The sequence below is a fragment of the Xiphophorus couchianus genome, chromosome 8 (assembly GCF_001444195.1).
Source record: "Xiphophorus couchianus chromosome 8, X_couchianus-1.0, whole genome shotgun sequence".
NCBI lineage: Eukaryota > Metazoa > Chordata > Actinopteri > Cyprinodontiformes > Poeciliidae > Xiphophorus > Xiphophorus couchianus.
This window is the reverse complement of record NC_040235.1, coordinates 10,435,191-10,694,036: the sequence shown is the minus strand read 5'-3', so window position 1 is coordinate 10,694,036 and position 258,846 is coordinate 10,435,191. Positions and strand designations below refer to the sequence as shown.

The 258,846-nt window shown below is 36.1% G+C and overlaps 5 protein-coding genes across 9 annotated transcripts; 3 read left to right on the top strand and 2 right to left on the bottom strand.

The window, feature by feature from the left end:
• Window positions 1–14,351: 14,351 nt before the first annotated feature.
• On the bottom strand, window positions 14,352–34,192 carry hook3 (hook microtubule-tethering protein 3). Of its 4 annotated transcripts, XM_028025406.1 has the most exons (26): window positions 34,010–34,192; window positions 29,556–29,641; window positions 29,364–29,436; window positions 29,229–29,279; window positions 28,999–29,131; window positions 28,823–28,890; window positions 28,649–28,714; window positions 27,728–27,811; window positions 27,210–27,272; window positions 25,701–25,864; window positions 25,472–25,612; window positions 24,527–24,614; window positions 24,305–24,418; window positions 24,063–24,173; window positions 23,866–23,950; window positions 23,703–23,772; window positions 21,071–21,211; window positions 20,750–20,837; window positions 20,498–20,532; window positions 20,293–20,375; window positions 19,834–19,934; window positions 19,622–19,726; window positions 19,457–19,528; window positions 18,330–18,466; window positions 18,169–18,177; window positions 14,352–16,537 (listed from the first exon to the last, which is right to left on the bottom strand). In XM_028025406.1, exons 1-26 carry the CDS (start codon window positions 34,064–34,066, stop codon window positions 16,522–16,524), a joined length of 2,241 nt encoding a protein of 746 aa, XP_027881207.1. In that variant the 5' UTR covers window positions 34,067–34,192; the 3' UTR covers window positions 14,352–16,521. The 4 variants fall into 4 exon arrangements, with proteins under 4 accessions (XP_027881207.1, XP_027881208.1, XP_027881209.1 ...); XM_028025407.1 differs by lacking the exon at window positions 18,169–18,177; XM_028025408.1 differs by lacking the exon at window positions 27,210–27,272.
• A 1,453-nt stretch (window positions 34,193–35,645) lies between these two features.
• rnf170 (ring finger protein 170) lies at window positions 35,646–41,843 on the bottom strand. 2 transcript variants are annotated; one of them, XM_028026241.1, is made up of 7 exons: window positions 41,656–41,843; window positions 40,431–40,586; window positions 40,044–40,119; window positions 39,516–39,630; window positions 39,269–39,342; window positions 38,790–38,921; window positions 35,646–37,924 (listed from the first exon to the last, which is right to left on the bottom strand). In XM_028026241.1, exons 2-7 carry the CDS (start codon window positions 40,568–40,570, stop codon window positions 37,655–37,657), a joined length of 807 nt encoding a protein of 268 aa, XP_027882042.1. In that variant the 5' UTR covers window positions 40,571–40,586; window positions 41,656–41,843; the 3' UTR covers window positions 35,646–37,654. The 2 variants fall into 2 exon arrangements, with proteins under 2 accessions (XP_027882042.1, XP_027882043.1); XM_028026242.1 differs by lacking the exon at window positions 40,431–40,586.
• A 273-nt stretch (window positions 41,844–42,116) lies between these two features.
• gpn3 (GPN-loop GTPase 3) lies at window positions 42,117–45,253 on the top strand. Its single transcript, XM_028024578.1, has 8 exons — window positions 42,117–42,299; window positions 42,449–42,557; window positions 42,699–42,866; window positions 43,507–43,631; window positions 43,742–43,857; window positions 44,016–44,112; window positions 44,193–44,321; window positions 44,900–45,253. The coding sequence occupies exons 1-8, from the start codon at window positions 42,252–42,254 to the stop codon at window positions 44,963–44,965; spliced, it is 858 nt and encodes a 285-aa protein (XP_027880379.1). The 5' UTR covers window positions 42,117–42,251; the 3' UTR covers window positions 44,966–45,253.
• Window positions 45,254–45,346: 93 nt separating this feature from the next.
• arpc3 (actin related protein 2/3 complex, subunit 3) lies at window positions 45,347–49,267 on the top strand. Its single transcript, XM_028026476.1, has 7 exons — window positions 45,347–45,492; window positions 45,856–45,955; window positions 46,289–46,365; window positions 47,374–47,442; window positions 47,657–47,783; window positions 48,002–48,096; window positions 49,045–49,267. Exons 1-7 carry the CDS (start codon window positions 45,487–45,489, stop codon window positions 49,105–49,107), a joined length of 537 nt encoding a protein of 178 aa, XP_027882277.1. The 5' UTR covers window positions 45,347–45,486; the 3' UTR covers window positions 49,108–49,267.
• A 46,148-nt stretch (window positions 49,268–95,415) lies between these two features.
• On the top strand, window positions 95,416–253,163 carry LOC114150249 (transmembrane protein 132C). The gene is made up of 10 exons (XM_028026592.1): window positions 95,416–95,936; window positions 96,402–96,582; window positions 157,185–158,109; window positions 189,465–189,608; window positions 218,570–218,759; window positions 231,476–231,619; window positions 238,383–238,591; window positions 242,613–242,922; window positions 250,017–250,208; window positions 250,625–253,163. Exons 2-10 carry the CDS (start codon window positions 96,534–96,536, stop codon window positions 251,696–251,698), a joined length of 3,237 nt encoding a protein of 1,078 aa, XP_027882393.1. The 5' UTR covers window positions 95,416–95,936; window positions 96,402–96,533; the 3' UTR covers window positions 251,699–253,163.
• The last annotated feature ends 5,683 nt before the right edge of the window (window positions 253,164–258,846 follow it).

The following is a 258,846-nucleotide window of genomic DNA, read 5'->3' as shown; positions in this document are numbered from 1 at the left end:
TGTGAGGGCTACTCAGCTGACTGTTCCTTAACTGAAAAGGGTCGTAACTTCTGGATTGGAGGTAGTTAGAGCTAGACGAATCGCTTTCGACACCAGTTTGAATAGATTATCTCCTATAGATCTCATTTAGGGTAATACCCAGGTCTTAGAGATTTTCCGGACCTGTTAGACAGAGAACTGGTCAGTAGTCAGCCCCGGAGGGTTGTGATGAAGTGGGCGGGGCTAGCTATTGCAGGATAACGGACAAGTTATAAATATGGTCAATAGAATCCATCCATCCATTTTCTGTACACTCTTTGGTAGAGTAGTCGTCTTGCGATCGGAAGGTTGTAGGTTCGATTCCCACTTCTTAACAAGGCAAGGCACTTAACCCCAAATTGCCTACCGATCTGCGTATCGGTGTATAAATGTGTGTATTTGTGAGTGCAACTGGGTGAATGTGACTCTAGTGTAATGCGCTTTGAGTGGTCAAAATGACTGGAAAAGCGCTATATAAGTTCAGTCCATTTACCATTTACTGGGGTCTGGAGGGGTGCTGGTGCCTATCCCCAGCGAACGTTTCGGGTGAGAGGCAGGGTACACCCTGGATAGGTCGCCAGTCTGTTGCAAGGCAACACAGAGACATACAGGACAAACAACCATGTGCACACACCTAGAGAGAATTTAGAGAGACCAATTTACCTGACAGCCATGTTTTTGGACTGTGGGAGGAAGCCGTAGTACCCGGAGAAAACCTACGCATGCACAAGTAGAACATGCAAACTCCATGCAGAAAAACCCTGGGCTGGGAATTGAACCCAAGGCAACAGTGCTGCAAGGCAACAGTGCTACCAACTGTGCCACTGTGCAGCCCGGTCAATAAAATAATTTATTTAATCATACTGTGTTGAGCATGTTTGCCATCACTGTTAAAGATTTTAAGATGCATTTATCATTTATCAGTCGGACTACTTAACTATGACAAATTTGGAAAAATCCAACCTTTAGTTTAAGTACGTTTACAGAGTCAGGGGAATTGTCTAACAGTTATCCCAAACAATCCATTTAAAATAAATCAATTTAAATATGACCAATAATGTTTTGTAGGAACATTATTAAAGAATAAATTAGTTTATGGGAAATTGGATTTCCTATTCTGTTAATTGTTCCACCGTGCGGCTCTAAGTAACGGAAATGGACTATTTGGGAACATTAACTTTTCAAGCACAGTGAAGACAATTCTGGTTTCCCCCCTGCAGTGTTGTGTGTCTGATATGACGACGCTACTTCTTCCATCAAGGCACACAGTCAAAGTAGCCATTGAGACGGTGAAATTTCTGGAAGCACTTGGAGTACGTTTAGTCATATTTGACATGCACATATGAGCTACCAATACTTCTGTCTTGTCCTCGAGCATACTCCATATGCTTCTTACTACATCTTTTCAGTCTTCCTGAGTTATTGTGGGGCTCCTCCTGATACCAAACAATATCCTTTGTCACGCTAAACAGTTGACCTATCAGACTGAGTACAGTAGAAATCGAAGGACAGTTGAATAGAACTTCCTCAAAATCAACATGACTCGTCCGTCGGCAACTTGCTCTACAGGCCATTTTGGTCAGATTAACTGTAGTTTTCAGAAACTACAGCCAGAAGTTGTAAAAATGTAACAATTCTGCTTAAAACTTCTTGAAATTGACATGAAATGTAGAGGTAAAAGAAAAAGATTTAATAGACTAAGTTTCACTTATCAATTCACTCTCAAAAAGATTTGTTTCCCCCATGCTTACTGACCTAAGTCATATGAGAAATCCAGCTTTCCAACAGCCGGTTTATTACAGCTAAACCAGGACAAAAAACTGTAACACGGTTGCATTCAGGCTTGAAGCATACAGACAATTGTTACAAAACCAGACAGATCAGTTTTATATCATGCAAAATACCAGAACACCATAATGTGGTTTTGGTGCTCAGACATAGGTCTGATTATGATTACATGGATCCAGCTGTTTTCACCCAGTTATAAACATTAAAAGGCTGTCTAAAAGGCATTTGATTTTCAGAAATCATATAGTAATAGAATACCTCTTCATTCCCTCCAAATAAACTGCCTGGCTCAGTAAGAGGACATTGGTCTCGCTAATTCCAGCTGGCTACAAACGTGGCTTAGTTATACAGTGTTGGCCATAGTTAATGACACCCCTAGGAAAGATGGGTAAAAAGGCAGAAAATTAATTAATCTTTTATTTCAAACCACTTCTGGTCATTGTGCAACATAATTGGTGCAATTATTCCATTTAATGTCTATTTAGTTTATATGCCTGCATAATACCTATTTATATATATTTTTGTGCTCACACTCAAACTCTCTATTTTAGAATCAGGTTCTTATATATATATATATATATATATATATATATATATGTATATATAAAAGACATGTAAGCTGTAACAAGTTTATCTATTTATATCGTGTTTGTGGGGGAAAAATATGTTAAGAAATAATTGTTGTAACTGAAACCTCTGCTGTCAGTCAAATTTTTGCAACTAGAACTAGAACTAGTCCATGGGAGAAATATCTTTGACTATTTCTTTCTCTAGGCCGCCACTTGCTCACTCTACAGGGTTTTCCAGAGTTTTCTACAGAGGGACCTAACATCTGTTTGATTTTGTGCTTGGTGAGGTAGTTTTGTGCTGATATTCTATTCAAAGACCAATTTGTGACCACTGTGTTTTTGATACAGAGGCCAGCATATTTGTGTTTTACAATAACTGGTATTTGAAGGGAGTTACATTGTCTTGCCCTTTAACAGGAACAGGCCCACAGTATCACAGAACCTCCACCATCAAGAGTGAGCATGAGACACTTTCCCATTTATTCATTGTTAATTTTGTTTTGTTTCGTGCAAAACTCTCCAGCATTGTTTTGTTGTTTTTTTTCCAAAAAGCTCAATCTAAGTCTCATCTGACCAAAGCACACAGTTCTAGTTAAAGTCTTAGTAGAGTTCAGATACACTCACATATGCACCCCTTTGATGGTAGGACAGAAAGGCTCCCAGCGCCACCACCAAAACCATCAGTTGGTATATAAATAGTATGTGTTTGTCATACAGACTTATTGAGCCCAAGATCCCACTAATTTCTTTAACCTCACTTACAATCCTGCCCACAGTCTGTGGTGACAAAACAAATCCAGCCTGTGGCTAGAAATAAGGAAATGTATGATCTAGTTCAGGCAGTCAACTCACAAAGTACTGCTATTTTCCAAGTTGATATTTCTCTAGCTATGCAGAATATGTCAAGCATACCCTAATAATTTGAGCATTCTATAGTATTTAAGCTGCAAAACATTCTGCTGTGCTCTGCGTATCATGTGCTCTTATGCCTGCTGTTGGCTTCTGAGTGGGTCTCTTCAGACCATGTATGGTCAGAAACCCTCTCCTCAAACTCTGACCAGCAGTAGCAGACAGGTTCACAGATGGAGATACACTCATCTATATTTCAAGATGCATTTATATGTATATGTGAGATATCCAACTAAACATGCTGAGCTTTTTGTTGTGCCACAAAGTTACATACTTTATTTCCACATATTCTGGATGTTTTCAGGTTTAAAATAACACTATTTGTTCAGTACACATAAACAACAAACAGGTGTTGCACTTAAAAATAGAGAAAATTACTTGTCAAGATATTTTTTTAATATACACTACCAAAATACTGAATATAATCATTAGCATCCACTGCAAACCTTTGGTTTGACTCCTAATTCAAGTCAAGTGGAAATGAAAGAAGAAATAATCACATCCAGTGTCCGGTGTCTTTCACGATACAAAAGGTTTTATCAGGTTGCTTCCTGCTGAAGGAAATTTTAGTAAGCTCTCACTATCAAAACAGTGACTCAGACTTAATTCTGGTCACGGAAACTTCACAGAACGTCCTTGTTTGGAGTGCACTGTACAAATCTTAATCTATGCAATTTCAAACGCAGATTTCCCTAAATATTTTTAAATTAAGTTGGGAGTTACACTCTTTCTTGTTACAAAATCTTGATCTGATTAGAACATTCAGAAATGCTTGGCTGGTTGACTTTAACAGGCCTGTCCATCGTTGTTCTGTGATTTCATAATTTTGAGGCAACCATGGATATTTTCCTTGTGTAAAAAGATAACTTAATTGTTTTTATGTTGCTTACTATAACTGCCACTTTTTGTAATTTGTGCCTACCCAACATGAACAAGAAACTGTCCATATGGCTCAGGTCCAGTATCATTTGTGCGCTGACTTTCTGGTTTTAGCAGGAAGACAAACCGCATGATTGTTGTTGCTGATATTCACGACACATTGAATTATCTGGTTCTTGTAAACATCCACAGTTTTGCATTTCCAAACCAAACATGACATAAATTAGAAGTGGCACACAGAGCAGAAAAATGCGTGCCTGCATGAGTAGTTATGATGGAAGTGGTTGTGTGACAGAGGCATTAGTCACAGCATCAAAGCACAAATGGTGTTCAGGGGGAAAAACATTTACTGGAATCCGGAGTGTCCTGGCGGCTCTGTGGCCAAGCGTGCATTCCATGATCTGAAGCTCTGATCCCAACGTTATGGCCTCAATTAGTTCACCACTACCTTCCTCCCATTCTTGTCTGACTCCAGGAATATATTTGAACAATTTCTAAGTTGAATTTAAAGCCATTTGCGATATAGAAAAAAAAAGTATTGCCTGACAATAAAAGGGTGACTGGACTGGATAAAGTGGCTTGACTGGAGGGTTGCTGTGATATCTGACTTAAAGGGTCATTAACAGATCCTTTAAGTCCCGGTATCTAAAAGAATAACTCTTTAGTGAAGGTCTCAGATCTTTATTAGAGAACATAAGTAACAAAACAGCATCGTAAAGACCAAGGGAGACGGTAAAAAATCAAGAATGAAGAGTTCAAATGGGGTAAGGCTACGAAAGAATATGGTGAAACAATCTGTTGTGCACTTTCTATATATTGCTTTTCTGGAAGAGAAACAGGGAAAAATCCATTAGAAGTCCCATCTAAAGTTTTCCACAAACAATGTAAAGGACAGCAAATGTGGAAGAAGCTGCTCCAATAAGTTCAAACCAAACACATCACACTGAAAACCTCATCACTACAGTAAAACATGGTGGTAGCATCATGTTGTTTGGATGTTCTTCTTCGCGAACGATAAGGAAGCAAGTTAGGATGAATTGAGCTGATCACAGTGCAATGCTGGAAGAAAAATATTTACCTTTACCTTTAAGTTTGTATACTTGCAGGATAGCAACCCTAAACCTAAAGCCGGAGCTGTAATGGCTTATTTCAAACTGTAGAATGATTAAATCAAAGTCCAAACCAGAATCCAATTAAGAACTTGTAGCAAAATATGACAGTTGTTGTTCACAGTGCTCTCCATCCAGTATAACCAAGCCATAAGCAATAAGTAATGGTAAAGCCTTCAATTAATGGATGTGCAAACCTGATAGAAAGCTTGTCCCAAACATTTCAAGGTATGACTGGAGCAACATTTATGTGAATATAGATGCATGACTAAGTTTTGGGGGTGACAGTGACTCAGGGTACAAATTTGTTATGTCATATAGTAGGTAGCCAGTTTGAACACACCAACATAACAAAATATGAAACCACTGGCCTGACATCTACATATAGCATTGAGAAAGCACAATGAAAGTATAAAACATTCTAACAGTTTAAAATACACTACCTTTTTCAGACAACTTACTGTTTTGTTGCAAAATACTTGATGCAAAATAAAAGTCTATTAAAGTAGTTGCATCTGTGTGTCAAAACAAGCTATCACCCCTTTTTTCCCTTTCATTGCTCCAATGAAATAATAGTAGGTCATGATTACTGCAGGAAAAATGTTTGGTTTGACCACTGCAGAGTGGGGACATACCACAGGCCTGTTGCCTGTTGACGGGTGCCAATCAAGTCTTCATAGTTACAAAGTTCTTCTGATTCCAATCCTTTGCTTCAAAGACTTCACAAAATTTAAACTTGTCTTTTTTTATTTTTATTTATTTATATATTTTTGTGTTACGTAGACTACACTAAAAGTGGGGAAAATATGCAACTCACAGAGAAATAAATGTTTCAATGAGGTCAAAAGTTGACAATAAAAAAAAGATAATTACTTTCTCGTGAATCATAATCCCAGCTCCACCCTGAGTTACTAACAGAGTTCAAGATGCTTAGCATACTGGTCTTCACATAAGTCGCTTCAATGAAGATGCATAAAATGCTGCCTGCTGCTGCTGAAGGATTGGACCTTCTTAAAACCAACATTTGTTTTCATTTTACCAAGTAAAAGCAAATCAAATTGTCGGAAACTATTTCAACTGTTTCAGTAATTTTGATTCCCAAATTTACTGCTGCATGTATTCCCAAGACTGAATTACTATTATTTGTCCCATTATTTTTGGATCACTGCACAGCTCCAGTGCAATAATGTAATTGCATATGTGAAACTGGAGTAAACTCCAGGATGGTAGTTGATGGACCTCATCTGTTTAGCATTAGTGCTGCAATGGACACTTCTGCCAGAGTGTTTTCCCTCAGGTGTAAGATCTTTCTTCAGTAACGACTTGATGAAAAGCTGCATCTGAACTCCAACAGCTTCTCAGGGGATTGCAGCAGCAGATATTCAAAAAGGACGCTGTCAGAATAGAGGAATGTCAAACGCAGAGATTTGCAGAACTTTTCTTGGCTCAGTTTGAAAGCCATGGAAATGTACTGAATCATTTAAAACTCATATTTCTTTGTAAGGAAAATTACACTCCCCCGCCACTTTTTTTTTTCTGTTGTATGTCACTTGTACAAGAATAATTATTCCCACTTTAAAAATGAGTTACAAGACAACATTTTAATGGAGAGACAGTCAAGCTTCCATTCTTCCAGCAATCAATCTTTAGGTTCTTACCAAAAGTAACACTTTTAGCTTCAGGTTCACTTGTAGGTTAATCAGAAAAATTGTCTTAGAAATGGCCAACTCCTTCTTTGTGTGTATGCATCAATGTAGTGCAATTTAATCAATGCCAATAAGATGCCAATCAACTGCCAATAAGAAAAAGAAAAACAATAGGCCTTCGCAGCGCTTCGCTGCTCGGGCCTAATTATATACTTTTTTTTGGCAGTGCAAAGCTGAATTAAATACCATTCGCATCATTTTGTAGATCTAAAAATATCGGGTTCTGTTCACAAGTTAGGTGTTTTTCGTCATTTACAAAGATGCTCATTTACTATCAAAGTCATGAGACCAGACGTCATAGAACAGCTAAGTATAAAGCAGCTGAACCAAAGTTTTATCAAAAGTTTACAAAGTTTATAAAGTCATAAAAGTTTGACTGTATATTATTAACTGAAATTGTATTAAAATTTGTTATAAACCCAAATCATCAATGAGACAAAAAACACAGAGTAAGTAATACTAGTGTTAACCTAACAAAGACTTTATCAGCTAGCTCTGCATAGATACATCAACATGATCAAGATGTGAGTTTATTGAAAACTGTGAGGAGTCAAATATATGTATAGAAACTAAATGTTGTTGTGCAGAAACAACTGCAGAACAACCGCAGTTGTTTGCAGTTGTTCTGCAAACAACTGCAGAAAACCAGCTAGTGGAGTGTGGAGAATATCATAGGTGGCATGTTAATACTGATGAAATGCTTACGGTAGTTTCAAGTTTGTTTCTTTTTGAAAACTACACTTTAAACATACTGTGTTTTTCACAGTATGTTTAAAGTGTAGTTTTGACAAAGATTCACACTTGTGCTCAAGATCTGCAAATATTTATTGTAAAATGACTGATAACTATCATGAAGAAACCAGCAACCCGTCATGCATACCGGCATAACATACTATAGATTTTTGTTAGATTTATATAAAAACAGAGAAAAGATCATTCGTTTTGTGGAATATTTGCAATTTCATATTATCATCACTACATGTTCAGTAAACAATATGCAGTCTTTCACTGCTGTTTTTGTTTTATACAGCTGGAATTTCCATGCTTGTCACTGGAAGACTGACGGCCAAGCAATGTATGACTCAGGTGGTTGAGTTGGAAATATGAAAAGAACTAGAAGCTACATAATGACTCATTCAAGCAGTCATGGGCCCATTAATCAGCAGCAGTTGCTCCTATGAATCTTCTTTCAAATTTCTCAGTTTAATCTTTGTACTCACCTGGTCATGGGCAAAAAACAAATTAACTCACTTTTTCCTGTCTTTTTTTTTTTTTTTAATTAAACTTCAGCCACAATGACAGAGCCTGGACAGGTGGAGGGGGTCGCAACGGTAGCCAGAGTTAACTTTACAGAGCAGACAGGGGAAAGGATGAAGAGGTGTGAAGGAATGTAGCTGTTCAAACAGCTCTTTGATTTAGTGGTCACACTGCCCGGTGTGACTCACTGTGGCTCAAACACACAGGAGATCACCTCAACATTCATCCCTCTGGTCCAGCAATGATCAGCTCTCTGCTTGCCCTTTCTTTGTATGAGGAGGAAATGACAGAAATATATCTGTCTTAATTTGTTATTTACAAAAAGAGTTTAAAAAAAACATTTTTTTATGAAGGAATAAAATGAAATCACATGGAAACAGAGATGAAACAAAAAAGATACTATAGACAACAGTGAATTGAATCAAATTTTCTGCCTTTTTATTATCCAAGTGTCATGTTTCTTGAGACCATCTGCTCTTGATAGGAAAATTGAATATAACACACTAGACAAAATGAAAAATGGCAATGAAAGGACACAGCAGTTTCCTATTTTCTCCTTTAGTATGGCAGCCTTCAGAAGTGCGGAAATATCCTGCAAACCCAAATTGAACAAATTGGCACATATTAAATGTACATAAAAAAATATCTTATCATGTTTTGTCTGAGTAACAATATAAAATACAATAAAGGCAATATGATCAGCACATGCTGAAGGTGCCTAGCAGCATTTTGCTGGCGCACAACATTTGGCTTTCTACATATGAAGAAAAGCATTATGGTACACCGTAATGTACCATAATGGGGTACCATGTGGTGCGCCATTAATAATTATGGATTCTAATAAAATAATGAAACATTTCTTGTGTGTTTTATGAATTCAAATTAATTCCAAATTAACACGACTAGATTTATGACAGAAACCCCAGTCTTTGATAACATTCGTTGTTCCTCAAAAAAAAAAAAAATTATGTTTTAGTCTCTGTGCCACTGTGCGTATTATTGCATATTAAAGTATATATAGAGTTTGCATACTTAAAAAAGGCATAAGTGTTTTTGAAGGGGTGTCAAGTATTTGTTGAAATTAGCTATTCACAAGCAGCTGTGGTCCTCAAACCTCTGGTCCACTGTATGTCTAAATATGTCGGACACAGGCTATTGTAGGGTGTGCACATATTTTCACATGAGTGGACCTTTTAAGTCTGTTTGGATAGCAAATCCTCCTCTATGTTGAGTCTTCAATTGGTTTGTGAATCTTTTGCCTTCGTGACCTAAGAGCTATTTTTAAACTACTTGCTGATTTGAGCTTGAGCGACATTTTATTTTCAGTGAACAAAAAATGTGACTTCTGTACAGTAGAGTGTCTCACAGAGAAGCCCAAGACAAATTGTTTTGTAATACCACTAAAAAGTCAAAGGACTGTGACATTTTATGGAGTTAATATGCTAGTCTTGAAACCTATCACTCTGTCAGAGGTGTAAAAAGTCTAACAAAAACATAGATATATCTTTACACAAGTAAAAACAAAGTTTTTAAAAGATCCCAACTTGTGTCTTCTGTTAAATGCTTACACACAGAAGCTGTCTATCTGCTCTACTTTTGTCTACTTGCTCAGCTGGAGTCCGTAGACTCTAGAGCCACTCTGCAGCACTTTTAAGCTGTAATTGTGTCAACAGACTAAACACTTGGACTGCTGAGTGTAATTCTGACTTGAAGTCATGCGAAAAATGAACATTTAAAATTGGAGATGTTGCTTTCTAGCCCACAGTGAAACATCTCCTTGTGTGTCAGCAGGTGATATGTTTAGTGTTCAGGAATATGTCAGAATCACATGTCAGATTGAGGCCTCTATCAAAACACCAGCTCATTTGTTTGTCTTAGAAAATGCCCACTTGACGGCCGTACTTGTAAACTGAAAGTATCATAAAGTCCATGTTGTGCATCAAACACTTAGCAATGAAGAAATAATAAAAAGTTCTTTCATTAGAGAGATGACAAATCTGGCACAGTACGATGTTACTCTCAGTGGAATGTTTCCATGATTATGTCAATGCAGAGGAAAAAGTAAGACGAAATAAAAGAAAAAACAGCACACATCTGGGACAGATGAGTTTTGTTTTCTTCTATTTTTGTTTTTAAGACAATATTCTTTCTATTACATTAAGAGTAATGGTTCTGAACAAAAAACAAAACAAAAATGTCTTCCACTTTTAAAAGAAAAGCTGAATTTATTGCTATAAAAAAGAAAGCAACCCCTCCAGTTTTTTAAGATATATTTTTTAATTAAGCTGCAAATAAAAATATTTTTTATCAAAGTTGAGGCTCCTTTGTTTTATGAGATGAGAAATCTGTTTTATATCCCATCAGAAACAAACTTTTAGGTTGAATGAAAATGATTTAAAATCTAAATCTGCCAGAGGAGTAATTAATTTCAGCCTTAACTGTATTTTAGCTTCAACATGTTTCAAGTCAACACCTGTTTTATGATTGTTTAAATTTTTTACACTCTAAGATACACTAGTAAAATGGTATAACGTAACATCCATACTTAAATATTGTTCTCTTTCATCGTTTTGAGCCATTCACAGGTAGACCTGTTGGTGTGTTTCTCATTAGTAACCTGCTACAAAACTCAGACCTGTGTGCTTTAGCATGAGGACACAAACTGATGGCCCAACATTCTCCTTCAGTATGCTGTGACAGACATCAAAATTCAATAATTCAGCATGTCGTGAAGCAGCAAAGCATCTCCACATCATAACACCATGATTGACTTTAATGTTTTTTCTCTAACATGCTGTGTTAATTTTACACAAACAGGAGACGTGCACCTTCTAATAAGTTTACGTTTTCTCATCAGTCCACAGAATAATCTCCTAAAAGTCATGGGTCCTACTGATGTTTTTAGGCAGTTTTGAAATGAGTGTTTGTGTTTTTGCTCTTCTTGCTCAGCAGTAGTTTTCAACTTGGAAAACTCCCATGCATGCAATTTTTGCAAAGCCTCTTTCTGAAGAACAAACATTAATCTTAACAGAGCCAAAAGAGGCCTGAAGTGCTTTTTATGTTGTTTTTGAACTCTCAAATGGATTTTGTTAGGCTTGTCACCCCTGGGAAGGTTCAATAGTGTTTGATGTTTTGTTAATTTCCAGTTATTGGTTCTCACTGTGAATCACTAGAACCCAGTGTCTAAACAATGGGTTTGTATCCCCTTCCAGATATATAGATGTGAATAATTTGTTTCAAAGCTGCTCTTGAATTTCTTAAATCAGGTAGTGGGTTCCTATTCTTTACCCAATCTCTTACTTTAGCCTGCTCCATGCTGTCTGCCATATACCTTAAAAAATTAACTGCACCTTCTTTTTTGATTTTTTGAATCTGTTACACAAACAATATAAGAAATAAAAAAAAGTCCATAAAGAAGCAAACACATTTCACAATGCTGTATAGCAGTTTTTTCAGCTAATAAATCCATGGGAATTAAACTTTTGTTGCAAAATATTACTTTTCAGTCCATGTTATGATATTTTTCAAAGATTCAATGAGAGAAATGGGAAGAAAAGGTAAAAAGATCCAATTTAAAATTGGTTTTCTGTTACGTGTTGACATCATATTAGCTCATCTTTTGAGGCTAGGAGCCTTTTATGCTTGAATGAGTCACAGGTCAAGTGGCTACCACAAAAAAACAATTCTCAGCAAAACAAAAACCTGGACTTAAAATTGGTGGGGGAAAAATGCAATTAAAAAGTATTTGAGGTTTTTTCACTTTTGCACAGTACTGTATGAATGCTGTATTAGCAGAGAGCAAGAAACATACAACATTTGATTAAACATTAAATGTACTTCCAGAGAACAGGAACACCTCTGTTTTTCAGACCTAACCACATTAAGTCTTTATTTCATCCTGAAATGGAATTTGATATTACCACATTGGACTGTAACCATCAGTTCCCCTCTTTTCACTTAGAATGTCAAAGACAGAAGTTAGGGGGTAACCAGAGAAGTGTATTTATATTGACTCTGGACCTCTGCTGGGACTTGTGTCAGGAAGCACCCAGAGGCTGAGGTTAGAGAGAGAGAAGAAAAAGGAGCTCTCCGGAATGAAGAATAGGACACTGATACAGGGATGTTCCGGTGTCCGCAGCCTCGAGGGGCATTCAGGCTCCATTTCCCAGGCTGAGCCCAGTTTGTGTCAGCAGAGAAGAGGAGCAGTTCAAAGTCTGAACTAACAGATTTTTTCCATTGCTTACAGAGAATAACATAACAGACAGCAGAACTATTTGTAAGATTAGAGATGGAATGCTAGGTTGGGAAAGGTAAGGTAAACAGAACACTGTACAGCCCCACTCTAATTCTGAACTGAGGATACATTCAAGAATGATAGGCCAGTTCAAAAACAAACTGTTTGCAATACTGCTTTATTTTACCAACACCAAGTTGTATTTCATAGCTTTTGGCTATTGGTTATCTAAGGGTGTTAGATGTATATACAATAGTTGCATGTCATTATCAAGTAGTACTGCTAATACGTTAGCAGTACTACTAAAGTTGTAGTAATTTCTTTCTCTGGAAGAGAAAAAAAAGCTGTGAAAGATCAAGCTGTTTAATATTACAGAATTTAAATTGTTTTATATTTTTCCAACAGAGCACTTTCCTGTCAAACTTCAGATTTTTGGATCCTAGTTTATACAGTGGGATAAACTACTAATTGCAACTATAACCCATTCTCTGTACCAGTGCCTCCGTTCAGCAGCGTTCTATTTCTTTTTTATTTATTTTCTATATTTGTATAATCTATTTCTGTAGACAAAAAGTTACTGCTGCCATCACATTTGTCAGGCACTTTCTACTTTTTAAAGTAACAACGGGTAACTGATGGAGCTACTGCTACCAGTAACCTTTTGTACGCTCTTTCCACAGACAACAGCCCCAGACCACAGCTTGTGGTTTTTCTCTCTCCTCCCTTTAATCAAAACCACCAGCCAATCTGTAGATAAGTGTTTAAACCAAGTTTGGTTCTAGTGGGACAAATTAAATTCTATGCAACTGGACCATTTGAGATGACATTTGTTGGTTATTAGGTCTTTACAATTTAGATGAATTAACCAACAATTGTCCAAAAATGCTAAACTGTTTGGGAAAAAGTGTGAAAAAATCAGAATAAATGGGACAAAACAACATGTTTTATACAAGTTTTATTTACAATGTGGTTTCTAAGTTTCATGGTGTCGGAAGCACATTTTCATCAGCGTAATCCTTGTTGGATAAATGTGAGATGAAATCCACCTAACTAGACATGTTCTTCTGATTTCCTCAATCGCAAATATTTAAACAGCCCTACGACACGACCACAAATGTTATGTACAATTTGTCTTTCTATACAAGCAATATAAAATATTGGCAAATAGGACATTATTTGCTACTTTGGGATTCATGGAACAATAACCAGACAAGGCCCCTTGTTGTTCATTTCAGCTTTCTAATTCATTTGACAGAGCCTTAGTGATATTATCAGCCAAATTAAAAGAACTCTAGGGAATACGAGGCATGTAAAAATACACGATAGTTTTCAATGGGTTTCAGCATGTTTATGTAAAATATTTGTTCTTTGAACACTGAGGAGTTTCAATGTTTTAGTTAGAGCAGCAGACCAGGTTTTTAACCCCTTCTTTATTGCCAAGAAATGTCCATTGAAAAAGACCACAAATCGGCCCCACCTGTAATCAAGTAATGGAGGTATGCAAAGGCAAAATTACAGTGGGTGGTTTGATAGGGATGTAAGGAGGAAACCAGAAAGCCTGCTTTTCTTTTTTTCCTTTTTAGATGAGTGTTCTTAATGCAGGTTTGTCCAAATCCCTCACATAAATGTCAACAGGTCAACCACAATGTGGATGCGTTTGCAATATATACAAACCATGTTCTGAGGATGGACGGTTAAAAGAGGTCTGTGTAACATTACTTGAAGTACAAACAGAAAAATGGTTAATGTTGCATAATTTACAAAAATATGATTTATATATATATATATATATATATATATATATATATATATATATAAAATCCTGGAAACTTTAGTCATCCATGTTATTTCAACACTGTTTTTGAAAAATAGTTTTATTTGATGATCATTTTTGCTACCATCATACCAATCTCACGTCCATCGTTCATAAACTTAAAAGGTCATTTGTATGAGTGCTGCAAATCTTTCTGATGTGAGAATTAAAATGTGGTTTTGTTTCTTTTGTTCAAGAGAAAAGCATCATACTCAAATACAAGTGCAAATTTATTTGCGCAGTGTTTAAAATAAAAAGGAATTTTTTCCCCTGTAAACACTGTCGGTACAAGAACCGTAGCTTTCACCCCTCCAGTTTATACTTGGAGACAAATGCTTTAATACTAGAAACCTTCTCCTTTAGTTGCATATGTTATTTAACAGTATTTTGATCTCAATTACATCCATTGTAACAGTATAAATGGTAATATAATAATACTACTAATTAAAAAAAATGTAACACTGCTGTACAAGCAAAAAATAATAAATAAGCCGTTAGGATAAAATGCAATGCATTTTATCCTAAGATTAAACAATAGAAGAAGTATGAGTAAAACGTTGGGGAGAAAAGCTCTCATTAAGCCAAACTTAAAGTTAAGTTATTGTCAAGATAAAGACAAACTGAGTTTCTTTTTTTGCCGTAAATACTCAATAAATCTTGTAACTTATTGAATCCAAACCTAAAAACCTTTTGATAGTATCATAAACAAAAGGCACTCAATTGGAGGATTAAACCATCTCTTACTTTTAGGGTTTAACACTTGCAACTTGTCCATACTGTCATATTCTGGATAAGATTTTTAATGAAGTCTGGAAAATAAAAGTTAAATAAAACATTTACTAAAACAAAACTGGAAAACATACATACATAGCTGACAGAAACATCTAAATTTGCTGTAAAGTGAATGAACTGCATTTTATTCCATGATCACAAAATGCCAAGATATTTTGATACTGCAAGTCTTTTAGCTCTGATAATACTGAAAACCAGACATGAAAGGAAGGTTCTTCTACTTTTGCTGGTTTGACGTTTTCCTTAAAGGAAGTTATAATTAATGCAACCTTTTTCTGCCTTTTCCACATCATTTCACTGATTACTACTCAGCCTAAACATGAGGGTCGCTTTAGGCCCTAAAGTGAACAGACTGCCCATTGGCTTGCCAATGCAAATGCACTTTTAATCTAATATTGTAATTTTAAATTATGAATCATTAAAAAAAAAAAAATTAAAAAGAGATAAGATTTTTGGTATAATTACAATCATTTCTAAAATTATGGCCTACACTCAAAAAATAAATTAAATAAGATGAAAAAGAAATTCCAATGTGGAAAAAGGGCTGGAAAGAGGCAAGATTAGGCTTAATGAGGACTTTTAACTCTAATAAAAACTAATCTGCAACAAGACTGTTAATATAGCACACATTATTTACCATCCTCAGCTCATAAAAACAAGGCAACAGAGGAAAGCCCCCAAAACATTTTGCGTTGTTCAAAACTTGCCGTAATCAACACCTGGATTAAATTAAAATAATTAAAAAAAACATCTTTAAGATCCAATCCAACAAATAAGAGGTCAGACGTGATGCAACAGTTTAAAGGAAAACTCTAAATAAGACCAATTTGCAGGCTGTACCTCTTAAATAACACATTAATCCTCTCAGTCATGTAGACTGAAATGGATCTGTGGAAATATGTCACTGAGGTATTCTGACACAGGCAGCCGAAGACAAGATCTTTCATAAATACTAAACAGGTTGATGGAGAGGAAATACTGGTGTACTCTGATCCCTTCTGGGATGTTTGAAACACACACTGCATTGTAACAGACTTGCTGCATGTGAAAGCACTAGTGGATGTGTCCATCAGGTGTAACAGTGGAGTTAGAAGGTATGAAGGAAGGAGGACAGGGACATTAACATCAGACTATTGGCATGGAAGGTGGAAAAGGGAATTAATCGGAGAATGTTTCTTTTCAGATCCCAAATCCCTCATCAGACTTGCCTGGAGATTATGCTGCATAACAATGCGGAAGGGTTGTTAGTGCTCATGCTGCTGCAGCCGATAGAGGGACGGGTTATTTTGAAGGCTTGAAATAACACAGAGGGGTCATGCAAACAGTAGGCAGGCAGGTTCATGCATCAGGTGCCTCAGCCTAGCCTGGCCCGGGGTCAGGGCAGGCCACAGGGGGACAAGGCCGGGCCCGGCCGCACAAGGCTAGGAGTAGCTCACTGGCATACCAGTCATGCAGTGATATTGCTGTAGGAGGAGGAGAGAGAGATGTTATGGTCAGATGGGAGAGCTGGTTAGCATAAAAGCACCGTGTCAGTTTAAAATTAAAGTTAATAGAAGACCTGTCATGAAATATTTGGGTCAAAGAGAGAATGGAAAAGGAATCTGATGTAAAAAATTTGTGCAACTCCTGCTAAAGGAGTATCTAAAATTCATATATGGAAACACAGATCATCTTCTTCAATTCTGAATACTTAAGAGTTTTCCCCATAACAACGTGATTCAAACTCTTAAACAATGGCATGGATAAAAGCCTGTGAATTATTTTATCTTGGAGGAAAGTCCTACAAAATGGTTTGTTGAGAGGAACAGACAGTAAAAATCTATGGCACACAAACTAGAACATGCTGGTAAAGCTAAAAACCAGATCCAGTGGTTTCGCTCCAGAATCCTGTTATTTACTAAACAAGCTAACCAAAATCCTAACACACAGAAACATTTAACAACCTACAGTGCAGGTCAGAAGTTTGCATGTGTTCATTGTTGGGATGATGAGAGACAGGGGAATTGCAATCATTACCACAATACATGTGTGCAACATTGTAGCTGTAAAAAAAACTGCAATATTTAGTAGTTTACTATATTCCAAATGTCTGGCATATCTATTAATTGTATATTTGGAGAACTGAAAGCAGTCAAACTCCTATGACACATTTAAACCACATTGGTAGCAGCTGAAATCCTGACGCTCATGTATAGTGGGGGCATTGTGTAATGAAGAAGGAAAAGCTTCATGAAAAATGTCAGTTAATACCACTGCAATTTTCCCAATACTCAAATATATCCAAATATATTTGATCCTGATATAAATAGGACAAAATATTCAAAGCTGTACACTCCTGTTGAAAACATTACTTGCGTTTTTTTTGCTTTTTAAATACTCCTTGCAAAAAAAGAAGAAACATTCCAAACAAACTAGGAGCTAAAAATGAAATGAATTCTTGTTGACGATAAAACGTCTGACCAGCACTGTAGCTAATTATGAATTGCACCTTCTGAAGCAACTTCAAACCCCTTTTTTGAAAAAAAAAAAAGAGAAATATTCCCAATTATTGCTTTCGTTTTCCCAACTGTAGCCTAGTTAATCTAAAAACCATTATCACCTTATTCAGACATTTACAGGAAAAATAAAGTCAACAACATAAATCTTCCTATGAATCAGTTAATTAAGACCAACTGTAAAAAGATATATAAAATAAAATTTAAACATTAGACCTTGCTGCCAGGTAAACCTTAAGCAGGACAGTCATTCTCCTATAAAAGTGAATGTCACAGGTAGAGAAGTGCATAAATACTGCATGAAAAGGTAGAGCTGTTCCTCATCAAAAACAGATAATAACGTCTCATAAAGATGCAAGTCTTCTGAGCGCCTCGGTCCAGATTAGCTGAGTGGTAAAGTTTGTCACACAGAACAAGTTCAACAAGAGGTCAGATGGAAGGGCGTTTGGAGTGATTAGTCAATATAAAAAAAATATGCTGGGGTTCAAATAAGGTAGAAGTCTTGCATCACTGGATGGGAGTCAAGGTTAAAATAGGATTTGGCAGGAAGAAAAAAAAAAAGGGTGCAAGATTTGGGCCTCCTTGCCCTGAATCTTTACCTCATGGATCTGATTGAGAAGAAAAAAAAAAAACAGAAAATCAAAGGCAGAATCCATTAGAGATAAATGAAAATGTTGTGCCTCAAAGCAGGTTTGCCAGTTAAAAGCAAGTTCAGAGAATTTAAAAAGCAGCTATCTTTTAGTGCCCTGGGGCCATCTACCTTGCGGTAGCTGGCTGGACGTGGCCTGGGTAGGAGCGACGTGTGCTGGTGGCTTGTCTCTGTCTGGCCAGGAAGGACTGACCAGAGCCGGTGTTGGCAAGTCGGTCTTCAGCCGCCTTCTTCTGCAGAGACATGCCCTGGTAGGACACAAAGAAGAAGACCTAATTCTGGGAGTACCAAACTGTGCTATTTGAGGTTGACGCACATTTTGGCATGTTACAAGAACAATCTTCAATTGCATTATATTGGCACCTACATACAAAACGCTACATCATGCTTAATGCACCATCCTAAATGTAAAAATGGGGTCAGCTTCGTGCAGGTTAGTCATTTAGAGTTGAAGGTAAATTCAAGAAAGAATACTTGTTAGAAGCTGCAAAAGCATGAGAGAGAGCCCCATTCAGCTAGAGTGATGATGGGATCGATTCTATTACATTATTATGTGTTACAATAGTCCAGTCAATATCCTAATCAGAGCTTCAGCTATTTTACAAAGAGTGAGTAAACGAAGGCATATTAAATTCCTACAAAATTACATTGAAGGTTGTGGTAGTAACATGACAAAGTGTGAAAAATGTAATCAACACACAGGAAACAGCAACTTACAGTAGTTTTCATAGAATAATGCAGCTAATTTAATAATGTGTTATAGCAACATATAAATGTTGATGCAGATATAGAGCAGACAGGATACTTCCCTTAAAAGAAGCACATGCTCTCACACCAGAGCTCACCTGTTTCTATAGTGTTTCTAAAGCAGTTTTGCTGCCCTCTACTGTTACTTTTCATTAAATTATTTTTAAAAATGAAGGACTGTGAATAACACAACATAAAAAAATAATGATCTTCAAGAAAACTGTTGAAAACAGCTGAAATCCTGACTTCTTTAAAATCAAAGCTAAAAACCCACCTGTTTATAGTCGCCTTTGATTTATAGTAACTGGAACATTGATCAACATATTTGATGTATATTTGCTTGATGATTGTGATGATGGCGTTAGACAAAATGTAATGTTTATTGCTTGTTTCATAATTGATGACCTACATCATGTTTTATGATGTAAAGCCCTTTGAACTGCCTTGTTGCTGAAAAGTGGTACACAAATAAACTTGACTTCATCTCTTACCATGTTGTACCAGGCTGAAACAATCAGTTTCTCCTCGTGATCTCGCTGGCTTTTTGTCTTGTCCATTTCTTTCTGTTTAAAATAAGCACAAAACATTAAAGTTACATTTAATAAAGTTATTGAATAAATAATGTTTATGTAACCCTTAAGTGTGGGCTCATTTACCTCCAGTGAGAGCAACATCCTCTCCTTCTCCTGGAGCTGGTTTTTCAGGGCCTGAACCTCCGGACCGGAGCCTTGGTTCTGTTTTGGGTCCAGCGTCCGAATAACCTGCAAAAGTAAAATTCAGAACCCGTGTCTGGATGCGTCCAATCACAGATGCTTGATGTGTGTAAATATAGAAATATAAAGACGTTTTTTACTGAAACTTCACTCACACTTTTTGCTTTTTCAAGATATTTCTTGTATCTCTCCTCCATCTGTTTCATCTCTTCATCTTTTTTCTTCAGAGCTTCTTCAAGCTCATCCACTCGTTGGGCTAGTATGAAAATATCTTTAAGTTTTCTACATATCCCGCATAAAGTAATACAGTTCTACATAAGCACATAAAGACGCCAGGGTGAGCTGCTGGAAGACACGTCTACCAAGGCAGACAGTGCTGTATTTTGGATTGTAATAAAAAAAAAGATCCCAATCTGAGCTGCAGATCTTTGTTTCTGCTAATGCTACAGTTTTCCAAAGTTTTATGAAATTTTGCTTTGTGGCGATTTTTTTTTTTTTTGTATTTCTGCTGACAAACGGCAGTGATCACATTCCTCCTCCACAGCTCTTGCCTTGGCAGGGAAATGAAAGCGAAAATAAAGCTTCAAACATTTCAGCAGTTAGACCAAACTCACAGCTGGCATTGTATTTAGGCTCCATTTCATCGATGATAGCATTTTTCTTCAGTAACTCATTGTTCACTTCTTGTAACTTCTCCCTAAAACAAAAAAAAAAAAATCATAAAAAGTGAGATTTTGGCCAAATTAGGTCAGATGGTTTGTAGTAAGCCTTTAAAACAATCTGAATTATATATGACTGCTTTATTTAAATGTAACTTACACATGTTCATCATATTTCTTCTTCAGAACTGATGACTGAAACAGAAACAAATGAAAAATGTTTTACAACAGAAACAGAATTAATTCAATCATAAATAAACAGTCATACATTTGAACTGACATGCACAATGTTTTAAAACTTTTATTTTTATTAGGACTTAAAAGTTAGAGATATGTGGCATTTATCATCAGTTTAAAGCCCTCCTATGTAAAAGTCAAAATAAAAACATAAAAGAGCATTCAGCTCACTTACATCATCTGCTTTTGAACCCTGTTCCTGCACCGTCTTTTGGAGCTCTTCCACCTGACTCTGCTCCTCCATCAACCGCTGATTGATTAATCTAAATGAAAATAAATGTAAACTAATATGACAACAATGTTTTTAACACTGCAATGAGAATACTGAAAACTACACAGCAGTATATAAAATATTACAGGTCTTACAAAATATACAGGTCTCATGAGATCAACAGATCAAAATGAGAGAAAATTGATGCCTATTCCATCTTGAATTTAAACTTTAAACCGTGGGAAACAAATTAGGGTTGTTTTTTGGACAGTTTTCTGCACAAACCTGTTTTCTGTCTCCAGTTCACTTTTTCTTCTGTTGGCATCTTCCAGCAGGCTCTGCAACAAAGCAATCTTCTCGTTGTCCGATCCCTCCTGGGCCAGCTTCAGCATTTTGTTTTCATGCTGAAGGCGAATCAGATGTTCCCTGTGGAAATGCACCGCAAGGACCAATTAGGTCAGAATCAAAATTATTATCAGTAATCTCTAATTAACTTAGGGCAGTGGTTCCCAAAGTGTGGGGCACGCCCCCTAAGGGGGGCGCAGTGCCATTGCAGGGGGTGGGGGAAGACGTATGGATGAATGAAAAAAAAAGTTACACAAAAGTGTTTCACTGTAAAGATGGTTTGTAGTGTGTTTTGTTGCAACCTGAAGTGTGAAATAAACTTCAGTGGAATTTGAAAACAAAATGTGTGTATAGGTCTATATCTGGTTGAACGATGTGTGTGCCAAGTTGATTTATTATTATTTTTTCTTTTTGGGGGGGGGATTTTATTGTTATCCATAGGGGGGGTCCAAAAACCTCTGGGAACCACTGATTTAGGTCACTAAATTAGGGATACATATAGAAACAAAAACAACCAAATTCAAAAGTGATGGAGTGTATCAATATGGTGAATGTAAAGAAGTTTGCAAGAGTAGTCAATGTGCTTGGTCGTTTGGTTAAAAGATTATGAAGTAAACTTGGCTTTGATTTGGACAAACTCTGCAGAAACTGTAAAATGACCAACTGAAAACAAGAGTCAAGAAAATAAGAACACCTTTTCAGTATGGGCGAGATGTTTAGCAATGTAGTCAGAAAAAACACAGAAGGTTTTAAAATCCAGGTAAAAAGGAAAACACCTTTTCTACAACATTTCAGGACCTGTTTATGCATAACTCATGCAGCATAAGGAAGAGACTTACAGCAGATAAGAGGACAGAAGAACACAGTTCAACAAAGTTATTCTATTTGATCTCTTTTGAGCTTTTAATCTCTGGAACATACTGGATGGTGAGGGTCTACATTCACCAGGGAATACACACAGACACTGATGTTTACTGTGAAAACGGCTAACATAAGATGCTTAAGAGTTTAAAACATAAATTGCCTTTTCATGCACACAACGTGACGTCAACTCTGCTCCTAAAGTATTAATAGCTCACAGCAGGACTGCTAAAAACACATTTGCAATCCTGTTCTAATAACTAATGAGAATCAGCAGGTCAAAGCTGATCAGTCCATCTTTGGTATATATGTTTTAATGAACTCACATTAAAAAATACATTTATATCACCTAAACTGCAGACATTTAAAATGATTCTCAACATATACTTAATGAAAAATCTCAACAGAGGAATCTTTTTCCATTTTGGAAGACTCCAAGATGAGATATCCTCAGAGAATTCTCCTTTCAGTAGATTTTGTCTAATTGCTAGAGTTGTCTGAATTTGGGTTAAGCAGCTTTTCAAAGATTTGAATTTCAGGATTTTCTGCATAATGGCCAATTGTTTTAGGTTCATAAGTGGTGTAAAAAACTACAGAACATAAACTCAGGCACAGTAAGAACCTCCCTCGGAAAGCTGTTAGCGAGCTGATGCAACTTGTACAAAGTTGTTGCACAAAGCTTTAAAGCGAACTATCTCATTAAAAAGAAATAAGAAACTGTAACAGAAGAAAATGCTAGTTGAGGATGAGGTGAAACACATACAGTTCTGCAGATGATTCTGTTAAGCAACTATTAACTACCTGCTACCTGATAATAATTAGATAGTTTTGCTGCCAAAACAGCTCTGACAAGTCAGAACACCGACTGAACAGCTGAGGGCCTCTGGAAGATTCACACAGAAGTCTAATAACGCCTTAGCCAGAACAGCAGCAGACAGAATGAATGAAGTATGAAAAAAGCAATGAATAATGTAGAACTTTCAGAGCTAACTGAAGGTAATTTAAAACCCCTTAGCTGTCCATGTAAGTCAATGGACCTCATCATGTTGGAAAAGAGGTTAAAATTCTGTGTGGGAAATATTGGCCTACTCATGCCCTATTAAAGACCTAAAATTGAAAAGATTTCATTTAAAACTTTAATTTCTAAAAAATATTTAACAATAGTCATAAAGAAAGCCTTTTAGTATTACTCGGATGACTTTATAATGGTCCGAGTAGTGCGGCTAAGAAGTTTTAGTGCGCATCATCAGGGACAAGAACTTTAAAGGTGCATGTGCTAAAATTTTAAAAAAGGGGTCACATATATCTATATACTGTTGAGCTGTCACATTTTCAATCTCAGAGAGGTAATCAAGTCCCATTTTAACAATGCCAATTTGTTCCTATAAACAAGCCCGAAGTTTGTGGATTTCCAACAGGTGAGGTCAAAGAAATATTTCCAAAATATTTCTTTGAAAATAGGCAAAAAGGCTTTTTGTTATCTAGGGGCACATGGTTACCGCTCAGGTGAACCAAACAGGTTCTCTAAATTTAATAGAATGCCCTGAATATAGTTTGACATATAAATAATTGACTGATTTGACTGCACAGTGGATGGTGGGCCAAAGCAGAAGAGTTAAAGTTGGGTCAGGAAACACTTGACTGCTACAAAGTGACCAGAGACTGCAGACAAAACAATAAAACATGGAACTAAAAAGTCTAATTTACTTACCGGATTTCTGGAGTGGTGATCTCAGCAGCCAGGGAATCTGAGCTTTCATTGCCCCCTAGTGGGAACAAACCTGATAAAACAGACAATAGCAGTTAATTTTGTAAAACAAATGTAGAATAATGGATTATGTTTGTTAACATTTTATCACAAAGGTTTTCTCTACTTGATGTAAGTTGTCCCTCTTGAGCCTGAACGCAGTGGAGTTCCTCAATAGTTTCCTTAAGAGAGTCTCTCTCTGTTCTCATGCGCTATTTAGGGACAGAGTTAAAGACGTGTGAATAGGGAATATATTACTACATCAAACAGAAAATATACTTTGGAGGGCTACATTTCCCTCTAAATTCAAAAGACATTACATACATCTTTTTCTTTTTGTAGAGAGTCCACCTTCTCTTTGAGGCGTTTGTACTCAAACTCCATCTTGTCTGCCTTTTTAGACTCTTCTGAAAGTCTGTTCTGAAGTTCGACCACCTGAGGAGAGACGAGGGAGTTCCCAAAAACACCCATCATAATTTCTTAAAAGCTTGCAAGAGCACCACGACTGCAAATACAAGCGAGTTTGACTAGGCTCTCTGTCAGTAAAATCCCAGCTGGTCAGGTACCTGTCTCTTGTAGGTCTCTAGTTGGCCCTTGGCAGCATTGGCCTTTCGAAGCTCCTCCTCCAAGCTGACATTAGTCTGCATTAACACTGTGTTCTTCTCCTCCAGAAGCTTAATCTGGAGCACAGAGAGCAATATAAGCCATATTTATCACATCTGCTTTGCAGGTAACTTTTCAGGCCGACAAGCAGGTGATAAAAGACATTTGTCAATGTGTTACTGTACCTGTCTCCTGAGTAGCCCCATGTCCTCCAGTTTTTTCTTGTAGTGTTCCACGGTGCCCTCCAGTTTGGAAACCTTGTCAGATGAATGTCTAAGAAAACACAAAGTCCTAAATTATTGACTTAGTTTCTCAAAGTATTCATACTCATTCCATGTTACAAAAATAAATGTGGTTTTACTGAGATTTTATGAGACCGACCAAGGCAAACTAAACATTTAAAATATTCTTGTAAATGTAACTTATAAACCTAATCCATAAATCATTTTTGACTAACTTTTCCCTCCCCATTAAGTGACAGCATTAAATTACAGAAAGGTGGGATAGTATGCTATACCTAGTTGACCTTTCAGAGCAATTGGTTGCCGTGAATTGTATTTAGTAGTTTATTATTTATCTTTTAGGATCCACGTTAGCAAGGCTTTAAATACAGCTACTCTTCCTGGGGTCAAAAACACACAGTAGATATATAGCCGATGAAAGATTGAACATACCTAGCAATAAAATGAATCACAGTTCATACAAAGTGTTGAGAAATATATAAAATACAGAATAATTAACCATTTCAGATTTACGGATGTCGCTCGTAAAAAGCTTTTCAGCTTCCTTTTTGAAAGCCGACTTCTGTTCAGCTTTTATGAGAATTATAGACAGATATTTCCACGCATTCATTGTTCTGTAATAAAGGTACATTTGAGAAAACTAATGGTGTGTGAGAAAAGGGGTAAATACAAACCATGCGTCACTCTGTTTATATATTTATTTGTAAAAAAGAAAGAAAGAAACTGAAAACAATAAACGTTTTCTCTTATAATCTACTTTAGCTGGTCAATCACATAACATTCTAATAAGTTACAATGAAGTTTTGGTTGTACTGTGATGATTTTCTTCAATTATTAAAAGTTTTGTTTGTTTCACTAAGATAACTTCCGTGTGCCTCCCAATCCTACCTAAGCACATCCATCTCGTCCTTCAGAGATTGGGCTTCATCTGCCAAAGACGTGAGTTCTTCATTCTGGGACTTCACATCTAGAAGTTCTTTCTCAAGCTCCTCACAACGGATCCGGTAGTCGTCTTTTGCCGCCTCCAGACTAACAGAAAGTATAAAAATCAACACGTCTGTAAAGAAAACATCAACTTCAGTCTATTCTGTCACTAATTTGTGAAGCTAGCTCTCACCGGAAGGTTTCTTCTTGTAACTGCTCCAGCTGTGTCTGCAGCTGGAGATGTCTACGTCCAGCAGGGCTGTTTATGTCCTCGATAGAGTCAGACTGGTTAAGTCTCTCCATCAGGACCTGGTTTTCTGCCAACAGACTGCTCTTCTCCTCTTGCAGAGCTGCTACCTGAGACGGTGAAGGTGTTGACGATGCAGGCAAAGAACAGGAAGTGTGGGATGAAAGGAGGAAAAAGCAGGGAATCCAGAGAAGTGAACAAGGCAATGACATAAAAAAGCAGTTAAAGTTTTGCAACTTGAGATACTTAAAATACATAAATTACACTTTAGTTTCACAGAATTTAGTCTATTAGTTTCCCAATCACTGCATCAACATATTACTCTGGTAAGTACACACCAAACACACATCAATGAGGCAAATAAACAAATTCCAACACAGCGAGAGGGTTGTATATGGGGACATGTTTTCTTTTCAGTTTGATAACCAAGGAATCAAACTCCACATGAAGCAAAGCAGAAGCTGGCTGTCGTCCTTTTCAAACAGCAAAAGCAAGAACTCACCATATGTTTTAAAGAAATTAAAATATTTTGATATGGTCAAAGGCAAAATTACCCATCATGCCATTTTGATCATTTTTCAGTTCTCATATTTGACAAAGATCAACTTAATCTTTAAAAAACTCAGAGCTACACACAACGATCATCAGAAACGACAGGAAAATGGTCACTGATCTTCTTTAAACCGTCCGGCATTGACGATTCCTAAACTTTAAACCACCGGCATAAACTATGTCACTGTGTGTCTAGTGAAATTATAGTTTCACTTTAAGTTCATTAGACCTCAAAGTGAACTTATTTTAATGATCTATTATAATAAGTTCATTTCTCGATGATATTTTAATATACTGAGATACACCCATAAATGGCTTATGATAATGACCTCTAGGACAAGATGCATTGCTGCGAAAATTCCAAGATCGCAACAAGAAAATACTCCAACTAAGGTGTGGGTGGATAGAAAAAAGCCAGAAATAACACAAATGTCTATATTCAAAATAAGAAAAAAGTTTTGGAAGAACGTAATCCCTATGAAATTTCGAGATTCACAAAGGTCAAAAGTTCCAAGATACAAAAAATAACAGAAAGTCTTAAGGGGAAAAAAAAGGTCTTGCTGTAAATGGGTTTTTTTCCCCCGGCCTTTCGTTTCAACCACTTTCTCTTGCTGTCTACTGCTGCTACTAAAAAGGATGAAACACACCGAGGTGCAAAACGCTCAGGATCATTAGTGCAGGACACCACCTGACACACTCAGACAAAACTGCAGCTCTAGACGGTGTGCTCCAAAAGCACCACGTGTAGATGTGTGCACAAACGTGTGAACGTTTGCACGTGCTCACACAGTTTGGAGGAGGAAAATCTGGTGCAAGCAGGCTGAAAACAACGGCAGGACTACTTAACACGGCAATCAGTGTGGATGGAAGGTAGACAAGAGAAAAAATGAAGTTTGGATTTACCCTCTCTTCTAGCTCATTAAAGTCTAACCTCAGTCTATCACGCTCCTCTTGGGCATGGAGGGCCTTTAAAACAAGCCACAAAATGTTGAAACAGACAGAAAAGAAATGGAAACTACTTAAAGACAAAGAACAACAAGTACAATTTTAGATCCACAGCTGCTTTTTTACGTTTTCCAGATCAGACTTCAACAATGAGGCTAAAAAAAAAATTATAATAATAAAAATATCACCATGAATTTTCCTTGTGAGGAACAAACCTATCAGTTTTAATGACATGAAATAAAAAGTAATAAAGAAAAAAAAGAGAGCAGATTCTTTTTTCATATGAAACTGAATAACATCTGTTAAATTAGGAAGCATAACACAATCAGTGTATAATTTACAAAATATATAAGAAAACATGAGAAATGTTCTCCCAGTGTTGAATATTTTATAAATGTTGTCTGGACTTCAAGTAGCTAAAAAAATGCATTGTTATAATAGTTTTTTTTTTTTTATTAATATCATTCTAAAATGACCTGCAAGTCAAGCTCGCGACACCGCTGAGCAATCTCTTCCTTGGTTGCCAAAGCATCATTCAGCTCCTCAATCGTCTTCTTAAGCTAAAAACAGGGGGAAAAAACAACATATTAAAATTGCACTGATTTGTCTGACTAAACTGATGACAGATGGTTGGGTCACAATCAAAATCCTCTCAGATATACACGGTTTTCAAATAATCTGTCAATAATCTGAGCCCTTTTGGATTTAGAAGCCTAAAATCCAAAATGAGTCACGAAATGTCTTTGGGAGATATGCAGGTCATATATGAAAACGAAAATAAATAATCAGTGGAAGACCTGATAACGTAACTATACTTAAGACTTTCAAAAGGTTTAAAATAAACTTTTTGACAGTTTAAGACCTGCATGATTCTCCCCTTACATAAGCTCAGCTGAAAGCAGATATTTATATTGTGTTAAAGACATGACCATTTGTTGCTCACTGGCATGAAAACAGACAAAAACTTCTTCTTTAGCTCAGACACTAGGATAAACAACATTATGTCAATTTGTAAGAATAATTCGATTTTTTTTTTCTATTAATTCCACATTTAGATGTTTATGTAGTCTTAAAATACTGTGCTTTTAATCAGGTCAAAGAAGCAAACTAAAAAGTCAAATAACAGCTTGAAAAGGCACTATGTGATAAAGATCTTCGTTTTTAAGACCATGATTCAATTAGAACATGTTCCCTCATGTTGTAAGGAAGGTTCACTCCAGAAGGCACAGATCCATTTTACAATATAGATTGTATCATGTGAAAAGAACAGATTGGACTTAAAAACTGACAACACCCCTTAATATACTGCTGATCTCAGTCCCTCATAAAAGAAGCTGTCATTCTTCTGGCATCCAGCAAAATGTAATTGATCTTGTTAATAATAAAACTGTCCATACCTCTCTGTCCAGATCTACATACGAGTCATTTCCTCCAGGGGTGACAGCAGTCTCTTTACTCATCAGCTGCAAGGGAGGGTGGGGAGGGGGGGGAACACCCATTGATTGTTTACAATAAATTAAAAATACAAAGGATGAGTCAAAATAACATAAATGTCAGAACAAAATGTCCACCTCCTGAATGGCGGTCATGACGACATGCTGTACGGATTCCTCCATCACCATTATGGTCTGGATGTATTCTACACAATGCAAAACAGTGAACAAAATCAATCAGACCGTGCTGCATAGACACAGTTCATCTGCTGATAATCTATACCAGCTTTATTATCAGAGGGTGAAATAAGCACCTTGTTTCTGTTCGCAGTTAACGGCACAGCCCAGAATGAGTTGTAACATTCTCCCGAGTTCTGCAGCATCAGAGTGCTCTCCTATCAAATTTACATCTGGTAGTGTGAAATCATTGATGTGTTGACCTAAGACCTGAAAAGAAAAACATCAAATATTTATTTTATCTATAACAAAATCATCTAAACCTGAGAGAGACTAAATCAAAACTTGCATAGTTGCATGTTCTTACCTCCTGGTAATAGTCCAGTATGCCTTTCAAGATTTTCTTTAGATTGCTGACCTGTAAAAACACAAACTTGGTTAAATTTCTTCATTACTACCATACAACTCCATAGACTTACTGTTCAGAAAGGGCAGCGCTGACCTTTAACCTCCAGTTGTCCCCGGCGTCTGGCTTGATTCTGGTAATCCAAGTATCATTAAAATATGATATATCTCTAAAAAAAAAAAAATCAAAGAAAATATTAGTGTTTGGCAGCATAAATGTGTCAAGACAAAAACATAACAGTGAAATAAACAAATAAATGGAAAAATAAATTTAAAAAAAAAAACTCACATTTTCTGCAGGACTTGGGCCATTACCACCCCACTGGTCAAATCTTCAACTGTCTTACATGGTGCTTCTACCCCAAATGTTTGGATCTGTGTAAGCAGTAGGCAAACACACACACACACACATGCATTTTTAGGGTAAGCTGCCAACAGATTAACCAATGTTACTGTTTAACACAGTGGAATGTCAACATTTTGATTACTTTGTAGTATGTAAACTAAAAAGAGAATGAAACAGTTTTTGTTTTAGAATAAGGTTGTGAATTTAAACTTGTTTTTAAAGTTTATTGTGCCCTCTAGTGGTTCATAAAACACCATCGGCATTGTTTACAGGTCTGATAATATTACTGTGAATTTGGGTGGAAATCTTCATACATTTTCAGAATTGTGTTCAAAATATCTGCAGTATAACACGGAGTATTATGCTCCTAACAGTGGCAGGGAAACAGGTGGAAAATATCTGTCGTCAGAGAATTTAAAGACATGTTTTTGTGCCAGGAAACACAAGCTAAACCGGATGTTTATTTGCCAGTAGAAGTAGATATTTCAGAAAGAACTTACTGAAAGTACAATCTGAGTATTTACACGCACTGTCTAAGTCCACTTTGCTTCTCCTCACCACTTACTTCCTGTTCCATCACCTCAATAATTTTCGGATCCTATTCTTCTGTCCACACTACCTCACATGCCATGTCATCACTGTCTTTTCCCCACAGTTGCAGTTTTCTCCTGCTAGTACAGGCAGAAAGTATGCAGCTGTAACGGATATTATATTCTTCAGTGTAGATGCCAATGAAACATGGGAGGAGGGAAACTTGTGGCAGGAATGCTGGAATTCAAACAGCAAGAAAAAAGACGAGGCTTGAAGTCTGATTGTTAGGTTGCCTCATTTTTCCATACTGGGAGGAAATGTAAGAAGCAGCTCTAAGCTCTCTAAGAACATAAAACATACAAGAACATACATCCATTAGCTTCTCCGTTTTATTTCATTTTCATTTTTTGGCTTCAGGATCCATTTTTATGAATGGGTCTTTTCAGTTTTTGGAATTTCAATTTCTAGCTCTAACTGGCATCAGAGTACTTGAAGAGCTAGATTACCAAATCTCAAATGAGGCATAGAACTTACTCTTCTATTAAAAAAAAAGTCTGTCATATTTCCCTATAGTTAAAGCTCTGTCAATGAAATGCCAGTCACCCACTTCTGAACCCCTAACCCCATTCACATGCTGCTGAACACTGCTGCTCAGATGGCTGAAAGAACCTTTGCTTATAACAAAGCAAAAACTGGATTCCCCGTTCTTCCTCATAATACATGTAAATCCTCAGCTCAGCTTGTAAACGTAGTTTTGTGCATCATCTCAAACTTGATGTATTATAACACTCTGTAGTAACTAACTAAACTTCTAATGTCAGAATATACTTTTTAAATGCATCATTTAAGAAGCAAAATAGCAAAAGGACAGCAAACTTGGTGAAAAACACTTGAAAACTACTCTCATGCTTAGAGGGAGCTTATGTTCCATATTTATTATGGGTATGTAAAAAAAAAAAAAAATTCTTAGTTTCTCATCATTTACTTTAAAAAAAATGCAGTTACACTTCCTTCATCAATCTATCTAACTACTGAAAGTAAGAACCTCTGCTGATTTAAGCGTACACATTATCTTCTCTAATGTCTATGCTACTCACTTTTCTCCAGTTTGAGGTACTATGAGGAGAAACCGATATTGCTGACTGAGATCACAGATGGTAAATAGTGGAAAACGGTGCATCTCAAAATGATGTTCAATTCCATATTCATTCTGGGGAGAGAACTGAAGCGCAGCCATAAAGTAGGCAGTGGGAAGAAACATTGTTCTAAATGTTTTGAGCTACAACATTTGCTCTGCATCATTTCCTTTTGCAGGAAAGATGAGGAAGGAAGGAAAACATGGGATGAACTGGCACTTAAAACACTAATGGGATGCAGAGAGACGAAAGGGATGAAAACATTTTCACATAGGGAATAACCTGTTTGACAATCCTGGAAACTTCAGCGGCAAATTGGAAAACAGAGCAACATCTGCTGTTGCAGTTAAACATATTCAGACAATTTGAAACCAGCCGCTTAAAAAAAATAAAAAAAAAAAAAATAATCATACAAACTCACCGGTTTTCCTATGTTTAACACACTAAAAAACAGTGATCATAACTAGTAGTTCACATCTACTGAACTGGTACACAACCAGATAAAGTATTTAAGCGATTTGATTCTCATGTGGAACCAATGGTATAGAAGTAGCAGAGAGCGATGCAGGTGGCTTGCTTTACACATTGTGTATCTGTGAATCGGGCCTCATGTTGCTTTATTAAGCTTTCTGTGCAGTTAGAGCCGGAGTACACACACTTTCCAATGGTTTGTCTGAACATTTCTCTGGTACTGGATCCACTATAACCCCAATCTGTTACTGACAGCCTTTGTGGTGCACTGATAACTAAGCAGCAGATGTCAGTCTCATAAAAGACATAATGTAAATGTTTACCGTTTATAATTTACTGTTTACTAAATGTCCTCTTGGTGATATAATAAAGATGCATTGAAATTAGCATAAACCGATATGCTGAATCAGTTTAATTAATCTGAAACCTAACCATCATGTAATGTGAAACATTCAAAAGGCTCAACATTCGCACTTGCTTCAGATTACATCCAGTTTGCTTCAAGCACACTGCCCAGCACTGCAGGATAAACGGGCTCAAATAAAAAGCTAGAAGAGGCTTTAATTATATCAACTAATTCACAATGGAAATTCTCGTCCACAGCTAGCACAGGTCAAGTAAAAACAGGGATACCAAATCCAGCAGGTTTACGATGGACTGCTGAAACTGAAACTAAGCCTACAAATGTTCAAATTGAAGTAAACACAAAACTGAAGGGTCAAGCGAGGTCAAAGAGGAAATCCACACCTACAGGTTTGTGGAAACAGCTGGGAAAATGAAATGTTCAACCATAGGAAAGGGAATTAAAACAAAAGACTGCAGGTTAAGTAACAGACAGTAATCAGATGTGTTCTTCAGTTTGCATCCAGACAGCAGGACGCACTAGACAATGCTGAGCAATACAGATACAACAAAGCAAGAATATATCAAGCTCTTCAATCAGTGCCACATGCCTGTCTTTGTTACACAGGTTACTGACCCATGCAGGCGGTTTGTGTGACAACATGTTCCTTATGACAAGTTTCCATAACAAGACATATCTGACAATCCATAATCAGTGTTGTCTAAATAAATAAAAAAAATAACACTGGAAAGTTCTAAGTTGCGTAAACAGATGAACTTTTGCAGTGAAAATAAATATCTTTGTAAAGAATAGATGCACCAATCAACCACTTCCAGGTTGATACCAATTTATGTTTTGTATTTTTTTTTTCTTTTCTTATAGTTCTGAACTGGCAATCTTGATTCTTAACACATGCTACTTTTTTTCCAAGTACCGTAACATATAAAAAGGAGACAAAGGTTCTTTAATAAATGCTATAGTTTTACAGCAGACATGTACCAGTCAGTCAGTAAAGAGTTCAGAATCAAACTGTTTTCCCTTCATCGGTTCATAATCAGTAAAACACAGTTTCAATGGTGAAAATTTCAAACATTTCTTTTACCTGGACAATAAGAGATATCTAAATCTGTAATGTAAATATATACACTTTCCTGAGCTGTAAACATGTGACGAGCAATTTTGACATGTTTTCTGAGAACACTGATCAAATGTACAACAACAAACATTGCATTTCTAATTTACCAAACAGGGTGAGCAACAGCAGAAGTATTACATCTCTGACTAAAGGGAGCTGGGAGATTTTCTCCAACAATGTAAACATGAACGACAGGAAACCATGTGACTTTGGGGTCTGACAGCTTTTCAGCCCTGTAGTTTAGATCTATAATTCCAAGTTTGGCTAGATTTTTAGAGAGCACAGATGAATGCCTAGGGAAGCTTCGTGTATCTGACAGCTGGATCAGTAGAAAGAATAAAGAAGAACGAGTGAGCGTCATGCTACATTGACAACAATGACAGGAATTCAGCCTCAAAACTGACACGTTTAACTATTAAGGGGAGGGGAGGCTTCGCCAAAGAAATGCTAAACTAAAGAATATTTAACACCGATGTTGTCTGAATCTACTGTTTTTTACATACAGCTGAGATTTCAGAACCAGAAAGTTGAGCTAACATTAAGTAACAGCATATTTGATTTGTGCTGGAATCGAAATTCTGGTCACACGATGGTGGATGGTGGCTAAACACAGCAAACAGCTGGCCTGCATACGTAACCAAAGTGTCATTTTCCTTTAGCCAGCTAACGTTTCCTCTGTTAGCTCCAGGAGCTATCGCTAGCTCTTCTATGCTAGCTAGCATCGCCCCGGCGCCGGAGAGCTGTCTGTCATTGTAAAAACCAGTCTGATTTAATTATTTACCCATGTCAGGAGACTTTCGCAGAGTTCCATTCGATCCAATGACTCTGATGGACTCATGGTTAGTTCACGTAGGCTGGCTGAGTCTGCGTGGCGAAGGGAGCCCGAACTTAACAGCGAGCTTCATACACTCCAGAGATCTCTGCTGCTTTTTCTGTGTCTCACCAATCCGTCGGCCAGTGATCGGGTTCGCTGCTTTGCCCAAGCCGGCGCCTTTCGGAGGCGCTGTGGGCGGGCAAAGTCGGCAGAACTGTTAGGTTTTTTTGGGAGCGGGGTTGTTTTTTGGGGGTTTTTTTTTTTCTATTATTATAGAGTATGTAATATGTGTCTCAGACAGATTGTTTAGCAAACAAAATCATTACCAATAATAGGAGCATTTGTTTTATAAAATTCATGTTTCGCTTATTTTTACTTTTCAGATGTAAAATATTACTGAAATTATACCCTACACATACAGTAGATTGTAGGGCAATATGGTGTTTCTAAAACAATTAACATCCATAGAGATTTTGTTTTCGTACAGTTTGTTATCGGAGTTTAAAACACCTCGAAGTTATGAATAATTGTCAAGTGGAAAAAAAGCTTAGTTTTTCAAGAGTGGTTATAAAATTAAAACTACTTTATTTAAACGATATAAAGGAGTGGAAGGGCTGCATTTGTATCCAGCTCTTCTGAGTCAGTACTTTGCAGCTCCTCCTTTTACCGCTAGTTTAATCAGCTCAGATGAAGAAAATTAAGATCCATTTTCAAGTCTTACTAAGGATTTAGTTCTTGACTTCAACTGTAAAAGTTCTAACTCTAGAAAATGGTCTATGCAATTCCATAGGTTTAGACTAGATAAAAAAATGTATTAATCACTAAGAAAAGCAGTTTCCAGTAGCAGTACACAAACAATTTTGTTTGCATTTTCCTTCACAATTCTATTTTGTTTGTTGTTCCAATGTGATAAAACGTAGAAGAGTTACTTCTTTCTTTTTAGAAATTGCCTTCAAACCAATTAATGCTTTGATCAAGCCGTTTAATCTGATCTGTGGGGGACAACAAGCTTGGTAAACAGCCACTGCTGCTTCTCCCATCTAGGCCCATAACGAAACTCACACTGATTTGTCATGATGAGCATTGACACACCAATATAATCATTCCATTGCTATGACAAGCACCATGGCTATAAAGTAATTGTGAAATACATGACAGAAGGCCACTGCATTAATTTAAAATAACTTACAGACTTTGCTGTGGTGGATAAATCTTAATTTTGACATTGTGTAGTTGCTGTGCAAAGTTCATCAAACTTTTACTTTTATGAATGTAAAAGTTTATAAAGTTTATCAAGATACCTTGAAAAATACAGATTTATGTATATTTCAGTTAAGACTGAATGCACATTTGACAGAAAATCTGACATCCAGCATTTTTTAATCACTTATGTGAAATTTCAGGGCGAGAACTGATTCCTCAGAGGTGTTTCCCCATATGAGTTTCTCTCCCAACCAGTTCTGAGGTCTAGAAAATTAGGCGTGATAATACTTAATAATAAGCGGCTTTGTTCTTGGTGTTGAAACGGAGGTGGAAGTTGCTGAAACACCACTGAGACAAAGTAGATGAGCTGCCAGTCAATTAAAAAAAAAGGTTTGCCACATTTTGGCATGTGCAACATATTTATTGGATTGAAAAAGATTTAAAGTTAATGCCACAATTGTAAACAGAACTTGACATTTACACAGCAGCTGACTTTCTCATAACTTGTTATAGAAGCGTTTTTCTTCCAAGTGGAAACACAGGTAAAATGAGTTACAGTTAAGCAATGTTAGAAAAACCGACTTTGTAGAAATAATAGCATCAGATTAAGATACAAATGCAATGCATGTATTGGCATGTGGAAGGAGTTTGTGAATAGACTAAATCTTTTATTGTAGTAGTATAGTCTCACGCGCAAAGTGAAAAACGTAGCCTTTGATATTTGGAGGGCATTTTCTGTCTGGTTGAAAATTAAGATTTTTTTTTTTAATTATCCAGTCCCTCAATTATCTGTACCCTCTACACCTCTGATCCACTGGCCTCTATGCAGGATGAGGACACATATTCATTTTGACACCATGAACAGTGAGGTAAAAAGGAAGAAAAAAATGATCCAAGGCTTAATGCTAGTGAACAGCTGCAACAGGCAACATTTAAGTCAAGACTAAAACTCTATAATATTGTCTGTGCACATTTGTTGTTTGAAAATGATGCAATCAAAAATAATTACAGTGAAGGATCTGTCATTCTGAGCTTTTTTCAACAAGGTGATGCAAAAATCCATCCAGAATTCAGTAAGCAGATATCAGCCTCCGTCCACAGCCTTGTCATTCCACAGACCTTAAACATATGGAAAAGCTGATGGGGGCATAAAACAGGACCCCAGATTCTAGTTAATATTTGGAGATGCTCCAACATTGTGAAATATTATGAGTTTAATAGGAGTAAATGTATTGACAGGTAAGGGAAGGTGCAAAATATTGATCGTTACACCAGAGATTTTTTTAAAAGCAATTCATTCTTGAAATACATCTTTTTTCCTACTCAGTATATGTGCTTGAATTGAAAGTTCAGATTTTTTTTTTAATATTCATCATATTGTAATAAAATAGGATTTTAAGATCTTTTGCAAGAAGTGGCAATTAAAGTGACTTTTGAAAACAAAATAGTTGGTCTGTGTGGATTTAAACTGAGACAGTGCAAGCCAGTGCTCTTCAGTAGCACACAGACATGGCGCCTTTCATTTCACTCTCTGAAGAAAATACACCTATACCACTGATAAAACTATTTACAAACAAAAAAAAAATATATCTGCATTGTACATGCCAATACCAACAGTATACTGAATGCAAAAGTACACAAACTTTTGAAGAATTGACCATGTCATTCCATAGCTCAAACCAGATTTACTTTTCACAACAGAATGTTAAAGTAAACTTAACAGAAATGACTTCACATTCATTTTTTGGTGATTTACATTCAAAATTGTCCAGGATTATTTTCAGAATGGCTTGTTAAAAATGTTTATGTAAGACGGTGTTAAGCATTCCCCCTATGCATGCAGGAAGCAGGTTTTGATTACTGAATTTAAACTGCTGCTTAAAAAAATTATTCAGAGAATTTTTCCAACCGGTTTAACAAGCTGTGCTTTAAAAGTTATCATAAAATATGCATAGTTACACGTCATTATAATGACAACAAGCTCAAACAGAAACTCTTTTACCATTCAACACTTGTTTTTTGAAGTGAAAATTCAGATGGAATCATTACATATTAACCCATAAATGCAAGACTTTCAAGACGTCGTTGTATGGCACAGTTGACCATATTATGTTGATATTCACATTACTTAATAGATTTCTTTTTAAAAATGGGTAAATCTTGAAGCAGTACATTGTTCATACATGTTCATTTGATCGTAACTTGTTTGCCTGAAATCCTTCACCTAGTAAATTTCAATGGGAACTTTTGTAGCAAAAGCTGATGTTCACAATGTTTTGCTAACCTCTGCCCAGTCAGATGCTCATGGTCCATTTAATTAAAGTGAAGCCCTCTGAGAAAACTCAATATTTTTTAACAAACTCTTCTCTGATAATCATCTCTCTTTTATTCCTATATCTGTTTGTGGGCCTAGCCATTAAGCCTCTGCGTAACCACTTCTCTGTACATGATAGAGATGTACACAAACAGGAGGAGGATCACAAAGAAGTCGTCCATGAAGCCCAGAAGGCCGAAAAGAGCTTCCGGGAGAATGTCGAGTGGCGAGGCCAGGTAGGTGATGGCACCGACGAGACAGAGAAGAATTCGAATCCGGAACATCCAGAAGAGTCCGCCCACAGAAAACATCTCCCTGAAGGCATGACGGAGCAGGGTGGGGACGTCCCGCAGCCTGTCCATAAGCTGACAGGAGGAAAACAGACAAGATACAATATTATGAAAAGGCGTCTTGTAAACTCAGGCCACATTCACCGGCATCCACTGCAGCTAAAACAAAAACAGCTCTAAAAGTAGAAAATATGCATTTCCTGCAAAAATGAAGTGTGAATGATATAAACTGAATGTCACTGATGAAAACATCAAAACTACTTGAAGTCAAATGCAGAACAGTTGCTGAAATAAGCAGAAGCAGCAGAACAAAGTAAAACAGTCAGAAAATCTTACACAGCAAAACTGTCTGCCTAAAACGGATAACAACTTTAAGTCGATGCTAAAACCTCAGATAATCAGTTTAAAAAAATGTTGCAGAACATGCTGCTCACTGATCTAACGTGTAAGATCATAGCTAACATTAGCTAAAAAGTTGATGTTAGAATAAATGCAACTATTATACTGGCTTACACCAATATGCCAACTGACATTAACTTAGGCTTTATAAAGTTATTAAAGTTGTATCTTAAAGTTGTCTATTATAGTGTTGGGTTTGTCTTCTTAATGAAGAATAAAATAAATACATACAGTCAAAGTAAAAGGTGAATTTTTTTAAATAAAAATTTCAATTGAAATTATGCTACTCCAAAAAAGAATAGATTTCCTTAAGTTTACACAACTGAATATGACAGACACTGTATGCTACTCTAAATTCCAGGGCTATGTACTATATATATTAGTATATTCTTTACATGTTTTTCTTCATACGGGAAATACAAATAAAATATTTTGAGGAAAGGTAATATGAGAATGATATTTCAATATTTCAATTGTGATATAATTTAAAAAATCTTTAAAGATCTCCAATGCAACCTGTATAAGGAAAAAAAAGACTCACAGATCTTGGCTGACCAGAAAATCTTCGGTTGTAATCGTTGATGTCTCGTAATATAAGCTGAGGTTCGGCCTCGCCATCCTGAACCCTCTGAGGAGCAGCGTGCTCATGAAATAATGGGAACAGAAGTGTTACCTAGAAAAACACAAACAAAATACATGTCTAAGACAAACAACATAATCCAAAAACACAATCTCACAAAACATTTCTAAGAATCACTGAAATTAAACAAACTGTTGATCAAGTGTAACAGATCTTTTATAATTAGTAGTTTATTTTCACAATGGTATTCAAGCTTTTCAGACAAACTCAAAAGAATTGTGCAGATCAGGCAACGCTTAAGTCTTCATAAGAAGCAACCACTGCACCTCTTTTAATTATAAAACCCACAAGATTTGCTTTTCCCCACAAACTTTAAAGGCATTAAAACATCACAATGCCATGATTGCTATAAGGTAATCGTATGGCAGTGCATCAATCACCATTTGTCTGCAGATTGGGCAGTTGATCACACCCAGCCAGGTGCCGTACCTCCAATAAGCTATAAGGCAGGAGCCTATGCAAAAAAACAACACATAAAACAGCAATATTGAGAACACCAATGTTGTATAAATGTGAAGGAAAAAAAAATTGACATTAATGATTGTACCAATTCATCGTTTCTTCAGTTTCTTACTACACTAACCATGCCAGAAATACATGAATTTGTAAAACAGTCCACATAATTACCACAGAAAAGGTGTCCACAGTTGGTCTCCACAGGCAGCACAGCCTGTTGTAAACACACAGGGCAAGACATGTCTGTGTAATACTGCTGTCTAGCCTCTGCCTGCGGATTTTCATCCTGAGGAGAAGAAAAATAGAAATGACTCAGTCATTTGTACTTTATACAAATATATAGATGTAATTGAAATGATAGTAATCATGGCATTTCAACAAAGCTATACCTAAAAATAATTTATTAGGTTTTTCCTCACCCAAATAAGATTTATATAGAGCTAATCTTCCCTGGCAAAATCATCAAGAATAAATACAAAAACTAAATTTATGTAAAAAACAAACAAAAAAAAAGTGAAAACATGGGAAGTACTTTTATTGCACAATATATTCAAATCAAATTTTAGTTTTATGACATGTTAAAATTATTGGAAAGAAATCAAACTGATTTCAAAGTAGTCTTTTTCCTTTTTCATATTTCCTACATTTCCAGTTGCAAATGTTTAGTTAGAAACATGTAAGGCTCGTTTTCCTCCTTACCTGCTCAGTTTGAAGCTGCTGTCGGACAGCTCGAACGTGCTCCTGATTTTCAGGATGGATATTCTGCTCTTCCTGTCTGTAAAGGACAAAAGGAAGTTTTTTTTACTAACACAGGTTTCAAACAAGATCACAGGAAGATTAAAGGTGACTTCTCTGACTGCATGAGGAGACTGCAACTGGGATTGTTTTGTTGACAACTGGTTTGTAATATATACGCATGTGCTGGTTTCACAGAACTCTATGAGATATAAATCGGTAAGAAAGAAATACCTAGCTGGATTTTTATATTAAAAATTATACTTCTGTGACCACTTATTGTGCACTTGTTATTTTTTTAACAATTTTCTCAAAAAAATTTAAATTAACCAGCCTGACTTAGTGGTTTACCTGCAGAGCAAAGTAAAGATGCCTGCAAGGAAGGTGAAACTGACAACCACTACAAACAAAACCTGGTTGCTAACACCCTCAATGATGGTGTCCTCATCTTGGATCAGGTAGTCCAAGTCCCCACCTTGACCATCCTCCATTATCCACACTCATAGCCTGCAACAATGAACACGAGAGGAAAGTGTAGGTTACCGTCTTCACGGTTTTCTTTTGACACTTTTATTTAGATCAAGGAATCATATCACATTTGTAACAAGCAGAAAAATTACATTTTCAGAACAACTAGAATGTAAGATGCAGAAAGCAAAAGTTAAGTATGAAAATACAAAAGGAAATGTAGGTGAGTGGTCCCCCAGCAGCTGCTGGATTTAACTAAGGGTGGGGCCCCAAATTAAGTTGCGCTCATGGCTTCATAAAACATTTAGCCACCTCTGTATCAAACTTAACATTTTAATGAATTCTTGTTGCAATGCATACATTTTATTAAAAAAAATCGAAAGGACGAACTGGAAGGGTGGCTTACATTATAAGCAGAGTTAACCCTAAAGGTATTGTCGCAATATAACGACAATACTTTTTACCAGGGGTGTCAAATTCCAGTCTGTCCTGCAGTTTTTAGATGTGCCACAGGTACAAAACACTTGAATGAAATGACTTAATTACCTCCTCCTTGGGTAGATAAGTTCTCCAGAGCCTTAATGACCTAATTATTCTATTCAGGTGTGGTGCAGCAGATGCACATCTGAAAGTTGCAGGACAGCGGCCCTTGAGGACTCGAGTTTGACATCTGTGTTTTAGTGTAATTCCAGGAACGAACAACACTTTAATCGCATACCGAGTGTCATGTCAAAACAAAATGGGGGCTAGATTGTTAAGAAGTATTTTAATGGTTGCGTCATTGACAGGCTCACTGAACACCAAGGCCGACATTATATTTTTCGAAACTAAAATAAGTGTACTGGGGTTGGCTCGTTAGCAAAAAGCCATGTAACGCTTGAGAGTAGTAAAGATGCTTGGTAAGCCTTGAACGTTTTGTTTTCATAAGCTCAGAGGAGTTTAAACGCCAAGGAATGAGAAAATTAGGTTGTTATTTTTTAAACTATCTAAGCATCTCTACACAGTAGCTGTGAAAGAGTCAAATAACTACAAAGTTTTACTTAAGCAACATAACTCAAAACGTTAAAATATAAATTACAAGCTGAACTTACACCGAGACGGTACTTACCAATAAGAAGCCTACTTTTACCCGAATATCCCTCTGCAACCGTAACCTGTCAAGTCCATTCGCCCTGTCCAGGCATTTTATTATGTATTTTAGTAAGTTAGCCAAGTGACCATATCACATATCTTTGCATGGACAGCTGATAGCAGCTCACTCTGCTTCCTCATTCTCTTTGTTAGATTCTTATTATTGGAATGTATTACCGCCGCCTAGTGTGCTGGAGTGAGAGCTGTCGTTTCACGACAGATCACCGATGGAATGTCAATGCAATCTTCTTCTTTTCTATTATGGCGGATCGCAAGCTCAGTGCAACCTTAATCCTGCCTTATAAATATATACTTAATAACATGATCATTTTTTATGGAGTTATTATTACCCAGTTAAACATAACATTAAAACTGAACCTTGAAATACGCTTCTTTATCAAAGAATGATAATTCACAATTTAAGCACTAGGTGGCAATAGCGGTGCATAGAGCGTGGTGTCCTCGAACGAAGAAGTAGTCACACAAATACAGCGGTGTCCAAACTGTAGTAAGCTATCGTGGATTATACGAAAAGGTGAACTTCTCTTGAGCGGACTTCTCCAGAGGTAGAAAATGCCTCGTTATGCACAGTTAGTTATGGGCCCAGCTGGAAGCGGCAAGGTAACTTTCCTGGTCTGTAGTGAGAGGTTGTGCTATGTTGTTCGGCTAACATGCTGTGATGCGGCGTGAGGCTTTCCTGTCTTCTACACAAAAGTAAAATGTGTTAGTCTTTGTAATACAGTTTTTTCAAATTATTATTGTTATTTCAGAGTACCTACTGCTCCACCATGGTTCAGCACGCAGAGTCGTTAAACCGCTCAGTTCACGTGGTGAACCTGGACCCTGCTGCAGAGTATTTTAATTACCCTGTTATGGCAGGTAAGTTTTACTTTGGATGGATGTCTAACAGGAATACACATTACCAAGGAAATATGAATTAAATTAAACTAGGAAAATGTTAGTGCCATAATATATTTAACGCACCTCGTTGTAAGCTATGTTCTGTTTCTGTTTTCTCAGACATCCGTGAACTCATTCAGGTGGATGACGTAATGGAGGATAACTCTCTGAGATTTGGCCCTAATGGAGGCCTGGTCTTCTGTATGGAGTACTTTGCCAACAACTTTGACTGGCTGGAGGAAAGCCTGGGCCACGTAGAAGATGACTACATATTGTTTGATTGCCCAGGTAAATGTTCTGCGTTGGATTCAAGTTTTAATGAATGTGGAGACTTTATTAGGTTAGAGTTTATTTAAATAACTAATTTAATCTCAAAGCACAGTGTTTTTAAAATCAATGTTCATGTGAAATGGGAAGAAAAGATGGAAACTGACAAGGAAAGCAGCGACACTGAACTAGCTGCTTGAATTTCTTGCAAGTACTTTTTATGTTGTAGGAGTAACTAATGTTTTATATTCTCTATATATCAGCAATAGAGCTGCAAGACTCAATCCTTTTCTTCCAAAGAAACTATTAAAGTCTCTCTTAAATCTGCCCAAAACCTGTAGGAGAATATGTTATGTTCTGGTCAGGCCTAGCTTGAACCATTAAGCCATTTCAAAAGTACGCTTAGAACAAAAGTACAATAAAACATGGTGGTGGAAACTTTTTTACTGAAATTTTAGATTTATTTCTGTTTCATTAGAATTTTTACAGGATATGTGTACGTTGGAAAACGTTTACCAGCTATTGAACTTGGTCACGTGTATATACTGAAAATATGCCATTTTAATAAGAGTCTGTGCAGTTCTTAGATCCACCTTAGCTGTTATTTATGGAAAAGTGTCAGCTATGCATGACTGATGCAACTCTTCTCACACTTTACCAGGTCAGATTGAACTTTACACACACCTCCCTGTGATGAGGCAACTGGTGGAACAGCTCCAGCAGTGGGAGTTTCGGGTTTGCGGGGTCTTTTTGGTTGATTCACAGTTTATGGTCGAGTCTTTTAAGGTAACTTCCTCTGTGTTCTTTTTTCTTGTTTTTTTTTTGCTGAAGCAATTTTAAAATGAACCAACCTTACTTTCAATATGCACTGATGTTTCTGTTGTCTTGCACTGAAGTTCATCTCTGGAGTTATGGCGGCCCTCAGTGCAATGGTGTCATTAGAAATTCCTCAAGTAAATGTCATGACAAAAATGGACCTGCTTGCTCCAAAAGCTAAGAAGGAAATTGAAAAGTAAGTTAGTAAGAATTAAACACTGAATGCTTGCCAACTTCAATGAGGCTGCATTTTATTTATCAGATTTACGACAGTACATTATCTGCTTTGTTATGAACCTTGCTGATCCTTCTCTTCATACTGAGTTTTAAAATATTTTGTTATATATTTACAAGGTACTTGGATCCAGACATGTACTCCATGATGGAAGATAACTCTGACACTTTCAGAAGCAAGAAGTTCAAAAAGCTTACTAAAGCAATTTGTGGTTTGGTAAGTAGAGTCCTAGTTTTGGTGTTTAATGCGATTCTTGTAGTTTATATTCAGAAAACTAAGATTGTTTATGTCTCCAGATAGATGACTACAGCATGGTAAGATTCCTGCCTTTTGACCGTACAGATGAGGAGGGGATAAACATAGTTCTGCAGCACATTGACTTCTCCATACAGTATGGAGAGGACCTGGAGGTTAAGGAGCCTAAGGTAAAATGACAAAACAAAACATTGGATGCTTACTGAAACTGAATAATTATTACACAGTTCCTTGCAATAGAACTTTGGATCAGTGTCACTGTGCAGTGATGTCTGCTCCAGAACAATATAGAATTCACAGCCTTTGAGCTTTTAACATTTGTGTCCAAAGGCAGTAGACCAAGGCAAAGTAGTATATTAATTTGGAACGAAAAAAGAATGCATGGTTCTGAAACTTTCAAGTGTTGCGTTTTCTTAAAGGTTTGCCCTGTATTTAGCTTCATCCATCTTCCCTTCCAACATGGTATTTTGCATTTAGGCTAGACAGTTCAAATTGGGGCTCTTAGTGTTACCGAATACATTTTAGCTGGTTCTCTGAAAGGAGTGGTGCTTGGTTAACTGTCAGCTCATGTGGACATGCAGGTTTACAGTTACCATACTTAAAAACAAAAAGTCGATTAAATTACATTTAAGTTTATGGTAGCAATGCAATAAAATGTGAAAAAAGTCAAGGTTGTACGAATAATTATGCAAGGCATTGTGTGTGTGTTTATATATAATCATGACTTTTATGCTTTCCCTATTGACAGGAAGTTGACGAAGAGCAGTCCAACCTAAATTATGACGAGATCTTTCAAGACAAAGTCAGCAGCTGAGGACAACTTCACTCCCCTGAAGTGGAAAGATGACTTGCCATGAATGAAGTTCAACTTTAATGCTGGATATTCATTGCATGAATATTTGAAAAAACTGACTGGACTTGCATGAAAGTATTTTTTTTCTTCTTTTAAATAACTTATACAATTTAAAGGAACCTCAGTTTCATGTTCTGTTATTTTAAAGTGATGTACACATGTATATCTTTGACTTTTGGTTGGTTGATTTATTATAGCTTTAAAAAGAAAATATATATTTTTAAAATAAAATATTTCATACACCACACAGACAACTTGCCCGTGTTTTTTAATGTGCGTGTGTGGGGGGGGAGAGACATAGACATGAATACGTGTTCATGTGGGGGGAAAAAAGAGCTTGTGCGCGCCACCACGTGGCTGCAACGCAACACGACACGTGGCCACTTCCTGTAAAGCTGAAGGGTGGAACAAGCGGAAGCAGAGGCTTCGGGGGTGCCTGTGCGTTTTTCCTGCTGAGCAGTTGGATTTATATTTCATTCAATATGCCGGTGAGTATATCCTGTGCGATAAACGACAAATATAAGCTTTCAGTTCACTGTTAGGAGCCAAGACTCTCTAGAAATACGCAACTATATGTTGAATCTCCTTTTAACATTAGCTCTCGAGACAAATCTAGCACAGTACGCTAGCTACTTTAGCATTCGCTTCATAGCTGCTAGTGGCTGACCCGCGACAGTACACAAATTCATCTCTGTCATTGTACTGTTTTTAATAAGTTTAGCATTTTATATACACGTATATACAACGTTTATTGCCATCGATGAAAAGCCGCGCTTATAACAGGGGACTATAAATTAACAAACGTACTCGACAAAAATGACAGGGCTTCTCTTTTTTTTTTTCTTCTTCAGGCTTATCACTCAAGCTTGATGGTCCCTGAAACCAGGCTGGTGGGAAACATGGCCCTGCTTCCAGTCAAAACACAGTTCAAGGGACCAGCAAGAGGAGACGGTGAGGGTTCCTTCATCCTTGTTTTTTTTAAAAACGTATCCACACAGTCTTAGGCGTTCTGCAGAGTTGTGCGTTGTTGTTGCATGCATTGAGTTCCTGATTCATGACTGAGCTTCACTTCCTTATATGGTCTGAAGAATGCAAACTAAAGTGGCACCTTTCCCTGTAACTTCTGCATTTTGATTTATACGTCTCATAATTGTACAGTTGTGACGTCTGTATACGTAATTGAGTCATTTTCTAGTGATTCAATAGTGATCAGTACTAAAACAAAGATTTGTATAAGAAATGGGATAATATGTCTAATGAAAACATTTGTTTTTATTATTCCAGGCATAGATTCTGACATCATAGATGAAGCAATCTACTACTTCAAGGCCAATGTTTTCTTTAAGAATTATGAAATCAAGGTAAGAAATCACAACAAAGTTTAATTATGAACCTTTATGCACTCTTGACACTGTAATATTGTTGATTAACTCTCTGTTTTCCTAAAACTATACAATGAGGTTATGGACTTTAAAAGACACAGACAAAGAGCTTTATATCCCAAAAACACTTAAGATCATTTTGGAAATTGTAACCAAATAGAGCTCAATAGTGACTCACACAGCTTGTGCCTCGGTTATCTTTGTCTTGCAGCAGCTGAGTATTTCATGTTTCTCCGCATGCCCTGGCTTGCTTTATCTCGTACCTTTTTAACAACACAGTCCTGTAGGAGTTGCTTTGGATTTTTAAAGGCATGCATCATCATTGAACCTTTTCTGTCGTGCTTGTCACCCTTGAGTAGTTATATTCATTGGAATCGTGAAGTAGAAACATTTGTCACCAGAATAGCTTACTTTATATTACAGATTCATGCACTGGTCCTTCTAGTTTTATTATTCTACAATCTACATGTAAGAAAATGTTTTATTTTTGAGGATTTAACTCTTTTACAAAACCAAACTAAGAGGCTGTTGTCTTGCAATTTAGTGTACAACAGTCTGACTTTTGCCTCTGAGGGTTTAACTCTTTTTCTGTGTTTAACATTTTTCTGTGCGGTGCATACAGCATGGAAAATTGTTGGGCTGCATGAGATAGAAAATAAAACTCATGCAGCCCTTAAATATTGTGGTGATAATGCATTTATTCTCACTTTTTATTGTCCATCACCACATGCCAACTGAGATGCTTAAGCTGGAGCATCTCAGTTGGCAGGATCTATGTTGAATGCTTGTAAAAAGGAGATGCAAATCCTTCCTACTGAGCAAATATATTTTTGGCAAGAAAAGTTTCAGGTGATATTAAAACCTGCATCCAAGCTCTTCCTTGCAATTGCAGTATTGCACACACACTGCTATTGCGATACATTATATTGTGCAGCTCTACATCATTAGTTTTTAATAATAATTAAGTTATATAAACTTGTTTTTCAGAATGAGGCTGACAGGACACTGATCTATGTTACACTCTACATCTCTGAATGCCTAAAGAAGCTACAGAAGGTAAATTTTTATTGTGCAGCATGACCAGTTCTTGGAGCTTGATGTTTTAAATATATAGTAGCACTTAATGTTTCCATTAAAGTAGTTGTGTCTTGAACAGAATATGACAAGCCTTTGTATTTTTTTTATGTTCTTGCACACTTTAAGGAGTGTGATTTAAATGAATTTGGACACCTTAAAATTGATGATTTGGGATTGTGTATAAATCTTGCAGTGCAGCTCTAGGAGCCAAGGAGAAAAGGAGATGTACACTCTGGGTATCACAAACTTTCCCATTCCTGGAGAACCTGGCTTCCCTCTTAATGCTATGTATGCCAAGCCCGGAAACAAGCAGGAGGACGGTGAGAGAGAGCTTTAATATTGTGACAAGCGTAAGCTTGTTTGTGTTGAGGTTTTAACACTGGTGGAGATGTTCTGCTGCTGTTTAAAGGCAGGGAGCATACACCTTGATTAGTTTAAAAGTTCCTGTGTAACAGTCTAAACAATAACACAAAAATTTAAGTTGGCACTGCAAATAATGGTTTTGAACACAATAAATTAATGAATTCTTCCGTCTCAGAGACAATGAGGGCGTACCTGCAGCAGCTTCGCCAGGAGACCGGTTTAAGGCTATGTGATCGTGTGTTTGACCCGCAAACAGACAAACCCAGCAAGGTAAGTCTCATACTTTTGATTTATTAGAATTTTCTTTCTGGTGTCAAAGTTTACCTTATTAAATATATGATTCAGTCTGTTGCTGCAGTGGCTGTGAAAATATTTAAATTCTCCAGATGCCAAAGAAAGGTGTTTTAGTGCTTCTTTTGACTTTTCATTAACATTTTTTTTCTGATTTTTCACTAAATGAGAGGCTAGTTGTTCAGCTCATATAATACATTATTAGCAGAGATGGACTCAGGTAGGAAAAAAAAACACCCAAAATAAGATGGGCCAAAGACCAAAAAAAAGAGTAGACATGGATTAGCTTTTTTCCAGCGGGGCTGCAATTTGAAAAGCTAGGCAGGCTCTCTGTGTTTTGGTGTCCTGCAGTTTCTTGTGTGACTAAACTTTCAGCATAGGCTAGAATGTGGTCACTTTCTGCAGGTCAGCCCTGAAATTAGACAAAGTAGACAGGAGAGGCTGGTTATTCTGGCTCTAAATTTATGATGTCATAAGATAAAATGACTAAAGCAGATATTTTAAATGCTGCTGTTTTCCTGCTTACAAACCAATATACTTCCCTTTTGATTTTAAATATATACTGTTGTTTTCTTTCTGTAATAAAAGTAAAGAGCTTTATATCATGAGAACTCAAATTTTGTACTTTGGAATTTTGTGTTACTGAAATACTTGAGAGGATACCAAATTCATATAGATCATTTTTTATGTTAAACAGCACTGTTTGAAGTCTGCAATGCAGTTTTGATGTTAATTAAAATTGGTACAATAAAATCATTTTGCCAGCTTTGTCCATACATTGAGTCCTTTACGTAACCATGTTAAACAGCTCTTTGTTTCCTATTTCAATTGAAAGACTGTGTAGACTTTTAGCCCATCAATAAAATAGTACAATTTAAGAATGCCAGTGTTTGTCCTAATCTGTGTTTGTGTTTTTGTTTTTTTTAGTGGTGGCTCTGCTTTGTGAAGAAGCAGTTCATGAACAAAAGTCTCTCTGCTCCTGGACAGTGAACCAATAGGGACACAGAGACTGCAATAAAGCAAGTTTTGATTTTCTGTTGAAATTTTATACTGTTTGACTTAAAAAAATAAAATTATATGTTCACTTGTCTGGATGTTGATCATATTGGGCTGGTGTGTAATACAATAAAGACGTTTGAGAGATTGGTAATGTTTTTTTTTTTGTTTTGTTCTTACACATTTTTATACTTGACAAAAAATAAGCTTCCTAGGTATCCTAGTATCATATCATGTCTTTGAAAACATTTGAAGGCAAATTGGAAAAACAGAATCGGTTCTTTGTATGTTGCATATATTTCCCATCTAATTTTAATATTACTGTAACTGAAAATAAGTGTAGTTGTTAAAATACATCAATCTATTCACAAAAAATTGCTCGTACCTGTATATTAGACTCTTTATCCAATATGTATTCTCTTATCAGAGGTATCCTGATTCCTGCAAATTCTCAACTTATGATATACAGTAACTAATACATACCAGACATAGGTTAAAGAAATATATTCCCAGTCAAGAATATGACTAGTTTATATGCATCTAGCATATATATATATATTTATATATATATATATATATGTATTGGAAGATTTGTACATATTACTCTGACAGGGCTACCAGACCAGCATTATGGTGTAGTCATTGGTAGTCAGCTCTTGTCTCACTTTCTATAGTCACGCTTGTCCTTACCAAGTTGATACAAGATGAGAATATAAACATAATATTTCTGCCTGCTGGCATAAAAGAGGGCATGACATAAATTCCACAGGATGGCTGGATTTGACACACTCTTTGATGCCAGTTAAGAAAGGACAAATTTTATCAAAGGATTTTTTTTTCACCTGCACTGCAGTAGCATGGAAACTGCTTCTGGCTATGCAGCCACTGTCCTGGTGTGTTAAAATGTGGTGAAGCTTACACACATTTTTCTTCAATTTTATTGATCACCAAGACAGCTGCTTCAGTTTATCTGAAATATATCTAAGTTAAAATGGCCATTAACATCTTATTAGTAATATTTAAGCTTTTCTTTATGAAGGAATACTTAAAAAGGCAACCTCGTCACAATGCTACAATGATTGAAGGTGCCTAAATTCAGGCCTCAAGAGCTCCTCTGTTAACATTCCTGCATCACTTCTCCAACACACCTGAATCAAATTGCTGAATTCCCTCACCAGCATGTCAGTCAGCTTTGCAGAGGCCTAGTAAGACTCAACTGTTGGATTGTAGCTCTCTAGCACTTGATTTGGGCATCCCACATAATTTTTTAAATAGTAGACAAATGCAGGTGTATTTTAAAGCAAACTCTTTAGAATGTTGTTTTTATATATATATATATATATAAGAGGTCTACATTTTTAACTCTGCATATTGTAAGTTCTAAAAGCAAAATAAGTTGACCTTAACATTAAGCCGCATGTAAAACATATTCTCTTGTATGTTAATTAGCACAGGGGTGTCCAAGTTTAGTCCTCAGGAGCTACTATTATACAACTTATGATGTAAGTTGTATAATAACTTACATCATAAGTTGTATAAATATATTATACTTACTTATAATAAGCATAATATAAGTTATTGTACATGAATAATATAAGTTTTTGGACTCCGGCTTCCTCCCACAGTCCAAAAACATGACTGTCAGGGTAATTGGGTTCTCTAAATTCTCCTTAGGTGTGAGTTTGTGTGTATGGTTGTTTGTCCTGTCTGTCTCTGTGTTGCTCCGCGACAGACTGGCGCACCTGTCTAGGGTGTACCCTGCCTCTCCCAAAATGTCTCGCTAAAGATAGGCACCAGCACCCCTCCCGACAAGGAGGTGTACAGAAAATGGATGGATGGATGATGCATCTCTCCTCCAGCACACTTGAATTAAATTCCCTCATCACTGGTCATTTGGATTTACATAGGCCTGTTAATAAGTCAGTTTGATTCAGGTGTAGGGACATACCCAAAACTTGCAGAATTGTTGTTGGGCCGAGTTGAACATCTCCATCCAAAGTCCTGACTTAAATCCAACAGAGATGCTGTGCCATGACCTTAAGATAGCCTAATAGAGCAGCTGCTTTTTCACAGTTGTTCAAAATGGTTGGAATAGTTGATTTCTCAGTAAGTTAAAAACTGATTTTTGTATTTCTTCTGACTATCTTTAAAACAAACAAACAAAAAAACATGAGAAATCTGGCTTACTTTTGTCACAACATTGTACTATAGGATACTTTCAGACATTCTTATACAATTACTTTCACAGAGTGTTCTGTGCTCCTAGGACTTGAATGAAAAGCAAATTACTTAGCAGGTCACATTAATGCTGATGTATTGTGTTAAACTGTCTGGTACATCTAGGTGCCAGACTTCTTTCATAAATATAATCCTATAGGACCATGAAGAATTGCCTCTGGAGAAAATGTGCTTTAAACTCAAAATGAGTTGACTTAAAAAGTTAGAGGCTTTGCCGGCAGGTGTCTGTGAAAACTCCCTACTAATTTAAAAGTGGCAAAGTTAACCTTCGCTGCAAGGTGGGTTAAGCAACATCTGTCGAAATTGTGTTGTCTCTAATGTGCTATGTTTATTCTAATTACCCAAGATTCTGCACAGATAATAAAGGTATAGATTCTGTCACCTAGGCTTCATTTGTTTTTCCCCGGCAACAACTACATTGAACAAAAAATGATGGCCTATATGACACTTGGGCATTCCTCCATTTTTTTGCTCTTTTTGACCCACTAGCAGACAATGCTTAGAGGCTGCTTAAAGTAAGCTGGTTAAGAAACAAAATGTTATTTCTCACACAGGAAATGTAGAGCTTCCAGACTTCTCTCTGTTTCTCACTATCTTACTTGTGACTTGCGCATTAAAATTCTTCAGCAAAATAAGAGACTTATAGGTTGTCATCATCAATAACTGACAGCAATTATTACCAGCAAGGGTGGCACAAGCAGCTAAACTTAGGGGAAATTATATTAACATGCAAACTAAGGTTCTTAATAAATAAAATCCTAATTTTAATTTTTTTTTCTAACATTTTTGAATGAAAAGTGGCTTTGAATTGAAAGTGGTGTGATCAACTGAAGCATTTAAGTGACAAAAAGAATAATCAGAAAAATATTAATAGGACTGTACCTTCTATCCTGGTGAGACACTGCTCAAGAATCAGCAATCACTGTACTAACATCAAAATCTGCATTCCTGCTTTCCTCAGTTTTCATATCTGGTTTTTATATGTTGACTTTTCACAGTGCCACTTAATCATTTTCTGCATTATTCAAGGTCCTAAGAAAAGCTTTTGTTGCAACATTAGTATTCAGAATCAGCAACCTTCTCAAGCCATTTTCTCTTACAGCAACACATTGTAAATGTGATGTCCTACATTCCTCCTATGTACTTGGTAGCAAGGCTTCAATTGTGATTCAATGCACATTTCGCACATTATTGTTTGATATATTTTATATATGTGTCCCTTTAGAGTTTACTGTCTCCTATATGTGTTTAAACTCTTTAGCCTGTAAACATTTACTATGCCGCGCATGATCGTAAACATTGCAGCTGTCCATTCGATGGGTCTGCATGAACCTGGGAATACATTTAATGGTTTTAAAATAAAGAATTGTGTTTCCCTTGACATTTTGCAGCACTTCAATTCATCTTCCCTTTGCCATGTCCATACTAATTTAAATGACTTTGGTGGGTGATTTAAAAAAGGTGAGTTCTTCTGTGTAAAACATTTGCTGGATCAAAACTATCTTTCCTTATGCCCACAATGTTTACAGTCCATTTATTTCAGGAACTTTATCACTAAGTGAAACGCATTATATAGATTAAGCACACAGACTGGTGTTTTCCAGCCTTTATTTCTGTTAATTATGATGATTTTCCACTTGCAGTTAATGAAAACTGCAAGCGAAAAAATTAGGATATTACATCAGACCAATAAAAAAATCTTTTATAATACAGAAATGTGGGTTTAATGAAAAGTATGCTTGATACCAATTTAAAAGTTAAAAGGCTTTCTGATGATGCAGAAACTATCTAATGTATTGAATATGACTGTAAACTTAATGGGTCATTATTTAAATACCCCAAAATATCCAATTTAACCTATCTAGGTTTCTATAATTTCACTTAAATGGCAGGTTTTTGGACATTATAAGAACGCTGAATTCTCCTCACTAAAGTCTAGACTGATGAAGATTTCAATCAACGAGCCTCTAAGGGAGACATTTTCTGCTACACGGAGTTATGCTGCTGTCATCTTCACTGCAGTCTCACATCCCAAAGGACAACTTCAGTATTTATCTAGGTAAAAAAAAAAGTTTGATTTGTAAAAATCCCTCTGCTTGATTGTCATATGTGATGTTTGTTCAGGTGGAACAAGGAATCCTGCTTCCACTGGATGATTGGCTGTTTTGTTCACGCATCACAAGCGTTACCTTAGTGTGCAGATGTTTGGCCAAGCTGGCAATTTAAATCCAGTCAATACTTTGGCTCGCTTATTATTTATACCAGGTAATTATGTCTACTTTTCTGTAGCTTATGCTGCAGTCAGGGGATAGAACTTTACAGGTCACTAGTGCATTACAGAGACAAGTATTCATGCACAAAATCTCTAAAGTTAAAAGTTAATTGGGAGCTACAAAATAACCTAAAATGCATGTTTAGTGATTTGGGAGACAACACACATGTACATAAAGAACATGCATAGGCTGTAGCCTGCAGTTCTCAGTTCTGGAGTCATCATTATCTAGCCCTGGCTCTTATTGTCCTTTGGCTCTTGTCTACGTTTTCAGTTTCAAACAGCCACTTGAAGGGAGAGACAGCTCGATTTAAAGGAATAGTCCAGATTTTTTGAAGTGAGGTTCTGTTAATATACTATTGGTGTTTTGATTTGATATAAAATCCATTTTCAGTACATGTTTTGCTGGATTTGTCTCCATTTATTAATTTGGTTCTTTTGTCCAAAATCAATGTAGAAAGTGTTCAAGTGTCAGAATTGATTGATGATAAATGAAAAGAGGTGCATAGTTGTGAGATCGTCCCTGCATGAATTGTAGGGACTATCACAACTTGTTGTAGTAGTCCCAGATGTTGGACCCAGATGCAGAGAAGATTCTGATATGTGCAGGATGTTTGGATCTGATCTATGCTAACTGTTTATATTGTTACTTTAAAATAGTAACAGTACAAGGCAAAGGCAAAACCTTTCTTTGTATTTTACGGTTTTAGAAGCAGAAGTAGTAAGGTACTATAAATGGTAAGTGTCTTAAGATACATTCTGACAGAAGGGGAGGTCATTGCTAAGACTATCTTTGTTTTCTATATGTGTGGCAATTATATTGTATTTTTATTTCTGGGCTGTTGAGAAACAGCCAACTTTAATTTCAGTCTTTTTCATGTGGACAGCTACTTCTCTTAAGTAAATTTATGACAATGAATTAATTTGTATACAGTTTAAAGTTAATAATTAATGCAATTATTAACTTCATCTTATTCATCAGATTTTATGCCTGATGAATAAAACCTGATGAATTTTAGTCGACCATTTTTACCCATGGTTGAAGGTCTATATCAACATTTTGCAAAAATAGTCTGGTCATAATTTAAACTCTCCTGTGTCACTTTACGTTTTAAAAAAATCATCTTTGTTGCCTCAAGTAAGTTTTTAGTGTCCCATTTTGAATTTTTCTTTTGTGTGTTTGGCACTCCACTGTTTGCATCAAACTGTAAATTGTGCAAAGGAAGAAACTTTAACAAATTGTCACAACAGATGATGCTGTAAGCAAAATGCAGATTAAAAAGTCCCTGTCATCGCACTTATCTTTTACAAGGTTCGAGTAAAGAAAGACAAACACACAAGCTCTGGCTCCAGGGGAGGCAAATACTGCACCATTTAATTTATAACTGAATGTAATGGGGCTTTTGGGAACTGTAGCCTTAGCTTTGAGTAATACCCTTACCTCTCACATGAGACAGGAAGTACACTTGCTGTGTATGTATGCTGGGCTCATTTGTGTGAACTAATGATGCTATTAAATGCTGTATCATTAGCTTATGATGCAGCGTATTAATATAATAAAACCCTGCATGAGTTTTTGTCTGTACAAGTGATCAAGCACTGCAGCAAAGCCATCTGGAGAGAGATAGAGAGCCCAGGCCAGTGGCTAATAGAGGGTAATATGTAGCATTGATTAGACATGTCTGAGGGAAAAACCACAGTGAAGAATGCAATAGATACAAAGTGAATGAGACCATTTCTGTTTAGTTTAAGATCTTTTGTAGCAGGTCTTTGGAAGTGCCCACAACTTACAATGTGGCAGAGTGTACTTGTAGAAGCCTGAGGGCAATTGTTAGATTAAATGTCAAAAAGTTTGATGACAAAAACAAAAGTAATTGGATTTGATGAAATATTTTTCTTTCATGTCTCCTTTTTTTGATGATAAATCATTTCAGAGAGAGAAGCCTCAGACAAAAAGGACACACAAGCACTTTCAACATTTTGGTCAGGAACTTTTCTGTGCTTTGATATCAGATATTCATCTGTTTTTGGTCCCAGTCTTTCGTCGTCTCTGGACTCTTTTTCACCTTGCTAGTTAAAAACATCTGAAGACTTTTTTTTTTTCATGACGCTCGCGGAGCGTCTGACTCTCTGAACTCCGCAGGTAGCGCTGCATCTTTGAATGTTGAAAGGGATTTCAGCTAACTACAAGTTGAGCCGTAGGCATATCTGCTTAAGAAAATAGTCCAGATGGACCAGCACATGTTGATTTAAGTGCTTCTCTACACAGATGGCAATATGGTTCCAGAAAATTCTCAAAACTCTTGGTCCATGCAGTCTTCACAGAGTTGTGCATCACTCGTCATTTCTTCTGAAAGACTCAGCCTTGCAGGGATACTCTTGTTAAATCTAAAATATTACTTACCTGCTGCAAAACAAGTTTTGTTCAAAAAGGTTCCCATATTGAATTATGGTGCCATTTTTTGTGAAGTCTCCTTCTTCATTGGTTTTATGAGTTATACATTGCATAGATCCCTCTAAAGTACAAAAAGATGCATGCTTATCACATATTGCACATTTAACTTCATACAATGTCTTGTAAAAGTATTTATACCTTCAACCCTTTGGATTGTGTAACTTTATAATCACAAACTTCAGTGTATCTCATTTAAATGTAATTTGACAGACCAATATCAAGTATGGCAGTTATTTACTGTAAATATAGAGAAGGATATGGGGTAAGCCTCCTTTACTTTTCCATCTCCAAATAAAATTAAAGACAAGTAGTCACCAACAGGAGACACATATCTAGATATAAAAGTCCTTCTGTGTGTAATTTAATCTAGGTATAAATACAAATAGGCCACAAATGTTTTGTAGACAACATTAGTAAATGAACAACATCATGAAGACCAAGGAAGAGAGCAGATAGGCCAGAGTTAAAATTGTAGAGAAGTTTATTTTGGGGTTGGAATATAAAATCTCATGAAGCAGTTTTCAGTGCAGACTTACAGAGACATGGCCACCCTAACCTGGAAGATTTTCAAAGATCTGCAGCTCTGGTGGGAGAGCATGTTGACAGGACAACTCCACAAATCTGACCTTTGAGCATGAAAGTAAAGACATTGTTAAAGAAAGAACTCTTAGTTTGCCATAAGCCATGGTAACACAACAAACATGAAAAAGGTGCTCTAGTCAGAACAGCAAAGTTTAAACTTTTTTTTCCATATACAAAATGCTAAATGTACATTGCACATTATACAGTCCCCCAGTGAAACATGGTGGTGACAGAATCATACTGTGGGGATTTTTGAGTTGAGCTTGCATTTCTCCTGTGCTTTCATGGGTTCACTCCTTGACATGCAATCCTTATGTGAGCACACATTAAAAATGTAATCTCTCATATATGATTCTGGTCTTAGCCAGTTCTGTTCTCATAAGCATTGGGACATAAGCATAATCTTGGTTAAAAAAAGGGTGGAAAGTTCTCATGGCTTTTATGTAGGCCCAAGCTGAATTAGGTTTAGTAAGAAGCATCTTTGAATACTAACTGTAACCTTTTCAGTTAATTAATAAATGCTTATAGAGCAGCTCAGATTATTGTACTGTAAGAAAAAAATCCCACAGTGACTGGAGTCTCTAAGGTGCAGTAAATCCTGTGTTGGTGGAAAGTCACTGTCATGGTAATGAAGCAATTAGCAAAAAGGTTATTACTACTGCAACAGAGAGAGTAGGTGGAATTGATAAATCCTCTTGAGAACACAACTGTTCGGAAAGGGTCACAACCATTCAGAGAGCTGGTATTTTCTTTCCCCATGCCTATGGGTGGTTATCGAATTTCATACACCTTTATTTAGAAAACTAAGTAGAGTAATTAATGGAACAAAGCCTCAAAGGGTCAGAAATTATACTCTTGCCTCCATCTGTTTTTTCTTTTTTAAAATCTTGAATAGGCAAAATAATTCCCATAAAATCTGCAATCCACTTTAAGGTACCCGTAGAATAATCATAAATCCTTTAGGGTTGCATCATTGGGTAAATCTACAAATTATACCGTACAACTACATGGCTTTTAGTTTTTGGTTGAAGTATTTCTGAAAGCACTACAATAGAGACAGATATTTATATATACTTATCATGGGCACATAATATTAATTTTATTGTTTTAGTGATTTATTTCAACCTACTTTTTCCAGAATGGAATGATTATGCAACATACAAAGCTATGTATACATATTCTTAATGAAGAACTGGAAATCCAAATGAGTCAAACTTTTATTTACAGGCTCAAATATACCCACACACCTAACAACTCTTGAATAATTGTCCCCCACCAACAGCAATTTTCTCTTTAACTTGCTGTAGAGAAACTATTAACTATAACATTGTTTACCCGGAACTTTTTTACCTTGATAATTAAGGTCTAAGTTAGCTGTGGGCATAGATGAATTACCACTAGCGGAACGAGTCAGTGTCGGGCCAGGGGCGGGGCTAATGACTGGGCCCTTTATACCCAAATAATAAAGCCCATGATAATATAGCTTTACAACATAAACATGACCGCAACAGCGGAGCTTACAAGTTTCACCACCACAGAGAGCGACTATGTCATTCTGAAATCCATCTGACATGAAGTACACCAAACCAAGAGAACAACAGAAACATCAGGCTACTGGTCTGATGTTTCAGACAACACAAATTCAAAGTAGTTCAGAACCGCGGATAGCGATCGGATCATTTTCCACTTTATCAATTTCAACTAAGAACCTGAAGCCTGGTTGACTCGTTAAACGAGTACGCAGCAGCGTGCGTTGAGGCGGGTAAGCAGAGGCACGCGCCGCATGCGCAGCGTGTCGCGGAGTTTGGATAACTTGGCGCAGATCGCGCCGTTCATACAAACTGGACGATCTGGGAGATGCTCTTCCAGGCGGCTCCAGTGTAAGCCTTCACTATAAGCGCCATACTGCTGTCTTGGCTCAAAAACACGCTCAACCCGAACTGTTAAAAGCCACTATAACTCAGCCATCAGTCTCTGACATCACCGCTGTACCTCCGACAGAGAGAAAAGGGGATGTAAGCTAGGCGGCTGTTCTGATACAATTTACAATCAGTCTACAGTTAACTCACATTTTGTGAATAATGTCAGAGTTGCTACCTGTAACTAGTCCGGCTCCTTCGCTGGGCTGGCAGTTTTGGCGGGTCTGAGCTGCCAACTAAAAAGTCCAGTTCATTTCCAAGAGGAGGAACAAAATGTGCGTCCAGTTTTTGGCTTTTCCTTGCTCTTTTTTCCCATCCTTTTCATTTTGCCGCTCCATGAAGCTCCACTCATGTTAACTTAGATCGTAAAAATGCTCTAGCTAGTTTGCCATCTCTTGCCAAGTGGACGGCTGGTGACAAGCTTTACCCAGAATACACTTGGAGACAATATGGATGATCCATTTGTAATTTTGTGTCATGAAGTTAAATGTAAGAGTGAAAATAAAGTAAAAAATCATGTAGCACAACATTTTATTCAATATTTTACACCCACTATGTCACTAAATGTAGTCGGTCTTGTAAATTTTTAGCAACCATGAGTCAATAATGACTGGGGCAGCTTACTATATAATCTACTGGGGCACCATTTTGTATAATTCTATATACACCATCTTCAACAGGAGCAGGCCCGTCTTCTCCAGCGCTCATCAGACGTGATGAAGGCTTGGATTCCTGATGTTGTATTTTGCCTTCCATCCGGGGCCCCTCTAGGCCCGCCGCCCCCCCTCTACCCCCTGAAGCTCCGCCCCTGGGAGTTACAAATCCAGAAGAGGGACTAAATATATTATGGGAAAGTTAATTTTCTATGCAAGGCACCTCAAATTTTACATCTGTCCAAATATTATATTCCAGGAACGTTTTTTTTTTTATTTTTTATTTTATGTGACACATGCTCGCATTGTAATGGAAGTTGTAATTTTGCCAATTGTGCAGCTCCATTTTGGGTATATTTCTGTCTGGATGTTTGACAGCTCTTCTGTGCAGAATTAGGAAAGTTAATGGTTTCATGACATGTACAAAGCGTTAAGGCATCCATTCAAAAAAGCCCTGCTTTTATTGTTTATTTTACTAAATAAAATATTTTTTTTATTAAATTACATTTTGTTGTAAATTTAATCTTGAAGTAAAAACAGATAGATGAACTGTATACATTTAACATTTTAAAAATTAGATTAAAAAATTAATTTCATTATTGTAATTTCTAGTTCTGCATGGATTTATTCGAAACCACTTAATTAGCAAAGGCAATAAACTCCTTTCAAAATACTTTGATATGAATAATAAATAGACACCAAATCAGTTGTTTTTATTTACAGCTTTTATGTTTTATGCACATTCAACTAACTCAGTTAGAACTGAGAGCAACATTGATTTGCCATTCAGATTTCTTTATATCTGTAAATAGAGAAAAATATAAATGCGATGCCAAGAAAAATAAGGCAATTTCTGCCCAATAGGTGGCACTGTGGCCCATATTTTAAATGTGAAGCATCTCTATTCTCACACGCATAAATCTGACATTACACAGTGAAACTTTGAGCTATTTGAATGCTATGACATTTTTCTCATTTATCTGTTTGTGTATCCACAGGAGGTTGCTGAGTGGACAACTTTTCTGAGCAATCCTGCAAGACAAACACACCGGAGAGCAGCCAACTGCAACGAGAAGTGATTCCCTGTGAGTAAATGTGTGAGATAAGAACATCACTTTCTCTGTGCAGCATCTTTTAAGCTCACCAGGGGAACTACTCTGGCAGATTTACAGCCGCAGAATATAGGGTTTCCTACCTCTGAAGATACACCTTTGCATGGAAGTCTGAAAATTGCAACCCAAGACTAAAATATTTTTTAACTATTTTGAGTTAACAGGGTCATTATAATCTAATAGACAATATGTTTCATTACTCACTGAGGGCTAACAGGATCAGTGGCTACTAAGACCTTTCATGTATCCTGCCTTATAAAATATATTTATAGTTCTTGACCATTTTAACATTTTGTCACATTACAATAACTTAAGTGTATTTAAGAATTAGAAGAAACAGTGTATTGCTGATTTCCGTTAGTAAAAATGTTAAGTGTGGCATGCATATACAGGCAGTCTTTTTTACATTGATCCCACTAAATGAAATACAGTACAACCAAATACCTTCAGAGGTCACTTCATCATCCTAATCGAAGCAGCTAACAGGGCCATATTTACTGTGGAGCAGCTGCAGAGATCCACAGCTCAGGCAGGAGCTGATTGGACACACACAGATATCACAAACCCCAGCCTGATGGAAGAGTCGCAAGAAAATAACCATTGTTGAAAGAAAACTGAATATCATTTACAATTTGGAAAATTTTGCACTGGTTCAGACTTAAGTGAAACATGTTGAACTGCATTAAAGATACCATGAGTGGCAGAAAATGAATGTTACACATCACCCTTAACACATTCTCTCCACTGTGAAGCATAGTGGTGGTGGCATTATGCTGCGGGGAAGCTATTTAGAGTTGTTGGGAAGATAAACTGAGTTAAATAGAAGCCAATTCTGGCAAAAATGTGAAAACAAGATGTGACTGTGGGGCAGAGTTTCACCTTCTAGCAGGACAATGAACTTAAGCATAAATGCAGAGTTCAAATTGATTTATTTAGGTTAAAGCATACAGTATTTGACAGATGACCAAGTCAAAGTCAAGAGGTTAGTCTAAATAAGAATATGTTGCAAGACTTGAAAAGTCATATTAATTTTCCATTCTGTTTGAGTTTGAGGAACTTTGAGGACAAATGTGCAAAAATAGTTGCCTTCAGATGCTAAAATACCTCAAATATCTGCAGTTGCAGAAAAATGTGATTCCACAAAGTATTGACTTAAGGAGGCTGATACACTCCAATTTCTATTTGTAAAATAAATATCATTTTCTTTCACAACTGCTGACTACTTTGTTTAGATCTATGACATAAAATTGCAATATAATACATTGAAGTTTGCACGTATAATGTGACAAAATGTGAAAAAGTTCAAGAGGTATAATTTCTTTTGCAAGGCATCATTTTATATAGCTTTGAACTTAAAGCACATTCTCCAAACCCAAAGTTTCATTAACATCTGGATTTCACATGTATTATCTACGGATTTGGTACTGATTACTTAATTTATTATATATTTTAGTTTCAAATAAAACATGGTTCTTTAATTTTGTTCAAGAAACGTGTGCCAAATATTGTTGTATGTTATTACAATGACAATAAAGAATCTATTCTAAATCTAATTTAATCTATTTGAAATCAAAAGTAAATGTTTTAAAGACAGCAATACTCTGTTAACTCAAAATAAAACTAGCAACTAAAAAGACACAGACCTGTTATTTTACTGTGATTACAAATCTGCTGATTTGTGCTTGTTTCAACATGGACAGCTCCGTGCATCTTCAGCCATTGCGTGTTATTTTCTCATTTATATGGTCTGCTTTAAATAATGGAGTGTTAAATCCCCCGCGGGTTGCTCAAAACCCCGCGTGGCTGATTACATCCTGCTTTGATTTAAATTCGCTCATCCTTTACAAACACGTTCGGAGCCCAGTCACTCTGCCCGGAAATTAGTGGGCTGGTTGGATCGATTAATAAATGGCTTGTAAATAAAATAAAATGTTTGTCTCTGTGGATGACACAACCACACTCTACGTCTGTGGGAGGATTTTGCCTTATTCACAAAAGTCACCATAAAAACATCTGAATGAGCAAATTCAAGAAAATCTAAAAATATATTAATTACATTATTAGTCAATCTTTTTGGACTTATAAAGGTGCCTCATCAGGTCTTTAAAAGAGCTTGACCTTTCAATTTCAAATGAATTATAGACAAAATAACACGCAGCAGCTCTTAAATTAGATAAACATACTTTTATGGAAAACAGACCTCTGATGTACTTTCTTATTGCCTGCTGACCTTTAAAACTGGCACTGTAAATACATTTAAAAGCAAGGCAATATGCACTGCTTTGCTTATGAAAACCAATTGCCCTATCATTGAACATTTTCACAGGAAATAATCGACACTGGGGACAGCAATAGCTGCTTTTCTGATTCTCCTCTCTGTTGGTGGCAGCTGTGTATGTTTTTAATGATCATCAGCTCTCCTGTTTATGCACTTACATGGATGCACACAGTTCAAGAAAACAGAATCGATTAATAAGATCACAGCGTTTAAAAACTAGATCAAGCTGGATGATGGAGAATCTAGCTGGAATAGTTCATGCATGCAAATGTCTTGCAAGAGGTGCTGGATTTAAATCTTGCTTAATATCCTCCTGAAGGAGAGTTGATCTTTAAAATATTAATCAACTTCGGGGGAAAGGTATGATTATGTCACATCACGCATCGTTTTGGGCGGGGGGGAGGGGGGGGGGGGGGCTTGATCTGTGGGTGAACAAATGGCATTGATTTTAGATGGGAGACTTTCCCTTGCCTTGTCTTCATGCATCAAGTGTTTTAAAGCAGATCTATGTTAATCATGGAGATCATTTTGTTCTTGCTACAGAGTTCAATAGGCATTTACATGAGTGGGTAATCATTATTCCCACATGATGTGTTTTGGTTTTATTTCTCTATATGCACTAAAAAGTTAAACCAGGTACTAGCACATAAGTGTATGTACCATTGAAGTTTCAGAGTGTACATTTGGTAAGCTATGAACTGAGAGTTAGAAGTGAAAAAAAAAAATCATTTCTAATCTCTGTGAAACAAGGTTTTGATGCATTACCCCACAACCTGACTGTGATGAACACAGCTGGTGCAATCGGAACAATGGTTGTTGTAATCGAGTTTTGGATCTTGTAACAATATGTCTGTGTTTGATGTCATCTCAAGCTATGAATTCCTAACCAAAAGATTCATATTTATTTCTCAAGTATTGAAAATATCTATATCAGTTTCACTTTTATTCCTTGCAAATATCTCCTAAAAGAGCAAATGGTATGAATTGTACTCATTCCATTCTAAGGTTGTTGTTTCATTGAACCACATATACTAACATTTCTTCTTTATGCTTATATAAACCAGTTATTGATTAATTATGGTTCTTACAAAGAGACAAACAATATACTAGCAAGTAAACTGCTTTTTGGCAAAAACTAAATGTTTTGTTGATATCTGGAAAACAAGCCACTTCAAAACCCCCCGAATTACTAAGGCACAGTCGGCAGAAACTGCACTTCACTTAGCAAACCTGGAGTTTGAGCACAAGTACTTTGTTTTTGGCTGCTGTTAACAACATGTATCCATGCACATTCTCCCAATCACAGAAAACAGAGTTACTTTTTAATGGCAAAATCCCAGCCACGTTACCAAAGAAAATTATAGTTTGTGTGAATCACTTCAAGAAGTAATTTGAAAACAACTGGCCCTATATGGCAGGATTTACCATCTGACCTTGACTGAAGGAAAGCTCTGCTCCCACTGCCTGTTGCAAATCTGTATACTAAAACTCTCCCACAGCCCAGGCCCGGCATTTCCGAAACAACAAAATTGGAAAAGCACATGGTCAGTCCAACCCTTCTAGGACCATGCATAGGGTCAAAAGCTCACTCAAGTCCACTCAATCCCTCCTGGGTCTGCAGAGAGGTTGACTTACCATTCTGAAACTGTTCACTGCATCTATTATGATCTGACCTTAGAGCAGAGCAGAATTTTGCAAATTTCCACAGATATTTTGATTGTTTATCTTTGGTGGTGGTCTTGAGGTCTTTGAAGTTGCATGAAGTATATAATCTGTAACTTGCTTCACAGATTCCTTGTCAGATTTTGGCTAGGTCTCTCCAGAGCAGTAGAGAGGAGAATCATGTCACTAAAATTTAATAAAAAAATAAAATTAAAAAAAGGCACCATAAACCAAAATCTGCCAGAGGCACGAATAATTTCGTCCTTAATTTTACTAATCAGTCATGAAAACATAAAAACAGAGCTACTTTAGAAATGAGATAAAGTATGAAAAAGCAGTATGCTAAAGCATGCTTTAAAATGCACAGTTTTAAAGCAAATGAATCTGAACAATCTAAAAGTCTTTCTGTCCTTAAAATATAAAATGGTTCCAACACATTTAAAAGGCAGAAAGAGTTTTAAGTAGCTGGTTTTTGGTGGACAATGAGAAATCAACAATCTTCACTTTTACTTTTTCACCAAGCTCACCTGTTCTACCTAGCAAGGTCTTTTCTACATTGACAGGAAAAAGCTATGTAACCATTTGACATATTCTTGTTAGAAAGTTTTTTCTGTTGAGAGAACTGTTTTCTGGTTAAAACAATAAAACAAAATTGCCCTGTAATAACATGAATCAATAGTCTACAATCTATTTTATGACAGGTGGCCTCCAAAAGGCTCATAATGTTTCAAACAAGCATGGTTTACTTGACTTTGCTTTCCCAAAGTGTAGAAAAATAAATTGAGAAGTTTCATTATATGTTGTCGCTTTTAAGATTTCTTGGTTTGTAACACCAAAATATGATGGCACATGCTCTTTAAAATGCTGCATAAAGAGTGAAGATAGAAGAGTTCTCTGAACGGCCTTAACTATAAATTCACACTCCGATAGCTCTTAATCCCTAAAAAATTAAACAGGAAGAGAACAGTCTGGACCTGAAATTCTGTGCAAATAACAGTGACTGTCTATCCAATAATGGAAGAATAAGTACAAATGAAAATAAGATTACCTGATTCATGAGAAGATTGTGGCTTCACCAAAATAATAATATAAAAATGTCCAAACAGATTAAAAATAAAATTTTATTTTAATCTTTTGATATTTTTTTCTTTAGAGAAAAAAATCTATTTTCTAAAAGTTCAATGCCATAAATTATGTTTCTTTGCTGCAAACTCAAAAGTAGGTTTAAAATGTAATTTGCTTTGACTAATAGGATTGATTTATTTTGCAGAAAGTGACAGATTTAAAATGAACTCCACTTACACTGAGCATTTCCAGCCATATTAAGTTATTAAGGGGCTTTTTACTGCCACATTTTCTCACAACACTCACACATCCATAAACTGGTGTGCAGACACACACTAACTGTAGACATACAGTTGTGTTTGCTTGTTTATGTAAAGGTGGACGCTTATAATTTACGTTTTCTGTAGCCATCAGTAAACCTCTTGTACATTGCAACATGACTGTTTTCACCTCTCCTTGGTAGATGTTTTTGGCGTTAATTTAAACTGGTTGTTTTTCTGAATTTCTGAAATGAGTTCCCTTCGCAAGGTGTCTGGGCTCTCCCTTAAGCCTCCCCCATACTTCATCTGAAGCCAAACTGTTGATGTGCGGTCACAAGGTTGCGGGATGTTCCTATTTGCACCTTTCATACATGACACAGACCACCTGGGGAATATCCCTCCCACTTCATTATATGTCATGCTCCTTCCCATTGGGGTCTCCACTCCCTTCCTGCATCCTCTGTTTTGCTTTTACAAAACGGTCAAGGAGAGAGTGCCACAGTTTACTGCAGACAGCCTCCTCCTTAGTCCACAATGTAACAATTCCCATCCAGGAGTTTTAAGCCATTTGACAGTCTTTGTAGTTATTTAGTGAAGAACCAGAAAATGTATTTAATTTCTCATCACATCTGAAACACTCTGCAAAAGTATTCACCTGCTCTGTGGATAAAAAAATACAGATAGTGGAATCAGACTACGCGACTATGTCAATGAGAACCGATTTTGTAATCAATTTTTGGTTGAAAATATGGAAGAGCCTTTAGAGCAGTCGTCTCAAACAAGAGTCCTGCAACTTTTAGATGTGTCCCTTGTCCAACACACGTGAGTTACATGGTGAAATTGCCTTACTGGCATGCAGTCAAACCATACAGAGTTCTGCTAACAACTTAATATTGGAGCTGGGTGTGCTGAAGCAGAGGAACATCTAAAAGTTGCAGGAGTCTGGCCCTTGAGAAATGCAGTTTGAGACCACTGGTTGAGAGAGAGGGTGAAAAGTGTGGTAATCAGGGAGGGGCTCAGAGTAGAGTTGCTTCTCCTAAACATTATCAGGAGGCAGTTAAGGTGCCTCCCTGGTGAGGTGTTCTGAAGATATAGGAGGACAATCCAGGAACTGCTGGAAGAATTATGTTTCTCGGCTGGCCAATGGATGCATGAATGGAAAGATGGATGGCATTGAACTCACTTCAGTGTAGACAGTGGCTGGTGATCAAATAATTTACCGTAGTTTAAGGTAGTATGGAACCTTGGAGGGACCTAGGTAGTTATGTCCAACCAATTTCCTTTCCACTCAGAGTTTAAACATCAAAACTAGTACCTTACTGAATCTATTATCATAAGCTTAAATTATTAGAATGTCTATATTTCAGGCTAGTGCTTCACATCATTTAATGATATGTACTGTTAGGAGATTCTCTTTGCTTTTCTGTGGTAATTATTTATAAAAGAGGAAAGTAAGCACTTTTACTATTGTTTCATTCTTACTCTTGGTGTCGGCATTGGTGAATCTGTCCTCCTCAAACTTATTTCACTGTAAATAGTGACGAGGACAAAATAAAGGCACCTTCTAGAACTTTACCACTGTTGGCCCTTTGGCAAATTGGCCCTTTATCAAATGGGGGCCTAGTGTATCAAGCTAAAGACAGGTATTGAAATTGCCCCGTTCGCTACAAATCAGACCGATGGATTAGCCTTTCTCTTAGACAAGGCCATCATCACTCTGTAGTGGCTGCAAGGGGAGGAGCGAGGCCATTTAAGAGACTATCTGGTGTTTACTTGCTAATGGATATGGCTGGCTTGACCTCTCAATGACCAGAAACACTTGGGCGAGGGACCAAGGCCATTCTTAATCTGTATCAACTCTACATGTTTTAACTTGTTCTAACTTTGTTTTTGGTTTCTCCTAATGCATTTGCTGTCTCTTTTCCTTTTTTTTTTTTTTACATTTCTGTTCCTGTCCGGCAGCATTTTAATTTAGCTTACTTTGTCTTGTGTTTTGTCTTTCACCCCACGGTGCTTTCTTGCAAGCATATACTCACACAGTCTTCACAGTCTGTCATTAAACCATTTTCCTCAACTTGTTTTACTCACTAACCACATTAATTCTCTGCAACCAATCAATGCAAGTAGAAAAATACCTAATGAAGAACAAGATAAATGGATAGTGTGTCACAAGCTTTGCCTCCAATCTTTTACATATTAATATAACTTTCATGTCTGATGGAAAAACACATTCATGCTATATTTAATTCTCTTTATCTTCCAACAACATCTCAACTGCATTAATGATATAACCCAACTGGCAAAGTCTTGTCAATGTGTGTAATGTAATGGAAAGAAAAAGTCAGTATGTTCACTCCAAAGAAACGTTTCTCCTTGTTCACTGACTAATTTTGACATATGGATCAATGTACCAATAAGTAAAAAGATATTACAATATTTTAAGTCTCCAGTGTTCAGAAGAAAGCATAACAATGTGATCAGTCTGACTTTTTATGTAATAATTCTTGGCAGAGTTTCTTGGCAGCTGTGTCTTTGCGCATCGTCTCTGATCAATTTTGTGGTTTTCTTTGGCTTGACTAAATACCTGTCCTCAATCTAATTCTTTCTTTAATCACGTTTAAACTGCTCTGGTTTTGTTTGATTGGATTCAATCGCAGCCCAATTAATCTACTCTGATTTTGTTCATCCTCAATCAGACAGGAGCATTATCTTTAAATGCAGGTTCTTTATAAAAGACATATTTTGTTCTCTTTCAGCATGTTAACGCAATTCCCTGAAAGGATGTTACTTGGTGGTTATTATAGTAATCTACTATGATGAGTTTCCTTCATATGTTAGATAACCACTTAAGTAAGTTCACCTATTTGGCATCCAGCTGTTTGTGAATTCTTCATTTAATCGCCAGCTGTAGAAGACCCTAGACACCACAGATGTTCTTAGACAAAAGGAAATTAGACATAAAGCTCCATCTTCTTAAGAAATAAAGATTAAGTTTGGAAAGCAAGGGAAATAAAAACTGAATATATCAGTATTATTTATTATTCAGAACCTTGATTTATAGAGTTTGTCCATATATGAGGCATTTTGAAGTTATTGTCAAAAAAGGCATTTAATAAATACATTCTTGGGCCATGTAATTTATGGACTAATTTATTGGATTGGTTTATTATTATGTATGGAATAATAATAATACCAACATCTTGTGTGAACATTATTCCATTTGCCTTGTAAGAAATATATTCAAAGGAGAATGCTGACTTGTTTAATGCTATTTTCCCCATGTGTATGAAATATCATCATTATAGCATCCTAAGATCTAATATTATTTGAGAAAAAAACACTTAGTCCTCCCACTATAGATGTAAAGAAGATAGATATACACGAATAAATAGTGCCGGGAAACACTACTAGAACTACTGGAATAGTGGTGACAGGATCATATTTTATCTGATACTAAAAGAAAATAAGTTAAACACAGACTTATTTTACTTTCATTTGTTTAAAGAGAAAAACAATACATAGGTTGCAAATGGCTTAAGATTACATAACCATATTTCTTTATAATAACCTATGAGTAGATTATGGAAAATTAAAATCTTCAGTTGACAAAGTTGATCATTAATGCCCCTAAGCAGATAACTATTTTATATACCAGAAATGTTGACTAAAAGACCAAAATGACTAAATTATGTAATGTAGAAAAGGCACAATGACCAGCAGTCATTTATGACTGTCATAAAGTACTGCAGAGAGAGTCAACAGCATCCTATTGTTTTGTCAGTGATATGGCAAGGAAAACATGCCAGAAATAAATTTATCCTAGATGTAATTATTATGGAAACAAAAATGATTAATCAGGTTTGATTCAGTTGGGTCTGATCTGGTCATCCATATAGAGCCATACACAGACACCAACCAAAATTGATCCCACTAGTCAAGTCAAGTTTATTACATACTTATTGGGGAAGGTGAAAGAATTTATAATGGAGGGTTTGATCATAACTATCAGAGCCTGTGTGTCTATACAGCCAGTAAGAAACAATGGCCAAAGCTCCATGTTGTCTGTACTTTCCTTTACACTAAGAAATCTCAGTTGGTCACTGCTATACCATGCATGATAAAATATCCCAAAATTATTTTTGCCAACAATTTTTATTGATGGTTTCACATATACGAGCTATACTGTATGCCTATACTATCAGTGCTTGTCCTTTGTGCAAGGCAGGAAAAAAATGAAGCACCATAAAATGCTAATCAAATTTAAGGAAAACCAATTCCAAATTTCATGAGCCTTATCACATCCTATACCCTTGATTTACTATATGTAAGGTGTTATCAGTCCCTTAGGGAAACGAGAGGAGTCTTGGCCTAGGAAGTATTGAAGAGGGGGAAAAAACTGAAGTCTTATGAGGAAAGAACACCCACACACAAATGGACACCTGCAGAAAGTAAAACAGGTCAGGACTTCAGTGGTTTGATAACGCAGAGGACTCATGAATTAAAGAGCGCTGCTGGGAATATGACATTCTTTCTTTCCATTCTGTCTATCAGGACTGCACTTGCTTGCCAGCGAAATTACCTGGGGAGAAACTGGTCCGATAAAGGACTGCCAGAGACAAGATTCACTCCGGTAATTTCTCTCTCCTCGTACAGACACATTGGCATTGAAAATTCAAAACACTTCCGCTGCCATTTGGGAAATTTGAGAGACAGGGGAGTTACATTATCGTAATAGATCATTTGTATCTGCCTAAATACCTATTTTTCTATTGTGTTACAGCAGTCATTCTTCTGCAAATAATTCCACATAGGATGAATATTGGATTTACAAGGCTCATTGCTCCTAATTAAAAGAGGGGATGGGAGCTTGTGCTCGTCGTTCCCAAAAGCTTATATATTCTCACCTAAATTAAGGTTTCAGATATTACATCATTTTATATTCGTGTGGTTTATAAATCCTCTGTGGTTCAAATCACCTTATTCACAGAGATGAAAGGCCAAGAAATTTCTGTGCTGTTGTTTGGGAGGGTAAATGAGAACCTTTTCTCTCTTTGACTTCTGCTCCAACAATACAAAAGATTAATACAGAAGTGGTGATGGGAATGGAAACAGGAATGCAATTAGTCTTTTTCACTAATGATTGCTTTAAGTGACTTCTGTAATGGGCTTGGGAGCCTAGGGCAGTGATTTATGCTACTTATTTATCCTGTTAGACCAGTCAGGCAGAGTTAAAGATATCAAGCATATTTCTTAGTGGAAATATTCGGTGCCATCTGAAAGACTTATCATCCCTGAAACTTTACAAATTGTGTCACATTTACAACCCAAAAACCTTTTGGTATTTCATATGGTAGGAGCAACACAAAGTAGTGCAAGAAATATTCTTTTCTAATGAAAACATGAAAGGTGGGGCTTAAATTCATTTTATGCCCTAACCCCAATAAAATCAAAATTTCAGAAGTCATTGTGGGGGCAAAAGGAGTTTATGTGTGTGATTTAATTTCAGAATAAGTACAGCTGTTCTTTGAAGGTTTCAGAGGTTAGGATATAGAGCAAAATCCCTTAAAAGCTATGAGCATCTCAAGGAGCACTGTTTAATCTATCATCTGAAAATGAAACTAGCACTGCAAAGATATGGCTACCCACCTAAATTGCTTGCTGAGGTAGGAAAGCAGTAATCAAAAGCAGTCAAGAGATCCATGATACATCTGAAGGAGCTGCAGAGATCTGCAACTCAAGTGGGACTACAGTGCACTTTTTACAATTAGAACGTCTGTTTACATTCAGTTTATAGGTTGTTGCAAGTCATACAGGAGACAAATCAAACAGGAGGAAGAATTAGACCAGCATTTAACTTTTGATCAATGTGCAGAACTTTGATTATGGTAGAAAAATACTGCTGCACATTAGCTCCAACATTATTCCATCACTTGTCAGAGTAGCTGGATACCTGGCAAGCCTGAAAGAAAGCCTGCTAGATTCTCCAAAATGCCTTTGGTTGTTGTCCTGCCCTCAAGTAGGAAAATGACCCAAAACACCAAGCCAAAGCAGCAGCAAATTAGTTTATATCAGTGGTTGATTGTCTTTTTTCCGCCACAGCTGATTCAAATTATTTCGTGACCTCCTCTGCAAGTACCAAATGCTGCAGAAGCCTGTCAATCACCCATTAAATGCAAGTCAGATGTTTGGAGGTAAGGAAACACCTTAAACATGCAGGGCAGGGGTACTTGAGGACCAAGTTTGGGAATCATTGGGTTAAATCAAAGGATTTCCATGGGTTAGAAATGTATGGTTCATATAAAGCTAGTTGTAAATTTGTGACAAGGATTGTTCATTGAAGCTCTCCATTTAATCAGAATTAGTTTAGACTATTTTACAAACTAACACAATGGATGGATTCTAGATGTCAAAAGCTCAAAATACCCCCAAAAGACTTGCACCTGTAACTGAAGCTGAAGGTGTTTCTACAAAGTATTGACTCAAAAGGGATGCAAATGGGCACATGTTATAGATATTTGTCAAAATTTGAAAACTTTGTGTATTTGCTTTCCTGTCAGCACAGGTATTTACAATTATACACCACTTTGTGTTGGTCTATAACATAGAAATAATTTCACTAAATTACAATAGCTTTTGGTTGTAAGGTGGAAAAGCGTAAAATATGTCAAAAAAGTTTGGGTGTTTTGGAAGGCTTGGTAGGTACAAACATGATTAATATGTTCAAACATTTCGCCTAATAGTTCTGCAAAGCCAAATGCAGCTTTTATTGTAATGTAAAACAGAGAGGAGTGGCTGTGCGAAGAGCTAACCTTTAACTGAGGGTGCTGGAGATGTCACGGTGGTGTGTACTTGCAAAATGATAAATGGTGCTCACAGAAGGAAATGCTGCATGCAATTTTTTACCATAAGCCCCTGAGTTTAAACTTCCCAATGATCTTCACAAGAGGTGCCTTGGAACAGAAGTTTCAGGGTCTGGTTTTATCTGCTGCCTTTGGAGCAATATACATGAAGTAGTTATTTCTCAATCTAAAAAAAAGGGTTATTTTCTCCTTCATGGGGTCTTCTGGTGGGCAAACAAAATGAAGGGGAACCTGAGGGGTGGAAAAGGTGGGTAAATAGCTTTTTCTAATGGAGTCCTAATCTGCAGAGGCAATCTGCAGAGAGCTACCCCCCGGCTGTGTCAGTCGGGATGATGAGAGGTGAGGTGACAGCATTGCAGTTATTATTAGTGGTATCATTGATCAGATAGCCGCACCATCAGAGCCACAGAAGGATGATTGATTCGGTGGCTCCGGCCCAGCAGAGACGGGAAGACTGTCCGGGGCCAATCAGAGAGGCTCTCGGAGAATTTATGGATGGAATACAGTGTTCATGTAAATATGTTGGGGTCTTGGCCATAGTTCACAGGAGCAGTGTCTCTTTAGACAGAAGTCATTCATCTCAGGCAATCACACTCTCTAGCTGAGTTGGAGAACAGTAAACCTTTCCAATGATCAATATCTTTTCCTCTGCTCTCTGATTTGCCGTTTTTATTCCAAATAGCTATTTCGCCTGACCTGTCTTTGCCTTCTGTTGTTTGGGCGATGAAGAGAACTGAATGTTCTTGCTTTGTCTGCTTCTGACATCATCCCCATTTTTCCTTTTCAGTGGTTGGAGAATCTTGCAAAAAAACTAGAGAGAGAGTGAAAAATAAAATGCTCCTTGTTAGAGGGATTGTCTAAATTGCCTCTTTTCAATGTTAGTAATTATTGGCCATGTGTTGCAAAGGTCTCCTAAGGATAAATAAGAAAAAAATAGATTATAAAGCAAGTCTAAAGTCTTAATGTTCACTGAGGCTTATAAGGTTGGCTTTCAGATTAAGGTTATGTTAATATGCTGCTAATTAGCCAAACCTTATGCTGGAGAGGCAGGAAGAACAAGCAGAGTCAGCGTTTAGGTTTCAGCTCTTAAAGAAACGGAATCTCACAACTGAATTTAGTTGCACCTAAATCAGAATCATAGCTGTATTTCTTAGTAAAAACAGTGAACCCACCTACCAGTAAAAAGAGTAACTAGTGGGACTTGTGCTTGAAGCATAATGAAAAGAGAAATATTTTAATCTCTTTGAAACACACTTAAGATTAAATTAAGTCAGTATACAAATGCCCTATTTGACTTCAAATAAAACCATTTCATTTGAGGTGCCATGTATTTCACCATATCTTATTCATATATTTTTACAGTCTGCTCATGCCCTCAGGTAGCATGTGTTTTCCTTTGGAACACCAGCTTCCCTGATAGGGATGAACAGCACAAGAAAAAATAAACACATAATGACAAAATGTGATACTGATACTGCCTCAATTTTTCTGATAGTTAGCTAATTGTTACTTGAAATGAGCATGTCAAACAGAGATGTTGTGGAGTTTAGGTGAAAAGGATATATGTTTGAATTTATCTATTTAAGATCTTGACACATGGCATGGCAAAAATGAACTCTTTAGTGTATAGGGGACCACCATTTGCAGGAGTTAGGGTCCACAGCTGCCTTTGAAAAGCTGAGACCCTATCAAAATACTTTAACTGGCTATTTAAATAACTTAAGCATTAAATATACCTTAATGTGTATTAATGCACACAATGGAAACGACCTAAGGACTACACCAGAAGCTAGCATCCATGGTCTTCCTTTTCTGCACATGCAGGGAAACAACAAATCAGCTGTCAGATTTGCTGCTGCTGGACTGGCTGATTTGCAAACACCAGCCAATTATGTCTCAAGTAGCATTGCCTAGGAATTTCAGCTAAAAGGCCGAGTGGCTAAAAAGAAATGGGTCTGTGTCATGTTATATTTCTCCTCTGGAAAAAGGGAGAAAAAAATACAAATTAAAGGTTTGTAGATGTGCTGATGTGCATCTACTGATGTGCTGATTAATTAATTGGTTAATTAATTGGGAGGTAGGGGTTAACACTGTATTAATGTTAGCTATTAGTCATTAATAAAGCTAGGCATTGCAAGTACCAAATTATTATTTGGTAAACTATTAAAATTGAACCTAATGTTAGGTCACATTTGAAATGCCTGCAAGCTTTTAAAAAGTTATTTGTCCGAGAAATAAAATTAATCTCTACAGAGGAAAGCTTGTGCCTGTTTGCCTTAGATCAGGGGTGGGCAATCCTGGTCCTCGAGGGCCAGTGTCCTGCAACTCTTAGACATCTCCCTGGTCCAACACACTTGAATCCAGTAGCTGAATCACCTCCTAAGTGCAGTCAAGTTCTCCAAAGTCCTGCTAATGACCTCATTATTTGACTCAGGTGTGTTGAAGTAGAGATACATCTAAAAGTTGTAGGAGACCAGCCCTCGAGGCCTGGAGTTGCCCACCCCTGCCTTAGATAGAGGACAGACTCGTTCTGGCACAGAGACTGAGTCTGTGCCAGCTCTGTGTAACTCACCAGTGAGCTGTGGCACATCAAACTGAGTCCTGGCTATTCTATTGGAGCAGGACCAAACACATCTGGGTTATTTGGAGGCAATCAGAGTGAAATATTGTCTTCTGCCACCCTATGCAGAAGTGAGGTGAAATCATCACCAATTAAGTTGGTAGATCTCTGTTTTCTGTTTCTCTGCTGACCCCACCAATAATTCTAACAGCAGGAATCGATGGAAGCAGCCTCGATCCAGCTATGTTTACACTTTGGAAAACACTCATGAGTTCTCGACCTCTAAATTATGTAAAGTTTATGTTCAATCTTATGGTTTTCTTTGTCAGGTTATGCAGGTCATTGTCTGCAACATTCTGTATACCAGCTTCCGATCTTTTTCCCTTTGAATTTTTAATCGCAAGTTTATTTAATCATCTGTCTTATTATCTGAAAACTTAAGTTTCCTCTTCAGCTACAGGCTTGTAACTTTCACATGCCTTTAAACTACTGGCAAAATGTCTAATACCTAAGCTTGATGATGTACATGACCTCTGAGAATAAAACTCGGGTTAGAAAAAAGAAGATAAATGGCTTTGAGACCATGATGTCCTCTTTCATCCTTTTGTCCCTCATCAACCTACCTGATCCGATAAAGCTTCCCTGTCTTTTAAGCTTTTACGGTGCTTTTTTCAACACACATTTCTTTTCTCTGCTTTAGGTGGCTTTTATGTTGAGATCTTATGAGCTTGCAAAAGAAAATTCATATTTCTGGACATCTTGTGAACATTTTGGCTATCATTCCTTTTTTCCTATTCACACTGCACAGCCAATGTTCATCAAGCTTTTTTGGTATGACATTGTGGAAACTTTTTCATACAGTGTAATTAAATCATACATGCCCCACTGGGTGGAGGGCGCAGCCGTCTCATGATTTCTTCATAATTGCTGGAGGAAAATTGTTCATTTTACATCGGCATCATTCTGCAGATGCTGCCCTTCTGTTATAGCTCTGCTGTTATGAATGCTTTAAAAGTATATATTTTTGCTTTACTAGTTTTACCAACAAGGCAAAATCTCTGATGATAACATATGAGATGAGAAGGCAAAAGGAAAGCAAAGCATCGGAGACCTCTTCAATCCACAATAGGTGAATGAAATTGAACTTGAAGGAAACAAATATTTTTTATATCAATATACAAGTTTTGAAGTTGTCCAATCCTATTAAATGTATTCAATTTCTTTACTTATTTATATAGGAGTACTGTTTTGTCACTTTCAGCAAAACCAAATCTGCTGTGACACTTTTCCATTGTATCAATTTAGGACTTTACAAAAGTCCCCATTTATAAATGGCCCAGAAGACATGAAGCTTGCAACAATTTCCTACAGAGCCCTCCAGATGCCAAAGAGAAATAATAATTTGAGAAATTCAGTCGTTTGGTTTAAAACAAGCCATATGCAGGGGTTTGCAACTGACATTACTCTTGTAAATGACAACCAAGACGCTATTGTTTGTGTTTTAAGGAAATGGAAAGTTGTATATAAAATTTGTTACATGGAAACTTGCTTCAAGAACATCTGTTTTTGACTCCCTGCAAGACACTGCAGGGTTTTCCTTTGAACTTTTGATGGACCTTAAGCATTTATGTATGAAAAGTAATGGAAAACTTGCTATGTAGGAGGAACCGCATAACCAGATGACAGAACAGGAACAGGATGAACAAGACAGTGTGTTTGATGAAGGAGGTTTGGTCAGCAGAGTCATTAGCCCTCGGCTCCTTAGATAACAGGGTGGATTATTTACGGCTTGAAGATTATGTACACCAAGTGCACTTGTGTTATTGAACAGCTCTGTTGGAATGTTTCTGAATGAGGCCGGACATACTAATGGTGCCGAGGGCTATTATCTCTCTGTGCAGGAGGAACGCTGTGTGGCACCAACTATATTCTCTACTGTGGTGCATATCTGAGTTGAACCTAGAACTGTACCATTATAATGTAGCTACATATAGCTCAAAGTTATTCACATCTTTGCAGATTAAGTTTAAATTTATATAAATATGAAGTATAAAAATAATACTTTTGTGTTTTCTTAAAAATTCAACTAAAACTTTGAGTATTACAGCCTACATTTAATCAAAACTTTTCATGCTCCAAATTATACTAATAGTGACGTGTAAAATGCATGAAAACAATGCAGTATGTGTGCATTGTTGTCATTTATCACAGCCACTGTGACAATATGATGACCTCTCCCAACATATTGCCTGTTGGGTTGCCGTCCACATGCTTGCAACCACAAATATGTTTCCAAATGAATGGCTGGAGTTAGGCCATTTGGACATATACCTATTCAGGCTAGAGATAGTCCAACTGGCCTGAAGCCCGTTGGAGTGAAGCCCTTTTGTTCAGTAAATAGGGCCATTACCTAGGCCAAGTACCCTGGTAATGGCCTCAACGCATCTCACAGTTGCACAATTGTTCCTTAGACTTCGACTTCGACTTAGACTGACTTTGTTGTCATTTTCAATGCACAGGGTGTATACAGAACGAAATTTTGTTGCATACGGCTCAGGATAATGTTTGAGGTTCCAATGTTGTGAGTAAAATAAAATACAGTATAAAATATGAATATAAATCTAAATATAAAATATAAAGTGCAGGACTGACAGTAAAATAGAAGTTATTTAGCTCTGTACATGTGCAAGGTATAAAGTGGAGACCAGTTTTTGAGTGCAGTCCAGTTAAGAGCTCAGCAGTCTGATGGCAAGTGGGAAAAAGCTGTTTCGGAACCAGGTGGACCTGCACCGGATGCTGCAGAACCTCTTTCCAGAGGGCAGCAGGGAGAACAGTCCATGGTGGGGGTGTGAGGGGTCACTGATGATGTTTCGGCCTCAGGACACGCATCCTGCATCGATGGTTGACCTGACACTTCGCCCTTTTGCCTGAGCTGGGTGTGGAAGGTTGTTGCCGAAGCAGTTTCTCCTTGTGTGCCTTCTTCTCACTCACATGAGAGTTACCGAACTCTTTTGCAAGCTCAACCAGGAAGTCCACCCGTCTCTCCTGCACCCCAATGCATGCCTGATAAAGCACATGTGCATTCAGTGCTGCCATGTCAATCATGTTTGCCAGGTTTGCTGACCAGCTGTCACATAGTGATGGAACCTTGGTCACCCCCCGCAAGATTATGACTGAAATAAATGCCATTAGTTCTTGTGAACTAAATAGGTGAAGCAGTCACCTATTTATCCTCCACAGCACAAAAGGCTGCATGCAAATTTGCATGTGCTAAGTCTCCCAGATTTCTTTTGCTTACACTTTTTGCATGATTTTTTTGAGGTGGATCAACACAATTAATACCCTCTTAGCTTTATTTCAAAGAGAAACATTACTCATTTCTTTTAGAAAAACCTTTGCATATTTTTTGAAACAGATTGTATGTTTTGCAAACTCTATGTACATTTGGCAAAATGACCTGGATAATGCAGCACAACATCATGGATCAGCTGCAAAAGGTCACATCTCTCCAAAAACACTTCATGTATGCTTCAAAACTAAACTGAAGAGCACTACCTACAGGAGATCTGATCTCCTGCAGGTATCATAGATACCCACCCCCAACATGGACTATTCACATTCCTACATTCTGGCCTGACGGTCAACAGCCACATTTACAATTGAAGAAGAATGCTAATTTGAGCCATCAGAGTCGTCAGGGTGGACTCAGGGCCTTTTGGCCCTGTTCAGCCATTCTAGGGAGAAATCGAAAACCCAGCCATTCTAGTGATAGTGACGTGTAAAATGCATGAAAACAATGCAGTATGTGTGCATTGTTGTCATTTATCACAGCCACTGTGACAATATGATGACCTCTCCCAACATATTGCCTGTTGGGTTGCCGTTCACATGCTTGCAACCACAAATATGTTTCCAAATGATCATAAAAAAGTATCTTTGTCAGTATTTGTTTTGGTTCAGAGAAATTACTTAGAAAATTTGCTTTCTACAATGTACTGATAACACTTGTTTATGTTTTAAAAAGTAATGTCCATGATACATTTTAGACAGAATATTATTCATTAATCAAAAACACAATTTAAGCTCAGTCATGCAAGATCAACACATAAGTCACAACTAGAGTTCTGATTTAACTAAAATCAGAAATAACAATAAATAATAATAAATTAGAAATAATAATAAAAATAATAATTAAAAAAACATATAAAAATTTGGGTGGGTGCTTATTTCAAAGAAAGGCAAGTGCCTTTTTTTGTAGCCTTAAATAAACAAGCAGTGAGACTTTTTGCTGTATTTGAAATTAAAAATATATGTACTAAATATTGATGCATTCTCCACAAGTAATAACATGCTAGAACAGTTAACCCTGTGTTACATAGACATTTAAGTGCAACAAGAAAATCAAAAAATCATGCATGATCAAAAAATAATGCAATATACACACTATTCAGAATGCATTAAAATAAATGCATCTGATTCTGAAACTATGCATGCTACATAAATAGAGACAACACCTTCATGTCTGATGACACTGTCTCAACAATTTCAAAATAAATAAATTGCAAACTAATCTCTTCTAGAGCAAGGAGAAGCCATGCAAATCCTTGAAGTGCAAATATTGTCAGGTTGCTTGACAAGGCTTCCATAAAAAGTTTAAGAAAGATGACTAGCTCATCTAAAGACAAAATTATTCCATAGTTTTGAAAAAAAAAAAAAAAAAAAAAAAAAAAAAGAAACTGAATAAATAATGAAATACAAATGGATTTCTAAATATATGTTGACTGAAACTCAGTGTGCTTTGCAGAGCTGGGAAAAAAAGTTTTCTTATTAATTATACAATATTTGAGCATTTAACCTTTTGTGCAGGCAGATAAATGCATTAGCAGACATGTAAATAACTGAATTTATGGAGTGAAAGCCAAAGAATTAGAAATGCAGATAACTTCGTGCTGAATGGACTGATTAAATCTCGCTCTTGTGTTTGTGTCAGTCGTGCGAAGGAAACCTGTTTCATCTTCTTCCTCTCAGAGCCTGTATTTACTATTCAGCAGGATGTTCCTTGTAATGAATGCGACTCTTAATTGCCCTGAGCCCTCCAGAGCCAAATGAATCATAAAATGTTCCCTTATGGGAATTTGTCACTGCTGTGCTGACTAAACAATAGGCTGGGCTGGCTTACATTTATGACTGTGACATGGTGAGCTGCTTCAAGGCAACTTGTTGTCTAATGATCCACAGGGGGGCTTGGAGCAGTGGGCATTTCTAGCCCCATACCCCATAAGTGTCCAACTGTTGATGATCCAACTGGATGTTTTGATTTAAATGGAAGCTGGCGGTCATAAAAACAGCCAGTTTCTGCTTAAAAAAGCTGTCTTGGTTTTCCTTAGACTAAGCAAAATGTTGTAACTAAGGCTTTTTTATTTGATTTTGTCAGATAAAACCGCTTATTGGCCATGTTACTGACTTGCTTTTGTTTTATGTTATTACACAACGTTTGATGCACTGTGTTGCATAACAAGTACAAATTTAAGTGTTAATTTAAACATAATTACAAAATCTCAACCTGCATAAGTATTCACACACCATCAGCTTTTTCACATTTTGTCACATTACAGTCACAAATGCTGATCTATTTGTGGTGAATGTTTTGTGATAGACGGACATAAAGTAGCATAAAAATGTAAAGCGGAAGAAAAAGAAAACATGCTTTTAAAAATATTTAACCAAAAAGTCTTAAATTTGGGGCATAGATTAGTACACAGTTATTCTTACTCTGACATCCTTAAATAAAATCCAGTGCACCAGCTGCCTTTACACTTGTATAATTTAATTTAAATTTAAACGTTTTATGTAGCCCACTGAGAAAGCGTGTTTAAGAACTAACTTTTGCTGAGGTTGCTGTCTAAATCGGAAGCTTTTTATTTGTGGTTGTATGTTTAGAGTTGTTATCCTGATGGATTTTAAATCTCTGTCCCAGTCTCAGGTTTTCTTCCAGGATCGCCCTGTATGGAACTGCCCCTTCCCCTTAACTCTGGCCAGCAAGCCTGTTCCACGAAAGAAAGATTTCCACAGCATAATAATGTCACAAATATGTTTTACAATATATTCAGTGTGTCCAGGATGATGCTTAATCTGGTATCATTCACTCAAAGTGGACAAAAAATCACGCATACTGTATATACTTTCTACATGGCTTCCGGCAAACAACATGTTGGACATGTTGTGTGTGTTTTTTGCCTTTTTCTCTCGGTGTTTTTTGTAAGGACTATCTTTGTAGTGAATAGCTGTTTTACCAACAAATTTTCCCTCCCGAGTTACAAACATCTGAGCCATTATACAAAGCTGGACCCTGTTTACTATTTAGGATACTTTTAAAAAATATATTTTTTGGCACTAATGGCCTTTATTTGACAGTAATCTGACATGAACAGGGCGGAGAGAAGTGAGGAAAGGAATGCAGCAAAGTTACTGAGCAAGGAAGTCTAACTAAGAATTGCTGCGTTGAGGTCTGTAGCCTCTGCATACACAGTGTCTGCTCTAATCACCGCGCTATGCGACACCTCACTTGCGTGACTTTTGAATGCAAATAGTTCATCTGACGTAGTTTGGGGATTTTCAGGGTAATTAGGCAGAATGCAAATACACACCACACTTTTCTGATTTTAAGTTGAAAATCAAAATGAAAAACATGCATTCTCCGTTTTACAATTGTGCACTCATTTCTGAGGGGCTATAACACAAAATCCAACTAAAATACACAGAAATAGCTGTAGCCTAAAAAATGTGTTATAAAAGTTGGAAAAGATTTGGGAGGGACTCCATGTTATTGTTTGGAAAGATACTGAAAATTAACTACTTCCATCCGAATCCACGTTCTTCCTGTTGATTTCTCCTTAGAGGAAACTGAAATATATACTAAGGTGCTTATGAAGGTAAACCTCAATGATTGTACATGACTATTGGATGGTGGATAGAGCACTTCTGGCAGGTGTGATTAGCCAGGGGCTTTATTACCTCTTGTAAAACATTCCAGACTTTAATGCGCAGTAGAGCCCTTCCTTTCTTTATGCTGCTCTGGTGCACCCTGTTCTCTTCTCATTACAAATATGCTGCTCCTGCATTTGTACACCTTTCCTGTCCTCTGTTGAATAGCCACTGCTGCCTCCTTGGGTTTTCACAGATTTAAGTACTTTCATATGTCACTTTGACACATAAAGAGACTGGAGGGTAAACAAGATGGCAGGCCATTGGTTCTACGGTTAGACGTTTCATCTGATACGGTTTGATGTTGTGATTAGTGTGGTGGACGGTGGGCATTGTATCAGCCTGTCTAGACACTCTGACACAAACTTGGCAACACTATTTTCCCAACACTATTTTCCCCAATAGCATCTCCTTTTGAAAGAACTGCTCAAGACAGATTTTGCAAGTCAAAGGGTTGATGCTGCTTCCATGTTGCTGCAGTTGCACGGCAAAACTTTCGATAACATTTCACGCCTCGCTCTGCTTGTGCTCAAAAGCATCTGTGAGTAGACTTGAAATGATTTTTGGAATCCATTAAGATGCATCAAATGTGACTGGATTGTAATCAACGTATGACCATGTAATTAAAATGAGAAAAGTTAGGAGTCCCGAGGCGAAGATTGTGATCCAACTGCATTAACTAGCAGGTGGTCAAGGACTCTCCAAAGTAACATTTAAAGTAAATATACTGTATGTACCTATGTGCAGCTATGCCTCATTCAGGAACAACATAGTTTAATTAATCACGTCCCCTCCATTAATGTTTGTGATTCCGTAACTACTAAAAAAACTCTAAAATACCCTTAGGCAGATATTTCCTTCAGGGTATATACATTTCTAAATGGGAATATATTTGTATTCATTTATTTTATAAATGATTTGAAAGAGAAAGTGTTTGCACAGCTTTGCAGACTGATTTCATTCACTTTTCCAGACATATGAAGAAAATGTAAAAAAAATCCCATGCTTGTATTTTGATTTTTTCTTATTGAACTGAATCGTAACATCACATTATTCTGCAGCAAATACCATTAGAATGTGTCACATTAAAAGGTTCATGCTGTTTAGTAACCTTCTGTAAAAAGTATGTTTTTAAATGTAAAATTCAATATAGGTTAAGTTTTCCAGCAAAATGCAAATATGTATTTACAATATACACAGTAGACAAACCTTTACTTCTGCATTTTATCTGCTGCATATCTGAGAGTTTCAGTTGTTGGCATCACAGCTAAAACGGTTCCAGATTCAACTTAGTTTATGGTCTTGAAAAGCAATCAAGCTTTAGCAGTCTCAGTAATCTTTCTTGACAAAATGGAAGGTCATACGTATATAACCAGAGGAAACGTTGCTTTGAATTTGTTTAGGTAAAAAAAAATGTCATTTGCCTCAAGGTATTTAAGCTACAGCTAATAAATAGAACGCACTAAAATAGTTTTGTCATTTAAATTAGTTTTCTTTTAAAAGACCATTTCATCCAGCGTAGTTGAAGACTACACCAACAACACAAATCCAGCCAGAACGTGAATGGTGATCACAGGGTCTTGAGGTCTTCTAGTGCATATTTAAGTGGTTGGCAGTTTTTCTATTACTCATCATAGCATGTGAGAGTTTCTCAATATTTTAGAGACATTTATTCTCTTTAAAATTGTGGCAAATTTAGCCATTGCATGATTCTCTAACACATGTATTTTTGGCATGAGAAAATGATTTTGGATTTGGCATGCTGGAATTCTGCCAAGGCTAGAAACAGTTCTGATCCCACAGCTGCTGTGGAGGATCTCACAGAGAAGCCTCAACAACCTCTTTCTCCCCACCAATAAATACCTTACCTTGACAGCTACTTGCTCCTAGAAACACATGCTCCCTATTGGAGTTGGGTTTTCAGCTGATGAAACACACCAAGCAGTTAGGCTATTCTATGCTGGTTGCTGGGAGGCTAGAGGAAGCAGAGAGTTTTTCAGAATACTGTTTAAGTATGGAAAATACCTATCTGGCTTTAAAGAATGAGTATCAGCCAGCATAGTTTATGAAGTAATTTTATCATAGTGTTTTTGTATAAGACTAAATGACTGTATACAGATTTTAAATAATAATAAAAAAATCCAATCTAAAACATTAGATAATGTCAGACGTTCTTAATTCCATTCCATTATTCAGATTTGAGAATAAATTTACCATGAGATGAATCTAAACCCTTTATGTTTTTTAGGTTAAATTTCAGAGAAATTGAATCTTACTATGTCCACTTTATAGCAATACCAAACTCATTACTCATAAGCATGCAGTATCAGGTTAACATGGTATATTATGATATAGATATGATGAAATATAATATAATATCCAACCATTGTCTATATTTCAGGACTTGAAGGCAACATTGCTACCACTGTGCCGGGACTAAAATATAATATAATATAATATAATATAATATAATATAATATAATATAATATAATATAATATAATATAATATAATATAATTACGATAGCTGTTTGAGTGCATGCAGTTATTGTAATGAGATAAACAATGTCTACAAATCACCACTGCATCGGAGAATTAATGAAACTTTTAGAAGTACATTTGCACTCGATGTTGCTATCTAAATGTGTTGCAGTCTTGCTTCTAAATGACTCCGAGCCATTCTCTTTGGCCTTTATTACTGGAAGTAAATGGGCTGCAGGGCAATCCAGCGTTGTCCGTCCTGCTTAGCCGAGAACTGCAGAGGGAGCTGGTGGCTGGCAGTGCTGCCAACGGAGAAATTACAGAGAAGCCGAGGGGAGAAACACAATGCTATTTGCTATGTCACAGAGCAGAAAAGGGATTCCTCCTACCTCATAGAAAAGCTTGTTTTGTTTTACCTATTCTTTTCCTATTTCTAGTTGTTGTATAAGCTATGCTGTTCCTTAATGTGCAGAGACAGGATTTCCATCCTTCTATCTGGTTTTTGGAATATATACATCCCACCCAACTGTTCAAACTTTGTAGTTAGAGTAATGTTCATAATGGTTCTAAATTATTTTGCATTAATTTCTAGTTATCATGTTCTTCTGTGTGATTAAAAATATATTTCCTTTGTGATTTCTTTTTTATTACTGTGGAGTGAATCTCCTACAAAATTGAGAAGGCTGTTGGAAAACAGTGCATAGTGGTAGTAATTATCAGATTTCTCTCTGCTCTCTCACCCGTTTTAAAATAATATACCGCTGATGAAGCCCTCCCTTTTCATACTGTTTGAGGTCAGAGATAAAGTACTTTCTTCAGAGAAAGAGGAGCTCCAGCATATTACATTTAATGATCTCTTCTTGTTCCACCTGTATCTCATCTACTTTCTTTTCCAGTTGCACAGATCAATGTGACAAAGAGAGTGACCTTTTGATGCTCATTCACAAGCATGAGAAATCTGCACTTTACCTACAATTTAACAAAGACGAATGCTCTCAGCTGCAGCGGTCTAACTGTTTTTCTTCGGGTACCTTGGTTTCCTCCTACAGTCCAAAGATAAGATGCTTATTAGCTTCATTGCTCATTCCAAAGTATCCATGAGGGTGAAATTAGTGAACAATAAAATTAAACCTCTGTCAATTATGGACTGTTTAAATGATATAGTATTTATAATGCTCTGAAATTCTTCAAATTAATCACTAATTATACAGAACCACACATCACATATTCCTCTAATATTATTCATTAAATAAAGAAAAAAGATGAAAAGTATGTTAAAGGCCAGTTTCAAATGTTTCAAAGTCTTTAAATTAAGAGCTAACATGGTGTGCAGATGATTGTGGGGCAAAGGGGCAAGTTTCTTTAGTACAGTTATAACTGCACTAAAGAAAAATCCTATACAGGTATTGTACGCAAAATAAAACACTGATATGCTACAGATATTTTAAATCCTGATATAAAGCATTTCCCAATTCCAATTTATGCTTTGGTTGTCACAGTGGATCAGATGAAGTCCATTTATTTCATTCACTGATGATCATGAGAATGTGAAATAAGGTATTTACAGGTTTATGCATGAATGGAGATGATGTACCAATTTTTATCATTATTATCTTTAGGATAATATTTTAAAGATACAATTACCCACAGGGTCAGTGTACATTAAACCTAATATCTGCAGTGCAGACCATGAACTTTGCAGGTACATATCACCACATCAGTCCATTCGGTTGCTTGGTGTTAAGTGCTGTGCAGCATATAATGACAGTTGATAACAGTGGGGCCTTGAGTTCAGCTCTCTTCCCGACTGCTTGTTGTTGGTAATGGCCTAGGGAGCGATGCAGTGGGTAAGTAAAGACCATGGCAGGTTAGACATCAATCTCCTCTCATGGCGGAAAGGTCTCTCTCGGAGATTGATAAATGTTAATTACCTAATCCTGACATCAGCTGGAGAATGCAGCCCAGGCAGCAAAATGAGAACATGGCGACAGCGGAGGGGAAATTACTTGAAGTATTAGCTTTTTGTTTTTTGCACTTGATTTGGTACAGAAGTTCACGTAACAAGTTCTTGTTTGTTTTTGATTACATTTTTCTTTCCGTATTTAGATTACATTGTGGCACCCTTTGACACACTTCAGGAATAACATGTTTTCTGTGGAGGTTGTTTATACCATTATCACGTCCAAGACTTTTTTGAATTGAACCAAGATCACCGATGACCTTCTGATGGTGTGTTTCGAATAAATTTTGCAACTTTTAATTGCTAGAGTTATATGTAGCATATTTGAATAGCAAAATAGCAAAAACATCATAAGTCTATCTTACATTAAACACATAAACTGAAATAAGATTATCTGTGAAAATAAGAATTCAGGCAACCATATAGCATGCCATGAATACAGTTTAGGGTAGTCTTTCTGCTGGAAGGTGAACCTCTCGTCTCAGTATATGCAGAATTTAGCTGTAGCTTTCATCAGCTGTGATCAGTGTCCCTAAAAGACATCCCCACAGAATGATGCTGCCAGTACCCTGGTTCAAGTCAAAGGTGGTGTGTTCAGATGTTAGTTATCTGTCATGCACATTTCATACGCAGGTCAGAGAGTTTAGCATTGATTTCATCTGACTGGAAGACCTCCTGCGACATGTTTGCTGTGTTCCCTAGATGATTTGTGACAAAATGGAGCATGAGCTCCTAATGGCTTTCATTTTTACCCATAAATTGTGGACTGCATGACTGTCATGAATCCTGTTTTACAACCTAGCTCTGCCTTAAACATTTCTACAGCCAAAGACAATTGGTGGCACTTGATTTTAGTTAACTAAATTAAGTGTGAAAAATATCCTCAAAATGCATTCATGTTTCTGGAGGTAATGTCACAAAATTTGAATAAGTGCAGGTTGTATAAAAAAACTTTAATGGGAAACTAGATTTAAACGGCTCACATGCATTCCCTGTCCTCTAAATTGTTGCTCTCACAACGACTGGAGCACATGTGGTTTTGCACCATGCGCCGAAAGCCCATTTAACTGAAAAGCTTTACAAATTGATGAAGAAATGTGAAGAGGATGGGGGGCAGAAGCATCAATTTAGTGCAGTGGAGTATTCTCCATGCATTTGTCCTCATCAATCAATATAGATCAGCTAACAGCCCTGCTCCAAGTCTGCCTGCTGGAAGCGGTGAGGATGTAATACTGCTAATCAATACTTAAGTGATTTTGCCTCAAAGAGAACAGATGCTGTGCAAGTGAGCCAGTTGATGTATACCCAATGTATACTTACCAGAGAAAAAAAGAGAGGAACCTTTTCTTCATTTTATCTCTCTGTCTGATGTAAGCAGAATATGAGTTCACTGAGACACTAATCTATGTTTAAGCAATAATTCAGTGCTTTTACACGTTTTAAACCGTTCCATATTTTCTCACATTATAACCATAAAACTAAGTGTATCCTATCATACTTTTATGCTATAAACCAAAACAAAGAGGGAGATGTTTGTGACATAGAAGGAAAGTGTTTGTCTTTCTTCTTTTTTTTCCCCCAATGAAAATATGAAAACTGTGCTGTGCATTCGTACCACACCACTCAGTATTCACCACTCTAAATTGTAAAATATAAGCCAAAATAAGTCTTGGTTTTACTTTATCACAAGTCAAGTATAGGACACAGCAAAGATGGTCAGATGAGATAGACATTTTTGTCCACATCAACATGAAAAGTAACAATGTAGACCACCCAGGTTACACCTTGCCTACAATAAAAAAATGGTGGTGGCAATATTATGCAATGCTGAAGCTTTTCTCAAGGAAGTTAGAGAAGAAAACGTTCTTGCAGAAAATCATCCCAGACACAGCGTAAACAGCAATGGTGTCATCTAAGTCAGCACATATCAGCGTGTTAGAATGTGCAAAGTCCAGATCTAAATTCAATTGAGCAAATTGCCTTGTAAAATGCCAAATCATAATATGGAACTTGCAATTGTATTATGACATGTTGATGTGAACTATAGTGAAAGAATGGGCCTCTTAATTCTGATGTTGACTTTGACACCTATTTTACTAAAATTTCTTTATGATACCTGAACTGTTCTGCCCTTTTTGAACATTACCTGTACTTTTGATTTACCTCCCTATTTCACTTTCAAGCTGTTTTCCAACCAGCTGTTGCAGACACTTTATCTGTCATTAGCTACTCTCCGTCCACTTCCTTTCTCCCCTTCAGTTTCATAGATGATACTTCTATCCCTCTTAAATCCATTCCTTAGATCCCTGTCTTTTAAGTAATTCTAGATCCATTTGCAAGCTGCCTTTTATAAAAAAAAAAAGACTTCATAGAAAAAAGCCTCTATTCATCTAATTTCTTTCATGCTTTTATGAATACCAATGAAGCCTCTAAAATTTTCAATCTGGTTTCTTTTCCCTTCGCAGCTCTAAAATTGGCTTTGTCAAGGTCACCAAGGACCTGATGGGTTGCGTCAGACACTGCCTGAAATCCATGTTAATTAGCCACGACCCCAGCTTTTGACATTGTGCACCATAATATGTTAATCAACTTTGCCGGTATTGGATTATCTTGCAGCTGTCAAACAGGTCCACTCTCTGTAAGACTGGGTGAAGCAACCTCCTCCTCTGCTTGATACTTTGGGTTCTGAAGGGTCTATTTTTGTTCTCCTCTCATTGGGGAAAAAACCAAGAGCAGCCACATCACAGATATTCATGACTACAGATATGACATCCGGTTATAAATCCCCAAAAATCTAGGTAACAAGTTTCCTCCCATATGCACTTTTATGCTTTTGAAATTAGAAGTTGGATGTCCAAAACTTTACAAATAGCTTGATGAGTGCAAATCAAAAGTCATTTAGATGAATAAATATCACCACAAACTATCCAGTATTAATCAGCTTTTTATTATCTGCATGTTTTAAGGAATTATAAAGTAAACATGATCACAGCTGAGCTCAGATTTGTCTTTGTTGGTTAAAGTACTTCAATCATACAGGCGGCTTCACAGCTGACATGAACATGTAAGGAGGCCACGTCAAAATTGACATTTTGTTTTGCTGAATTATCCAAAGAAATCCAGGCTTTCATTCAATTCATGCATATCATGGGGAAAATCAATTGAGAAAACATCTAAAGAGCAGAATTGCTGTTAAAGAAAAAATGCAGATTGAATATGAGTATTTATTTAAATGCTTACTGACTGCAACCTTGAAACCTCATAATAGAGAAGAATCAACAGTGTGTCAATGTGTTTAGCTTTGAAGGTGTTCAGAAAACTATTTAACAGTACAATAAAATCAGTGTGGATGTGATACGGTACATATGGTACCGTATCACATGTGTGTGTACTGTTTGGTATGTACGTGTGTGTGCTGCTTGGTTTAGATGGACTCCAGAATCACAGATACCTTGATTGGGATTAGGCAAGCACAGAAAATGCATTAATGGAATGCATTAAATTTAATTTTGCATAAGATAAATTTATACCTTATATGAGAAACAAATAATTAATCACAATTAAAAGAACATATGAAACAACAGTATGGGAAATCCAATGAACAACTGTAGAAAATTATTTCAGTGTTAATAACTGTATGATTTGTTGTAAATTTCTTTAACTGCGCAAATCATATAAAAGTTTGGGGAACAAGTGGACTTGTTCCCCAAGAGATTTTGAAATGCCAGAGACATAATTTATTTTGAGTTGTTTGATTGTTTCCACCTATTACATTTTGAGGATCTGTTAGATAGTATCCACCCACCCCCATTAGCAACCCCATCGTGCAGAGTCACAGGTGTTTCCCTGGCTGAGCATAGTCTTAGAGATAATAACATGTAGAGTATTGATGAGATAAATCGCCATTTTGACAATGTGTTTACTTCACTGATGATATTCTCCAACAGTTCCCATTTCTCACAGAATTATACTGACACCATAGCTGACCTCTTTGGTCCTTTATTTGTGTGGAATAATATCCAAACGGTGCATAACAATGTGAGCGGAGATGTATCTCACAGCAGTGTCTGATCTTTTATTCATAACCTATATCTGTCATTGAGCATCTGCTTCCCAATTCTCAGTCATCAGCATATTAGGATATTAGTTTCTTTCTGCTGTGTCTGCAGCACGAGGGGCGTAAAACAATTTTCCTTTCAGATCCCTAATAAGGTCAGCTTTTGGTTAAGACTCTATAATACTGTGCAAAAGTATTCACACGCTGTGAACATTTTTCTTATTGCGTAGCATGGCAAAAAAACCCCCCCAAAAAACTGAGGTGGGTTTTGTAAGGGTTTTACATTATAGATTAACACAAGTGAAGAAGAAACAAATATGCATTGTTTCCAAAAAAGTCCCCAGACAAATCTGTAAAGTGTTTCTCTATGTCATGATTGTACTATTATGTTTGTTTTTCTTATTATTTCCTATTAGGCGTTGCCTTATTTAGCTTAATTGTTATTGCTTTGAACGTCTTTCTGTATGCGTTCATCTCTTTACATTTAGTTTTTTAAATTATTCTTGTGTTCTGATCTCTGTGCTTTTAGATTTTGTTCCCTTAGATGAATCTTATTCTTTTTCCCATAATTTGTAGTTTCTTTGATTCTCAGTTCAGCTTGTAGTATGAATTATTCATTTTCCTTCAGTCTGCCCGTTTGCCTCCTCTCCCAGCTGCACCCTATTAGTAATCAACCTGAATTTTCAGCGCTCTTTGCTGGATTCTTCCATTTTGTTATCATTCCTGGTTTCATGCCATTTACCAGACCCTGTTCCACTTTGAGTCAGCATTGTAAGTCTTTGTTTTCTCCATTACTGAATACAATTAATTTCTCCTCTTGGTTCTGTATACTTTTGGGTCCAATTTAAAACTTCAACGTGACTTTGGCATGTATTTGGATTTAGCAATTTTCCTTAAATTCTTCAAAATAAAACCCAGTGCAACCAATTGCCTTCTGAGGTTATTTAACTAGTAAACAACAATTTGAAAACCCTTAGTTGTGCCCTTGGCGAGACTGGCATTCATGAAAGATGGCGAGAAGAAAGTCTTTTCAAATGAAAGCCATAAGGAGTCCATGAAACAGCAAACATGTCCAAGAAGGTGCACTGGTCAGATGGGAGCAAAACTCAGCTGCTCTGCCTGCTTGCAAAATAAGTGTGTGAATAAATGGACACCACTAATTATTCTGACCACATGATTTCCATAGAGGGAAATGGTGATAGCATCAATCTGTGTGGATGCTATTCTTTTACATGGACATGGAATCTTTAAATTAATTGCTCAATTTAACATTTTCTGGTAACCTACAATTTGATTGTTTCCACATCACCTCTTCTACTGCTGTCTAATGCTGTATGGGTCACTGATGGCAGAGATGTTTCCATTCTCACTGCTGAGAGCACCCAGACAGGCTTATCTAAGAGCATCACTTAGTGTGAATCAGGGGAAACGGCAAATTAGAAGTTCAGTATAGGATCCAATTACGCAGTGTGCTAGCCAATATCAGCAGTATTTGTTTCTTTGCCGTGTTTTCTTCTCCAGGGTTCCATGTAGGGAGATACTCTGCAACTTTGGACTCAAGTTAGTTCTGTTTATTGGTGCCTATGCCAGATGAGTGAGCTTGTGCAGAGGCAGATTCTGAGTTTGAAAAGACTGAGTTTTATCACATAATAATAATCTGACCAGCGAGGGAATGCAAATTGGTGATCAAAACACATTTTATGGCAAGACCCATCAGGATGAACAATCTTATTTGAATAGCCTACCTCAGACAAACGCTGAGGTCCAATTAAAGAATCATTGAAATATTTTTTGTATAATGCCATCTCAGTGGACTTACTACAGAGAAAGCATCTGTTAAGTTTTGTCTGGTCCAGGATGAAGCACGCACAAGTCTTTCATGCACTTCATGTTGGTGCTTCTGTATTCAGTAGAAACTTATCAGAAATTCACAAAGAGAAGGCTGGCAACCTAAATACAGAGTGAGAAGGTGAATAATTAGAGAAGCTGTCAGGAGATTCATAGTAGTTCTGGAGGAACAGCAGAGATCAAAAGCTCTGGTGGAAGAAACTGGAGGGAGGAGACTGCATCACACATCAACCCTGAGGACAAATCTCCCACTGATAAATAAGGTATTGGCAGCATCATGCTGTGACATGCTTCTCTTAACTAGGGAAAGGGAGCTGCTAAGAATAAATGGGAAGGTGATTAGAGCTAAATTGATGCCAATTCAGGACGAAAGCTTGTTAAAGGCTGTAAGCACCAACAACTGAGGGTTCAACATACAGCAGAAAAATGAACCTCCTAAACACACAGCCAGAGCTAAAACAGAATGGGTTAGTGCTTAATGTCTTAACGGCCAATCCAAAGTCTAAATCACAAAGCCAATTGAGAAAAAGGGTTTAAGATCAAAGTCCCCAGATGCACTCCATTCAAGGTTTGTTTTTTTTTTCTAAAAATGCAAGGTAACCATTTTAATCTCTGCATGTGCTAAGCTGGTAGAGACATATTAAATCTTTAAACGCCATATGTCATTTAATGCATGTATGTCCAAAGTCAGTCCTCAAGCGCTACTGCACTGCATGTTTTAGATATGTTCATGCTCCAACACATCTTATTCAAATGGGTTAAGTTGCTCTTCAGTGTGTTATCAAATTCTACATGAACATGCAAACTGCCAATTCCTTGAATCAGGTGTACAGGAAAACATGTAGGACACAGGCCCTGAATACTGACTTTGGACATGACTGATTTGTTTTGTGATTCCTTGTTTCCAACATGAATTCTAAAAGAAATATGGTATATGGTAGTCTATGCATGCAGTTAAATCAGTAAAGTTTTTAGGAAGCTGTATCTGTGGGATCCAAAATGGGTGATAAAAGGCTTAGCATATTATTTAAGACAGTCATTATCCACTGTGCATTTTTGTGTGCAAGGAATCTCTTTTGTGGTACATTTACTTGCAGCAAGAAACTTTTCTTGTAACAGAAAAGCAAATAAAAGCCAAATTATGAGCTCTGAATGTTTTAATAAAATAAATAATAAGAGTTTTGTGGTAAACTGGTTATAATTAGATGAAACTAGTCCCCCCTCCTGACCCCCCACCACCAAAAATGTATGTAGATAAAAGAGAATAAAATACCCTATACTCTCATAACTTTCATATTATTGAACATAAATTTTGGCTTGACTGTTGCATCAGAATTCAAATAGTATTTAAAGCAACAATTTGTCTGGTAAATGACAAATTATTATTTGTCATTTACCAGACATCAAAAACATGATTTTATGAATCCACTGAAGAAATACACTAATCTTCTGAAGCTTTCCTTACTGCATAGTGTTATTTATAACCAACCTTAAGAAAGTACTTCTCTTTACATTATTGTAGTGGAATGGAGCTGGATGAGGAGAAAGCAACAGACGATGGAGGAGTGAGCATTTCGCCTTCTTGTCCAAAGGACACCTCCTTTGCCGCGTTGATGACCTGTAATCGCTGCTCGGTGTTGTCGTAAGAGGCTGCAGCTGCAGGGTGGCTCCGCTAGCTGCCTTTCAGCATGTCACTAGTTTGTGTGTCTCGCAATGGCTTGTTCACTCTGATCTCGAAGAATGGTAGTTGTAAACTGTCAGCTTAGCCAATGGGCTTTAACACGGCAGGGGTGCATACGACAGAAAAACCCACTAACACGCATTTTGGTGGTGGCTTGTTTAAAGTCTCCTGTAAATGAGACTATTTAAGAAATTGGACTTTCCTAACAAATGTAAATAAAAGCAGAAATTCATGGTTTAGATAGGCAGCACAAAATATGATATTATTGTAAAATGAATTGAACATTTTACAAATATAAGTCTAAAATGTGTGGTGTACTTGCGATTTCAAGTCACAAGCACATTTTATAGCTGGTTGAGGGAATACTTTGTAGAATGGCCTTCACCGTTCAATTTTTTTGTGTATATCTCAACCAGCTTTGAATATCAGGAGACTGAATATTTTTTGTATTCCTCTTTATAAAATAACTCTGTCAGTTCATTCATTCAGTTCAGTCATTCCAAAGATTCTGAGAGGAGTTGAGGTCTAAACTGGACTGTTTCAGTGTAGCGCTGACTGTACGTTTAGGGTTATTGTCCAGTGGTAAAGTGAAGCTCTGTCCTGCTTGAGATCGTCTCTGCATGCAGTTCCATCAGTCTTCCCTGAAACTCAAGCCTGCTTCTCTGTTCCAAGTTATTTAGTTATTTGTTCCATGCCGTACCCTTTTCAACCCACTGTTCTGCGAGTGATTCTTGTTGTCATTTCTCTATAGGTGCGATTGAGAAGCTAACCCTGCAGTTGGCACCTCTGATAAAGGTTTGCAGTATTTATGCAGCATTCCGTTCTCTCAGTTTTAAAGCTTAGGGAGGGCAGCTGCCTTGCACGCAGAGGTGATCCATAGGGGGCACTGTTGACTCTCATGAAATAGTCTTGGTACAACAGGTTGCACCACTCTCTGCTACGTTCTGCACCGACTGAACGCTCAAGATCAACCCAGATGACGGTGGTGATAAAATTAAATAATCAAGTTTACTCTGATAAAATGATATATTTATTAGGTGTATTTAATTAAAACACCCCTATGTAATGGTTTTTCCGGAATTTTAATTAATCACATGTCCGACCCAGGATTTTTAAACTGGGTCGAACAGTTTGTTTTACATGCGTAAAACAAAATCTTTTTTTTCCTTTTCCCCTCCACGCAAGATATTGTAAAATAATGTTAACGTTCATGGGTCCCATCACTCACATCCAATGCTCATTTTCTCCACCCAACCGAAAATGTAATTAATCCCATCGTGAGGAGTGTGAAGTTTCATTTCCAATCTAGCAACTTTCCCTTTCTTGCAACGCTTTGGGGAGAAAGGATGCAGTCTCCACCTGAAATGAGCTGTGGGTTTAATGGCACAGTACTTTGCTTATGTGACGCCCGCAATCCCCTTTGCCAAACCCAGCCTGGAGCTCGCCCCCACCCCTCCCGTCGCCCCCTCTCTGTAAGCCCCCCTTAGCTTCTGCACCAGCATCCACAGCCACCGAGTGCGGAACGAGGCGAAGTGGAGAAAGCGCACGCAGGAACCACTTCACCGCCTCATCTCACGCGATCCGCGCTTCCGATTTGCGGCGTGGAAAGTTGCAGGACCGCGTCTCCGATATCCGTGTGTTTGTAGGTGACGTTTCAACCAAATTCGACGGATTTTTAACTGATGTTCAAAAACTAAGAAAAGAGGAAGAAAGATATCCACGAATGTTAGAGGAACTCTTGGCAAAGCGGAAATTGACTCACCGGGATTGCTTGTTTTTTTTTTTTCTCTCTTTCTTGTCATTTTGCTGCTGCGGTGGTGCGTGAAAATTTTGCAGCATTAATTTAACCTGGAATCAAATGCTAACATCGGATGGAGTGTTTGCTAGAGGAGTAACGGTAAGAGGCGCAGAAACAACCCGGTAGTGCATTACTTTGTCAGACGTAGATAGTTGGATAGTAGTCATTTAGAGGCTAATAAGTTTCAGTGAAAAAGTACTCGGAGGCACCAAAATAAACAATTCTCCCCAAAAGTAATCCTGATAAATTTAAGAAGTTCAGTTAGAACCGAACCACATATTGGCTCAGTTTTTAGGAAAATATTTTTAAATTCACTTTCACCCTGGGTTTTCTGAAATAATCTGAATTGGTTGGGATACTTACAGAAAGTTTTCAAGTAAGGGTCAGGGGGCAGATAAAAGGTAATGAAATTATTAAAAGTGTATTTGTACGAAAGGTATACATGATTAAAGAAATAAATATTCATAAAAAATATTAGGGCTCTAATGTCTGCCCAATAGGGACAGAAACTGTACCAGAGATATTTCTGGGCATGTTCCTGATTGTAGATGTCTCTGTCCACAGGTTGAATCACCCAGAATACACAGTGTTTTCCTAAATGGATATCTGCTCAGAGAGGATAATTTGTGTGAAAAGTAGCACTACATCCTGCTGAAAAGGAGTTACCCGTTCAGGTCCCCCCCTCCTGAATAAACCATGGGGCCCCAGCAGTGCATGGGACTCACCATGCTCTTCCTGTGGACAGGTAAGACCCCCCTCTCTCTTCCCAGAACAAAAATCTGCCACTAAAACATCTCTTACAAGGTTTTGCTCACAAACCTGAACAAGATTTATGAAAATGGAAGCTAATGGTCATGAAATAAGAGACACTGTAAATACATCAACCTTTTTTTTCCCCCCTGAGTGATTTCATTCAGCGTGGAGTATTTAATGAAATGCAAATTGTATCCTTTCAGCCAACGGCACATATATAATTTATGAGACATATAATTAGCTGTAAGCTGTTGTGGCAGAATACAAAATGACTTGTAATATTAACATGAATGAAGTGTGACAGTTGTCTCCCGTGAGTGTGTGAGGTTAGGTGCCGTACCACAGCACTGGAACAGCATGCAGAAAGTGTATCTATGTGTGGAAGAAAACATGGAACTGCAGAATTTGGGAATAACAACAGATTGCAGTCACAAGCAGTGAAAAGAGAGGCGGTGCATCCTTTAACAAGATTTGTAATTGATAAGTGTTTGTGAATTTGTGTATTAATTTCCTCGTACTGCAAATGGTCCAGTTGGTGTGTGTGCAAGTTTCATATTTGGAAATGTGCAGTCATGCGATTAAAAAATGCATAACTAGGGAACAGACAAGTTCCATGCTTTCATTTTGCAGATAATACTAAGCGTCTTCCCTTATGGATACAGATGTGAGAGAGACAAGTCATTTCTAATCTTAAGTATTTTTGGCTTTTGGAAAAGAATCAATTTACATGCGTATTTTTAGTAAGTTAAACATTTCTTGATGTTTTGTCCATTTTCATTGATTTATGAGTTCTTTCATTATTATAAATTATTGTGAGTTCTTTTCATTATTAGCATGTGATCGCAAGAATCTGGAAATGCAGCACTTTTTGCTGAATGTGACTCAGTCTTTTATACAAACAAACAAAAAACACAAAAAAGCTTTTTTGCTTCTGTTTTCAGACGAATCACAGTGTGCAGTTTCCCATGAAAAAAGAAAGATGTCAAAAACAATTATTGTTACATTGTTCTTTGGGTTTTAAAGTGACATTTTCTTTTCATGCTTAGAGTGCCTTGCAAAAGTACTCGTACCTCTTGAACTTTATCATGTTTTGTCAAACAACAACTGTAAATTTCATTGTGTTGGGGTTTTCTGTGACAGACCTGTACAAAGGAGTGCAAAAATGTGAACTGAACGGAAGGTTTTATTTTTTAGGAAACAAAATAATTGAGTAGCTTGGTGTGCATTTGTATTTAGCACCCCTGGTATGATTTAATTGGCTAATTGCATCTGTAAATCTTTGTCTCTAACAATTTTTCACATCTAGAGGCTCAATTTTAATCTATTATTCTTTCCAAAATAGCTGAAGTTCTCTCAGATTGTACGGAAAGTGTCTGTGCACAATTTATTTTTTTGTTTTGTCACTGATTCTTCATTGGATTTAGAACTGTACTAAGTCCTAATGAATATGCATTGATTGATCTTAACCATTCCATTTTAGATCTTGCGGTATGTTTAGTTAGCAACCAGCCATCAGGTGAATCTCTTTCATAACCAGTGGAAACATTTGCTCTTCCCACAGTTTACTTTGAACCACAATTTCACCACCCAACAAGCCTCAAAGCAGATTAGGAAAAAAAAAAAATTATGCATACTTTTGCGCTGCCATTTTATAACTTTCAGTTTTACATAAAGCTTCTTTCATGTAGCAGTAAGCTTTTCACATACTCATGAGGACACTGTTACTGCTACTTTGGCCCTCCTACTTCATAATACTGCCAACACCATGTTTCCCTGTGGAGTGGCAAAATGTGAAAAACCTCTATGGTCAATTTATCAATAAAACCCCATGTATTTTCCAAAGGAAAATCTTTACAAGGCACTGTTTGTAACTACAGTTTAAAGTTAATAAAAATATAAGCATTTCCTAAACATTCAGAATTTGCAGAAATAAACTGGAACAAAGGGTAGACAATAAACCTACACTTTATTCTGAACTGTAAATTAGTTACAGATTTGTTGATCTATGGTGAAAAACTCCCAAGTATTACTACTGAAAATTAACTAAACCTGAGTTTTAAAAGTTCAAGTATAAAAAGACAAAATGTTAAAGAGAAAAAAAATGCTAATCAAAAAAGTTTTTTGTGATATATTCGTCTTGGCTTTTGCCTGTTTTCTGTTAATATTCAATTGAGCATTTCAGTATTATAAATGATCAAAAACCTATCTAGTTCAGGGATCATATGGAATGTCAACTGTTAATTGTTAATTTAAGTACAGTGCATGGAAAACTATTACTATGGGAAATATGTAACTCAAAATGGAGCGCTGCATTCAAGATTTATAAGAAAAGCAATATGCTGAACTTACAGAAGCAATGTCAACTTCTTTGGACTCTAAAGCATCTAATGGACAATCAGACTAATTTTACAGATGCATATGTTCTCTGAGGGCATTGATGGTTCACTGAGAGAAAATAAAACTAATTTCTGAATGTCTATAGGATATAGACATTCTATAGACAATGTCTATAGACATTCTTGGAAAAGAATGTCTGTAGAAGATGTGGGTGGGGAGTCTTGACCTTTTTAAGAATTGAGAACCAGAAACATTCCTGTTTAGTTCTTGACAATTAAATATATTTGCAGAAAGAATAAGGAAAAAATGTCACATAAAAACTTTAACTATTTTCAATGCCAGAACTTAAAATATTAAGTGTTTTTATTCTGAAAACGTTCTAAAATGCAAGAATTCTTATATATTGTGTTAATGTGAAAATGTATGAAATATCCATCCTTTAATTTTTGGACCTGCTTAATCTAGTACGGGGTAACTTGTGGGGTTTGAAGCCAACTGCAGCAGTCAGGCGAGCGTTAGGGTACACCTCGGAAAGACACTCTACAGAGAGTGAGGGCAAAAACTGAATAGGGCAAACAATTATGCACACATATACGCATACCTGTGGGCAAATTCTAGAGCTGTCATGTAATCTAGCATATATTTTTTTGGTTTGTGGGAGAAAACTGCTGCATCAGTGAAAATCCCCAATTTTCTCCATATTTAACTCTTTGTGACATGACTGTATTATTGCCCCTACAATGGTTACGGTTGTCTCTCTTTTGGTTAGAAACTAGAAATATATGCAGAGCTGTGTAAAAGCATTTGCTCTCTTGTTAAAATACATGATCAAATTTATGATTTAATTTATTGAGAGGGAAAAGCTACCTAAACCATCTTGGCCCTATGTGAAATAACTGCACTCTTTTTGAATCAAGAATTGTCACTAACAGCATCTTTGTGGTAAACACACAAAGGCATAATTACTGCATGTCTGACTACTGTAGAAGCATCAAATTACTTAAATACATCTTGTCTGACAATATAAGTAAGTAAATAGCTTCAAAAAAATCAACCCAAAGAGTTTATAGGCACTTAAACATCAAGGAGCTTGCAAAAGAACCAACGATTTAAATTGTCTCTGTTAAAGTCAGTGCTCATTATTCAACAAGTCGTCTGCAGCAAATCTAAAAGCATTATTAGCTGTGGTGATGTGACGTACTGGGACTGCTTTGTTACCTTTGGACATGGACTACTTGCTGTAAAAAGTGAATGCATGAATTTTTTAGAAAGAAAGTAAACTGTCCATCCATTAGTTTGTGAACTTAATTCCTAGAAGGAGCATGATCCAACACACACCAGTAAGTCCACTTCTAAACCATTATAAGTGTAAGTAGGTTTTGATGTGTCCTAATTAAGGTCTAATTGAGATACTGTGGCATCAACTTAAACAGACCTTTATGCTCTGGGAAGGCCATTTCTGCTTGTGTGACTGAATTCAAAAAAAGTTTTCTATAAGAGAGTGGACTAAAAATTCTTCTACATCACCATAAACAACACCACCAAAGGTGAACCAATAATGTATTAGACTTGGAAGTAATATATTTTTTATATTGGTTTGGACAACTTTTTCCCCTTATTAAAAAAGAAAATAGAGGTTATTTTTGTGACAAGATTATTCGTGATTCTCTGAAAATGTAAATTATAACAAATTTACATTTTGTAAATGTAAATTTACTCTTGTAAATTGAGCTTTTGTCTGTTGGTGTTGTGCTATTTTTTTAGTTGGTAGAAGAGACCACCTAAAACACTCTGATGAACAAAACATTAGTTAGATGTTCAGTTCCAGTTATAAAACACACACACAAAGAAATATTCTTTTACATAAAAAGAACATTCAACAGACAGAGCATGCTAAACTTACCAGGAAACTGCAGAAATGAAAACAAAGTGTCAGGAAGGGAAAAACACATTGTTTCCTGTCAGTCAACTCCTTGCTTGTTCTGAGTCTCAGAGGATATTATATCTCTCCAGCCACCTGATTGCTTTCACCCAGGGGTTTCCAGGTTGTCTCTTACAGACAATCACCCTGACAGTCACCTAATCTATAGGATACCTGCAGATTCTCACATAAAGTCTGACCCGCCACCAGGACAATAGAAAATGCCCCATGTAGCTTATCATAGAAAAGGATGCAATTCAGACTGCTTTTACAAAATGGAAGGTCATTGAAAAGGTTCTTTTTAATTTTTAAACTTTTTGATAAAAGTTCACAAATTTGGCTTTAAAAAGTCAATTTGATGTTTTTGTTTGTGCAAGATAAAAAAAAAAAAATCCTTATTGTATAGAATTAGTTGCGTTAAACCAATAGATGTAATTGTAATTAATGTATTTTATATCAAGCTGTTTTCACAGTTTTATTGCTGTAAATGAAGGCTTAATTGCTGATTTAGTATAACAAATGATCTGCCAGAATGGGAAATCAGGTACATTACATCCACTTTGGGAGCAATAACCATAAAAGATGACAGATGTGAAGACCAGAGAATAAAAGCTTTTGACCTTCAGCCAGTTCACACAGAGGTGTGCTGTAACTGAGGTGGTTTCCAGCCAGTGCAGACAGAGGAAAACATCTGCAGTGCCTGACCTGTCTTCGCTGCAGCCGACTTGCTCCAGTGAGATTTTAATGTCATGCGACACGGTGAAGATTTCCAGCAGCAGTAAAAATTTCTAACTAGCAAGCATAGCTTTGAGACAAACTGAAAATTGCTCCAAGTGCAGTGCTGAGTCAAGAATCAAGTCCTTTGGATTTGCTACATTACACTTAACTTCATTCTTAAGTGCTATTGATTAACAAGCAGGTTCCAATTTAATATGAACCAAAAAAACAAATATTATGCTGCAGTATAGCCAATTTAGCTCATTGATCTGCAGGAAATACGACAGAAAGGCAAACAATGACTCCTTGGTTTTGTTCATATTGTATCCATATATAATTTTTCCTGATTTCTTAGCTAAACCAGGGCCAAGTGAGTGCTGGTCAGCAATTTGTTCTGATTTCACCACTGAAGCACAGGTTCAAGCACTGAAATATATACACGGAAGCAAATTCTCTCCTGCTCCACAGCAAGTAACCGATTTCATCAGCACCAGCGAGTGGGCTCATGGTGACAAACATCCAATTACAGGATTATAAGCACCAGGTTTAAAATCCCTGTTAGTTTTGTTTCAAGTTTGCTCAAGTAGCACAGAATAATATCAGATTATAGTTCCTTGAAAAAACACTTGCGTCCATTGCTCCTCTCATTTTTATTATGTTCGTCATAAACTTACAACCACAACAATAAAAAATTTGAGAAGTGTGACGTGCATTTGCATTCAACTCCTCTAAATCAATAGTTTGTAATACCACCTTTCACTGGAATAACAACAGAAAAAATCTTTTGGAATATATCTCCACATTTTGTGCCTATTTTCTTTTTTTTAGTAAAATAGCTCAAGCTCTGTCAAAATGGATGGAGCGTATATGAAGACAAGTTTTCAAGTCTTGTTACAGCCTCCACAGTTGCCAAATGAATTGACTTTGATCTAAACCATTCCTGTGTTGCTCCAGCTATCCATTTAGGCTTGTTGTCCTACTGAAAGCTGAATCTCAGAAGACAGTAATTTGTTTTTGCAAGGTGAAAAACGGGAAAATGACACAACATTTGGATTTTCTAAAACCCACCAGATAAAAATCACCAGCTGGTGCTTATAAATGCTGTTAGACATTAAGTATGCAACATAGAATTGCAACACTGCTTACGAATACAGATCAGAGGTCAGAAATGCTAATCAGCATTTTAAAAAGTGATGTCAAAAAAGTAAAATTGATTTGCGTACTCAAACCGTTTCACTACTCTGCGATCCTCTGCAGAAATTCAGCGTACAACAGAGGGAGGGCTGCACATTTACCGGAGGTGTTACTGAGGCGTTCAGCATGTTGTCTTCTATTCAGAAGCCAGGGTGAACTGATGCGTGATATCCACTGCTTTCAGTGAGAGGGATGTCAGGTGGTTAAGCAAAAAAAAAAAAAAGAGTGTTTTGTCCAAGTTTTTGTCACAGCAAGAAAGATTATTGTACATTGATGTGATAATGAAAAGCTCATTAATAACAGTTTGCCCTAAACTTATAATGGGAGCGCAAATATTTTGCAAATCTAAGATGATAGCTTAGAAATTTGGATTGTTTTTCTCATGTTCGGTCATGTAAGAGTTCAATATATATCTTTTTACAATCTTCAACTGCATGTGGGACCTGAAGTTTCCTAGAAAGCAACTTCATCCGTTAAAGTTTACAGACCCTGAATCTCCTTATTTCATCTGGGGCCAGTCTGTACTTCATCTTCCGCATTTATTTGCTATCCATTTGCTCATTGATCTTCTCATGCCGGAGCTTACTGACATTTTGTCAGCTGGGATCGTGGCATGCTTCACGACTGAACTCCCATGCCTTGTGTCAACGATAATTATTCAAAGCCTTGTTGCTTCATCAGCTGTTGGTTATCTGGTGTGGCGTCTCATCCCACAGGTGTCTCATTTGTTTCATGAATCACTTTCTATCACAAAGTCCCAAAGTCCCTTTTTGAACTTTGGGATTTCCTATTAGATCTTTAAAGAGACAGCTTCACTATGTCATTCCAGATCCTTGTTTTAGCCTTCATTGCTTGCTGCCCCTGGTTTTATATGGCACAGCTATCTGCTGAACAATGAAGGCGTATTTGCTTTCTGGTGCTTTTATGCTGGACTTTCTAAGCTGCTGGTAAAATGGCTTTATAAGAATGTCTTTTTTTTTTCTTCTAAAGATGCAACACACTGAAGATGATGCCCTTTCACAGCACTTTGTCTTTCTCCTTATCACCTTCTGCTGCCAGACTCAAGTTGCAATTTGTCTCTTGGGGCCACCCTAATGTATTTAGGGGCGCTTCAGAATCTCTGAATGTCACTCATCCTTTCTCTCCTCCTTTTCCATCCTCATTAATCGCCTGAGCTCTGGATTTAAGGTAGACAGTTTTAATCAGCTACATTAAAAAGTGGTAGCTGGTTCTGAGGGCAGTGTGCTAAATGTGGGAGGATTTCCACTTGAATTTTGCCTGATCTTTAAATGTGTGTAGGCTTGACCAGAGTGGGTTGGAGTTTGAAAAGTTACAAATCTGAAGCACGTTTGACCTAATTTTATTAATAGGTCTCTTGTTATTTTATTATTTCTCTCGCATGCACATTTCAGCTTCTGTCCGCACAGAAAATACAACAGCCAGGCATGAGGACTTACATTATACTTGCTTTAAAGTTTTTTAAATCATTTTTCTTTTAGTTATGTTGTTGTAATAATGGCTGTTCAAGCCAGTAATAAAGAATAAACCACTCTAAATAGGGTCCTGATAATAATTAAGGTGTAAAGAGAACTTGTTTTTTGGAGTGCTCAGCTGAGGTTTTATATTGAATAATGTAAATATTGTTTATTTAAATATTGATTTCTCATGTAAACAGACCAACAAAGAATCTGGGACAATACTATATGATATTCAGAACACAACATTATGCAGTATGAAATACATTGGAGAAACTGAGAATTCTGCTATTTTTCTTGACAGTATTCATATATTAAATTATAGTACATATAGTTAAAAGAACCAGCAAGTTGGTGTTGCTTGCCCAGTCCTACGTCAAATAAGGGCACTCAAGCTCCGGGTTAATTGAAGACATTGAAGTGGAGTTATGAGTTTAACTCTGCACACAAGTTTGGGTTGTCAAATTCCATCAAATATGTTAGTGTGACTGTCTAATGTTAAATCTAGCAAACAACTTGAAAAGAAAAACACATGACCTAGATTACCAAATTAGTAATATTTGAAAATGAATGAGACAGCTTCTGTGTTCTGGGGGAAACTGTTTTGGTTTAAAAAGTGCACATCACATTCAACCCAGAACAACAAACAAAAACTTTTGAAATTGATGACTAAAGCAGATAAGAAAGTCTCATTATCCACAATGAAGCTTTGCCCTGATGTGGGCTAAAAAGGCCAGTCAGCGAGGAAGAATCCACTACTCCAAAGGTGATGTAAAATCTCAGATTACTGTTTTTTAATGCATTCAGGGCTCCAAAGCCAGTTGTATATTTTTTATTCAAGCCATTCAATTGGAAAATGATTGGATGACAATTTCTAATATTAAGAAAATAATAAAGATGATCTAAAACAATAATATTTTTGCAATAGAAATAATTAGGTTAACTTAAAATAATTTGGCTTACCAAAATAATAAATGTTTGTGTTTGTTTCTTGACACTAAATGCAAAGTTCTGGTTTCTGCTATAGATTTAATCATATATATATTTTTTATTTTAGTTAAACATATTGATACAATTTCAGCCAGCAAATATCAACATGAGGCCAAGACACATAATATAAATCCTTTTTAATTATGTTAATAAATCTGTTTAGCGCTACTGACCTCTATAATCAATAGTCTGTGGAGTATTCTTGCCTGATTCGTTGTTAGTTGCGAGTAAAACATCACTCATGTTTTTTAGTCCTGGCATGTCCCTAGCACTCCAATTTGTTTCTGTTTTATTCCTTCTAACCTTCTCGGGGGCCCAGCGTTTGCCAACTGCAATTTTTGCCCTGGTTTACTTCACTGGCAATGTATATTGCAATGACTTTGTCAACTCGAGCAATAGATGCATTGCTCTTCCTGCTTGCATCTGCTTTTTTCCCCCTGTGTAACTTATCATTTTGAAAACACAAAACAAAAAGTCATTATGAAGTAAAACAATTCTGGATGGGAACAGATCAATTACCGGAACTTCTCCAATCTGATTGTGGAAGATTTTTATGCTAGAAAGAATAAAAGAGGAGATAAAACAAATCATTTCATACCATTGTTAGAAGAGAAAATGAGCCTCCAGTGAGAATGCATACTTGTTAAAACTGTGAAATTACAACTATTGCAACAGACTAAAAGGAGTTTTACTGGATATTGCTTTTGGGAGGCAGCATCTTGTGGTATAATTTTGGAATGGTATTGGTAAGATTTCATTGTTTGGGTGTTGATTTAGAATATTTCTTAAAAATCAATGTCCTGATTTCGCTATGTTATGTTTTGGTATTCTCTTTTCAATTTTTTATGGAATAATTTCATGTTCTTTCTGTCCATTAACTAAACAAGATATTGTTGAGGGAATCATCTTGGAAGGGTTTCTAAAAAACCTTTGGATTACTTCAATCTTTGAAAGAACCCGAGTAATAAAGTGTCAATTAAGCCAACCAGTTGATTAATTTGGCTAGTTTAATTCAGACAATTATGTATTTCTTTGTTGGTCCACACTCTCTTATGCCTCTTTTCCACTGAGCGGTACGACATAGGTCGGTGCGATTCAGTATACTGCTTTGTCTGCTTCTATTTTAAAAGCTGACCATACAACAGACCCAAACCGCACCATTCCTGGGCCCACTTCAGTTGTAGATCCATTAAAGTGATACCCACAATGGGAGCCCAGAGGGATATGGCAACCCTAAAAAAATTTCTGGCTGGGTCTGAGCACCCTGTGGAAAAACAGACATTTGTTGTTGCAATAATTACACTGGACAATCTTCACAGAACATTTTTAGCACTGCTCGGTATTTCTCAGAGTTTTCCAGTGATAAGGAGAGAGCTTAATCAACAGTTGGTCCCACAGCAACCACAGACCACCAACTTAAGTCTGATGACAACAGATTTTCTTGCATGGCGAAATATTTTGGTTATGATGCCCGATAATAACACATTGGGAACCTGGCTTAAATGGAACATGGATCATTAGTAAACCTTATTAGGATTATTATTAAGCTTCTAATATAGAGATAACACATAAAAGTTGGATTTATTGAAGAAAAACAAATAAATTAACCCTACTGATTCACCCAATAGGAGTGTTCAAATGTCCTCCCAAAATTATGCCAGAAGCTTGCTGAGAACTAGAAATACTGTGGTTGAAGCAGGGGTAAATATCTGAGGCTGTATGTATAATTTTGACCCTCTGTGAATTACAGTTAACCTGCTACAAATTAGGATTTATGCATCCGATTCTTGTAAATCAAAATTATTTACATTTATTAGGATCTCGCTTAGGATTACCAGTAGGTGGTGCTAATTCTCCTACAAATGTTGTAGATGAAAAGATTTTGTTGAAAACAGAACGACTATAGATGTGATTGTGCAGCAATTAAACCTTAAGCAAAATTAATAAATGTCATGTAAATGAACGTAAGGCCAAGCCTGATGGAAGAATGTATAGTGAACAATGGAAAATTTAAGTTTAAAATGAATCTAGGCTTATTAGTGGGGAAGCAGAAATGTGTGAGAACAGTGTTTTGTTTATCAAAGGTAGAAATGATTTTCTTATATTTTTCTTTAGCTGTTTGATGCATTTATCTTCAAATACATAAGCTGTACATGTGTGTTTTATTTTTGTTGTTTACACTCACCACTTCTCATGATAAATATATACATTTATATGTAATATGAATTCCTTATTCAATTTTTTTTTTTTTTAGAATTTTTGCTTTTTGTATTCACAACCTTAAAAACCAACACAAAAACAAAATTACTGTGTAAAGCTCCTGGCTGCAAGAGTGTAAAAATCAACATTATAATTTTGCCTGAGAGCACAAAGTTTTGTGCATTTAGATTCAAGCAAAAGGGAACTTGAGGTCAAAATTTCTACTAACTAAACAAAACTGCCCTGTGTTTTCATTGTGCTAGTCTTTTTCACTTATTATGTGACAGACAAAATATAAATGATGCTTCATTAGTACGGATGTAAAACTTGTCCTGAAAACAAGGGAAGAAATTAAGTTATCTTTAGTCAACCAACAATAAGTCACAGAATGGTAGGTTTTCAATAAGAAAATCTGTTAAAATATATGAAGAGGGATGTCGCACAACACCATTTCCCAATCTGCCCAAAAGACTGTAACAGATGGTGAGAGAAGATGGAACTCACCAGCTGTCATATTTTTATATATTTAGTTAACCTGTTATACTCTGAGGATCCATGTTCATCAGATCTGTGTAGTCCAGTTGTTTTCAAAAGACAACAGTGAATCTACTGTATTTTTTCCTTCAAATATACACATACGCTTATGGCATGGATTGAAAATATGTGTAGGATAGGTAATGTGTATTGAAATTTGGTAATTCTTATGTTTACTTATTTTTTCAGTACAGATTAAATTGCCATGTGATGGATAATGTATTTTCTAATGTGTATATATATATATATATATATATATATATATATATATACAATATATATACTGTATATACACTGCACAGTGATGTGGGAATAGAAAAAGGCCATTCCCAAACTTTTCACACAGTCACACAAATGTCTTGGTATGCCCATAGACCATCATTTGTGATTTTACAAGGCCCGTTGTTGTTCCTAATTAATTAATTCTGCTTTATAGTATCAGTAGTAGTTAACTGTGTAATATTTATTAGCATAGAAATTTTGGAAGCAGTCTGCATGCCAAGTACTTGTTTGTATGCTCTCGTGACCAAGTGATCGGAACGCTTGCATAAAATGATTTGGATGTTTAAGTGAAACTTTTGTGTAGAAATGTGGTTAAAATGCAGGCCAGAGATTAAAAATTTGAGAGGGAAAATCTCTTTCACCTTTTTCAACATCTTAGTTTAAATTCTATGTTAAATTTATCAAACTTTGAAGCTTTACATGGCCAACATAGCTTTATGGGCTAAATAAGGCAATCAATGACCAATGAGAAGAAGCCAAAAAATGTTTGTGGATGAGCAGTGTTTGTATGGTTATCTTTATCGATCTTCTTTGTTGCATGTACTCCTGTGGTCTATCTTTTGTGTGGTTTGTTCCGTTTTCTTGCTTTCTGTTTCACTGCATGCTAGGTAAGCACCACAATGACTTTTTATCTTGTTCTCCCCTTCACTGAAATGTTCAGCACAGTTACTTTTGGTTATTGCAAGACCATTATTGTTACTGTGAAGTATCTCCTTGTTTTGTTCTCTGCCAGCGCTTTTTTCTTTCACCTTTTCATTTTTGTTTGTGACGTGATAGGGTTCCTTTCCTTTACCGTTGTGTCCTGTAACACATTCACTTTAATTAAAAAATGTTATGATTGAACTAACCTTTAAATTCAATTTGTTTTGCCCTCTTCAAGCTGAATAAACAGCTGAAACATGAAGCCTTTTCAAAAGCTGGTAAAGCAATGTGGCTGCAGAAATAAACCTCTCATTTTGCCACCTTAGCCTTTCAAAAATCTACTGCTAATTCTGGTCAGGTCTCTTAACCAAGTGCACCTGATTAAAGGTAGCATTAAGGAAATATCAAGTGGCACCATGCCTGTGCAGGCCTCATACCTCTGTCACTCTATTATGTATCCACCTTTAGTTTCAGTTGAATGGAAAGACCATCTTAAGTAGCATTCCATTCCTACCGCAGGAAATACAGCTTAACCAATGGCCGCAGCATTTTTGGAGCTTTTGTGCTATGAGTGTCAAAACCCTGAGGTGCCATAAATTTGTCAAAGTTGTTCTAATGTTTGAAGAATGTACAGAAATACTATTCATGTGTTTTAGCTAATGCTCATCCTACTTATGCAGATGCTCTTTCTAACCAGGTAGTGATACACTAAATTCTTCAACTGATGGTGGCACATTCTACTGTTATCTAATAAATTAGGTAATAATAGTTTGAAGATGTGGGAGCACATTTTAGTCCTCAGGTTGTCAGTTGATGCGTAAATTAGAAATAAAATTTAAGAGGTTCAGTCAAGACGCTATAACAAAACTAGTATATCGATGCCTTAGGAAATGGTAATCTCTACATCCTCTATTCCAGTACATAGGTTCTATACCAAATGCAGGACATTACGTCAGAGACATAATTAGACAAAAATTGCACTTTAATTCATCACAGTTAGACCCCATGTAACACATAAACATTGGTGGAATAATAGAAAACAAGATAACTTTATACATTGTTCACTTATATCACAAATACTTTGTGAAATGGGCTCTGGCAGAGGAGAGAAACATGGAGATCCTTAGACTGCTTGATTGTAGTAGTAATGGTAAATGGTAAATCTCATTTTTATGGAGCACCTCATCTACAACTTTACAACATGTCTCTCAATCACCAGTTCACACACGCCATACATTTTATGATGCATTTGTGCCTTTTATTCACCTTGGTACACCGATAAGCACATGAAGGACAATGTCAGGTACATTGTATTAAGCAAGGACACTTCTTTACATAACAGGTCTAATAATTACATGTGTAATGACAGCCAAGCTATTTTGATGTACGTGATAGCTGAAAATATTTCTAAATGCTTCATAGAAATTTGTGAAAAAATAATATCATAATTACACATGATACATAGTAAAACAAGTAAAATATTAACACAATATTGTATAAAGTAGAACAAAGAATAACATTAAAAAATTAAACCATAAAATTGAAAAGAAAAATAGCTGCATTGCTTAAGATGAATTCTGTTGCATAACAAGAAGGTTTTTCAGATTCCCTCCAGTGTCAAAAACCATCATTTACTTAATTAGAGATTCTAAACTTACCTTGCTGAGTGTGTATTTGGAGACAGGAATGTTTGTCCCTTGTGTCTGTTTTTGCCCTGTGACAGACTGATGACTTGTCTTCTCTTTTTATGATGGTTGTTATGACATGACAGGCTTCAGCTTTTACAAACCTAAACTGGATAAATTGACAGTGGAATATGGTAACATGGATGGATGAATCTTTTGTCTTAAAGGCATACTATAACTGTAAGCAAGGAAGAACTACAAAGCATGATTGCATATAGCTAATAAACAACCTTTGCTTGACACGTTTAACTAAAGAAATTATTTATTTCAAAATATGTAGCTGATCCTAACAACTGGACTCATCTTTTCTCTCTTGTATCATTAAAAAAAATGTTGATGCTCTGTACAATATTGCTCCTGACAGGGCACAGAACGCTCCAAATTTTAATTATTATTGGCATATTATTTTTGAGTTGTTTGTTTAAATATCCTTGAATTTTAATATCACAAAAGACCCCAAGAGAAACTGTCAGAAAATAAATGCAAGCATTTAGCGAGCAGAATTGTGTGGGTTGTGTCTGGATAATTCAGATAAGCACCTCTGCTCAGAGGTTTTTGACTTTTAAGTGTCTTTTGGCAATGAATGACTTTAAATCAGTTCAGTAGATTTGATGCGCTCTCTTTTTTTATGTGCTCCATGCTGCGAGCATTCAAATTTCAAGCTCAGCATGGGCAGACCTCTAATTCAACACAAACAAGATTGAACTATTGTAGTGTGGAGAAAGAGCATTTTGGAAAAGCAGGTTTTTGCCCAAGAGGAGATTGCTGTGAACTGCACCCAATGTGATGTGCTTAGACAAACAATAAATGCCCAATTTTCTTTTCTTTTCTTGCTTAAAAGCATGAGTAATGTCTTTAACTGTGCTAGCAGAGTAATTAGATTTATATATCAACACATGTTTCATATAATGAAGTTGTTTAGATTGTACTGAACCTTGTTTTTATTAGCGAACATGGTGTGTACAGCATGATTGCTCATTCTTCTGTATTTTAAAATCAATAACTTGCTCAAAGGGCTGTTCTTATCATTATTTCTTTGCAGCAAAAAACTTTGAGTACAAGCTGGGCCCTTTGAGTGTTTTCCCTATATGTGCATGAGTTCTCAAAGGATACTCTAGCTTTCTTCTGCCATGCATAGCCACACATGTTAGCTTCAATAGCAATTCCTATTGCCCTTAGCTGTTAGTGTGTGCATGAATAGTTGCTTGTACTTGTACTTGCATTGATGGACTTGGCGTCTACAAATTGGATAAAAGGTTATGATTGCTACTAATTAAGGAAACATTTTTCCTTTCTAAAATAGACTGCTATCTGAAAAACTCACAACTTCCCTCTGTCTCAGCAACAAGCATGTATGTGCAATTTGGAGGTGTGTGCAGTTTCTATGTGAACTCTAAAAACAGTAAGAGAAGCACATTATGAAAGCTTTGTGAAAAGAGCATTAGAGTGGCACTAGTGTCTGGTTTTTCTCTTTTGGAGAGTATAAAAAGGGTAGCGTGAGATAAATTGATATTATTTGCTATGACATTTGAGTGTCTGTTAAATTTGTTGAGTGAGGTATAAATAATGGCTCAAATTTCTGATGCTCATTCCATGGAATCTTTCAATATGTCCATAAAACATGTGGCAGCCTTCCTTAGCTGATGAAATTGTGCATGTTACTGTGTCAAAAGCAGAGAAAAGTAATGGTGCATCTTTATTTACAAGAAAACTGTATGATTTTCCTTGCCGCTGAACTGCAGGAAAGATCCTAAATGCTATTATAAAGGCATAAAAATATGATGAGCTGTAAGTTATGAATCACATTTGAGGGGCAATGCAGTTATACAGATATTTAACCAAAAATACCAAATAGAAATTGATTTTTACTTTACTCTTCTCTGAGAGCAAGAACTTCTTTTTCTCATTAAGTGGGCTACCTGGAGGCCATAGATTGCTTCCTTCGGTTTTCAGAATTAATTTGTTTTTATTTCTTTTTATTTTTTACTTGAATTGATTGAACGAACCATGTTCTAAAAGTTTTTGCGTCAATAGAACTGAAACAGTTTTAGCTTTCCAATACGTCATGTTTGGACCTACTCATAGACAGCACTTGTGTAAATGTGAAAAAGAAGATCTGCTCAATATTAAAAGAGAAAGTTTTATGTTTAAAGTCACATGGAGGGACTGCATTTGTAATTTTATTCATAAGCGCTTAGTCACATAGTGGTAAATGAATTGCATATTGAATCGTAAATCAGTATTAAACTTCGTAATTTGAAAAGCTGGGGGTCTTCAGGTAACATTGGAAAGTAGGGACTTTGTCATAATCTTTGCAGTTATAGGCTCTTGTCAACTGCCTTTCTAAATTCATAAGATGTAACTCACTGAGGAGAACCAGATTGTGAAGAAAGTCTCCTTTTTGCCCCACAGGTTCTGCTTTGCTAATAGGATCAAAAACAGAAGGAATAAAAGGGAGAATAATCGATATATGACAGCATTGAGATGAAATATATTCTTTCTTCACTTTGAGAGTTTGGAGAATTGGGAATTCAGTCTGCAGAGACACATAATCACACTCAAATGCATGTGTGCAGCATCATTAAAGATTTCAACACATTGTATCAGCACACTGTAAACACACGCCGGCATACGCACACACACATACACACCCCGACTCATCTCCTTGGGCAAACAACTTCACAGCCATCCAACTGGGAAAGGATCGCAATCTGTGGGGGGTCTAGAGGCAATTACCATAACTAACAGAAGACTCGGCGTGCACACAAAAAAATCAGAAGGAAATGAGAATGAACCTACGCAATCAGAGCAGAGAGAGAATGTTAACAACACTGTTGGCTCTTACTGCGTGAAAGATTGACAGCAAGAGATCACATATTTATCTTGCTCCATCAGCTTCGGTCCCAAGAGATCGTGACGATACAATATGTACTTCATTGTCACATGAGCCTGCTGCTTTGGCTCCTACCACCCCATGCTGTGTTGTTCCCCAACTGCATCACCTTATAAAAAAGTTGTGCAATAAGTTCTGCAATAAGTTGTCAGGGGAAGGCCAATAACCTTTTTCTTTTCTTCTGAAGACAGCTCTGTCATTTCATGCCAGTTTCTGTGGGTGAATGTTCCAAGTGCTTAGGCGGAGATGATGACAGGAGTGATGGGAGTCTGGTATTGATGTTATCTGGTCAGGTCAGAAAAGGGACGTTATTACCCTGGTGTTTTCTACTTTTGCTGTCCAGCTGGAAAACATAATCTATAACTGTGTCAACCATCCAGATGTGCAGTTCTGTCAGAAAAGTCTTTTTCATTTCTGTCTCTTCAAGCCTTAGCAGTCAGAGTATTACACATTCTGACTTCCTGTCCATCAGATTTGTTTTATGAATTCACCATCTTGTCTCAGAGGGCCTAACTTTGGCCAAGAACCACTGTTCATTATCTGATCTGGATAGATTTACCCCTGTCCAAAAAAACCCCAACTTTTACATTACACAACGACACCCAAGAAGGGAAGCAAAGAAAACCTCCACAGGCCGAGAGGTGAATTTTAATTTAGAACTTGATAGATACCATGGAATTGAAGCCTGAGGGGAAACTATTCAAGACCGTTAGGAGTGTGTTCCCAAACCAGGACTCAATTCCCTTACCAATTTTCAGCAACACTGCCTCAAGAGAGGTAAACATAAGTGAGAGCTCCAGCCAATAAGAAAATGTATTAGCAGCAGGACTTTCCATCTTCCAAAACCTCTATCTTTTTACTATGGATATTAATACTTTTTTGCAATAAGCCAGGTAAGGGTCAGACCAGCTCGGTTGTGGTGATAAGGAGATTGGAATAGTCTCTCCACTTTACAAATTTACAGTGTCGCTCAAAGACTTACCTGCATTAATAGATCATTAATTATGGACTTGTAATGGTGTAATCTAACTACTCCATTCTGCACATACAGCTTGTTTTCTATGCTGTTGTAGCAACTTAATACAGTTCACTTGCACTTCATGACATTTCAGAATCTGACTGTGTTGGAATAGGCTAGAGGGTCAGACACTATTTTATATAAAGATTTTTATATAGGATTTTGATGGCTGTACATGTTTTGCCTGTATCTGTGATACATTGGCCCGGAGAATGAGACATAGATATTGATCTATCTGAGGGCTTCAGGCCAGACCTGAGCTCAAAATTGCAGCCTAAAAAAAAACTGTTATTGGTCAATTTCTTGTTAGCGTTAAATGTGCTGATGGCTAGTTGGTAGGCCCTGTCAGGACTGAAAATTGCAATCTGTGCTGTGGCGGACCAGATGTCATCATAGAATGAGAAAAATCTGCTTCTGTGTTAAACTCTGTATAGAGGCGTGTGGTAAGGTGGGGCTGTATGGGCGTGCGTGTGTGTGTGTGTGTGTGTGTGTGTGTGTGTGTGTGTGCCTGGACCATTCATGGAGGGAAGTACTTTTCTATTTTGATTCAGACTTCTGAAAACATAATTCTGTAATCATTGTCAATAATCAAAAATGTGGATTTGCACATTTTTCTTCTTCTTCTCTTATCTTCAGTAGTGTTAAGCAGGTGGCCATATTGTTATGGCATGTGTCATTGCCTGCCTCAAAAACTGTGCTTCAGAAATCTAACCAGGATTTTTCCTCACCTTAACCAGGTACTTTTAGTTCAGTAAATTGAGCCCTGAGACACTACAACTATCTACATTGTTGTGATTTCCATTTCTAGTAAAACAGGTGTAAAAACAAAGGAAAGCAAAAGGAATTGCTAAATCAGTCTGTTTAAGAATTTAATTAAGTACCCTATTAATGAAATTTTTTCCCTTTCTTAGTTCTGCTTATGCAATATCAGTTTATTGTGCTGATCTTTACCATTTGAAAATCCAAATCCTAAAAGATGATTTAGGTTTTGGTATCAAAATTAATGTAAAGTTTATTCAATCAATTTACTTTGATCATAATCTGAGGCTATATTTTACCATCACAAAGATGTTGTAAGTTCAATGAAGGAAATGTTGTGATTGGTCAATTCAAATCTCTAACTTTGTAATAGTTATGCAGAGGCCTCGCCTGCCAGAAACTGATGACTTGCATGTCATGCTTTATATTTGTTATCCATGCTGGGATCCACATTTCCACTCTGTTTATTGCACCCACAAGTCTGTTTTCATGATCTCATTACTTTTACCCTGCCACCATCTGTGGCCTTTCCTTCTCTTTAGAATTCAATTACTTTGGGTAACCAAATCTACCAACAGACACTTTTGCCAAAATCAATCCAAACATAGCGAGGGATGGCCAATCTACAGGCTGCCCAGTGTTGTTTCAGTGAATCGGCTGAAAGATGAAGTAAGGAAGAAATGCCTTGTCACCCTGGTTTGTAACATCCTCATTGTTACGTCTCCAGTAAAAGTGTGCAATGTCTCTTTCAAATGTCTGACTCATTTGAACAACATTGTGGCGACATTTATCAACAGATTTAAATCTTTTGGCATACTGCATAATCAGATTAGCCGTTTTTATCTAATCATAGTCCTCAATCTGTGTTTTAAATGCTTTAATATATGCTTAACAGATGTATGCACCGCATCCAAGACAGAAGCAGTAAGATCATGATTTGTCTTATTTAGTCATCTTGTCCCAGTTTCCCTTTTGAGGGAACTGTCCTACTGTGCTGCTTTGAGCATGCCCATGGCCAGATCGGAACACAGTAATAGAGGATAGTAATAGAGGATAAACCAGTTCTTAAAAGGTCCATATAGGGGGGAGTGGAGATGTATCCAAATCCAAAGGATTTAAGCAAAGACGTGAAATCCGCTTTGTTTCGCTGTGGGCATCAAGCTGAGAGTGTGGGGCTTGTGTGGGCTCCTGGTAACGGTCTGGGGCATCTCTAGTGCCAGCATTTTCTAGCAGGTAATTTGGGCTCTCACAGCCAGTGTGCGAGTGTGAGAGAGTGTAATCTCCATGAATACAGAGGGTACAATATTCACTTTTCAAAGAGTATGGAACACATGACAATTCTATTTAAGGTAAGAGATGGTGTTGAAAACATTTTTAAGGCTAGATTTACTCTTAACAATACATACAAAAAATGTGATTTCATGTAGTGCCTTTGCTTGATTGGGTAATTATATAGATTTACCTTGATCAATTTCTATAAAACCTGACAGCTGGAATAGATTATGTAAAACGTAGTTGTGGAGGTATCGTCAATAATGCAGAATGACTTTAAATCTCTTATGCATATCTGCATCCTTAATTAGTTTGTAGAGCAGCAGTGTCTGCTGAAAAAGTGTTCTCTTATCAGCAGTTAGCATCACGTAAAAGGAACGGGAAACATTTTGGAAACATAATAGACTTACCCATTTTCTTGTGACACTGGCTACAAACCATACTAACAGTTTAACCTATTTAAAATTTTGGGGGATAAAATTATGCTTTTTCCTCCCATGTGGTATGTTATTTGCTTAGGTGACCTTATTTTGGTTAAAAACGTCAACTTATTTAATGCTTTTCCTCTAATTTTTGATAGATAGCTATAATTTACTGTGATGTGATCAATTAAACACAATTGCATGATTGGATAAAAAGACACAAATGTAAAGTTAAGCTTGATTTTCTCACTGATGCCTCTTCTTAGACAAGATTTTATCTGTATTGACCAGATTGTGATGTAGTAAAAGTGGCTAACCTACAATTGCTGTGATCAAGATAGAATAAAGAACAACAACAACCTTAACATTTATTGCATATTGTAAATATGTCTAAAAGTTTAAAATATATATATATATTATTTCATTTATTTGTTTATTTTATTCATTTACAATTTAAAATGAACATGTCACATGTTGACAAACAGGATTTGCATAATCTTATTTATGGGATTTTAAAAAAAGGATCACACTGTCTGATCAGCTTCGTACTGCTTAAATAGTTGCCATTGCTTATGTCTCTAAATCGACTTTTATAATTAAAATCAAATACTATAACAACCCTCTGAACAACTTGTGTCCAACATTCACACACTTCATTAAATTGTCTATTTATTTCAGAGTCCACTATTCCAAGATTAGCTGGTTTATTTATATACAAAATCGTGGTTTTCATGCTGCTGCAACCTTTGTTCTTTTTTTCGTTCACTGCATGCTCCACTGACAAATGCTGATTTTTGCTTGCTCTCTACTTGCAAATAACAACACTGCATCACTGTAAAAAGCTTTTCAGTGATGTAGTTCATGTTTTTGGGTTGTGTGTTTAACTCATTTTGGCCAATTTTATCTTGAGCAAAATTACTGAATAGTAGACAAAGAATGGCTTTGAGTTTAAAAAAATGCATTTGGTATTCAGTAACAATTTTTCTGAAGTCATGTTTACAGTCACCTGTGTTATGTTTTATGAAGAAATGTTGCTATTTACAGGTAACTAGAATTAGATATATTTGTCAGGTTGAAATAAACTTAGAAAGCAAAATCCTTATAAATAACTAAAAACAAAAGTTCATGCCATTTGATGAAGCTGGTTTTAACTTTGGATTAATGTTATGCAAAATAAACCACAAGCCTGACAAAACCCATAGCAAAATCATTGTTCATATTGTACTGTTGGAAGATGGTAGACTAATGTGTTACTCCTTGTACGTACAATACTACTGCTATTTTTGCTCATCCCCTCTTGAAAATATGTAATTTCTACTTGATTTGCCTGGCATGTGCAGTCATACATGACATGTTGCACATTTTATCTTTCCAAAATGGGATTGGTTTTCCTCTGAAGCTGGAGTGTACCTTACATGTGTAAGTAAATTACTATCAGCTTCATCATGATGCTCTACAAGGCAGAGCTTCTTTTATAAGCATGTATGATTAAAGTAAGCCCCGGTGTACTCATTATATTCAATTTACATTTAGCGAAGAGTCTTCTTTGCTCTTCTCTTGCAAATTCTGTCAAGGCAGGTACCACAATTGCTGCATTCTGATGACACTTGCAGGGCAGTTTTTCTCTGCTTCAGCACTTGTACGCTTCCAAAGTCATGTCTGCTCATCAAAGCTGGGGAATCTCACTACGCTGCTTTTAAATTTATGGCTCACTTTGCTGTATTAAACACGCTCATGGTTTTGTAATGGGTCTAGTTGGTTAATCAAGTGGGCTGGAAAGCAGATCAAAGGACTCTGGTAGACACAGACATTATTTTTGGCCCACATCAGTACTTTCTAAAGAACACATTTTTTTTTGCGTGGGATGTTTCGTTCATCCCGTCTGCTGGGGTTGCTTTGATTTTGGGGTTATCCAACTTTGGTTTTAAATTTTTAAATAAAAGTTCTTATTTAAATTACTAATTCTCATACATAAATATCTGAATGTGATTTCATTCTAAAATTTAAAAAATATTGCAATACCTTTACTTTTTGACTCAGAATTGCATCATTAAGTTCAGTTTTAGCAATTTTTGGAAATATTTAGGCTGGAGTTACCCCAACTCTGCAGCATATGTGTTTTAGAGTTTCAGAGAGATGTAAGTGAGATGGGTAAAAAGCAGAAGCATGGCTATCAATCATAAGCCAGTGTTTTTTTCCTTGGCAATCTACCTTTGCATGCTAGCATCACCCCTAATAGAAATGTTTTGGGAAAGATCACTTTATCTTTCCAGCTGTCAGAGAACTGATCTGCTAGTTGATTATGATAAGCTATGCTGCTCAGAATTTAGCAGTGGAAAACATGCTGCATGCTGCAGTGCATATAGAATACCAAACCAAATGGATAAGGTATTCAGATGAAAATTCACATCATGAATTGTCACAGTTTTTCTGTTTGCATCCTGTTTTTCTTTCATAATGACTTCTGCCCATTTTTTCCTTTTTTTACCAATGCAATATTACCCTGGAAAATAATAGGGGTAGGAATAAAAGGAAGGATTGAGGGGCTTATCTAGCTCTGCAGGTATGGTATTACAGTCTTCTCAATGGGAATCGGACCTGTGTTGTGAAGTATAAGCCCCTGCTGTGCATTAAAGCATTCTGTTTATAATCCTTGTGCTCTTTCTCATAGATGGGAGCTGGGACAAAATGAAGGGCAAACAGTCTGTTGGCAGTATTATACTGACAAGCGGCTACTGAGCAGGAGGCATAAGTGGCAGTCAGATGATTTTGGTATGAGGCTGCAGGAGTCCAGCATTGTCATAGAAAAACCTCCTCCAGACTAACATATGCACTGTTTCTCCTCTTGGAAAAACACACCTCCAAAATGATAAAAAATAAAGGGTTTTGCAAAATGATTCACATCCCTGAACATCATTTCAGCAAAATTCAACATATTTTGTTGATAGAGCAAAACAAAGTGATGCAAACTCTAAAGTGAAAGGAAAAGGATTAAGCTTTTATTATTTTTTACCACTAATATTTCTTTCATAAATAAAATCCAGTGGTTTGGTGTGCATATATTTTCAGCCCTCCTTTACTGTTATAAAAGCTGCTAATGTTTTGAAGTATGTCTCTACCAGCTTTACACATCGAGAGGCTGAAAGGCTTTCTGCAGTCCTTTAAGTGAAATAGCTTGCAAAACAGGAACTTTCAAATCTGGCAAGTTGTATTAAGGTCTGAGTTTTCATTGTAGCTCTGGTTGTATGTTTATATTGGTTGACCAGATGGAAGGTGAACCTCCATCCCATTATCAAGTCTTTGCTTGCAGGTTTCTAACATGTTTCCTTCCAGGATTGCCCTGCATTTAGCTGCATGAATCTTCCCATAAACTCGGATTCAAATGTACTTTTCCTATTAAGAAATATTGCCTACATTCTGATGATGCCGCCACTACGTGTCACAATGAACGTGGTGTGGTCAGGTAGAGTTATTGGTAGTTTTTCTCCACAACTAGTTTAACTTAAATCAGAACTTGTTGGTTTCTTTCAACAGTGATTTTCTTCTCATCAGTTTCCACCAGACCAGACTTATTGACAGCACAGCTAATTGTCCTGCAGATTCTCCCACTTGAGCTGTTAATCTCTGCAGTTTCCAAAATTACCATTTGACTCTTCGCTGCTTGTCTGTTTAATTCTCTCCTTGCATGGTTTCAGTGCAGAGGGACAGTACTGATTTGGGGATTTTGTAGTTGTCCCACTCTTTTTTTTCATTTTCAGATGATGGATTGAGCTGTGCTCTATGATAATGTTGATCCAGAACTTTAAATATCTAAACAGTTTTATTCCTGACTTTTGAGGTCTTTGTGATGCTGTTTGTTCACTAATGCTCTCCAAAACCATACAGCCTCAAGTGTTAGTAGAACAGTTGTTTCGTGTTGATATACAATTTTATACAGGCATGCTCTTTTTTTTTTCTAAGTAGCTAACTCCTGGGTTTTATTTAGGAGTGTCAGAGTAAGAGATGTCTAATTGATTCATAGATTTGTATTGAAAAACAAAGATTTAATCATTTTTAGGTGTTATTAAATATTGGTGTTAAATAGGTGTTATTTTTATTATATAAAATCCTGACAAAATACATTTGAGTTTATTGCCGTTTTACAAAATTAGAAAATGTTCAAAGGGTATGGGTGTTACTTTCCAAAGCAGACAGTATTTTAACTATACGAGTTCTTCTCAAAGACTCATTTTGAGTGCCAAAGTAGGCTTCACTAAGTAATTATGCCAATATCAAATTAAAAACATCATCATCAAACAAGGTCATTCTTTATCATTACCATGTGAACAGTGGATCCTTCAAACTAAAGTGTGAAACTAAATTGAATGTATTATCAGCTATTTTAATTATATTTTCAAATCAATTTGTGTGTTGGATTGGCTAATAACTCGGCCTTGCTTAGTGCTCCTACAGTTCCATGTGGATTGTGATAAAATAAGACTGTGGATCTGGACCACTGAATATTCAGTGAGGCTTTGTAGGCTAATTATAATGTGTGTGTCTTCATAGACTTGGGGACTTCACATGGTGACTGAATAAAGCAGAGCATAAAATAAATTAATTTCCTGCTTTGATGCAGCTGTGTTTTGTGCACAATTGTCTGATGGGATGGGGGAGGTGCTGTGTGTAAGGCGTGCGGGGGCATGTGTGTGTGAGTGAGTGGGGGAGATAAAATAAAGAAATCAACTTTTTTTATTTCTTTTGTATGATAATTTAGGCTGGCGACAGAGCAATGCATCGTGTCGGATCCCTGCCTTGTCATGCAGATTTGCAGGAAATCTATTCTTGGGTCTGATAAAATTAATGGAACATTTTATTGGTGCAGGTCATGTTTGTTGTGTTGTGGTATTGTAATGAAGAAGAATGTTGGAGGATGTGAGGAGGAGGAACATTATAATGCTCCTGGCAGGATTTGCTTGCTAGTGAATGGGAAATGACTCCATCATGGGAAAAGCTCACTAACAAGAAGTAATGATTAATGTGGGTTTGTGTGATTTTAGTTTTGCACATATGCCTGCTGTTTTTTCACTTTGTGCTCTTTGGCCATGCTAATACTCGGGTATGATGATCTATGTATACAAATGCACATAAATAAATAAATAAATGTGCTCAGTGTTATATAGTCACTCAAGAGCACAGGCACTTTGCCCATATTTATGCACATACACTCTCATAAATTCATAAGAGCCATCTTCAGCGAGAGCTGCCTAAAGGTTGTACTTCATGAGTAACAGGGGATGTGTTTGCATACATTACAATCGTTTAATGCTTCATTTGTGCTTCAATTTTTTGCCGATCAGAGGGTAAATTTACAGTTTGGATTAGGAAACTTATTTCTGAGTGAATATGTATAGAAAACTCTCATTGGATATTGATTGATGCAACCAACTATACATCAGAACTTGTTATTCATCTCGAAACAGTTTCACATCAGTAATCCCATGGTGTATTATGTTTTAGCTGCCGGTTGTTCATGATTCAAACAAATGAGGCCATCATAGTTCAATCAGCTTTCATTATTGCAGTTTTGAAATCTGCAATAAAAATCCAAAAGAGACCAATTAAACGTTGCATAAAACATTAAATGGAAGGCAATTTCTTATCAAACATCTCCAAATGTATTTAATTTTTTTGTTTTTATAATATGTTATTTCAAATGTAAATAAGGGACAGACACTTCACAGTGGTTGTGGTAAACATCAGAAGAAAATTGTGAGGATACAAAGTACGTCACATCTAGGGGATCTATTAAACTAACTTAAGACTGAGAGAAAATGGTTAAAACACAAATTATGCAGTTTGTCAAATATTACATGTAGAAAATATGGACTGCATGGTAATAATCACCGTTGCCTTACAGCAAGAAGATGCTGAGTTTAAATCTTGCCACAGCCTTTCTCTAAACAGTTCTCCCTCTACATGTGTGGATTCACTCTACATACTCTGGCTTTCTCCCACAGACCAAAGGCCACTGAACTTTCAATTTGTGCCCTGCATACCTCTGTAATGAACTGGTAACCTGTTTAAGTTGTAACCTGCCTCCTCTCACAACATTTTGGTTTTTTCATGCACAGAGCTGGTAGAGACATGGCTAAATACTTCAGGTGTAGTTGCTGAAGTCGTGTTCTACAATGCTTTGACTTAGAATGGGCTTAATACAGATGCACACCTTTCTGACATTTATATCAATACATTGAAGTTTGTGGGTTTAGGAGGACAAAATTCAAAGATCTAGGAAGTATTATTACTTTTGAGAGGCAATGCATTGAAAGAAAAGAATCATAAATCATTCTTTTCACTGCAATTCTGACATTTTACTTTCTTAACATGGAGGAATTCTAAATGACCCATGATAAGGAATCTCTTTTTGGTATAAATGGAAAAAGCAAGTAGTCGGAAACTCCTTTTCTGAATGACGATTGCAACAGACAATAACTGAAAAAGATTTGTAAAAATATAAACAAAATCATTATTGTGTAAGTGAGAGAAGCTCACCATGGCAGTGTGAAATGATCAGCATTCTGCTAACAGTAAACTAATGCCCAAGAGCTGCTTGGTGACCCGTGGAAAAATGATAGTGTCAAATGGCCATCTGGTCCCCCTCTGGTTTGGCTAATAAATATATTGACTAAGCAGAGTTGACAAAACATGTAGAGGAGCAACATGTCAAAGGTTTTTCTTTTTTCATGTTTTAAAAAGACATTTTTCAGAGTGTTAAATATTAGCTTTTATTTTTTTTCAATAAGTAAACCATTATGTAAAAGCAACATTATATTCTGTATTTATTTTGGCAACTCTTAGTTCCATTTGCAATTTACTGGAAGATATTGGTTTAATCAATAGATACATTTGCTGTGTATGTTGTCCAGCAGTGAAAAGTGAGCCTGGTATATTCTTTTGTAAAATAAACATGACAAGATGATTATTGATTCTATTGTGGGAAGAACATGGAGTGTTAATTGAGAACCTAAACATGCAAAGGGAACACATACAAACTCTATGTAGAAAAGCCCCCAGCTAAGATCTGAACCCAGGACCCTCTTGCAGTAAAGTAACATTGCAGTTAACTGTTCCAATCTCTTTCATTCCTAAAAATAATTAATTTAACAAATTACATTTTTTTTACAATAACTCAAAAGAGTTAGTACTCACATGAGTAATGAATGAATACTTTATAATTCCTAAAACATTTAGAATTTAACCCGTTAGGTAAATTCAAAAACAAAGTCAGGAAGGTCAATTCAAACAAAAATACAAATTGCTACATTAACTATTATTTTATCGGTTAACTTCTGTTTGTTTTTACCAGTCTGCTCCCTTTCCTCCTGTGTTTTGTACTCTAATTCAAAATGGGTCTCATTAGCTTTATTATTTTCCTCAGAGTCAAACTTTTATTTAGATTCATTTACGTATGGGCCTGTCACTGGAGATTGATTTCTGCAAGGAAGCAGAACACTCAGTTCAGGGGTTCTGTGGGTGGGGAGTGGGTCGGGGGCTGAATTGGATTGCAACAAGAAACCCAAACAGAACAGTGTTTTTGGCATGCCATAATTATATTTCAATCATGCAAATGAGTTTGGTTTTAGTAGTTAAAGGCCTGTTGGAGTGTGTAATTGAAAATGCAAAAGATTGTCTCGCATCAAAATGTCGAGGAAATCGCTGGCTGGTTGCTAATCAGAATGGCTTCCCACGTGCCACGAGAGCTGAATCGTTGCCTCAATCTCTGCAGAACTGAATCGTTTTATCTTAATTAACTGTGCAGAATCTATCCAGGTTTGCAAGAGTGCCAATTTTTTTCATCCTTTGCCCTCACAGTTTTCCCTTTGTGTACATCATGAGTGGAAAAAAATAAAAAATAAAATATACTTCCCTCCTCCCTCTTCTGGGGCCAAATGTGATATTGACTGTAAGAAAGAGATTGAATGATGGGATGCAGTCAGATTATCTGGCATCACAGATTGTATCTTAAACATATTGTCTGCTTGCTGATGTCATAGGGAGCTGCACATGGGTCTTGCCATGCCTCCATTCAGTTCATATCTTACCATCTCCCCAGTGCCTTGAAAAAGTATTTATATCTCTTGAACCTTTTCCACATTTTGTCAAATAAAAGTCACAAAATTCAACCTGTTTTGTGGGATGTTACGTGAACGACAAACACAGTAGTGTGAAAACTATGTTTTCCAAAAAATATCTGACATGTGGCTTACAAGGGTCTTCAGCCCCCTCTACTGTGATACCCTTAAGTCAAATTATTGACAGCCAATTGTTTTGTCATAGAACGTAAGTGAACATACAGCATCCTGAACACCAGAGAACAATTCAGTGAGTGAGTGTAGAGGCTATGCAGTTGAGTGCATTACTTTGTGGTTTAATGGAAGCAGCTGTAGTGGATTTCAAAGGTCTTTCTGAAGCGCTCTACAAGTGCTATGTGCCTCTTGAACAACTTTTTTGATTTTTTTTGACTCTTCTGTCAGAAATCTTAATGGGTCTTCTGGCTGTGGCTGGCTTATGATGAAATTAGCTTTCTTCAGCAGGTTTCTTAACTTTTTATACGTGTTTGCACATCATTTCCATGTTCAGCGCTTACTCCCTATCTCATCACCCATAGCTGCATTTTTGGAAAAACTTGGATTGATTTCTTTGTATCTGTGTATTATTTGGGTTGCTTGTCATCTGTCATCTGGTGGGAATTGCAATAGAATTAGTTAAAACTGAGAAAAACATTGATTTGTTTAATACTTTTCTTTCCTACACTAAGTAGCTTCACTCGACCACTGTCTAAAAGTTACAAAAGGTTTTGTAGTCTTTGTCATTCATACTACCTAAAACAATTGTCAAAAATCAGAAAGTTTGTCAGGGTATGTAAACTTAGGAACATGACTGTAAATAAGTTGTTATTCAAGAAAATGAAAGAAAATGCATTACATATATGCTTCTGTACTTATATGTTGTAGTTCCAAAAATTTGAAATAAACTACATTTTACAATAGCAACAGCATGTAAAATGTTTGCTTCACCATCTCATATTGTGGACTTTTTCTACTTTTGCAGACAGACACCCAATTAGAATAAGATCATTTTTTGGTAAAATATGCAAGAGCAAAGAGATTGTTACTTTACAGATTGATAACCCCCAAGACACTGTAGATAATTTCCGTGAATAATGAGCAGCTAAATTAAATCATGTTACCCGTCTGATCCCGGTGCCCAACACTCTCTGAATGTGTAATTTCACCATTTCTTTAATTGATTGCTTCAATTATGGACACAGTGAACATGAATAATTAGGTATTTAGCAAAAATTATGATTTTCTTTTCCATGCCCATGTGATAGATTAGTTGAAGGGGCTTGTTAGCAAATTGAATTTTAAATTTATGCTTTCTCTTTAAGCGGCTATAAAGTAGTGCCTGTTACAATTATCACAATGAGGAAAACAAAGATTTAAAATTGAAGAGAACATACAGTGCCTTGCACAACTATTGACATCCTTTTTAAAGTGTTTTAGAAGTGTTATAGAAATAAATGTACTTTTGTCTCTAACAGAAGCATAATCCTATGCTGAAATATCAAATCTTTTCTTATTTACATGGGGTAAAGTCCCTTATATAATCAATTTTTGAAATACAATCACCAACATAGTAGGTAACAATTCCTAAAAATAACAATTAATTCATAATTTTTTTGTATGTTGAGCTGGAGCTGCATGGTTATGGGTCGTATGAGACTAATACTTCACACTGTTATGTATCTGCTTTGTGCTGGTTTGGTAAATGAGGCTCTGGTATTACTTCCCAAGGCATTTTACTCTGTAGCATAATTATTTGATCTCAAACTAAGCCAGGTTGCTGTACATTTTTTGGAAATGTTGAACAATTCAGCAACAGGAATTCTACAGCTCTCACACGCTATGTATACAAATACTACCTGACTTTTGCAACGATCATTCAGTAATAACATTAAGTCATTTGTGCATTACAGTGAAGACACTTGGTCTGCACTGATTAAGTTTCACTCATTTGGCATGCAGGATGCCAAAAATGAAACATGGCCTGCCCTACTTTTAATTAATTCAGATCATTATGGCCACTAGTAAACTCTCATAGAGCAGTGAAGTTAAATTACCTGATGGATAGTACATTGACAAATAACTATTTTTTTTTCTAACAAGACAATGACATCACCACAAAAGTAACAACCCCTGTCCTAAAATAGCTGGACACTGCGAATTCCACAGTTTTTATTCCAGTACAGCTCCACTGTGATGAACAGCATGTCAAAAGTGACACAGGTATATCAAAGTTGTGACAAGGTTTTGATTTTCCACAAAATGCAGGTCAGTTTGTCAGTACTCCAGTTTACATAAAAAGAAAACAATGAAAAGGCTTAAGATTGGGATTCTTGAAATGGGGAAAAAAAACAAACACCTAATTGTATTCATAAACTGAATTTAACTCAATTGTATTATAAGTAGGATGAAATTGGCATCTGCTTGAAGATCATGTATAAGGGGAATATGTGACTGCTTTCTATACATAAATTTGATCTGTTTCTCCTGCAAAGCACCTTCAGAGTTTTGTTGCGATTGCTGGAGTACAACTAAACTGAATTGAATTAAAGTGCAGTGTTTAAAGATTGTTATGTTATACCAGGACATTTTAAACAGCAATCAGGTGACCTCTGACAAAGCAAGATAATGCTTCAAAAACATATGGCCAAGGCAACAGAAATAATCATCCTTCTGTCATGGACCACAGAGAGGTGAGCTGATAAATATAGAGAAAACCTGATGCGTAACCTTATGAAATGTTATTGGAATCGTTGACCTGTTGGCAACAGTGGGTCATATGAAGTAGTAACAGAAGGGGTTACCCATGTTTATGGTGCTAGTGGGTTTTTCAAGAGCTTATTTTACATACAATGTTTTCCCCACTGAATAGTCAGTAGAGCATCTTGGCCAGTTTATCCTTTTGTCTAAAAACGGCTCTGAACTAGAGAACAACATTGTGAGATGTATTCAAACATGTCTGATTTTATCTGGCTCAGCTTTACAGGACTCTCCAAGGAAGAGAATTGAGAGTAACGTGTACTTCAAACAATCTAACCTCAAACACAGAAATGAAAACAGAAAAAAAAAACCATTGCCGAGATTAAACAACAGCAAGAATCATTCGAGCAGACAACTAACAGCAACAGGATTTCACACAGTATTTGTTCTGCACACAGTAGCTTACAAATTTATTGGAAAGAATGTTGAAATGATGAAGCAGGTCTAGTAGCCCACACAGTACTGTTTGCAGTTGCAAATAAACCCAAAATGTCATCAGAAACAATCCAATTCAGAGCAAAACATTCAAACAAATATTACTTACTGAAACACGTCGGGTTTGCGGTTTTGTGTTTTTATGTGAACAATTTGAACAGATAGATTCACTTCAACAAAACTACATAAATGGTCTGCTGGGATGTTGCCAGGTACTGTGAATAATACACACAATATCAAATATTGTTTGAGTTTTCATAAGAGGTCATGTCCAAGCTGTGGTCACATTTGTGTTCATTTTGATGGATGGATTATGGAGAAAATGTAGGTTATAAATAGGCACATTTATTCAAGAACCTTATGTTACATATATAGTGAAATATTCATCTAGCAGTGCAGCATTGGAGAGTGTATATCCTTTGTTGTTAATAGCAATATTAATAATTAAATCAAATGCTCTTGTTGAGTTTTGGGTTTTAAGATATTAGAACAGGACAGAAGCTTACTATTCATGGCCCCAGAAAAAAGTAAAAAATGTAGGTAAAATGTGTTTAAAGAAATTAGAGTAGTACAGAAAAATTGGCTGATGACTTGATGAATAATACTGAGTGGAGTGTGACCAATTGGAAACTCACAAATCCATGTGGGTTTTTTTTCTTCCCAGTCAGTAAGTACAAAACTAATCATGGCCAGGTCACAGTCAAGGCAACGCACTTCAGTGAGAATAATGTAGTTGGGTAAAAAAGATTCAAAATCATATATTTTTAGTATTGGGAATGTAATTAAATGAAATCAGAGGAAGGATGGAGATGTAATAAACTTTTTAAAAGTAAAATCTTTTTTTCTACATGTCAAGGAATGCCCATAGTTCATTCACACTTCAAAAAAGCCGACTTAAAATGAAAAACTTTATGACATGAAGGTTAAATGTAATTTTTCTCCACATGTAAAAAATCTGTGACCTCAAAAATATTTATTACTGCATCCTAAATACTGATGATAGACATCGGTTGTCTTTTATATAAATACTGAAAGAAAAAAATGTGAAATAGAAAACTGAATCTATTTTAAAATCAAATAAGTGCATATGAAATTTTATACTATGTTTATCTTCACATAATTGGATATAATACAAAAAAGCATATAAGAAAGGTCAAATTTTCCTTTTACTTTGCAAAATTCATGACTGAATCTGAGTAGGAAGAATTCTTCTTGCTTGCCCTTGATGGTTTTCCCACTCTTTAAACACGGCTAAATGAAAGATAAATGTGTCTAATTAGCCAGGCAGACAGCAGGTGCAGTGAAATGGTTGGATTTCACGGCAGGGAGCATCTCTGCTGACTGGTTGTAAATATTGACTGTTGTTGATTGGTTGTAGTGAGTGGAGCGCAGTGGGAGCGGGAGCTGACCGTGACAGCTTCCTCTCAGGATGCTGTGCAAAGTCGGTATGGCCTTTGTTTGTTCCTATAGTGTTTGTGCACTCTAAAGGTATGTGTTTGTCTTTTTGTCTGCCACTTTGTGAAGCCATATGCAGAATGGGTTTATGATGGCGCCTGTAGCGCTTTAGTGAAGTAGCTCTGTTTGTAATTGTATCCGTAGAAGCTCCACGATGAACACATCTAACCTATGAATACAGCCTAAGCATGTTCATAGTATATTGCCTTGTGGTGTGTTTGTTGGTGGTAGCTATTGAGTTGTTAATATGTGCTGTCATTGCCAAGTCTTTGTGTTGTGCTGCTGATGGGGACCTGTGGGAATCGAGCTCTTGTTTCTCCAGGGTTTACCTAGAGGAAAAAAAAAGATGAGGTGAGGAAGTTGAAGAAGAGTGACACACGGAGGTGGTGAGACTGAAAAGGTAGAAACTGTGGAATTAAAGAGAATAATGGAAGCCGGAAGCAAACAAAAAGATCCAGAAAACTTTTCATATTTACACAAACTACAGAAATAATCAGCTTTATGGGTAAAAATAAACAGTGCTTTAAGAAAGGAAGTGAAATAGATTTAATTAGGTGTCAGCTGTTGAACTGGTAGAGTGTAAAGCTATCATTAGTTTCTGATTCATTGGCTGCAAATACCATGCCAACATACATACTGTATGTTGTTTAAAATGATTTTGAGCATAACACTAAGATGTAGTTCCTCTACAAGGTCATTTAAATTTAACTCATATACATCAATAAAGCATCATAAAAATATGCATGCAGCCATCAGTCACTTTTACAGTAAATGTCTCTCTATCTAAACTAAATTCCTACATTTATCTCTTTCCTTTAATGCTGAATCTTTTAAAATCTGGGGTTTAACATACTGAAGCTCTAAATGTTTATTATACAGTAAATTTAACCATGACACCTGTTGTAGCTCAGTCCATCACATTGTCAGATATGCTGACAAAAATATTTTTAAAATTGCTAATTGGCAGAACAATGAGTGATTAGTTTTCCTAAATTCAGACAAAAAAAATCAGAAATCGATATACATTTCCTTAGCATTTGGTAGAATTGTCTTCTAAGGTACATGGAGATTGTTTTGAGTGTTGCTACTCTTGTAATGCCTTTGTGATGTAAAAAAAAGCATTCTTTTTTTTTTATATAATCGATCTCCGATCTCTGTTTAATGCAGAATCTCATCAACTAAACTTTTCTTAAAACATCTTTTGTTTCACTTTCACCAGTTTTTTGAGTTTACGCTTCACACCTTAATTTAAGTATGGCAAATTTCATCAACTGTATAAGAAGTTCAGTTGCCATTGTGGAATTTTCTTGACATTTTTTTTCTTTTGCATCTTTTACCCAAAGCCATAGTTTCAGTAGGATGCAAATGATTAAAATTATTTAATTGTATGAAGGTATCAGGCAGGAGATGTATTCTTACCAATGACTGAATCCTGAAATAAAATCTAAACATGTTTCCAAAATCTATCCAAAATTCCAACTCTTTTCTCACAAATTCCTTTGGGTTTTGTGTCTAGTTTACAGAAAATCTCCAGAAACTATGTCTTGGAAAATAAGAATACTTTAAAAGATTTAAAAAATGATGTTTTAGGACAGCCTTCTATGCATTTGTATGCATTCAATTCTTGGTTGGGCCTTCTTTTGCATGAATTATTGGATAAATCTGCTGAGTCTTGGAGTCAGTCAGTCTGTGGTTCTGTGTAGATGCAATGAAAGCCCAATTTGCTTTGATAGTGGCCTTCAGGTCATCAGCATTGTTGGTTCTGGTGTCTTTCATCTTCTTCTTGTCAATACCCACATATTCTCTATGGGGTTCAGGTCAGGTCAGTTTGCTGGCCATATAAGCACAGTAATTTCATGGTCTTTGAACCGTCTTTTGTCACCTTTGGCAAAAGTGTGAGGAAGAGGCAAGTGCTGCTGGAAAATAGAATCAGCCTAGATGGAACTTCTACTTGTTGATGGAAAGGATAGTAAGGAGGCTCTAAACAGCCTTAGTTATACGTTAAAAAGATCTGTGATCTGGGTGGAGTGTAGAGAAGAACCACAGTTCCTCTGTCTCAGAATCTGCTGAGATGAGCCAGAATATGCTTGGGGGATCATATTTTCAGTCTGGCCAGAAAATGTCTTGTGATCCCCAGGATGAAGTGGAGAGTGTCAATGGGAAAATAAATCTCCTTTTTGAACTGTTACTCCTGCCACACAATCTTGGATAAAATAAAGACAAGAGGTGGAGGGATGAATAGAAATTTACTTCCACAGAATGAACAGAAAAACTGCCTACTGGTTTTGGTGATGTTTGTCAATGAACCTGAAGAAGTCAACACTGAATTGTGTTCAGTAAAAAGTAAATTCCTACATTTACTTTTCTAAGTTAGTCATGTTGTACTGCAAGAGTCAATATTGTGAACATAGCCTCATGTTATTTGTATGGCAAAACCTCATACACAAGCTGTTTTGCAAGATAATATCAAGAAAGTTATGTAATACTAGAGGTTTCATTGGTGTAATAGTGAAGAAAAACTGACTACTGCTTTTGATAGGTTTTAAATGCAAATGTTCACCATCAGCTATTGTCAAATTAAATATTTCCTGTAAATATCTTATTGTCATGCCTAAGGTTTGGTAATCATGTATATTTTCTACAGTCTTTATCTGATGCACAAATTACAGAAAATAGGTCAGAGTCCTGATCATTCTGTGGTCATAATTTTGCAGTGCTAGTTGAAGAAGTTGCAGGGCATCAAGCTAGAGTGAGAGTGTCGGCTTAGAAACATGCACTGCTAATTTTATGCGAGTAGGATCTTGAATGACACTACAGCAACATGGCACTGTGTGTTTTGAATTTCAAAAAATTCCCTTGAGCTGCTCCAAAACTCTTTTTTCATATCCAAGTCACTGAACAGTGTGTTCTGTCAGCGCAGCAGCAGTTAGGAACATTCACTCCTCTGCACGCCCTACTGATCTCTATGGGTGGGCTGGACAAGATACACACATAAATCCTATGAAGCAGGTCCATGATATGTTTAGAGGTCCTCTGCTAGGCTGCGTTTACACAAACACCACCACGTGCTGCATTTTTGGTGCACATACACACATTCACATGTAGGGAACCCACACATCCCCACTCTCTATTTCTGAGCACAGCATACCCCTCATCTTGAGAACAGCGTGACCCTTGAAGCCATCTCATCTATGACTGAATGACAAGTATGAAACATCTTCTGCGGCTGAGGGATGAGTTCACAGTGATGCCAAGTTGCGTATAAACGCCCTGGAGAGATTGCCCAGCTATGAACAGAGTTCTTGCAAACATCTCAGGCCAGAATATTTTAGTTTTTGAGAGACTGGAATATTTGGTAACAGATGGACAGATTGGCTGCTATGCTAATACAACCCGTTCTCATTCCCAGGGCATCAAATTCTGGTGGTTATCAAAGCTGGTAGCATTTTTATGCTACTTTGGACCAAACAAATCTGAAAACCTTCTGGTTATACCTGGGTTTCAAGGAAGTCATTCTTAGAGTTCACAGCATTACAGCTTGTTTTCTGTTTGCATTCACACCACTAATGGGAAAGTAACACTTTCTAAATAATTATTAGGGTAACATTTACAGTTTTGTGGTGCTGCAAAATATATTCAACCTCTATGGTAATATTAATATGAACACTATTACTAATTCAAGAAACTGCAATGTGTAGCAAGGTTTCAAAATTCTGTTGTCATGCAATAAAACTCAGATTTTCAGTACTGTCTCTGGGTACTTGGATAGGTTTTTATTGCCCTTTATAGATGCCAAACTCCTGTTATAGATTTTAGTGACTTAGATCTTAACCCAAAAGAAAAGAGAGTACCGGGAAAAATGTGTATTGTCACCAATATCATTACCGCATGGTCATGTTTTGATCATTTTCTGTAACAATTCTCCACAGCTTTATAGGCAAAATATGTCCTGGATATTGAAACGGTTGTCTAAAAAGCTCTTTTTTGAGAGTGTTTAGAACACGTATTTTTAAATGAAAACATTGAGTACTGTAATTCACATGTTTAAAAGTGAATTCATGTGTAAAAACATTATTTTTATTTTTTTTTACCTTGTTCAAACAGTATTATATCATCCAAAATACTGTTATGTTTCTGATTTTCTGAGGTTGGCAGATAAAAAGCATAGGCAATGTTGTCACACAGACACAAAGGCTACACTTGTTAATGTTAAACTTTATCATCAGGAGAAAATCATATTTAATTTATAGGGAAGGTCTGGTTAAACCTCTGTTGTGCTGCTAGGTTTATTTTTCTATCTGTTGTTTAGTCATATTGATGTCACATTATTTTTCTTTTATATATCACATAGAGTTAAGTAAGTTATCTTTACATAAATTGTCCCTCATTCATGTTAAATTGTGCACATATATGTGTATAACAGCATAATAAAAGTCCAAAATACAGACATTACTTTAAGTATGTAAAAAGAAAAGAATAATTTTTGCATCTGGTTAAAGGCTTGTTAAGAAAACCAAATCGTGATTGCAATAAAACTACTTTTTAGGATAAAGCACCAAGAACTATTTTAGCTCAGCCTAAGGAAAAAAAATACAGTTTGGTCCCAAAAAAGAGAGCTGCTGCAAGGCCATATTATTAAATCATTCAAAATGTCTTACTCAACATTGGTTGTTTGCCATTCAAATTCCCAGTTCAGCTCATTTTCTGAACAGATTGCATTGTTTGCTTTCTACTCTCAGATCAATGTTTCCACAGTGTCCTGATTTGCAAATCAATGTCTTAATATTGCCCATCTGTGTTTGTAATTTCAGATTCAAACAACATTTGGTGTTTGTGGATTCACTTTAAAATTTTGAATTGTTTTTTTTTTTTTAATACAGTGATAACAAACTTTCAGCCTTTCTGATTGGTCACCAGAATCCTGCTATGTTTTAATCCAGAAAAAAAAGTTGATATTAGTGCTTTATGAGTCTCCTGGCTCACATTTACTGCCCTTACCGTCCAAAAAGCATTGTAAAGCCTCTGTTGAAAAGGAGTGGCCAGTCAGATGGTTTATATATTGCATTTTATCATCTTGCAATATGGGACACTGCGACGAGACTAATCTTTCCATTTATAGACCGACTCATGCATTTTATTTTCCTGAATCTGTGTCAGTAAATTTGAGCTCTGCTCAGGGAGTATTTTTTTTCTTCACTTCTAGATCAGTACTTCGAGCTGTTAAAATTTCATGACTGTTGTCACTATGTGACAAAGAGCAACTGTGCTTTTATCTTTGATGACTCTTGCTGCTGAAGTGAGAATATAAAAACAACAAGAGCTTAGTAGTGGCCAGGGGAGCAATAGCAAGCTGCCAGGAGTCGTGAGGCATGATGCCCGATGTGATGCTTGTGAACTGATCAGCTGGCTTTTAAAAAGTAAAATCACCAAAAAACAACAACAAAAAACTCTATATGAAGCCAACTGTATATAACTTACCAGTAGTTATTAATATATTGGAAGCTTATTTCTGTAAGTGTGCTTTGGTTTTGATTTTATTTTCTCAATGGATCTTCTGTCTTGCTTGGCCAGCCGCCTGCTCCGACTCATATTTCATCTCGGGAGCTATGATCCATGTCAGAGGAGAATCTCTATTTTAGCAGGCCCCGTGTCGATACAGTGAATTTTTCCAGGGGCACGCACTCTGTGTCAGATCGATTTAAACTAACATAAACAACCAAGTTCTTTCTAGTATTTAGGAAAGGTCATTAACTTGGGAGAATCATTCTGGATTCCCAGTTTGGTTGGAGATAATAGGAGGCAGCTTAGATATTGATCTGCTCTCATCAACAGAGTGCTTTTCTCTGAGAGCCTACTCTGTTTTTCTGGACACCCGGACGTGTGATATGAATACCAATGCACGGAAGCACAAATTCCCTCATCCTCATGCAAATAAAGTAAATTAAGAGAGGAAATAACTAAACAGACAAATTAAAAACCTCAGGGTATTGCAATTTTTTATTTCAATTATTTTAAATCCAAATATAATTCTCAATTTTTTCAAACATGATTAATAAGTTAATAACAATGACAATAGTGGAGAAGACCAATCATACCTCAGGCTGATGGAAGCAGCCTGAGATCAAGCCATAAGAGACAAGAAACAGTTTTTGCTCCTGACTGATTTTCAAGGACAGATCAATGCTGATGTGGCAGACAGTTAAATAAATGTCACTGTAAATACATGTTGTTGTGTGTCATGAAAGAGCTTCCACAGAAGGAAGGACAAAACTTTGGAGCAGCAGCAGCAGTGAGTGTTATTTAGTGTAATTTCATATTTTTATTCTTAAGACTTGCATTGAGATTAAACGCAAATGAAATTGTGTGTGCAGGTTTTTAATTTCAAGATTACACAGAACTAATACGTATGTACTAATATAAAAAAATGACTTCTTTGAAGCATTTTAGCTATTTTCTTTTCTGCCTGGTGTTGTACTCAATATAGAAACCAGTTTGAGAAGATTTTACCTTTATGACTTGTATTTTCCAGCTGGAGGTAGTAGCAGATCAGAAGAGGGGTACACAAGATCAACAACAGCAGTTAGATAGGCTGTAGGGGATTGAAATAATGCTCAGTTTTTAGTGTGGCATTCAGTGTGTGCCAAGAAATGCCCCTTACCATTATACCACCAACAGGAGTTTGAACTGCTGATGCAACACTAGCTGGACCTAAATTTTAATGTTGAATACATCAAAATCACCAAAAAAGAAAATATTTTTAATGTTTTGCTAAATTATTATTAAAAACTTATTTTGCTAAATTATAAAATCCTTAGGCTGCCCCATATATGTGTGTCAGTCCACCCCCAGGGCAGGAGTTCAAACTGAATGAGTTTTTTTTATTTTTCTGTTCAAATTGCCAACCCACCACGGTGGTGAGTGCATTGCTCAAATTCACACACAAACATTTACCCGCATTTGGCTGGTGGAATGTGCCAATTTCCACCGCTGGTTGGTATTTTTTGTAATCAGGTAACCTGGAGGAATGGGCAGATTGGTTTTGGTGTCTCACTAAGGCAGATTGTCTTGCTCCACATGAAAGCCGTTTTTGTCATTAGATTTCAGCCAGCATTCCATTCAAACGCTGTGCTTGACCTTTCTAGAATTGGCTTAAGCTATTTCATTTTGATCCCTGCTAGCTTCACTCTTTCTACTCATGGTGAAGACTAAATTGAAGAAGGCAATCATAAACCAAAGAGTAGTTAGCTCTTGAGAGGAAAAGCCATGAAACAATGCGTATGAAAACTTGTTGGCTGTAGTATGAGAAAAGGGCTTTTTTCATAAATGAAAACCTTGTGTTGCCAACCTGGCTTCTCCAGGTGATGAGATGGTATTTGTCACGTGAACTTCTCACCCCTTCACTTCTAAAATGTATCAAGCTCTCTAAGTCTGAATGTAAATATTTTATAAGCCTGTGCACTGAACTTCGTCATGACATGGTCAGTAGCTGTTGAGACATATCACCAATAACTACAATTATTTTGATTTAACTGTGACATTTTAGGAATGTCTTTAGATACCTAAGTGGCAAATTTATATTTATTTTTTTAGGAAGCATATTTGAAGATCATATGCCATTTCTTGTCAGATTCCAGCTATAATTGTCATACTGACCTTTTACGAGCAGCTATGCTGCATACAATTGATTACAGAGTATATGCAACTGTAAGTGAAGTCACAATACTGATGAAATGTTGGACAATTTGCTCAAAAAGGCTTTTGTTGTGCAAACATTGTTAAATATTGCTTTATTTATTATTTGTCCTTTTAGTAGGTAGAGAATAGAAATAGCAAGAACAGAATCTATTTGCTGAAGTGGTTAAACAAATATTTTTTTGATTTGTTAGCCAGTATTCTGTTTACTATTGGCCAGAAAAGTCAAGGGGTAAATATTACTTTCTTCAGATTAATATGTCTTTGAACAACTTTCAAAAGCCCAGAAAATGATACTGTGACTTTGTAAACCTTCCATATGACAAACTGAAAATGTACTCAAGGACAAAGACCTTAATTTCTAGAAACATTTGCACCCTAACTGCATTTAGGTGCTATGAAACCTGGCCAACCTAATGTATTTAAAACACCTAACTCAAAATAAAAGGACAACACATGTTTGCAATCGTAAGTGTACAAACTTGCAACATATGAAAGAGCATGTGAGCTACTATTGTTAATGTTGTGTGGCCGTGGATAGGGTTGTGTTAAAAGGCTCTGCTGCAGCTTACATTTTGCAAAATATATTTCATGCAATGCCTTTCTTAATGACTTCTCTCTCACTCACTCACATATGGCTTTTGAAACCAAAAAGCCCTGACATGACTTTTCAGTCAATACCCTTAAACAGAAAATGTCACATTCCTCAACAAAAGGTGAGACCAAATGCAGGACTAAATTGAAAAGAGGCAGTCAAAAATAAACTAAACAACCTTTCTTCTTCAAGGCAAACAGGAAAATGTAGATTTACTGAAAAATATGTCAAAATGAGTTGGCAAGATAATGTCATGCATGAGAAGGATCCGGCAATAAATAAAGGCTTTCAACTGGTGCAGCATATTCGCTAAGTAATTAAGAAGTAACAGGCTTTAATCAATAACTAATTGTTGAAACCATTTGTGTCATGTGAGAAAGCCAAACTCAGCAAAATAAATCCTGAAGAATGTGAAGTCAACAAGAACTTAGAATCTAACAACACCCAGATATTTTTTAAAACAGAAAAGAAATGTTAGAACAAATATCTCTGGATGTATATTAAGTAAACATATCCAAACCCACAGAGCATCTTGTTTCTGGAACAGCATGTTTTGTTCAATTAAAAATATGACTCCAGTAAATGGAGGCTGAAGGAATGTACAGGGAAGTTTCATGCTATTCTAAATACATTCAAGCTCAGTTCAACTACAACAGTCTATTCTTCACATTGGTTTCCACTACTGCTATAATGTACGTAAAGTAGTTCCCTGCTTTCTTTTTGGGGTGGTTATGGTGGGTGCTACAGATGTCAATTATTATTGCCATCCCGAGTTTGATCCCTGTCCTTGGTTCCTTTGCTGTATGTCTTTCCCCTTCTTCTCTCTGTCCCTTTCCGCTCAGATTCATGTCAAATAAAGGCCAGTAGTTTTGAAAAAGTATTTAAAAAATAACTCTTTTAGTGGCATCATTTATAAACTCTAATAAATAGCAATCTCTTACTTGAATCCTCTTCAGATTTATTTTACTTCAATATATGGTCCCTAACCTTGGCACTCTCTATCACTGGTATTGCAGAGATTCATGTACTGAAGACAGTGCTTTAAACATTTTATGATGCACAGCATCCTGTTTTATGACCAGTTGGAGAAAAAAAGAAACTCTTTGAAAAGGTCTTCACTCAGCAAGAACAAAATGCAGTAGCGAGGTAATTATTCGACCAAACCTTTCACAGCCACTGTTGCTCACAAAATCTGGCCAGATATGGATGATGATGACAGGAAAAACTAGGTCTGAGGATTGAGGGAGAATGATAGACAGCACTTCTCTTGGCATTCTAATTTCCATTTCCTGCTCCTTCCCTTAACTAGAAGGCTCAGTCAAAGATTCAAAACTCTCTGTGGCCTTGAGCATTTCTTGCTGCAGGGAGACTCTTTGAATTCTTCTCATTTCAGAGTTTCTGAGAAGCCAGCATATGACAGTCCGCTCTCTCCCTTGGCTCCTGTTGGAGAGTACATTGGACTTCCTCCGGGTCATCAGAGACCAGGCTTCTGTCTTCCAGACTGTTTACCACCTCACTGCTGTCAGAGAGACACAGCACGCCTCTTGTGAAACTGGTGAACATAGTCCACTATATCTCTGCCTGCGGCTCCTCTTTGCTCACATTCCTCAATTCTTAAATAACGCTTTTTCAAATATCACAGGGAGACCTTCAGAGGCAAAATGTCTGATGATCAGTAGTTTGACCAGTGGGGTACATGCTAACTCAAGATCTAAATATCTGTTGGAGACACTTGCCTAAGGCTGCTTGTCAGTTGTCTTCAAGGAGTTTCAAGTGTGTTTACTTCACCAGACCAAACCCTGCATTACGACATGCAGAATTCCTCCTACTGACAAGTACTTTTACTTGTATACAATGCGGTGAAAAAATATTTGCTTGCTTACAGGTATCTGTTTTTGCTTTGTTGTCACATGTAAATGTGTCAGATAATCACAATAAATATTTTCAACATTTTCCGCATTCACATCTTACACATTGACACCTTGGGCCTCTGGAACCCTCCTCGTGTCTTCGGGAATACATAACTATTGTTTTCCAAAGGTCGAAAGGTTTCTTCTGACCTTTGACTTGTTTTTCCCAAGCACTCCAGAAAGTCCTTCTGTGTGTTCAGACCCTACAATACTTTTCACCTCAAGAAATTTGAATATATTGATACATACAGTACAGTACATACATAAAACCTTAGCAGGAAACCCCTTAAAAGCCCTGCAATTCATGTTAGAGTCTTCATTCTACTTGATGCAGACTTATAGCTATGAAAGATGATTTTGTACCAGAGCCCTGCATTGGGATTGATGCAAATCATGTGGTAGCAGGATGTTTTCAGATTACCACAGGCAGCAGTGGATGGCTTAAAATAGACACCAGGTCCCAAGATTGTTGGAAGGATGGAGAGGACATCTGAGGTTGGTAATAAAATCATGACTGGAGTCTAGAGAAAAATAATATGTGCAATTGAACAATATAATCATGAAACTGAGAAATATTTAAATAACATAAAAAACCTCATAAAAGATATGCAATCATCAATCGCATATTTTACAACCAAATGAAGCTATGCAAAACATTTTACACCTAGTTAACCACATGTTGAAGCAGCACCAGCTAAACTCTAAGCACATATAGATATCATGCAACACAGATTGTGCACAGTCTTTGTAGGCAAGATAATGTCAGTCCCAAAAATCTTAAAGCAAACTTTTGACAGCTAGAAGCATGGATCAAATGTGTTTTCCATTGGACTAATTTGTGACCACTCTGTTCAGGGAAATTAGTGTTGCCACTAAAGCCTGCAGTTATTACACGACTCAACAATTGTGTCCCAGCTCACAAAACAAGCATCTGTTTGGTAAGGAATGACAACTGGTTGAATGGCTGCTGGTGGCGCCTCGTAACTATTGTGGGATTTCCTTTGTTTTATTGGCATAAATGTAATAACTATGTGTTGTGAGACTTGTGTTGCTAATATAAGAGCTGTTGGCTAATCTTACACATTTCACAGGATAATTCAAATGTTTGACAGTGGTGAAAAGACTAACAGAAAACAGCACTGTCTGGTTGGGAGCCCTATTTTGTTGGACTAAAACACATAAATTTAGCATTTTGTTCTGTCAGAATTCTGTCCTTCACCAGTTTCATATGACAGACTTTATATTATGTTTTATGAAACATTTTTGTGAAAATATCTTACTCGTGTAAAGCTCATGTAATACATGTTATTGAATTATTAATCAAGCTAATCTGTTGTCTTGTAGTTGTCTTTATTGAATGAAAGGTGAAGACTCTTCAAGTACACTCTGCTGGTTCACCAGTGTATTCTACAGAGTGGATGGAGGGTTCTCTATTATGCTAATCAACTGGTACCACATTATTCTTCTTACAATTAGCTGTAGAGGCTCCAGAGCAGAGCAGTTCCTACCACAGAGCTTGTCCTTTGTAACATTGTGTACTGTTTCTTTTGTGTCACTGGGTCTGATGGTGCTCTAATAGATTGTTGCAAAGAAGGATGTACACTTCAAATAAAAACTTATAAAAGACGTGTGACACTGTGCTTCAAACACAAAAATCTTAGCTTCTTCAAGAATGAGCATATGTTCAGTTGCTTCTTGTGATTTCACTAGTCTTTTGTCCAGGTGAATACCATGGCATCTACTCCTCTAGGGTAGTCCAATTCATATATTTAGTCTTTAGAATGTAAAAAAAATAGATACAAAATAAAAATGAAGTGAAAAAAGGCTGCTGCTCTAAACTCTGACCTTTCTAATAAGAAGAGCACTGGAAAAAAATGTGTGGAAAGGTGACATATCTGGGATAATGTTTCATTAAACCCATTAAACTGTTGTAATTACATGAAGCATTTTCTTCTGTCAATGTCACAATGTGTGTACTTATAGCTGCGGTATGTAACTTTTACAAATTATATATTTATTAATTAGTTAAAGCTCACTGTTGTCACAGTATGGTATGAGACAGTCTGTGGAAAAAGTTGAGCTCTTTTGCCTTCTCCCTTTGCTAACTAGAAACAATCAATCAGAGCCACGAGGCAGGTCTTAGCGCTGTCAATCACCTGCTGTGTGGTGCTGCTCATCTCTCCTCTTCTTACACCTATTTTGCTCTCTGCTAAGCTGCAACTATGAAAGCCTGTTGTGAATACTCAGGTTAGTTAGCATGTTTCCTGTAACAGTAAGTTTTTTTTTAGTTTTTTTAATACAGTAAGTATTTGCAAACCAGCCAATTCAGGAGTGCCACTCATCTACCTTGGCGCTGATTGACTTTACCCAATCGGGAGCCATCTCAGTCATTGGCAAGACTTCATCTGTCTTGTCTGCCAGAGGTAGTCAGACGGCCTGGTGGTGGTAATTGTATGGCAACCTTACTTTTGTCAGTCTGCCCAAGGGCAGCTGTTAATTACAATGTAGCTTACCACCATCCCTGTGTAAGTTTGAGCTTTTGCAGTAGCATTAAGACTGTTTCCGCTATGTGCATAAATATATATTAAGGTAAATTTGGTGTAGATAGACTTTTTTTTTTATATGCTGAAATCAGCATTTTTGGCACTAACAACCATGTGTCACTTAAAGTCACATCAACCCACTTTCTTGTTAAATTTTAACTTCAGTGTGCTATTTTTTCTGTCTGTGTGAGTAAAAAAATGAGTTGCTACAAAGTCACTGATGGATTTACAATTTGTGTTTGCGGCCAGATGTCCGGATTTACCAATAAAGTGGTCAATGACTACTGACACACTACACAGCTTTTTTTCAACCCCTGAGTATTTTAGCTAATTAGGTGTACTGTAAGCAGTACAGGTGTTCAGAGAATAGAAAAACTGGCAGACTAAGGTGTTCTGTAAGTTTACCTACTACAGACACACGCCAGACACACAACTCTTAAGACTGATCTATTAGGTCGTCAATAATCCTAGCAGTTGTGGAGGCATCCAATTGTATTTTCTGGGCTCCTTACATAGCTGTGCAAGCTGAATTGCGTTAGATCTGCTAGATAAATCAAAGGACATGATTCTAACACAGCTACCTACTTTGTTAAGCTTAGAGCAAGCTCACTGAATCAGGTACACGATGGCATCTTGCAGCCTCAGGATGAAAGACAAACTGCAGTCCTGAGAGGCAATTATATGCTCACTTGTTTAACCGTGTGAAATGACATGTAGGCGAGAGAACAGATTCTTTACAATTGCACATACACATACAATATTTAGCCTTTATATTGATTTCAATATTGCAAAATTACATAAAATAAAGTAAGATTTCTTTTTGTTTTTTTTGTTTTGTATTGAAAAATTTGTGAAACCTTGTTTTCAGCCAGTGGTGCTTTTAGTAGTTTTGCTAGTTCTTACATGATATGACATGATTTGTAATACCCTGCAGATCAGAAAGTGATTCAGTGAAGAAGAAATCCCAGATGTTCCTGCAGACTCTGTAGAAACTTTAAGAATTCATAAAGCAGATAAGTCAACACTAAGAGGTTATAGTGGTTATATTTGTGTATTAAGTGAGTATACGTTGTATGTCCTTGTTATGTGTCATTCTCACTTCCCAGCAGCATTTTTCTTAGTATCAACAATTGCTTATAAGGTTGAACTGAAGGCTGTTTAAAATGCATTAAGTGCTTTTAGGCACAACTCCTCTGTTATGTTTACATCACTGCTCATTGTCGTGACATCCATTGCACATAATCATTTATAAAAGATAATTTCGTAGAACTTTCTGGAACCTCTAGAATTCGCCATATTATCTTATTATCTTTTCCCAGATCAACAGTTTTTAACAATCAATTGAAAACGTGGGGTTCTTTTTGGGGACTGACCACAGAATGTTTAAAGCGCATACCAAATAATGGAATTGATAGAATCATAGACAATATTTTGCAGCATGTTTTTGGTGTGTGTTGAAAGTACTTTTGATTTCTTTGAGCAACACTTCCTATTTCTTTTTCTTTTTCCTTCAAAGGTCGACGCTGAATAATTAATTATTTTGAAAAGCAAAATTTGCATGGCAATGTGAACTTTGGCTCCCAAAATAAGCATTGTGAGTACTGATTTGGCACAGTTCTGTCACATTTTTAAAATTTTTATATTCCTCTAATTAAGTTTTCTTGCTTTGTCTCAATTTCCCTTTTTGTTTTTACATCAGCAATGCTACAAAATCCTAAAATATTCTTTCCTCTCCCACAGAGGACGTTGCTACAGAAATGTAAGTGCCTGTTTGCACAGTTTGTTTGGCAGGTGTCCCTTTCCTTATCTGTCCTGCCATGAAAGACTTTTGATTATTCTCATTTAGTAGGCTGTTTGGCTCAAGCAAAGAATAAGCAGCTGCCCGCACTTCACAACTTTTGACAAATCAGAGTAGACAGAACAAATTGTTAGGGAGAGGATCACCCTAAATGTGCAATCTATAAAGCTATTCTGTAAAACATTACCACAAGGGTATTTGCTTTATAGAATTAACACCTGGAGTACTTTTTCCTTCCTACAGAAAGAAAATCAACTAGCTGTCAAAAAGTACTAAACCAGAGCTATTAGCCATCGCTATACAAGCACAATCTGTTAAATGTATGCTTTTACCAACATCAGTAAGGCTTCGTTTTGTCTTAACAAGGTCAGGATAGTTGGTTTGTTAGCCAAATAGACTCATCTATTTGTGTAGCATCTACATAAAGGGCCTAAGTGAATAGGAGTCAGAGAAAGCTCTTCTAATTTGTCTGAATGCCATATCAACAAAGAGCTAACTTAGTCAGCACATTACCACTTCTGTGAGAAAAGTTCTAACATTGACAAAAAATCAAGATTCACCAGCTCAGCAAAACATAAAGATTAACATTAAACCTCAATATTTCTTCGATGAGTCGAAAGCGACACAAAGGTTTTCTGTAAAAGTCGTCTTTCCTTGCAAGATTGTACATCAACTCTCTGTTTCATCTTTAGATTTAGACTTAAATGAATTGAAAGGCCTGTCCATTCCATTTGACTAATAATATTTGAATAATGCATTTTGTTTAAGTTTTTTAATGTTACAAAATTGATTTTGTTTTAGAATCAGTCAAAATATTTATATTTTTGTCATTTTGTGGGGATTCATGTTCAAACAGAGATGCTTTTAAAGTCTTCTGGTCTTTGCATAACCAAAGATGTAAATTTTATCAGATTCTCGACACAACGTTGATCTTGTTCTCAGTACATCCAGATCATTTCGGTATTGTTCATAGACAGGCTCTTAAGGTGTAGATAAAGTAGTTCTGTTTATTATTTTTGTGTTCAAACCAAATTGGGCTTTCACAAAAAGCTGCCCAGTATGTTCCCACTTTAAAACACTGGACACAAACTACACAAGGATTTGTTTACTTTGAAAGAAAACCCAAGCCCACTTTCTCAGGAAGAACAGAGATGGCCTTCTTCCACACCAGAGTTCAGATGAGAGTTAAAATCTGTTCAAATTAAGTAATATTAGGTAACTAACTCTAATTTATGTAAGCTGAACCAAATAGCTCTGAAATAAAGTCCTAATTTTGAGGCTGTGGTTTTCCACCTGCTAAAGGTGAACTGCATGATTCAGATTTGGAGTCCGTCTTTGCTTCAAGTGGAAGAGTTCAACTATGGGATTCTTATTCTCTAGTGCTGAAAGAGGATATGGAGAGACAAGGTATCTGCTTTAATGCTCAGGTCTACTATGGTGTAGGAAGAGTTCAGCCAAAAGGTAAACCTCTCCATATATATTACTGTTGGTTACGATCCAACATAGAAAACGATTTCAGCAACACAATTAATGGCCTGGACCTCAGCATTCAGAAATTCCTGTTGATACAATATGGGCACTGAAATTCATACATTGTGTTGATGTTATATGTATATATAAACTTAATAATGCAATTATTTTTTACGATTTGGATGACCAAAAAGATGTGAGTCCTTCTGCATGAAAAGGAGTCACTTGGATGGGCTGAACTCAGAACTCTCTGGATATACGATATATCAGGAGTCCTCAAATCCACATCTCTAGCACCAGTGTCCTGCAACTTTTACCTGTGTCCCTGGTCCAACACACATGACTCATAAGGCTAAATTACGTATTCAGTGCAGTCAAGTTCTCCAGAGCCCTGCTAATTATTCAACTCATTTGTGTTGAAGCAGAGACATATCTAAAAGTTGCAGGACACCAGCTCTTCACCTGGATTTGAGGACCCTTGCTATGCTGTGCCACATGCTATATATATATATATATATATATATATATATAGTATATATATACACACAGTATATACTGTATATAATATGTGTGTTTGTGTGCATGTGTATGTATTTGAATTTCAAGAATTTTCTTTCTGCGCAAATTACCAAAGAAATAGACCTAGGGTTTAAGATCTTTGGCAGGAAACAATTTTAATGTCTGAGGTCATTAAACAGTGAGAGGATCTTCTTCTCATGCTTGTAATTATTCATGTTTTAAATTTGTTGAAGTCACGGTACATAAAGCACATTTAATAATTTGACCAATGTTCTTATTATTGGCATACTGGATAAAAGAAAAGGGAAGCTACATAATTTGAAAGTATGGCTTAATACATAAAACCGTTTATTATCACACCACTTACAAAGGTTCTACTCAAAAAATGAAGTAATGTTGGTTTTTGTTGTACTTGTTTTTTTGTCTTCAGCTAAATTAATGTCATCATTTGCATTGTTTGACTTTGTAGAGCATCTGGGGTTCCTGATCTCCAAGGCCCATTGACTTTCCTGCAGAGTAACCTTGCTGGAAATGCCAGAACATTACTCATGCTGCTTTTTTTTTGTCAACTCACTGCATTATTCGTACCCTCTTAACTGCATTTGATTTTATGTATTTGTGGAGAAAAAAGCATCCCGGGTGTATTATGCACAGTGTAGCTGAAATGGATTCACTTGGATGTGATTACCATGTGCAGGAAGTCATTGTTATTTATGACATGGGGTCTCCCTCCGTATAAGCACACCGCCACATCATCTGTCACTGTCACCACTTTTATTTGACTTACTACAGAAGTGTGGTTACTTCTGTCAGGGATGGAGCTGGTCGAATTCATGAGTTTACCAAGGCAATCTGTGGTCCTAAATGACAACACCATAGTCCATACAGTTAAAGTTTAGCTTTGATTACCCCTGTGGGCACGCTTTTATGAATGCTAACTGCTGCTCTGCTCTCCTCAGCACATTTCCTATCCCTTCAAGAGCTCTTGTAGTTCATCTCATCCAAAAAGCCACTGGCTCTTTTGCGAGTTCCCGCACTGCTGTTCTCCTTCTCGCTCTTCTGACACGCACAACGCTAAGCCCAAAGGCTTTGGGCAGAATAGAAGTGTCATAAAAAACCCATTCACATCCCAAATGGCTCTTCAAGGCAGAAAGTTTTAAAGGTTTTGTTCCCGTTCTGCAAAAATGGCAAAGTGCTGCTCATTGCTGCAACTCACTACCTCCATCAGGAAAAGTATAGTGACTTGAGTATAAAATATTCCTAAAGCTGTCAAAAAAAAAAAAAAAAAATCAAGAGCTGCTAAAATTTCCCCTGTCGTTCTCAACTAATGCCCAAATGGACATTTCTTGCTTCTTATTTTTGGTTCTATTACCATTTCCTCTGAATTTCTGTAAAACAGAAATATGTTATTTCCCAGCAAGGGATGGATTTTAAATGCCTCTCTTTGCAGCAGTTACCTTTCGGTCTGAACCAAGGCCACTTGTGGTGCACCAAACCAGCTATTGAAGAAATGACAGCTTACCGGCAGCTCGTTCTCAGGTTTGTTTAGACCATGTAATTTGCACTCTGCACATATATATCCCCGCAGGGAAAATGAAGGAAATTTAAGCTCTGTCTTCAAATGTCTACATGTCCTTCATGTAGACATTTTATTAAAAAAAACATTGACAAAGTGATAACAAAAACAACAACAAAAAAACAATGCTAAACAAAATAACACTAAACGGAAAGAACGTTCACAGTTATCAAGATAACCATCAGTTTATAAACTCATTCTTTTCAGGCTTCAACCTTTATTTTACTGAATTGGCAATCAAAAAGAACAAAAGTTTTGGATTTCATATGCATATTTAAAACAAAGAGGGATTTCTTATAAAACTTAAATTTCCTACAACATTAAATAACCCTTTCTAAATGTATACTTAGGGCCCTGAATCTCTGGGGGCTTAGCCCAGCCAACAAACAGTTACATTTCCATGCCACAGTGGTATAGATTTGAACTCATTTCATATTATCATAACATGTTGTATCAGTCATGCAGGCTGCATGTCTGAATGAATAAAAATCAAGCAAAAAATGTGTTCAGTCCTCTTTTAGTAATGTTGTGTTAGTAAAAAAATTAAGAATATGCATTTTAAAGCTTCTGTTTGTTCTTTTCTACATTATAAAAAGGTAACATTTGTAAAGTAATCAACCCTTTGCTTGATTTTTCCCATCTTTGACACATTGATACATATTTTGTCCATTTTATTTTAATTCTCAACAAACACAAATGACTAATGAATCATTCCGTTTCATTCTATTTTCTTTTTATGAAGGTTTTTAAACAGATCTAATTGTTATAATTTTTTTTATTTTTTAAGGGATAAAGCCTTCTAGTAATTCTTTATGGAAATGTTTTTTTGGGCATATACATTTTTATGTCATGTGCTATGCAAAATATATCTTTTGATTTTAAGTTTTCATATTAGATAATTTATTAACTCAATGAACGGACAAGCTCTAGTCACACCTACAATATCAAATCATGTCAAAATGCTTTTTTATTAGAAATATTCTTTCACTCTTGATCATATTTGTCCAATGGCTTGTATCAAACTTTCAGAATGATTTTTTTATTGATTTCTTTTAATGATAGCTTTCTTCTTATCACTTTGTCATATGGCCATATTTGTAGCGTGCACACAGTTTATCTTACCTGAGTTGTGGACCCTCTGTCAGAGTAACTCTGAACACTGGCCTCTCAGTTTATTTGAAGCACCATGTCTTAGTGGTGTTGCAGCTGTGTCAAACTCTTTCTGTTTTTGGATGATGGATTGAACAGTGATCTATGAAATATTTAAAAACTCACCTATTGATTTATAGCTTAACTGCATCAGTGGTCTATAAAACATCTTCTCTGAACTATCTGCCAGGTTCCTTTTGCATTTATTCCTTACAGTTCTCCAAAAAATATCCATTGCTAAACAGAGTAATGGATATTAGAATATTAATATATATATATATATATATATATATATATATATATATATATATATATATATATAGTATATCACACACACTGTTCACCAATTAGTTAACTTTTGAAGGGAGATGGTGACACTGGACTTTGTTTTGGGATATGGTATTTTAAAATATTTGCACATAAATATGGGAAATATAATGTCATTTTCCTTCTGTTTTGTGCTAATTTGTTTTAGTCTATAACTTGAATTCTCAGTAAAATACCTTGAAGTTTGTGCCTATTTCATAACAAAATGCTAAAAAAGTTAGAGGTGTGTATACTTTTGAAAAATGCTGTAAATGTGTATGTGTTTGTTTTAAAGGTGAGATAAGAGGCTGATGCTTGTGCCAGAGATAAAAAAGACTGTTCTAAGATTCTTTATGTTCAAACTTGGTTTGCTGGCAAAAATGACCCAAAAGCTATTTTGGAGCTCAAAGAGCTATAAGATTAACCCGAGGTGAAAACAACTCAAGCTCTGAAGGAACACGAGTCCCTGACTTATTGCTGATATCTGTAAGAAATGAAGCCTTGCTCCATCCATCTCGGTCAGGTCACAATACTTCATTTTTCCTCATTTCTCTGAAAGGGGAAAATATGATTCCCTTATCGATTGCTGCATAAATGTGTTGCCTAGTGATGAAAGATGAGGTGTGCTTTGCTTTTATGTGATCCGATTAATCCCCAGCTGGGTTCGGGCTCTCTGCAATGCCCTCGCTCTCCTGCGGTGTCAGGGTCCGTGTGATGGGCACTTAGAGCGATTATTGTTGCTTTATGTTTTCTTTGTCTTGAGATATCATCCAAGACATTTTATTAACCAAGGGGATTATTTTCCTGTCAAGTAGCCTTCAGTGAATTTAACGCAGACCTTTGGTATATCGTAAATGTGTGATTAATAGCTGCGTACCATTTTTTTTCATGTTTCACTATCATGGCGTTTATGTACTTAATCTACTAATGGTTGACTTATCTTGTTTTTCTGCAGTTATTTTAGAAATGGTCAGATGGAGCACATTATACAGTATATGAACATTTATCACTTGTTTTCACACACTTGTGTGATTGTACACAAGTTAACAGAAACATTTGCAGTGGAAACATGAAACAAGTGTTTCTGTGCATAAACAAAGTACCGAAAGAGCAACAGACCAGATTCAAATGTGGAGGCTACACTTGAACTTTATTTATACATAATCCAAAGTCCAAAAGTCCATCTTCAACTCTGACTTAGCCAAGTCACGGTTGCTTGGATGAAAAATGATAAATTGTATTACAAATAATGACACCTTCACTTTTATACTAATGGATTTTATTTACAATTAACTGTAAATAAAATCCATTACAGTTAATTGTTGACTATCTAACTAGTAAAGGCAGTTATTCTGTGTGTAACTTAATCTTGGCATAAATACAGTTGCTTTGTGGAGGCCAGAAAGTTCAGAAATAGCATATTAGTGAAGAAACAGTAGAAACATAAAAAGAGGACATGAATCAAATTGTAAAGAAATTTAAAGTCAGATTAGAGTTTTAAAGACATATCCCTTCATCTGTCTTTGATTTGCCTGCCTACCACATTTCAAATTATAAACTAATAATATATATATTAAAAGAAATGATGCCATGGAATCTAGTAGCAGTGAATTATGTTTGGGGAACAACCTTAGTAATGCTGTTTCCACTGATGTAGATGTTAATATATCAAATACAAAATTCAGGACAGAAGCTTTTCAGTGACCCATGTTTTCTACCTTTTATAAGAGATTTACTCTTATGAAAATAAACACTTTTCTGTATACTAAAGCCTGTGTACATTTTAATTTAATGGGTTCTGAAATAAAAAGAACAACTATTTCATAATTGTTCTTGGTTAAATTGGTTCAAATAGATTCATCCTCGTTTATAAAGTCATTGATTGAGGATTTCATATTGGTGAGCTGGGTCAGACAGTTCACTGGATTCAGAGACATTCTGTCTCTTTTCCTTTTTAATGTGCATGCAAGACCTTATCAAAACCCATCTTTGGTAAAGCTCTTGAAGTCCTTGACTTCACCAATGGTAATTTCCGAATGTGAGCAGCAGCTGACATTTAAATCCAGTCCTCTAAGAGCCCAAAATACCCTTTTCATTCCATTGTTCAGTGGCTGAAAATGAGAAAGTTGCCTTGCGCTATGACCGACAGTCGGTCTGCTGATGATGACTTAGATCCCCTAAGCAGTTTCTCTGCAGACCAAGGCCTGAGACTGAGTAAATGTTTAAAGTTAGGAAATGCCATGTAAAGATCAAACTTTAATGTTTTACCTTGTGAATGTTCCAAAAATTGTGATCAAAAGCCTTTTAAATGTCAGTGGTGGAAGACACAAAACAAGGGCTTTCAGCTTTAAAGCACACAATCAGCAGTGTAAAAAGACCCCAGCTTTTCATGATGCCAAAGTGATTGACATGAAAACATCAGGAAACATAAGAACGTGTGGGTTGTTTATAATTTGAATGACTTTGATTTCCTTCTGAAAGACCTTGTGTTTTCTTTCATCCAGAAATCACAAATAGCTGCTCACACAAGACATCCAGCTCCTTTTGTCAGTCCTGGAGGGATGCTTTGAAATTATGAGTCATATAAGATGTTTTTGGTTTAAATGTAGTAATGAATAGTCTCTTTCACTACAGTTTTGAGAAATAATTTAACCCTCATTTGCAGAGAATGTTGTGGGTCCATGTAAGTGAGTTTGGGTTGTTGCATGACTAAAGCAACCTTTTTTTTAAGCTTTGGATACATTTATTTTTTGTGTTTGGATATCGTCCTTGTGCTTTGAGAGTTGTCCAGTTGAAGTCTCTTTCCACTGGCCAAGACTGTGCTTATTAAATTGTGCTTTAAATTGAATGTTGGAGTCAGTAAGCAGAGAAGTAATAAAAACGCTTTATATTACAGATTAAATCTTGCCCACAGTAACAACAAAATGGTTAACTGGTTTAATTAACCATGGAGAATCAACATTTATCTTTATACTTTAAAAATCTAGAACAAACTTAGAAAGCACCATCTACTTAGCAACCCAAAACAACTAGAACCATTTTAGTATGGCAATTTTAAAATCTAGAGAAACTCCTATTAGTTTATAATTGTGGAGTACTTTTGTTGTTTTTCTTTTGCTTTTCTTCTGTTGTTTGTTTTGTTTGTATTTCCTCTAATTCATGTAAAGCACAATGAAATGCTTTGTTGCTGTTGAAAATGTACTATGTAAATAAAATGACCTTACCTTACTTTACCTTTATGCAACTAATGGGGAAGTTGACTTCAGGAAAACTGAATACCGTACATGTTCAGCTGAATGACAAAAATATATTTATCTAATAAACCTCAGCCAATTACACCAAGTCACTGACTTGCAGCACTCACTCCTTGGACAAGTCTGCAGCATCAACTGATAAAACTCTAGTCTTTCATGGATTAAGAAGAAGAAATAAAATGCCCTGTATTGTTCATCAATATGAAAAACTCAAGTGTATCAGCCTCAAAGTGAAAGGCAAGTGGAAGCCTGCAAATTCACACAGAGGTAAAAACATAAAAAACAAAAAATAACAATAAGAGAGAATAAGGGTGCCACATCTGGCCAATTCAAGATCTTTAATGCTCTCAAAGGGCCGGTTGTAGCAGAATGTAATGATAAAACTACCTGTTAAACTGTTGAAATGTCTCTTCATTCAATTAGTACTTTTTAAAATGTAACAATTAACAGGTTCTGGAGGGCCGCATAAATAGTTATGGCAGACCTCTATTGCCCTGTGGGCCTTGAGTTTGAGACCTGTGCTGTACAGTAAGGGTAAATTTTAAACTTAAGGAGCTCTTGGCTATTTCTTGTTTTCTGATCTAAAGTCTTTGTTGTTCTCCTAGAGGAGAAACTTTATTTTAGAGTTGATCCAGGACTTGTTATTGTAGAAACACTGCTTGTTCATGAGGGGCACAGTGTTGTCCAGACAGAAGTTAATGTTGTCCGTGATGCAGTCTGTTATGCCGGCAATGTCCTCCCCATGACAAGCACAGAGCTCTTCCAACACAGCGGAGCGGAAACAGCTCCTCATACCATCTCTTCACTGAGCGTTTTGCAGCTTCTTGTCTGTGTGCAAGGGGTGTATACAAAGGCTGGAGATGAACCAGGTTGTGATCTTAGCCCCCTCGGCTGGGGAAGAGATGATGAGCCTCCTTGTTTTTGGCACACAATGAGTCCAGCTTTTTATTGTCTTTGTGGTGGTGTGGCAGAACAGCTTTGCATAAAGTGTCTCTGGATGTAGACTTGGAACAAATCTTGGAACAGGGTTAAGAGTTGCTCTCCCTCAACCCTGTCAGTAATCACTTTTACTTGTTTAGTTGGGCAAAGAAAAGTCTGGAGCAGGTTGTAGCTGTATATTGGGAAACTGTAAGCCCATCTTTGTTGCATGTTAAAAGAAGCTTTCATCTTTACAAGGTGCTGCCTGTGGTAATCCTTGTCTCACTTGGAATCTTAGTGCAAAAATAGTCAAAATATTAACCCACCCACTAAATTTTCAATTGCTCTTACACTTTCACCTTAAAAAACTTTCTGAAGTTTATGTAAATAAAATAAGTCAGATTTAAACTTTATATATTTGATAAGGAATGGTACTAGCTGCAAAATTCACACATGGCATAAGATAATGTGAGAGTAAGAGGAGAAGGAGAGAAATGGCAAGATGAGGGGATTATTTTCCTTGGATGAAGTTTCTACTTTGGTCGCTACGGATAAGAGCAGGTGATTATGAGAAGTAGTTTGATGTGAAGCCACTAATCTCTGTTGGAGATCTATTTAAAAAAAAAATTAAAAAAATTAGGGTTTATTTTAAAACATGTTTTCCTAGTGACATAAAGCTCTGTGGGCTGGATAAGAAAATAAAGTACATCCTGAATCTGAAATGAACATCTGTCTAATGATTAGAGGATAATGTGATAAAACTGTCTTAGACCTAAAGGAAATCCCCTGCAAGACTTTACAGTTGGGATTTACCACAGGGGTTAAGTTTCATTTGGAGCAACAGTTCTGCAGTCATGATTTACAAGTATAGTAGCTGCAGATATGAAATCCAAGGGCAACTTCAGGGCTGCAAATCACACTGGTTTTGCCTTTCTGCAGCTGCATCGTCCTGTCAGTGTCAGAGGAACACATTCTTAATCCAAAGTTACAAATTACAGAGTTTTTATGTTGAAATATTTAGTTTTCATCCATGTCATAGTAAGTAGAAACTAGGACAGTGTGTCACATCTCCCAGAGGGGAGGATAGACAGCAAAATCCTCTCATTCTGCAGCATGATCCAGCATCAGCTAAGCACTGGACTGCCTCGTGACATCACTCTTGATCATATATAAAACAAATAGCACAGGTCTCTATATTTTTTACTACATTTTTTTTCCACTAAGAACTGTTTTGAGTAGTTTGAAGTCCAGACATGAACGCGGTTTCTTAGAAAATAATGGAATTAATCTATATGTATTGTTATTTCATTTGATATTTACTGTTGCTGCCAATGAATATTGAGAACAGAAAACTCTGTAATTAGGTTTGGATGTTTGTTTTCTTTCTTTTTTAATCAGGTCGTCCAACACAATTTGCGTTTGAGTCGGGCATTATTCTGAACGATTCTCAATTATTTGAAGAAAATGTGTATGCCTGCTGATGGGTTTTTTTTGCCACTGATAATAAAAACCTAAATAGCTTTTTCTAACCTGTATATTAACAGCTCCAGCTCAAAGATAGAGTAGCTAATATGCAGGGAGCTTGGAGTAAAGCTCAACCTGGAGCTCCACATTAAAAGGAGTCAGTTTTAATGGTTTTGAGCATTTGATTTGTTCCAGAATTTATTGGGTAAAGTATATGTCCAACAAGGCATTCCCTTTAACCTTTGAATTCCTTGGGTTTCTCCATAATGAACAGCAGAATACTTTGGGTCTGGACCTTGTGGTTCAATTTCAAATAAGTACCATCATCTTGTGGTATGCTATAAGATGAGAATAGATAAAAAAACATAACATTCTGTGTGATGAATTCCTGAAAGCAACTTTTAAATTTAACTAGGTTTATTCTGTACGTTTGCCAGTTAGAAAAATGTTGACATAATTAAAATGCTAATTTTGAAGCATTAGGAATAATTGTTGCTTTTTTTCTTTCAAATAAGGATAAATAAATCATGTTGTACATTTTTTTTCTTCAAACTTCTGTATTAGATTTTACCTCATATTCAGCCATGCGTAATCTGAAATGGCTTGTCTAGTCGCTCATTTATCTTGAAGCAGCATTTGCATAATTCCTGGCTGATTGACTCTTTAATAGTAAAATCCAGTCCTGAACTATTTATTTAGGGATGCAGTTGGAGTTTTTATTTTGAGTACCGGTACTTGGTTTATCAGTCTTATATTGCTTTAGAGGTGCTGCTGTTATGACTCGTTCTGTCCATCTGGCAAGCCAGTCATTGCTTTCTGACCGTGGCTTGTCACAAATCACTACCACTCCATGTCTCCACACAACATGCAGGATCCAAGACAGAAAATCAATGGGTCCTAATGGGCTTCTCCATCAGTCCAAATATCTGAAGTTTTATGCTTGATGGTGGAGACAAATGTGGTGAGGATACGGTGATGGAGGCAGGTTCTAAGGTCATGTGAGGACAGGCTTTATTCCATAAATGTGCTTTGAGACTTGTGTGTTTTAATTAAGCTGATATTAATTAAAACACATATAATTATAGGAATTGAAGGAAGCATCTTTCAAAAGATAGTAAAACATTGTAAAAGCAGTATTAAGGGGAAAAAAGTTGTTATTGCCATTCCATTTGTTTCTTATAATTGCAGCTTTCAGTCAGAAAAGAAATCACTTTAGTAAAATTAAAAGGTTTCTTTAAACTCAACATGTTCAGCAGTATAATCACGTTTATATGTAACTACATAACAAAATATAAAAATATTTTGTTGCAGCCTTCCCTGTTTCATTGTAACTCTCAGAAATCGACCAATAGCTCCCTTACATGAATTATATGCTTTTCTGTTTTTCTTTTTATCACTTTGAAAAGAACAAATGGACAATTATGTACTGGTATACACTAAAGAAATCAAAAACCATGAATTACTCACTGAAATATTGTTGACACTCATATAAAAATGATAGATTATAAACTTAGAAAATGTTTAGTTACCCGAATAGTCAGTTCTGTTTCAAACATTTTAAATATTTACATTCCCTGACTAAATGTTTCAAACTTAGCAGCTGGGCTTTTCTATATTATTTAAGAAAACCCCACTGCAGTGTAAAAAAAAACCTAAACAAACAACAACAAAAAAAAAAACACATAATAATAATAATTGAATAAAACACTAAATAAATAAAAATCTTCTTTTAAATTCCAGAGGGAATACTTAATTTTAATGTAAAATACCAGTCTAGTAGGGTAGGCAATCAAGCTACATTTTAGACACTTCTAAATAGACACAATTTTTGTGATAAAACAAGTAACTTCTCAACAAATTTTTAGGGTACTGTCTTTTTTTATCTAAGTTACCAATAAGTTACCAATAATGTAGAACAGTAGAGACGAAACACATATCTAGGTAAATTCTACATATCCAATTACTAGGATACTGTCTAATTGTTTCATCATTTGAATAATACAACATAAAGATATAGATATTTAGCAAGGTTAAACAGCATTGTCTGGAGACTTTGAGTACAAAATATGTTTCTGGGAAAAACACAAGTGTTTTTAACAACTCAGTGTCGAGCTTAGGGTCATATTTTAGTTGTCTCCCCACAATAGCTTACACTTACAGTACTTCACCAGTTAAAGTTGCATGCAGAATATTATAGCATGAGATTTCTAGACTCATATGTCTTACTAATAAAAGTACAATGATCATTTTTAGGTTTGCCAAAACTTGTTGAAAAGTGATTTTCATTTTCTTTTTCTTTCAGTGATTGACTGCAAGGTTATTCTGGATGGCCTGCAGAGGTATGGCCCCACGCCAATGTATCTACCGGTCAGCTACCAGATCCTCAATGCTGAGTCAGCATTCTTCTTACTGGAGGCAAACCAGGACATAATGAGGAACTCCAGCCTCCAAGCTCGAACAGAGTCCTTCTTTATCCATCAAGCTCGGCAGATGCCCTTTGTCAATGCTAGCTACGGGCCGCTCTCTGTCCAGCAGCCTGTTCCTCTGGAGATGCTACAAATACTGCCAGGGCCATTTAATGCACCATCCCTCACTTTATCAACAGCGCCAACCTCGCCAACCTCTTCGCCTCTGTTTATGTTCAACTGGAAGGTCCACACATACATCATCAGTGAGCAGATTCATCCCAGTTGGCCAAAGGTTCAGGTGTTGTTCTACATTGCAGGCAGGGACTGGGATGATTACAGCACCGTCCACAAGTTACCTTGTGTCCGGATGTTTGCTTTTCATGAGACCCAAGAGGTGCGAGGTACTTGTAGACTAAAAGGTGAGCTAGGGATTTGTGTAGCTGAGCTGGAACCTCTGGCCAGCTGGTTCAGCCCGCCAACTGTGAGGCCCGGCAGGCAGCGGGTCTCAGAGCAGGCTCAGGGCACTCCTGTGGAGCTCTACTACATAATTCAAACCATGGACAGCGGAGACTGCAGCTCAGAGGACTCCAGAAAGGGCAGCCCAGTTCACACAGAACAGCAGAGGCCTTTGGGCTACTTTGCAGGGCATACACCTATGCAGCGCATTGGGAGCGTCAGACTGTTGCAGCCATTATCTGAGCTGAAGTTGGACAATAACTTTGTGGTGATGGCCCCCTCTAAACCCATAAGACAGAGGGAGACAGTCTCAACTTTTCTGGCCCTGTCCACACTTTCATCAGTGCAAATTTTCACCCTCAGGTGAGTTAGATTTCTAAATATACTCTAAGATTGTGTTAGACAAATTGTTGAATCTGCTTTTTTTCCCAAGCAATCACAGTTTGAAGGTTGTGTGGCTGTTGTTTTAAAATTTGTTTTAATTTTCTGGTTTGGAAGTTTTTCCTATAACAGATTGTTCTTTAAGTTTAAGTAGAATAGAGGATTCATTTCTAGTTCTGGTTTTCTAAAAATGCTTTGAGAACAGCTTTTTTGTTTCTTAGCATTCACAAGTAAAAAGTTCTTCCTACATTATAATTCTTGTACTTCTTTCTTCATCAAGTTAATTTAATCTCAAAAGCAACATGCAAAAGATATTAGAAAACCAGAGTTATTAACTGTGTAAATACTCTAGGTTTGGTTCAACACAATCACAAATGTTGGCTATATTAACAGGAAGACTGAAAACTCAAATAGAATAGGATGGCTTGTGTCTGGATTCATTTTATCCCTAGTGGTTTTTTAATAGATTAAAGCTTAATCTGGAATAGCCCAGATCTCAGTGCTATTCAGATAGTTTGGATGATGCTCAAAAGATAGGCTGGTCATTGCGTTCCTACATGATTCCATCCAATTCTCATCTTCTTTCAGTGCTTCGTCTGGGACTTCTCCCATTGACTTTGATTTCTCCATGGGGTTGTTTACAGTTCATGCACATTCTAGTAAGTTTCATCAAGGTGGCACATGTCATGGCCAAACATTAGCGATTGGGTTAAATGTAAAACTACAACAGAGCCACCATGCCTTCAGCAAGCAATTCTTCCTCAATAAATTCTAATTTATACTCTCTATTGTAGTTTTTAAAATGTGCTGAAGTTATATTTTGTATTATTAATGCATCCTGGAAAAATAACACTTTAAAAGCTCTTTAAAATCCCAAGATTAACATCACATTCACACCAATGCTGATTGGTTTCAAACTTCTGGCTAACACTGTATCTTGTGCAACAATAAAATAAGACTTAATTAAACAATGTTTGAGAACACATTTTTGAAGAGTTTCACATTGCAGGATATTAACTGTCTCTTAGTATGCACCATTTAAGAGAAAAATTTAGTGGATCAATATCTTACTGACATAGTTTGAGTTCATAACAACTTCCCCTGTCATTGTTGATCGCATTAGGATTGGTTAAAATAATCCAAGCCACATATTTGAGTGTCTGTAGGTTGTTTTGCTTGGATAGCACTGTAATTACACCTTAGTGATTCATCTTATATACTCTTGTTCTTGTCACATGCACTAATTTTTTAAATTGCACATTTGGAACCTTTTTTGTCTTATTTGACTAAAGAGAGGTGCAACAAAGTATGACACATTGAGCTTACTCTGCACCAAATTACTATTCAAAGTGACTTTAATTGCTCCATGTTGTTTGATGCTAATTAGGATATAAGGAACATGCATTTCCGCTTGGCTATCCTCCTTCCTGCAATCTAAGTCATGGCAGATGAATCAGTTAGCAGCGTCAAAGTGAAGCTGCAACAGAGGGCTTTGGCAATTTGTCAACCTTGGGTGAGCAGGAAATCTGCCAAAAAGCCTCATTGGTTTTTGTCTCACACCAATGATGATGAACTCCCATGAAGTATTAGTGCTCCCACTGTGTGTTTGTCACATTTATCAGCGTGAGTGCAAATGGAAACTTTAAAGGCGATATTCCGCCTTCAGTTCCTCTTTGCACCAGTGTTGCACCCCATTCGTTTTTAGAACTTTTTTTTGTTTTTCCGTTGGGAGAGCAACAGCTTAAAAATCATCAGAAATATCTTATTAGTAACCAAATGCTCAGATATCAAAGTGTTTGAAAACCCAGGCAATTTTATACAACTTTGAGGGCCATCTTACCAAAGTTTGTAAGAAGCATGTTCTATGATGGTTGATGATTTCTTGCTGGCTTTGCCATGTGTTGCTTTCACCTTCAGTGACAAAAGCAGGGGTTTAGGTAAGTTTCCCCTGACCCTATACTTTTCATCACATAACTTTTAAAGCTCATCATATTTCCATGATGATGTATATTCATACTCAGCATCACAAGAGGTGGTTCACTGAGGAGTGTCTGTGCTGTTTTTGATTCTGTGTTGTTAAGCAGTGATGTTATTCCTCCTCCTTTCATTGCATGTATTTGCACACTGTCAGCCAATGTTTGCTTTTGCTGTAGTGTGGCTGTGTTTGTGGACAGCTTAGTTTAAGTAGCTTTGGTGTGCTTCTCTCAGCTGCTCAGGCTTCATTAACTATTTATGGATTACTCGCTTCCTTTCCCCACTATCTTTACTCCAAGTCTTATCCATTCTCTACCTTCATGTACTTGTTTAACTTGTGACAAAAGAATATAAAAAATTCTTTTTATAGCCTTTATTCATACCAATGCTGCTGTCAGATGGTATCAATAGAGTTTTTCTTCAAAAATGAACTTCCCTGTCTGTGGGTTTTCACTGAATAACTACATGTTGGACAGAATATTGCAGTCTAGTGTTCCTTTTCTTCATACTGCAGAACTTCAACCATAATGCAAGAGCTACAAAATGTATGCATTTGAAATCAAGAATAATTTATGCAATGAATCAGTTTGCTGTGTTTGCTGTTTTGAGAGTAGTACATTCTATACATAAAAGCAAGCACATACAGTGCCTCCGAAAAGCAAAATGTTTTTCTTTCAATTTTTAAGTCCTGTCACTGATTTTTAACTGAATTTTAACTTATGTTCCATGTTGAGAAAATAATACGCTTTGATCTAAACTATTTTTCAAACCTCTGTAGTATGTTTTGTACCAGGGATGCCCTTTATTTGACTCCATTCGAGAAACCTCTTTGTTCCCATCAATGCAAATCATCCCCAATTACCATTATTTTATAAAGACCAGCGAAGCACTAAACTGTTTTATATTGACTATTACCTGAGCTTTGATTCTCTGGAGCTCCCCCATACTCACCATGGACTGAACTATCTGGCTGCTTCACTGATATAGGCTGCCCTAAGGCTGCCATAAGCTTTATAATTTTAGTGAAACCATTTGGTTGCACTGGATTTTGTTCGGGAGTACCGGAGTAAAGTATGATGAATGTATGTGAATGTCGCAATTTTTCATATGCTTATATTTAAAACATTTTGGGAAAAAAGGTATCATAATCATTCCAATAAAATTCATGAAGGTTTTGTGATTATGACAAAATATGAATGAGTCCTAGGGATGCGAGCAGTTTTGCCCCTCTTTTCTTTCTTCTACAGTGTTCATCATAATGTGCACATTTTCTGAGAATACAATTCACCACTAAGGCAAATTTTCTTCATTATGGTTCATATGGTGGAGAGGGTTTCAGAAAAGATAAACATGTGCATCCAGGCACTCCAGCAAGCCTTCTTGAAATTTGCTCCGTTAGACAGATTAAATAAATAGAGAAATCTGTCAATGTGTTCTAAAGAGTTCAATTTCCTGCCACTGGCAGGATATGAACAGCAGGAACACAAAATTGAAAAATGTGAGAAGATTTTTAGGTCACTGCTATTAATTCAGGCTCGGCACATCAATTTTCAAATAATAGAAAAAAAAAAGTCAAACAAAACAAATGGGGCATGGTAATTGTGATTTATTTTATAGTTTTCCTATTGAGTCACATACATCCACATTGTCTCTATTATTCGTTTTAAGGAGATTCAAGCTTTGACATATCTATTTGCAAAACAAGCAACTGAATATTCAACAAAAAACAGGACATTTATGGCTTATATCGCTTAAAATACTAAGCACACACATCCTACCATGGGATGACTTTGCAATGGAGTGTTATCTTACAGATCACTAAGGTGGCTTACGACTGTGAGATGCTATATTGTGAGGCTACAGCCCTTTGCAGTGGAGGCAGACCAAAGTGACAGACTGGTCGCTTTTTATAAGTATTTTCTTTGTATATTTAAATATAAGACAATCTGTGACCAAAAGCAACTTCGTAAAAGTGCTTGCTATATCAGCTATGGTACTTGAGCCCCTGAAACTTTCAAATTGCATCTGTTGTTTTGCTTTTTTGGTGATTTTATTGTATTGAACAATCCAAAATCTACATTGACTCCCACTCTAGTTCTAGTGCCCAAATGTTTTTTTCATCCCAAAGCAGGTGTAACTCTTTGAAGTTTATCTCTTGAGTTTAGACACATTTTTACATCTGAATGATTCATTTGTCAGAGTTACTTGGTAAACACACAAATACAAAATTCAAGGTAGGGGACTGTAAATGACTGGACAAAATTGTGAAAAGAATGTAATGGATTAATGAAAACACTGAATGAGTTCAGAAAGCATTTCGAAATATTAATCACTTCTGTAGTGTTTGCAAAAAATTTTTAGCTATGTGGGAGAGTCTCAGGCAGGTCCTTTTTTAAACCTGCAGGACATTTTACTCACTTGCTGCAGATTTAAGTAAAGCTTTACAGTAACTTCCTACAATCAGTCAGAATTATTTATATGTTTTATTTATCTGTGTTTATGTCAGTCTATAATTGTTATACTGTTGTGAGTTAATCCCTTTTATAAAGTTTAGCACAGCCGAACTTCCCACTTGGGTTTTTATTTTGGGATGACATTCCGAGATTATCACTGGCTCCCATTTAGGCCTCTTTAAAAACTTTCTGGACACACCCCTGCTGAGCAGTCTCAAGAAGGCATTTAATATCAACATTTATATTCGAGCATTAGTATGTTTTTACATTTTGAATATAATGCATTGAATTGAAATTCACTTACGGGGTTAAACACAGCGGTGTTACGCACATTAATAATTATTGTAATTAATTCAAACTCTTGTTTGTTCTGCTTCCCTTGCACTTCTGTGCTACAATCTGCTCAGCTTTCATAAAGCACAAAGTATGCCATAATGTGAAGTGATGCAGCTAAAGTACAAAGATCTGTTGAGGAAAGCGCTTACAAGGAAAGAGGAGATTTAAATCCTAAATGTTTCACTTACAATCTGTCACCTAAAATATTGTCTCCAAAACCAATACAACTACTACAGGCATTAGTCACAAAGTTGTTGGACACTTGCCACATCAACACATTAATTCAGCTCACAGAGAGTTTTCTTTTTTTGGTGACATATTTATCACACTATAAAGGCCAGCAGTTTTCAACATTTTTTTAAATGATATATTTGCAACGTTATAGGAGAAGCACGTTTATCAATATGTACGACTATTTAAAGTTTTTCATTCGGCAATGTTAAATTACGTTGGTAATTTCAGAGACATGTTTTCGCAAACACTGCCTCAAGCCCCCTCTAAGGGAAATGTAAAGAAGAAATTGGTACCTTAAGCCTCTCACATTAGTGGTTTTATTTATTTATTTATTTTCTATCCAAATTAGCTAAAATTATGGGACTTCTGTATTGGCCACTTTTATTGCATGGATCATTGGATAGTTGACTGTATTTGATCTTATCTAAACAAATATTATGCAATTATTTTACATTTAATTGCAGGTTTTTAGTCCCAGTGCCCTGATAACCAAGTAGACAGTGATGAATCTTTAAATCTACATTTTGTGCTTGCAGATACACGTACACACCAACACACGCACTCACACGCATACATTAATCTGTAGAGTTGCCCTGAACCAGCTAAAAGTCACACTGTGTTTGTCATGTTAAAGTCTCCCTTAGGAATCAGTAATTCCCTGCCTCATTAGGTAAGGGGAGAGTGGTGTAACAGGTTGCTTAAAGATTCTCAAGCTACTCCTTATTCAACATGCAAATTAAACCACTATTTCCTCCTCAACAAATTAACAGGCTTTTCAAAAGATAAATTGCCCTAGCTGTATTGTAATTTTGACTAAACAATCCAACATATTTCCGCTAAACCCCTCAGGGGGCAGAATTGCTGATGAATGCAAATGAATTTCTAAAACGTGAGAGTGTAAAGGTAGAAGTATGAGATTTTTCAAACTGTGCCAGTCAAAAATAAGTTTTTTTATTTCTGGATTTAGCAGGTTAGCAAGGCAGAAATGTTAATAGATCCAGAAAGATTGGTCATATTTGGACATCATGCAAGTATGATAAGTAGTCCTAAGCTCATTCAAATTCTGAACAGGGTTCAGGTTTACAGGTCCTTTACATCACCTGTTTGCTGTTTTTGGCATTGTTGGATAAAATATCAGCAGAAGAAAATGTTGAAATAAAGATGTTTCCTACAGTGTATTAGATTTATCTTGGCACTCTCGACTGTGATCCAGTTCTTTGTTAAAGGTCACCTGAGATAGGTAGGTATGTCTCTTTTCCATTTTCATTCTGTGGTTATCTGTATTTTTTCTTATATTTTATCTGCTGCTCTTTTTTGCTGTCTCTCCCCTAGTTGGTTCGTAACCTTTCCTTCTCTGTATATGCAGTCCTCTTTGTCATTCTCTTATCATCGAAAGCATATATACAGTATATATATATCTATATCTATATATCTATATCTATATATAGATATAGATATATATCTATATATAGATATAGATATATATATCTATATCTATATATAGATATACACGCACACACACACATAGGTACTTGGATTTCTGATGTAACCATAAATCTGATTCTTAACGGACATCCACTGAGGATGCGGCTACCTATTGGAACCACCCAAGCACATCCATTGGAAAGAAGCAAGCGCACCCCAGAGGAACACTATTGGCTGGAATGGTTGCTAGGCTATTACACTCCTTGATCGGAGCGAGAACTTCCTGTAGAGCTGCTAATACATAAAAGTTACTAATGCCAAAAACTGTATGTAACCTTGAATTGCACAAGAACAAAAACTGGTGATTTGTAGCAAATTATTTGGACACAAGCACTGCTAACTTAAGCGCAGTGAATCTCTGACCTTTAAGGTAAAGTTTTCTTAGATTTGATTGTGTGCATACATGGTTTGTCTGTCCAGTGTGTCTCTGTACTGTCCTGTGATGGACTGTGACCTGCCCAGCATATACCCTGTATACACCTCAACGTGACCCTGGATGGCTAAAATGGACAAGCAGTACCTATTTTATTTATTAGTATTTTAGTGGTGTTTCCATGAGTTTTTACAGTGGTCCGTTGATCTCTCTTGCTCTTTACTTGTATTACTCATATCTTCAGTTTTCCCAAATTTAAGGTCTGTGTCAGTTAGTGACTTGATTCAGAACCAGAATTGAATCAAACGTAAGTCACAAAATAATTCTGCAGACATGTCTCAGACATGCATATTAAAAGGACAGGAGTTAAGGACTCAAGTTTTGTGAATAATCTTTATCTCATAAAAAATGTTCTGAAAATGAACTGGTGATTGTAGATTTTTTGAGTAAATGATTAATGTTCATAAATCAAACAACCACTTTACAGACACCACATTTCTGACTGAGATCCACATTTTCTCTTGTTAAAGGGTGAATTTGATTTATTAACTAGAGATGTTCGTGGACTGTGGATAATTAATAGTTCATGACACCATGTTCATATTTAATCAACCTTTCATAAAAATTACCACATATTTATCTTAAACTAAACTCTACATTAAGCTCTGCAATAAATAAATTTTTATTACATTATTAAAACAAAATAAGCTTCCTCTGAATTCTTATTCCCAGTCTCTGTAGTCATGCTGTTTAGCATAACTTCAAAGACATTTCCAGTTTTTCAAAAAGGCAATGCCATTATTTTCCCTCAGAAATTTGATGTTCTGTCTCTCATTCACTCAATACATCAAACCTCACTCTGTGGCTCTGTATTTACTCATTTATCATTTATTATTAGTTCAATGTGTAGAATGTATTATATGCAGACTTAGTGTATTCTTGCAAATCATTTGATTTATAGGAGAACATAAACAAAAACATAAAAAACAAAGATAAGCTTGTTCCCTGTGCAACTTAAAATATGTCAGTTCTCCCCCTAGCCTTTGATTCTGTGTCTAGATATTGTCTCAAGACGTAGTCTTGTTCAGGAACCCCAGGGCTTCATATTTTCTGTTTACGGGTGATATTGTTCTGAACTCTTTCACCTATGACCTCCATTTTTGAAAAGATGAAGATGAGAGTCGGCGACTCTCAATTAGAGGCTGTGGTTTTTCCCTCACAGCTGGGGATCAATTTCTACCTTGAGAAAAGTACTCAAGTGTCTTTGTGTTGTTTTTTGAAAGACTTTGGTCAAAAGGAGTCGGGAATGGATAGATAAATTGCAGCCTTTAAATTCACAGCAGGGCCATCAAATGCTGAGGGAGGTAGTCACCAACATCCAGGTCACCAACTTTCTGAAGAGTCAATAGCTGAAGACTCCTAAACTTTGTGTAACCTTCAGATTACCTCAAGAGCAGCACGTTAAGTGCTTTCCATCACTGAACACCTTTATTCAAATGTTAAATCTCTAGGTTTTGTGCAAAGTGTTGAATGCAGTGGTGTAAACCTTTAAACAAGTGGAAAAGTGTTTTCTGGAGTGATGAATGGTTCAGTCTGGCAGTTGCCAAGAGAATGGCAGTTGCCTGAGTGCAATATGTCAAGTTTGAAGATTGTTACAGGGCTGCGGGGCTATGTTTCTCTGGAATTGGCCTTGGCCTCTTAGTTCCATTGGAAGGAATTCTTTATAGTTCTGCATTTTGAACTTCACATGCTTAATTTTCCAACATCCTATGCAAAATGATCACATCCACAAATATTTCGTGGGAAAATAGTCAAGAACTAAAAATACAAACAAACACTCCCTAACCTTCCTAAGCCTTCTCTAAGGAACAGACACTGGCTCAGCTCTTAAAGCCTTAACCTGTTGCCTGTAACCAATGCATTTGGTAAAATTTTCAAATTTTGAAGAAGCCCAATTTTTATTAATGACCAGGGAACACAAAGCTTATTCTGGCTTTTTGGTTTTAGTCATAATGGTTCATAAATGGATGTAAAAATGTATCAAACCATGTCTTTTGTGCACTTTAAACAGGTCAGCTTACTTTCACAGGCACAAGCTTAGTTGCTTAGCATGCAGCAGTGAAAAGGGAAAAAAAAAAACAATGGCAAAAACCCAGAGAGCAACAGAAAAAAAAAGACTGACAAACTGACAGAAAGGGAATGTGGGGACAATCATTAGACCCATGCAAAATTCAGCATGTTGTTTGAACAGTGCCTTTCACTGGCCTTTAAGCTGTGTAGTGTTGGTCTGTGTGGGTTCAACTGGGTAGTGGGTCAGCCATTGATCTATAGATATAAGCTGATACTTTGGAACCAAGCCTTTATCATCCTACAGGGCTACTAACACTGTGGGTGGATAAGCCTCAAGCTGCTCAGGGGGCTCATAACTGTGTGTGTGTCAGTGTCTACCGATGGCTGTGATCTGTTTGTATCTGCATACAGATTCATATGATCTCTTTAATTCCTTTTTTCTCCAGTCGGAGCACTGGTGGGTTGAATGACTAGAAGACAAAAGGGTATAAAAAAGGGGAGGAGGGATGACAGGTTTAAAAATGAAAGAAGAATACCCACTTTTAAAATTTTAACAAATCATACATTAATTATTACAAGAGAGAAAAGCTTCAAATAAGTGGCAACATGAGTCTAAAGCTCAAGAGACAAAACTAAAAAAAAAAATAGATAGTTGGAGGTTCTTTGAGTAAGTGAAAATTAACTGGGGTCTATTTATCCTCTGCTGTATTTTGTTAAATTAAAGTAGACAGGTAGTGGCTAAAATTTAAATAACTGACAAAACTTTTCAGCTATAAATTCAAGAATTTGATTAATGATTGGCTGCCTGTTTCTAAGGGATTTAAGCTGCTTTCCTGTTGTTCCCTATCTTGCCATGTCTGTGTATAAAAATGCAAACTATTTAGTTCTAAACATGAGGAAACCAAATCCTGACATGTCGTCAAAGTATGTTTACTTAAGCGTAATTCCCTCCTGCACTGAGTAGTGTATGTGTGCATTAGGGCCAAGTGTAATTCACATTGTCTTGTAAAATCGAGACACACTCTTGCGGTGTTTGTCTTGTTTTATGATTCTCTTTTGTTTTCATTTATTTATTGCTCAACCAAATGGATATGTGGAGATGATATTCTAATTGTTTGGATGACTCCATTGGATCAGTGTTGCATCTTGCATTAGAGTAGATGGGTTGCATTAATAAAATATAAACATGTGTTTGAATGACCTTCAACCTCTTGAATTATTTGCATGGATGCATGATTGTGAATTCATGTGTATGTGTCTCTGTGTGCACAGTAGGTATTTAAGTATGTGAAATAGGGATGTGTGTGTGTTATGTCACCTGGAATTGCAAAGATGCTACAACAGTGAGAAAAGTAGAAACCTTGCAGCACTCAGCGCCCAAGAGCAGGATTGTGCAGGTAGCCTCAGCTACCAGAGGCCACGGCAGCCCCAGGCAGACAGACACCAGGCACCCCCACAAAGTAGCCATTCACCAGGCACGAAGTAGGCTGGCATCGAAGCACAGGAAAAGGCCAGAGAGAGATGCAGGGTACTAAACCCCAATACTCAACTCTATTTCTACATCCCTGGTTACCTCGATGGCCATGTCGTATCCCCCCGGCAACAGAGCCAAAGAGCACTGAGAATATACAATTTTGGCAGGGATTAGAAATGCACAGTAGCCTCGCTCATATTTTGAGGAATCGTGACTCATGATCAAGCCAAAAAACAAGTGATATATTATTTATAGGTGTCACATAGCTCCTTTGCCTTATAATACATCAGTGGTTCTCAAACAAGTGCAACTTCTGTAAATTCCTTGTTGATGTGTATGTGAATTTGTATAATGAGAAAGGGTGTGGCCTAAGGAGATCAGCCCCTTACACCAATGTTTACATAATTATTAGGCAGCTTCTTTTCTTTAGGGAAGTTGGGTCAAAAAGAGAAATAACTAACTCTAAAAAGGCACAAACAAGGGTTTCAGAGGGATGCAGCAGTCTGGAAATTGTTAAAATATTGGGGCGTGATCACAGAACCACAGAATTTTGTTGCAAAAAGTCGCAAAAACGTCTTGAGAAAATATTATGCTAATTAACTGTCAAAGACTTGAGAATCATCAAGGGTGAACCTACCAGGAACTCATTATCTTCCAGTTCTGTCTTATTCCATAACTGCAACCTACCTAGAATACCTGCCATGATTTTCTACATTTCGTTCAATAAGTCCACATTTTCTAACTTAAGTTGTGGATGACAATTACTGGAGGATATGTGACTGTTTCATTTGAGTTTTCTCCATTCATCCTTTCTATGTGCCCCTTAAGGTCCCTTTTCTTTCTCCTTATCTTGCTTTTCATGATATACAAATTGGCGCAAATACACAAAGCAAGTTGCTGACACAAACAAGCCGCATTTCCTTTTTTCTGATGTTATTCTTCTATTTGAGTAGCTGCTTACAAATTCATGAAAATCATGAAAGGCACTGCAGTGAATTTACAAGCCTACTCCTCATATAGATTAATTTTCCATGTCTATATTAAACTGATGGTTTATGCATCTCACTCTTAAAGGTCTGAGAGAAAGGTTTACACTGGAGGTACTGTTAGAATTCAATTGAATAAGCCCAAGGCAGATTTTTTTTTTCTTCATTCAAGGGTCAGAACTGATCAAGCCAGAGTAAGTGTGTTTCATGTTTTAAATGGAATAGAGTGTAATGATTTGGGTGTCTTAGGTTGTAGTTTAATCAGTAATTCCTGTTTTACATACAGTACAGACCAAAGGTTTGCACACCTTTTAATTCTATGAGTTTCCTTTATTTTCATGACTATTGACATTGTAGATTCACACTGAAGGCATCAAAACTATGAATAACACATGTGGAAATATGCACTAAACAAAAAAGTGTAAAACAACTGAAAATACCCCTCAAATTCTAGTTTCTTCAAAGTAGCAACCTTTTGCTGTGATTACTGCTTTGCACACACTCTGCATTTTCTTGATGAGTTTCAAGAGGTAGTCACCTGAAATGGTTTTCACTTCATAGCTGTGCCCTGTCAGGTTAATAAGTGGGATTTCTTGCCTTATAAATAGTCATGACAATAAAGAAAACCCATTTTAATTAGAAGGTGTGTCCAAACTTTTGGTCTGTACTGTGTATGTATGTATGTATGTATGTATGTATGTATGTATGTATGCATGTATGTATGCATGTATGCATGTATGCATGTATGTATGTGTCAAGCTCACCTGTTTCACATCTCAATCACCAATCCCCTATAACAGTACTCCTCAAATAGTGACAAAGTGTCAAGAGGGGCGTGAGAAGCAGGACTTTACATTCATGCTTAACTGATAAACAAGCCTCCGGTCACTAGGTGGCAGCAGTGTTCAAACTAATCAACAGGCTGCCTGTTCAAGCCAGTAGAAATAGCTACATTGCATTGTTGTAAATGGAGCAGACGAAAAGAAAAAGAAAAAAAAAACAGAGTGAAGGACACAAGCGGGGATGTTTTGAAATATAGGATGTTTTGAAATATAGCTACCGTCATAGAGGAGAGATGGAGAAATTTGACAGTGAAAAGAAGAACCGCAGCAGAGGTCAGTAAAGCAAGTACAACTGAGTTTTATGGCCAGCCTAAGAGATTTTTATTTTCAAATACAAGAATACAGTCACAATACTACGAGAACCAAGTTGTATTAGTAGAATAGTTTAAATATTGACAGAATAAAAACGCAATATTGCTGGAAGAAAGTTGATAAATTAAACAGCTAATCAATCAATCAATCAATCAATCAAATTTTATTTGTATAGCACATTTCAGCAGCAAGACATTTCAAAGTGCTTTACATCATTACAAACACAGTATCACAAAGTAATATAGAATCAATCATTAAGTCAAGTTACATCAATGAATTTGTAATTGATTACATTTCAAATACAATTCTAAACAGGTGGGTTTTCAGTTGAGATTTAAAAGAAGTCAGTGTTTCAGCTGTTTTACAGTTTTCTGGAAGTTTGTTCCAAATTTGTGGTGCATAGATGCTGAAAGCTGCTTCTCCTCGTTTGGTTCTGGTTCTGGGGATGCAGAGCAGGCCAGAACCAGAAGACCTGAGAGGTCTGGAAGGTTGATACAATAAAAGCAGATCTTTAATGTATTGTGGTTCTAAGCCGTTCAGTGATTTATAAACTAACAACAGTATTTTAAAGTCTATTCTTTGAGCTACAGGGAGCCAGTGGAGGGACTTTAAAACTGGTGTTATGTGCTCTATCTTCCTGGTTTTAGTGAGAACGCGAGCAGCAGCATTCTGGATCAGCTGCAGCTGTTTGATTGATTTGTTGGAGAGACCTGTGAAGACGCTGTTGCAATAATCAATACGACTGAAGATGAATGCATGGATGAGTTTCTCTAGATCTGGCTGAGACATTAGTCCTTTAATCCTGGAAATGTTTTAATCCTGGAAATGTTGACAATGTTGATAATGACAGAAAATAATTGAGAAACACTGTCCTATACCAAAAAAACATCTCTGAACTTCTTGTGCTTGGTGATTCACCCACAGATCCATTAGAACAAATGTAAGAGACAAACTTTAAATAACATTTGAGAAAGTAATTTCTAAGTTTTCTTGGTAGGTGTAAATGATTCTTTGATCGCTCGCAAGTGTGAGTGAAAAGAAACGTTTCAGATCTTTTTGTGACTCCAGGAGAGGTGCACATTTTATTTACACAGATTGGCACCAAACTCATAAGAACAAGGCTAAAACATGGAACAAACATCTTTTCATGTTGTATCTCAGCCTACTAATGCAAGTATTCAACTAATTAATGTGTCAAAAAAAACCCATAGCCTTAGCTATTTCCTTCCTGCTGGTTTTTGTCAGGGGCTTGAAAGAGATGTGGAGTGATGAGCAACAGGAAGCAAAAAAGGACTAAAACACTGGCTAACATATTGCCCAGCTGAGCTGTCAGCATGCTGCTTATATTTCTTTATTTTGCTTGGTGACAGACTCTTTCAAGCATAGCATGTCTTTTTACAAAAAAAAAAAAAACATACATGTTTTCTATTTTTTTTGTAAGTGCTGCTGAGAACTACTTAACGAATTGGAGAGTACACATCAGTATTTGTCACTTGAAATAGTTCCCCAAAAGTATGATTAAATAATATCTGCTTAGTGTTGAACTGAGTAAAGAGAATTTGTTCAGTTTTGACACTTTTAGGAAGCAAACTTTTCCTCTCTTTTTTTTACCTGTTTGTTGTACTTTTTTCCAAATATTTGTAGTTTTTTCTTCTTTTAATAAAAAAAATTATAAATATTTGTGTGGGAGAAAATTAGATGTAGGAAGAAAAACATTTATTATGAAACTAAAATATGTAATCCCAGTGAAAAGGTATTAGGAAAATAAGTGGCAGCAGGAAAGTAACAAAAAAATCCCTTCACATTAAATGTAGACGTAGAAAATAGTTGACACCTGACAAAAACTGAAATAAAAAAAGAGTGTTCTTTCAACCATTCCTCATTTGGTAATTCTACAACCACCAATTTCTGTTTGTTTATGAGGAGTTTATTTGACAGACCGACACCAATCAATGAATAATTGTACAATAGAAAGTTTCAGATGGTTATGTAACCATTGCAAATTCAACTGATACCTTTTTGAACCATCTTTTACTGTAAGAAAATATGTAAGTCTTAAGAGATGACTTTACCAGCCTAAGCATTTTGTAGCAAAATCAGCTCTCCAACAAGATAAATGGGCTTTGATCCAAACCATGTCATAGTTGCTTTTGTTGAGTGTAGGCCAGAAAGTTGAACTTTGGTCTAATCTGACCAGAGCGCCCTATTTCACAAGTTTTGAGTATCTCTCCTACATGGCCTTTAACTCCAAACTTGAGTTTTCTAACAAAGACTGTCTTCTCCTTACTTATCCATAAAAACCAAACTGTTGTTGCATTTGTGATGTACTCTGTCCATTTTTGGCTGGTGAATTGAGAAGCACTCCATGATATGTTAAAAGCATAGGCTATTTAATTATAACCTAATCCATCCTAAATTTTACTACATTGGCATTTTATTTTTGGGTATTAGTGTACAGGGATTGAAGACAAAAGAACAATATGCATTCTGTTTTGCAAAATTGGAAAACGATGTGTTACTTTTCCTATGATTTCACAATTTTGTTTTAAATTCCCTACAAAATACACAAACATTTGTGGTTGTACTTGATAAGTATGGGAAACGGCAAGGGGTATACGCACTTTTGTGAGACACCATCTTAAAGGGCATAACAAAATCTATTAATCTTGTCTCTAATAAAAAGAATGCCAACTACAAACATATCATACTTTTACCTTTAACATTTTTCCTCCTGATAAGGTCAGTTCAGGTCTAAATGATCAGTGGTCTCCCCTTCGCTGGCAAACAGCGTTGTACTGCTGCTAGGGAGAACAGACCCAGCATTGTCACTCCCCACAGCTTGACGCAGACAGACTCTGTTGTGGCTCAAGGGAGCTTTACACACCCACACACGCACACAAACAGAGAGAACATCCCAAAGGGAATTCTTCTTATAAAGGGATCAGTGTAAACATCCACCGGCAGTTGAGGTGTTGGTAGCCCTGTGAAGTGAGAGTAATGCTGAGGGCATGGTGCTGGTTGATAAGAACTGCTAACATATAGTAGAGAAGAAAGTTAGTCAGTTGCAATGTTACCAAGCACCGTAGGAAAGCAAGTTTAACATGAGCTATAAAGATTTTGTCCAAATTGGTGATTGAATCTTATTTTGTTAAATGTGTAGAGATGGCTATATTTTTAATGTAGAAAATTTTGCTTAATTTGAGTGAGTTAGAACTGAGTAAAAGATGGAGGAACAAAGCATTTTTCACAATAAAAAGGTTAGAAAGAATGCCAGATAATAACTGGTATTGTACTTGCTAAAAACAGAAATAAAATACTTCTTATAATGACGCTTTCTTTTTCCATGTATACAAAACACTTGGGAAATTTCTCTTATTTATGCTATTTTGGGGTCTGCTGGGCTAGATGTTTGACTCAGGCCTCTGTTTATCTACCAGCAAATTTGGTGATATTGCACTGCTTGGTCAAGTGTCTTTTGGAAGATAAGAGAATTTATATGTATGTTTTGTGTCCCTATATCTGTGTGAGATCCTGCAATCTACCACTGATGATTCTGATAAATATTTGCAGAAATATTTTTTGCACATATCAGTAGTACTTACACCTTACTCTGTATATATCTTGCTTGATATTTTATTTTGATTTGATTGTCTTTGTTGTCTTCTGGATAATGAAATCCAAGGAACAAACCTAAGTTTATTGCCACCATCATTTTCATTTATCTAAGATATTTGAGTCAGACTCCTGCAGAAAGCCTTAAATAAAAATAAAAAAAGGACAAAATCATGTCTGCAAAATGAATAATTGTGGAAAAAGAAAGACGGAGAAGGAGAAAGACGGGGTTGCTGGAAATGTTGAACAGCTGTGGAAACAATCAGTTGTGAGATTAGTTTGTTTGATTCTCATCTCTCCTGACAATTACAGTGTGCCATGGAGTCATTTAAATTGCAGGAGAAAGTGGCAGCTTATTTACACAACAAAGTGGAAGAACACCTCTCACACTCGTAAGCACTGACAAGAGTACAGCGGCGAGAAAGTCACAGCACTCATACTATGGGCAAATATTTGTTTTGCGGAATTGAAGTTTAATTTTGAAAGCAGCTGCGTAAAAAGTGTAAAATTTTGTATCATATTCTTTGCAGTTTTTCGTTAAAGATTCAGTAAAGGTCAAGGTAAAGTAAGAGACCATGATGCGAGACTAGCATACTGCAAATTGCTGCAGTTTGAATGAAACCTTGAATTGTGAATTTTATCTATCTATTGACTGAGAGACAGAGAGAGAGCAAGAGAAACATTCCATGTCTGCTGTCAGCTTGTGTGTAAAGCTTGGATTTTATTTAAATTACATCCTAGCTTGGGATTCAGTAATGTCAGGCACGTCCTCTGAAATGAACACCATGAACAGTGCATGATGAAACTGTTTTGCAAGGATAATGTTGTCTTGCACGGTTGTTTACACAAAAAAAGATGTCATTAAGTTTATTTTAATGCCATCTGGGAAGTGTGACATGTTTGTCCAAACAGTAATTCTTTCTACATAGTTTATTTTAACTTCACTAGCAGATCTAAACCTTTTTTAAGAAATGGAAAATCTTCTCTGAGGGATTATGCCAAAGTTGAACACTATGACTTCTTTGAGATAGTTTTTATTCCGGTAACACAATATTACTTTCCTTTCTCTAACTTTGAATTTGATCCACACTAGAGCACACTTGATGCTGGCTTTTAAGACTGCTTGAAAAGCCAAAGTTATTTTCCGTACTAATATTACTGTTGTTCAAGGCTGTGTGACAGTTAAAATAGGTCATAGCTGGCAAAGGACTCTCGTTATTCTGATGAAATATTTTTTTAAGAACAGTTGATGAGCTAGATTTTGTATAGTTAGTTTTTGGATTTTGGATTTTGGATAGTTACTAAGTTAGGCTGTGAATTAAATAAATCAAAATCTGTTTTCTGCTATGTCAGCCAATGTTATTAGCACAAATGTTTGAGATGTATAAAAAGCCTTTAAAAATTAACATTTATCTCACTTCTGTCATACGAAAACCCCCACAAAGAAACCAAGTAAATAAATGTTGAAGTTTAAATTGTTATCTTAATTATATTGCAAATGTGCTTTGAACTAGTATTTTGGAGATGTACACAAAACATAAAGAGAAGTCCCACAGCTACATTTTGTCATTCAGTCTAACATTGCATCTCAACAGTCTATCAGAATCAAAGTAAGAAGTTTATTGTTTCATAGAGTAACGTTCAAATCACTCCATACATTTCACTGTGAACTGCAATATATTTTTATATAATCCACAAGGAAGGATTCACCATAAAGCTCTTTTGTGCACAAGGATGCAGCAGTCTGCCACTGAAAGAGCTCTCCAGTTAAGCAACAGCTTCATTCATGGGAATGGAGACATTGTCCATCAGCGATGTTATTTTAACTACATTCTACTGTATTGAATCCAACTTTATTTTAGTAAAATGCCATACAGTCATTTGCCATTTGAACTTCAGTTCTTGCATGAGTGTTGAATGAAGACTCCTAGCAGGCTTCATTTTATGAAATAGGTGAAAATACTTAGTCAGGATTTCTTTGAAATTTCTAGTAATATAATGTTTAGTTTTTTCTGTTTTCTACAGTTTTACAATGATGCAAATTTTTTTTTTTTTTTGTTTGTCTATCTACTTCACCTAAGAATTTAAAGATGAGTTTGGGAAAGATGTGATGAGGAAAAGACTTTTCTTCTTATCAACAAGAGTGCAAAACATGAACTTTAAAAATTCTGTTGTTTGTACCAAAAGTGAAAAAAAGTGTCATTTTGAAAAACCTTCTAAGAAACAATTTGGTCTGTAAATCCTTACATGATTTCAATTTAGATTATTTTGCTTACACTGCTGATACCGCTATCTGAAAAAAACAAACAAAAAAAGGTAGAAAACAAGCGTTAAAAGATCGCGTCTTCCTTTCTGTCCACACCCATTCGCTCAATTACCATGACAATTTTAGCACAAACGCTAATTTGCACTTGGTAAACCTCACCTATAGCTTTTCCCTGTCTCCTATATGATGTGAAGTCTGCTGAGAGTAACTATTTAAGTAAGCGCATTGGTCCAAATAATGAAGTTCATACTGATCTTATGCAATGGTTGACATGCCAGATCAGACTTGAATTGATGTAAGAGCAATTTCACCTTCTATTACCCAGTAGTATAAACTGCATTATATGCTTATTTTCTTCCCTGCAGAAAGAGTAACATGAAATCAGGATGGAATTTATTTATTTGTAGTAGTGTGCTTTTTCTCTGACAGAGCCAATTATCTGATGTTTGCGAATTGTTCAATGTCACAATAATGTCTTCTTTTAGTTGGGCAATGTAGGATTTGCATTGTGGCCATCATCTTTATTCTCACTTTTGCTACTCCTGCAATCAACTTGCCACCCTCCCGGAGCAACACAGAAATGTCACAATACTGCCAAATACAACAAGTGACATTTAGACTCTCACGGAACTCTGAGTTCAGTACCTAGCCAACTATCTATTTCATCATATACAATGACTGCCCTCAACCTTGGTGAAGCTGGAAACTTACTGTATCTATTTTTCAATTCCTGATAACCTGACCACACAATGGCAGCTTTAACACCTCTGTGAGTTTGGGAATAAGGTACAAGAAAGCAATTAGTCTCTTCTCAACTGTTTTAACTCTTACTGTTGTTTATGCCGACCACGCCATTAGTCCATTAATGTTTTTGTTTGTATGTGTCAAATCTGGCATAGCAATGTGCTCATACAATTAATGATCTAATTAGAGGGTATAACGAATAGTCAGCCATTTGTAAAGACTGTGATTAAAAAGCTTTAGCGTACACAAAGACTAATTGTTTAAGTAATGGTTTTAGATTAGTATAATTTGTATATACACAACAGTTATGGCTATTATGTTGTTACTCTATTTGATGCATAAATGTTTTATTTCTCTGACAGTAAAGCAAATGAACTGAAAGTTATCAAGTAGTGGACACATTTTGCTCAACCGGTCCAATGGGAAAAGTTGCTCTACGAACCAATTTATATAGTTTGTGTCCAAATTTCCTTGTTACTTACAGGAGTTTTCTTGATGAAATTTTCTGTGTGAAAACAAAACAGATTGTGAGGCCTTTTGAGGTAAATGTGCAATTTAGAGCAATACAGAAACTGTACAAATTGTGACAAATTAATCACCAACAGCAGCATCAGAGTTAATCTGTGTAACCCGTTCTACATCAGGTTTACCAACTTGCAATAATCTGCCCTGCTATATCCTGAGATTATACTGCTTGACCTCTTCTGCATCCCTCCAAATATTGGATCAGTCCAGGATCATCCATCCAAACCCACAGAGCAAATGCAAAGTCTAATTTTTATCCCCTGGATCCAACCTTGTGTAAAGTAGGTTTTACTGGAAGCACCGACTGTGTGTGTTTGTATCCTGCATTTAACTGGCTAGGCTACCTTTCAAGTAGCAGCCATAGGGATCAGGCTTCTGTCTGATACAACATGACCTGATTCCTTCAACTGTAATCTACAGCACAGCAGCAGTAGTAGCTGGTTCCTGAAATCCAGCATTAAAGCAAATTGGAAATTGGAAGTTTTTGCCACCCTGATTGGCATGAATTCCTGCTAAACAAGAAAAATACGAACGAAAAACCATCATGACATAGTTTTCAAATGAGTTCTCATCTAAAATCCTGTGCTTGATCCACAAATCCAGTGACTCAATTGAGGATTGAAATATCCAACATGTCTGTGCACCAGACTAGTAATGTTCTTGAATTTTACATTTGGAATATTACATTGTAATGAGAGTCAAGCTGTGATGTACTAGAGGTGACTCTCTTTATGCCGCATTGGATATTGCACCGTCACACCCCTTGGTGTCATCATTCCCTTGGCTTTGCTTTAAATACACACTCAGTACACACAGAGATCGCTGTAATATTCAAGCCAATATATAACCCATTTTTATTCAGAGTTGCAGTAATTTTTTTGTATTTGATATAAATTATGAAGATTTTGGCTCACGTATATTTTGACCCTGAAAAAAAAAAGTTTGACATGCCAAATAAGACACTTGATCTTATGTAAGAATTTGTTAAAGATTATTGGGGAAAAAATTTTGTTTTCCCCCAATAACAAATAGATTTGCATAGCATCACAATATTTAAAGTTTTTAAAAGTGTAATGAAGAAATAAACAGCCAGTTCAACTTTGTGCATGTGGTTTGGTGACAATTAAAGCAACACAAGAATTGAGCAGAACACCTGGCTTTATTTAACTTTACAGAGAACAAGTAACTTATATAGATTTCAACATAGACTGTGGAACATTCAAGTTACATTTAGTTGCAAAGATTTAAGTTTCAGTTTTATTTGCTATGTTTGAGCTAGCACTGAATTCCTAGGATTCCCAAAAAGCTTAGATGCTGCTGGGATGTGACAGCAGCTCATCAGTATCTATTATGAGTGTTAATACTTTCCATCTTATTTGTTTTCTTTTTATAGTCCATCCATAAAAATCAGTAAATGCAACATTCTACAAAACTTTAAGATAATTCCATCATTTGCTAGTAGTGTGGCACTATATTTCTATCTGCTTGCAAAAACAAAAATGCATTTTCTTAATTCTTCCTGCTGCTGTTGACAGTGATGATGCAGTTCAAGAAACATTTTAGGGATCTTAAAATAATCTTAATGGAACATATCTAATTGAATTAAATTTTTATCAACTTTGCTCAAGGTGATTGCTGAGAATCTCTGTTAATGAAATTTTGCCATTCTATCCTCCCCTAGCCCTCTTTACAAAATGCTAGCATGTGTTTTATTGTTGCCAATTTTTTTCTGAAATCTGCTCATTGTTCTTATATATGATACAAACATTTTGCTGCAGCTGAGTAGAATACAAGCAACCACCTTGATTAAAACTAATAAACATCAATTCATCCATTTGTGCACATGATGCATATTTGGAGATATGCATCATGTGAAACTGTGAAACTGTGGATGTCACTAAAGAGGCTCGTCTCCACTGGTCTAGTGTCCAGTGGCAGGGTGCCTTGCACCAATGAACTTGATATTTGTATTGAACTAGCTGAAGTAAAGCTCAGATACAATTACATGTCCCTGGAAATCTAACCAATGAAGCTCTCTATGTGCTGTTCTTAAGCTAATCTAAATCCTGTAAGAAGGCTGAAGGTTTGTAACGTCTGACTCTTGAGAGAGTTTGTAACCTCTACTCTTTTGGCCTCAGGATCTGCTGACACCACTGTGGGATTTTATGTGCCCTTCATGAATTGGAGACTGTTATCTTCAATCCCATCCACTTTGTCATATTAAACCAACATGTTGTGATTAATATTTAGAAGCGAGGCAATTTCACCACCATACTTTTTGCGCAGATGGCAGTCTGTCATGGTACCATGATGAAATTCACTGGCCTCCTGAGAGAAACCATTATTTTTTACATTATTTTACAAATGTTTGTAGAAGCAGTCTACATGCCCAGGTGGAGGATTTTATACAAGTGTGGCCATAGAAATTATTGGATCCAGTGATTTCAATGTTTTGGACTGAATAATTCTTTGCACAGTATTTTGACTTTTAAATAACTTTAAAGCCAAGTAGAGGTAATATCATTCAGTTATTGAAGGTACAGAGCTGACCGAGACTTTGTTTTCTTTTTCAGGTGACTTGAAATGTATTAGTTTGAATAAAAATACATCAGTACCTTAAACATTTTTAAGACCTTAGAATTATCTTCTAGTTTGCTATTTCTTCAAAGGGAAATGAGGAAATTCTTAGAACTAAAGCTTGAATAAGATCAGCAAATGTTACTAAAATTTATAAGATGAATGAGTGTTTTTTTTTTTTTTTGGACACGATCAAAAGCTGAGTTTATGTAGCCATGTTAACATAAATTTTTCCCTTAGGCTCTCCAGGATATGGGAGTTGCTCTTGACCTATCATGAATTTGTCAATGTCGTTAGATGACAAGTCACATCGGCCAACTTTTTTTCTCTTTGAAGTCAACTGTTCTCCCTCTGACATTTGCTTTATATCCCTTCTTTTTTTTAAATGATGCCAAGGATTTTCCAGTGCTTGCATCTAGGCTCCACATGTCAGTCATTCATTCTTACCGTAGATGAGACACTAAATTGTTCTTTTGAAGCATCAAACAATGCCTAGAATGCCTGAAACTATCAATGATTTTTCTCTCCCAGTAGTTCCAAAGTAAATTGTCAAAGCATTTTGTTGTAAAGTACAGTGGCTTGTATGGCCACCTGATTGTAATTGTGTCTCTTGTTTGGTGACAGTCAGTATTGACCAAATTTCAAAGAACTGAAATCAATCCACTTCAGGTATAACTAAGTAATACTTAGTAGAAATCCTTTTTATTACAGCGGCCCCTTTTCAGAAGAACATTTAAACTCTTCTCAACTCTGATATTCTCAAAACGGACCCATCTCCTCTCTTGTCTTGATAATACAGATATTGATCTTTGGCGGTGGTGGATTCCCCCTCCCTCTTCTTTTTCCAAAGTGAAGTTAGCATTTCAAAAGGTTAAAATTCAGAGCTAAGCCAATTTAACACAGATTTACTGAACCGCCTCCAGATAAAATTGGAGGGTGTGCTTTAACATTAAGGGAGGAGAGGTTGCAAAAACATTCAGTACAGAGTTTTTTTTTTCTTATTCTTTTATTTTATTGTATGAACTCTGAGACATACAACTACACAGTGTCCAACTCAGTTGAACCAGTGTTTCGCCAAGAGTTTTTCTCACAGCCTCATAGGGGGTGCACTTGTTTTTAAACTTCTCATAAGCACAGATGAAATAAAGAACTGAAATAAAAATAATTAAGTAATTTCTTCAATGGAAATCATGGCTTATTTTGAGGACATTTCTTTTCCACAGATCATTGCCGGTGACTCCACAGGTTTTAATTTGGGTACTCCAAGTCCTTTAAAAACAAAAGTTGGACTTCTAGTTTAGTTTATAAGACCATAATTCATTCACCCATCATTTTTTAAATTTCTTTCTCCAGACTGAAACTTTTGTAAAGTTTCTTCCATCATTCCTAACATCCCTCCAAACTATGGCTTTGAATATGTCAAGCCGATCCAAATAGAACAGTGGGACTGTATTTCTGGGTGCAGACTAGAAGTAGTAAGATGGAAATATTTGCTGCATGTCCAACATATTTTATTGTGACTTACTCTTTCTTTGCCCTTTAAATAAAATAGGTTGTCAATAACTGGGATGAATAATGTTTTATTTAATATATATTTGATCAGCTTTATACTTAGCCCAGCTTGTAAATTTGAACTGATCAAGAGTTGCAACAAACTTAGTTACTTGTAGGCACTTTAATTAAGATGTTTCAGTCAGTAGACCTTTAAATTACATGATGAAAGTTTACTCACTGAAGTAAGTTAAATTAAATGAAACAAATTAGCATGACTAACGGCGTGTAGGATATCTTGATTGCTTTTTATGAATAAATTAATGAATCTAGCATAGAACACCAATGGTGGATAGGTTAGTTGAAAGAGGGAGAAAAGCTAATTGTTTCAAAGGGGGAAGATAAACATTCAGATGGAAATAGGAGTTGAGATGTGCTGAAAGTGAGACAAAGGAGTGACACAAGGAGAGGCCCAGTACATTGTGTGCATAGAGATGAGTTTTGCCTGGCAAACACTTCTTATCAGACAGTGTTAATCTTGTTTTGTGTTTGCAGCTTTGCTCCGCACCAGCACTCCTTACTGGCTCTGATAATGGCTGGAGCAGCATCAAATTCATTAATTGAATTAACTCCCTCTTTATCACCACATCTGCCGGTGGTTCACTCACCCCTAAAAACACTTCACCGACCAGCTAATTGACTCAGGGCATCTCCTCACCCGCCCGCCCTGCTTCACATTCCTAATTTACTGGTCCAGGTCCCAGCCGAGGTTCATGTGTCAGTGGCTACTATTTAATTTAGTTTTCCCAAAGGTAATGGAGATGGTTTTGTTTATAAATGAGGGGAGCAAAGAGAGGGAGAGAGAAGACAAGAAAACCTGTTTGTTATTCTCTATGGTTTCTGTGCTTATTTCATAACAGGATTTGGTCGCAGGTGTTTGTCAATTAAGGGCCTGCAAAACAAGCCCAGTGCAATTTGGCTTACTCTCCAGTTAAACAATTTAAGGGGAAAGAGTAGCCTATTTAAAATTATTTCAGAAATTATACCTGTTGCCCCTGGTTAAAAACCATGTACTTAAGGCCCTTTAATATTTGCAAAATATTTGTATTATGGTTTTAGGTATATTAAAAATATAAGCGAGAAACTTTAATTATTGCTTTTGTAAATTTTTAATACCACTGATTACATGTGAGGAGCGGTTAATGTTGGCTGAGCGAGCAGGTCTGAGTTGATTTCATTGTTTACACTGGGAGAAGAGGATTTTTGTAGCGACTTCGCACCCTAGCTTCATCAGGCCCGCAACAAAAACTTTAACCGGTACCTGACAGTGTGTGTGTGTGAGAGAGTATGGACCCATGTGTGATATTGTGTTTAAGTTTAGAACTGTACATTTTCGGTAAAGGTATGGAGTTCTGTTAGGGACAAAAGTTGAATTCTGGTTATAGTAAAACAACGGTTAGAAAGAAGGGAAAAGTGCCTTATCGGCTTTATTTTATTTTGGGGAAACATTTAACATTGTGAATTAATGGCATTTCTCCATATTTAGGTTTTTGATCATTTTGGGGTATTGTGTAGCCTCATTTGGAATATGAAATATATTTAAATGTTCATTTCTATTGAATGTGAGGATTGGTTTGCTCATCTTTCAACCACATTTACAAATCAGTAAACATCATTATTAGGATACTGTTTCACTTTTTGTGTTTTTAACCAAATTTCCATGTCCTTTAAATAAAACCATTGTGTTTTCTCTGTATTTTCAATAAAATTTTGCTGAGGTGAATTTGATGTTTCTTCTGTTAACTAAAATACAACATCAACATAGACGACATGTTTTCCAAGAGTGATGCAGTAACTCTTGGAAAACATGTTTTTTATTCGAGCCACTTATCCAATGAAATCTTTTATCAAAATCTTCCCGTTCTTCAAATGTTTCCCCATCATTTGTCCCTTTTCATCCGTGTGATGGAATACCTGTCTTATCTGATCCACTCTGCTGGTTTGTCTTTCTGCCCACACACCTCTAACTTCAAGCTATTCTTCCACCCTTGAGCTGACTATGAAGACCTTTACACTTCCTTTTCCCCCAAAAAAGAAACAAACCAAGAAAGGATATTTTCTCTGACAAGCTCAAAAACTAACAGTTCATTTTATTTCCCACCAATATGCTTTCCTGATAAACACATCTGCATTTTCTTTGTCACTACACAGTCATCAATTTATCAAAGCAATGATGATTTTATTTCAACATTTTAAAACAGGGGTGTCAAACTCCAGTCCTCAAGGGCAGGTGTCCTGCAACTTTTAGATGTGCCTCTGTTGCACCACACCTGAATAGAATAATTAGGCCATTAGCAAGGCTCTGGAGAACTTATCTACACAAGGAGGAGGTAATTAAGCCATTTCATTCCAGTGTTTTGTACCTGTGGCACATCTAAAAACTGCAGGACAGCGGCCCTTGAGGACTGGAGTTTGACACCTGTGTTTTAAAAGGATTCACTTTCTTCTTTTCCCCTTTTTATTGAACATGTTAATTGATATGCTAATTTGAAAATTGATCATGAGTTAAAAGTAGCAATTTGAGTGGACAGTAACAAACAATAATGCCTACTTCTGCTGTGAAAATAGACACAGAATAGATGTGATACAGCCTTTACTGTAGGGTAATGATCTGCATCTATCAATGTCTTTGCATGTCTTGTTCAGCAGTTTTAGCAATTATTCACAGAATGGCAGTGCTAGATTATGTGCCTGTCACACACCTGTCATATGAAACATCCTATAAATTTAAGGCTTGACAGCCAGGAATATTGATGTGGATATCTACTGTGTCCACAGGATGACACATTGATCTCTTATAAGGTTGTCATTAACTTAACTTGTGGTTTTGGTATTAGTACCCTGACATTTTTTTTCCTAACCAAATGTTGGTTCAATTATTATTATTATTATCCCCCTCCAGAGGAGATTTTTATTCCTCAGGTTTTTATTTAGCAAAGTAATCAAGTTGTTATTGACACACTATCAATTACACTGTTTTTAATCTGTCAACTTTCAGACTGTATGACAATGTGAAAGGACTTGAAAAGATTTCAAATATAAGTTACTGTCTAGAGAAATATTTTGATCAATCTGAATAATTGCTTCTTAACATTAACAACCTGACAACTCTGCAGCTTTCCTGCTCCATACTGACCAAACAGCTTTTTATTGGGATCAGCATTAAGTTTTTCAGCAGTGTGAGCCATTCAGTCTGTTTGTGAGATCAGCTCATTTGGGACACCTATCAGCTCCTACATACCACAATGAACCTTAGCCAATAATTCTGTTATTTGTTCATCTTTGTTCCTTTGTTGGGCAACTTTGGATCAATCACTCCCTGACTGCTGCAGACCATCAAACAGTTACTAAACAGTCTTGGAGATTGTTTGACCCAATTGTCTTGCAATCACAATTTAGTCCCTTTCAAATGCATTCAAATCCTTATGCTTGCCAATTTTTCCTGCTTGTACCAAATGGACATTCAAAACAAATTGTTTACTTGCTTCCAAATAAATCTCCTCTGCCCTCTAGCAAATGCCATGATGAGGACATGATCAGTATATGTGGGTTCTCAGTCACTGCTCAAATCCATCTCTGATTTTTACCGTGGGCATGCATGTGGTTAAGTTGCCCTGCTTTTTTATTTTTTTGTACTTTGGATTGATAAAGATTCTCCATGTCTTCCTGAACTTTCAATCTACATGCTGGCACTTGGGTCCCACACTATCAATCTGTAACAAAGATTTGTTTTTGTGCCAGACATTGCCTTGGACTCTCAAAACCTAATATCACAGCCATGTTGCTCAAATTGCTCAACATAACAGACATCACTGCATTCCTCATTTTAAATATATCAATAAACTAACAACATTTCAACATTCATAAGGGAGCTCGGAATGAAGGGAGTGTTGTTTTTTTCCTCTGCCAGTGTTGTTTCTAGAAGTCAATCAGGCATATAACAGGGGGAGTTTTAAAATGGTCTTTTCTGTCTTCTGTAAATACTCATCTTACAGATAGAGGTTTTCACAGAATTAATGAGGCAGCTTTATGTGCTGATGCACGTGAAAGTGAGCCTTCTTTCAAATTGCTTTCCCTTATTGTTGCCTCTCGTAACTCCAGTGATTGCCCTCCCTTACCAAAAATCACATTAACCAAACCAATCTCATTCATGACTTGTTGTTAGTTAATTTACACCTACTGCTCTATATAGTGTGTCACATGCTAGAATGTTTATGTGATGCACTGCATGAAGGATAGGAAGGAATGGAGGGAGAACCCAATTATGCATTTCAAAACTGCTTCATTAAAACTCATTGTGGGTCAATTCATCTAACTATGTATTTAAGTAACTGATTAACTGAAAATGTATTCTGAAATGCCAAGTATAATCACAAAACATTATCTAAACTAGTGCCTGTAATGAACTAGAGACCTATTGGGGGAGCTTGCCTCTTACACATTGACAGGTTGAGACAGACATTGGGAAAACAGGAATTATCTTAATGTAGTTAATACATACTTCTTTTTTTGCAGTAGAGCAAGAAAAAAAGAAATATGATGCAGAAGTTGAAATTTAACTTATTGTTCCTGGTTAGCTAGGTTTAGCTGCTAGGTTTAGCATTACAGCTACATTTGCCACACATCGCTGAACATCAAGAAAAATGTTTTGTGTTTCTTGTAGATCAGTACAAGATTTGTTTTGTTCTTTTCACAGTTTATTATTGAATTTAGCAGGATTGTGTCTGCATTACCTTAGTTTTAAAGTAATGAGTTAATAGAAGAAAATACTGAAATTGATTTTAAAACTATATAAAACAACACAATGAATAAAATATGCTTGCTGTTTCTACTTAGTAAAACTAACTATACAATGTTTGATAAGTGAAAATATTTTAGCCAATTCTTTTCTTTAGACCATCCTTAATACCTGTGCAGTTTTAATAATGTAACATGTATTGCAGTAATAATGCAACTGTCAAGTAAATTGTCTGTAAAAAAAAGATTTCAGAATTAATTCTGAAATTGGCAACAGTAATAGTTTTTGATATGGGTGGACCAAATAGGCTAGGAATGCCCCTAATCCGCAACAAACACTTCAAATCTTAAATATGAAACATAATACTTATTTGAGCCCATGGATTTGCTTATAGTAAGCCACAGACAGCACATTAAAGCCATGGCTGTGGCACCAATAGGTGTCCTTTATTTTTCTACTAAAAATGTAGCAAATCTTTTGTAATAATGCTCTGGGTTACTTAAGACTAAAACATTTTGCAATCTTGGAACTCTACAAGCCAGTATGATTGTTTTTGATTTGTTTATTTTTTGGTCTTTTGATGAATAGGAAAAAAAATGTAAACAGATATTGAAGTGCATTGTAATTTTTGCCGTGGGACCATCGAGTGATAATGCCAACAGAGTGCATCTCCTAAGTAAATCTAGGAAAAATATCCCCTTTTTCCATGTCCTTGCTAAACTATTGTCTTATTTGCAACCAGCCTCAATTGGAAGACGGTCTTCCTGGTTTCCTGTTTGCCAGTTCGAATGTTGTCATATGATTGCAGTCATTTAAGTGCTTTAGATAACGTGATAACATGAAAACAGTAAGCAAAAGAGCAATCAGTTGCCTCCTCTTCATTACTGTGTTCAGTTTCCACACCATTACCCTTTTACCCAAGGACAGTTATTACTGTTGCAGAGATTGGATAAGATCAAAGGTGGCTGGTTCAACTTAGACAAGGTAATGACTGTATTCCTCTAAGCACTGCTGCATGGACTGTCATGTCATTACCTACCCAGGACAGCTTTTGTATTCATCTTTTTAAAGTATTTAGCAGATCCAAAATGAGGTAGACCCAATATTCATAATGGAGTTAGATGAAAAGTCTCTAAGCTTTTTTGTTCTGTGTTTTGGACCAGGTTTTGTCTTCCATCTTGCCCACATATATTGGTTTGAATGTTTTAGAGTTGAGGAAGTTGTGAAGGCAAAATAAAAAGGAAAAGCCACTCTTATACTTTATGATAATTTAACGTGACAATAGAAGATAAGGAGAGCTATACCAGTAAACAGAAAAGGAAGCAGGTCATACTTTTTACAGCATTTGTATATCCGCCCACATACTGTGACCATGAATAATAGAAATGATAGCAGGATAAAAAAGGCTTGGGCAGGTGGTGCAGAAATTGAAGTGTTTTACAAACCCCAGGTGCAGGAAGACAATTTCTGCCTTTACATTACTCTCAGGTTTAAAGTATAGTGAAGTATATACAAAATGTTTCTGACTACAAAATGATTCCTAATTGGTCTAAGCTTGCTAATCCTGAATCCTATTTTACACAGCTAATGATTCATCTTTTTTCTGTTATGTTTCATAACTGTTAATAATAATAATAAAAAGGGTTTATAGGCTTAGTCATGCTTCGACATTCCAAAGGAGGCTTGAGACTTTGAGGGTTCTCTTGTCATTAGGATCTACAGGAGGCATTTTTCCACTTTCAGGGGTTGAGGTAAAACTATTGATTGTAATGCATCATGATCGCTTTAAAGTTTACCCTCCACAAATGTGTGTGTGCTTCCTGCAGCCTTTTCTTTATTTATTCACTTGTCAATGTTACTCCTGGCAGAAATGGGTACTTCAGAATCTTTATTTTGAACATAAAGTTCGACAGTGACAAAGAGCTGAAAAACTAGACAAGACATTTTTATTTAAATAAAAAAAATACTGAGAGAAGATCCAGACTTTTGACCTTTGCAGAAAACTCAGACATGCGTACCTCGTGTCTGCCTTTGTATGTCTTGTAACAGGATGTTGGTGTCAATGAGGTTGGATTAGACCTGCCCTGTTGTACCTCTGCATCACCAAGTGAGATAGTAATTGCCCAGCAACCATCCATGCTATGGATAAACCAGCTGGCTGTCTGCCTTAACACTATGATGGACTGTAGCACCAATGTAGAAAAGTTGGGGCAAAACCACAGCCTGACTACCATAAAACAATATCAAGATCTCCAACAAAATTGGAAGATATCCAACAAAATGTTATACATGGCATTGTATAAGTGACCCTATTGCCAATGGTGATTTATAACTCACAGGAAGTTTGTGCAAAGTCTTCTCTTCACAGCCATATGACAGAACTGTCTTTTAGGCTGCTGTTCAAATGTAACCTTTCACAAGTGGCTGCGAGCAGAAAAATTTCTTTTGGATTCAAGTTTTAATTATTCAGAAGTGTCAGTCTAATTTTGGAGAGATGAGGCTCTTCAGGAGACCTTGAAGAATACAGGACATGTGCTAGACTCCCGAAAGAGTTACTAGCTTTCTTCTGTTAGGTTAAATGGGTATATTAGAAACATTTTATGGCCTTGCATTGCTCTAGCAGCATACAGCATTGGCTAATGTATCAAAAACGTTAAGGCCGTTTCGTGTAGATGTCTTACAGTGAGGAGTAGAGTGCTGGTTAAAAAAGAATAAAATACTGCCGAGAACATTTTATTACATTTTTACATGTTTACATGTAAATTACATGATTTGTGTGTTTCAGAGTCAAAATGAAGGATGGAGTGGTGTTCCTGGGAGCTCGAGCCAATAACCCAGTTATGTGGACAGTCAGTCAGGATGTCAGAAGTGAGGGTCATAGGGTTGTTACACTACACTGTCATAGGAAGGAGAACAGCTTCAATCAAAGGTATGTATGCCTCTCTTTCTTTGCTAGTTAAAAGTGCAAATTATTATAAACAAGAGATGTTCTTTGTCATACATTTGTCAGTAAGTAACTGATTGCTTAAAAGCGAAGCAGGGCATGACTCAGCATCTGAGAAATAATTTCTTTTGGCACTGCAAAGCGCTCAGATTCTCAGCCAACTGTAGCCACCTAAATGTATTGTTCAACAAAGTGTCAGCTTTGCTTCGGCTTAATGGATACGGATAATATGTTGAGTTTTCTCTATGTCAACAAATATTCTGAAATATGCAGCCTCTGGTAATTAGTTTTACACAAGTGCATAAAGATTTCAATATTTATAAATGTAACTTAACCTGGAGGCCCTCAAGCAACCTGTAGCTGTATTTTGTTTCAGGCAATTAAGAGCTGTGGTTTAGTCTTACACATTCCTGTGTTTTAATCTTTTTCCCTGAAAAATCATTATTTATCTTAAGTAAATCTGAAATATCAACATTTTTAAAATGTATGTATTTATTGGACTATGCAGCGCAAAAAATATTTTCTTGCTATGAAAACCATGTCTTTGCTGCAGTTCTGTTGACACCCAGACATTTTACAACCATAGTTTTTGGCAGCATCTGATGTTATTTATTCTGTATAAACAAGACTTCTCGAAATGCATCACATTATTCACCTTCTTATTTGAAATTTCCAGCAAATTTTGTACTTTGTTACTTTTAAATTGTGAATTTAAAGCTGCAACTCTTTTTTTGTGGTTGTATAGTTTTAAAAATTAATGCACTTGTGTTGCGTTTATTCCATCCATTTGAATATTCTCCCTATAATACAATAAAATACCAATGAATTTTCCTCTAGAGCAGCTGAATGTTATTGTGGGGAATCTTATTTATCCTTAAGATGTTTTAAAAGATTAACAAGAAAACTTTTTTTGTACCTGAAAGGGTACAAATGCAATGTATTTTAAAATACTTGTCTTCAAGTAAAATACCCAATCAATAGGTTTTGTTACTGAAGGGATGCAACAAGATGTTAAATTATTGATTAAAAGTTAACCATTACATACATAGAAACCATTGGGGTTCTGTCAGGTAAATACGCCTTAAATTCACTGACGCTTGGATCTTTCAGTGTCATTCAAACCATTTAAATCAGATTGTGCACATAGCTGTGAACGTTTGCGGAGGTGATTGATGATTACAAGTTTCCAACCATGAAAACAAAGTGTTCACAGAATTTGACATTCTGCAAGGCCACGTAAATGACTTAAGTTGCAGAGAATAGGAGCACACAGGAAGTGACACACCCCAACTGGGTCGTTATTTCCTCCTGCATGTCAAGGTGATGACAGTGATGAATGACAAGTCATCTATCATTTACATGTATCTTTCTTGCTGTCCCACTGAGGAGAAGAAACATGGAATTATACAGAACTGTTTTAAGTCAAGGTCATATGTGTAGACCGGTATTTTCCTTTGCAATTTTAACCTCACCAACGGACTGACCTATAACACAGGCGAAACCTATTTCTAGACAGCAGGTGGACATTTATGAAAATACAGCTCATTTCATCTTTAAGTATTTAAATGTGTTGTCATTTGTATCCTATATACAAACCATTATTATCAGGCAAGATGTATGTCAAATAAATAGATGGAAATTAAGGGACTTTTATAAGAACATCCTCATACACACCTAATGTGATGTAGTGGAATGTTTTTTGGGGTTCTTTTGTATTTTGATGAGATGGCGTCTGCGTTCACTCTGTGATATTTGTTTGTTTAGCCATTTGTTTCAAGTCCCTCGGTTTCCTGCAGCTCCACATCAACTTCAAGTCAGTCAATCAGGACAGCTGCTACCAAATCTGTGATCTTTCCTGTAACCTCGAGTTGCCATCCTTTCTAGTTTTTGTTTTACTTATCCCAGCAAACAGTTTTTTCTTTTTGTTTGTTGTATTTTTTCAATTGCAATTTTGATGCTTTATTTATAATTTATTTCCATCAGGCGACCTAGGGTTTTTCACAAACACATATCACAAAAGTAAACATTCATCTCAGTTTGCTGGTTTTCGTTTTACTGCAAGATTATGACAGGAGAGTATTCAGCAACATCGCATTTGCTCTTTTAGACCAATTCTGTACTGCTCTGTCATGTGGTAAGGTGTTTGGTTATTTTCCAGTCTTTGTAATGATGTACATATTAAATCATGATGTCCTTCAAATTTTAGCAGATAAAACATCAGACCCCACAAAACAGCCAGCTTAAGCTGATGTGATCATTAATTGTGTTGCTGTAATAAAATATCACGTTGATTAATTTGTGAAACAAGGTATGCAGATTGATTTATTTGTGACTGAAGGATGGCCTTTCAGTCTCCTACAATCTATCATTGAAAAACAGCCCATACTGCTGATCCATCAGCTAAAAGTAACTGTTGTATATAATTTGACAGGACAGTCGCCTGCATAATGGGACAGAGGTTGCTCGTTTTGGACAACAAAACGATAAACAACAAAACGAGCAACATGTGCATCACAGATTCTTTTTTACAACAGCATGTCTGTTTGACTTGTTCCTGCAAAAAAGCAGCTGCAGGATCAGTAATAAGCCCTGCTCAATTAGGTGTCCCTCTGAGCAATTAAAGAAGCCCAGCATGCACATCAGCAGGACCTCCTTTAATAACACTGAAATCATGCATTGTACAAAATGGTTTATTTGATCCATGCCACTTTCCTAACACAATAAAAAGAGAGTCCTTACCTTTTAACTTACTGAATCCCAAAGCCTTAGAAATGATATTGTAAATACTTTCGAGGCTAAGGTAATTTATTTTCTATTTATCATTAGGACTACCATGCCTGAGTCAGATATTAACTAACCCAACATCCCACCCAGTTACAGGGGGGAGTTTGTAGTCCCTCGATTTCCTGCACCTTGTCTACTGAAACCCCCTTCCTTACCGGTTTCCCAGCCTGTGCTGTGAAACCTCGACAGTTGGTCCAGAACACCGTGGCATGCCTCAATTTCAATTCATTTTCAAAAATCAGCTTACACATGTCGAAGAGCTCATTTAGAGTTTTTTTCTCTAAATAAACAGTTAGATGAAAGTCAGAGGCAAAAAAGCCTGAAGTCTAAGTGTCATGTTTTACTTGATTCAGCCATGACAGAAATATACCAATAAAAAACAAAAAGAAAAAGGGCAATGTTGTGACACACGCTCCTTAAAAGCATTATCAAGTGCACTTTCTCTACCCCAAACGGAGTGCACAGCAGACAAGGTGCATCTTCCATTCACAACATTTTTAGTTTTATATTCCTTGCATTTTTTTGTAGATTAAAATCTTCAAGGAAGGCACAGGAATGTACAAAATTTGTTGTGACATAAATGATGCATGGATGGATTATTGAAAAAAAATATATATAGAACCAAAAGAGAACATTGCAGTTTGCAGTGGGCTGGTGCCATCTCCATTGATCATTGTCCTAGAGGCGCAGTAAGCCCTGAACAAAGTGCAAATTACAGGAGACCAATTAACCTTACATGCATGTTTTTGGACTGGGAAGAAGTTGCAGTAACCAAAAAGAACCCACACATGGGTTTGCAGTGCATACAAACTTGATCCAGAAAGACCTCTAAAAACAGAAAATGTCAAAGTTAAAAGTACAATTTAGACTTCTATTGTAAATAACGTGAGATTACATTTAGATTTTCAGAGATAAAATAGCTAAATATTCTTATTTTAGAGCCACATGACAGTTTGAAATACTGCATGCTTTTCTTTTCCCCTTTTTTCATTGCATAAAACCACTGATCTTTTATTGTTGAAGCATGTATTCAGACATCAACAACTCTAAGCATTTTTTGAGCAGGACCCAACCCTACCATAAACATTCAGGCACTTACTCAATTCACCAAATAAAAAAAGTTTTTGATGTTGCTGTTTACATCTAGTGCAATTTTTCTATTTTCAGATCTCAAATCTGGATGTTGCAGACAGTTATCAAATATTTAAATTTAATAAGAACCATGAGAACACTGTACAAAATATTATAGGCATCTGCTTTGTACCCAACTAATAGACTCACACAATCTACACCAGGCTACAAGGAATAGGCTCTTCAGTTGCTCCTCTTCAGTTTCCCAGAAATTTCCTCTTTCCCCCCTCAGACCCTCACCCATCACTGTGAACTGAATAACTAACAGAAAAAATAGCTTTGTATTCATCAAATTGATCAAATATTTAAACATTTTACCATCAATGTGAAGATAACACATCAAGCATGAGTTTAATAATGCTACCCTTACAGTCAAATACGGTGATATTCAATTTTTCTCAGGGGAGGTCCTTTATGTAAGACGTTGAAGATCAGGTGTACAGAGGGATGAATAGATAGAAAAATATAAAACCATAATCAGAGAAAATATTTTCCCTTGGGATTCCAGGCTGTGTTAAAGGTTTGTAGTTCAACAAAACATGAAGCAGTCTGCCAAGTAAACATTGGCTTAAGGGAATATCAGTGAACTCTACTGACTCTGACACTGAGCCCAATAGAACACTGGTGGAGAGACCTTAAAATGACGCTTTCTTTGCCAGATTGAAAAGTTCTGGAAACCAGAATAAGGTAATCATGTTTTTTAATTAAAAATACTGCTCATAGCTGCTATGATCATTGTCTTCACTCTGCTCTTGGTTTGCATGGTCAGGGACGATAGATTGCAAGACTGGAGAGATTGACTTGAACATATGATGGAGAGTTGGCTAAGCCATTTAAACACAAGTGTCAGGAAGTAACGATTTGGATCTGATTGTTTACAAATTCCATGTCAGATCTTAAATTATGCATGAATTTATTTTGTCAGTGTGAAGCTGAACATTTTTTTTATCAGCAGTTTTCAAGTAATAAGTAGATTGTACTAAATGTTATATGTCCTTCAATTTTCTTTGAAAAGGGACTTCTGAAAAGTTCTCCCTAAGATGGTTGCATATATTATAAGGCCACTCATTGACTAGACAATGGAATCTGGCAAAATAGTGTCTTAAATTCTTTATTTTATTAATGTGATTTTTTTATTGTTGTCACGTCTCACGCTGTTGGTATGGACATCAACATTTCTCTACACTGAGGAGCGTTAAACAGAGTTTCTGATTGTACTACGCAATAAAAGATGATCTTTTGATTTATAAAGATGTGGATATTTTCCCAAATAATGTGTCAACAGAAAAATGTAAGAGTGGAGGGAGATTTTCATGTTTCTACATTACTCTGATTTTAAATTGAGATTTTAAAATTGGTCCATGTTAAAGATAGAGATAAAAGATCAGATGTTGTTATAAACTGTGTGGTGAGACCAATCTTACCAAGTATTCACATAAGAACACTACATATTATCATCGTATGACATGTTGGGTATTATTTGCTGGATTTGACTTTTGTTTTTTTACCAAACTCAGCTGTGTGCACAGATAATTTTACAATCAGCCAAAACTTGCTTGAAGACCTGTGATTCTCTTCTGCACTTCAAGAAAGAAATAATTTAAGGCGTTAGATGCAACAATCAAAAGTGTTCCCTTTTATTGGAAGCAGCCCAGTTAACATTACCTCCTTGAGTTGCCGTGGTGATTGCAAAAGTCCTGATTTTAGCGTCGGATAAATCAGCAACGGTTGTGTAACAGTAAATAGAGAATATACACAAATAAATGCACACATCTTAACTATAGAATAGAAAGCGAATTACACAAAATACAAACAAGAAGTTTGTTTTCTGATAGGACATAACATGAGATTGTTTTCTGTTGTCAATTGAAATTCTCCATATTATTTAAACAAAAAAAAAATACTTATGCCCTTCTCAATTACCATTGGAAGAGTATTTTTCTGCCTTGGAACCCATCAAACTGTATAACTGCTAATGAACTCTTTGCAAATAGTTATTATTATTATTGAAGTTAGGTGATGAACTCCAAGTCTTTCAGACTAGAAAACCTGCTAGTCACCACTCTAATCCTTAGATTGTCAATTGTGTTAAAGTTGTGACTTGGTTTTAACAATATTAGTATTTATTATTCCTTCCAGTAAGAAGGGAAAAAACATAAAAAAGTAAAAACATAACTTTTTAACTGGGACATGAATAATTCTGGGTTTCTGGGTTTAAGAATTATTACATTGTTTATACATTGTTTATATATATATATATATATATATATATATATATATATATTTTTTTTTTTTTCCCATTCCCTACAAATTCTACTGCATTTAATTGCAATGATAAAATCTAAATGGCTGATTTCCAGTAAGGGGAGAAACAGGAAAAATGGCAACCTAAAGGAAAGGGTTAAGTTTGGAAACTATTAGAACTTACCAAAAAGGCCAACAGTGTATGCACTGTTTGAAAAGCTTCAAGGTGTACATATTTTCACATAATCCACTGAGTAATGAATCTATGGCTTCTTTGATCCTTTACCCTTTCATCTTCTTTGTGTTGATGATATTTGGAAAGACACTCATTTTACAGTAATTATGGTTAAGAAATAAAGGACCTGATCAGCTTTTGAGGGTTCAATTCAGTAGGCTTCTTTTAACGATCTGTTATTTTCATAAGCATTTTCATATCATTATGCTTACGTCTTTTTTTTTATTGAGTTTTTTCCTACCTTTTAACAAGTCAACATTTGTATTATGTAAAGCTTGGACTTCAAGAGGAATGCTTCATTGAACTATATACGTTTGTGGATTTTAAATGAAATTGATACTAAATAATAATATTCAAATCATTAAAAAAAACTAGAGACACCTTTCTATCTAACACAATAAATGTCAAATATGCATAAGACCACAGTTTACCATTAATCCTTGCTGACTACTGGAAGACGTTATTGAATCCATTACAACTGTCTGGTTCAATTTACTACTGACCTTCGGATGGCGCTATGATCCCATTATAGAGATGCTCCACCACAGTTCAATAGTTCATTCATCTGAGATTCTTATATGTTCCTTTATGCCCCTCACCAGGGGTCATGATCACTGGAGCGTAGTCCTGAGATGGTACTCCAGACCTGCATAGTTTCAAATCTGAGAAATAAAGTGGTTTTATTCTTCATTTTCCTCAGAAGTGTGGCTGTTATTGTTGTGTGGGTTTATGACCAAGAGGGTTTGTTTGGTAGTTTTACAATTCACTGCCTCTTGGAAAGTAGGGAGTCATTCCATGGCCCATTCTAAAAAAGAAGTCTTCCTTAGATTTACTGAAGCAATACATTTCTTTGAAAAGAACAAGGTATCCTGCTCATAGTCTTCTCCTGTAGTGTGCTAGACTGGTGTTTTAGGCTATTTAAAGGACAGCTAAATCAAAGAATTTCTACATGCGTCTTCACCTGCTTTATAAAACTGTGGAGGCTTTGGACATTTTGGACAGTTGTAATGGATTCAATAAGGCTTTGGACATTTTCATTCATACATGTATATTTCAGTCTATAAACTTTTTTTTTTCCTTTGTTGATAATTTAATAGAAAGTTTCTATATTGGGTATGATTGAGATGTAAAATTGCTTTCACAGGGCATGTGTAAACATCAGATGTTTTCTTTTTTTAATCTCTCAAAGATTTATCCCGCCTGTGTGCATGCAACAAGCAAGTGCACTGTCTCCCACAAAAACCTGAACAAAAAAAAAAGCAAGTGAACAAAGAGAACCCTCCAGCAAATTTTCACCTTCAAAGTCTAAGGGATTGAGAAACATGCCACCACATCCAGTCTGCTGCTCCGGGAGATGACTCCTGCTGTGAGCATGTGGGTGTAAGGTTTACTAAAACACTGACAAAGAAGCATTGTATTACCTACACTAAGACATAAGCCTCTTAAACAAAGAGCGCCAAGCATCCAAACCTCAAGTCTTGACTGATGAATCAACAAAATATTGGTGAATGTTAATGTGTGTATTAGAGTTGGCATTTTATCATAAATATGTCTTTTGCAGGATTTGTAAAATATTTGGGGTTTGGATACACATTAAGTATTTATTACAGGAAGTTGCATAAAAAAGTACCCAGACTTCTGCCTTTTGTTTTCTGAATTTACTCTGTGTGCAGGCACTGGTTTGAAAATAGGTTAAAGATTTAGATTGTTTTCTGACAGTTAATTGAATCATGTTTTAGGCATCTGTGAAATCGAAGCTTGTCACTCTGTGTTTGCCCCAGCCATCTGCTGCGGGAGTGACATGTGCCGCCGAGGGTCTTTTTTCATGAAACAAAGAAAGCAAGTGAGTAGGGGTAGAGGAGTTGTTTTTGAATGAAATGATTAGCATACTCTGTTCCTAGAGAAGTGGAAAATCACAATTCTCATATAAATAGCTCATAAAGATTCGAGTTAGAAAAGATTGCTTTAGCAAATAATTATCTCTATGCAGGATTTCTTTCCAGGACTGTGTACCACATATGATTTTTCACTTTTATAAGAAACTGCCTATTGGCTTAAATTATAGACCTTTGCTTCAGTATAATTCAATTTCAACTTAAACAAATCGTAACAGCAGGGATCCTACGATGTTATAGTACTGTCTATTTTAATGACAGAATGGGTGATTACAAAACCATGTTTTTCATTTTGATCTAGATTAATGCATAATCTTTTTAAAATTCAAATATATAATTGGATCTATTCTAGTTGCTGTTTTTTCAGTTCCCTAGTATTAATAGAATGTTTCCTAATGAAAGGCTTCTTAGTGAGGGGGCAAGGGAAGCAAAAACATTCCTCTGTTTCAGATCCACAAGACATCAAATTTAACTGTTAGTTTAAAAAAAAACGAAAAAAAAAAACTTGTATACCTTATAATCGATCATTATTAAAAGGGATGATAAAACACTTTTGCTTCTATTGAAGACAGAAAATAAAAACAGATTAAGCTACTACACAGCGCTCGACACCTAACTAATGCAAGAATAGTCAGCTTAAATAATAACAGAAGATACTATATTAAATATTTTCCTTTCTTTTGTCTGTAGCATACAAAGTGGTTTCAGCATTCTGAGTAGAGGTCAAGAGGCAGCTGAAGATGTCTTCCAGTCCAATGATAGCTCATTTATTGCAAACAATTTGTGTAAGGTTTTTTCTTATATCCATGATGACAGGCATCATTTAATTTACACACTGCTAAATGTAAAAGTCTGAGAAATGCCTTTAAGTAATCCACTAAAGAGTAATTGCCAATAGATTATAGACAAATCCCAATTAGTGTTTAGTGTTACTAGGTGTTTTCTAACCTTTTTGCTTCATATTTGTATACAAGAGATTAGTCTTTCAGCTCTGTACTGCATTTATTTTCCAGAAAGCAACATAAAATGAATAAAAGCAAACCATTTTTAATGTAATTCTACAGCAAAACTGACATCTCATTTTCAAGCCTCATAATACCTCCATTGACATTGGTCGGTGTTAGGTATCATTTACTTTAAATGTTTTTGAGGGGATTTTTAAATTAAACTCATCGTTCTGTTTATTGTTTTTTAAAAAAATACAGCATAAGACTTGACATTTGTTTCTTTTCTGCCTGATATTTTACTTGTAGCAGGTTGTCCCCCCAAAATAATCTACATATTAAACCATAAACTAGATGCACTGTTACACCTGTACTCTGTAGCTTTTCAAAATTTTCATCTCACAAAAGAATGGTAAAAGCTTGAATATTAAAGTATAAAAATATAAGAAGACTTCCTACAGATGTTCAACAAGAGAACCCAATGAAGTTTTATATTAAAAATTTAAAGATCACTTTTGTTTTTAATCTATTTTTTTTCTGACCATTCTTCAACTCTACAAGGTCAGGTCAGATTCTAAATTAATGTCTTTAATATAAAATTTGAAGTACAATCTGCCCAATTTACTGAATAGGTATGTAACAATACAACCAGCTTATTTTTTTAACAAATAAAGATTTCACACAGAAAGCTAAAAATACTATAATCAATGTGCAATATTCCGGTCCAGATTTGACTTGGTGAGAGCAATTATTTTAACATGCATATGTTTTGATCTGTGAAATTTAGTTGGAGTACCCAAGGATAATCCACACATGCATACAATGCTAGCTCCACCACCTTGCAGCCCAAGATGTAACTAGAGATTATAAAATGCAGTCCAAATTTATTAAAAACTGTTTGGTTTAATACCAATAGAAATCGTTATTTGTTTGTTAGCTATCAATGGTTGTAGAAAATTGCAACTAAGCTGTAAGCCTTTGTCTTATCTGCCATTTTCTGTTTTCTATAGATCACCAGAAATTATACTAGGAAAGCATTTTCAAATTGCAGGCATCTTTAATCCAAGTCATCATTTTAGCTGATTAGTCTTTATTTATGAACAAAACACAGTCACAATCATATAGAATAAGATGTTGAGCCTAAAACGCTCACTTTAATATCCAGAGCTTATAATAATAGCTAAACCTTACTTTTTAATGAGGTCACAAACTGACAGCAACCTAGATAGACAAGGAACATATTAGTATTTTAATGTTGCGAGAATGGCACAATCACCCTCAGAAATGACTGCTTGATGTGTACCAGAATTGACTTTGTTAGCAAACCCAAATAGGTTTATATTTGATTAAATCCTCAGTGTTTTTCATATAAAACATACAATATGTATGTTGTGCAATTTCAGTCTGAAACCCTAATGACCAGTTTTATCAGTTGTTCTTGTGATATGGTAATTATTGCTGGAGGCTTTGTACGGGTGACAATAATCTTCTCTCATCACTTCTCCTCTCCACCCCCATGACAGCTTCTGATTCTTTTTTTGCCCTAAATATAAAATGACAGATAATTATCACCTGACTTTGTTTGAATGACTACCGTCAAAGGTAAATCTGGTTAATTTGTATTTTTTTTAGTAAAGACAAAAAGGGACATCTTTCAGTGGAAACAGTGAGTATATTCAATTTGTTACATTAAAGATCTTTATTAAAATTATGTGCATCAATGCAGTTTTGGTGTTATATATGCAAGAAATGACTTGAAAACAAATTTTGCTCATTTTGCGGTAAGCTTATGATAATGGATATGTCTATAAGGCAGTTTTGCTCCATTTCATGAAGTCGTTAGGAGTTGGAGTCATTGACAGAACAATGATGAGTGAAGATTGAATGGGAAAGGAGTTCAATAATCAGTCCTTTCCAGTTCATTGGGAGAGGTCAGAGGGCCTTGCGCTTATACTGGCTCACAGGCTGCATAAATGCATACAATCAATGGCCAGACCTAGCAGGAGCTTGTAGGACTGCATTTACAACTTGAGCTAAATCAAAGGTGCAGTCAGTGCAATCTAATTCCAATGGAGGAACTCTCCACATGTCTCCAAGACCCATAGACAGTAATGGTCTTCCTGCTGTGACCATTTGCGCTTCTACATGTATACTTTGCATTTATGTATATTTTATATTATCATTGGCACTACATCTTTCTTCAGAGAACTTAATAGAAATAATTTGTCATCTAACAGTAGCTTTACAGGGGGCCCTTTAACTGCAGCAGGCAAAGCAGAAAGATTAGAGGGTTTGTGTGTTTTGGAAAGAGATGGAAAATTACATAGCCAGTGTCTGTCAGAAATTAGATGCAATTTTGCAGGTGCAAGTGTTTGAGTGTACAAAGTTCCCTGCATGTCCTTGAATATAATCTTTTTAAAGTCACTGTAGTTTAGATGATGGACAGGGAAGATGAAGCATTTGCCTATCTAGGTAGTCTAATTATATGAAAACTACAATTTTCATATTATTCCAGGTAAAGGTAGCATACAATTGTAAATTAAAAATATTTAAGTGGATCCTTAAATTAGCTCTCAATGCTTGTTTATACCAAGCAGTCAAAGGTAGACATCTAGGTGATTGATAAATGTGTCTATAATATTGATCACATGTAATTTAATTACATGAGTGGAACACGGCTTCCAATTTTTTTAACACAAATGGCACGTGATTAAGATATACCCTAAGATTGATAATTAAGCCTTTATAATAGTCAGTGAACTAAAACAACTAGACATAATGCAAATACATATTATTAAATTGGCAATGTCGATGAAAAATGTATTTATTTCATGAAGTAAAGTGTAAACCATATAGTTTTGCAACTATATGTATGTGTGTGGAGTGATGTATCAAGTGCCATTTTTATTATGGTTCACAGTGGATAAATACACAAAATTTAGTTTCTTTAAAAAAACTCATAATAAGAAGGGTTTTCAATATAGAAACTACATAAAAAATCTCCCAGTATTGTACAGTGTACACACTCAATACTTGCTAACACTCTACTCATTAAATGAATTATTAAGCAGTGTAGCATGTCATGTCGAGGTTTTAGAGAAAGCCAGGTTGCTGTGGCCTTCAGCACATCTGCATTGTTGGGTTGGGTGTCTCTTGTGTTCCTCTTCACTATATTCTGGAAATTCTCCAAGGTTCAGGTCAGATGGGTTTGCTGGCCAGTCAAGCACAGAGAGATATTGCAGTGATAAAAAAGGGTACTCATACTTTTGGCAGTGTAGGAAGGTTCCAAGTCCTTCTTTAAAAGGTAATCAGCCTCTCCATAAAACCTGCCTGTGCGACGCATGCTCTAAAATTTGTAGAGAACTGGCGTGAGTCTGGACTTGATAAAACCCAGTCGACGAACACAAGCAGATGACATGGAAAACTAAATCACTGTGAAAACCTTCATGAAACTTGAATCATGAGCTTCTACACTTGCTCTTCAGACTGTGGGTTCTTGATTTTGCAATTGAAATGTAATCTTTACTTCTATCTAAAATGAGGCACTTAGATGATTTATTAATTGATCATCATTTGCTTAAGGAACCTGTATTCATTAAAATTGCTTGTCTAAAAAAGTAATTAAAAATAATTTAGTTGCTTTAGTCATAAAGCCTTTTAATGCCATGTTATCTGGTCCAGTTTCCTTTGCCCTCTGCTGTTTTTAAATGTCAAAAGTCAAGACAACTTCAAAAATGTATTTGATTTCAATATATACTAGTAAGTACCACTATGAAAAAACAAAAAATTAAAGTTCCAACTTTTGTATTTAAAAATGCTTTATTTTTTACAATATCCAAAGAATTATTACAATTAGAATTCAAGTAAATAAAAAACACAAACTAATGCCACACTTTCATTATTAAACAAGCCAAAATGAAACATTGTGTGTGAAAGAAGTCAGTATCCTCTTGCTGCTTCCACATGATTTGAAATGTAAAGGAGCCAGATATAGCTGGTAAAAAAGCACTTAGAAAACTGATCAGAACAAACACCTCTGTCCATGCAGCTGACTTCATTTTTTTTTTTGTTAAATTAAGTTTCACATTTACTATATGCGATATGTCGTGTTTTAGGTAAAAATTTAAATAACATTAGGGATAAAATTATTCTCTCAAAACAGTGTCCTTTTTTATGTCATTAATTTAAGACTCCTATTCAGTATGGATGATGTGAATAGCTCAAGTGGCTTTCCTGACCAATAAGGCATTGCACAGCTCAAACAGTGAGCTTTGAACTGAGCCAATGATTTTGCTGGCCTAGCTGATAATGCAGGGAAGTTTTGATTTATATACAATTGTGATGAAACTCAGGCTGCACAGTAGCACAGACTGCAACAATGTTGTCTTGAAGATGTTTCTTTGTTTGAACTTTTCTCCATAGACATTGCATATTCTCCCTTGCATAAAGTGGGCTCCCTCTGTGTACACCGACTTCCTCCCACAGTCCAAAAATATGACTGTGAGGTTATCTGATCTCTCTAAATTTTTATTTAATTCATAATCTGTTTTATTTAAATAAGTAATAACATATTGTTATAACTGTTTCTTTTGTTTCATGGCTGCTTTCTATAATGTACAAGTTTGCATTGATTATGTGAATGACACATTTTTAAGGAGGCCAAACTTGTCTTTGTTGTTGTAACATATTTCAATGAAAACTTCATTTAACTTGTTTTTTTATGTACTATTAAGTATAGAAAAATTCTTATATCCCTTCTCCCAACTTCCTTCACCAGCACTCCCCCCTCTTCCTCTCCTCTTAAAAGTACTGTATTGTAAGGTATACCTAAGTTATCAGCTACCAAAGCCAGCAATGCTGGGGGTGTCTACAGTCAAGCTGGTGATTGGCCATGGAGCCTGGTAGTGTTTGATAAGGCAGGCATTGGCCTTGGGACCCTGGGCTCAGAACCCTCTGATCCTCTTCATCTTCTAATAAATCATATGCTGAATCCCTGGCTCCTGTTTAATGCATTTGAGTTCTCTTTGAGGTACTACAAGAAGTCATCTGAGGATTTCCAGCACGAAGTCCCACACTAACAACTTAAACCTGCTTTACAGGGGAGAAGTTAATAGAACTCACCCTGAAGTTGAAAACTGTCTCTGAAACCCACCTCAAACTGTTTTTTCCTAGATTTCAGAGGCACATTTTTATAGGCGCATAGCTGTATTGTGGAAATGTGTGCATCTAACACAGATTACAGATTACAGTAATTTCTGTTGGAATGAATATTCAGATGAATGAGTAATAAAAAAATACCTTTTTCTAAGCCTTGAAAACTTCAAAGCCTGGGTTAATAACACAATTGAATGAATTTGATTGGTGGTTGAATTAGCTGCTTTGTGCTTTTTCATTTGTTCACTGAAAGTCATGGTCAAACAGGCAAGTCTGACATTTCATTTATTGTAACATTTATTGATAGAATAAAAGATAAATAAGAGATTTGTGCTGAGAAATTATGCTGTAAAAGTTTACAAAGAAACAAAATTTGATGAAATTCATATTTAATTAATTACCTCATGTTAAATCTTGTACAATGGTTCTTGTGATGGAGACCAGGGGTTCCATCCCATGTTGATTATTGATATTATGTTGTTTTCAGTTAAAATGTGTTTGTATTAGTTCTTTGTTTTTGGTTATATTGTGACATTTGGTGAACATTCTTTGTGGGTAGGGAGACTGGCCATCTTTCCTGTTCAGAGAATGTGGGGGGGGGGAAATGTCAGTTCGTTTTGATTTAGATTAGTTCAATTTGAGTTAATTGAGTATTTGCCTTTCTGGGTGTGTCTCAGCAAGGTGGATCAGAGAGGGAGACGAATGCTCCTGGAGCATACCAACTTCCATTAAGAGGGGGAATGCTCTGAGGATTTATATTTAGTTATATTTACGTTTGATTGACTTTAGATTAGTTTAATTTTAATAATTTGCATGCATGTAAATATTTGTTGGATCATTTATTGTTAGGTTTGTGTACGTAGTGTTTGTTTGTCTTTTCTTTTTGGATCACCCCTTTACCTGGTGTAAGTGTTGGAACTTGCCTCAGGTATAAATGTCAGCTTCTTTGTTTCACTAAAAAGGAAGGGTGCTGGTGTAATGAAGACTTGGAGCTCCCCAAATAAATCCACCTCAAAGACATTTGTTGCCTCACTTCCTTCTTTAAACGCAGAGCCTCCGCCGGTCAAAGTGACAGTTCTACAGTGTTAATGTTTATAAATAACACTTATAATAACATTTATTATGAACAAATAAATAACATTTGTTCATGATCTTAAGTCTAACTCAGTGTGGAATCTCTGAAGCTTTTTCTGAGCTAGTTTATACATCAATACCATCATGCTGTGCCAAATAATCACTCTGGATCCCTGATGGAACCATACTTTGATGATATTACTGTACATCACTAATAAAGGCAGCTGGTGTCAGCTAGTGCTGGTCTGTACCATGACTGTGAAATAATACAAGGCTGATGAACTGATGCTAACATTAAAGGAAATAAGTTGCTATACTCTCTTGCAAACATTTTTACACCCTTTCAACTGTGTACTCCCCAAAGAGCTTAGTATGGGGTGGATTATTATTTTTAGTACTCCTATTGTTCTAATACAGCAAATATAAAATTTGCAGTCTAAAAGCTTTATTGTTGCCAGTCACATTCTGCATATACTTTTCTCAACATTCCTTAACAATCCTTTTGAAAGCACCGAGCTTCTGTTGAATGAGGTATGAATTTTTAATAAATAAGTGTCTATCCCAAAAAAAAACAACATTATTTCTACTTTTAAATTATGCAAAATACTTTAGAAAGTAAAACATTTTGTGAACTTATGATGGGGAATGCTGGAACATTTCTTATGCTTTATCATCATTTGGCTACTGCTTAACTTATCTCTCCCTTAGGATGACAGTGACAGTCTTTGTAGTAGATTTCCATCTACTGATAGAAAGATGAAAGTGATATATTTACTGGGAGCATTCTTAACAGAATTTTAATTAAGCGTATCATCAGTGTAAAACAAGCTGTCTGCGTTGAACCACACAGTCTAACACCACTCCACAGCGCGATCATCACGGTTAGGTTCAAATGTGTCTTGTTTTGAAGCCAAAGGCACTTACTGAATTTTGCTGGGGGTGTAAAAGAGTGGAGACGATTGTCTTCAAGAGGGCAAACTTGATTTAATGGTAGATTTCCTTTGTTCTCACATTGTTATGGCACGTTGGGAGATGGAGTGACTCAAAACAAGAAAAGAAATGGAGAGAATATCTGAAGGCAGGAGGAGCGAGCCAAAGATGTGAGTTGAAATGACAGAAGTACAAAAGAAACCTCAGCATGTATAAAGACTTACTGTGATGATTCACAACACACAAAGACTAAAATCGTGCACATCATGAGATTTAACAGTACCAAGCGATAACTGAGTGGCAAGTAATGAAAAGACCAACTTAATATAACTCCTGTCATCTTTGTGTGTGCTTGTAAATAGTAAGAAAAGATGAAGTGTCATTTGTGGTGAAGAGTTTAGACTTCAAGGGAAAGATTAGCAAGTCTCACCAAGTTGATCCCTATTGTCCAGGGTAAGAGGATGAGCACCGTAGCCCTCTGCAGAATTTTACTAACTTGGCTAGAGCTCACAGAAATCAATCATGGGATTGTGTTTTTTTCTCATTTTCTGATTATGTTCCAACAAATACATTGTCTGTCTCACAGAGGAAATTAGTGACAAACAGTAAAAAGGTGATAATAGTAGGTACTTTCATTAGGGCAGACATTGTGTGGTCTCTCTCTGACTTTGCAGTCAAGGAATTCCCAATCCTCTTGCTAGTTAGAAAGAATATTAAAGCTATTTTTACTGTCATAAAATATTTAATATCTTATCTGATACTAAAGATGACACTTGTGGCCAAATAGGAAACTATAAAGCTGTATTCTTCTCTAGGATTCTAAGTTAAAAAAAAAAGGAAAAAAAAAGTTTTTCTTCTATGACAAAAGTTTACATTTTTGACTGCAGACACTGTAAAGTAAAAGTAAGTTCATGCTTCTCTTTAGCATAAAATTCAAAGAGCAACTGCTGGGATTTTCACACAATCTAATTTTAAGACACATAAGAGCAGTTAAATGCATATTTGACAGCAATACTTTTACAGGTTTATCAGTAGCAGAAATGAGTTGTATGAACCTTTCACAGCTTTATTACATTATGTACTCTGGCAGCATCTAGATAAATTCACAATAATTTTCCCTTTGTTGTCCCAAGTGAAGTCCTAAGTCTTTCACCCTAAGTCAGAGACAAGTCTCAAATGACTAAAATTAACATTTTTGCATTGGATGTGAACCATGCAGACTGTCTGAAACAGAATTGCTTATAAATTCCAAAAAATATCCTGAGGCTAATTTCACGCAAAAACATCTAATGGTTTTAATCATTTTATTGCTTTTAATTGCTTGCAAAGGAGAATATTTAATTTACTAAAAATTTAAATATGCATTTATGTATAAAAACAACAAAAAAGGAAATGTAAGTTAACTGGTTACTCTGAAGAATCTGGAAAAATACAACCAACAATAAATGGATTTAATTGAAAGAAAAGCATTTATCTTTTATCATCATTATAATTTTAATGACCCAAAGTCATTTATTATAGAGGTCAGTTTAAATGAAATTGATGTTATTTTGATATTACAAGCAAACATGAACAAGTTGTCATGAAGCATTAATACCTTATGTTTTACGGACCACCCTATTTGATAAGCCATCTAACAGGTTTTGTGGACATATAAGTGAGATCTGTGGTCTGTGGCTTACTTACTAAAGATTCTTGCTTGATATTAGCATTAACTAAAAACAGACAAACCTGGAAGCTTGACCTTTTTCTTGCTGCTTATGTTATATTACAGAAAATCCATCCTTAGTGTGAATAACATTACCATAGCAATTCATAATTTATACACACTAAGGTAACTCAGAGGGTAAAATAATCATGTACTCAAATGATCTAGATGTAGCAGCTTATTTTTACTGCCAGTTAGATGAGTTTGAGACTTAAGTTAAATAGCTTGAGTCAGAGTGCAGTCTTGTGTTTCATGGCCAGAGTCACTGTTTTGGCAGCTTTTGAGTTCTTCCTTAAGCTGCTGACCTCAGTCCTTATCTCTTTACACTACCTACTACTGTGACCCCCAGATAACCTTTGTGGTTAGATTGGGCATTCACCTTTCATATACTAACATATTCATATAAACTCATTCCAAATTGGCGACACATGAAGACCTGGAAAAGTCCTCAGTTTTTTCTTCTTTTTTTTTAAACCTGTTGGCAAATCAGTTTCTCTGCTCTGCTCCACAAGTATGCTGTCCCCTTTTGCTTTATAGATTATTTTGATTGAACATTACAGCATTTTTATGTAAAACCACTCATGTGAAGAATCATTGGGAACTACTTTTCAAAATTGGCAGCTCTACTATAATATCATTATATTTCTGTCACTGTCATTTCCTGTTCAATCCTTATAATAAATTCTGCAAACTCTAAGTTGTACGATTGGGTTGTGTGAAAAAGTATAGTTAATGGCAAATAGAAATTTCACTCTGCTTTTAAAGACCGTCTTAATTATTTGGGTAACTGGAATTGAAAGACAGATCTTGATACAAAAATAAATAAATTATATTAATAAAATCTAACAGCAGCATTGGAGGATACAAACTGACCTTACATCCTAATAGAAACATTAGGTATTGAGAGATTTATGAGCAGCTGCAGGTAAAGCATTCTTTTTCATTTGAACCTTTTTATAGGCAGCTTTGACCATGGTGGTAAAACTCCAGAGACCAGAGGCATTTTATACTTCAAATCATTTTCCTTAATTCATTCTATTACCTCCAATTTAAATTGAAATCGAAATCACACAGAGCTGAAATAAAATTAATCAGCCCAGTGTTCACATCTTACATAATTTAGGTTTTGTTGCATATAATGTGTGTAAGAGACCTGGATATTTTTCTAGGATTACCTTGAGTTTGTGAATCTGTATAGACATAATTTGGAGAAAAATCGTCCATAATGAAAGGAAGCCAGAAAAAGGAAGCATATCTTCACTTATTGTTTACCATAGATTATTTGTTTTTGATTAAGAAATACACAGACCGTAGGTAACAGATGTCAAATAATTTGAATTGTGAAAAAACTATAAAAAACTGATTTTTGATATTTTATGAAAATCTCACATATATAAAATTTACAAAAGTGAGGAAACCTGAGATTGTAAGCGACATCTCAGTTGAAAATTTTTACCTTTTTCTTGGTGAATTTAAATTTATATTAATGCACTCTCACTTCTGGAAGATGACATCGATGGTATTAACAAAACAATTGTTCTGTACTTCTATTTGTTAGAAAACAGCGTTCCCAATGTGAATAAGAAACAACTTACAATATACTTTTCATTAACATTTTCAAGCATTTTTTCCTCCTACAAAATAAGATGATTTTACAATTTTAAAAACTTGCCATTTCCTTTATTTTGATATGGTATTTTCTTGTGTTGTGTTTTAAGCTCTGATTGTTTTTTTGTGGCAGTGTCACCGCTATAGTTTGATTGGTTGATGCCTGGAGCCACATCTGTTTGATACAAGAAACCCAAATCGTCTAATTTCACACACTGTTTGAGAGAAATATAACAAAAAATGTGGCTACGAGAGGAGGAAAGAAAGTAGACCAGCAGGCAATTGAGATGAGTTGAGAAAAAGAGTAAAGTGGAAAAAAGGACAGGAGGGGGGTAGGTAAAAGCAGGTCAGGGAAAGCATGGCTAAGATGGGGTCAGTGACAGAAAAAAAATAGTTATTCCAGAAAAATATAGAAAAAACAGATAGACCTAAACATAATTTGGAGGAGAACAGCAATATCTCTCAATTTTCTTTTTCAACATCTGCCTCTGTCTCCTTTTGCACTTGACAGGCTCACTCAGAAACAAACTAATCTGAACTGACAGAGACAGGGTTAGCGTCGAAGCTTTGATAGATCCAGAGGGAAATCTCCTTCATACATAAATTGGCTATTCTATGTTTCACCTGCCTCTTGACATGTTTTCATTTTGTGGCTTCTTTTATTATTCTGTGTCTCCTATTTCACTGTCCACCACTCCAGCAAATGTATCTATTTTAGATGAAACATTATGGACAGCTACTTGTTACTGAGAAACCAGGAGGTTAGAGAGCAGGTCTGCAAGAAGTAGCATATGTTTATTAATAACAGCCACAGTGTTGCAATGAGGTGTCCTCAGGAAGTAATTAACTGTGATTACTTGCACATTGTCATGTGCTATTTTTTGCTATGTTTAATTTAATTGTGTACCTCATTTGTTTACCCTATCATTTTTTCACAAACTCCTCCCTGATTATCACTTCTTTACCGACCCAAACATAGTTGCTGTGGAACCTATGGGCTTAAAAACAAGGACTAAAACATTTCTTTGACGCCTTTTTTCTGAACGTCTGCATCACACCTCTGCTGTTCACCCGTAGGGTACATGAAGTGTCAAAAAGAAAGTCCTTCTACGTTTAATAAGTTCTCATTAGCATCATTGCTGAGAAGAGACTGATATAAGACCTGAAACACTGAAACTCATTAGAGAAAAGCTTGAACTCCTGAGTGACACACATACACACCCAGACGCATTAAAATTTTTTGCTACACTAGATCCTAATATATAAATCGTAGTGCTTTAATGATCATCAACTACAGTTGGCTAAATGACCTCATTACACTCAGCCCTGCTGAACTGTTAGAGTAAGACTGACCTTTATAGTTGCCGTATTGTAAGAGGAAAATGGTGCTTCTGTTCAAGTCAGCTTTTATTCATTGGAGATATTAGTAGATTTCCCTTGAGGTCTTTATACCAATTAGATTTCAAATGTGTGTCTATCTGGAGAGCCATTCAGACTGGATTACTGTGACTATGGGTCAGTTCTTACCCCTTATGTGCATTTCATCCCAACCTACTTCCACTACTTTTGTACCAGTAAATAAACCTTTTCATACACATTTTTAAAACCACTGTGTGTAAGCTTATTTATTATAGTAATTACATATGTGTATGAGTCATTAAGATGAATATAAAGATGCTCAAATGTCATAATGTATTGTAAAATATATTTTTGAAGACTTTATGTTGCACCCTAGGTCTGCTAATTGTGGTCCCCTGTCCTTTTCAGGCCAGTTGACTTTTACAAAACATAAAAGTTTGTGATCCCCCAATCACACCAAAATAACTTAGAGTGACCTCCTGTAGAGACTGCTTATCATTCTATGTATCACACACATTTTGCTTAACTTGTCTGAATAAATTATAGAAAATTCAAATTGTTATTCGTCATAGCAGGTAGGAATTGCTTTAACAGCAGAATTTTGTCAATAAAATTGATGCTATCTTGCTACAAGTTTGTGGAAAAGAGAATAAATAGAGACTTGAAATGCCCCATTGTTTCAGCTCAATTGGAAATTAATTGTAATTCTTTATTATTTTACATCAGATTTTTATCTTTTCCAATGGCACTAGAGATGGTGTCTTACTGGTTCTCAAATCCTCACATTTAAATAATACAACATATTAGCTGGATATTTGTGATTAATACATCCAACAGTCTCCCCCAGCATTGTTAGGTATAGTAAAGTAGATATTAGCTGTAAAAAACAGTAACATATGATAAAAGTTACTTTGTTGGCGAAACAGCGTTAAAAGCATGTTTATGGCACATCTAAAATCTTGGCAGAATTTCTGGTGTATTTCTTGTATGGTTTTCAGAGACACTTTTCTGGAAGATAGATTTTAGTTCCTCTATTTGTCCAGGTAAAATATTATTAAGCATCTATTGGATAATGTGTTTTTATGACCAGGTAAAATAAGCGGCAAAGAAAATGTGCTGGAAAACTAGCCTAGGTTTATGAAAACAATTTGAAGGACCTCCAGCAAATCCAGACGGCAGCTGATCAAAGCCTCTTTTAAAGATCACACAAAATGTCTTGAAAGGGCTGTGCAAATGAAGAAATGCACAAGTTGTGAATTTGTTTATACCATGTAATTCCCATCTTCTGTGACTTCTTTAGCTTAAGCCTGTCAGGCTATCAGCCAACACTACAGGAAGTCACACCAACTCACTAGGTGTTGCCAAAGGTAGCACATATGAGTACATGAATGCATTTACTACCTGACTCCTTTTTCAAATAGAGAATTTATACATTTTGTTTGCGTAAGTAAGATTTCACAGAGTACAGCCTTATTTGTTGTTTAAGAAATATGTTTGGAATAAAACCATGTTGCTTCCATCTTAGAAGAAAAATAGCTTCTGAGGTTTATTTAACACCTACAACACAAAAGCATGTCCAAAAGAAAGAGGCTCTCTGTTTTCATTTGCTGACTACAAAGTCTTCCTGATGAGTTGTTCCAGACAGTTCTCGCAAACAGCTTGAGGCGTGGTTGCTAAATAAAGTGACAGAACGTCAAACTCTGCATTCTATGTTTTTCCACCTGTATTTCAATTTGAAAAAAGAACATGTGGCTAATTCAGGCAACATCAACACAGGAGGTACCTCTTTATGCCTGAACAGATGGGCAGCAGGAGTTGCTCATCCGGCCTGTCATCACACCTCCTTTTTGTTTGAATGACTGCTGGTCTCACGCGTCAGGATTCAATTATGGCCAAGACAGCTGTGTCTACTGCATGTCCGCACAATTTCTCCATCTGCTTATGTTTTATTTTCTCTAGCCAGCAGGTTGATCTCATCTTTCTTGGAATGCTTCTCCTCACAGGTGTCCTGGTCCACTTTTGCTTAAACACACAGGGCACTGTGCACAATGGGTCACAAATACAAACATCCTGTTCAAAGCACATCAAACAAGAAGAAAAAAAAAACTTAATTTGTAGATGAATCTGCTCTAGAAATGATTCCTCACAAAAGATCTAATTGTTTTAATGCAATAGATTCCATCCGTCCATTCTCTTACACCTTTGTCCCTAGTGGGGCCAGGAAGGATGCTGGTGCCTATCTCCAGCGAGACATTTCAGGCGAGAGGCAAGGTACACCATGGACAAGTCGAGTGTCCATCGCAGATTCCATTTATTTAATTTATCCCTTGAAAAAATGTTCAAGTTCCTTGTACCTGTTCAACTATTGTCGTATTACAGCATTTAAAAAAAAAAATGTTTTATTAGGTGTAGACTAACAGAAAGTGAACTGAAAGGGCACATGATTTTAATAATATTTTAAAAGAAAGCATCTTGTGCGTCTGGGAGCATCTGCATTCACTGTTTTTAAGGGAAAAGGTGTCCCCGTTTTCTGTGAGCCGTAAGGTGAAAGCTACAGAATGTGACCGTGTAGCCCTTTAAAAGGAGTACACTTATAAATACAAAGATAGGAGCGGCACTTGCAAATCCCCTGAAAAATGTAAATATTTAACACATTATTAATGGCATGATGACGGTTCAAAATGTCTAATTTAAAGCGTTCTGATGACTTTTGTTAGATCAACTTTGTGTTTGAATGTCATTGAACATTGAAATACCAGTAAGACAAATTTATTTTTCACCAGGGTGCATTGAGTATCCCATGTTTGTTCTTCTTGAACAATCATAAAAGTTACTGCAGAAGACTTAATACATACTGAAACTACACATGCATTTTTGAGAACTGATCATGCTTTTTGTTTCATTTATCAGTGAATTAATTTAGCCATTTTTCAGAATTAAGTGCCAAGAAATAGTTATATAAATAACCATCAAAATTTGAATTTAGTCTTTGATGTCTTTCTTGTTGTGACTCATCCATAACAGCCAGATTTTTAAGTACAGACCAATAGTGTCCACATATTGTCCTCAAAAATATGTGTAGCTCTTCCAGAGTTACAGTTGACATTTTCGCTTTTTCTGTGATTAATGCTCTCCTTCCTTAGTCTGTCATTTTAAGTGAACGACCACGCCTTGGTAGGTTTGCAGATGTTCCATCCTCTTGTCATTTTAAGTCGATAGATTGAGCCGTTTTCTGTGAGCTGTTCAAAGCCTGGGATATTGCTTTATAACCTGACCCTGTTTCAGATCTTTTCACAACACTATCTCTGACTTGTCTGCTGATCTCTTTGGTCTTCAAGAAGTTGGTTGTTCTCCAATGTACCTCAGCAAACTTCTGAAGCCCTCAGCTGTATTTGCACAGATTAGTGAACAGGCGAACCCTAATTACTATTTAGATGGCTTCTCAAGGGAACTGCTTGGACTGTATTTTACATCAGGTTAAATGTGGGTAAACACAAATGCACATAATTTTTTTATGTGTTCTGTTTTTCTTTTTGTTTTTTTCGTTTTTTCAATTTTCGTTGGTCACATAAAATCCTAGTTAAATACATTCACAAAGCACTGTAAGCATGCCATTAAACAAAGACTCAGACAAACATTCGCTCTCTATCTCTTGGCGATTATTCACTGTCATTTCACTTTTTTGAAACAGATTCATGCCTTTGATGTATTGTTATCAATTCTAACCAAATCACTGAAGAGCTTGAACAGAGCCCTCCTTCTTGGGTTTCCAGGAGAGACGGCAAACTTTTTTCTCTTATGTTGTCTTTCTGACATCCAAATATCCACAGAAGTGTTAACAGTGAAAAGAGAGGGGAAAAAAAACACACCAATTCCTGGTTAACTGCGTTGATGTGCTACTTAGCTCCACTTTTTATTTTTCTGTTTTTGAAAAAAGGAATTTCATTTGTCTTTTTTTTTCCTGTGCTGCTGCTTTTCACCCTGAGTCCCTTTTGTTGTGACAAGGGTGTTTGAAATGTATCCTAAATAATTGAAAACATGAGTATTTTTCTTTTGAACTGATTCTTTTACCTTTGTCTGTTTGTGCTTTCCTACTCAACAAATGACAAATAGACATAGCGTAAAAGTCTTTTCAAATTGTCATAACCGATTTTCCACCTCATTTTACCCAAACACCTGTTGTCAAATCAGGACATTGTTACTATTTGCCTGTTTTTGAGAGTGCAGACACTCATGAAATCGTCACAGACTTTTTGATTTTCTATCAGTTTCTGTTTCCACTTTTATCATCTGCCTCACTGGCCACTTTCTTCCTGTTACTCCTTAATAAGTTGATTGGGATAACAAAGGTCATAGTCATAAGAAAGTGTGTGAAATAGTATCTTAATTGCTCATAAAACAGGGCAAACAGCAGTTATCTTTTTAATGAGACCCAAAGAAGCAGTCTGACCTCTCCGGCCGATGTGCTTCAAGCATTCATCATCCCCGTCTGGCAGGACAGAGGAGTGAGAAGCAAAGAGAGTGTACTGCCCTCTATTGAGAGCAACAACTCACTGCAGGTCAGCAAGATAGGGTAAAGTGAGGTTGAAAACGAACCTCACTTTATAATGCCTCATATTAGGAGGCGTTATTGCCTCCTAATATGAAAGGAGACATTTTAGGAGAGAGAGAGACAATAATGTATTGTAGACTTCAGCACTAAAGCTTTTATTGTTTGCAGCTTCATTGTAAAGCTTGAATGCCTGTTGCAGATAATTGATTTGTCTGTAATTGCACACTAAAAGTGCAAATTACTACAGTCATTACTCCTGAGCTCAGCATGGGGTCAAGCTGTATAAAGTAGTGGAGCTTTGTATTGCTCTAAAATTCTTCTTCAGAAATACAATGAATCTATAAAAAGTGGTTGACTTGATGGATATAATTCAGTTCGTAGCTTTTGTTGAGATATTTTTCTTACTTTTACTTTTAACAATATTATTTCTTGTTCTTTATATTATATCTACCCGTAGTTCCATTAATGTCCATATGCGATGCATGCAGAAATGTCTAAATATGTACACAAATACATAAACAATCTCATTGTGACAGATTTGTCCATTCTGCGGTTTAAAATGTTTATGCAGCCAGTTGTTGCTAGCAGCCTAAAACGTAAAATCTACCAGGTGCTTCATTGAGCACAGTGTTTTCTCATTGTTGCATCAGTGTCAGATATAAATAAATAAAAATTGATTCGCAAATTTAATTTTGATCTAGATTTTGTATAATCTCTACTGTCAAATTTAAATACACACTTAAGCCTTGACATGCACCCTGATGTTTGCTTAAAGTCTTCTAATAAGTTGCACTTTTATAGCCACCAGAAAGGTTCTGACTACATTCTGGCTGAATAGTATAGCAATTTTCTTTACAGATTTATTAAATTTCATTGAAACTCTTCAGGTTTCTAACAAGCATTAAATATTTAACAATTTCTCTCAAATTTTCAAGAGGAAGCCATTTCAAAAGCTAGATGCTTGTTTTTTTTTTTTCTCTCTGTTTTTAACTGTTCCCAAAACAGTTCTGTAGAAACACAGTTGTGAGCGAATCACTATTCTTTGATCTAAACTGCCACATGAAATCAAATACATAATCATCGACTATGAAGTCTGGCATTAACAGGAAACAGACAGAACACCACCACTTTGTTTCTCCTTTTGAAATATTTAGAAAAAAACACTTCAAAATAATAAAGCAATGAAATGTGCTTAGGGCCACTAGATCAAATGTAAAATACAGTATGGAAGTGGAGATGGCAAAACAATTGCTTTGAATTAAATATTTAGCTTTGGAAAATGATAAATGATTTATATTTATTTTAAATATAGACAAAGCTTTCAAAACACTGTAACATTTGCCAATTTAGGTGGTGGCAGTAGCATGCTGTGTGGGGGCGTTTCACCATCAATGGTGTATTGAAGTCAGACTAACTCCAGTTTAACTTGCCTCAGATCAACTGTGAGGTCATTAAACCCGTGGATTACCAACAGGACTGTGTTTTAAAAAATAAATTTAAAACTGGCATAAGAAAGTAGAGAACAGAATAATATTAACTGTTTGATGTTTGTTCCAAACTTCCTAGGTTAATCCTGTTAAAAATGTGTTATCGTTATTTAAAAGATTTGTCTGTCTAAAATTTGTTGAAGAAGCTGGTTATATAACTGACCTACCCTGAAAAAAAACAACATCCATCCATCCATCCATCCATTATCCAACATGTTTATCCCTCTAAATAATATGAAATTCATGCACAAAATGTAGTGTATGTAAACTTCTCTCTGGAAATATATCTGTCCTAGATCCAAGCCCCAAAAGTCAAAACACTGGTTTCCTCTTAGCGGTGATGTATGCCAACATCTTGTAGTTTTCACGGTCTGGTGAAGCCAAACATGACTGTGAACTGGTATCCTGTTGTGGGTTGTACCGTAATGCTCCCTGGAGAGCTTAGAGCCGAGATGATATACTACATTTTGAATGCACTCAAAAAAACAGTGGCTTTGATTAAGAGAGATATTTGAATTTATGCCAGTACATAAACTGACGGTGAATTGTGATGATTGCATGACCTCTCTTGAAAACTCTCAAAAAAACTAAGTCTTACAATCCTTAGTATGTCCAAATCCCACCAATTTTTCCCTTGGTTCATTTAAACCAAAACTCTTTATTTCTGTTTCTTAACACACCAGTATCACCAATTATTTAAAGCATTTAAAGCTGAAACTGAAAAGCTTCTCTGACTTGCCCAGAATTGCTGTTTCTGCCCTCCTCATCCACACTGATTTTCACTTTCTGTAAGTGTTCTCCTCTTCCCTATTTATTAACAGCCCATCCTGAAAAATAAATAAATAAAATGCGCTTTGAAGTGAGGCTCTCATCGCAAGTGTGAACATACGGGAGAGCTGGAGGGAGACGTAAATACTGACTTACCCAAAATATGTTTAATGAAAAGCTTGGATCTCATCTCTGTCCAAATAACTCCCTCCTCTTGCTGAGTTTGATCGCTCTCCAGGTTTGTTCTAGTTGTTCCCTAAATTGCCCAAGCACTGTTCAGGATCATAATATAGTAAAAAAAAAAATACAGTTTGAATATATTTTCCCCTTTGTTCTTGAAAATTATACAATAGGTTTGAGTTGTTGTCTTTTCTGCCTTTTTGAATGTATGAGTGCCATTTTAAGATCCCCAAGTATGAATAGTAATTTTCGAGACAGTGGGTATTGTTTGCATGCCACTGCTGGAGAAGGTACGCGAGTTTTGACATTGACACCTACGGAAAAGGCATTGGCTGAATCAAACAAAGCATTCAGCAAATCAAATATGGTTGCAGTATATTGTTCTGCATTAATTTTTTTCTCCATTGTTTGTATCTACAACAGCAAATAGAAAATGATTTTCTTGGAAAGATGTTCCATACTCTCCTGGAAAAAGATGATTGCTATTTTTTTGACAGCATGATGGTTTTGGATTTATTTGAGAGTGAATATCAATGACGAGATGATTATCTTTAAAACAGAATGTAGAGATTTGAATTTGAGGAAACATGCTGTTTTTGTCATAATATCAGAGAATGGTATAGATCGTGTCTCATAAAGTACACAAACTCTTTTTAGTCTTAAAAATTACCTCTTACAAGAACAATGTTAGTCATCTTCCTTCTGAATGTATCCACCTTTTTTTCCTCCATTGTCTTCTGCTTTATTCATGTTTACAATTTTAAAGACAGTCTTCCTCCTTCTCATCTTATTCCTCTGGTCCAGGACTATTTCATGTCTTTCTTTGCTTTATTTCCTTTTCTTTTAGCTGAATTCACTCTGTGCCTCATTTCTGTTCTCCATGTCTTCCACAGAGTTGAAGCAGTGGGCTACCAGCGGGTTCTGCAGGTAGATCTGGAGGTGAACGGCTTGATGGTGACTCAGGGGAGCAGGGAGGTGACATGGCAGGTGGAATATCCACTCACTCGCACAGTGACCGGTGAGGTGCAGACCCTCATCCGTCTAGCACCGCAGGACCTGGGCGGGATTGTGCCACTGGCCATGGTAAGAAAGAAGTAGCTTTGCTGCTCAGGTTTGACACCCCTGTGCACACTCTATGCTCCTTTGTGGCCAATTTGAGACCACCTTAAACTTTGTTACCTGACTCTAACAAAAGCTTACCTGGGCAGTGGCCCAAATTGTTGGATGGAAAACAAAAACCAAATATATAGATTTTTTAACACAAAAAAAATCCCCAAAACAAAAGTTTATATCATTTCAGGTATTTGATACCCCAAGATATCAAATGTTGGGGTTTTAGATAGATGATTATGTCATAGCATTACTTTCTGCGGTGACGTTTTATTATGTATTCTACCTGTATAAATATGCTTTATATACATAGTGTTATTTCTCTTTCTCTTTTCATCACCTTATTCTATTATCATTTTTCTACAGCACTTTGGTGTAGTTTTAAACTTGTTTTTAAAAATGCTATATAAATAAATTTGACACTGACCTTTAACCCAGCTTTATTAACCCTAAATGTGACATGAAAGCAGTCTTTCTTTAAGAAGACTTTTGACCCTGTTTTGTATTTACTTATCTTCTTTCAGTTGACTTTTATAAACACTTTTTAGAGGTGATTAGGGACTTGGTAATGAGGCACTTTTACCCCCCATATCATTTTATCTAAAAACTTTGCTTTGTTAAAACTAAAACTGGGCGTATTAGTAGGCACAGGCACTGTGACTGCAGTTCTTTCATCACCATTCAGTCTTTTCAATACATGTTATTTTTAACACAACAGTGACGCTGATATGTTTGCTGGGGAAAGCAGTATAGAGCTTGCTGATTGAGAAGTTAATTAACATTGGATTTTTATCTTCTAAATGTTGATAAATATGCAAGTGGCATTATGAGACGAATTATGTTCTGATAATGAAATATAAATACAATAAACTGTGGTATAGTTGTTTTTTCATTCCCAAATGAAAGACAAATCTCTGCAAATATGAGATCAGAGTAGTTTTAAGTGTTTGATTCTTTGTTGTTATTCACTGAAAAGTTTATCAAACCTGGGAACTTTCAGTTTTATGAATTTCAATTTTGTAAAAATAAAGACAATCAAGGTTTTTGTTTTCTAACTTGGATGTTTACAATGGGATCATTATATTGGGATTGAAGTAGTCCCACAGGCTCTTATGAATGTACATATTACAAGTGTATTTGCAGCTGTAATCCATTGCGTTATAAAAAAAAAGATGAGCATACATATCATCAAACAATATTATATATCAGACAAAAATAATCTTAGTAAACAACAACAGTTTTGAAATGATGATTTAATTTCTGAAGAGAAACATCTGTCCAGGGTTTTATTAATCATAGACTTAAAACTCAACAACAATTGTTTGCAGCGTTAAGTCTGCATGCATCAGAGCTAAAAGAAAATAGCATTTTGAGTACAAGTAAAAGGAAGACAATTCAGCATGTCAACAGATGTGTTTTGTAAGGCAACATTAGAAAAAATGTCAGGAAACTATTTTATGTTAGACACCAGATTCTTATCTTTACTTTTTGTGCCAAGATAAATGACATCAATACCAAGTGTTTTATTATTCATCAAGTGCACTACACCACTAAAGGGCAAAAGTGCTTTCACAGTAACTCCTGCTTTTTAAGAGCAAAGCAATCACTACAAGAAAGCTAAGTCGAATTCACATAAACAGTTTGATTAGTTCAGATTTAACATCAGCATTCAACTTTGTAGACACATCTTTCATTCCTGGTACTCTCCAGTATTTGTCTGTGCCTACATGTGGTAGAAACCTGTGTTTAATATAACTTTCATCTCCCTGTGATCCCTTCTGACCTGTACTCCCATGGAGGAGAGTACGCATCCACACTATAACTATAGCTGCCTGCTAAATGTGAAATCCAGAATCTGTAGTTTTCTTCTTTGTTGTTTAAGTTTGACAGCCCTAAAAATTGCACTCTGAGAAAACTGTGACAACTGTGTTAATGGCACCACAAGGGAAAGTGCAAGAATGATCACACAGACAGAAAAAACACACAAAAAAGTAAAGCACTTCAGAGAAGAAGGCAATCTTCAGTTTGGCATGTTTATAAAGTCTTTGTTGGGAATTTTCTACTGCGGGACAATTTCTAGTTTTGAGTCTCGGTTTATCTTGATTGGAATCATTATTAAAAATGAACGCTTATAATTCCCTACTCAATTCTAGATGTTTAGCATAAAACAGTAAGTCTATCCATTTTCTACAGCTATTACGGTGTGGAGTATTTTTTGTGTCTATTTTGGTTCTAAACTTATCGTGCTTTTAAACTAAGTCACATAATTATAATTGGTGATGTTTCCACCACAAACATTGTTTATTTTTGGAGATTTAATCTAACAAATCAACACCAGGTGGCAAAAATGTCTAAATTACATGCATGCACATACTCACCAACTCCTAAGGAAAATTTAGTGAGACAAATTAACCTAATAGTTGTGTTTGGGGTTTGTAGGAGGAAGCTGGAATACCTGGAGTGAGCCAAAAAAGATTTTAAAAAAAAGCAAACTCAATGCTGTACTGTATGAAAGTCCAGATAAATGACCATATTAATACAAGGTCTTTGAATTTACCTTTAAAATGTCTGCTCTGTATCATAACAACAAATAATGTTTGTTTGTTTTTTCTTTTTTTAAGTAAAATGTGTTTCCTTTGACATCTAAAAGAGAATGAAATAAAACTGCAACACTAAAATACATCAATTCCAACCTGAATTTAATACAGCAGATGGGGAGAAAAACCATGAAAGCTTTTCATTTACAATCTTAAAAGACAGTGGGAAGACCTGCCAGCAGAGTGTGTGCCACTTTTTACCGCATCCTCCCATGAATTTTTGATCCCCCTCTTGCCACGCTGTGCCTCTCTGTTCTCTCATTAGAAGAGACAGCCAGTGTGGCCCCCATAGCTCTTTACAGTACATCATTAGCATTTTATTCATAGCTTCTGAAACTAATTCTATTTCAAACCTTATATCGTTAGCCTTGTGCTTACTGTCCCTCAGTATTATAATGAAGGACATTAACACAAAGCTCTGCATTAACTTTTCTGTGATCATATGTAAGCACATTCTTCTAGAGTTATTTTATGTAGGCCAAATTGAGCTGCTTTTTCTTTTCTTACTGCATACAAGCGCCTGGCAGATGGCAGTATGCAGAGGAAACTAGGACTTAGAATTAATAAACAGCTGTGTTCTTGTTGTTTGGAGAAGAAATGTAAAGAAAGAGGAACCTCATATGTTTAATTTACACAGGTAGCTGTAAGTCTGTTTTATTCTTTACTCTTACAGTATTTACCATAAATATTAACATGTGAGCTTTTTGTCCACATTAAGTTGGAGCTGAGTTGGAGCAACAGTAAAATCAAAGCAGTGAGGGAAAGAAGCCCAGGAGATGAAATACTGTGCAGATATGACTATTACATGGAAACCAGGTGAGTAACAATCAGCAAAATAATGACAGCTGAGTGAGGAGCGAGGGTAAGAAACTGAGAAAATTAGACTAACAACATCACAAAAACATGGAACAATTACAGTCATTAAATAACTATGATTAACCACTTATTTTTGGTTGAATTATATTAGTCACATGCAGACCTCACTACTGGCAGACCTGAGGAATCAAGATTGTGAAGGCCAGGCGATAACTTGAGACCGAATGCAAACCAAGACATATATGGTGTTGTAACAAAGACTAAACTATTGAGAGCATTTTCAAGAGGACTGCTGAAATCATTCTATTATAGCTGTTACTGTAGAAGTTTAAAGATATTCTCTCCATTCTAAAGCTAACATTTACCTTGAACTAACTCATTGCACTATTTAAGCCATATTTTTCAGTTAGGAACTTGTACGTAAGCAGTCTCTAACAATATTACACTTATTCAGTAAAACTTGTGAAGCAGGTAAAAGCCAGACAACAAAACTCTGAAGAGCACACACATCCAGCTGAATATTAGTTAACTTAGCATTAGCTGTAGGCATAATGAGTGGAGGCGGAGAACTGTTTTTCTGTCTGTATATTATAAAAATAGAAAAAACATCCATATGTTTGTAGTGGGTAAGGTTTTCATCCCTTCCCTCATATCTTTTCATCCTCTGCACATACTGTGTATAAACAAATAAAAAATGTCTCTGGTTGCATTTAAGTGCACCCTGGAGTTTCACACTAAGTTGCAATAAAAAGTTGCATCTGTGTTCTTCACTGATCTTGTGATAAAAATCATTCAGTTCATCCAGAACTACAACAAGATCTTTGAAAATTTTGTCTCAAAACCATACTGGTCTTGAATGGTACAAGACTGATTAGAAGGTTGCTTAAATGTTATTCCTGGTTGGATTACTTGCAACTTGCATGCATTGGGAAACCAATCATCTCTCTATTTCAAAGAAAATAAACTCTCCTTGACGTTTTAAGCCTTATTTCTTGCAAGATAGTTGCTCGGATGCACATCAACAGCACACATTTGCTATGTTTCATTTTCCACACTCAGGGGTCGTGTCAGTCAGTTTTTTGCACCCGATGTTCATTCTGTGATTTGTTTGTCGGTGTTTGTTACTGGCTTACCTTCCATCAGTCTTACCCTCACCCTGATAGTCTTGTTTGAGTTTTTCATTTGGTCAGCTAAGGGCCAGAGGCCAGAACAACAGAGCTCTCTGGTTTATTCTAAACAAACAGCCTAAAGAAACAGGAAAGAGGTCCACAGAATACAGACTGGTTTTACCAGGGACAGCTGATTTATCATGTATGGCTTTGGCATTTTTCCCTTCTAATGTTTGAGTGAGAATAGAACTGGAAGAGAACAGAGGCTTAATATTTAATCTCTTTAAATGTATTTAGAGCTCAGATTACACAATAACAAATCCCAACCGATTTGCCAGGCAAACAAGTTATAAATCAATATCTAATTAATGAGGAGAGTATAAATCACTGCAGGCTCTCATTTAAATCAATAGTGGTATTTCCTCCAAGTGATTATGGCAAAATGCCCCCAATCTGCCACCAACTGTTGATTTGCTGACACTGCAGCTACATATGCTGTGCTATAACAGAACATCAATTAACATGTTCACCTGAAAGAAAAAAAAAGAAGAAAGAAGCAATGGACAAGTATTTGTGTATTTTGCCCTTTTGAATCACAAGTATCTGGACAATTAGCAAGATTATATCTTCAACACAGTCTGATTTATTTTTACTTTCCGCTCCTCACCTCTAATATGATTTCAGCTATCTGCATCCTACTGCAGCTCATCTCTTATTGAACCATCTGAATGCTAAATAATTTGACTACTGTCCCTTTTTCCCCAAGCTATAACCATCCACATATTACATTGTGCAAAACCACTTTCCCCTGCTCCTCTCAGGCAGACAGGAAATGTGCAGAGAGAAGGGGGAAAGACAAGTATCTCAGTACATTTATTTTTAACTGAGCTGTTGATGTGCAATCCACACCCTATATCTTTAACAACTCAAGATGTCTATGCATGCAGATAAATCAAAACAAATAAGTCCATAACTTAAGTCATGTATAATAAAATGGAATGGCACAAGAGATAATCATTCAAAATAACTTGCAGAACAGGTATACAAAGCAAGTAAAATCACTTAAATACGTTATTTTACATAAGCAACTCTATTATCCATCAGCGCCAGTTAATGTTGGTGGGTTTAATCCTGATTTATGGCTTTTAGAAATAGATACCAAGGTATTGGACAACAAATATTTGATGATGGGTAAAGAAAAGGGGCTTGTCACTTGTCGTTGCTAAACAATACATCATAATCTGAACATAAACTTTATATAACTTTATATAATTTATCCATAAACCATCCACGACCAGGTGCTAAGATTCCTGACAGAGGAATAATAATAATAAAAAATAAATATATATATATAACAAAAGGCGTCAGAGAGTCAAAGACCAGCTAAATGTTTTATAATCCACAAGGGTGGCCTGTATGCTAGCTCACTTCACAAAACTACACTGCTGAAGAGAAAATCAAGTACATTTATTTTGCAGCACATTGAACAAATTAGTAAAATATTGGGAGAACAGTGTAGACAGAAGAAAGGGCAAATTTGACTGGTTGTATACACCTTATTTGGAGGTGGAATGTTGGTGAATATCACGTCGTAAACAATGAAGTGTAGATTTGGGAGCATGTGGTATTTACAGACTTTATCTAATTGTTGAAAGAGGGAAAAGAAAATTATACCAGTATATTATATTTAAGAATCTCACGATGAAACAAAGCTGGATGTTGCCGCAGGAAAATAGGCTTGACTTGAATTTAATTGTAAAATAACTATAGAAAGAATGATCATACTGTGCAAAGAAGGTCATCAGAACTATCAGTATTTTAAGACATTTTGTGTTAAATAATGGGCCGAAATCACATCCAAGCTTATCCACATAGGAGATGTGTTGTAGTTTTACTGCACAAAATCTATTGAATCTATCATTTGTAAAAGATTCCTTGTATATTTATTACTTGAGTTATAACAGGTGTCACTATCCTTATCAAAAAATGTTTTTTTTGTTTTACACTGGAAATTATACACACATTGCTTATGTGAGCCAACTCTCCACTTGAGTTGGATGGTGAATAGTTATAGCTATGGTATTTCCATGGATCAAAAGCATATTTTCAGTCACTGAATAATAAATTGTAAGCCAGGGTTAAGTTAACTTCATGAGCCAGATTTAGGTGAAGCTCTTTTCTTGTCCTCTTATCCATTCAAATAAATGTATGGGATTAATCATAACTTATCTTGCCCATGTAGTAGAGAAAGATTTTGAATGCACATAAATCTAATATGGGAAGTTTTTTTCATTTTAAAAAATGTGCAGTGAATTGTAATCTATATGTGAGCTGTATACATTTTATTTTATTCAGGATTATTTAAACGAAAGCCATCAGTGGCATGGCATTGTCCCTTGTTCCCTGTTTTGATTTGTGTTTTCCCTTAAACATACGTCTTTGATTGTTTAATAGGTCTGGGACACAAAAAGTGTTTTGGAAGAGATGCTTTTTTTATGAGTGAGGAAAATCAGCCTGTTTTATGCATTCATTTTCACAAAAACAAAAGCACACACCATCCTTTTTCTGTATGTAAATAAACAGGCGTTCAATTCTACATATTTCCTTCATGAAATCTTAAAACAAAAACTTGATAAAAAAAATCTGTTTATATGTACAACAGATTTTGTACATATAAAAAATCTGTAGCGCAGTTGGTAGCACTATTGCCTTGCAGCAACAAGATCTTGGGTTTGATTCCCAGCCCGGGGTCTTTCTGCATGTTCTCTCTGTGCATGCATGGGTTCTCTCCAGGTACTCAGGCTTCCACCTACAGTTCACAAACATCACTGTCTGAGTTAATTGGTTTCTCTAAATTCTCCTTAGGTGTGAGGGTGTGTGTGCATGGTCGTTTGTTCTGTCTGTCTCTGTGTTGCTCTGCCATGAACTGGCGTATCCCTCCTCTCGCACCCCAGGGTGTACCCCTCCTCTCGCCCGAAACGTTCGCTGGAGATAGGCACCACCCACTAGAGTCAAAGGTGTAAGAAAATGGCATACTCATGGTTGTTGGTCATTTTAATGTGATTTATTTATAAATGCAAAGTCATCCCTTCTGAATTTATGGCATTTATGCAATTTTTACAGTGTTGAGGTATTAAATATAGAACCTGGAAAAAGCTAGAAACTAACAGATGGAGGGAAGGAAGCACACAAGAAGGACATTAAGTAAGGAATGAGGGAAGAAGGGACACAAACAAAGACTGAACTAGGTAAGCTATTAGGAATCCCAAAAGGAAGTAAAGATGAATGAAATTAGAGAGAGAAGGAAGGAGACAAAGAAGAAAGAGTGGGATACTAGGAAGGATAGAAAGAAGGGCAGGACCATTTTTTTATTTCCTTTCTTAACCATACTTGGAAATTTCCTAACTAAAAATGTTTATACTTTTCCAGGCTGTGTGTAGCAACACTACATCCACATTCAGTGACATTTGCTCTCCATTTAAAAGACTCCATTTGTGTCAGCAAAGTGCATTTTAAAATGACTCGTGTGCTTTGAACAATAAAATATTTTCTTATTTATTTACCTTTCATACTTTAAGCATTTTTGTTCTTTCTAGCTCTAATATACGATATTTGCCCTTCAAGACACATCATGTGGGAAACATCTACGAGAAACTTTTAGTTGCAATGTTTTTGTATAAGGAGCGAATGTGTTGTAGTTTTTCACAGCTGTCTTTGCATTACAGCGTAATCAGTAATGTCTTCTTTTGCATAATTCGGAAGGGTACATTGTCAAGATGTCATATGCTTGCACTGTACCCTCACCGTTGTCTTAAGTGGATTTGTAAATGTATGAGTGGCCAGCACTACACTTTGCAAGTAGGTGACAAATCCAAAAGCACTCTCAGACATCCATGGCCAGCAAGTCACCTGAACTAATGGAAATATTGCTCTGAGGCGAATAACAAGAGCAGATTTTGTCCTTCAGCCCACTCACATTCACATACAGTAACGATCCTCTGAGCAGCACGTCTGTAGGTTGTTTGCTCCCGAACACATGATTCATTCTCTACCATATCAGCCCCCACACGCTCCACCCTTGTACCCAGCTGCACAGAAGCATAATGGCCTTTTATCGATTCTCCTGTCTTTCATCGTCTTTCTTCTCTTTTTTTTTCTTGCCCTGTGCTCTGCAGTGCAATGAAAGGTGGTTAAAAAAAAGATGTTGCATGAGGAGAGGGGGGGGCATGCTTGTTTTTTAACCTGGCCATTTTCAATGCATGTGTGTGTTAAAGTTAATTTGTTTCCATGTGCATACAGATAAGTGGGTGGGTGTATGTGGAAGATGTGTTTGTATTAGTAAATAATGAAGCCATTTGAAGATGTGAATGTTTATCAGTGGTTGTGTTCAAATTGAATTCATGAATAAGATATGCTTGTCACATATCTGCAACACAAGAAGAGAATTGAGAAGCCACAGCGAATAGGTTGATAACTTCTCTGACTAAAACATACCTGTTTTGTCCCGTCATATGTTACGCAAACCTAAAATTCACAAAAAATGTAGACAAAAAGACTGCTTAATGTCATCATTGGGATAAAGTTTGTTTATGTTGGTGGTATAGTATCTACACATCAGTAGCTGGAGCTCATTAAGACCTTTTTTGACTGTTGCTTCAGTCCTAATGGCTCATTAGGTAAAAGCAGACACTTTTCTTCAAACGTTGAGGCACAGAACACAGAGCCCATTGAGGATGATTACTTACAATGCTGTGAAAACTTTTTGCCCCTTTGCAATTTCTTCTGCTTTTACTTTTTGTCGAACGCACTTGTTTCAGATCATAAAAAAACTTGGAAAAATCAGACATGGTAGCTAAGGTGAAGGCAATGTTTTTTTTGCTTTTTTTCTAATGGTGGCTTTATTTATTAAGGGATAAATTTGTCCAAACCAACTTTGTGAAATTAAATGAGTAATTGCCTCCCAAGCCTATAACTGGTTGTGTCACTTTTGTAAGGTACAACTTCAAAAAAGCTTTTGCAACAACTTTTTAACCTGCTCGTCTTTAGTGAATTGTTTTAATTTAGCTACTTCTCTATCCATTTCTTTATTTTTATGTCCTTTTGCTTTATGTCCTTTTCCTTTGTAACACACAGATTGAAGTCATAATAATCTGTCATAACTGTCAGAGCTCCAAACAATTGTACAAAACACAAAAGCATTTTTTCCTCATCAACACAAAAAGAGACCATACTGAGGAGAAATCAATTGACTCAGTAGTTGGCAGCCTGCAAACTGGCATCGTAATATGACAAATTTATTGTTGTAAATGAAACATCTGTTTATTTGCAATTTAAGAGACTCCACTGTATTTCTTTTTTTTTTTTTCAAATGTGCACCATTTGTGGCCCAAAGTTCAAGCTGTAGAAGTAAAATCAGTTTAAGTACAAACTACAACTACGCTGGACTTTAAGGCTTGGAACATTGGATATATCTTTTACCAACTCTTCATTGCAATAAATTTGTTTTGTAAAACCTACATAAACATGATGAAAATTGAAATATACAAAGAAACTGGGTTCTTTTTGGTCTAGGTTTAACAGCAAAATCACTCACACGTGTTAGTCACGCTAGTTGGAACACATGGTGCTTTCCTGTTAAAAGGCCAAACACATCCACACATTGGGTTTAAAATTCCCGTGATAAACAACAAGTTACAGATTTGAAAATGATATACATCTTAAATACAGTTTTTAAAAGCGGGACTTATATGTGAAATACTATTTCCTTTGATATATTCATGAAATACTAACATTTTTTAAACTTCCTACAGATGGAATAAACAAATCATTTGTGAGCAAAAGTTTTGTATTTTTGAGAATTCCTATAGAGGATTTTGTTTGTTCTCATTTTTTTCTTCACAGTTTTATAATTATACTGGTGTATTCAGTAAACAAAAAAGGAACAAGGAACAAGCAGCCAAACATAGTTAGTTGTCATTTTTCCTCACAAAAGAAAAAGAAAAAAACGATTCATTTTTATTGTAAGATGGGAAGCTTTTTATTTTCAGTTTAGCCTTAAATCACATTCATTTTACCATAGAAACAGTTTGAGGATAACAAAAAGCAACACTCTCAATGAACAAAGCAAAATCTGAAAACAAGTGCGCCTCTGCCTTTTAAACAGCTAGGCCTCTTGATAGCCTTTCTTTGAGCTAATGATGTGCAAGATCCACTGTTATACCAAATCTTCTGACAGACAAAGCACTGGGAGCACAAGGATTACCAGCCGTTGTCTTAATTGATCTCATTATCTTTTTCCCGCTCTTCTGTAAGGCCTTTCACTCTCGAGTGTATCTTGTGATATCTTTTAAATGACTGCAATTTACTTGAACATATCATTGTCATTCTATTTTATATGTATTTTTTTATCTTTATACTTGAGATGTTGCTGCAGGAGAGCTGCAAAGAAACAACTTTTTCTACTTCACGAAAGGAAATAATTTTCCTTTAATTTTTGGTTGTACGTTCTAAAATATATCGTGCATCGTTTTACTGTATTAGTAGAAAGGTAACATATGTTTAGGTACCATTTTGAGATGTTTTAAAAAAGAACACTGAACTTATTATTGAATGCTTTTATGCATCAGATGATCATGGCTTCTTCTTGTATCTGCATGATAGCAGTAATCGAAGGTGGTTTGATGGAACCTCTGCAGAAGCGCAAGCTCGTTTTGAGAAAGTAAACCAGATACCCCCTTTCCTTTTCTATGATAAGGCTGTTTCCTGTTACCTTCTTTTGCTTGGATCTCTTTTATGAATTCCTTCAAATTTTGTAGTGAGTGCTTCATAATTATTAAAATCTGAAAGTGGTGAATCATTTACAACAAACTGTGCCAAAAGATGGTAATAATCAAATAAAAGTATGTTTTTTGTGTATTTATTATTTATTATTTACATATCATATTTACACATCAATATTTCTCGCTCTTAGTCTGTATGTATTCATGTTTTTCAAGAGGCCCAGCATTTATAGAGCTGATTTTAAAATCAGTAAATACAGCAGCTTACTGAGCAATTTTTCTGTTTGGGTGTAGCTGTAAGACAAGTACTGTCAGCAAGCTGTCCACAACATGTCATTGCCATTTTTCACACTTCTTCTCAATCGATTGGTGGAAAGAAAAATAATCTTTACTTGGTGCCAAAGACCTTTAAGCAAGGAGTAAAAACACCCTTTTTGCTTTATACCATCTCTGTGAAAGTAAATATTACCACTGACAGCTACCTGCCATTTTCTGGGCTTCTTGAGCATGTTTCAAAGGGGCACTTCATGTGAAGGGTCTCAGATGGTGACTATTTACTATAATTGCAGAAGATGGCACCTTCAAATACGTGGCATTTAAAGGTTGTCTTTAAGTTTAAGGGCACAGTCTTGCTGCTTTTTTTTCCCAGTGTTTCTTGTCTGTGACTTTATGTACTGAAACAAAACTTCTCTTTCAGACATTCTACCAAATTTACTTTTTTGCTGCAGCTTGAGAACAAAAGGGTTCCATTTTTCAAATATTAAAACATTATATTTACAAGAATGGAAAGGAATATTTGTAACACATTTTGAAACAGCTAAACTATAACACATGTTTCATATACAGTATAGCCAAGAGTTACACCAAAGAATCTGGAGGTCCATTTCCTTCTTAATTATATTTAGCCATTGGTCCGCACAATGACAGTATGGTAGGCTTGAGCACAAACACAAAAACGTGCTTCATGGTATAAAAAAATTATTTACGATCTGAAATGTCTAGCATAATCTGATGATATTTTTATTACAACAGAAAAGCAGAAGTTACTTTGGATAAAAACAAATAACATCTGCCAGAAAAATGATTTTATTAGGGTCTATGTAAATGGGGAATATGTTTTTTTTGGGGGGGGGATTTCTGATGATGCACAATGTTTTCATAACTGGGTACACTTGAAGAGAAAAAGTACAGTTAATACCTGGTTGACATGGAAGGATATAAAGAGGGGAAAATTGTAACAATTTCTTTTTTAGCAGATTTGTGGTTGTCACTTTCTTTCTTCTGTAGCCTCAATTGCCACTCCACACTGCCTGATTTATTTTTGCTTTAATCAGCTCATGGAACCTTGTCTAATGTCTACCAATGTTTCTCCTTGTGTTTCTCTGCAGGACACTGAGATCCTGAATACGGCTGTCCTCAATGGGCGCACAGTTGCTGTTCCTGTTAAGGTGGTCACTGTAGGGACAGATGGTGCTGTGTCAGATGTTACGGAGTCAGTGGAGTGCAAATCAACAGACGAACAGGTTATCAAGGTTAGTGTGTCGTGAAGCTTCTGGTTTCACCTTGCCTGTTTTTAGGCGATTTGTTTATAGCCCAGGAATTTTTTTCAAAAGCGATCATAAGGACTTACAGATTACACAATCGGACTGAAGTATTACAGTATTTCAACTCGTACATAAAAATTGCCAAAAGTGTTTTTTTTTTTTTTTTACAAGCTAATCTTTCAGCTAATAACTATAGAAGGTTAAAAACTAAATTGCAAAAACACATTTATACTAAATTTTGGACATTTTCTTCAGCTTTTGGTAAGTAAATAAGAGAAATTTGTAGCAACCTCTTAGCCACGATGGGAATGGAAACACTATTTAAATGTATTCTTTGTTGTATAAAATATTTTTGATCTCTATTTGTTCAGATGGTGTTTTATTCTTGAATACTCTGTCTTACCAACCAGGGAACAGCTTTCAACTGCAACACTGTGGTTGCCCTTAGTCCATTGTTAAGATATCTAATGACAGAAAATTTCCAAACAGTTTGCCCGACAACAATTCATAAATTTCTGGTATCTACCATCCACATGCACCGAAATGACATCACAATGCAAAATCTGTAATGTTCAGTCTGTGCTTAGATTAATATTGAATGGCCATTAAATTTCAGAAAGTCATATGTGAACATAATTTATAAAATATATTCATATATAATTAAGCGTACTGTTTATAAAATTCACATACTGCAGCTTTAACCTTGCAGTTTTAAATAGCAAAATTCTGCGATTGGTCAAGTTATTTTGTTTCTCTTAATCTCCAGTCTGATAATGTCAACTTTATTGTAGTTCTTAGAAACAGTGAACTTTTCTCCAAACTAGGCACAGCAATAGCTTTGATATCTATAAAACTATCTGCACGTGTCCTGTGAAACTTGCACTCTCTGTCAACATTTTGTGTGCTTGCATTTCCCAAGGCAACTTGCATGTTTAATAAAGTCAGTCTACCAGAACAGAGCCCACTCAGGCAGAAAAACAATGGTTGCTTTCAAAATAAAAGTAACATAATTTTACTGACTAATTTAAAGATCACTTGCATACAATTTCAGAAAACTAATTGAAAGAATATCCCATTTCTACTGGTTTAACTTGAGTTGTCACAACATATTCTGTTTCTCAAAAACGTTTTTAATAATTTCACAAATCATGACGGTTGTTTGTTTTTATTTATTTACTTATTTGTAAACTATGGTTGCTTGTTCCCCATAGAAATTCATCAAAACGTACCTTTACTTGCAACACAAAGTATTCTATGCCAGCTGGTCTTGTTTTAGTAGATCATGCCCCTTCTCCGTTTAAAAAAAGTCACTTGATCTCACTGTCAAAAAGCTGCAAAGATGTTATACCCACCAGTATGCTGACTATTACTTGCAAAGATCAAACACAAAATGAATGAAACTCAGATCAAGTCAAGAAAAAACTTTGAAAGACCTTCAAGAAAACCTACAAAACTTTTGCCCAGAAGCACTGTGAAAGATTACAGGATAGTCTGGCTTCTTGGAGGCAAAATACGTATGTATATATAGCAATAAATATGTAGTATAGATGATCAAAGAGAAGAGAAGCGACAGGGCGCATCTCTCAGAGGGTTTCATTATCCACCAAAATGATACCACATATTGTGATGTTGACCTTGTGGGCCAGGGACCGGGTGCTCCAACAGCTCACACATTTGCTTTTGGGAGCAGTAAGCAGCACCCCGCGTTTTAAAACTAATATCAAAGGAATCTCAAAATAACACAGTTTTTGATCTTATTGTATCCCGACAATCACTGTTTTATTTAGAGTTTGAGAGTAAATTCTCTTTTTAAACCAGAATGGATCCTCTTTAGCTCACTTGCAGGGGTGTCTGCACTAAAGCTAATGCTGTGTATTAATAGATATCCGACACTAAGAAGTTTGTGAATAAATTATCAATGAGGTTCAGTAATTCAAAAAGTGTTGCACAGACTTCTGAAGTTATAGAGTAGAAACATTTGGTCTAGAAATTTATCTGAGACAGTTTTATGTATGTGTTTGATTTTTTTTCTATTTCTGCAGAATACAATTATCCAATTTAACAGTTTTAGATTAAGAATCTATGACCCATGTTTTTTAAAAGGGTGATATGTATTTTTCAGGCAATTTTAGGGCCATTTTATACCACAATCAAGAAACTATGTTACCTCAAGTTATTATGAAAAGGCTGTATATATCTATATAAACTTCAGAAAAATTAAATTTTGTATCATAAATTGAAGCAATGCTACTGGTATGTTTTTGATGAGGAAATACAATTATAATGTGATATAAAGTTCTAAAAAGTGCATTTTGCATAAAGTCTTCTGTTTTGGTTATTTTTTCAGAGCACATCCTTTAAAGATGAAAACCTATGGAAATACACTTGGATAAATATTTTTTGAGTAATATTTCTAAAATATCTATCCTATAAATAAAATTAAAATGTGTTTCCCATCATTGGAGGTCAGTAGGAGTAAACAAAGTGATTGGTATTTACTGTGGCATAATCACAAACTTTAGAGGGAAAAACAGATGCTTCATAGAGTGCCTTCTATCTTTGGAAGTGGTCTCCCTTTTTTGCTTATCATCTATATTTAAAACCTTTGAAATTTTTATGTTAATCTAGCAGGCCTTTGCTTTATTGAGCATGTGGAATTTAAGAGGATTAAAGGCTTTCAAATGCTCTTCACAATGTAACTTATGAAAAGCTCAAGTCAGACTTGAATGTAAACTTCATGAAAATTGTAAAACTGATGCACATGTATTACTGTTTTTTCCCCTCCAGATGTATACATAATATGCTTATTTCTGTTACTCTTTAATAGTCACAAGTAAAAGGTTTTTTTTCTTTTCATTCTTAAGTTAGCATGTTCAAACAATGCTAATAAAATAATTTAACATTGAAAAAAAAACCCTCTCCAGTCATACCTGTTTTCTACAGAAAAATAATCTTCTCAACAACAAAATGTTTGCTTTCAAGAAACACCTTTTTTTCTTTTATGATATTGCCCAGAGAGAGCATCTATAAAAAAATAGGACTGCGCCTAGAGCAAAACTCTGGAAAACCCCATATTTTATTTTAGTGACAGCTATGTCCTGAACAATTAAGAGTTCTCCTTGATATTTTTATCCTTCATTAGGATTTAATAATTGAGAGTAATAATATTTTGGAGCACTTCAGTCTACTATAACCAAATTATAAATGAGAAAATTTGTAATTGTGATACATTTTTAAGTGTTTCTATAAATTTTTCTGAACATAAACCTTCCTTCTGCAGATAGGTTAACAATTGTTTTTGTTCACTTTTTTAAGGATTTTTGACAAAACAAAGACTAGAAAAATCAAACAACATGAATCTTACGGGTCAAGGGAAGTATTTTAACAAATGTTTAATAACAGATAAAAGAGAAAATATGATCTGATCAAAACCAAAAGTGTGTCGTGATAAAGTTGACTTGATGTAGATTTCAACATACAAGTTGAATGTTTAAAAACCACAAGATGACATGTACTTTGTGAAATTATTTGTTGTAAACAGAGGATTTCATACTTTTCTAGTGTTAGATCATCAAGCGTGTAGAAAAGACACGGATAATCTCTAGGCTAATTAAGCCTAAGTTTTACTGGTGAAATAGTTTATAAAAACATGCCAATCACAGGAAGACAATGTTTGACATTGGCTTTTAATCAACAGTGATAAAAAAATAATTATTTTTTGTGTCTTTTAACTAGAAATAGTAGGATGATCTCGTCTGACACGAGATAAATTTATAAGTAATATTTTTTTTTTTCTAAGCTTAATAATAACTTCTGTCTGGAGCTACCGCCTCATAATTCTCAGTTTGTTATTTGAGCCTACTTAACTGAACTTTATAGCAAGAAGCATGTCTTTTCCAGAGGTAACCCTTCTTTTTGTACTAATTTAAAAATAGGGTGAAATGAAATTTATTCTCACTGGGTTCTCAGAGATATTTTTAATATAGATTTGCCCTCAACACATGGCCCTGTGCTGTACAGCATGCTGATCAAAACCTTAATTTAGTTTTAGCCAGTTATCTTAAAGTCATTGATTCATTCATCCATTCATGTCATTGTAATGATTGGTAAGGTACAAGACTGGCTACACACTTAATATTGTCCACAGTGAACTGACACAGATTTGCGTGCAGGTGTGTGTGCGTGTGTGTGTTACCACTAATAAGAGGTAGAGAGAAATTGAGTTTCACTTTCTAATGTACTGCAGAATATGGCACAATCTCTGTTCAATCTTTAAAGCTATCACCTATAATGCCCTCAATAGGGAAAATATTCCAATGTATCTGGAGTGCAATAACAAAGCTGAGGAAAATTGGAGATTTCCTGTTAAAAATGGTTTGAAAACCTTAATACGATCAAGATCATGCCTCTTGATCATGTTATTCTTTTTAAGTCTTAAAATAAACAAATAAGAAGGGAGACTCTGATGGACACGTTGAAAACAATTTTGGGTTCATAATATCTATTATGGGCTGCACAGTGGCGCAGTTGGTAGCACTGTTGCCTTGCAGCAAGGAGGTCCTGGGTTCGATTCCCGGCCGGGGTCTTTCTGCATGGAGTTTGCATGTTCTCCCTGTGCATGCGTGGGTTCTCTCCGGGTACTCCGGCTTCCTCCCACAGTCCATAAACATGACTGTTAGGTTAATTGGTCTATCTAAATTCTCCCTAGGTGTGTGTTTGTGTGTGAATGGTTGTTTGTCCTGTATGTCTTTGTGTTGCCCTGCGACAGACTGGCGACCTGTCCAGGGTGTACCCCGCCTCCCGCCTGGAACGTAGCTGGAGATAGGCACCAGCAACCCTCCCGACCCCATTAGGGACAAGGGTGCACGGAAAATGGATGGATGGATGGAATATCTATTATAATCCATCTTTTTTTAAAATCAAAGTGATTTCATCCATCGACATAAAGTGGGTAATAACTACAAGGCATAAAATGTTAGTGTCATTATTTCCGTGTACAAATTCAAAATCATTATGGTGATGATTTATGAAATTGTAAACAGATTAAGTGTTCTGCTACAAGGGTAAAAGGGAAACACTTTTTCCCCTTTGAATGTAACCATTATTATCCACATTATGGTTTTACTGGTCAAACATGTGATGCAATTTTATTGAAGGACGTAACACTTTTCCACCACGACAATGACCTCTGCCTTTAAACTGTTAAGTCCCAAAAAGAGCAAAATATACATTCAAAGCATACTTCTCTTGCAGAAGCTTTAAGAAGGAGTTTTACAAGTTCTTGGAAATTTAACCATATGTAGCATAGTAATTACTGTGCAGGGAATTCCACATAATATGACCTTACATTAAGGCTTTGTCAACTATTTTTATATCAGTTAGGATAAGATCAACTTGGATAACAAAAATCTATTTAATATATGAACCAGTACAGTGGCTCTTGCATAGGTCTAGTTAGAAATATCTAAATATGCAGTTTTATTTATGTCCTTTTTTCGACTTTGCCTTAATAAAACATAATTTCTAAAGCTTTAAATATCCCCCCAGTTTTCATATTACTTTTAATCACTATTTAGGTTTCAACATGCGTGCGATTTGGGTAATGCTCACTTTACTGATAATAAAAGTCGATGAGTGGGAGAGAATAAGGAAGGAGTAATGAAGGTGAGGAGGAGGAGAAGCTGACAGACACAAAGCTGTCAGTTTTGTACCTCAGAGAGATGGGATGATCTCGCACCATTTGAGAGTTAAAGCTGCCAACTCATATGCAAAGACGGATGACAGTTTTCTTTTGACTGGTTTGTTAGAAAGGGGCGATTGTCACTACTAAGGATTTGTGCTGAAATTAACAGTTGTGCCAATCAAGTTTGTGATGGGTTTATAGATCAAAAGGATTACAATGAGAGAGAAAATCAAAACATTTAAAATGTCCTGTATTGCACATGTAGAATGTTCTTGTAAAGGTTATGTGAATATTATAATGACAATATTTACAGTGTCCTGAATATACCATTCTTCATGTTGGAACTTCATCTGAGTAACTTTGATAGCTCATTGGATTTGTGCTTCATCCAGCTGGTCATTATTTAGTTCTGAGCATTTTGTTCTCTAGTTGGATAAAACAGGTTGGTGTCTTTGCAGGGATCCATCTGTCCAGTTGGATCAAATTCCAGCTACTTGCCCATGTAATAATGCTTTTCACATACACATGTATGTCACATCTACACATGATGCACCCACGCCCATGCAAAAAGTACTTACTCAATGCACATACAATGAATCACACCCAGTGTTGAACAACCCAAGTAAACCAAATGAATAAAAGAAGTAAACTAATATGTGAAATAGTTAGTGGAATAATAGTGAAATAATAATTCAAATTAGTAAATGAGTATTGAACATGCTTACTGCAATCTAATTAATATATATAAGAGCAAACACTTTTTTGTAAGAGGACTTTAAGATATATCCTGTATTAAGAAAGAAGTCTGATTCATTTCTCAACTGTGACTTTGACCAGAAAACCTCAAAAAGTTCAGATCCTCACAGGTTTTGCCAACAACAATGGTCCAAAAATGAACACACAGATATGAGAGAAACCTCTTTGATACCAAACAATAAGCTTTATGAATTCACCTAATTTTCAAAATAAAGATAATGCATGAACCCCTTGTTCAAAATAGATTTTATTTTTGTTAAAGAGATAGTCTGAAGCCAATTTGTTTTTGAGTTGTTTTTTCTCTGTCTTCAGGTATCCGAGCGCTGCGATTATGTGTTTGTCAATGGAAAAGAGACGAGAGGAAAGAGAAGGGTGACACTCAACTTCACCTACAGTTTTTTGAGCGCACAGCTGGAGATGAGTGTATGGATCCCCCGCCTACCGTTGCTCATAGATGTATCTGACCCCGAACTCAGTCAGATAAAGGGCTGGAGAGTCCCTGTTAGTGCTGGCAGCAGGAGGTAGGACATGGTTTGCATTATCACTGATCCCTCCTTTTTTAAAATGAAAACACTACAGGGCAAAGGAAGATGAGATAAAGCTTGGAAATAATGTCCTCACACAACCTTTACCTTGCCTTTTTTCACGAACACATTTTGCTATTATTCAGATGTATAACAGATAATGGCTATATATATAATGTCTAGCTATATATATATATCTACTATATAGCCAGACATTAAAATATTATACAACAGTAAAATAGTTTCAACCCAAGTGTTGTTTGTGTTCAGAAGAAATATCGCAGAAATTCTGTGCTTGCATTAGGGCATGTTTCATGACTTGGTTAACACAACAAAAAAAGTCAACAATTTACTGGTCTTGCAGACCTTTGAGGCATGAAATGCAGCTGCAAAAGCAGTTCAGATGTATAATGAGTGCCAACAAATTCACTAGAGTGGTGTCCCAAAAAGTACTTATTAAAAGAAGGAATACTGATTTGGATTATTAAGAGGCTTTGGCAATACCAGAAAGTAATGAAAGCACAGCAACCTGAATAGAAATATAGATTCTTCTAAACAGTTCTGCTGAAGCAATTAAATAAAATTAACAAATATATTGTTATTATGTGCCAGTGGCACCAACTTCTTTCCAGGTACACACTAAATAGAAATCAAGTTTATTTCAAAGGGAAATATTTTTGAAAGTGAGGTTAAAAATTTGGCTTTAAAAATATGTGGCTGTTGAAGTAGTGTCCTCTTCATTGTTAACTTGTTAAGTATTTTGCATATACAAATGCATGAGGAGAAATATTACTTTACTTTTCTAATGTCTTTGAAACACTGCAGTAGTTTATCCACCCAGTTTAAACTTCAATCTAACCACAACCGCTGTTTGAAAAAAAAAAACACTTATGTTTCCATAGAGTGAAGGACATTGAAATGTTTCAAATAATGTTCACTTGATTCACTTGATTCAGTGGCCATCAGCAAGTTTAACCATCTCAATAAAAAGAAGGCATTTGGCAATGTTCTGGAGAATAAAGATTTATACAATAAATTGTCATTGTAAAACAACATCAGTAATATCAAGTACCATTTGAAAAGTTATTCACAAACATTTAAGAAAGTTTTCCCAGGAATAGACATCCAAACAAATTAGTTTGTCATGCAATGTTCTCAGAGATTGCACAATACCCAAGAGCTACATTCCAGACCTTACATAACTCTTGTAAAATGTTAAAGTTCATCGCAGGATAAAGACTGCTTAAAAGGGATGCCAGCAGAATGACTCTTTTCCAGTAGCAGAACAGGACTTAAGTAAGTCGGGTTTAAACAGTTGTGTTCACGGAATAATGATTCTAAACGCAATAAATATTAACAGACAGTCTAAAAATGAAACAAATGTTTCAATGGAACTGTCAAAGTTCAGACCTCAATCTGACTGACTCTTTATTACAGCTGTGCGTGAATGAATTTCTGCAAACCCCAATGAATCAAAGCCATGTTGTTAAGAGCAGTGGGCTTAATGAGAAGGGCGCATACCACAGAATACAATCACCTCAAGCTATTGCTGAAAGAGTCTTTTCTGGACACTAGTGGATCATGGGATGCATTTTCTTTCTTGTGTTTCATAAATAATGGCAATGTGGGGTCTGGTATGTGTGTTGGTACACAAAAGGTTAAATTTACTTCCTTTAAGATGTTTGTAAGGACCAGATAATTTTTTTTTTTTTTTTTTTTCCATTATATATTTTGTCTTTATATGTAAACCTTTAATATGAATGACATTTTTCCAATGACTGTTTATGCCGAGTTAAGCAGTTTTGTAATGCAGCATTTTCTTGCTCATCAGCCAGTAAGCAACAATGCTTATGTTCATTTTCAGAAGTGAGCTCATATAAGCCAATATTTCAGTCTGGTTGTTGTTGTTTATATTGATTGAATTTTGAGTAAGCTAAGCATATATTAAAACCATCTGCACAGATCCTAAATATTGCCAAATCTAGAGCACAGCATTGAAGCAAAAATATACTTTATACTATACTAACAAATGGAAACATTTACAGATATAATTTAGGTCCTTTTTTGAAATTCATACAATCTGAGGGGTCTCACAGTTACATAAAGGAACGCTTTATAAAGAATGTATAGTTTTTGTAATTGAAAGAATTAAAGTAAATGAGAGAGTAACAATAAAATTACCAACATTGTTTGTCCATTCCAGCCAAGAAAAAGCTCATTCATTTACACCTAAGTTAAAAAGGCCCCTCATTAAAGTCTAATACCTTGGCTGATGTGTCACTAAGTGTTAAAAACAGGCCCTGACCCCCATGTTTCTGCTGTCAGCCACTAATGTCACCTCTATGTGGACTGCTGTCCCCTCGACTCAAGTGAAGGAAAGGGGGAAGGGGATACGGTAAAGACAGGTTAGGAAGTAAGCCAAGCCACTGGGCCACAACATGTTAACCTGTCAGCACGTTTTCTGCCTGACAAGCCATGCCTCATTAAACCTAATAGAAACTGTCACGGTCATTCCCCCTGACCAGCATGGAAGCAAGTAAAGCTTGGAGCATAGAGAATAGAAGGTGCAGGACAGAAGTGAACAAGGAGAAGTGAAGAAATTAAGCAAATTATGGGTAAAATCTGAGAGTCACATCTGAAAATTGAGAAATAACACAACAATAAAAACATTAGATCACAGATAGCGTTGTCTGAAATACAGTTAGAATATGGGCATCTATATTCTTGTGAAAATTATCAGACCCCTTACAGATTTCTTCAGTTTTTGCATATTTCTACATATAAAAATCTCAGTGCAACAAAGAAATGTTGAGAACTGGCTAAAATAACCTGACGTAATAGAAAATGTTATCTTTAAACAACCTGACCCCATGTGAAAAGTTATTGTCCCTTAAAAAGTGACTGTTCAACCTAGAGGCTTCCCACTAGACTAAGGATGTTTCGTTTCTGAAATGTTGTGAGTTCTACTGCAAATCTAGGAGGACAAAACTATGTGTTTCAACAATCCTTAAAAAACAAGAATGATTTTGTTTTACATGTGTAGTTTCTTTACATAAGTGCATGATGTGTTGCCTTTAGAGTTATTTTAAAGTTATTTGTGTTTATCAGGCAGCTGATATTTAAAATCCTTTATTCAGCAGTAACTCAGTAGGGTTAATTGCAGTTAGATCAGGAATAATCGCAGTTAATCATTTAAGAAGTGGGGTGATTAATTGTTCATATAGAGCCAGGTTTGTTTGGATAGTTTGTTACCCTTAATGAATGAAATTGGCATTTGAAAGCTTCTCTTTGTCTGAAATTAAAATGAGTTAATTATTCTGAAATGCTTAAGACTGACGACAAAGCAAATATGGCTGATGTTTTTAATGGCTCAAATAATGTTTGATGTTTATAACATTAGCAGTGAAACAATACTACATACACAACTCAACCAAATGGAGATTTGCAGGCAAAATGTGTGCCCTCTAGTCATTTTAAGCATTTTTATTTTCCTAACCTAGCTCCTTTCCTACCTGGAATGGTTATGTTTTAATGTGAAAGGGGATCATTTAACTTACATCAAAAGTAAGGTGTACCTTAAATCTGTTCCAAAATTCAATTGTAGGTTTTGAAAATGCTTTCAGTAGAGGAATTTTAATTTGCTACAACACATGCTTTCTTAGATGGCTGTATCTGCAAAGCATTTGCCAAGGGCCAAATAAATGGCAGACATACTGAGAAATATCAGTTGCCCTTTTAAAGAAAATGAAAAAGCAAGCTAGGCAGCAGTTTTCCTCTGCAAGTTGATTTTAATAGATTTTTTTAAAAACTCTGCCAGAGTAGCTTTTGAAAAGCCAGGCAAGCATGCAGAAAAACATGATTTGCAAGCATCCCGTCGATCAGCATTTAGAAAGAGATCTTTAGCTACTATGCTTTATAACTCGGACTCAATTTGAAAATATATTAATGGTGTCTAACATTCATCTGCTTAACTAATTAACTAATAAATTAAATCCATTTCTCTTACTTTGCCACATAGATACGAGAGAGTCACCGATGACAACGATGGCGTCTATGGACAAGAAGAAAGGACAGAGAATGCTTGTGTAGCCCAGTACCAGAGCACCTCTCTGCATGTCCTCACACAGTTTGTTACAGATGCAGGGGAATTTAGAGGAGCCATGGAAGAGGGCAGACCGGGTCAGCAAAACTTCCTACTGGGTACAGACTGGCATGTGGATGTCACGCAGCTTGTCCAGGAGTCTCTAAGGGTGCAAGATCCGATGATTGCCGAGCTCCTGGAGAGTCAAGTGCTAATTGGACTGAGTTCTGGAACCACCAAACTGCAGGTAGTGTGAGTAACAGTTTCATGTTGAGGTTATTATTGGGGATGATCCAGTTTGTAAGATAATACATGAGCTTTGCTAAACAGGAACAAGATGAGATATTTTGGCAATACTAATACATCCACTCTGAATTTTCCTGTGAAATTCTCCTGTACTCCAAACTCTGTTGTCAAGACAGGCATAATGCATAAAGTTTTTGCTTAGCATTTCAGATGTATTTATTTATAGTAGGAAACCAAGTCTTTAAGATTTTGAAAAAATCTGCCAGCCTCCCATCGATTTGGTCTTCAATATGTAGACTTGTGTCTATTCACCATAATTACTTACCATAGGATACAAAGTTACTTTACCAAGTTTAGATCACTTTTAACTTCTAAACTTGTGTGTGTTCAATACATACTTTTGCATGAATAAAAGCAAGTTGGAATGCAGTTAGACACTTTCTGCACTGAGAAATCCATGTACTACACAATTTAAATTCTTAGTGAGAACAAATACACATAATTCTTTACTCACACATTCTGAAGACTTAGCATTGATAGGATTTGACCAGTCTGTGTGTTGTGTATTTACTATTTTCTTTTTTGGGTGGGGACATGCATGTTTGTTCCATCATCAGCATTGTATCCTTGCTGTTAATTTGTTGCGAAAATGGATTCCCATCAAAAATGTCAGCAAAAGTCTCCATATTTTTATTTTATTTTTATGTGTGCTATATTTTGGCATCAACAAATGATAATTTTCTTGCTTTGGCCAAGATGTTTTACAGCATGACCTTAACATTTTTACTTCACAACACCAACCTGAAACTTTTCATCCTTAGCTCTCATTGCCACTTTCAATAACTTTAAATCTTTGACCTTATAAACTCTTTTTATGTTTGAACTGTATATTCTAAAATTAAATACACTGACTTTAGTGCAGTATTTTCCAATCTTGTTCTTTGAAAACACTATGTGCCTGTGCACACTCATACATGCACAAAAACGGAAACAACAGTTTCCATCACTTTATTACCAGCACTTTCCAAAACTATCAGTGACACTCCTTTTATGAAAAACAGTCACCTTGAGGTGTAGACAGGAATGAGATGTTAGATGTGATGTTCATGTCAGCATTTTACAGGCTTTTGTTCTTTACTGCTTTGTTGAAGGCTGTCTACAACATGAACATTGTCCTGAATAGCAGAGATTGTTAAAGATCACATTTATCCTGCCTGAACGCAATAACAAGTCTTCTGATTATCAGAAACTTTTTATATGAGGACTCATGAAAAACCTTATATGGCTTTGATTGAAGTTGAAGGTGAGCAAGCTTGTGACCTTAGCTGAGTTAAATGTTTGAGTTGGAAGTATAGTGTCTAAAATTCATGACTATTTATTCATCAGCACTTGTAAAACAACCCTTAAGGGAATATTATGGAGTGTTTGCGTGTTCTACATTTGGTAGTTTTTACTTTGAAAGAACACAAATTTATTCAGATGTGAATTTTTGGCAAAAACCACAAGTGACCTTTGTATGCTTAATTTTTGCGGAGGCTAGTTGCTTATTTAATCACATACTTTAATTCAAGAAGGTTTCTTTTATTATCTGCTGATTCCGTTCAATTTACTTCTTTTTTGCCACTGATTAGTTGAAGCTTGATTGTCCCTGGTCTATAAAATCCTGAAAGAACAGTACCAGGAACAACAGCTTAAACAAAAGAGTTTGAAAACAGGTGGAAGGGGGAAAGCATTTTACCTTTTTTAGAATGTGCAAGTGCATCTTCTTTCAATTCTAAAATATTACATATTTATATGATTAAAAAAGGCTATAAGATGTGAATTTAACATAATTTTAATTTATCTCCAGATGTTCAAGAACAAGACCATTTTTACTCTGTCATTAAGTTTTCTTTCCTAAGTAAAAACAAAATGGAAAAGCTGTTAATGAAGAAATAAGTATGTTTTTCAGTTTCTTACAATTTTATAGACCAAGTGGCAATCAGGCACTGCTAATCAAATGGCCTTGATTAAATGATCCATAAATGAAAGTAGAGACAGCAGTTTGGGCATTTTGCTGTTCTTGTGAGTGCAGGTGAGTAATACAATATCAAAGTGGACACATCCCTAGTTACTTTGGGAAAGCAATCATTGTTGTCCATTAAATGTAGATGGATTAACAAACCATAAATCCATCATTTTACAGAGAGACAGATAATTCACATGTAGAAATGATTTAAGACATTTCCCAGTCTTTCTTGGAATGGATGTCTCAATAAATCTACCTCAGGGTCAGTGCTAAAGGACTTTTACAACTCAGGTAAAATGTCCGATGTAAAAGTTTGCAGCAATGCAATTAGGGCAAGGTTGAGCAAGTCTTTGTCTAGATATAGATTTATGTTATGTACTAATTTGCTGTATGAAAACATACAGTTGAAACAGGCATGACTTTTTTTCCATGACTAGCTAAAAAATTAATCTTGATCACACATAATTTATTTAGCAGTTGTTTATAGTTTTATCATAATATGTTGCAACTTTTGGGATCTTTTAACTTGGTTTATGTTGTACAAGTTCTTTTAAAGGGATTTCATAATTCTACAGTTCAGGCAGTAATAAGTCTGGGTATGGTGCGCAAAAAAGGATTAGATTTACAAAAAGAGAAATTACTGTTTCACATAAGGGCATATTGGTTTGATTAGCTTCCTTGCTTAAATAAATGAAATCATAATTTAAAACTGCAACTTGTACTTGCTTTGTTTGATATCCAAATCTGATGATCTGAAACATTTAAGTGTGACAATAAAAAAAAAACTAAGGGTGGAGGTGAACACTTTTTGTAGCCCTGTATATATCTATATATGCGTATATATTCAGCTTAAAATGAGTCTGGGGGATTTATTAACCAAAATCAGGTGTGAAAAAGGGATATGAAGCAAAACCCAGACAAAGAGAAAGATGGTAAACAACTCAATGTTAAAAAATATATACATGTAGCAGAAAGAAAAATTCAACCAAAGGACAATAAGCATAATAAAATCATAATAAAGAGAAGTGTAAAGACAAAAATAAAATCAGATGAGTAAAGACACTAATAAAAGTCATACAATACTATTGTTTTAGTGACAAAATCATAAAATAAAGCCATTAACTCCATGAAGTAAATAACAAATTTGATGCCGAAAAAGGAACAAGCCTGAAAAACAGCCAGATTGATTCCAGTGAGGCATAAACACTTAAACCTATCAAGTTTACACCTGCGCCAAGTCTCATTCTATCAGTTTTTTATCACGTAGCTCAGTGCACACACACACACACACACACACACACACACACACACACACACACACACACACACACACACACACACACACACACACACACACACACACACCAAAGATTCACAAACAATCACAGTTCTATTTATTTAATGATACAATCAAGGTCTTGCTCAGGAGACTACAGACGTCACTCTCACACCATAAATCAACGCCGGCTTGACATTTGCAAGACAACACAACAAGAGGAATACATCGCTGAAACACAGGCCATAAAATTCAACCTCTGCTGCAGGGGATTTCCTGGTTTCTAAAAAATCCATGTCGCTTATGCACATTTAAACTAAGTTGCGTAAAAGCACCTTTATATATACGTACTGTATATACTGCATATATATATATATATATATATATATATGTATGTGTGTGTGTGTGTGTGTGTGTGTGTGTGTGTGTGTGTGTGTGTTACATTACCTCAAACACTTAAAACACTAAGTTAAAGAACACATTTGTAGTTTTATTTGGATTCAATAAAGATTCACAGTTTCAAATGCGTTTTGACTTTTAAACTGATGATCCTGTGCACTGAATCTTTAATGTTATCAATATTTTACTCTGCTGAAAGTTTTATTGTGTTGCAAAAAGGAAGAATGAATCCATTTAAGGACTCTGACAGGTTATGGATGGGACACTTGCGTACAAAATCTATTGTGCTGATAACCTTTGCAGACGTCGGTGTGTGAGTCAAACACACGTGGTTTGGGTAATAATAGGTTCCTTGTTATATTGTTGGTTGCTCATGCCTAGATCTAGGTCTAAAAAAGGATTTTCTGGGGTTTTGCGTATTGGAGCTTCCTTGATCTATACAGAAATGTTATAAGACATGAATTTGACTGGTCTGAATAGGAAAGGGTTAGGCTGGGAAGGCTCTTTAATTGCTCTCTCGGGACAAAATGAATAAATCTGTAAACTTGAAAACTGATTTTAGAGGAAGGGTCTTGACACACCTGAAAGCCTCATGGGGAAATTTCACAATTATGGATATAGGTGAAAAGCAGAATCCACAGTTTCTGTGATGGTATGGAGGCAAGACATGGCTCTGGTAAAAAGGACAAGAAGTAATCTGACTGCTACAAGTACTATTACAGAATCTTGGAAAAGAGCCTCGACATGTCGGGATATAAGCACTGGAAAGTCTGGACAGCTGCTAGTTGGTACTCAGATGTTAGGTGGAAGAAAAGATGATCTTTTTGAAGGAGAAACAGAGCATCAGCAGAGCTGTCTCTGAGGTGTCAGACGTTTTTTATAGATTATAATATTGGTTGAAAGATACTTGGAGTGTTGTGTTTTAATAGGTACATTATGCACCCTTTTATTCTCTTCTACAGTGGTTAAAGAGTCACTTTAAGAGTTCAAGTATGCATCTGTCATGTTAATTTGTTAACTCATGTTAACAAATTAACATGAGTTTTTATTTTATATGCCTCATAGAAGTAGCATTATATATAAACATAAAATTGCAAGTTCTGATAAGATTCATAACACTGGGGTGTTAGATTATTCTTTTGCTAAAGAACCAGTCAATAATGAAGGAAAACAAAAGCAGAACATGTTATTTACTTTATTGCACTTTTAGGTTTTGTCTGTCTCATCATATGCATTTCTCACAAAGATTGTGTGTCCCCACAAATCATAACCAATTGCTTAGACATTTTAAAATGCATATACAGTTCTGAGACCACACTGTTTGCTTTTGACAATTCAAGGGTATTCATCCATTCACTTTGACTGTGTGAGAAACAAAAAGGGAAAATACAAAAGGAGGAAAACGGGGTATTGGGTCTGGACAAATGAGGCGGTGATCGGTGCTGACAGTTCATTATGGCTGGTAAATGCAGCTCTGTGGGGGAGGCTGCAGGAAATACTGGAGCCCTAATTGGAGCGGATGGAAGAGATTCTCATCTCAAAACAATATCACAGCTATTTACATGCTTACACCTCTGGCTACTCTGAAAGTTGGGGCATTCCTTCTGAAGGTGTGGATTAGAATGCTGTTTTGTTGTGGGCTTGGTTTTTTTTGTGTGCATCTTTTCACAAGTATGTACTTTTTTATCAGAGCCTAATGTACACTATGTGTACAATTATTGAAGAAGTCTTATGTTTGTTAATCAGCAACTACAGTGCTTTTGCTCAACCTAAAATGTTAATAAATCTCAAATATGAATGTTCAAGAAAAAACATGCAGGATCTTTTTTATTTTCATCTGGTTGGTTGAAAATCATGAACAACTCAGAATTTTCCAATAAACATTTCTGACATAATAAAGAAAGAATCAGTGATCCATACACTCACCCCTTTTTTCAATAACAGTGAAAAACTTATGGGAAAAGCCTTCTATCAGTTTTCTTATACCACAAGTTCTCACCTGGGTTCAGGGGACCATGCCATAAGTTACCTATCCAGCCGTGGACCCATCCATCTAGTCTGTCAAAAGTCACTCCCACTTTATCAGTCCAGAAAACCTTTGAAAAATCTGTCTTCAGATATTTCTTGGCCCAGTGTAGACCCTTCAGTTTGTCTGTCTTGTTGGTCAGGTTTCAGCTTTCTTTACCTTGGCCAGCTCTAAACATTGTGTACTTTTACGTGCACCAGACAGGTTGTAGTTATGAAATATGACAGAACTGTAAGATAATGAGCTCCTGGTACCTTCACTCTTGATTCTTCTCAAATTCTTGGCAGTTAATTTGCAGCTTTTTCTCAACACGTTTCTTATGATCTTGTTGGCATTTTGCAACAAAATGTTTGATGGTTCTGTACCATCATGCCCCAATATCTTAGCAATTTCAAGACAATTTCGCTAAGACATTTTTGGTCATTTTTGTCTCTTCAGAGTTAGTTAGATCTCTTTTTTTAGCCTATTTTTGCCTAAAGGAAAGAAGTTGACTAATAATTATTCACACCTTGATATAGGGCGTTGACATCAGTAGGACACACACTTCCTCATTATACAGATACAGATCACCTGCTATGCTTAAATCCATTAAACTTTCAAGTGTATCCAGTTTGTGGTTAAAAATATATCTAAAAATAATATGGTCAAACTACTATTTTCCCTAATAATTGTGCAAACACAGTATAGTGAGGTTTTACCATATGTAACAAGTCTAGACTTTCATGTAAGTATTGCTATCTTCTATAAAACATATCTAATTAACTTGTTAGAAAAAATATATATGTAAAACAGGTTTGCAGGCAAATCCTAGTTCATCACTATGTCCAGCGATTGCCATTTTCATTTAATTAGCAACTACATCAATCTGTTCTCCTTCAACAAAAAGCAATGATAGCAGATTGTACCAGGATTTGAAGTAAAATATACGCTTATTTTTATTTACAATAAAGTTCTGACATGACTGATCAAGCTAGGATGTGATCTTCTAATATACTTGTTAGTGTGGATGCTGCAAGTTCAGCTGAATTAGAATCTACAAGAGTGTCTTGTTACTATAATATTACATATTACAAGATGTTTGACGGTTTTATATACGTTATACAAAGTTAAAAATAGTGCATCAACTACTCCACATTCATGTGAAAAGTTCAAATGATAAGAATACTTTTTGCAGCCACTGTATACAATTTTAAAAGATGTGCTGTGCTGGGTTTTTTGTAATACATGGTGCTGCATGATGTTATAGGCAATTAAAAATCTTCAAAATGTGTTTTTTTTATTTATTTATCTGCAGTGCAATAGTAAAATATGTTTGTGAAATTGTTGGCTTACAAACTATTAGAAAAAAGAAGAAATTTGTTTTATAAACTTTCATTTTGCCTGTAGGTTTTGTCCCCTCTGACGTCATCAGTCCTGGCTGAGAGGAGCATCAGGGTGGTGGATGATAAAGTGAGTGTGACAGAGCTTGGGGTGCAGTTGGTTTCTGGACTCTCTTTGTCCCTGCAACTGAGCCCTGGAAGCAACAGAGCGATTGTCGCTACTGCAAGCACACAGGAAGTCATAGAATCACTGACACAGGTAAGATTCTATCCAAAGAACAGGTTCTTTCAATTTGTCATGATGTGTCATTAGTGTTATAAGTATTAGGTCCTTGTATTACCTGTTATAAAAAATAGATTTTGTAAGTTATATTTTTATAACTAGTTCACGGCTGGATCATAGTTAGTGTTGGTTTATTTTCTCTTAGAATATTTCTCATATATTAAAGTTTTCTTCATGTTGTTTGAAATTTAGGGAACAGTCATGACCCATGAGAGATGTTCAGCCTTTTTATCATAATTAAAACCCACTACTGCTTCTCTTGTGCCTCTGGTTTATTTTGGTCCTCATTTGAGGGGAATCTGTAGATTTCTATTTGTGTTTTTGTTGTTAATTTCCACACTACTGGTGTCACACCAATTTAAATTTGCTATGTTCTGTGTTTGTTTTCACAGGAATCCCTCATCAGTGCCTGGCTTCAGTTCAGTGATGGATCTATGACTCCTCTGGACAACTACAACCCTGCCCATTTTATCCTGGCAGCCACATCTCTGGATGAACAGGTGGTAGTTGTGCAGCAGAGTGCAAAGTGGAAGTGGCCTCTCATTGCTGCCAAGGGTGAAGGCCAAGGTTTGCTTGTGCGTGTCGAGATGAGTCCATCAGAAGTGTGCCAGAAGTCCAAACGACGCTCTGCTTTAGCCACAGGAATGCTGAATGTACAGGTAAGGTTTGGTCAGTCAGAGGAGCAGTACAGGCAGCCAGGAGACAGAAGGACACGTCCGGATCCTCCGTATTATGGTGGATCTATCTCTGACATGGACACTGGGTTAATAAACCGTGCAGCCACGACCATTAGAGGCCAAGTTCCAGTGAGACCTAATGGGGGTCGCTTATCATCAGACAGTGGGAACAGAAACTTGAATGACTTTTCTGAATACCCAGAGCTGCCTCGGAGTCGCAGTACCGATGATGACTTATTGCCATCACGACGTGGCTTGACAGACCTGGAGATTGGCATGTATGCACTGCTGGGAGTCTTCTGCTTGGCCATCCTTGTTTTTCTCATCAATTGCATCTCTTATACATATAAGTACCGAAGTAAACACCTATCTCTAGAGGCCACAGAGACTATGCCCCATGCCCATGACTGGGTTTGGCTTGGCCAAGAGGAGGGGCTTTGTCTGCAGCAACAGCAGCATGAAGAATTGACTGGTACCTTGGAGGAAGGTAGTCAGCTTTTAAATGGAGGTATCCAGCGCAGTATTACGGATGGTGGCGGAGGTAGCTCAAGTGGAAGAGATCTGAGGAATGAATCACTCAACTCACCAACCACCAAAAGGAAGAGAGTGAAGTTCTCCACTTTCTCTAATGTAAAGTCTAGCAATGGATGTCCAGTGCTTAGCCCATTGCCACTGGTGCAGACCAGTGATATAAAATGGGTTTGTCCAGACATTGAGCTTGGGGACTCAAAGGATCTTAGGAACTACATGGAAAAGCTTAATGAGAATGCAATTAAGAACACAGTATAAGAGGCTCTGGGTGTTTCCATTGAACTGAAAGAGAAACTCACCTGAATGCCTTGATCATAAGGAGGGAGAGAATGGAAAGATATATATGAAAGAGTGAAAAACCAATCTGATGGTTGTAGTTTAACTGAAGACCTCACCTTGAAAACTGAGTAGATGATTCTGTTACTTTTGATTCTATAACAGTTCTCAGACATGGTCAAGCAACAATTTCCAAGACTTGAATTTCCACAAAACAGCATAGCTGAAAGGTTCAAAAGTGAAAATTGTATTGTTGCTTAAATGTATGTTTTTGTCTTCTACCAAGCTCAGTATTTCTCTTTTGATTTGACTTCTTGTTTTTCTTTAAATCATGTTTTACTGTTCTAAATGTGGTCATATTATTTCAAAGTATATTTTCCTCTTATTTTCTAAAGTTACTGTCGATCCTTTGCTATGAGTTGGCAATTTATAGAGCCTATGGATCAACAATCTAAAGCATTTTGTACTGTATATAAATGCAGTTTGATTTAGAGTTACTATATATATGGTAACATTTTGTAAAGTGCTGTTTGATTTGGTTTTAGTTTTGTTTAGTCTCCAAAAGTCAGATCCATGCATGATGTTATTTACGAGGAGCCATGTGTGTCTGATCTGAAATTATGTAGATAACTAATATTGTTACACTTGGAGACAATTTAGTACTGTATTATTAAATTCCCTTATCATGGTTAAGTTCTGGACTTGTATGTTTATGTTAATTTAATTATCTTTCTTGGTCCTCACATTTTCTGTTTGTGTTTTTCTTGGTGATCACACTCTCTGAATATACAAAAGTGCTTTACTACTAAATCTGAGTGTCATCTCATTACAATTTGAGAAGTTCTGCAGAGGAAAAACTGATTCTTACCAAAACCACAAAAAGACAATCGTGTGCAACGCACCACAAATTTATGGATGCTTCTGGTAAAAATGTGTTAAAAGCTTTAAGCCAAAGCTTTGGAGACTTTTTTACCTTATGTTACCAATTTCCTCTTTGAGTATGGTGGCAAGAAAAACTTGGGTCCTTGTTTATCTTAATTGCCCTTGTTTTGAAACTATTTTGCTCAAATTGTGGATATAGGCAAGTTTAAAGTAGCAATGTAATTAAACCTATTTCCTGACCTATTTTGTGTGGATCAAATGGACTAATGAGGACACATCACAAGATTTTTCACCCAATTTTATCCTCAATTATTAGGTGGGGGAAATCTACTATGTTTGTACCAAGTCAACAAGGTAAGTTGGCATAAAAACCTTCTAGCCCAAGATATGACAGAGACTGGAGTCTACAAGTCTGAGGGTGGAGTCAATCCGACCTCAGTCATTGTCAAAAACATGTTTGAATTTTTCTGGACATACTTGGAATTGATAACCTATCCGAATACTAAAGTCTGTCATCAATAACCAATGAAAAGGAGAAACTGGGAACAAATGCTGTTTAAAAAAACCCCCCAAAAAACAAACACTTTATTTGTAACTCTACCACAACAACATTACAACACTTTCAACTAGCAAATTACAATTATGTAATAATAAAAAGAAAGTAGAGATTCTTAGATATTCAAGAAGAAAACAGTAAATAGTAATCCAATTAAAATAAACCAACCAGTTCACATTATTACACATAAAGTTAATGGAGCTTAATATAATGACATTTTTGAATGATTAAACCAATTTATTATTCACTGTTAATGTTTATTTGTAGGATCCAGCCAAACATTTTATTGTTGTCTGCAAAGAGCTAACATTTTTTGATGAAAACTAGCATTGGTTGTGAATCCAAGACCTACAATCTCAACCACAAATACCAGTTCCAAAGCCATGTAGTGTGTCCCCATCAATTTTTTGAATGGCATGACCACTTGTGTTGAATATTTGGAACAGTTGCTTAGAGAAATTGTTCTCTGTGTTATGTCATATTTATTGCCAAGGGAAATAAGAAGTCCTGGATTATGACTTAATAGTTACTTGTCAGTCAGCTGAAATCAGTAAAATATAGATTTTTTTAAATTCAGAAAGGCCCATTTGTTTAAAATGGACACACTTGGAACTGAATACCAAGTGTTATCTGTTAACATTTTTCTCTGTCGTGCTATAGCTAGATTTTAATTGTGCTTATAAATATTTTTGATCATTTTTAATTTCTCTTTTTTTTATATCTTTTATGATTTTAAGTTTTTTGGGGTTCTTTTTATGTTATTTCCCGATTTTATTTTTTAAGTTTGTTTATTGTTTTTTTTCTTACATTTCATGTGCCCTCTCCCCAAATAAATAAATGTACTCATTTTAACAGCTTTTTAAAATGTCCTCTTTTTTTTTGTTATTACAACATTTACACATCTTTTGGAGGGGGTGCAACACGTATTGCGAAACTCAATATTCTCATAATGCTCCACAGTATTTTGTCTGAGTTAATATCTAGACTAGAAAAAAACTGTCATTGGAATGAAAATGTTTTAAACTTTGAAATTCATGAATTTGTGATCCCTTTTCTGGTACAGCTGTTTTATTCTGGTTCATTCTTTTCTACTGTGTCCTTTTTTTTTTTTAGAATTGGCTGCTTAATTAATTAAATATGATGGCAATTCTTGCTCTTTTGTGTGATTTGATAATCAGATCTCAGCCTACCAATTATTATTTTATGTAGATGGTTCATTAGTATCAGTTGCCACCATTATTAACTTTTACTGTAGCTGACAGCTGAAAGTGAGAGCCTGGTTCACACTGGATGGGAAGCAATCTGGACAAAAATTTAACTTTTAATTTTGAGGCCATAACTCTTAGCTGAAAAGAACATTTCTATTTTGCGTTGGAAAATTCTTTGTTTTTGCACCTTGAAGAAAGGTCTGCATTTTATCACCTCCAAGAATCATTAGATACTGTTCCCATGGTGGAAATGTGTTCTGTCAAAATCAAATATGGTGAATTTTGTCCACTCTTTCAACATTGAGAGATATGAATCCAAATATTTGGATATTTATGCTGATATTTCTATGTTTTTATTTAGCTGAACATGAAGTGTTTTCTTCCTTTATGTGACAGAAAATATGTTTTGTGCATTGGTGAGAAAAAAGCAAGACCTTTTTTTTTTGAAAGCATGCCAAATATATAAAGCATAATCATTTGAGTGATGCAGCTGGACAACTACTCAAAACCCACCATCCAAATCTAGATGGAGAAAATCTTGTTGAATTAAAGCAGTTCTGCAAAGAAAAGAGGGAAAAAGTTCCCTCAACAATCCAGAAAATCAAGACTCTTTACTAGCTTGAGCCACAAAAAACACACCCACCTCCACTTTCTGTCTTTGTCACCGAGGAGCTCCCAACTGCTACTGCTGTCTTTCCTTCCTCAGTTCTTGCCAACTTAGACATCTGCCTGTGTCCTCCATGCTCAAGCGCTATATATCTTTCCTGCTGACACAAAGATCTCTGAGTCTGCACTCCAGCTCACTAAGTAACCGGCAACTCCTGTCAGGTATAATGGAACACAACCCTTACACCATTATGAACCATCTCTTCTGACATTTGCCATGTCGATGTATCACTACTTTTCTCATTTCATAAACTTTTCCACTGTTGCTATGACAACAGTCCTCAACACAGCCCTCTTTCCTTCCTATTTCACTTTTTTGACATGTTGTGTGACGAACATCACCAATTACACTGCTGAAATCAGCAGTGTACAGCTGAATGTTGTTGTTTTGGTTTTTTTTTCTGTACAAGCCTTACAGGATAGCAAAGGTCTTGTTACAAGATCAGATTTTTTATATATCGAATAAATGCTCTACCTTACATGTTGTGAGTCACAACATCTCTTCAATTTGTTATAAAAATGTAGATCTCTTAAAGCTGAATACTGCCTTATCTTACTCTCCGCTCTATTTATATTTGCAATAATGCAACACAACTAAATATATAGTTATATATATATATATATAAATATATAAAGCTTGCTGTATTAGATTCTGAATGATATTTCACTTAAAACCTGAGAAGTTCGATTTGTTGGTGGTACAAAAGTAAAAGTCTGGTGTTCAATAGTAAATGTTTAAGAATTCAAGGCATTCTAGAAAAAAAATCACAACCAGAATGTGGCACTATAGGACTAGGGAAAGATTATTTGGCTTTTTTATGTCTCACCAAAATATCCTGCAATCTTTTTAGTCAGGAACATACAGTGCCTTGACTTGAAATTGTAGAATGACTTGAAATTCTCCCCATTTTCTGAGATTACAACCATGAACTTCAGTGTAATAGACAGATACTGGTCTATTACTAGACAGTGTCTAGTAATTTAATAGACAGACCAGCCCCGGCTCCAGAGGAGTTTAGGGCCTGACAGACAAACACAACATAGTGCACAACTGGAACGTTGAAGAAAATGGGTGTTTTACCTTTTTTTTTAGGAAATTAAATTTGAAAAATCTGAATTTATACTCAACCAATCATTAAAACAGCTAATACCTTAAAAAAGAAACCTCACCGCTATTACAGCTGCAAGTCTTTTGAGTTTACCACTATCACCATTGCATATATAGCGACAGACTGAATGCATTTTGTGTACAAACGTTAATACCGCTCAGGACTGCATTATAGAAGGAGGCTACGGAGGTGTTATGTATTTCCATGCACATAGTACCTTCTTATAGCAAAATCAGTAACTAACTTACATTCATTTGTGACAAAAATGCTGTACATGTCAAAGGTCACTTAAAAGAAACTTGACTTTGCAATTTGACACCTTAAAATTTGTCTGTTTCTTTAAGAAACACTTACTACATTACATTTCCTACATTTCTGGCATGCCCCCTTCATCACAAAAATTATCCTTCATTATGCCATTTACATCTGTTTTAGGAGAGTTCAACTGAAGTATTAGCTGCTAGCCATGTATTGATTTGGTTAAGGTGAATTAAATTAGGGAAACCCCTGAAACATGGAGAACAATTGCCCTTAAAGACCAGAATACACAACCTCTGCATAAATTATGCAAAGAACGCATGTAAAAAACATTTTCAACAGATTTCAAGTTGGCTATTCATTCTGCTTTCTTTTATCATCAACAACTTTTTTTTATAAAGTACTTTAACACCAGCCATATCTGAAACGAGGTGCTGAACAATAAATATTGTGAACTCTTCAACCTCTTTGTTCCTTTGTTCATGTTAGCATGGACAGTGGCCAGACTAAATTCCTGTTGCCCTGCAGCTTGCCTGCTTGCTTGTCAATGGTTTTATGTAGATAAAGTGAGAACAATGATCCTACATTCAGTATGTGCCTTTGTTTCAACCTGATTTATGGGTTAGGATCGTGCAATTAAAACAGGTTTGAATGTAGTGTTGTTTTTCCTCATTTATAATCTGCTGACAATAGCAAAACAAGATTCCTTTGACTTTGGCTGTATTTGTACCTACAAACAGGGAGCAAGTTGAATCAAACTTGGGAAGATGCTAAATGACTTGTAGCTCTGAACAGGAAGCCACTAATTCATTAGAGGGAAATATATGGTGGCATTTTTAGGTGTGTGCAGCTGCTCATTGGAAATCCCAATGGTAATGGCCTTATTGAGCTCAAACAGGAGAAGAGGTTGCAACACTTCCTTGTGCTGAACTCAGAGAAACACTTGTGCACCATGGTATCAGTTTTGTGCCTATTTATCTCTATCAGTAATTGTGTTCTTAACAGGGCTGTTGTAAACAAATATTTTAGTAATTGAGTAATCTATCGATTCTTCTTACGATTAATCAAGTAATCGGATAAAAAAATTATAAAATAAAATATTGGTAAATCTGGCATAACACCGGTGTTACTATCAGATATTATCAGTCCAATTTTTTATTTTTGAGTATCTCTAACAGTTACTTTTTTGTAGTTTAGAAAACTAACCTGTAACAATAGTAGCTCACTTTCTAAGTTAACCTGAAGTAATACAAACATCTGAAATTATATTCAATTTAACAATAAAGAGGCAAGCTCACAAATACGCTTATAAAAAAATAGTATGCTCCAGCTTTTAGTTTATGTATTCATTTTCAGTGAGTTTAATAGATGAATTCTCACCTTGCCCCATGCCTGTCAAGCTTTGGGTTTGAGAATACGGGAAATGTCGCCTGGAGTGGGGAGCTTGGGGTGGGGAGCAGGCGAACGAACGAATGTAAGATTGGGTTGGAGGAGGAACGTATAAGTCCGGGGGAGAAAGACGAACAAACAAACTTAATGTACGACCGGTAGACCAGGGGACAAACGTAAGAACGTGGGAGGGAGCAATACAAGGATATTTACGTCACCTTTGTTCGTCACACTCAGAAACTCATCTACCAGCTATGTACCGCCACGATGATTTCCGCCACCCATTTGTTGAGACCAGGATGATGTAAAATTTATTGTGCGGTTTGTCCGTAAAGCTACACTGTAACCATCAACTACTCAGCCGCCCGCCGTGTTCAGTCTATCTGCTCATCTGTATAAATACTCCTGCAGCACTCTTACTGCTGTTCACTTTCAACCAGCAGCTCCCGGAGGAGAAAGGCTGCCGTACTCCAGGCATCGCGCCAGTCATTTCAAGGATGCTTATTGGTCCCCCAAAACGATGAAAACCCGGGCATTATTATCAATCAATAAAATCCCCACTGGCCGAACTTGAAAATTGAACATTATACCACTAACATTTAGCTTTCATCAATAACTCAGAGGCGGAAGTCAGAGCTCCGCTCAACACACGTAATGTCCCGGCCAGAACACGGTGCACTAAATAATAAAACATAAATTAACAAAGCTTCGAGGAGGTAAATTTTCCTCAAGAAATTTATATAATCGAGGTACTCGAATTATTCGAGGAATCGTTTCAGCCCTAGTTCTTAAGTCTACTGTTTTCCTGTGTTTGGGAAAGAAATGAGTATTTGGGTTTCCTAAAGTGTTCCTAAAGTGTACATGGTGGTTTTCCTTCCACTGTTTCCTATCATTTTAAAAGTTGTCACTGTTCATGTTCAAGCATTTTTGAGAGGCACAGATTGTTGCTAGACTTGTTGCATTCTACAAGTAAGATACCAATACTGCATAAAAACAAAACATGGAAACATTTTCTTTTCCATCTGTGCACTGTGCCATTAAAGTTCATTTTACGGTTTCTCT

Bases quoted from the DNA above. Each gene is read 5' to 3' on its own strand.
- arpc3 (XM_028026476.1), top strand. The intron at 47,784-48,001 runs GTGAGAGAGAGC...CTTCCGTCTCAG, and splicing joins CGGAAACAAGCAGGAGGACG to AGACAATGAGGGCGTACCTG. The intron at 48,097-49,044 runs GTAAGTCTCATA...TGTTTTTTTTAG, and splicing joins AAACAGACAAACCCAGCAAG to TGGTGGCTCTGCTTTGTGAA.
- gpn3 (XM_028024578.1), top strand. From the start codon at position 42,252: ATGCCTCGTTATGCACAGTTAGTTATGGGCCCAGCTGGAAGCGGCAAG. The intron at 42,558-42,698 runs GTAAGTTTTACT...CTGTTTTCTCAG, and splicing joins TAATTACCCTGTTATGGCAG to ACATCCGTGAACTCATTCAG. The intron at 44,322-44,899 runs GTAAAATGACAA...CCCTATTGACAG, and splicing joins TGGAGGTTAAGGAGCCTAAG to GAAGTTGACGAAGAGCAGTC.
- LOC114150249 (XM_028026592.1), top strand. From the start codon at position 96,534: ATGGGGCCCCAGCAGTGCATGGGACTCACCATGCTCTTCCTGTGGACA. The intron at 158,110-189,464 runs GTGAGTTAGATT...TGTGTGTTTCAG, and splicing joins GTGCAAATTTTCACCCTCAG to AGTCAAAATGAAGGATGGAG. The intron at 231,620-238,382 runs GTTAGTGTGTCG...CTCTGTCTTCAG, and splicing joins CAGACGAACAGGTTATCAAG to GTATCCGAGCGCTGCGATTA.
- rnf170 (XM_028026241.1), bottom strand. From the start codon at position 40,570: ATGGAGGATGGTCAAGGTGGGGACTTGGACTACCTGATCCAAGATGAG. The intron at 39,631-40,043 runs GTAAGGAGGAAA...TCTTCTCCTCAG, and splicing joins AGCAGCTTCAAACTGAGCAG to GATGAAAATCCGCAGGCAGA. The intron at 38,922-39,268 runs GTGATTGATGCA...GTGTTTTTCTAG, and splicing joins GCCCAATCTGCAGACAAATG to GTAACACTTCTGTTCCCATT.
- hook3 (XM_028025406.1), bottom strand. From the start codon at position 34,066: ATGAGTCCATCAGAGTCATTGGATCGAATGGAACTCTGCGAAAGTCTC. The intron at 28,891-28,998 runs GTGCTTATTTCA...TGCATTGTGTAG, and splicing joins TAACTGCGAACAGAAACAAG to AATACATCCAGACCATAATG. The intron at 25,613-25,700 runs GTGAGAGCTAGC...ACTTTCTGTTAG, and splicing joins TTACAAGAAGAAACCTTCCG to TCTGGAGGCGGCAAAAGACG.